This window comes from Peromyscus leucopus, chromosome 1, assembly GCF_004664715.2.
Source record: "Peromyscus leucopus breed LL Stock chromosome 1, UCI_PerLeu_2.1, whole genome shotgun sequence".
In the NCBI taxonomy this organism is placed as follows: domain Eukaryota; kingdom Metazoa; phylum Chordata; class Mammalia; order Rodentia; family Cricetidae; genus Peromyscus; species Peromyscus leucopus.
The window spans coordinates 97,361,783-97,649,126 of record NC_051063.1 but is presented as its reverse complement, the minus strand read 5'-3'; the positions used below and the strand labels follow the sequence as shown (position 1 = coordinate 97,649,126).

The 287,344-nt window shown below is 41.7% G+C and overlaps 3 protein-coding genes and 1 pseudogene across 4 annotated transcripts in view; all 4 read left to right on the top strand.

The window, feature by feature from the left end:
• The first annotated feature begins 60,782 nt into the window (after positions 1-60,782).
• Positions 60,783-65,628, top strand: LOC114685272 (annotated as a pseudogene).
• On the top strand, positions 65,536-240,768 carry Syt9 (synaptotagmin 9). 2 transcript variants are annotated; one of them, XM_028859867.2, is made up of 7 exons: positions 65,537-65,936; positions 119,510-119,861; positions 131,106-131,652; positions 187,890-188,010; positions 189,911-190,082; positions 192,115-192,244; positions 239,492-240,768. In XM_028859867.2, the coding sequence occupies exons 1-7, from the start codon at positions 65,792-65,794 to the stop codon at positions 239,498-239,500; spliced, it is 1,476 nt and encodes a 491-aa protein (XP_028715700.1). In that variant the 5' UTR covers positions 65,537-65,791; the 3' UTR covers positions 239,501-240,768. The 2 variants fall into 2 exon arrangements, with proteins under 2 accessions (XP_028715701.1, XP_028715700.1); XM_028859868.2 differs by lacking the exon at positions 239,492-240,768 and having other exon boundaries at positions 65,536-65,936; positions 192,120-192,212.
• An 18,222-nt stretch (positions 240,769-258,990) lies between these two features.
• Positions 258,991-285,161, top strand: Olfml1 (olfactomedin like 1). Its single transcript, XM_028859865.2, has 4 exons — positions 258,991-259,320; positions 262,571-262,580; positions 262,742-263,030; positions 282,403-285,161. Exons 1-4 carry the CDS (start codon positions 259,205-259,207, stop codon positions 283,191-283,193), a joined length of 1,206 nt encoding a protein of 401 aa, XP_028715698.1. The 5' UTR covers positions 258,991-259,204; the 3' UTR covers positions 283,194-285,161.
• Positions 285,162-287,092: 1,931 nt separating this feature from the next.
• The window catches only part of LOC114685273 (liprin-beta-2-like), a 162,284-nt gene continuing 162,032 nt past the window's right edge, over positions 287,093-287,344 (top strand). Inside the window, 1 exon segment of the mRNA XM_037204360.1 lies at positions 287,093-287,301. The gene's annotated coding sequence lies outside the window, so the exon portion shown is untranslated.

The following is a 287,344-nucleotide window of genomic DNA, read 5'->3' as shown; positions in this document are numbered from 1 at the left end:
GAGTGGATTAGGAGAGGGTGCAGAGGGAGGTGGGGGAGGGGAAACTGTGGTCAGGATATAAAATAAATGAATAAATTAAATCAATCAAAAAAAGAATAATTATTGAAAACTTGAGTAATAAGCTCTCTTCCCCTAACCCTTGCCCTCATTACCTCCTCTTACCCCAGTTTGCTCATGTAGATCTCATCTATTTCTTCGTCACTGGGCAATCCCTGTATCTTTCCTAGGGTCCTCTTTACTAGCTAGCCTACCTGGAGCTGTGAGTTGCAGTCTGGTTATCCTTTGCTTTACATCTAGTATCGACTTATGAGTGAGTACATACCATGTTTGTCTTTCTGAGTCTGGGTTACCTCACTCAGGATGATATTTTCTAGTTCCATCCATTTGCCTGCAAACCTCATGTCATTGTTTTTCTCTGCTGAGTAGAACTCCATTGTGTATATGTACCACATTTTCTTTATCCATTCTTCAGTTGAAGGGCATCTAGGTTGTTTCCATGTTCTGGCTATTATAAATAATGCTGTTATGAACATAGTTGAGCACCTAGCTGGATCAGGAACAGAGTGGGGAGAACAAGGAAAGAGATATCATGATAAATGAAGACACCATGGGAATAGGAAGAAGCAGAGTGCTAGAGAGGTCCCCAGGAATCCACAAAGATGACTCCACTATAGACTACTGGCAATGGTCGAGAGGGTGCCTGAGCTGACCTACTCTGGTGACCTGATGGCCGAACACCCTAACTGTCATGATAGAACCCTCATCCAGTGACTGATAGAAGCAGATGCAGAGATCCACAACTAAGCTCCAGGAGTCCAATCAATGTGAGAGAGGAGGGATTCTATGAGCAAGAGATATTGAGACCATGATTGGAAAAAGTACAGAGACAACTAGCCAAACTAGTGGAAACACATGAACTGTGAACCAATAGCTGAGGAGACCCCTGGTACTGGACTAGGCCCTCTGGATAAGTGAGACAGTTGTTTAGCTTGAACTGTTTAGGGGGCCCCTAGGCAGTGAGACTGGGACCTGTCCTTAGTACATGAGCTGGCATTTTGGAACTTTTTGCTCATCCTTGGTGCAGGGAGGAGGGGCTTGAACCTGCCTCAACTGAATATACCAGGCTCTGCTGACTCCCCAGGGGAGACCTTGCCTTGGAGGAGGTAGGAAATGGGGGGTGGGATGGGGGGAAGGCTGGAGCATGGGAGGAGGGAGGACAGGGAAATCTGTGGTTGATATGTAAAATAAAAAATCTCGAAAGAAAGAAAGAAAGAAAGAAAGAAAGAAAGAAAGAAAGAAAGAAAGAAAGAAAGAAAGAAAGAAAGAAAGAGAAAAACTTGAGTTACCCCCATGTGGTTAGCTCACACTGAAATCACAGAACATAGGCAGCAGTAACGTGGAACCACAAGTGTGTGAGAACATGGCAACTCAGTAACTTCAATGCCAGCATAGGCCACAAAGCAAGACAAGGTTTAATCCCCAAATTCAATTACACATAGGAAGGACGTATGATAAGTAAGAAGCAGCAAAATGTAACTAACTCTATAGCAGAGGCTGGGGAAAGTTTCATAATGTCAGAATTATGAACTATAATTAATAAATACCTTAAGATAGCCATGCTAAAGAAAGATTGAAAAATGATAGTGACAGTCATAATCATCTGAGGAAACAAGACCAAGCAGAAACGTATACAAGGAAAAGAATAAAAGGTCTGTGTTAGGCTGGAAATAAGACTGTGGGATTTTTTTCCTGGCAGCTCTATTATGGTTATTCGAAGTGTTTACAAATGTCTAGTTTGTGTTGTCTTTCTCATTCTCAATAGATACTTATTTTTACTAAGAACTTTCTAACTTTAATTTTATATAATTTTCCTTATTTTGTAGAGGTCTTTCATTAGACCTAATATTGTATACATCCCTTTTCCTATAGAGAAGTTCAAATACTAATTTGATTAAAGTATCAAATATGCTCAATCTACTATTTTGTGCAAAGCTCAATGATATAATGCTGTGGAAACTATTGCTACCACAGGCAAGTGACAAAAGTAGTAGATACACAGAGCATTACTGGGCATGGTGACGGTATCTGTCATCCCGGCATTGAGAAGGCCAGATCAGGGGGACTGCTGTTAAGTCCAAGGCCAGCCTGGGCAGCAGAGTGAGATCTTGTCTCAAAAAGTCCAAACCAGCATCGGGCGGGTGGTGGCACCTGCCTTTAATCCCAGCACTCAAGAGGCAGAGCCAGGCAGATCTCAATGAGTTTGAGGCCAGCCTGATTTACAGAACAAGAACCAGGACAGGCACTAAAACTACACAGAGAAACCCTGTCTTGAAAAACAAACAAAACAAAACAAAAAAGTCCAAGCCAGAACCAAATCTACTTATAGTTGTAAAGAGATAAATGTCCAGAAAAATCCATATTCTTCTGACTACAAGATGACTTATAATAATTAAAGCTTTTTTCTTTAATGATATACCAGTAATAAAACATAGAAAAATATCCTGTTTTAGAGTGTTGTCACAAATTATTTAAGAGTATTTGTTCCCAGGGACAAATCATTCATGTACAGTGTCAAAAAGTCTAATTTGATGTATTTTCATATGTCATAGTTAATGTGCGATAGTGACAGGTCTCTTGTTGGCCTTTTGCTTGTAGATGAGGTGCCAGAAAAATAAACATACTGAAGTATTATACATCAGAGTAAAAAGTACTGAATGATTAATCATCAATTTGTCTAACTTGGTTCAAAAACTCTTCTTAAAAACAAAACAATGGAATCATTGCAATGTCTGAATCTTACAAACACCAAGGAGAAAATGAGTATTGACCCAGTGTGCATGATCATAAGTTTCCACCTATAGTCTCCTATATGGAGGTAGTGTGCCCTCCAGCAGGAGCTAAGGGCTGAGACAATGCATAGATCTGCTACAAAAAGTCAGAAACAAGTTCCATGCTTGAACAGCATAAAGCTTCTTCTACTCTTGATTAAAAAAATAAATAGGAGAGGGAGCATATTTTTCTCTTTATGGTTCCTCCCATTTTCTCAAATTCATATAAACCTCAACTCTTCAAATTAAAATTTGCTTTGGTGATTTGTTATTTATTCATTCATTTATTTATTTTTGTGGGGCTGAGGGTCAAATATAGGGATTGTACATGCTAGGCAAGCACTCTGTCTCTGAGTTGCAATCCCCAGTCCAAAGCCTAGCTATTAGTAACATTAAAGAGATCTGAAAGTATCAAATACAATACCCATTAATGTTTATATCCTCACGATGATATGTAGATGTAACCAACCATCTTATTAAATAAGAAACACAGAACCAATGCAAAGAAGAAAGCCAAGAGATCAGAGCTAAGAGCCTTACCCGCCTGCTACAGCTAGCCTCTTAAGCCAAGAGACCTCTCCAAAAGAGAGACCTACTTCCTGTCTGTTTGTCTTTATATAGACTTTCTCTTCTGCCTTTTCATTGGTTGTAAAACCAACCACATGACTGCCTCGTCACTGTCTGTTGTACAGCCCTCCAGATCTTCTATGGTATTGAGATTAAAGGTGTGTGTCTCCAATGCTGGCTGTATCCTTGAACACACAGAGATCTACCTAGCTCTGCCTACCAAGCCCTAGGATTAAAGGCATGCACCACCAACGCCCAGCTTTTGCTATGGCTCTAATAGCTCTGACCCCCGGGCAACTTTATTTATTAACATACAATTAAAATCACATTTCAGTACAAATAAAATACCACCATAATGATATACACCAGACAGTCTTTAATTTGATTGCAGACTTGTCATGGGGCCTCTGGTATATAGTGGAGGAAAAATAAATAATAAGGACAAAATTAATTTTTAATATATCAGCTATGTTTTGTAATAGCTGGTTTCCACACAACAAAAAAAGTTGATCTCAATCTCTACCTTTTACAAAAGATATACTCACACCTATACAGCCAGCCCTTGGGCAGCTGGAGTAAGGGAATTGCAAGTTCAAGGCTAGCACTATGAGTCCTTGGGCAAACTGAGGTACAGCAAGATCCTGTTTCAAAAAACAGATCAATCTGTGTCTGGAAGACCCTTTGAGGACAAACACAGTTATGCCTCAGGTCACTAGATGTAGGGCAGGAAGTCCACCCACGAGCCCACTGCCACTTCTAGGTATCTGGTGCTGGACAGTTGGGTACCATTATAATTTTTGGAAGCAGTGTCCTACCCAAGACCATGATGGATGGAGCAGACAATGAGGCCCACACACAGTGCCAGAGAGAGAGAGAGAGAGAGAGAGAGAGAGAGAGAGAGAGAGAGAGAGAGCCAGAATGGCTCATGTCTTATGGACAGAGGCATATCTGAGAAAGTGAAAGCAGTGAGGAGCAGGCTAGAATGGGTGGCATGATTGCCACCCAGGGCCATGATGATGTCTGGGACTGGGTTGCAACAGGGGCCCATATCTGGGTTCATGGCCCTGATGCAATTTTGATGTCAACAGATCCTGATACCACTGAAGGCTGAGAAGAAAAGTCTACAAAACTGGCCCTGCTCCATTTATAATTAATAATAAGTCTCTGTGGTTATTTTGGAGCTGGCTAGTGGGTCAAAATATTCCATCTACACATTGTGCCCGGTGTTCAGTGCATACATCCACATAAGGCCTGAGAAAGCTAAAAGAAAAAAGAAAGAAAAGAAAAAAAGTTCAGAACATGGAGTCAAATAAGGCTTCCTGGTGACTGACTGAAGTCTCTCAGATAGGCTCAGCGCATACAGAGACTGCCTGTAGGCTGTAGCCAGCCACCAGCACCATGCACTAAGCTGAGCCAAGCAGGCAGCTGACATAGCAGTTTAAGATTCATCTCATGAAATCAGAGAACACTACCTACTGATGTTCAGTAGAGACAGATACAGATGGGGGGGAAACTCTAAACAGTTTACAGTGTATTTAAAAATGTACGTAGGCTTAAGAAAAAAAAGAAAGAAGGTGTAGACAGTCATAGAAAGAAGTAGTTTAAAATAATAAAGTCAAGTATTTAGAGAAAGAGCAAAGTAATATAAAAGGAAAAAAGCCATGTAAAGATAGAAAATACATGGGGAGTCTGGATCCTGTATGTTATTGTATTGACTTTAAATTTTTTGATGGCTGATGAATGAACAATAGTTGCTGAGAGACATTGGATTATGGAGACTGCTGAATTAAACCAACCTATATATTTTTAAAAGTATCTTGACTTCAAAATGGAAGTCAAAAGTGTATTGTTTTGGGGAAGAGATTGTGCTTTTCTTCCCACAGAAAATGAAAGTCTGTGGTTTCTTTCTGGGTTGAAGAAGATCATATTTGATGGACAAAGAACCCCTGAGTATCTTGGCTACAGACATGGGGAAGGAAGCCAAAAAAGACTACAGGACAGATGATGTCTAAGGCAATCCCTTGACATGGGAACAACTCTGAGATGAGATGAGACTGATCAGTCTTATTGGTTACAGAGTCCTCATGACTTATTATTACATGCCATCCTTTCATATGCTACAGATAGAGATTTACATTACAGTTTGGTTATACAGTCCAAATGGATTTATAAAGTTGACAGATGCATTTTACCTGCTCAAACACAAAACAAAAAATCATCTTTAACTAATTACCTTTAAAAGTTTACATGTTTTCAGAGCAAGGGGACCAGACACCAATGAAAACGGGTGGCCCAGGCGATCCAACCTCTCAGATGCCTCTGTTGCAGTTTCCTCAGAGTTCTGCATCCAGAACAGCTTCAAAGCTGCTTGCTGAGATGGTCCAGCCTCACAGACTACTCCAGCCAGTACTTCAGATAAGCCATGCACTTTCCTGTTACACAGAGACTGGACAACAAATAATATAGCTAACTCTCACAGGACTTGACCATTATCCTGATTTTCTCACAGTCCCCCAAAGATGCCAGAGTACCTAGGCAACAGGAAGCAGTCTAGAAAAAACAATGCCCACATTCCCAAGAGATGATTTATGGATGTTTGTCATCATTAAGGGGTTTTGGTTACAAGTTGTTATTGGGCCATGGTCAAGAAAAAAGCTAAACAATGAAGTTAAGATTCAAGGATTTCTTTCTGAAAGAAAAAAAGGGGGCTATAGTATAGAAATTATGAGATAAAATGGTAGATTATTGAATCTACTTTATGGATTTTGGTTTATTGATACAACGACCTACAGAATATGGTATTTAAAATGTTTTAATAACCTAAGGATTTTCATGACAATAAAACACGTCTGCTCCTGGCAGCACCAATTTACTTCAGAAAAGATGATGGGCATTGAAGAAACTCCATATCAAGTTTTCTTTCTTTGTGACAAAAGCTAGCCAATGGGCAAATAAACTGCCCTTGCCTCAGTCGCTGAAAGTATACTGTCCAAAATACAGGACACAAAAGAAAATGACTGCCAAACTTTGCCAAGACACGGTAGGACAATCCTTCAAAATTCCCTGCTTCTCAGAAATGCCTGTCAGATATACTAGACCTGTAGACCAAAGTTGGATGGCCCCATATTACAAAGAAACTTTGGGTGACTGTCCAGGCAATCAGATGTCCTTGTCATTAGGTAATAGTCCATCCTTCTGGGGTCTTTGATGGAGTTAAAACACTAAATAATTAGACTTACAGTTTTTCTTAGTTATGATAAAAATTAAATTAGATATAAAATTTTAAACTCACAAAGATAAGATAGATAATATTTTCTCTAAATTTGCCAAATACAAATGGACTAGATACTGTAACTCTAGTTCTTACTTGATAACAGTTTTTGTTGTATATAGTTTTATTAAACTAAAGTCAAAATCTTCCATTTAATCAGACAAAAGGGGGAAATGTTGTAGAATAATCTTATACTGTTATATTATTATATGATGTTTATATAATTTATTTAGCAAAAATTGTTAAGGTGCAGAGAGTTCTCACTCTAGGTCTAAAACTGTTCTCCATATTTCATAGGCACTAGTTACAGAGACACTGTTCTGTTTAGTAGATGTAGCTATATTTATAGGTGCATTGTTGTGTGTGTGTTACACTTCCTGGTTAATCTTCTTTAGAAGGACAGTAAAGCATTCATTGAAGAGTCTTCATTAAGAGAATAATTATGTAGTCTTACAATCTTGCCTTACAAAGGTGTATAGAGCTAGCATCAAGCCTAAGTGTTCTCACTTTATAGTGATTCTATTAAACCTTCCTCCATGATATCTCAAGAGCACACAACTTAAAGGAAAATATTGATACATTTAACTACTTATGTGTAAGTGTATGTAAAAAGCAAATAGGGACAAAGATACATGAATATGCTGTAGGAGAATGTTTTAGTCAATGATGGACTGATTCTATGCATTTGTTTTGTTAATTCTATTTAAAAAGTATTAGAGTAGGATTTTTTGAAAGAATCCAACCAGCTTCTGAGCCCACCAGGCTCTGGTGATTGCGCCAAACCCATGCTAATACAAATGGCTCTGGTTAAATTCACTGGGCCACTCACAAAAATGACAAAAATATTTTCAAGGACCAACATTCATTAATTCTAGGTGGTAGACATATGTATGTTTATTATTCAGTGTGGCTTTCCATATTTTTATGTTCCACAAAATTTAAATTTAAAAAAAATTAGACTCACAAATTTTGTAAAGAAATTAGTATTTCCTGTGCAAATCACCACACCTTACTTCTGTTCCTCAGAACTATTATAGATAGACATTTTCATGATACAACTTGTGCATATTAAAAATATACAATGCACAAGATAAACAAATACAACATTATGTAAAATGTGTGTACTTTAAAACTCAAAATATTTTATTTAAATGATCATAGAATAATATACAAAATTTCCATAACTCATTTATCACATGTTAATACATATAAAACTATGTAACTCTTTTTTTTTTTACAGGATCTCACTGTGCAGCCCAGGCTACCCTGAACTTGCGATTCTCCTGCCTCAGCCTTCAGAGTGCTAGGGTTGCATGTGCAAACACAGTCAGCTGCATTATCCTTAATAAATGATTACATTATAAAGTAAGTCTATCACTGGCACCCTTTAAGATGAGAAAGTCCATTGCCCTCAGTCCTTTAGTTATTACCCATGATGCTTCAGTGGGCAGCCTTATAAATGCATTTTTTTTCAGTGCTGGAGATTGAACCCAAGGCCTTGTACATGGTAGTCAAAAGTTCTACCATTGAGCAATATCCACAGCTACAGATTTAACTGTATACTGTTATATAACTATTTCTGTAATGTGTCTTTCTGTGAAAACAGAAATGTCTTACACTATGTCTACATAGCATTTACTACAGTAGTATTTGCTACATGTGGCAATTCAATTCTTGAAACTCTTCATTTGCTAGGGCAACTGAAGAGCCCAATAAGTGTTCATTTTAAAGGAAAGAATTTCCTTTACAATCAACCTTTGAAGCTCAGTTGACTCTGCATGGAAGAAAGGACTTAGATTGTCCAAGGAATGACAATGCTAAATCCTCTCCCAGAGGTAAAAGCTGGAGAGGTACAGGTGGAGAGCATCCTTTGGAGGTACCATGCCTCTCATGATCCTGACTCAGTTGGACTTCTGCTCATTCAGGAGTTACTACTGATGCATTCAGGATTGTCCTTCCAGTTAACTAAGCAAAATTGTGTTTGATATTCTGATAAAAGTTAAGGCTAAACCAAGCCATTGATTAAGAATACTTCTGGTTATTAGAGGCAAAATATTTAATTTTAAAACTTTGATGAGGTTAGGATGCAGACATGAGGATTGGAGTTTGGACCCCAGGGCACATGTAATGTCACTCAGGTGTGAGGGTCACCTATAATCTAACATAGAGGGGTCAGAAACAAGAGATTCCCAGAGCAAGTGGGCCAACGATGAGCTCTGGGTTCAGGTGAGAAACCCTGTCTCAATATGTAAAGTGGAGAGCAATTTAAAAAGATATCCAATGTCCACCTCTGACTTCCACAGCATGTGCTTTCATATGCATATGAACAATATACTTACCTGACCCACCACACATAAACAACAACAACAAAACCCCACAACAACTGGTAGAAGGGAACAAGATAGGGCATAGTACTGCTGCTGTTGGCTACAGCAGGTGAATCCTATAAGTGGACAGATAGAACACTTAAATAATTTTTACTTCAGAGGGTTTCATAAAGGAATTGGGTGGCACTAGAAGGAACAGGAAGCTCTGATGAGCCATAACCCCAAAGAGGCAAGGGAGACCCTGAGAAAATGTAGTTACAAGAGTGGATCTTGAGGCATAAGAGCAGAGGGCTTCTCACCATTACTTCATGGTTCTCAATCCAATGTACTTTTTTGGGGGGGGATATAGATTGGTTATATTGATGTTTTTGAGTGGTGGAAACCACATGAGACTAGGGAATTATAAAATTAGCCTTCATTGCTACATTTTCTTCCATAAAATGTATTATTTGGTTCAGGTACTATTATGCACAATAACCAGGCAATGAACAAAACATTCTGAAGTTCCCACATGGTAGTGATAAAGTGCTTGAGGGCAGGGAAGAGACATTTGGACACAGAATTTAATTCTGTGACTAGAAATTCTTCCCATATTATGGTGGAAGAAATTCAGCATAATCCACTTATCTTGTTGCAGGACAGAAAGAGACTCCCAAGAAGGTGCTGTGCACATCAAGGATAACACAAGCTTCATTTGTGCTTGGCTTAGCAGTGATGATATTCTTAATGAAAGAAATGTGTATTATTAAACTCAAACAAGGACTTGGTCCTTTGTGCATGTACTTTTCATAAAATTTCTTCTACCTTAATATTAAGATACTGACATACATTGAAAATAAGTTGTTTGATTATTAGAAATATGCATCCTTGGACTGGCAAGGTGGCTTAGCCAGTAAAGGTGCTTCCCACCAAGTCTGACAGGCTGAGCTTGATCACCAGAACCCACACAGTGGAACAAGTGAACTGATTCTGCAAACTGTCCTCTGACCTCCACAGGTGTGCCATGGCACATATACACATGATAAATAAAAGTAAAAATTTTAGAAGGATACATTCTTATTTAACACATGGATATTTACAAATATCTAAATTGATATAGCATTCTCACTGAAATTGGGAATGAGACATGGAAGCCTTATGGGAGTTACTGTCCCCACTGTACATTAGCAAAATGCAATCACTAAGCTGGAGGCAGTGGCTCCTGGGCCTGTTGGTCACATCCTCAGGATGCTGATTTGGGAGGGTCAGTGGAGCCCAGGAGTTAGAGGAAAACTTGAGTGACAACAGGATCCCATCTCAAGAACAAGCAGACAGACAAAAGACGTAATGTAAGCCTTACTGCACAAGACAATGGAATGAAATGCATATGTATACTAATAAGATCTGAGAGATCTAATAAAGAATAAATGAGTAACTGGTGGCAGAATTAATTGTGGCTTAAATAAAACATCTTCTATATACCAGTAAGAGCCAATTAGAAGACATCATAGAGAAAAGTCTACTTTACTGTAACACCTAAAATATAACCAATCATGATATGAATAATGAAATTTATGAAATAACCAAACTTTACCAAAACTCATAAATAAATAAGTTTTTGTTTGTCATAAGTTTACTTATTATTATTGTGTATATTCATATGTATAACGTGGGTGGTGGGCACTCATATGCCATGGTGTATGTGTGGAGGTTGGAGGACATGTTTGTGGATTTGGTTCTCTCCTTCAACTTTTGTGAGACTTCTGGGAATTGATCTCAAGTCATTAGGCTTTTGCAGCAATTATTTTTATGCACTGTGCCATCTCTCTGGCCTTACATAGTGTTTTAAGATAGATTTATACAACAAAGAGACCAAAGCAGGGTATGGTAGTGCACACTTGTGATCTAGCACTTGCAATGCTGAGTAGGGGTCATTGCCACAAGTTCAAGGTCAACCTGTGCTACACAGAGTATCAGGTCAGCCAGGAACACATAGCAAGACCCTCTTTCAAAACAAAATCTGGGTTACTCTTAACCAGGCACTATTGACTATAGCTGTAATTCTAACACTTAAGAAACTGAAGCAGAGGGATTGCCAGGAGTTCAAAGCTAGTCTAGGATACCAAGTGAGACCTCACTTGAGAGAGAAAGGGGAAGGAGAGCTTATATCCTACATCTATGTGTACATTCAGTGTAATTCATTTTTCCAACAGAAAGTATTTTCTAATAGAAAGTCTTTTCAACTTTGCAAAACAATTAGAAAAATATTCAAGTGAAAATACTAAAACATATTGAGAAAAAAGGTCAGCTTGACTCAGAACATACTATTATATGTATTATACAGTAAAAGCAATAAAAAAAAAATACATCACTGGTGGAAAACCAGAAAGGACAATGGAAAGTCTGTAACTCCAGGCTCATAATCAAGTTATATGGGGCTCATATAGTCTGGTGAAGTAATGTCTTTAGTTGGTAGGGATGATAATGGTTATGAAGTTAAAACAATAAGCCATTTGAAGAAAAAAAGATCTGGTGCTACTACATACAAAAATTAATTCTTGTTAAAACTGAAAAACTATTTCATTGGTCCATAGTATACTCTCCAGTGAGGAAGACCTTTCTAAGTTTGTCTTAAGCCTCAGAAAATATAATGGGAAAGACTGGTAAATTTGACTCCTTTGAAAAAATGAAAGTTCTGTACAAAAAATAAACATTGTAAGATGTTGAAAGGTAGAAGGTGAATTGGAAAACTATTTGCAGTAAAATGAAGACAAAGAATCAATATCCCAGATAAATAGAAAGCTTTTAAAAATCAATAAGGAAAATGTTAAATTTTTTAATGGAAAAATGGGCAAAATTCTCTAAGGTAAATCAACAAAGAAATGCAAGGGATATGAAAAGTGTTTGGTCTCACAAATAATCAAAGAAATGCTGGTAAGACATGGATAGTCTCCTCACTCCCACCCCCATCAAATCGGAAAAGTTTAAAATTACTGACGAACTCAAATGTGTGGTTTTGAGGGACAACAAGCCATCTTATTTAAAACTCTTGAGGGTGTGAAGCAGCCAGATGGCTTCAGAGAATACTTTTGCAATCTGTGTTAAGATGTAAGGGGCCACCTTCTGCCTCACACTTGATGGGAATTGACCATCAGGAGTTACATATGCATTGCTACTCTTGAAAATGTGTGAAAAATCTTAATGTGTATCAATAATGGACTGGCAATATAAATTATGATGTATGAAATTCATCTTGCTCTCAAAAATGAACTTTTTATTGACCAGAAAGATCTTGTTGAATGAAAAATGGAAATTTTAGAATACAAAGGCTGTATAAAATAGAACAGTAGGTTTTATGTCTACTTCTAAGATAAATGTTTGAAAGCATGTCTACCCTTTCCCCCTAAAGAAACATAAACCAATACAAGCACCATACTTTAAAAGAAATCAAATTATACAGAGGTATGAAAATAGGTTGTCAAGCTTCGGTTACTTTTCTAAGCCCCTATAACATGTGCTCCACTGGTAGTAATCAAATTGTCAACAGTTTGATGATTGCTAAGATCAAAACTTCAACACTTGTATCTACTGTTTCAATAGCATGATGGATATTGAGATATATTGTATTTCAAAATCTGTATTGAGCTGAGTATGGTGGTACATACATATAATCCCAGCCCTCTGGAGGTGGAGGCAGGAAGATCAGGCATTCAAGGCCAGGCTTAGCTGCATAATGAATTCTAGACCAGCCTGGGTTACATGGCCAAAGACAAAAGTTGTTCTAATTTCAAGTATTTTATTTTTCATGGAGGTATTGCTTGCATGTACAAAGATGCACCTACCACAGTTGTATATCTCTATGACTTACCACACACTGAACAAATTTGGACAGCTAGTTCCAAGGTTAAATAATAACAAAGTAATCTAGGACTAGCATCCCAGATGGCCTTGTTGTACTTTCAAGTCTCTGCTTTAGTCACTGTGGCAGGGACTGAGACACAGCTCCACACCATTACCCTGAAAAGCCTGAGGAGTTCTACTAATGCTTTAGGAACCTCTACTCAGGTAAAACCAGTTCCTTGGCTTCAATGTAGTGTTGTGTTTATCTAAGTTGTTCTATTATCAATAATAACTCAGGAGTCAGACATTGGGGTGAATACTTGACAGATCAAAGAAGCAGTGGAGGAGTGACCAGCTGACCTTCTCTCCATGCTTTCTAGACAAAAAGGAAGTCCAAAACACCCACGAATCTCCAAGTCTCTCCCTATTCCTTCCTGTGACTCTCTATCCATATCCTGGCTCCTCTGTTTACGCTATGATTAATTCTTGTCAACTAGTCACTGGCTCCACCCATTGATTCAATGTTAATTTTATTAACACAGACTCGGGGTATCACAGTGTGATCAAATATCCCACTGCAACAATGTAGTTAAGAATTTTGGGACAAAGCAGTGTGAAACAGAGTCAGAGTTTATTAAAAACCTGTTTTTGCATATGCATGCTTGTGTTTGTGTACACGTGAGCATGTTCATCGTGTGGTTGCATGTGTATGGAGACTGGAGGTTGGCATCGAGCATCATCCTCAATCACTCTTCATCTTATATATTGAGGTAGGGTCTCTCACTGAACATGGAGCTTGATGTTTTGGTTGCTCTGGCTATCCTTGCTCCAGAGATTCCCTGTCTCCACTTCCTACGTAGTACTTGGAAAGAACACACCCAAGGGTAAAGGTATGGGCATTTCTAAGGGTGGGTTGCTCATAAGCAGCTGAACATTGGCTGTGTATTATTTTGGTAGCTCTCAAATTGCATCTCAAAGGGCTGCTAAGAAGTCCTTTCTTTTTTCCTTCTTATTCTCTTCTTTTTCAATAGATGAGATTATAAAGTGGCTTCAGAAGTGCCATGGATGATGTAACAATCTGATAAGATAAACCCAGGAGCCACTAGGATTGAACAAGGTAACTAGAACATGCCTTTTTACTGTAAAGTAAGATGAGATTCTTAGAAATAGTAGGTTTACACTTGAGAAAGGCCTTAAGCAAATGTTATTAATTGTATTATAATTCTGGATTCTTAGCTGGTGAGAATCTTCAGCCAGACTTCTGTATGAGGGGTTCTTCACATGGCCCCATGATCTTCCCTTCATTTCTATCCTGCCTTACTCTGACTGCAGACTTCCAACAAGAATGATTATTTTGGTCAGCTTTATGTCTTAAAAAAAATGGAATGACCACCACAATATTTAATGGTGTCAGTTTTGTGTCTGGCTTCTATTTTTTAGGAGCATATACCTAAGATAGTCCATTCTGCTGCATATAGTTGGACATCATTTCTTGTCAGTGCTGTATAATGTTTTGTTGTGTGACCACATCTCAGCATGTGCATCCAGTGACTTTCGGAAAGCTTTGGAGTGGTTTCTAAGATGCAAGTGTTTTTGTTATAATTGTTTTGTTTATTTCTTTGTGAGTACTAAGGATTGAACGCAGGACCTCACCTCTGCTAAGCAAAAACTACACCATCAAGAGGGATACCTCAGCCTAGAAATTATAGCTCTTGTGAACAATGATACTGTGAATATTCTTGTGCATGATTTTGGGGAATAACACATATGCTTTTCTGTTGACTATTCAACAAAGGATGGAATTGCTGGGTTATAGAGGCTAAGTGCATTCAGTTTCTATACATGTCAAAGACATTTTCCAAAGACAATTTATATACTGCTTGTGATGATTAATTTTACAAAGAAGCTTTGCATGGCCACAGTATCTAGGTATTTAGTCAAATGCTGTTTCAGATGGTTCTGAGAAAGTATTTAAAGATGATATTAACATTTAAATCAGTAGATCTGAGTAAAGCTGATTTTAGATAAAAGTGTGGGCTGCCTGGCAGTGGGGAAAGTTCTGACCTCACATTGCCTTCAGACTTGAATTGCATGAGGGTTATTTATGGTCAACTTGACAGGTGCTAGAATCACCTATGAGATAAACCTCAGAGTAAATCTATGAGAGAATTTCTAGACTAGGTTGATTCCCTGAATGTGGATGACATCATCACATGGGCTGGGGTCCTAGACTCAATAAAATGGAGAAAACGCATCATCTTTGACTTATCTATTTCCTGGCTACAGATGCAATGTGATCAGTTGTCACACACTCTTGCTGCCGTGACTTTGCCACCATGATGGGCTGAGACTTCAAACTGTGAACCAAAATAAATCCTTCCTTCCTCAAATGCTTTCGTCATATCAAAGGGAAAAGTAATTAATGTAAATGGCAACTCCAGTCCTGTATCTACAACCTGCTGGATCACTCAGCAAGCATTGGGCTTGCCAGTCCTCACAGCTGCAATATATAAATCTCTGTCTATGGTTCCATTTCTGGAGAGCCCCTGCTTAGTACCCTCATCAGGCAGTATTTGAGAGTTACTGTTCCTCCTCCCATCTCTAAACCCTGGATTTTTCTGTCTTTTATTTTTGCAGTTTGATGGATTGAGAGCCACTTACTTGAGCAACATTCTGGAACCAACATAAGACATTTGGCTTTAAGAAGTCTAGTGCTTTAAAAACTACATAGTCCCCAGTTTGTGTTCATAGCTTCTTTTATTGAACTATATCCTAATAACAGAAATTTGGATCATCTCAGTTTTTCATGGCTATAAATAAGTGTAATGAAGAAATGGCACAGGATGTTTTATAATATAGTGTTTCTTCAGGCTATATTCCTGGATCTGAAATTTGGGGTCCTAAACACATATTTTAAATGATGGCCAACATTTCCAAAGTGTCTATATATGTACCAGTGCATGTGCTCACCGTGCCAAGCAGTGATACTCACTCTCTATTCCATTGCCAGGAAAGATGTATTTTGAACATCTCTCTGGTTTTCATTTCATTTGCATCTCTTTATCTGCCCGGTGGAATTTGAAACTTTGTATTAGTCATGTATATTTTATTTTCTGTTTGTATCTACTTTTACTATTGAATTAGTCTCTTTCTGAATCATATGTGGTTGTTCCTTAGGCACTGCAGATATTATGTAGAATAATTTATGATGTGAATACCCCTCCAGGTTTTTGTACATTTAGGAGGCAATAGAATATGCTGCTTAAGTGAATAGCCTTGGAACCAGAGTTCAGTTGTTTTACATGTATTTTGTTTGTCACAAAATCTCACAAGATGGATCTCACTAAGTGACTCCATCTGGTCTTCAACTTCAGGCTTCCTGAATAGCTGAGACTACAGAAATGAGCTGTAAGTTTGGGTAACTTTGGTGAAATTGTGTAAATTCTCAAAACCTCAGTTTCCACAGTGGTAAGTGAAGACAATGATAATCTTCCTCCTTCACCCTGGGGAGCTGATGTGTGGATAATTATGAGAACTGTCACATGTCAAACCCCACCCTCTGTCTATCAAGTGGAGCTGGTTCTTACTGTTTCCATTTATCCTGTAATTTTGATTGCTTAAGCAGTTGACTTGCATCTTCTTTATGAGCTCCCAATCTTATGCCATCCTCTGAGTTGGTAAAATATCACTCTTTGATCCCTCCTAGCCTTGGTATAGCTGCAGATTCTTCTTTTGGACTGTCAAACCATTTAAGATTCATATTTCATATCCTATAGAGACTCACCTTCATTGTCTCCAAAATAGAGAGACAGTCAGAACTACTTTATAAGTCATTTCTTCGTGGACTTTTAAATGTCACTGTTTTAATAGTAAAATAATATTTGCACTCAGACTCGTTTCTGAGCACCCTTTCTGTCCCTATTGATCTGTCGTCTTTTTCACATCAGCATCTTAGTATTCAATGTTGATGGAGATTTTCACATCTTCTGGGCAAGGCTCCTGTCATTTTCACGCTTTACAACAGGTCCTAATTATTGCAGATTAATGCCCTCAAATGAAATGTGGACTCAGCTGGCTTAATCAACCTCTTGGGGCATGACCCTTGCTTCCTCCTTGGTTTATCTTAGCTCCTTTTGATCTGTTAATCTCTCATTGATGTTTTGATTCAAAGAATGTTTGTCCTCTAAATTCTCCGAGGATACAGAGAGGGTTTTGGTCTCAAGTTTTCTTTTTTGTAATTCCCATGCATGTGACCATCTCTTTCTCTCATGTCCGATCCTAACAGCAGAGCTGTCACATGCAGCTGCCCAGGTTGTCTAGTATACAATTTTAGGGGTCACCTTTTACATAAATACAATGCACATCTTGCAAAACCGTTATATATCAGGTCTAATATGTTGTCTAGGACCTTCAATTTGCTGAAGAATAGTGTGTTTTGACTCTTCTCAATGGAAATCCAAAGTTAACTGAAAAACAGAATGATTCATGTCAGTTTGTATCCTATTTCTGGTCATTGTGGGGAGCCAGAGGCAAGAGTCAGAGCAACCAGTAAACTGAGGTAAGCGTCATTCTGAACAGTTGTGTCAAAGTACTGAGGTTAAGGCTTCAAACTGTTCAACATGTCTATATTCTCTTTTTCTAAGCACACACCTATTCCACGTTGTTCATACCCCAAAGCAGTAAGATATGGCCATATGACAAGGGGATGTGAGCTCAATCATATGTGTCCTTTCCCAGATGAAGTAGGTAGGAAAGAGAAAAGTCTCTACTTTAGAATAATTGCTGTATTTGGTCTCTGGCCTGAATTTCTGCACATAGCTCTGAGGAACAGTGAGATAGCTCAGGGGAGTAGAGGCATTTGCCCCCGACCCTGAAAACCCTGAGTTTGATCCTCAGAACTCATAAGTCTGAAGAAGAGACATAACTCCAACAAGTTATCTTCTAATCACCACATGCATACAGTGCCCCCACACTAACTACACATATGAATACATACATGCATGCATGTAAAACCTTGGAATTGTATCACTTAAGGGCCTGTCTCTTCTCTGATAATGGGGTAACCAGGATGAGAGGACGCTGCATGGATGGCTCTGGGACAGGTGCAGTTTGACCAAACTAAGGGGTTGGAGTTGGGGCCCTTCATGGGACCGTAGGGAGGGGACAGAAAGTAAGAGACTGTGCTGGTCTCCAATAGCCAATAAGCTCACCACTCATGTCAGAGCCTCCATAAACATCCCTAAGGACAGTACCCAGGAGCCCTCTACTTGGAGAGTGACATGAAAGACACACCCTACTTCCTGCCCTGCCCTAACCTCCGCATCCCTTCCTTTGCCTATTCCTACGTCATGGATGAGTGCTAGGCAATGAAGGCCCTTCCTGAATTCTGTGACAGCTTCCATGAATCGCCAAACCTGAAGGAGGCATGGAAACCCCTGACTTATAGCCAGGCAGTGAGAGGTACAGGTGGCAAGCCACAACTCTCGCATGAAGTGAGGGCAGCTGTCTGGGTTGTCCTGTGGGCTCGTGCTAGGGCCTTGAAAAAGATACCACATCTGCCCATTGTCCACCTTCAGGATGAATGCCTGGGACTAAAGCCTAGAAGAAGGTGAAACCAGAAGCTCTAGGGGCCTGTGACCATAAATTATTGGTAGATGACAGTTACCTACCAGGAACATTTGCCTTGGATTTTTATGTGAGGAAGACATTCCTTTTTATTGGGTTAAATTATTCAGCTTGAGGATTTGCTTGCTATAGAATATGTTTCAGAATAAAATGTAGAACGAGTTAATCAAACCAATGTGTGGCATGGCTAGGCAGCTAGCCAAGCAGTAGTAAGCTTTCAGGTCCTTGAGGATGAGCTCCTCATTCATGGTGAGCCTTGGATTTCACCTCCTGTATCCTTGGTAACACAGTAATTTTAAGAAAGAGAAAGTATCACAGTTGCCTTCCTTAGTATTTGCAATACCACACAAAAGGAGGGAACTAGCGCCACAACTCCCCTTCTTAAGGTTTAAAATATTGTCAGGGAGGGAGGAAGGGGACGGTAGCAGGCTTCCATGAGACCCATTACATGAAGGACATTTTGTCCTGTTAACACATGACTGTTTTCGCTTGGCATGGCAATGCATACATGTAGTCCCAGCAGTCAGGTGGCAGAGGCAGAAAGATAGTTGCAAGTTTGGGTTCAGTCCGGTACAGAAAATTCCAAGCTAGCCTTCCTTTCTTTTCTATCTGGACGACTGCAGAATTTTTAGTTAAAAAGAAATTGAGATCTGAGTTGTACCCCTGGCCCTGGGAAAAGATGTGAAGGCCTAAGCCATTTAGAAATTGCAAGGATATAAAGACATACTATTGTCACCTCCATTAAGAGTTAATCCAATGGGGCTGGAGAGATGGCTCAGCCGTTAAAGGCTAGGCTCACAACCAAAAATATAAGAATTAATCCAATGGGCCTGTCAATCACCTGGAGGGGGGACCCTTCTTAAAAAGTTAGAACTTGAAGAAACATGATCCACATGAGGACATCTTAAAAATATGGGAAGAATAACTACTGCCGCGATGAGCTATGCACTTGTAGACTCCAGAAGCCCATCTCAGTGCAAGCAGACCCCCACTATGCCTGCACTGTTTCTGAATTCTAAATAAGAAGGAATCACTTTGTATTTTCTCTATTTCTCTCTCTCTATCTCCCCCTTTTCAGACATGGGTCAAATCCTAAAGCTGCTTGCCCTGATACTCTGGACATGGTCACTTACCTTCTAGAGAGCGCCCTCCCCTCTGTCATCATCACCATTGCTGAAACTTTATTCCGCTGACCTTTGTGTGTGTGTGAAAGCACAAATCTCTCTCTCTCTCTCTCTCTCTCTCTCTCTCTCTCTCTCTCTCTCTCTCTCTCTCTCTCTCTCAGAGATCTCTAGTTTTCCAGCCTTGTGCCTTTATCCACTTGTAATAAAATTATCCTATAGTTTCCATCTGAACCCATTTCAAATTCTTTTATCTGCAACACTAAGAACCAGAAAAGGGAATTCCATATTTCCCAGTAGCAGCGTGACCCCCGCCTGCTGTTGTTATTCATGAACAACCTTGAAGAAATTCTTCAAGAGTCATCATAATCCCTTTGGAAGGTACACTCTCAGAGCCCTCCCAGCAAACCCATCTGTTAAAGGTTTCACACCATCTCCCTGTACTGTCACACTGAAGGCCAGCCAAACTCCCAGCACACAAACCTCAGGGAGACACATTTAAACCATATTCGAAGAATACATGATGGTGTTTGCATTATTTTAATTGAATCAATGCTCTCTAATAAATATAATGAATTGTGGGTCTGAGCCACGATGTCCCTTAGCATTCCTGATAGACATGGCATATTTGCTAAGTCATATCATTCAAGTTTGGTTATGATGAGACACCAGATGTACCAAAGTGAACAGACATACTGCAGAATAACTAGCCTGTCATCTTTAAAGACATGAACTCCAAGGATGGTGGGGCTGTTTCAAGGAGAAAGAAATGTAAAGGAGAAAAAAGAAGGGTGGTTCCTAGTGTTATATTCTTGTAATTCGAAGGCATATTCTTTTGTTGTAAGGAAAATTACTGGGTGGAACTAGAGAACCTGGCAGGGATAAGCCCAGAAAACAAAGAGGAGCTATGCTAAAATTCCTAGTAGAGGTTAGTTTAGCTATCAGACTCATAGGTATCAGTTAACTGAATTTGACTGAACAGAACATTAAAAACAAACAAAGAAACTACTAAGGGAAGATCTTTGAGATAATGTTCTTTAATTGTGAGCCTAAGAGCTTCATATGGAGCAATGGAGAATCTCCATACTTCAGGGGAGGTGTCCTAGTATTTGTGTATCTGCACATGCCATGGCCCATGGTGGAGGTGGAGGTCAGAGGACAATACACCTTGTAGATTTAGGGGACTGAACTCAGGTCCATTGGCTTGCCAGCAAGCACCTTTATCCACTGAGCCACCTCGCTGGTCTTATTTCTTCTTTTAGGATATGTTTATTCAGATCATTTACTTGATTTTAAATTGAGTTGTTTGTTCTTTCACTGTTAAGATGTTTGAATTCCATAGATATTTTATTATCTCCTGTTCAGATGCAGAGCTTACACTGTTCCCTCCCAATCTGTGTTTTGTCTCAGCTATGGTGGTTGGTTCCTTGGCTGTACAGAAGCACTTTAGTTTGATGTAATCTCGCTTGTCTATTTTGGGGTTTGATGCCCTTGCTTTTTGGGTCTTATCCAGGAAATCCCATACCGATGTCCTGAAGCATCTTTGCTATGTTTATTTGCCTCGTTTCATGGTTTCAGGTCTTACATTTATTTGAGTCTTTGATCCACTTTGAATTGATTTTTGTAACCGAGAGATTGGTGTCCCATTTCCTTGCTCTGTATAAGTATAGCTAGAATTCCCAGCTGTGCTTATTTTTAAAACCCAGACTTTAGCCACTGAGATAAAGGTGGGAGAGCAGTAAGCACATCTCAGCACATCTGGTGTTCACGCTGACAGAAGTGTGAAGTCAGATTGTCAGAGCCCTGGCAGATGTAGTAGGATTTGTATTATCTGTCTCATTGCATTACATTGGAATTTTGTAAACATTTCTGTCGTACAGACCAAAAATATTATATTACTGCATGTTAGCATAGCACATATTTTATTAATTTATTTTGACAATTAGAACTATTAAACATTATCAATCATTTAAAAAATATTACAAATATATTTAATTATGAGAAGTGAAAGATAAATATTGCAATGTATGGTTGTAAACTCAGTGAACTCTGTGAGTAGAACACAGAATTATCTGTTAAGGAAACAAATATGTTTCCTGCCATCTGTGTGGATAAATGGAAGAATTATAAAGTGAAATTACTGAAAGAGAAATGAAAATCAAAGATCCTTGTAGGGATTGGGAAGAGAAATATAATTTTCAGCTGTATAAGTGCTACCTTCAAAATGGAGAGATTTTTGAGTATGTACCTCACAATTCTGCTTGAACTAAAATTAATATTATCAATTCCATGTTGTTTATATTATAGCTGTGGGCATGAATTACCAGGACACAAAATAAGAAACTTATTTAGCAACTTGTTAGTTGTCTGCATGCTATAAACACCACAACCTCTATCCAGTTGTGTTGGTATGTTCATGCCATAACAACCCATTTGATACGAAAGCATGTGTTTGTTTACATGCACCATGGTGGCCACACACACACACACACACACACACACACACACACACACACTCATAACAGCCCAAAATATATCAATGTGTATGTACTACTGCAGTCCACTATCACTGGAATGCCCCCCTTGGATCAATTGGCATGCAGTGTGATGTGACCACCATTACACTGAGAGCTGTTCAGGACCATGCAGGACCAGAGAGCATCAGTCCGACATATCCTGACAGTCTCCCATCTGCTGCAATAGCCCAGAGTATATCAGAAGACATCTATAATGACAACCATCTGTGCTGGTCCAGGATCTAGGAGCCCAGATGCTCTATGACAATCATCTCCATGCACTGTAACTGCTCAGTATCTGCTAAGGCAACCTTACATGAACCATAGCAGGTGGATTACTATGAACAGAGAGGTATTTTATATTACTCTGCATCTACCCTGCATCCTAGTAGATACTAAACATCTTAGCAGGCCAGAATGAAAATAAAGACCCAGAGTGTGTCAGTTTGCTTGTATTCTAACAGTCTAGAACCCTGCATACTCCTTCATAGCCATTAAATACTGAATTCTATAACAAACTAACTTAAGCCATTCTGTGTGCACAATGACAAATATGAATAGTGACTTCCCAGTATGTGGAAGCTTGCTTGTACCAGGACAGTCTGTGTATGCATCTTATCTGTATCAAGCCCTTTCTTCTAGGGATGCTGTGAAGTGCGGTGTATGTATGCATGTGTATTCCCCTTACCTTGGTCTCAGAGACATTTATGTCTGTGCACTGTGCTATGGTTTGGTTGCTTGCTTTCTGCTCCCATTTCCTTCAAGCAGTTATGTCTTGTTACCACCATTCCCCCTCCTCACTGAAGAAGGCTGCAACATCCTACTGGCCAGCAATGACAAATTCTAAAAATACAAACAACTACCAAATCCAACCATAAACCCAAGAAGATGAAATACGAATAAGTAAATAAGCAAAGTCACTTTAGGAAGTAGCAGATTTTACAGTTTAGCATCTTTTCCTCTCCTCTGGCTGTACACACATAAATAAATAAATAAATAAATAAATAAATAGTGAAAAGTAACCAAAACCTCCTGGTAGAGAATCACCTTGGGCTCACTGTCCTCAGCTCCCATAATTCAAGTCTATTTCCCAGCTCCTTTGTATGTTCTACCTTTCTGTCATCCAGGAATAAAGCCCTGAGATCCCTGTCCTCTGTCCTTCATGGATGAGAGTCCTCATGGTTTCCACTCATTCTTGTCTTCATTATCTATTGTGTCTGGATGTCTGACAGTCAGAAAAATGGCATGTCAGAAAAAAAAAATTGTATATCATGTTAAATATATGGCCACATGTGCACTGTTTTAAAAGTATGTTAGTCTAGCATAATTCTTTATAATGCTGGAGGGGTGTTGCAATAGAGTCCCCTGTAGCCCAAGCTGGCCTCAAAGTTGGTATGTAGATAAGGCTGACCTTGAACTACTGGTTCTTCTAGATGGCCAGCACATTATCTTCTAATAAGGGGAACATATCTCAGCTCCCAGGCTCAAATGGGAAATTTTCTTTACCCAAACCAAGTGATAGTCTAAGGACAGATGTGATTTTCAGTAATTTCTTACTTTTTACTTGAACTCAGTCCTCAGCCTCCACTTCTTGAGTGCTGAGAGGGCAGATTGTGTCACCCATGTAGCTACTGGCTTTATTATTATTATTTACTATTGACACTGAGAACTGAAACTGGCAATGTTATTTTTAGCACTGACACTACTCAGTACCTCCCTAGCTGGTTTGATTTTGTTTTGTTTTGTTTTGTTTTATTTTTCAATTTATTTTGAGACATGGTCTCACTAAATGATCCAGGTTGGTCTTAAAGTCACTCTATGGCTCAGGCAGGCCTGGAATTTACTGTCTTCCTTTAACTTCCCAAGAAACTGTAATTACAGGCATGGTGCCATCATGCCCAGCTTTTATTAAATTTTAATAAGAGGAAACTGAGTAGTCGTGCCTACTCCAAATCTTTAGGGTTAAGGTTTTTTTTTTTCCTAAACTTTCTACCCTTTAGAAGACATTATCATTTACAAGTATTTCGTATAAACATCATTTTCTTAAATGTAATGAAAGAAAACTCTGCATATTATAACCAAGGGTTCATATTTTAATGAGGTCCAGAGCCTACGAGGACTTTCGACTTTCTGAATTTGCAATCTATCACGTTACCTGCTTGAATGGAGGTCATAAACTACATTGGAACCAAGAACCATTTTGAATTTTTGGTCTGCCTGCCTCCACCTCCTGATTGCTGGAATTACAGGCATGTGCTATTAGAGGTCAAATCTGGGGCTTCCTGTATGCCAGGCAAGCATTCTGCACACTGAGCTACAGCCCCAGCCTGGTTTCTACATTTGTAACAAAGAAATTGATAGTATCTATCTCAGAGCATGGTAAGAGTGAAATGAGATAGCTCATTGTCTTCAGTATTTACCTGTTACATACCAGTCACTGTGCCTGGGATGTGCCAATGAGCAAAGTAAGAGAGATTCCTACCATCAAGAACCTGGTGGTTCTAGCAGATAGCAGTGGTCACAGCACAGCACAGTGTGATGGAGATGTGGGGCAGGTTAAGAGAGACTGAGATCTGGAGTGAATGTGCGGGAGCAGTCTCTGAGAAAATGACATTCCAGCAATCAGAAAGCTGTACCAGGTTGAATCAGGCAACATCTGGAGAAGGCACAGATAGTACAATAATACTGATGGAACTTTTCAGTTTGTTCAAGGAATGACAAGGAGGCCAGTGTGTGGCTGGAACTGAATGAGTAGGAAGACCAAAGATACAATCAGAGGGTGGCTTTTGCCCAGGTCACCTGGGATATTATTGGTCATGGAAAGAATCATAGCTTTACTTGCAATGGTATGAAATAGCACAAGGGTAGTTTTGAGCAGAGGAGGGCATGATCTCATTTCAATTCCAGAAGATTTTCTGTCTTGGCTAGAATTAAGAATAAGTAGTAGAGAGAAGCAGGTGGTACCAGGGAGATCATTTAGAAAATGTCCAGGTAGGCAATAGTCATAAAAGCTAATGTGAAGGAAGAGACTGTCCCTGTTCTAGAAGTATATAGAACGTGGATATTGTAGGATTTTATTTGTAGATTGGTGTGAAATGTGAGAGAGGATCATTTTTGACTGCAGTATTTTTTATTTGAGCTGCAAATGGAAAGGGTGCCAGTGGCTGAGATGTTCTTTGTACATGTGGAGCAGGTGGGGCTGTACAAGAAGCTCTAGCTTGGGCACAGTAAATTTCAGATGCTAATTTATCATCTGAGTACAGATATTTTAAAATTAAATGAGTCAGGAGTTCTGGCAAGTGGTCTGAGCTAGAGACATAAAATTTAGAATTGTTCTTCTATGGATGGCATTTAAAGCCATGAAAGAGGTCTTAAAGAACTGAGCATAAACAGAGAAAAGAAGTCCAAAATCCATAGGCTGAGTGCCCCCCTACCCCATCCACCCCAGCTCAGAAATCAGGAGAGAGAAAAGATACTGAGGGATGTCAGTGGGGACAGGGAGAAACTAGGAGAGAAGAAATGTCTATTGGAAGCCAAGTCTTCAATACTACTGATTAGCCAAGTAACATGATGGTGTAGAATTAAATATGGGCTCAAAGGAATTTAAATATAAGATTCAGTATTGGGTTAGTTATTGGAGTTCACAATTCTAAGGTCATTATTGGTCTGAAAAAGAGTAGTTTTGATGGTGTGGTTGGGCAATATCTGACTGAGTCTGAAACACGATGGAAAGGAGAAAACCACCTGCATGCAGCAAGTATGAAGAACACATTCAGGAAGTTTCATGCAGGGAGCACAAGGTGCATAGTAACTGGAGACGGAAGTTGGTTTATGTAAGCTTTTGTTTTTCATTTTAGTAGGAAAGCAGTGTAGTATGTTCATAGGCTGATGAAGACACTTCAGTGGAGAGAGAAGCTGCTCTTTCAGGATAGAGAGGTAAGAATTACTGGATTATTGTCCTTAAAGACAGCAATCGGAGGGACCAAGAACATGAGAGATGCCCTAAGACCCCTGGGCCAGTCTCCCCACAGCATATTATTAGCACCTCTTCCCCATTCACAGCCAGCAATATCATAGGAGTAGCTTGGAACAGGCCAAGCTGGTACCATTTATACCATCTAAATCATCAAAGATGATAATCCGAACTTGTGTTCCTTTTTTTTTAACCCCAGGAAAGAAGAGTATGAAATACTTAGAAGTAGTCACAGAACGCAGATTCTGGTCAATGGAGATATGGAGATAACACGCTTGCCCCAGAGTCTATCAAGTGATTAAAAGCTATGTTTACCTTCTTATTCAGTCATATTACATTGTCTCCAGCTGTATCAATTTACCCAGGTGGAATATCATAACATTATATCTTTCAAAGAAGGAAGATAAACTTTTGTGACTGGATTAAGTCTTCAGACTCATCAGTTCACTTATTAATCTAGCTAGCAAATAGTTTAATAACATTTATTAAGTATATACCAAGTGAAATAAATATAATAAAATAAATATATATTTAGAAATGATAACCAAAATATTTTAGTGGGCATTATAAAGGATAAATGATTAATCCTAGTGAAATGGATTAAGTTTATGTACCTTTAATTTAAAAATGATTGGGTTTTTGTTTTGTTTTGGAGGAAGTCTTGCTGCTTAGCCCAAACTGGTCTGAAACTTGTGGTTTTCCTGCCTCAGCCTCCCAAGTACTGGAATGATGGTTATTCACCATCACACTCAGCTATACATGATCATTTTAAAAACAAATATGTACTTATGGCATACATATATAAAATAAATCAATAGTCTAAAGAATTATAGAAGAACTAAGTCTGCTTTCTATATATATGAGTACACATAACTGTGGATTTTAAATCTAGAACTAGCATCACTTATTAACATGATCCCTCCTACCCATAGTTCACTAAAAACCAAGTTCTTTCCAATTTGAAACTAGGAACTATGTAAGAAGACTGGGAGACAGAATAAAATTTCCTAACAACTGGTTTCTAACTTTTAATCCCATTGGCTGTCTCTAGTCTTAGAAAATACTATGAATCCTTTTGGTTTGGGGGGTTTTCTTAGTTTTGTTTTTGTTTGTTTGTTTTGTTTTTAATCACAAATATTTGGTTCTTACGTGTCACTGATATATGTCTTGAAGAAAGAGGCTCTATTTCCTCTGCTCTCATATTGAGTTTCTAGGAATATAGCCTGTCTTGGCCTCTCATGTCTGCACAGTATTCTAGGTAATTATGTCTACACATAATTACAGTGTTGTCTATATGTAGACAAATAGCAGCTTTTCTGCCACTCAATACAATGTCTACATTCTGGATCATTAGAACTGTCCACAAGTATTGCCCTTAGGATGTCTCACAGGAGTATCAAAATCCATCATGCTCATGCCAGGCATGGTGGCACATGCCTGTAATACAATCTCTTAGGAGATAGAAACAGGAGGATCAAGAGTTCAAGGTCATCCTCAGCTATCTAGTGAGTTTAAGGCCAGTCTAGGCTACCAGAGATCATGTCTTTAAAAACAAAATAAAACCCAAAACAATAACAAAAAAAAGAAAAAACCAACTCAACATATTTACCTTGTGTAAACCAAAGAATTACCCAAATTCCTCCTGCTCTCCCTGCTCAGGCATCTATTCTGCCAAGTTTTCTCATGGTCATTGGGCCTACCACTTCATAGTTAATTGTTTATTTATTTGTGTCTGGGGGTTGCTTCTGTGCATTGTCACAGCAGTACTGTAGAAGTCAGAGGAAAACCTATGAGAGTCAGCAGAGTTTCCTTTCATCATATGGATTGTGGGAATTAAATTCAGGTTGCCTGGCCTGTTTGCCAAACATCTTTTTGCCCCCTGAGCCATCTTGCATGCCCAGCAATTACAATTTTTAGAAGAGTTATTGTGATGGTTTGAATGAGAATGTCTCTCATAGGCCCATATATTTGAATGTTTGGTCACAAGTTGGTGGAACATTTTGGGAAGAATTAGAAGGTGTGGCCTTGGTGGAGGAGGTGTGTCATTAGGGGTGGGCCATTCCCATGCTTAGCTCTCTCATTCTCTGCCTGGTGCTTGTGAAGTGATGTAAGTTCTTAGCTACTGCTCCAGTGCCATGCCACCCTGCCTGTTGCCATGTTCCCTGCTATGATGATCATGGATGGACTCACCCTCTGAAACCTTAAGCAAGTACCCAATAAACTTTTTTCTATAAGTTGTCTTAGTCATGGTATTTATTATGGCAACAGAAAAGTAACTAATATAGTTATTGTTTAATAGTTTTCTGGTCTGAACTTTTAATTTGTCTTTTCATTGAGATGTGTTTAGATGATTTTCTTTATTGAAATTCAACAACTGTGCTGAGATGGCTCTGTTGGTAAAATGCATGCCACACTCACAAACATGAGAATCAGCACCCACAAAAGAAGCAGAGGATGGCAGTATGCACCTGTAACCCCAATGCCATGGCTGGGGAAGAGACAATCAGAGTCCTGAATTGTGTTGACCAGTCAACCTAGCTGAATCACGAGCCCCAGATTCAATGAGAGACCCTGTTTCAAAAAAAAGATGGAGACTCATCAAGAAGGATACAGACTTCACCTCTGGCCTCTTCATGCACCTGCATACTTGTGCTCAAGCATATACATGTGTGTACATGTACACACCACATGAAAACATTTGTACACCACAGGAGAGCAAGAATTCAACAACTGTGTCTTTCCTATTAACATACAATAATGTTGACTAGAAATAAGAGTGCACATACAAAGATACTATAGATAACAATGAAAAGAGAACTAGTATATTTTTACTAATAAGAGGATAGCTATATTCATGCTAATGTGTCCATTCAATGGAATGTACTAGAGCCCAATAAGAGTTTTCCAGAAAATTAGAACAGTCTGTTTCTAGGAGCTGCATCTTAGTACTTGCACAAATTTATATTCTCATTTTTCAGCAAGCTGCACAGACGTTCTCTGACTTAATTACTCCAAGAAAATGATTTCATGCTCATGGATGTCACACACAACTCTAGTGGATTTCAGAAGCTCTGCAAACATTATCTCAATTAAATTGTACATGGTCTCACAAACCTCAACTCTAACCCTTTTGTGACTGTTGCTCCTTCATTTTTGCTGAGTTTTATTGCCTGCAGTAATCTCCAGTTCTTTTCTCACTGGATTTCAGCAACTGCAGGTCAGCTTCTCTTGATCCTCTGCAGAGCTGGCGTTCCCACTTGTGCTTTGTACACAGCTGCCTCTGATTTGAGTGCTCCTTGTTCTACACTTTTAAATATAGATTTCCATGCTCCTGTTCCCAGTCATACTGTGCAGCAGTACACCTGCAGGAGTCATACATGGAATTCTGACTTCACAGCTTTCCAGCTTGCATTCATGGGAATGGAGGAGAAACAGTCAGTGTGTCTTTCCTGCAGAAGGGGATGCCAGGAAATCATGTCAGAATTCGCAGCTTCACAGATGGAATAGCAGTGACTATTCACGAGATTGACACCCAGGCTCTGCTGGAGTAGTGACAGGTACTGTGAGTGAGGGCCTTACCTTCCCAGGCTTCTCCCTGAGGAACAGATGAAGGACCGCTCTTAAGGACTACTCAGACCCCTACACAGGCCAACCAGAGTCTGCAGGGAGCTTTCAGGCCCTTATTGCTATGAGCTTATCTTAGGGGAATGAATGGGAACTGGGTGGCTGACATTCCTAATAAGAGGGAACCCCTTTCACCAGGTTGGTTAAGACTCTGGAATATAAATTACAATGTAGTTGGCAGTTCTATGTCAGAGTAATACAGTAACTGTATCAGTTGAATACTGATAAAAAAAATAAATGTCAATTGGCAAAAGAAAGAATGAAGATGACACCTTATATCTCAATGTTTAGCTTGTTGATTTAATGTCTGGGGGAGGCTTGTCCCTCTTACTGGCTGAGAAGAGACTTCATTCTCATGGTTACAGGCCTCATCTCTGTGACAGAGTACCTGTCAGAAGCAACTTAAGGGACAGAAGATTTACTGTGGCTCACAGTTATCATTCCTCCTGACAGGGAAGCTATGGAGGAGTTCATGGCACCAGGAGCATAAAGTGACAGCTCCTCTGTGGACCAGGAAGCAGAGAGTTCCAATCAGAAGCAGGGCTGGACTATACCCTTCAAAGACTGGCCCATGGTGCCCCACCTGCAAAAGTCATAACTCTAGCCCCAAAGGTTCCCAAAACAGCACTACCCACTCAGGGACCAGCTGTTCTCACACAGGTCTTAAAGTGGGATGCAGCTTAGTTGATAGAGTTCTTGTCTAGTATGCACAAAGCCCCTGGGTTCTGTCCTCAGCACTTCATCAGTCAGGCATGGGAGTGCACACCTGTAATCCCAACACTTGGGAGGTGGAGGCAGAAGTATCTGAAGTTCAAGGCCATCCTGGGCTATATGAGACTTTGTGTCAAAAAGAATAAAGAAAAGAAAAGGAAAAGTATATATTAAATACAGTCCTATCTCATGTGGATAGCATGGGTATATTCTATTCATCCTTGTATCCCAGAGTCTAGCATAGCCTCTGGCACATACGTGTTGAATATACATTTATTGAATGGGCAAAATAACGACCATTTCTTTGCCTCATTGCCCATGTCCTAGTCTCTTAATGCAATTTTGTCTGTGACTGTGTCTACTTTTGCACAGAGACAGATGCATCCTTCCCTGAGTAGAACAGTTCCCAAGCAGAGCAGTCCAATTTAGCCATTTGATTCTCCAAACATCCAGGGCATCAACCTCCTCCTGTCTGCTGTGATAAGGCTTTTCCTCACCCATCTATTCATGGCCACAGCAAACCATTTTATCAGACCTCCCAGCCACACATTATCCCAATGCCCCTATGCAAACTTAATTTTCTAAAACATATCTCTAGCCTAGACCTCTCTAAACTGAGTCCCATATATCAATTTGTCTAAGAACCACCTCAAATTGAAAATGTTCAAAACTGAGTTTCTAACTCTTCTCCAGACAAGTCCCTTGTACTCTCCTTGCCATAGTGCTTAATTACCTGGATTGACTTAGTTATCTTTGTTCTCTTTTTTTTTTCCATTGATTTCAAAGTTCTACACCCTATTTCAAGCTTTCTACTGGTTTACTTGATTTAAATGAGTATTTGAACCTCTTTATCTCTTAGCAATGTTAAGAATTAAATAGCAATTATGCTTTTGTCCTCTGGATGATAAAATAATTAATAGTAATAGGACTAATTGTGATAATGACAGTGATGATAGATCCTGCTTGTTAAGTGTTCACTGTTAAACACTCTTCTAAATCCTTATGTGTCCTGATTATATATATTTTTCAAAACAGTCTTATGAAGCCTGTGCTATTATTAATCTCATTATTATTGAGGAGGAAACCAAGGCACAAGCAGCTAAACAGTTTGTCCATCATTAGGATAGCTAGGACGTGACAGGAGCAACATGTCTGCCTGGGAACCTGCCCCCCAATTTACTCGCACATCAGGTGTTAACTTTTTTCTTACATTATGTCCTTTCTACTTCAAGAACTCTTTCTTAACAATTTGCATGAGTTTCCAGACCATAGTAACAACTATTATTTAAACTGAATTTTCCCTAGTGTCATTGATTGCCACTATTTCATGTTTATCAAATTTTTACTGTTTTGAGATCTCCATGCTAATGCAATTTTCATTGGACTGCTTTGATGATTTCTATTTTTTTTAGGAAGAAGATATGGGTGTAATATTTTCTGAGTGTTTTCACATGTAAAAAATATGAATCTATTGCTGTCATGAATGAACAAAATTTGATTGGATATGGTAATGTGAAATTACCATTTATTTCCCTCTATAAACCCACTAATATCACTCCACTGGGAGGGTATTTCCAATATCATAAATGAAGACATTGGTGCCAGTCTCATTATTTTTTAAGTGATGTATACACACTTGGATTTCATCTTTTCTTTCTAAAATGTCATCAGGATGTGCATGTGTGTACACATTTTTCAATAACCTTGCTTAATATTTGCTTTTTCAGTTCAGAAAAAATTCTTCCAATTCAATTTCTATTGATATTTTCCTTCCATGGCTCTTTGTTTTATTTGCTCCATGTTTCTTCCCCTTTGAAGAGCTAGGCTTCCTACCCCCTGATCCTACTGTAGGCAAGGCTTCTGCAAAAGCTTGTGTAATCTTGGCATCTTATCAGTCTAGAGAAATAGCAGCTTCTTTTTATTTTTCCCTAAAAGTTCATAGGCTGACAGAGGCTGCAGATCAGTTCATCGACTGCTTACCTAATGTGCACAAAGCCTTAGGTCCAATCTATAGCAGGGCATAAGGCCGTGGTTCTCAACCTTCCTAATACTGCAACCCTTTAACACAGTTCCTCATGTCGTGATGACCCCCAGCCATAAAATTACCTTCATTGCTATTTTCTAACTATAATTTTGCTATTGCTATGAATTGTAGTCCGGCAGTGGTGGCACACATCTTTAATCCCAACACTTGGGAGGCAGAGACAGATGGATCTCTGAGTTTGAGGCCAACCTGATCTACAGAGTGTGTTCCAGAACAGCCTGGCTATACAGAGAAACCCTGTTTCAAAAAACAAAACAACAACAAAAAAAAAATCATAATGTAAATATTTTTGGAAATGGAGGTTTGCCAAAGGGTCACAACCCTCATATTGAGAACCTCTGGCATAAGGGCTGGTGTGTTAGCACAGTCCTATAATCCCCAGTACTGGGGAATTGCAGGTAGGAATATCAGGAGTTCAAGGTCAGCCTTGGATACACAGAAAATTTGAGACCAACCTGGGCTACACAAGACCAGTCTCAAAGTAAATAAAAGATCGTAGGTGAGAACTGGGCAGGCCCTCCCATGCATGGCCAGTGGGTAAGTAGAGCTTCAACACTGGTAACTCTCTAGCCCCACAGAGGATAGAATTGTCTGTGAAGTTGCAGTAGATGGACAAGTTAACCCCTTGCCAGGCTATAAATGAGAGAGGGTCAGAAACGTGCGTGCAGAGTAGGCCCCTTCCAGAGGCAGGCAATTGTATATGTAGCTTTGACTTCCAGCTTTGACTAGTTCTGGGAAAACAGAGTAACCATAGGCAGATGGCACAGACCTGAGAGAGAAGCCAAGAGATGCCACCTGACCACCTTCTGCCTGTGACCAACAGCTGATGGCAGACAGTGGGCATGAGGTCCCTTTGGCATCTCCCCCTCTGTGTGCACATGAAATTGCAGGCATATATCCCAAAGATAATAACTGAGATTTGATTTTCCTTCAGTCTTTGCTGGCCTGCTCCAGTAGTAAACAGAACCTGTTTCTCCCTTCTTAGAATTGTACATAAGGTTTTTCCTAACCTTAAATTTGTAGTAATTGAAGTACATTAGCTCATCATAAGAACTGACTGTGGGGACTGGAGAGATGGCTCATTGCTTAACAGTGCTTAGTGATGTTGCAGAAAATTTGGGTTCAGTTTCTATTACCTACAAGGTGGCTCCTGTTCCAGGGGTTCCTATGATTTTTGGCCTCCTTGGGCACCAGACACACAGATGGTACACATACATACATGCATGCAAATATAATAAAAGTAAATAAGCCTTTAAAAAATAATTAATTATTGTCTTAATTCCCCACCACACCCCAATCTCATGGGCCATGGAATGCTCATGTGATCCTGACCAGCTGGGCCTCACCCCCTAGAGTTCTTTTCCTTAAACAATAAGTCAGGTTGGAAGTGCTATGAAGAAAGAAAGAAAAAAAAAAGCAAAAAGCCATCCTCTTCTGAGTTGTATAGGAAAGGATGTTCAAAACAGAGCGGTGAGCAGGAATAAGACAGTGGTACAAGAAGCATGATAGAATCTGGAACGTTCTGAATTTATGAAGCATCTGATGTGTCTGCAAGAGACAAAGCTCTGAGAGCTGGGCAGCAGCCAGACCATGAGGTGTTTTAATGCCATGACAAAGACTTTGATCATTATCCAGAAGGCAATCGGAACTTGAAGGCTTTTAAGGAAGGAGCAATAAGATTTAGACATGTGTTTTAAGCAGATCATTCTAGCAGCAGTGTGGGAAATGAGAGGGGGAGGGGAAATGGAGTGAGGAAACCCATTAGGAAGCTATTAAAGAGGTCTGGGTGAGAATTTATGAGACAGGACTAGAGTCGGTAGCAATGTGGGAGGAGCGGGAAGACTTGAAAGCTTCTCATCAAGTAAGAAAAAGTTGCTCTTTGATTCTAGGATTAGGTGAAGCTGGAACATAGAATAGATGATGCTGTTCCCTGAGGCAGGGAATACAGAGAGCAATTAGATGAAGAATGGGAGAAGACACAGTGTCTAATTTGTCCCCAAGGTATTTGCGTGCATCTGCTCAGGCATCACACATATATGCCAAAATGACTCAGTCAGAGGATATTGAACCATATTATATATAGGGGCATCAAAAGCATATATTTAGCTCACAGGGGAACAATTATTAAAACAAATAAAATTCAGAGTTCTTTTTTAGTTATTTTTATTTATGTGTGTCAGGCTGCCTGAGTTTGTATGCATCACATGTGTGTATGTGCTTGAGGAGACCACAGGGCATCAGATTCCCTGAAACTGGTGTTTCAGATAGTTGTGAGATGCCTAATATGGGTTCTGCGAACCAAACCCTGGTCCTCTGCAAGACCAGTGTAAGTTTTTAATCACAGGACCATCTCTCTAGTCCCCCAAACTTGGGCTTCTTAATACATATTGATGTATTAGAGAAAGATGAAAGACAGAAATCTAGAACCTCATGCATAAGAGCCAAAGTTAAACAGAATTATAAAGGAAACATGGAGTAAAAATGAAAGGTGGGGAAGGAAGATTTAGGTTATAAAAGTATAAAATGGTCATTCTAGTAGTGTCAAACAAGTTGGGGACTGCTCATGCTGCAGAGTTCACTCAGTAGTTAAGAACACTGGCTGCTCTTTGCAGAGGACCTGGATTCCCTTTCTGGCACCCACATGGAAGCTCACAGCCATCAGGGACTCCAGCCCCAGGGGATCCAATGCTCTCTTCTGGCCTCTGCAGGCATCAGGCAGAGAGAGAGAGAGAGAGAGAGAGAGAGAGAGAGAGAGAGAGAGAGAGAGAGAGAGAGAGAGAAAGACTCATGAAAAATAAAATATAAATAAATCTAATAGTTTAATTAAAGGGCAAGGTAGCCTCAGGAAGTGGAAGAGTTCCAGTTTCTTTCTTTAGAGTTGCATTTGGTTTTGGTTAGTTGCTCTTTGAACTGGTTTTAGAGGAAGTACTCAAGATTGGAAGGAAGCCTCTGGGAAGAAAAAGTGTGATTTGTTATTGCTAGAAGTGAATAGCACCAAAGTCCTGAAAATGTGAGGAAAGGCTAAGCCAATCCTATGCCCACAGAGTGGGTAGAGGCAAATAAGGCATTGTCACAGGGAGCCCACCTGACCTCTGCAAAGGTGTAGGTGGAAAGCTAGCATGGTAGGAAACTCCTGTGATGAAGCACTATGGAGGCAGAGGCAGCAAGACTGGTCATGCAAAGCCAGACTCACTTGCATAGCAGTGGAGGCCAGTGTGGACTACCTGAGACTCTGCCTTTAAACCAACGACAAGAACAGATGGGAAAGTCTAAGGCAACTGAACAGGCTTGAGAAGGGTGACATTAGCAGAGGAAGATGGTGGGGGATGCTGGAGTATCCTCTAGGTCGACTTGTAGGAATAGGGTCCTCAGTTTTCTAACTCCAGAAAGGCTAAATACAAGTTGTTCATGGCCAAGTCCCTCCCCAGAAAGTGTGCTTGTGAGAAGTTACATTTCTTCCTCACGGCAACCTGAAGTTAGTCACCAGTCAGCCTCCTTGTCTCAGTTTAGGATGTGTTCTAAGGGCCATTCTGACTTCCACACTCCCATAAGACTGTCTGGAGCCTCAGCATGATTAATCTGAACACTCAGCCTTTCCTTGGCAGATTCTGGTGTCCTTAGGGCTTCCTGAGTGTTATTCCCAGGGTAGATCATGAGTTCAAGGCCAGACTTGGAACAATCTTTTGTAAACCTTCTGCATCAGATCTAATCTACAGAGTTTGTTTCTGAGGCTCTCAGCCTAAGTGGCTAGGCTGGTGGGTGTTTTGTCAACTTGACACAAGGAGGTTCCTCTAGGAAGAGGAAGCCTGAACTGAGAAAAAACACCTCCATCAAATTTGCCTGTAGGAAAGTCTGTGGGAGCATTTTCTTGATTTATGGATGATGTGGGAGGGCTCATCTGAGTGTGGGTGGTGCTACCCCTGAGCAGGTAGCCCTGGATTGTATTAAAAAAAAAAAAAGCAAGCTGAGTAAACTGAATAGCAAAATAGCAAGCTAGTAAGTAGTGTTCCTTCATGGCTTCTGCTTCAGGTCTTGGCTCCAAGTTCTTACTTGAATACCTGCTCTGACTTCCCTCCATGATAGACTGTGACATGGACACATAAACCAAATAAATCCTTTCCTATTCTAGTTTCTTTTGATTATGGTCTTAGTCACAGCAATAAAAATCAAACTAATAGAGGGACAAACACATAGGATATCATTTTATACACTCTCTTAGTCAAAAAGCCTTGAAATTATTGTTGTATCATCAGATTTAGATCTACCTACAAAAACTCAATGACATCATTTTCAGGACTGATCAAAAGGCTCCAAATGAGAAGTTAATTCGAGACTGAACTCTTTCTCAGCAGTTAGAGATGGTGTCTCTGTACCTACGTTTTCAGCCCTACAGGATAGTATGACTTGCTGGAGACTCTGATGCTTTAACCCATTTTCAGATGGCTTGGTTGCCTGGATCTCAACCCTTGGTGATAATCATGAGAGCAAGTCTCAGCATATTTGGAGTTCTATTTATGACTCTCTGCTTCTTGCCTCTAGCTATCTGGATGGTCTGAGTAGTTCTACAGTAGCTACCCTTCTCTTTGAATCAAAACCCAAAGGTTAATAAATGCCTCCATATCTAACAGCTAAGATAAGGCTTCACTGAAATTAGAAATCTCTCCTGGATGCTGACACCTCTATCTGAGTTTCAGCTGGAGAATAAATTGGATGAGAAGAAAGTATAGGGCCAGCAGGGGAAGGGGGAGGAATTCTCAGAGGTCAGGCAAGCTTTAGTTTGAATGCTACCCTCTCCCCAAACAATGGTACTTTGAGGAGCAAATCAAATTGCTCTGCTAAGAAATGATTGCTTGGGGGCTATTAACAAGATATGACCTGAGATGCAATGCTTCCCATGGGTCATGAAGATGACTATATGTGGGAGCTGATCATTAGAAAAATGATTAAGGCTATTATTAACGCATTACTCAATTACTTATTAATTACTTTAAAATGTGGCTAGAAATGAGGCAATTAGGAGTTCACAGGAGTAATTGGTATTTGGAATCACAGAGAGTAAATTGATGAGCACCAGCTGCTCTGACATTTTGCCTGGTGATCAGCTACTGAGGAAGCAGGCTGCAGAGCATGTCTGTGATCTCTCTATTCACAGCATGGCTGCACTCAGGGAGGGCAGATGTTTCCCCTGGGAGAATAAAAGAGCACTCATACTTCCATTTGACTGAGAGCTCTGAAGTCAGTAGAAAGTAGAATAGAAGTTGTGCTTCAGATATTCCCATAATAGACACTGGGTCTAAATCTGCACTAGACAAATGTATTAGAACAACCATGGGTACAGCTTAGACTGATGGGTTTTTAGTCATATAGGTTAACCCAGTGTGCATACCAATGGAGACTTTGTGCCTCTTGGGGCTGGGCCTAACCACTGAAGATACCTGTATTCAGGTCTTCAGATGGCATTTCTGTTTCTTGGGATCATGCACAGCTACTCTGGTAAGAAGTCAAGAGGCCTTATTAAATAGTCCTCAAACTTGCTTCTCAGGGACTCCACTCTTCAAGGAGATATCTTTCTGTTATAACTCCTATCTGAAATGTCCCCTAAAGACTCATGGATTAAGCATTTTCAGCTGATAATGATGTGTTGGGAGGTTCTGACAACTTTAGAAAGTGGGATCTAGTTGGGAAAATTAGTTTATTGCAGGGAGGTCCTGGGGTATCTTGTCCTTGGCCCCTTCCTCTTGCTGCTTTCTGTCCATCATAAAGAGCTTTTCTGACACAAAGTGCTGCTACCATGATGTTCTGCCCAAGAGGAAAAGAACGCTCTGAAACCTTTAGCCAAAGCAAAAAATTTTCTGTCTCTGTAGGTCTTCTGATGTAATGATATGGAGGTAACTAATGGGGGGGGGCAGAGTGGCTCTGAGAAGATACAAGGGTGAGAGGGTGGTGAATATGATCAAAATGTATTTTGTGTGTATGAAATTCTCAAAAATAAAAAAAATAGTATGCTAAAAGAAGTAACTAATTGCTGTGGATATCACTCTGTATAAATAAAATGCTGATTGGCCAGTAGCCAGGCAGGAAGTATAGGCAGGACAAGCAGAGAAGAGAATTCTGGGACCAGGAAGGCTGAGTGAGGAGATGCTGCCAGCCACCGACATGAGTACCAACATGTAAGATACTGGTAAACCACGAGCCATGTAGCAAGATATAGATTAATAGAAATGGGTTAATTTAAGATAGAAGAACTAAATAACAAGAAGCCTGTCACGGCCATACAGTTTGTAAGCAATATATAAGTCTCTGTGTGTTTACTTGGTTGGGTCTGAGCAGCTGCTGGACTGGCGGATGAGAGAGATTTGTCCTGAGCACGGGCCAGGCAGCACTTGAGAAAACTTCAGCTACAACTAATATATTTTATACTTGCACAAACTATCATATTAGATTTTCTCTAATATTGTTATGCTTGTGTTTTATCCCTCTCTCCCATGGCTTTACTCATTTGCTTTGAAACAGGACAGTTTTCATTATCTCATATCTATGAAGTCTTCTCATATTCAGTCATGTAAGCAAAATAATGGAATTCTTTCCCCCAAAACTCAGAGTTAGTTATTTTCCAAACATGACTTGGTTCTTACAGGAAGGTGGAAGGAAGTATGCCCTGAAGTGGGGAAGTGGGCATGGGCAGTAGAGAAGAATGAAAAAAAATAGAGGGAAGGCATGGTAGATTATACTGTAATCTCAGCATTTGTGAAGCTGAAGTAGGGCATGCCATGAATTCAAAGCTAGCCTAGGCTACATAGTGAGTACCAAGCAAGCCAGGGATCTATAGTAAGATCCTGTCCCATGAAAATAAAATAAGAAGGTGAGAGTGGGGAGTGAGTTTCTGACATACTCTTCTGAAAAATCTCAAATATATAAAAGTAGAGGAATCTCTGACCACATCCCAAAGCTTTTCATTTTCTGTATATTTTTGGGAAGGAATAGTTTGTATGACATCCATTTCTAGGCCAGTTCATGCTTGAAGACATCTCTGACATCGTCTAGTCCCACACCTACTATAACATGTGCCTCAGGTGTCTCTGTGTCATTATCTGGAGTTCTGTAACTGCCATCCTCCATCATATCCATCTGCCATCCCAACCTCCATGAAAGACAATTCAGAGACTGTTACTATCTTTTAGAGTCTCATCTTAATTCTCCAGAGACCCATAACCAAGAGAAAATTATATATAACTAAAGTATAGGAATAACTAGTGAAGAATTAAATTCTAGAGAAGAGTATTTGTGGATATATTGTACAAATGGCTTTTGCTGTAAAAAATATTTACACTTTTATTTCTAGCACTTTCCCTTCATTGTCCCTTCATTGTCTGGTATTAGCACCCCTCTTTCATGTTGGCATTACTTTGGCTCAGTATGCTGCCATCATGGTGCCCAATTTCTCCTGACAGTTGTAATTTTTCCAACAGGTGGACATGGGACTCAAACAAGGAAATCAAAGCCCTTCCTTGGAGCTAACATAAGACACTGAGAAAAAATGACTACCCTTTTACTGTAGTTATGCTGCTCAAAGATTTGAACTGGGAACCACTACCTACCACATAAAGGAAAAGCTCATCAGCACAAATAGAGACTAGGGCCAGCACAGCACCAAATGTAAGCATGTGGATGACAGCTACTGTAACATTGGGAATTTAGAGGAGTTAGCACAAAGTGTGAGCATGAGGAAGCATTTTGCTGCTTCTGGTCTCCATAGACAACTTGCAATATAAAGTAAAGCAAGGCAAGCCTTGCTTCCAAATAACTGATCTGAAAACAGTAAAACAATACCAGTGAACAAGTATCTGTCTCTGTAAAGAGATGTTCCTTGGCCCTGAATACAATAGTCAATAGAAAACAGCTGGGAAAATAAGCCTAAACCTTTACAGAGAAGTTTCATTATCTACCTCTGCAAAGACCAAGAGTGGTGAAAAGTGGGCAATGCAATTAGGATCTGAAACATTTGGGAGTTTTTAGAAATTTATACTTCCTTCCTTCAAAAGGGGTAAGTCTCCTCTTTCTTTTGCTTTTCTCTAAGAAAATTTAAAGATATGCAAAAGTAAAGAATAACTCCCTAGGGGGATAGGAATTGATCTACCTCAAGATCCAGCTATACCACTCTTGGGCATATATCCAAAGGGATGATTCATACTACCACAGAGACATTTGCTCAACCATGTTCATTGCTGCTCTATCCATAATAGCCAGAAATTGGAAACAACCTAGATGTCACTTAACACAAGAATGGATAACGAAAATGTGTATTTGCACAATAGAGTACTAATTAGCCATTTAAAAATGAAATTTGCATGTAAATGAATGGAACTAGAAAAAACATCATCCTGATTGAGGTATCCCAGAACCAGAAAGACAAATATGGTATGTATTCACTTTATATGGATAATAGCTGTTAAGCCAATGATAACCAAGCTACAATTTGTACAACTACAGAGGTTAGGTAGGGAGTAAGGGGCTATAGATGACAGATAGATCTTGTTAGGGCAGAGAAATTGAATAGATACTTACGGATAAATAGGGAGGCTAGAATGGGAGGGTCAAGTAGGGATAGGTAGAGGTGGGGGATAAAAGAGTGTACATGGGAGAGACAACTAAAATTAAGGACCATTTAAGGAGTAGAATGGAAACCTACTACAGTAAAATCTTCCTAAATTATATACATATACGAAGGTGATCTCAATAAGATCACCAATAATGGGGGAAACAGAACCCTAACTTGACATCTCTTGTCACCAAAGGAAGCTTCCAGACTAGGAATGGGTTACACCTAATTGAGTTGTTGTTCAAAAGGGTCCCATGAGAGTCCCTAAACAACCCTGGCTCTTGCCAAGACTGTTGGTTGCTGTTCACAAACTGACAGAAAAGCCCTATTACTGAAGATAACACCTGAACAACCCATTGAACATTAAGAAGTCAAGCTTACTTGAAGAAGAAGCCTTCAACCTTACATTCCAGTGTCTTTGGTACAGGAAGACACTTGCATATTACCAATAGAGAAACATAAACACCAACCCAGCACAACCTTTGGATCTACAATGGTGTCCTGCCTGCAAGATATGCTAGTGTAATAGTGGCACAAAGCTTGTGGGAGCAACCAACCAATCAAAATTTCTGCTTCATAGAAAAGTCTGTCAGATATTCTGGGCTTGTAGACTGAAGACAGATGCCCCAGTGTTGCAGAGGAACCTTGGTTGACTGCCTAGGCAGCCAGATGTCTCTGTCATTTCTATAGTTTTGGAAGTTGCTTGCACTGCACTACCTGTTTACTCGGGTAATATTATAACCTTCTGGGGTCTTTGATAGAGTTGAAGACTAGATAGTTACAGTTTTTCTTAGTTATATTAGAAAGTAAATTAGGTACAAAAGTTTGCAATCAGGTAAATTAGGTATGAAACTTTGAACTAACCAAGATAGGATAGATAATAGACTATTTTCTCTCAATTTGCCAAATGTAAATGGACTGGATATTATAAATGTAATTCTTACTTGATAACTTCTTATTGTATATAGTTTTACTATGCTAAAGTCAAAAGCTTCCCTTTTATTTAGACAAAAGTGGAGAAATGCTATGGAATAAAATAATTGTAAAGATGTGTTACATTTGTTTATGCTGCGTTTGTTTAACTATTATGCTGCATTTGTTTAACTATGTAAAGATGTGTTACATTTGTTTTACTTTGCCTGCCTAAAGCTCCTGATTGGTCTAATAAAAAGCTGAATGACCAATAGCCAGGTAGTAGAGGGATAGGCAGGGCTGGCAAGAAGGGAGAACAAGTAGGAGGAGGAATCTCGGCTCAAGAGAGGAGAACAAGAGAGAAATAGAGGGAGATGCCTGGGGCCAGGCAGGCAGGCAACCACCAGTCAGCCAGACACAGAGGAAGCAGAAAAGTAGGACATACAGCATGAAAGAAAGGTAAAAAGCCCTGAGACAAAATAGAGATGACTAGACACAGGTTAATACAAGTTATAAGAGCTAGTAGGACAAGTCTAAACTAAGGCCGAACATTTATAATTATTAATAAGTCTCTGTGCTATGATTTGGGAGCTGGTTGGTGGCCCAGAGAAAGCCTACTACAGGTCTCTGATTTCTTTTACTTTTCTTGGGCTCTTTTTCTATTTATTTTGTCCAATTCTGATTTGTTTTTATTTTATTTTATTATTATATCATATTATTATACCTTATTGTATTATTTCTTAGAATCCTATTTGTTTTCTAATGAGATAAGAAGCGAGTGCATCCAGATAGGAGAGGAAGTGGGGGAGAACTGAGAGGAGTAGAGGAAGGGGAAACAATAATCAGGATGTATTATATGATGGGGGGAAAGCTAGTTTCATTTAAAGGCAAAAACAGAATAACATGACAAATATGCATTCACCTGCAACCCGGACTTCATAGTAGTTAATTTATAGATGTTTAAATAAATTCAAAACTCAATTAAGTATCCAGTATTTGATTGCACACTATACTCATAGCTAGTTTTCTTTACCACCTCACTCTATAATGGATATTTATGTTCTTTTTGCTCTGTTATATCACAAACAGGAGGTTAATTGCTTCCAGTAGTCCTGTTTTGTCACATATACATGTGAGAATTTCTCCTAATTTCTACATATAGAAGCAGAAGCCAGATTATCAAGTTCACATAGCTGTAATTTTACCTTATTTGGACCATTTCTTTCTGAAATTGTCATATATAATGTATGATAGTTTTGTTTTCTTAAAATCCTTGCAACAGTTGATACTGAAAGACATTAAGTATTTGCCTAGCTGATAATAAAAACAATATTATACTGCTGTTGAAGTCTGTATATCACAGAACCAGAAGGAAGTTAAACAGCTTCTTGTAGTTTACTGCCCTATGATCTTAAGGACAGCCTGATAGTTTTTGCTTTTGTTTCTTGGTGGGAGCTCTTTGTATTCCTGCATGTGATACTTTGTTAGAGTGGTGTTTGTCATATCTGGACTTTTGACTCACTCTCCTTAGCCAGTGGTTGTCACCTGAACTTTGACTAAATCTTCCTATGTTTGAATGCTGGTCCAGTACTTAACCAGAAAGTTACCTTCTCTGTGCTTCATGTAAACTGTAAACTAGAGATGGTAATAGTCCATCCCTTGTAGTGTTCTCACGAGGATTTATTGAGCTAAGAGTTTTTTAAAAGGTTTAGAACATGCTTAATGGTATGATGGAATATAGCAGAGGGGGAAATACAATGGGAAAAGAACTCACATTCTTACATTATTTGCTGCTTCCTCCTCCTTCCCCTCGTTTTTAGCAACAGAAATAAGACAACTAGAGCAGGTCAGTATATGGTCCTGATCCAGACTCTTTAGTATTCTTTCAGCGTTACTATGCTTTTCACATTCCACCTGCTTTGTCTGTCTTTATTTTGCCTGTCACTAGAGCTTCTGCTTATCTTTGCAAAGTTAGCACAAATGGTACCTCTTAAAAGAAGTCATCCAACGATATTTGTCTTCTAGAATCTCTCTTGCACACAGCTCTCAGCTCACAGTCTTCTGATCTTCTCTACACCCCTGCTCAGCCTCCCGATATTCAGGGTCATCACTGTCTCTTAGAGATTGACTAAATGTCAAAGGACTGTCTGACAAAAGCTGTTCTGATGACAGGACAAAGATAATGCTTTAAAATTCTTATTCATTAAATCAATAAGGAAGAGAGCAGGAGTATTTGGAAGATTCATTTTGTAATCACATGTTAAATGTATTCTTCATGAATTGTGATATTCTGTTTGGGAGTCCAGTATATATAATACGTGCATATTATGTACTGCACATCCTGTGTAGACACATACACATTATAAAAATGTCAGCACTGCCTGGAGGAGGGGAAGAAAGTAGCTGACTATAGCTCTTCCTTGAGCTTTTTAAAGAATAATAACTAGTGCTTTTCTGGGCCTTAGCACAGATTTCTGCTAAAGTGAGCTCCTGGGTCGGCAACACATCAGAGAGAAAGGAAGGTGTCATTTGGCAATTTGGCTACTGCTGATGACACAACTGTTTCTCATGAAACAAGTTAGCTCCAGGAGAGGGCTGCTCATGAGAGCAGGGTTAGGATAGGAAGTTACCAGAATTGGTACTAGGTTTTCTTTGTGGGAAAGCAAGCTATTTTTTTTCTGAGTACAAGAAAAATGCAACCTATTTATTCCGACCGTGATAACAGTGGAAAAGCACAGTTGAAAACCAGAAATACTAATCTTGAGGGGCAGGGTTGGAGGTGGCTCAGCATAAAGAGTAATTGCTGCTCTAACAGAGGACCCAGTTTGGCTTCCAGGACCTACTAGGTGGCTCACAACCACCTATAACTCCAGTCCCAGAGGATCTGACACCTTCTTCATGAACATAGAGCACAAACATATACTCAGTCACTCATATATACACTTAAGATTAAATAAATAAATTCTTAAAAATACATACACACACACATACACACACAAACACACACACACACACACACACACACACACACACACACACACACACACATGGTTGAAGTGGGACCTAGTGAGACAACTCTCTGACTTTTCTTCTTGTACTTCCAAAGGACTACTAACATGAAAACACAGATAGTTACATGAAAATATTGGCAAAAGTCCCAGCAGATCCTAAGCAAAGCTATTGTATATGGACCATAACTTTGGAAGATACTCAAGTGTCACAGGAGCAGAGAAGCCACCATCTGTGGAGCCCTCATGCCCCAGCCACATATATTAAGTATCTTCTCTGTGTTTTTAAGGAATTCAGTTCCCAGGATTTAATGCAGCAGAATTGTAGAAGGATAGGTAGAGCCTTGTATCCAGATATCAAGTGGTTAGTAAACAAGAAAACACAGAATACACTTTTTATTATACCTCTGAGCTATGCAACAAATTCAGTGCTTCCCACCATATTCCCCTTGTTATTATCCTTACAGTCAATTAATATGCAAAATGTAATTGCCCAAGGTCTGTTCTATTTTAAGCTGTGATTTTCATTTAATATTGATATTGAAAGTCATTTTGAAAGGGTGCTTGCAGCAGCAAATTAGCCAATTACAAGCATGGTATCCCAGTTAATAAAGTTGTCTCTAGGCAGCCTGCCTGGCTTTGAACCCCAGCTCTTCTGCTTACTGTTTGTGTCACCTTGGGCAAGTGATCCACTGTCTTCCAGGTCTCAGAGTCCTTGTCTGTGAGATGGAGGTAATACGGCACCCGAACTTAAAGAATTATGTTAAAGAATCAATGAGTTAATGCTTGAAAAGTGCTTACAACAGCAACAGCTCCACAAATGGGCTCTGTGTTAACACTTAATTCTGCAATGAGACAGCCAAAGCAAAGGATGGGGGGTGGCAAGGATGGTGGACAAGAAAAGAAGCCTTAAGCATCTGCAGTGCAGAGAAGTTCTTTTTGCCTCAGGAGTCATCTTGACCCAGAAACAGTGTTAGTGGTACAACATTAGGCTACTTTGTGTTCCATGGAAATCTCATATTAATATTAATGCCCTAGGGATAGTCCCTGGAGGCCTGCACTTGGACCTGCTTACACTTTAGCCCTGGTGAGCCTTGACTCATACATATTGACTCAGGCAAGTATGACCTAAACTCAAGGAAAATTCTGCTTGTTGGGCCACTGTTTTTCATTTTATAGTTCCATTTACTTTTGAAAACCAAGGAAAGACATAAATTTAAAACAACTGTCTGCAAAAGAACTTTCCAGAGAACAGTCCCGGTGGTCGGGACATCTATTCAGGACAAAAAGCCCAGTGTTGGTGTACTGTCTGTCAATATGCTAAAGGAAGCCTCTGAGACCTGTGGCTTTCCCATCATCCATCTAAAGCCTTACAGTGAATTGGGATGGGCAGCTAGCTCAATTAGTAGAGTGCTTAACTAGCATGCATGAAGCTCTGGATTCCACCCTTAGCATTGCATAAACTGGATGTGGTGGCTCATGCCTATAATCTCAGCAATGAGGAGGTATAAAAAGGATCTGAAGTTCAGAGTTATCTTTGGATGTCTAAGGAATTGGAGGAAAGCCTGGGAGACATGAGACTCTATCTCCAGTAATAATAACAACAGTAATAGTAAAAGGTTTACATTGAATGGAGTTCTCCTTACAGGGACAGAAGACAGCAGCCTGGGTACAGGCAAACAAGAGACACAAGGCTCACTCATAATTGTTCTTTGTGATAAGCTCCATAATAGACAGGAAAAGGCTCCCAAATTTAGAGATTAGTATGGGAATTCTTCAGGGCTTATAGATCTCCCATCCTCCTCACTGTATTAATCAATATATGTGAGCATATACTGAGAACGTTGTCCTGAGTTATCTTGCATGTGTGTGCACACACACAAACTTCTAACACACAAATACATCTTCAAGTTACATATATACATTCCAAATCCATGCTACCATCCATGGATTGGGCAGTGTCCTGGCACTGGGACTAAAATGGAGACACTATTCTTGTCCCATAGCCTCACAGAGCCTCACAGAGGAGATGAGACTCTTGTACATATGGGACAGACTGAATCCCAGATAATTTTAGACTATCAGTATCCAAAAGGACTTAGTCAAACACATTTGCATTTGCCAGTGAGACACCTGTATCAGAGATATTTAGTGATCTTCCTATGTTGTCAAATATGTATGTATGTATGTATGTATGTATGTATATTCTTATACAGTAGATCAATTCTTCTGGACAGAATTATTGTCTGCACTCCTTTGCACTGTTTGTGAATTTATAAATGCTTTAATTTTTTATTTATTGTTGAATTTAAGAACACTTTAATTATTTTTATTTAGTGTATATATGTTGGCATGCATGTGTGTCACAGTGTGTATGGGACAATTAGAGGACAACTCTTGGGAGTCGGTTCTCTTCTACTCCCTTGTGGAATCTGGTGATCTAAGTCAGGTCATCAGGCCTGTATACAAGCACTTCAACCCACTGAGCCATCTGACCAGCCCTAAAAGCTTTGTTTTAAACAAAACACTGTGCTTTGTTTTAAATGGATCTACCCATCTGCCCCACCTCCAGAATCTTGAGGTCTACAGGCAAGAAGATGATCTTATACCTCTATGGATCCACAGTGACTGTTGGAGCTACAGTTTTCCAGGGGACACTCAATTCACCACCTAACATGATGTGAAGGAAGCGGAGAGAGTAGCCTGGGAACCTGGCCTTGGTCCTCATTACATTCATTCATTACAACAGGTAGAGCAATGATGAACATGAATCATGGATACAAATTCAAGGTACAACATTGCAAACTCATCCTAAGAGTGTCAAAACTGTCTTTAAGCCCTTACACTTTCTTTCCCATCCTAACCTCCACTCTTTTGTGGTTTTTTCATTTGAGAGAGCAGGAAAGCTCAGTTTCCTCAGGTGTTGTTGAGTCTTCATGGACAAACTCATGGAAAGGGTTTGATAAGCTTTATTGCAGTTTAGTTTATGGCGGCTCTGGGCAATTGCTTTGCATCCTTGGCTTGTGGCTACATCACTCTAATTTCTGACTTTGTCTTCTTCATGCATTTCTTATCTCCCTGTAATGGAGAAGTCACTGGCTGTGTAGCCTGTACTACATGGAGGATGGTTTCATCTCATCCTATATAACTAATCACACATGCAGATACCATATTTCTGAATGATGCTGTATCTTGCGATTCCAAGTGGACACAAATTTAAAGGGCAGTCATAAGTCAACTCTGTTAGCTTTCATTTCTAGCTTGGGTCTGTGTTCATCAGAGTGAGTAAAAAGATGACAATGGAAGGAAGCTTAACTTGATCTGCACGGATGCTTCCCCTATCTTGTTGCTAGTTCTGCACAGTTCTATTCTCTTTTCTGAGTTTGTTCACATCCAGAATGCTCTCTTGGAACATGTCACTTGACTTGGATGATTCTCTAACATTAGATACTGGCTCTTATCCATCCCATCTTCTCTTGAGTACCCCGGTCCATCTGGATCTGAGTGTGGCCCTTCGTTGATTTTTTTTTTCATTTAACAATTATTCACTAGGCATTTCAGACAAAATCTTGGATGCCAGGTTTTCAGGACAGGCATGAGTGACAAAACTCTTGCCTTCACAAAGTGAACATCTAGGTTGGCAAAGGGTATGGGATGTGTGGACTAAACAAGAAATAAGCATAGAGACAGATGTTATGGTACACTCCTGTAAAACCAGCATTTGAGAGGTGGAAGCTGGAAGACCAGGAGTTCAAGGCCAAGCTCAGTTACATAGTAAGTACAAGGCCAGCTACATAAGTACTAGTCTCAACAACAACAAAAAATTAAACAAACAAACAAACAAAAAAACACCTAAAGTAATAAATACTCAACACCCAGAGCAGTATCTCACACATAAAGGGGTTCAATAAATATAAAAATAAGCTTGGACCAGGCAGTGGTGGCCCATGCTTTTAATCCCAGCACATGGGAGGCAGAGGCAGGCAGATCTCTGTGAGTTTGAGGCCAGCCTGGGCTACAGAGTGAGTTCCAGGAAAGTCGCAAAGCTACACAGAGAATAAGCTTGATGGGATGTAGAGGGCAGTGTCTGACAGTGACTAAGGTTACAAAGGAAAAGGACTGTTGTGAAATGGAGCATCCAGGTATGGCCACCACGGAAGGCTGTTGGACAAGGCATTTTTCAGGCTGATATATGAAGAAATCTGAGGAGCCAGTTAGAGCACATGCCCAGGCAAAGGGAAGAATAAGGGAAACATCGGTGAATTAGTAGCAGGCTGATTTGTCTGGGAACAGACAAAGAACAATGGAACTGAGTCATCTGAGTGAGGGGAAACTAGTACAAGCTGGTATGAGAAAAGTGGAGGAGAATCCAGTATCACCATCAAACAGGCATTTCTAAGGCAACTGGAAGCCATCTGTGCATTAAGTAGTAAATTGATATCATTGATGAGATGGCATTGTATCTCTAATATATGAGGTCCTGGGTTCAAACGCCTATACCACAAAAATCAGTCATGGTGGTACATGCCTATAATCCTAACACTCAGGAAATAGAGGCAGAAAGATCAGAAGTTCAGTAGGTTTGAGATCCATCATGGCCACATAAGACTCTGTCTCAAAAAAAAAAAAAAAGAAAAGGAATATGGCTGATTTAAGGGGAAAGCACTGTAGGCAGGCAGTAGGATGTGAGAACAAAGAGGAAAGTGATGTTGTGATATATAACTTCCCCCAGTGTAACTAAGAAAAGACTAGGTTGACCAAATCTGCAGAGCTGATCTGACCTTGGTGAGACTCATCTTGTAACCTGACCATGCTGAATAAGCAGTATCCTTGTCTGCCACCATGTAGGAAAGTACTGCTTTCCTGAATAGTTTTCTTGCATTCTGGCTCGCTCTCTCTCTCTCTCTCTCTCTCTCTCTCTCTCTCTCTCTCTCTCTCTCTCTCTTAAACAACACATTCCTTCCATATTTGAGGAGTTTTCCACTGTGGTTAACTGTGGTCCTTGTCGTTGGCATCCACACACTGTGTATTCTTCTCCCTCATGCGTGTCAGGACTTCCTCTGGGAAGCCAGTAGAACAGGGGTGGTGGTGTATCCTTGTTTCTGGAACTTTAGAGGAAAAGCCAGGGTTTGAGCAGCCCCAACAGGTTAGGCTCAGCCACCCAACCTCATAAGTGAATTAAAGGGACAAATAATGGTAAAAAACAGAGAAGATTTAATCGATGTTACCACATTAGGAAAAACAGATAAAGAAGTCCAGTAACTGCCGTCCGTATTCAGGGTTTGTGAGATTTAGTTTAGAGAAAGGACTAGGGCAAAAGACGTGAATAATTAAGTGGCCTGATGCAGTGCCAGGAGTTGAATCAGGGCTTCACACATGTGAGGCAAGGCCTCTTTCAACTGAACTAGATCCCTAGGCTCCCGAAACTTTTTTCTCTTTCAAAAATGGGGAATAGGCTCTGATAGGGAATGTCACTTCCCAGGGTCTCAACTTGAGTAGAAACTGGCTCTGCCATCAATCTCCGCCCTCCTTGTTTTAGGGGAAAGTGACAGCACAGTCTTACTTGAAATTTTAGTCAGTTGGGTCAGATTGCCAAGGCTCCAGGGGCTTTGCCTTGGCCTGTTAGGGAGTTATTAGTAAATGTTGCACAATTTTTTAAATGGTCTTCTTATTAAAAAACAAAAACAAAAAGACCCGGAGCCAGATATTTGGATAAATGCTGAGAGATCAGAGAGACAAAGGAACAAGACACAGCCACTTCTCACCTCACCAGCTCCACGAATTCTCTGAGTCTTCAGCCGAAAGGGGTCCAGCTGGCAAGGGCTCCTCGGCCGAAAAAGCTTTAGTTCCTGCCTCCTCACGCCTTATACACCTTTCTCCACACTGCCATGTTACCTCCTTCCTAGTGCTGGAATTAAAGATGTGTGTGCTTCCCAGGTACTGGTAGCAAAGGCATGAGATCTCAAGTGCTGGGATTAAAGGTGTGTGCCACCACTGCCTGACTCTGTTTCTCTCCTAGACTGAGTCAATCTCATGTAATTCAGGGTGGCTTTGAACTCATAGAGATCCAGATGAATCTCTGCCTCCTGAGTGCTAGGATTAAAGGTGTGTGCCACCACTGCCCGGTAGCTATGTTTAATCTAGCGGCTTGTTCTGTTCTCTAACCTTCAGGCAAATTTTATTAGGCTACACAATATATCTTCTACTTTGCAGGACACAAAAGGATGATGCATCTGTTAACATGACATCAGGGAGCAACTTAGAACAAAGAGCAGGACTGTCCATAATCTCCAAGCCTTGGGATTTGCTAACAGATCAGCTGGGTCTGATCAAGACCATCTAATGGGCTTCAGTCACTTTGGTTTAACTGAGGCTGCTTTCAAGGGCTTTTTCTAGTCTGCTATTGGCCAAGTCTCAGTTCCCTAACAAGCCAGCCTTTCTGCACAGACACATGAGTGCTCTCAAGAAATATCACCCCAGAGTGAGCCATCCAGGTGGAGGAAAACAGCTGAGGACAAAAGCCTCTGCCTTTTTACAGTAAAATTTCCAAAATGTTATAGCAGGCATGTAAGAACCTACTTTTGCTAAAATGCTCTGGATCCTGGATTGGGGCCTATACAGTAAAAGCCAGGCAAAAGCTTCCATTAGGGAGAGTCTGCCTTACTCTGGCTACCTGCTCGCCTCTGCACAGACATGATCATCACTCCAGGTGTGTCTGTTAGTGTAACCTATTGATATTATGGGTGTCAGTGGGCATCTCCAGAGAACTTGCAGGATCTTGTGTCCCAGATAGAAGGCATTAGACACCACATGAATAGCTGCAGAAGCAGGAAGCATTCATTCAAAGAGAGCAAACAACAAACCAAGGTAGATTTTAGACAGAAAAGACAGGACCAAACAGTTCCTGTTCACTTCCCAATCCCAACTGATACCCACCCTGCCCATCAACTCCATTTTGTGGGACTGTTTTGAAGGTAATGGCCTTTTCTTTTCAACTTGTATCAGCCTTCACAGATGGATTCACTCCAAGTGAGTTTCACTTCCAGTTGAGCCTAATAACCACTGGAGACTGAAGAAAAATAGAGACATAGTTGAAGAAAACCTATTTTTTCTTTCTTGTATAATATTTGCAAGACATTTTCCTCATAAATGTAATGGCAAAGGCTAAAATCTAAGATCCTGTGAAATAAGCCTTGAATCTCTCCTTTCAAACTCAAAACAGCTCAAGACAAAACTGTGAACAGGACTACCACTTACTATATTATTCAGGTGCACAACTAAACAACTCATATACAACATACTACTGTAGTAGTGCTAGTTCAAATACAAGAACTGGGACGTAATGATCTATGGTTTTTAGCATGAAATAAAGCAAAGGCACATGTTTTATTTCAATCAATAGAGGTTAAAATTATAATGTAAAAGGTGTGTCACTACTCAGTTAAATGCTCGAAGTCAGCCAGCCACCTCCAGGTCAGTGAAGTTCATAGTTTGCATAAAGCTCTCATTATCTGCACTTTATAAATTTCCTTTCTTTCAACAGAAACTCTCTTAAAGGAGGTCTAAATAGAAGATTCTTCAGGAAATGGAAAATCAGCTGTCACCTTGGTTCACTGGGGTGTCCTCTGAGTCTCAAGGACTCTAACTCTACCTGGAAACCAATGTTTTCTTAGGTTCATGTACATTCCAGGGACATTTTTTCTATTAAATAGAGAGAAAGAGAGAGGAAGATAAAAACAGACAGAGACAAACAGAGAAAACACCCTGGAAAAGATATTCCCAACTAGATGAAAGAGAGGGAGAGAGAGAGAGATATGGGAAGCTGTAAAGTACTGCCAATAGGAGCAGAGAACACATGTTTGTGTGATAGTGTGAGCTGATATTCAGAAGAAGGTCTGTATTAAAGATAAAAAGGTTCTACAAGGCTGACTGGCTAATTAGAACTTCATGATTAGAAAGTTGGAATGATTCAGGTCTAGAGCAAAAAGAATTATTCCCTTAATAGCCTTTCCTGGCTCACTCTGTAATCTGCATTTTGACTATCAGGTAAAACTGTTAGAATGTCTTCTTAGCTTCCACTAGCTTTTACCAACTCAGAAGCTAAGAAAGGCATCAGAGAACATCTGAAACCATTGCTGAGATTTCCCCATTTTGCTCTAACCCATTTACCTGATGTCTCCATGATGCATTTGTCAAATGCATCGATTTATGACATTCTTTTGTTCTATGACTAGAAAAAGTCATGTGATCATAGCCATCCAGGTCAACCTGATCTGTGTTCCAGGCTGTCCTCACTCATGTTTGACTCAGAAAAGAACCACATCTAACTGCCTCTGGAGTGAGCACTGTGCTTTGTGTTGGCAATGGAGAACAATACTTATTCCCGAATATCAAATAGGGGAAAACATAGGTGCTGTTACTGGAGGTTTATGTGCAAAGTCTGAAATCAGACAGCTGCAGATAGAGAAATTAGCATCTTTGCTGGCAGAAGATAACTCAACACATCTGGGCATGAGGCAGAATTGTAGAAGCAGGAGAGGAAGTGCAGCAGGAGAGAGCCAGGAGGCAATGCCACTGCTTAGGAGGTGAGACCGGCTGAGCAGAAAACAGGAGCAGAGTGCGTTGCTTGGAGTCTGTGTAATCCCCTGGGCTTTAGGCAATTCTTTAGGAAGTCACATACAGCTTGTTTTCAAGTTGTGTGTTTGACCTTCCTAGGCACCATAAACACTCATTTTAGAATGTGTATTTGACTGTCCAAGGTGATCATAAATGTCTCCAGAAATTGTTATAAAAATGTAAAGGACTCCTGTAGGGCAATTCTGATATAAGAGTTATGAGGAGGCATGTTGTAGTAGTTGAATTTAAGTCTCTGAAGGTCCCCTAATCTGAACTTGAATCTCTTCTCCATAGCTTATTAGGGGTATGACCTTGGGCAGGTGACTGGAGCCTCAGAATTTTGATATCCTATCTATAAAATCAGGATAATAATAATAGTAAGGATTTTAGCTGGAAGTAGTAATAACTAAAAGCACATTTATTGGGGACCAGATACACCACCTAGAAGTTAAAAGCACTGGCTATTCTTGCAGATAACTTGGGTTCAGTATCTCACACCCATGTTGGGGCTCCCAACCATATGTAATTTCATTCGCAGGGGATCTGATAACCTCTTCTAGCCTCCTGGAATACTGAACACATATGGTCTACGGACATGCATAGAGACAATCCATTCATACACATAAAGCAAAACCAAACCACATTAAGCACAGCATACCCCAATGGAACACCCAACAGTTGCTCAGTGAGTTTCCCCCATTAATAGATAAACAGGACAGTCTGCAAAGACCACACAAGTCACAAATGTATGTTGTTGAGCCCTCCCATCTTCACATGCAGAAAACAAAGTCAGGGTCTACTGCATCCAGCAAGGCTGTAGAAGGCACAAGATCAAAACTGCTCTTTCTGGCCATCTAAACCACTTTGTGACGTGGGTTCTCACCCAGGCCACCTGCAGTGGAAAAGTGATCAACAGCCAGGCTTGAGACTCACACAGGCCATCTGTGCTGCTGACTACCTGTGTGAACTTGAGTGTGCTACTTAAATGTCTTCCTCCTCTTCCTGGCTTTGTTTCATTGTTTTAGATAGTATCTCATGTAGCCCAGCCTGACTTCAAACTCACTATTTTGAAGAACATCTGAAACCACTGCTGAGATTTCCCCATTTTGCTCTAACCCACTTACCTGATGTCTCCATGATGCATTTGTCAAATGGATCTAGGCTGGCCCTAAACTCCTGGTTCACTTGCCTCCACCTCCATCGCATGCTGGGATTGCAAGATACAAATTGCTGCTACTTACATTTCCAAACTTAGTTTCCTTTGGGGAGAGTGGAGGTGACTAACATCTTTCCCAGTGAATTGTTATGAAGATTATATGAGCTAATTCATAGCATTTTTAAAAGTGTCTAACAAATGGCATGAGCTAAAAATGACAGTAAAAAATAATTAAAATAACAAAAATAAGCCTCTAGGATTCTAAATTCTACTTTGCTTCTTGATATGCTTTGCAGAATATATTTCTGGAGATAAAATAAGAAGGAACTTAATAGGGGGTAGCAAGAAAGTTTTCAATAGAGATAAAGAATAATACCAAGAGGATAAAGGTTTTATATATATTCAGAAAATATTTTTGAGGTAAGATAGCAATGACTTTGCATAATTAATTCATGTGGGAGATAAGAAGAAAGCCTGTTTATTGTGGAATTCAAAGTCCAACACAGAAGTTATATTTTAAAAAAAAAACTTTTGCATTTAGTGGGCACTCACTGACCACTGGTTGAACTGGATGATTACATGTGATAACGAGGATTCCACTCCCCCAAGGCATAGCTCTGGTCATGCAGTTCCTGCTCCAGACTTTCCTGGGAAGTGTAGCTCTCTACCATCATCAAAGAAGTTTATTTCTATAGCACACGGGGACCATTACAGAAATCCACAACTGGTCAAAGTGCAGAAAACAACAGGCCGTGAGGTACCAAACCCCAGATGATACATCTACTTTGCAAGCTCTACACCTAAGACTCGGGGAACATTGCAGAAGAGGGGGAGGAAAGGTTGTAGGAAGCAGAGCTCCAGGATGTCTGCTGTACAGTGCCCTTCTATATGTGACAGGGAAACTGCACCCATTAAATCCCAACAGTGTGACTGCTTTAACAAGATTTGCACAACAACAATGTCAGTGGATAGGCCAATGTGGATGGGGAAATTGCAGGGGCCCCACCACTAGATGAAGAGCTACGGTCAATTAAGTACTGCAGGGAGAGGGGGAATCGGTCTTTTCCAGGGACAATCCCCCTGACTGGTCATCTAATCCCAAGTAGTCAGTACTAAAAAGATACATACAAGCAACACTAAGTGGACTCAATTGGTTGCATAAATACATTCATATACATACACACATTCATATACACTTTGTTACATATATTTAGAATAAGAGACCATGGAGTTGAGAAAGAGTGGAGCTGGAACATGGGAGGAGTTGGAGGAGAGAACAAGGAGTAGAAATGAGGTAAATATAATATTAGAAATTTCTCAAAATATTTTAACAATAATTATAACTATACTAATCTCAAAAAAGAAATAATTTTAAATTATAAAATAAACACAGGTGTTGAGAAAAAAATAATAAACGTGATAGGAAAAGCTAGACAATGTATACCATGCTTGTAATCCCAGAATTTGGGAGATAGAGGCAGGAGGTTATCCTGGGCTATGCTACACAGCAACTTTTGGGTCAGCTTGGGCTACATGAGTGCTGTTTTAAAACACACACACACACACACACACACACACACACACACACACACACACTTTTTAAAAAGTATTTTTAAAGTAAAGTTATTTATTTGGGACCTGGAGGTAGAGATGTGGTAGAGCTCTTGCCTAGCATGCAGGATGTTTACCAGTACATTATAAATCAGACACCAATTACAAGACTGTAATCCCAGCTGTAGGAGGCTAGTCCATCAGAAATTCAAGGTCATCTTCTGTTGCATAATTAATTTAAGGACAACCTGGGCTGCATGAGATTCTATATCAGCAAAATGATTTTTATCCGATGTTGGAGGGAGATGAAGTCCAGAAATTTGACCTTTGCTCTCTCCTTGGCCTCATTATGAACAAATGAACAAATACAAACCTGTGTGACCACAGAGAAGACACAGTAAAGGAGTGCCAGGCCTTGTGCCCAGTGCTTTGCCTTCAGGCCTCTCATGGTTCTCTCTACAATGGTGTGGCTTTTAAATGACAGAGCTAATAAGACTCTGCTTCCTTTAAAGTGAAGGAAATGGTAGTTAGAAAATTGTAGCTATAAAACATAAAACCAAGAAGAAACCCACACAATCCAGGCAGGAGGAATAAGTATCTTGAACATAGTAGAACAATCCGCTCCTTGGAATAATAGCTAATGAGAATACTCAGAGGGACCAAGTGGTTATTACCAAGTTTCCAAAGGCTTCTATCTTATCTCAAGAAAAATTGACCCAAACAGGAAAGGATGAAGCTAACAGCTTCAAAGGAGACTAATGACCAAGATGAGAAAGCAGGTGCCACAGAACATGAGCTCCAAGTCATTGCAAATCTCTTGGTCAAGGTGAACTTCATGTAAGGCTCAGAGACAAGTGTGATGATGAATGAGGAGGAGGTTTGTGAGTACTTCAGGCCAGTGCTAATCATTAGAAGACAGTTCTGGATCTCATTTTCTTTTGTATAAAGCAACTATCTGGCAAAGAACTGAATCAGCAGAATTTATGATTGATGGAACTTCTGTCATTAGGTACCTACAACTACTCTTGAGTCTTAAGAGCTCATCACAGCATCACCTCTTTGGTTTTACCCAAGGTCGGCATTGTATAATTAACGAACAGCATGGAAGATGCATGGGACATGAAGGGTTTCATCTGCTGCATCCAGGGTACTGCCATCCATGCAGCAAAGTAGAAGCTTGAGGCCCAAAGGAGGCAGGAGACACAGCACCACATGCTGGGTGACACCAGAAATGCTGCCTGACACTTGGCTTGCTGGGCTCAGCTAAGGCACCACATTTCAGAAAGGATTTTCAGCAAATGAAATCATATAGTAGACAAGGGACAAGTCGATAAGAGACTTTGGAAATCTCAGCGGAAGAGTAAAGATACTGGGTACTTTCACCCTGGAGGTAAAAGTACCTCCATGTACAAAGTTTTGCGTACAACAGTGTGGCATATGAAACAGGTACTATCTGGGTGTGGTGGCTCATTCTTGTAAGACCAGCATTCAAGGAAGTAAGGGAAGAAGAATCAGAAGGTCAAAGCCAGCCTCAGCCACACAAGATTCTTTCACATAAAAACAAAAATAAACAACAACACCCCCAAAAGAAAACATAGGCTCTGGGTCCAGGCATACTTCCATGTGAATCTTGGCTGTCAGGACTAAGCTACTAGGAGAAGCTACTAAATCTTTCTGTGCTTCTTTTCTCACATACAAAATGCAGGGCTAATGTAGGTGAAATGCAGTAATGTGTAAAGTACACGGTATGTAGCAAATGCTTAAGAACTGTCAGCTATTATGACATCACCAAGAGGGTGCTGTAGCTGCCATCAAGTCCCTTTTTCCAAAAGTGCTTTTTCTAAGCATGCAAACTAAAAGTTCTTAGGCTTCATCTTCAGAAGCATGTGCAGCAGCACCACAGGTCTAATCTGTGTGATGTTGCTCTGACAGTAGAACTGAGACAGAAAGTCTATTTTTTTTTTCATTTGTTGACTGTCTGTGTAATCTCAAGTAGTCCAAGATAGCCACAGGCTTCCTGCACAGTTTACAGGCATGTGCCATCACATGCTGCTGAAAGATCCCGTCACTCCAAATTACCAGAAATTCTCGACATTCTGGAGGCTGGGGAGTCCAAGTGGAAGGCAAGGGCCTCCGTGCTCTCATGGCACGGAAAAGGGTGAAAAGCCCTCTGAATCTGATCACCTCTCTGTGGTCCCATAATACCGTGAAAGTGGAAATAACCTTTCTGTGTGAGTTTGGGATACTTTTAAAGAAATAACTTTGTAGGCCAGTGTGAATCTCAGGAATCAGAATTCTTGTCTTTTAAAAAAATGCGTTCATTTATTCTTCTACAATTTCATACCTATATGTATATTGATTGTGTTGTCCCTGTTATCTCTCATATTTTCTTCTTCCCTACTGGAGCACTTGTTCTTCCCAACAACTTCATCTTCTATTTTCATATTTCTCTGTGTGTATGCACATGCTTTTGTGTGTGTGTGTGTGTGTGTGTGTGTGTATGAGAGAGAGGGAGAGGGAGAGAGAGAGAGAGAGAGAGAGAGAGAGAGAGAGAGAGAGAGAGAGAGAGAGACTGCATTTAATTAGGGTTTCTTGCATGAGTATAGGTGTGTAGGACTGGTAGATATTTACTTGAGGAAGGGCTTCTTATCAGTGATTATACCCCTGAGGTATATAACTCCTTATCTCCCCCTTGCAACTGTGAACTTCCTAAAGCTCCTTAGGGAAGGATGGGGTCTCTTGAGCTCCTTGCTCATCCATGATGAAATGTTGATGGATTTAGTCTTGTATAAACATTGCTTGGGTAGCTACAGTTGCTGTGTGTTCATGGGTACAACTGCCAGGTCATGACCAGAAGATAGCACTTCCTAGCACCCCTTTCCATCCTTTGGCTTTTAGATTCTTTCCTCTCACTCTTCCTGATGTTCCTTGAATTTTGGAGGGGTGTTACAGATGTTCCACTTAGGGCTGAGCACTCATAGTTACTCATTCTCAGCACTTTGGCAAGTTATGAGTTTCTGCATTAACCACTGCCCATTTCAAACAGAAGGTTCTGTGACCAAAGCTGAGCAGCACTAATCTATGGATATAAACACAAATACATAGAAGGCAGCTTGACATTATGTTTTTTTCAACACAACACAAGTTTTATGTTCTTCCCTAGGTTTTTCCCTATGATTTTCCAAGACAGGACTTGACATTACGACACAGGAATTCCTCCTGTGGAGTGTAGACCTCAAATCCAGTCAGAAAGTAGTTGGTTACTCCCATAAGAGTTATGTCCCTATTGCACCAATGGGCACATCTTGTCTGGCAGATTAATATTCAAGTTAACATCTGAGTAAGAACACTGATGACTTTTCTACTCCAAAAAATATACTTATTTTTTTTCAGTAAACTTTCTTTTTGAGTCAGGCTGGCATGGAACCCACTATGAAGCTCAAAGACATGCATAAGCACATTTTAGCCAAAACACTCAAAAGGTCATGGTCATCAATATCATGGCTTCTATTAGATATTTAGAACAGTAATGGGTATGGAGTTGTCATTCTATCCTAACAATAACTTCTTCTGGAACATCTCCTGTAGGACCTGCTTTGAGGCTGTGTGACAGCTAACTATTTTAAGAAGTAGAAGTATTTAAGTTTTAAATGGCATAAAATATATAGTATACATATAAATTAGTAACAGTCACTTTTAAACTTGATAAGTATTATGTACTATACATAATTGTGCACCCTCTACTTTTATATAACTAGCAATATAAGTAGGTTTGTTTATGCCAACATTGCCAAAATGAGCAATACAGTGGGCTGCAACATTTTTATAGCTAAGACATCACTTGAGTGATAAGAATTTTTCTGTTGCAGTGTAGTCTATTCTTGAATGAAAATGTTATGCAGCTCATGACATCTTCCAGTTTGGTATGCTATGAATAGCAGATTAAGAAATATGTTTTGTACCAAGAACATTACAGTGAGCATAAAACAGCATTAGGAAAAAGGCATAAGACTGGGCATGGTGGAGCACATCAGTACGCTAAGCATTCTAGAGGTAAATGCAGGAGGGTCATTTTTGTTAACCTGGTGAGTTCAAGGTTGTCCTGGGCTGTCTGAGACTGCCTATCAGGCAGATTCTATCTACTTCTATCTAATCTGTCTGTCTATGTGTCTATCTATGTATAAATGTATAAACACACACCATCATAGTCAATAGCACAATTCAAAGTGCATTTACTTGTACATTAATAGAATTAAATGTATTGCTTTAGGTAATATTCAACTGTGCACATGTTAATATTATCTGATAAACGCCAGATATAAACATTTTAACTTGCAAGATGCTGGTTGCTTAGTAACTATTTTACTTCTTGAATGTCTTAGAATCTGTTACATCCCAAGGATACTTGTTTTAAATTTATTTTTAAAAAAATTTGTGTTTCATTTTACTTCATTTTGCAAAAGGTTTACCATCAGAGTGTCAGTGTTGTAAAAACCACTGGTACCTTGAAATGAAATGGGAAAGAAAAAGACATCAACATTGTTTTCATTGCACACGTAGATTTGGGCAAGTCCACTATTGGTCATCTGATCTACAATGTGGTAGACTTGATAGGAACCACTGAAAAATTTGAAAAGGGGGCCACTGAGATGGGAAAAGGCTCTTTCAATTGTGGCTGGGTCTTGGACAAACTGAAAGTCGAGTGTGAGTTTGGTATCACTATTGACATCTCACTGTGGAAATTTGAGAGCAGCAAACATGTGACTATCATTGATGTCTCCAGACACAGCCACTTTATTAAAAAACAAAACAAAATATGATTACAGATTGTTGTGCTGGTGATGGTGAATTTTGATGCTGTTTTTTCCACGAATGGGCAAACCTGTGAGCATGCCCTTCTGGCTTATACACTATGTGAAACAGCTAACTGTTGGTGTCAACAAAGTGGATTCCGTGGAGTTACACTAAAGCCAGAAATCAGCACCTACCTTAAGGAAATTAGCCACAACCCTGACACAGTAGCATTTGTGTCAATTTCTACTTGGAATGGTGACAGCATGCTGGAGACAAGTGCCAATATGCCTTGGTTTAAAGGATGGAAAGTCACCCATAAGGATGGTGATGTGGGTAGAGCCACACTACCGGGAGCTTTGAATTGTATCCTGCCACCAACTCATCGACTCACATGTCTGCAACTGCCCCCGCAGGCTGTCTCTAAAATTGGTGGTATTGTGCATATGTGTGGCAGTTTTAAGTTATTAGTTTTTAAAACCAGTATTTTTGTTTGTTTTTGAGATTACATTATATTATAATTTAATTGCATTTCTCCCTTCCTTTTCCTTCCTCCAAGTCCTTCCATATACCCCTTCTACTCTCCTTTCATTTCATGAGCTTTTTTTTAAATAAATAGATTAATCAATTAATCTATTTATTTATTTATTATATATACAGTGTTCTGCCTGCATATATGGCTGCAGTCCAGAAGAGGGCACCAGATCTCATTACACATGGTTGTGAGCCACCATGTGATTGCTGGGTATTGAACTCAGAACCTTTGGAAGAGCAGCCAGTGCTCTTAAGCACTGAGCCATCTCTCCAGCCCGACCTTTTTTTTTTTTTTTTTTACTAAGTGTTATTGCATACATTATATATTTGTACACACACACACACACACATACACACACACATACACACACACACACACACACACACACACACACACTTCTAAATATAACCTGTTGAGTCCATATAATATTACTTGTATGTATGTTGTCAGGGCTGACTGTTTGACACTGAACAACCTGCTCTTAGCTTTACTCATTTGCTTGGAGTTCTGTGTGTAGGGGTGAGGCCTAGTGGACTCTTTCCTACCCAGTTTGGCATGGCCATTGGTGTCATCCTTGTTCAGTTCACATTGGGGAGGTCATATTGGTGAGACTTTACCATCACAGCTTCTGATGTTGCTAGGAGACACAATCTCACAACAAACTCCCTGGTCCTTTGGCTCTTACAATCTTTGTGACTCTCTTCTGCAGCGGTCCCTGAGCCTTAGATGTAGGAGGGGTTTGTAGATGTATAAGTTGGGGCTGAGTTCTACAACTCTGCTTTTTGATTGGTTATGGTATTGTGTAATGGTTTCTCTCTGTTGCAAAGAGGAGTTTCCTTGACGAGGGGTGAAGACTACACTCATCTGTGGATATAAGGACAAACGTTTATAGACTGTTATTAGGGATTGTGCTGGTTTAGTAAATTAGTGGTCATAGATTCTCCTCCGCTAAGCATGATTTCACTTTTCATTAGCACTGAGTAGTTGGGTAGGTTTCGACTACTAGGCATGGTACCACTCTTATTGAATGGGTGTTAAGTCCAAATAGAGAGCTGTTCCTTACTGTCAAGATAAACAACTTAATCAGAAATCTGTCAGAGAATTCTGAGAGTCATTAAAACAAGTTCAATGAGAAAAAAAATGTGGGTTTTTTGTTTTGCTTTGTTTTGTTTTTTACAGACAGTAGACCAAGCTGGCCTCAAACTCCTGATCCTCCTGCCTCTACCTCCCGTGGGCAGCAAATATTAGCATGCCCCAGGATGTCCAGCTCTAAGGACACATCTGAGCTTTCCCTCTACCTTCAAACTCTAAAATTGACAGTTGTCAGTCAGTTCTATGAAATACTCTTTCTTGTACTTCTAAATTTTCTAGTTGCTCCTTTTCAGTACTTTGGTGGAGTCACATTTTAAAGGCCAGAGTTATCTCCTATCCAGCATTTTTTCTGGGAGTAACTTCAATGTGGCACCTGTTTCTATTCCCATTAATGACTGACAGACTCCTGTCATTGAAATCTAGGCTAGCATTCTAGGTGCCATTAGAGACTCAGATGTCCCAGGTATGCTTTTGAAACTTTGAGAGATTTGAAGGAATGTTTTATGTTTTGGTTTGGTTTCTGGTTTGTTTTAGGGTGTAAATTGTTTTATTCTGTTTGTTTTGTGTTTTGAGTCTTATCGTGTAACTCTGGCTAGCCTGGACCTTGTTATGTAGACCTGGCTGGCTTTGAACTCAAATGAATCCTCTTGCCTCCACCTTTCTGAGGACTGGAATTACAAATTTGGGCTACAGAACCTAACTCTGCTCTTAAAATTTCTGTTAATATTTGAAATGTCTTTCACATTTGAGTGTTTCTGGCATTAGCCATTGCCTCTTGTGGTCAAGGTTGTCTCCAGAGTTTGGTCTCTTCAAATCATTGCTTAACTGAATTTAAAGTTTTCAGCTACTTTCTGACATCATGGCATAAGAGTTACATGGCTACTGCTTCAACAGTCACCTTCCCTGTTCATACACCACCCTCCAGTCTGTGTCTCCTCCCCTGTCTTGCCCCACACAGAAGTGTCCCCTCCTTTGGAAGAGGACCACCTGCTCAGTCTTCCCCAGGGACTCTTTCTCAGTTGGTTTCACAATGTTTTCACAGATGTTTTGTCTTAGTGTTGTTTGTTTGAGACATGTTGTTGCCCAGGTTTCTTCAAAGTCATTATGTAGTTGAACTTTGGCTCTTCCTTCCTCCACTGTCTTGAGTGCTGGATTATAGGCATGTGTCACTACGCTGAGTCCGTTTGGACTAGGATGAAATCCAGACCCTTGAGTATGGTAGCAAGCACCTACCGATTGATCTTCATCCCAGCCCTATGCATTATTTTTTTTTTAACAAAACAGGTTTTTTGCTTGTTTTTGTTGTTGTTGTTTTGGGTTTTTCGAGACAGGGTTTTTTTTTTTTTTTTTTTCTCTGTGTAACCCTGGTTGTCCTGGAACCCTGTCTGTAGACCAAGCTGGCCTAGAACTCACAGAGATCTGCCTGCCTCTGAGTGCTGGGATTAAAGGCGTACACCACTACTGCCCGGCTTAACAAAAAAGTTTTAAAAATAAACATAGAAAATAAGAAAAATAGAAGGATAGACCTCTTTTCACAGCTCTTTGGAATTACCTTTATAACTACCGTTGTCCATTCTCCATTACTCCACTATAAACTCCACAAAGCCTAGCACCACTCACCACAGAACTTCAGATTTTGTCTGTTGAACAAATATTCTCTGGGGTCCTACATTACCTCTGTGTGTAAAAAGATTTCTATGAGATATTCTCAGAGACAGCACAACCTTATGGCTAAGGGTGCTACTTAATTGTTCTAGAATGAAGTTTGGCAACAGGATTATCTAAATATGTAAGAGGAGTGAGGGGGGAGAAAGAAGGGGAGAGAGAAGGGAAGGGGGCAGGGAAGCAGCCCTGAAGGAAGGAGAGGGAGAAAAGAGGGAGAGAGACTAGTCCCTTATTAGGATTTTGGGCAAGCAGCACCTTTCTGAGTCTGCTTTTTCAGGGATAACATGGGTAGCACACACACCACACACATATAAACACACGTTCAAGGCTATTTACAGAATTAAATGAAATTGTACAAAAGGCTGTGGCACAGTGCCTTGTGCACACAAACAAGCTCAATAATTCGTGGTTATTTCCGGGCTTAGTGCCTAAAAATCTGAAGGGATGGGTAGATGAGAAGTGACTGAGGTCTTTCCAAACATCCACAAACTCTGGATCCTCTGTCTCCTGTGCTAGGGAAATGTTGGCAACCCTTGCCTTTCCAATCAGCTGCTTAGAAAACCTATCAGGACCTGTGAAGCTCCAGGTGAGCCTCAGCGTCTTTCCCAGGGGGTCATGCATCTGCCCTCACTTATGATCATTGCCTCCACCTTCTCCAAATCACCGCCGCGCTGGACATCTATTGTTTGTTGGCAAATCTTGGTTTCAAACCTCGTATTTGGGCGCGTGATGTCCTTAGGCCCGCGGCTTCTCCTTAGATCGCTCTTTCCAAGTTCAAAGAAGGTACTGAGATCTCGGCGGGTGTGGTCCACCACCAAGCCTTGGCATCATACACCCAAGAACGTGCATTAGACCCACGCGGAGCTCCAGGGGCGGGGGAGGGGGCGGGGGCAGGGAGGGTGGTTGGGGGATAGTGGTTTGCATCTGGGCGGAGGAATGGGGTGTTAAGAGCTTCTGGCAAGAGTACCGGCTAGCACTCCCTGAGTCTGGGTGCGGCCACTTGGAGCCTGGGGTCCGGAACGGAATCCAGCGCTCCTTTTGTAGCGGGCAAGCGCCAAGGTCTCCGCTCCCCCACCCTCCCGCTGGCGCGTCTGCTTAGAGGCCGCAGCGATCCCCCGTCCTCAGCGCGCACTCCTGACCCGGCCCGCCCCCGGCGGCAGCGAGTAGCGGGCGGAGCGCGGAGAAGCGCGCGGGGCTGTGCGGCGCCGCCTCCCTTCCGCGCCGGGGGAGGAACGAGGGGCCGCGCGGGAGACGAGAAAGCCCGAGCGAGCGACTAGCGGGGAGCTGCATGCAACCGGTGGGAGGCCGGCCGGCTGGCGCTGCGGCTCAGGCTGGGAGCGCGGACCGGCCGGCGGCAGTGGCGGAGGCTCTGAGCTGGCAGGCGGAGGGCTTTCTCCCGCGCCCGCCTGCCCGGCGCGGTCCGAGGATGCGGGGGGGGCGATGCCCGGGGCCAGGGACGCGCTCTGTCACCAGGCGCTGCAGCTGCTGGCCGAGCTCTGTGCCCGAGGGGCCCTGGAGCACGACAGCTGCCAAGATTTCATCTACCACCTGCGGGACCGTACCAGACCCCGGCTCCGCGACCCAGGTAAGCGCCGCCGCCCGGCGGGACCCGAGGGCCCTGGGATGGGGACTTGGGGCCGCACCAGGGCCTGAGCCAGGAGAGCAAAGCAGACTGAAGGAGGGCAGGGGGTGACCATTGAGCCCAAAGAGGTCTCCAAAAGCAGCGCACCATGGCCTGATGCTGGAACCGGGCGGAGGCTGCTGCGCGGAGGCCGAGCCTGGGTGGGCTGGGGCATGCTTGGAGGAACCACGCCCGCCACCTGCGCTTTGCTCCTGGGGGCGGCTCCTGAGCTCCAGGCTGAGCCTGCCACCTCACCCGCTGGCGCCAGAGAGCTAGGGGAGGCCGCGGAGGCCTCGGAGCTGGGAAAGGGACTGAAGAGCCAAGGAAACTCTGGGAAGTTGGGAGTTGGTTACAGCCAAGCTGCAGCTGATTCCCACCCGGAGCTGCTCAGCCTGAGTGCCCAGTTCCTCTCCCTGCTCTGGGGGTGAGAAGGGCGGGATAAGATCTTGCCTGGGGCCGGGCTCCGGAGTCTCAAGTCTAGGACAGCTGGGCCTGAACTCTTTTCCCTGTATGTCACAAGGTGTGCAGATGCTGAGGCCTCAGTTCCCAATTTGTCCCGCTGCTACAGTCTGGCACACTGGAGTGGTGGGCTTCTGGCGGTATCCTATGCAGCTGGCAGTTGTCCCAGTGAAAGTTGTGAGGCTCCTAACTTTGGAAAGTTCATTTTCTTTGGCATCTGACCGATTAAGATTAGAAGGCGTTTTCTTTGAGCATTTTGCTTTTCCCAACTGCCCTGGGTCCCACTGTCTTCTCATTCATCACTGGTCAACAGAAGATGCATTCCTGCCCAACGTTTCCTAAGTGCCGTCTCAGCTGGAGGACTCATTCTCAAATGTTTTTCCAGTATAAGTGTTTTACATTCTAAAAGGCATATTGTGATTGGATTGTTAAAAATGGGACGAGAGAATGACCTTTGCTTTGATGTTCATGTGTGTAAACATTAGCAATAAGCTATTGCTGTGCAAACTATTATGTACGAGTATTTATCACTTTATGCCAGTTCATTATATAAAAATACATTTACCCAAAGGATAGAAAATTACTTGACTCTCAAAGAGGAGCCAGCTGACTTAAATAGCCTACCTTTAATAAAATAGTCTAAATATGTGTGGTGAAGGCAGGTGTTAAAAGTTTCATAAGTCTTTATTTTTCATGCCTGTGGTTACATTAATAAGCTTCTCAAATGATCTCTAATGTTGTATTACAAAGGGGAGAATTAAGTGGAGAAGTACGGATTCCAGTGATTTCCTAGGAGCCTTGGTTGTCCAGTCTGTGTGAGGCTCCTTGCTGGATGAGAATGTGCCTCACCAACCACAGATATGAATGGGAACGCCTCACCTCACCAACAGGAGTCCCATAAAGATGCCTCAAGTGTGGGGGTGTTCTGTGTGTACATATCAGGACCAAGCCCATCATTAACACATTTTCCCAAAGCACATGTGAGTGCTGAAACCTTTCTCTGTGTTCCTGCCCCTGTGTGGTAGGTTTTCCTTGTTATCACAGACAAGCTGTCATCTTTGGCTTTACAGGAGAAGGGGAATGCAGCCTGTCTCTGAATTGGGGTTTTAATGCCAAGTCTTTTTGGCGAATTTTCTACCTCTTCCCTTTAATGAGGGGCTGCTTTCTATGTGTTCAGGTTCTCCCAGTTCCCACACTGGGTAGACCTGGAGGAAGAGTCCCAAGGAATACTCCTCACAAGAGGCATTCTGGCTCTTTGGCTGGGAAATTGCTTTCCTGAGAGACTGCCTTGCTGCTCCCTGACTTCTTGAAAGCTGTGTTTTGCTTAAACTAGGGCACATGGCTTTGAAGTGGCTCCCGCCCCTCTGGCTCTTTCCCTTGTGTCCGGAAGTAGCCTGAGCATGAGACAAGAGATGAGCCCTGCAAGTGAGAGGTAGGAAGAAATGCAGCTGAAGATGGAATTCAGCATGCCACCCTCTCTATCAAGGCACCTCTGCTCAGTCCAGATCTCCCTGTTTCCCTCCTTCCTCACCTTGCTCACAGTAATTCTTACATGGATTACTTGGTTTTACATCCATTCCTCTGAAGCTGTTAGTGAAAGCCAAGAGTGCCCTTAATCTCTGAGCCCTAAAAGCTGAGTGCCTCGAGAGGCCACACTGCACAACGCTAAGTGAACAGTGCCCCTGCTGTTGCATAGTGTGGCCCAGAACAACCATGTGCAGCTGCCCTGATGATCCCAGAGAGTCCTCTCTGTAAATGGGTGACTTCCTGCTCTGTGAAAGAACCCACCTGAATGCCATGTTCCAGCTTTCTATATCTGATGCCTATTCATGGCTGCCCCATGGTAGCTGTTTTCTCAAGCTTCATTAAAGTTTTTAGTTATAGAAGGAGAAAACAAGTAATTTGCAGCAGAGTAACTTCTCATCTAGGATGCTTTTTCTCCTTTTTCCAAGAGAAGTTAAGGCTGGTTCTCAAGCCAGTGTACTTGAGGCAACAGGAAGAGCATAAATGGAAAGGTTCTGAGGCAGGAGCAGCGTTGCAGTGATTTAAGAAACATTGGCTTCAAGGGTGGCTGGAGGTGGAGCGTGGTAAGAAATCTGGTCAAGGGTTGAATGGGTCAGATCATGTAGGGTCTTGTGAACTGTTAGAAGGGCCTTGCATTTTACTCTGAATGAGATATGAACATTAGAAATTGTTAGAGAGGAGGCAGCCAGACTGCCATGCTGAGAAAATACTATAGGAGAGCAAGGGTGAAGACAGATAGCTGTATTAGTGATCTGTTTCAGAAATCCAGGAAGACGTGCAAGTTCAGCATGGTCTTAATGGAGGCTCTGAGATGTAATGATTACGGACCACTTTGAAGGTACCACCAATATTTGTTGACAGGTGGTATCAGGAGGATGAAAAGAGCTGAGGATGAGTTGCAGGCATTCTGACCTAAGCAACTCTATTTACCGAGCAGCAGGTTTCAGGAAGAGGCTTGGAGTAGGGAGGGAAAGTGGGAAGGTTCTCTTTGGTGTCTAGCTTTTTGTACGTAACTGAGTGTGCCATGCCCTTTTAGTTAGCCAAGCTGTTCTGCAGCTGATGGTCCCTAACATTACCATTGGTGATGCTCAGTTTGTAACTGGAGACTTCACTGTCAAGAGGCTGGCTGATGGTGAGGTGCATTTACTGTTTTGTAGGTTTTTCCTTTCTAGGGAATTGAAAACTCTCTGAGCTTCTCAGTGAGCTATTGTTGTCACACTAGGGACTGAACTCACCACTGAGCTACACCCCCAGTCTTCATTGATCTTGAATGTTTCGGTTTTTTTTTTCTCCATTCTGCATCTTTGGCTTTTAGGAGGGAAGGGATCGGAGCTCTGTACCTATTGTTTCTACATCTAGAAAAAACAGGTTGCTAGAGTGCACTTCCTAGTTTCAAACATGTTTTATAATTCCCCTTGTCTCTGCTCTGTAGGACACTGGTGGACCTGCAAGGACGCCTCGTGTAGGTTAGTTCACTTGGTACTCTTAACAGTCTTCTGAGATACTGCTGCTCAAAACATTTATCTTGTGCCAGGAGTATCTCGGTACTTGAAAGACATATAAGATCCTAGACCTGCTCCACACTTACTGAATCTGCACCTTTGCATTTGCATGATTCTTCATTCAAGTTCAAGAAGCATGGTCAAAATGATTGGCATATATAGGGAAAGTGAGATGCAGGGACAAGCTAGCCTGTGGCTGTGCTCTTCACTTACAGAAAGAGTTGGGCTTAAGTCAAAGTAGCATGTTAATCAGTCATGTCACATTTACAGTTGTCTTTCAGCATCTGAAGGACATTGGTTCGAGGCTCCCATGATCCTAGAATCTGAGTATGTTCAGTATGTTCAGCCTTTCATACAAAATGATTTAATGTTTGTGTGTGACCTATGCACATCCCCCCATGAACTCCGAATAATCTGTTTGTTTTGATACCTAAGAATGTACGTGGCATGTCAGTTGTTACTGTAGTATTCACAGACTAATGGAAAGAAAAGTCTGTCTGTGGTCAATGTGGATATATCCCCCTCCCAAACATTTTTGATATACAGTTGTGTAAATCAATGGATGTGGAGACCTTTGACACAGGGAACTGACTGAACGCAGAACTCAGAAGTCATTGTCAGTGGAGAGTTATTAAATATCCTCAACCGCCATCCTTAGGCCTGCTTTCTCTATTCTGAATGTGTATAGTACATTAAATCCCCCAAGTGTAGGTTAAATTGTGTGTAGTTAGAGTCACCTTACTATTTTGGTTATGAATTCTTTATCCAATATTAGTTTTCTGTTCATGGTCCACTGTCCTGTTCTGGAGGGTTTTCTGCATGTTTTCATTGTCTGTACCAAAGAAAGGCCTAGAAAATATTTATTTGCCAGCTTAGGCGTGAAGCATAGCTTCAATGTCATATTATCAGTGACCCTTCCTTCCAGCTAAATACTACTATATTATGGAAAGCCTCACCTCCATGGTTTTCTACTTTGGCTAAGTATTAGAAATCCTTAAAGGGATCTAACAGAAAGAAAAATAACAACCAAAACCTAACAATGATTTGGCTATATCCTAGACCAGTTAAATCAAAGTCCCAGGTGTGGTGGTACCTGGGATCAGTATAGTATATTCCTTACATTTTTTAGTTGATTCGGACTTACAGTCAGGTAGAGGACAACTCTTATGACCATAGGTGAAGGTAAACTCCACCTAACTCTTCTCTGCTCATGTTTCCTTACTGAATAGTATGAAAAAAATGGTTTAAAGACCCAATTTGACCGTTGCCTTTGTATAGCTAGTACCCATATCAGCTGATCCATAACTTGCTTTTGACAATATTTTGCCAAATGTTTATCTTGAAGACTTTTAATAAGTGTCACAAGACTTTATCATACCCATCTACTTTTAAGGAAAAAATACATTAAAAACTGAATGTGGTGACATATATCATGTATCTGCAATCCCAGCACTTGGTGGCTAGAGACATGAGATCAAGAGTTCAAAGTCAGCCTCAGCTACATAGTCAGTTTGAGGCCAGCCTGGGCTACATGAGACCCTATCTTGGGATCAGAGAAACAGAATGTAGGACTTTCACTGATAAAACCTTGTATTGAATAGTGAAATCTCTTATCAGGAGGTATGTGTGGAAAATAATAATTAAATATAGTTTTAAGGGAAAATCTTTGTAACCATTGTGATTAAATATTACCCTTAAGTCAAACTTTCCAAAATATTAAAAAGAATCATTCTTAAAATACTGGCTTTTTAGGGATAGTTATTGGCGTGATTATGCACAGTGGGATTAATTTTTAAAAGTTAACATTAATTGTAATGGGGAAATAGCCTTCCAAGAAATGAGTGGCACTGAGTGTACAGTATGTGAAGGTCTAATTTGCATTTACTTCAGTGACATTTTAGGGTTTCTTCATAAATATTTTATTTAAACAAGTGTGTTTTCATCTCTGTGGGATTCCTCTACATGGACCAGTGAGTGGTTTAGTCACGAGGTAATTTTCAAGAGAGAAAAACAAAAGCAAAGCCTGGTGCGGGCACCACAGGCAGGCCCCTGGCCAGGTGCCTTTTTCTGAATAAACAATCAAAGGCACAGACTTTTTGATGTGGGTCAGAAGAAAAATGAAGCTGAACGTGGAAAGAACTCCCCCTAAAATCCCCTTCTCTCTCTCTCTCTCTCTCTCTCTCTCTCTCTCTCTCTCTCTCTCTCTCTCTCTCTCTCTGTGTGTGTGTGTGACAGATGATATCACTGGAAGGCATGCTGGCACTTCTGTGTGGGCAGGTGTGGTTCCCATGTGGTTGGCTTAGAAGAAAGATACACTCATTTCTTCATCAGGTGAGCAAGTTCAGAAATCTGGGTGTATTAAAGGGGAATAAGTCAGGAGAGCAATAACATTGTGAGAGGGTAAGTGTGGAGTGTGTATTTCTGTATTCTAAATGAAGTCCCAACTTGAATTGTACAAAAGTGTTTCCCTAAGGGAATTAATCTTCCTGGGAGCTCTCACTGTGTATCATGATTTTTCTCTTATTTATTTCATTTATTTGTTTTTTTGTTTGTTTTGAGGGGCATGGTGGTCTCATTTAGGCAAGCTGGTCTTAAACTAAGTGTGTAGCTGAGGCTGACTTTGAACTTCTGATCCTCCTGCTCCACCTTCTTGGTGATAGGATTACAAGCAAACACCACTGTGCCTGTTTCTATACTTGTTTCCATGTATTTCATTCCTTGACTCTAGGAATATGGCTTTAAACCAAAGCAAACTCAGAGGACCAGACTTTGAAGATATGTTTGAAACCCTCATGGTACCCAGTGCATAGATTTTTACCACATGAATTTGTTGTGCATGGTATTGGAGGTGGAATCAGGACCTGTGCCTTGTAGACAAACTATCGGCAAACTGAGCTGTATCTCTAGACAAAGGGATGTTTGTTTGTTTGTTTGCTTATTTATTTATCTACTTATTTATTTATTTAACATGTATATATTCCAAGACTGTTGTGGGTGTCTTGAATGGTGTTTTTCCTGCATGTATATCTGTGTGAGGGTGCCAGATTCCCGGGAGCTAGAGCTACAGAGAGTTGTGCAATGCTATGTAGGAGCTGGGAACTGAACCCTAGTTAGGTCCTCTGGAAAAACAGCCGTTATTCTAACCGCTGAGTCATCTCTTCAATCCCTCTCCCTGTTTCTTGAGACTGGGTCTCATGTGTAGTTCTGACCAGGTAGCTAAGGATGGCCTCAAACCCAGGTTGATCCTCGTGCCTTAGCTACCAAAGTGCTGATATTAAAGTATGTGTTACTGTGCTTGGCTTGCATAAAGAGTTGTGTATCAACAACCAGTAAGACTGTACCTAAGGAAAAACTTTTAAGAAAACATTTGTTTATTCTCTCTCTCTCTCTCTTTCTCTCTCTCTCTCTCTCTCTCTCTCTCTCTCTCTCTCTCTGTGTGTGTGTGTGTGTGTGTGTGTGTGTGTGTGTGCCTACATGCATGTGTTTATGTGCAGTGCATGCATGCAAGAACACTTGGATGCTAGAAGAGAGTGTTGGATGCCCTGGAACTGGGGTTACAGGCAGATGTGAGTCATCATGTAGGTGCTGGGTCTCTTGCAAGAGCAGTAAGCATTGAATGCTTTAAGCATTAGATGAAGCAAACAAAAAGACTATACCCAAGGAAAAGCGTATGGTAAAATGGACTAGGCAAGAGCTTTAGAGTCAGAATCTAATCCTGCACTTGTTCGTTTAGTAACCTTGAACAAAAGATTCCACTCTCTAGTATTCAATGATAAAATGGGAGTGGCCTGTTAAGATAGCTCCATGCTCAGAATTAATGCTCAGGTCATGGTTCCCCTGCCTGTTTTCCTTTCAGTGGTGGTCCGTGGTCACACGTGGGCTTTTTCTATTTGAAATCTCTTGCAGGCAGTACTTCTGTTCTACTCTTTTGTAGGGCATAGCATTTTCTCACTTTTTTATAGCTCCACAATCACACATGCTTTTTTTTTTCTTTTTGAAATCTCTTGCAGTGAGTATATCTATTCTACTCTTTTGTAGGAATAGCATTTTCTCACTTTTTTTTTTTTTTAGCTGTAGGCCTCTGAGAAAGTTACTGCACCTCTGTACCTTGTTTTCTCATTGATAAAATGGATTGCTAATATCTGGGTTCCCAGGATCCAGGTAAAGTACTGGATGCCAGTTCAATTTAAAGCTGAGGTAAATAACATGCAATATTGCATGGGACATACTTAGACAAAGTAATTAGCTGTTGTTTTTCTAAAATTCAATTTGAACTGGGCATCCTACATTTTCATTTGATTAGGTTGGCAAGCAAACTCAGTATATCATAATTCATATCAAATACTTATAAATACTGAGTAAATGGGAGCCATTATTTCTATGATTATTGTCCAGTTATAATTATTATTGTTGTTGTAATTGCTATATACATTCTGAATGAATATAACTTTTTTGAGAGCATTTTAACTTGTAATTTTTCAGTCTCTCTTTCTTACTTCCTTTCTTCATTTCTACCTTTTGTTGTTGCTGTTGTTATTCTTTGTCTTTTGAGACAGGCTCTCACTCTGTAGCCCAGGCTAGCCTCAAACTCACTTTTTAACTCATGGCAGTCTTCCTGCCTCCCCTCCAGAATGCTGGAATTATGAATGTGTCTCATCATGCTCTGTGGTGCTTCTGTATTTTTTCCAGGATGATAAGAACTTCTATCTATACCCCTCTGCTTTCTTTTGAGGAATGTTTGAAATAATAATGAGCTTAAATTGGTTTCTAGTGGACCTGTGTCATTTAGTCCTGTTACATATTAGCAGTAAAGCCACTCTAAATGGGAGACACGACATGAACAGAAGGCTGCTGATACAATAGGTGTGAAGTGACTACCTAGTGATTTTAATTTTTAGTTTGTCATTGGTAGAACTCAGTATTTTGACTGTGTTAGGCCTGGTTAAGCAGTTCCTCATAGATGAATTTTCTGTTTATTCTTAACAATGTGCATTTATGTGTTGTTGGTTTTGTTTTGTTTTGTTTTGTTTTAGAATCTTAATACTTCTGTTACAAATTTGCATTTATTAAAATGTAAAAGTTCTATGAAATTAGCTCACAGAGGGAGCACTGTATAGTGACTTAATTAACTCAGATTGTCTGACTATAGTCAATCCATTGTACCGTGCCTCCTGTTTTTATCTTTGTGTGCATGTGTATGCACACGCATGTATGATCCATATGTGTGCACATTTAAGTGTGAGTGCAGGCACATGTGTTAACATCAGAGGATAACGTTGGTATCTGTTCTTGTCTTCTACTTTGCTTGAGACAGGGTCTCTTTTTGTTTATTACTTTTCATTTTTCAGACAGGCACTACCACATACGGCTTTACACAGACTCTGGAGATTCAAACTCAGGTCCTCCTGCTTACATGGCAAGTACTTTATCCACTGAGCTATCTCTTCAGCCTCTTTTTAACTTCTTTTGGGACAGGGTATTATGTAGGTCAAGCTGGCCTTGAGCTTGCTGTATTACTGAGAACGACCTCACGCTCCCTGTCTTCTTGCCACTGTTGTAAAACTCTTCTAGTGCTATGTAATCCTTTTACGTACATGAATATGAAAGAATGATATAATTCATCTGTGACTTCACCCCACTTCACTCTATGTCATGTGACCTTTATGTTAGCCACACTGATATGATCCCTCTTTCCTAATGAAAATTAAGTTCAGAAACACTCATGAAGTGCCTCTTAAGTGCCACGTACCGGGTTAGGCACAAGTAATTGAAAGACACATTAGACAAGCTTACTGCCCCTATGGAACTGAGATAAAATAATAACTGCAATTAATAAAATAAAGGCAGTAAGGGAGCCATGCACTGAATACAGTACAGGAAAAGAGAAATAATTAGCTGGTGTGAGTGGGTCTTTTAAGACTTCCTAGAGATGTCTATTTGTGGGTGGAGTGGTCATTCTAGGAAATTTCCAAGCCCATAAAACAGGAGGGTATGCATCCTCTGTAATAGTAAATGCAGTACATGTTGGGAAGGCTGAGAGATGAGACAATATTGTAGCTAGTACTGGCCCAGCATGGAGGTACTTGTGGGCCATTGTCAGAGTCCAGGGAGGCCAGAAGTCCTTGTGGGCCTGTCAAAATCCAGGGAGGCCGGGGCTAGGTGGACTTGGGCACTGACTGGAAACCTGAAAATGCTTTGACCTGTTGTGAGCCCAAAGCATCCATTCACAACAGAATGAGGCAGGAAGTTTTCACCCGGGGGGAATTCTATAGTGTAGCTTTTCAAGTCTTCTGTGTCTTTTTGGGAGATGTGTTCTGGTTGGCAGTTTCTTCTTATCCAAGGTAAGGTCCTGACAGATAGGAAATCTTCTGTTAAATGATTCCAATTTTAGATTCTCAATCACATCCCTCTGAAACGCAAGTATAATTACCTCATGCAGTTGTAAAAACTGCCTTTAGCAAGCTTAGACATCTGGTCCCAACATCTGGATTCCAGATATAATTTCTAGCAGTGCCAACAGTGACATCTTGCTACCTTGTCTGGTTATTCAGCAATGAAAAGGCTGCATGTTCAGTTGCACTACAGTCACCTGGTCCACAGACAAGCACAGTCTGTTTTCTCTGTGTCAACAGAGTCAAGAGAGGAGGGAGTAAGCATGGGAGGCCTGCCCAGGCCCCACAAAGCCATGCTGTAAAGATGGTTATTTTCCCCACTATATGGGAACTACCAAGTAATAGGTACATTTTAAAAAAATAATTGAATCGAATACTTACAAGTAACAGGCTACCTCCTTTCATATCTGTACCCTCCCCTCCCCCGACACACCTTGCCTTTGACACTTAAAGGATATGCCTGGCTTTAGAAGACATTTCAGTTTGCATCATCATAGCAGTCAGAACCACTGAAGGGCTTTCATCTAAAGGCTGACATGAGAAGATTTACTTCTCTTTTTGTTGTTTTGGGGTTTTCTTTGAGATAGGGGCTTGCAGTGTTGCCCTTTCAAGCCTGGAACTGTATATCCCATGTTGGCCTTAAACTTATTTCTATCTTCTTGCCTCATTGACCTGAATGCAGGTATCACAGGTGTGTGCTACCCTGCCCAGTCAGATTCACCACTTAACTAGATTATTCTGTATTCAGGATGAAGGTTGAGTATACAGGTTATTAAGAGTGTTGTTCATATCTGCATCATGTTTATTGAGCATCTTCTGTGTGCCAGACTCTATTGTAAGTGCAGTCACATGTCAGTGATAGGGAAATAGTTTGAGAAGTGCAGTATTAGGCAGTTTCATTGTTTTGTAAACCCAGAATAGACTCATACAAGTCTGATGGTATAGATCAGTCTCTTACACAGTGCCTATGCAGTCAAGAGAAAAGTTTTTCTCTTCATTGTAGTAATATGATTCTATCATATATGTAGTCTATTATTGACCAAAATGTTATGTAACCTTATGACCACATACAATAGATAGATGTTTAGAGTGTTGTGCTGTGGATATTGCTCTGTATGCTGTGAATATGTTGCTGTGATTGGTTAATAAATAAAATGCTGATTGGCCAGTAGCCAGGCAGGACGTATAGGCGGGACAAGCAGAGAAGAGAATTCTGCAAACAGGAAGGCTGAGTCAGGAGTTGCCAGCCAGACACAGAGGAAGCAAGATGTGAAGGCAGAACTGAGAAAAGGTACCAAGCCACGTGGCTAAACATAAGTAAGAATTATGGGTTAATTTAAGTGTAAGAGCTAGTCAATAGTTAGCATGAGCTAATGGCCGAGCAGTTTTAAATAATATTAGCCTGTGTGTGTTCATTTGGGTCTGAGTGGCTGCAGGACCAGCAAGTGAGAGAAATTTGTCTTGACCACAGGCCAGGTGGGACATAGGAAAACTTCATCAACAGTGCTGTACATAGATGCGTGCAGTAGTATATACAGTAATAGCGTGCAAACAAAACGAACAGCTTTCCCTCATGGGACATGCATGATAGGGGGAAGTATTGTATATAAATTAATTACAGGATATGTTAGTTATTACTATGTACTAAGGAAAAATAAAAAATTGAAAGAGTGAAGGCTGCTTATGAGTCAGAGTCAGAAGGAGATGTGAGGATAAGACATATGCTTCAAGGGGAAGAACATTCAGGCAGGGAGATGACAGGTACAAAGGTTCTGATGCAGGAGCATGTCTGGCATATCCAGGTGTCATCCAGAGGTCAGTGGGGTTATAGTGACATAGGCAAGGAGAAGGACAGCAGTGAGTGGGGGCAGAAAGGTGATGACAGGCAGATTGTAGAGTCTAGGAGCCATTAGGGCTAAGTATGTAGCTCAGTTGATAGAAGGCTCATGAAGCTCTGGGGATTCCTGGCATTTCATAAACTAGATAAAGTAGTGCACACCTATGATCCCTGCACTGAGGTAGTAGAAGCAGAAGGATCTGAAGTTCAAGGTCATTCTCAGATATATAGTAAATTCAAGACCAGCATGGGCTGCATGAGACCTTTTCTGGAAAAAAAAAAAAAAGAAAGAAATTGGAGAAATAGCTACTGGTGAGAGATCTGAGAGATGTTTGTATGTTTTAGGCTGGGAGCGCTAACAGCTCTTAGGTGATTGGAATAATTTAGTATAGTAAGTAATAGTTCTTGATGCCAGACAAAGAATGGAGGACTTCTGGATTGATATCCTTATGTTGCCAGATGGATCTACTTCCCAGGAGTTCAGAGAAGAGGTCTAGACAGCAAAAACATGTTTAGGTACGCAAGGCACATGGAGAAAATTTAAAGCCAAGTGATTAGATGGGTGTACTGTATAAACATGTTCATCCTTTCATCACAAAATGTTTTGTAGTTTTAGAAGCTGAGTAATCCAACTTCTAGGCCTTAGGAGTCAGTATCACCTGAGGTCCTGTTCCTCATAGGTAGTTACTTTCTGTGTACTCATATCGTAGAGGAGCCATATGTTCTCTCAGGCCTGCCTTGATTGATGGATTGATGATTGATTAAAACAGAGTCTTATGTGGCTTGGGCTAGGCTCACCCTTGCTATTTAGCCAAGGATAACTTTGACTCTCAATCCCCCTGCCTCTACTTCCTGAGTGGGGAAATTATAGGCATGTGTCACTGTGTCCAATTTGTCATGGGCTTCTTCAAAGGCGACTCTAATCCTATCTCTGTGTGCTCTGCCTTTATTTTTATATTGGGCAGTGGTGGGAATTAACCCATGACCTCATGCATACTAGGCAAGCGCTCCTCCACTGAACTACACCCCTAGCCTTCCATCCTTATTTTCTAATAATCTAAAAGTCTTCACTTCTTGTTTTCTTATTTATTTATTTATTTATTTATTTAATTTCTGAGAGAGGGTTTGTCTTTGTAAGAACCCTGGCTGTCCTGGAACTCACTTTGTAGAACAGGCTGGCCTTGAACTCACAGAGATCCACCTGCCTCTGCCTCACTTCTTTTTTTTTTTCCATCACAGGCAATTTATTTTGTTCTATTCATTCACAGTTAATATAGAAAATACTTGGAAACATTTCCATATAATGTTTGACACAGAAATCATCAAATAGAAGTATACAATGTTGACAGGAGACAGTACATTTATAATTTATAACCCCAAATGTATTTATAAATTAGAAATGGAAAGATCTACAAATGAAATTATGAAGGTTCACCAAAGTCATTTAATCTGTCAGTTTCTCATTCATTTTTATGTCTTAATAATATTCTATTGTATGAATAAGCCACATTTTATTTCTCTCCAGTATTCGATAGCTATTTGAGTTGTTTTAACTTTTTTACTATTAGCAACATACTGCTGTAAACTTTCATGTACATGTTTCATAGGTGCACATTTTCAGTAGTTTGAGGATTTATTCCTAAGGGTAGAATTGTTGAGTAACAGAGTAACAATGTTTTGCATTTTGACCAACCACCAAACTGTTTTGCCAAAGTGGCACACCATTTTACAATCTCACCAAATCCTTGTTTTTAAGGCTCTGATTTTTGTACAAAAGCATTCAATCATTCTGTCAGACCAAACCAGGAAAAGTAAGCTAGTTCAGAGCTGTTCTATTCCATTTACTATGCAAAGCCATTCTTGGCATTTGCAACTCTAAGCCCTTTTGAGTATTCTTGCAATGTTCACCTTTTCCTCCACCACTTTTTTTTTTCTTCTTTCTTTCTGGTTTATTTCTATCTATTACAAATGTATAAAAAATCCTCCATCAACGCTGCTGTTAGCAGCAGAACTTTGAGAAATATACCTTTGGTTTGCCTCAGAAAAGGAACACATATTGCACTGTAAAGTTTATAAAATTGGCACAAAACATTGTGATAATGTTACAATACCAGTTTTAAGAGTTCAGTGACTAATGGGGAGCCGATGGGATACATGCAGAACTGTGAAAGCGATCTCACTTAGCCAGCTGTACACGTAGACTGTAAATCTACATTCAGATCATTTCTGAACTAAGACTATCATCTCAGTTTATCTGTTGAGGTCAACCAGGAAACCCTAGAATATACCTTGATTTTTGCAAAAAACAAAATAGGGGGAGGGGTTTCTTCAGCATTTCAGTCCACGAGTAACAGTATCCTAACAGGCAAAGTGTTCTCTCACTGTCAACATAGAATGAATTGCTGCTGGAGGTCAACTTGGGTTTAATTTGCATTAGCACTTACATGCATAGTAGTCCAAGTTGTTGACCTCATGACTTTAAAAAGTAACTCTAAAAAAGTAAAATGGCCCTTCTTGGAAGACTAAAGAAAGACATCCAGCCACAGTTGTAAAAAGTCTCATCAAAACAATATACCCTTTTATGAATTACGCCTCAATTAAAAAAAAAAAAAAAGGAGCCCCAAATAAGAAGCAGCTCTGAAAAAGAAAATATAACTTAAGATATTTGAAAAAGTACTTGCAGCTTGATCTGCACTGACAATGATTGTCAAAGCCTAGAATTCAACATTTACAAATTCTCATTCACACACACAAAACACACTATTATCACACAACTTGTGTCTTGAGAGAATCTTTTGCTTTTTAAATCTTTGGCCTCCCAGTCAATCCCAAGTTCAACCAACTTTAACTAAAACTTCACTCAGAATTTCACCCACACATTAATGCTTGTCGTATCTTTCATCAACTGTCAAAATCTGAAGCCTGCTCAGAGATCTCCAGGTAAAAGAAAATAAATGAAATACACAGAGGTTATTTCAAAACAGAACATGACCATCATCCAAAAAAAAAAATGTCACGATTCCCATTTGGGATCATCTTTTGTTTCCCACGTTGGACTATTTCACACTCCGGCATTGGCCAAAGGACACGAGAGCTGGTTCTAGAGCATACAGTTTCTCACACAGATGTCCCCAGAGGAACACCAGAGACAAAGTCACGTGAGGCCTCTCCCGTACAGAGACTGTCTCACAGGGGCAGTGAGGGAAGACACCCACTAGTTTGTGGAGATCCCTGAGAGAGTATGATTCTTAAAATCTGGACTGTACATAATTCACATCAGCCCTGTTCAGGTACTTACTGGAAGAAAGATGCAGCTGTTTGCCAGAACTCAGCACTCCACTCTAGATTTCTGCTGCCTTAGTCTCCGTCGCGGATTTCCGAGTTCTGGTAGTTACCTGGACCACTGAGGCATTGCCACAAGACTTCTTCTCTTTTGAAACATCCTTTTTCTCTAGATATTAGGATAGCTACACCAGCTTGTTTCTTAGGTCCATTTGCTTGGAAAGCCTTTTCCCAGCCCTTTACTCAGAGGTAGTGTCTATCTTTGAAGTTAAGGTGTGTTTCTTGTATGCATCAGATGGATGGGTTCTGTTTTCTTATCCATTCTGTTAGCCTATGTCTTTTTATAGGTGAGTTGAGACTATTGATATTGATGGATATTAATGACCAGTGATTGTTAATTCCTGTTATTTTTTGTGGTTGTGTTGTCCTTCTGTGGTGTATGTTGGTGTGGGATTATCTATTGCTTGATTTTTCATGGATGTGTTTAGCTTCTTTAGGTTGAATTTTCCCTTCTAGTACTTTCTGTAGGGCTGGGTTTGTAGACAGGTATTGATTAAATCTGGTTTTATCTTGGAATATTTTGTTTACTCCGCCTATGGTGATTAAGAGTTTTGTTGGGTATAATAGTCTGGGTTGGCATCCGTGGTCTCTTAGTGTCTGCATGAGATTTGTCCATGATCTTCTAGCTTTCATAGTCTCTATTGAGTAGTCTGGTGTTATTCTGATGGGTTTACCTTTATATGTTACTTGGTCTTTTTCCTTTGCGGCTCTTAATATTTGTTCTTTGTTCTGTGTGTTTAGTGTTTTGATTATTATGTGGCGAGGGGACTTTTTTTTTGGATCCAGCCTATTCGGTGTTCTGTAAGCTTCTTGTATCTTCATAGGTATTTCTTTCTTTAGGTTAGGAAAGTTTTCTTCTATGATTTTGTTGAATATATTTTCTGTGACTTTGAGTTGGTATTCTTCTCCTTCTTCTATCCCTATTATTCTTAGGTTTGGTCTTTTCATGGTGTCCCAAATTTCCTGGACGTTTTGTGTTATGACTTTTTTGTCTTTAGTGTTTTCTTTGACTGACGAATCTATTTTCTCTATCATGTCTTCAGTGTCAGAGATTCTCTGTTCCATCTCTTGCAATCGGTTGGTTATGCTTGTTTCTGTAGTTCCTGTTCGTTTAGTCAGGATTTATATTTCCAGCATTCCCTCAGAATGTGTTTTCTTTATTGTCTCAAATTCATTTTTCAGATCTTGGAATGTTTCTTTCATCTGTTTAATTGCTTTTTCTTGGCTTGATTTGATTTCTTCCCATTTTTTGTTCGTTTTTTCTTCCATTTCTTTAAGGGAGTTTTTTATTTCCTCTTTAAAGGAGTTTTTCATTTCCTCTTTAAGGGAAGTTTTTATTTCCTCTTTAAGAGAGTTTTTCATTTCCTCTTTAAGGAAAGTTTTTATTTCCTCTTTAAGGTAGTTTTTCATTTCCTCTTTAAGGAAAGTTTTTATTTCCTCATTGAGGAAATGTTTTATTTCTTCTTTATGGGCCTCTATCATCTTCTTAAAGTCATTTTTAGGGTTGATTTCTTCTGTTTCTTCTGTCATGGTATGTTTAGGTCTTGCAAGTGTAGAATCACTAGGGTCTGATGTTGCCATATAGGTCTTTATGTTATTGCCTGTATTTTTGCGCTGGCGTCTACTCATCTTTTCCTCTGTGCGGTGCAGGTGGTGTCTGTGTCTGAGAGTGCCTCTCTTGTTCTAATTTTTAGTCTTGGTTTAGTAGGGATTCTTGGTTAAATTGGTGCTATTGGGCTGTTTCTTCAGGGACAGCTGATTTCAGTTGGTGAATTATATACTTATGATTCTGGTGATCTGGTTTAGTGGCTGGGTAGCGCCTTCTTCTGTGTTCCCAGGTCACGTTTTGTTCATTTGTCAACTCCTCAGCTGATCTTGTTTCTTCAGACTTCAAACTGTAAACATCTGAATCCTTTCCCAGATGGGTTTCAGCTGATCAGGGTAGTCTCACCAACACCTCCAAGTTGTTGGGTTTCACAGGATCAGCAGATGGGCCCTGGGTCCCCAGACAGAGTACCCTGACTCGCCCTGGTTCCGACCCACGGAGATAGCCTCTTCCCCAGGTGTTGGGGCCAGGGGCATCCCCGCTCCAAGCTGCGTCCGCCCCTCTCCGTCCCCGGGCCTGTCCACCCCAGCGGCCCTCCGCCACAGGCCCACCTGCGTGCACTTGTCTCAACTGCCGGGCCTGTATGTCCCTGTCAGCTTCCGCTGGGTCTGTCTGCCTCTGCGTGTCGCCAATGGGCCTGTATGTCTCTGCCGGCTGCCACCGTGGGCCTACCCACCTCTGCTTGTCACTGCTGCCGGGCCCATCCACCTCTGCGGGCTGCCACCGGGCCTGTATGTCTCTGCCGGTTGCCGCTGGGCCTGTATGTCCCTGTTGGCTGCCGCCACTGGGCCCGTCCACCTCCGCAGGTCCCCGACCTGCGTCCACCTGTCTCTGCCGTGTGGCCCGTCCACCTCTGTGGGCTGCCGCCGGGCCTGAATGTCTCTGTCGGCCGCCACCGCCGGGCCTGTCCACCTCCGTCTACTTATCTCTGCCGCAGGGCCTATCCACCTCTGTGGGCCTCTGCTGGGCCTGAATGTCTCTGCCAGCTGCCGCTGGGCCTGAATGTCCCCGTCGGCTGCCGCCGGGCCCGTCCACCTCCGCGGGCCGCCACCACAGGCCTACCTGCGTCTGCTTGTCTCCGCCATCAAGTCCTCACTTCTTAATGTTGTCACTTGGTGACTAGGTTTCAACATGCAAATCTGAGGGCAGGACATGAGTGGACATTGAGACCACAGCACTGACCAAAGGGTAAATGAAGCTAGACCTGACACAACTAGTCAGAGAAGAGGAACTACCAACAAGGAGGCTGGGAAGGACCAGCAAGGGGGAGAGGAAGCAAGAAATAGTAGTGTGTGGCTAAACATGAAGAAAGATTCCAGGAGGCACAGGAGTGATCTTCTGCATGAAATATAGCTAGTAGGCCAAGCGAGGTAGCGACCAGGCTGACCATCAAACTGGCGATGTGGAGGCTCATTCAAGGTAACCTTGATTTAAATGATTTTGAAGGAAAAAGAAAGCTGGGGAATGTCCAAGTAGTGTCTTGAAAAGAAAAAAAAAAAACTAAAGAAAAAAATGAATTTTCTAACAGGAAAGAAGCAGAGAATGAAAAGATGACTTTTAACAGAAAGAGAACTGTTACTGTAATTAACGAGGCAATTCCACATAATTTATCTGGTAGTCAAGAGAGGTTTATTTCTGGGATAACTTACAGCCAATAGGGGTTGGTTACAAGATCCGGGAGAGATGAGGTACCATCCAGCGGAGAACTCTGGCTTGGTGTCCCATCCAGCTTCTAGGGCCTCGAGGTATCCAGAAGGGCCAAACATGTAGGGACCTAGAGTCTTAAGGGGCTTACTCTCAGCCATGCCCCAAGGGCAGGTCAGCCCCAGGGGCAGATCATAGGCAAGTGTGGCAGTTACCTGCTGTCACTCTAGGGGCAGCGTTTCAAGGTCAAAGCTGGAACAGCTACCCACTACAGAGAACCATTTATATGCTGGAGAGAAGAAAACCAGACAGGAGTGGTTTACTGGGTAGGAGGTATTCTTCTCAGCAGTTCACCCTTTGTCAGGGAGTCAAGGCAGAATCCATGGGCACAGTGGGTAGATGTGGGGAAGGGATTCTGTGGTCATCTGTCTTGTGATTATTCTTCCCTTCTCAGGGAAGAATGAGGAAGCAAAGCTCCTGAGAGGAATTGATATCAGAAGTGGTGGAGGTTTGAAAATAGGAGTGTGATAATAATTACCTAGGAGAATGGGAGAGTGAATGGATGTGGTGACTGCTGACCAATACCTCAGGTTTGTGATCATGGGTTTCATAAATTGTATCTGCATGGGTGTGTGTTACTCTCCTACCACATTCAGCTATGTTTGTATACAAGTAAAAGATTTGTGTACATTTTCTTACATTTTTATTTTGTGTGACTGTATGTGTGAACATTACATGTATGCCATAATGTTCATGTGGGGTCAGAGTACAACTTTCGGGAGTTAGTCCTTGCCCACTACCATATGGGTCCTGGGGATCAAACTTAGGTCATCAGGCTTGGCAGCAGGCTTCCTTACCTTAAGCCATCTGCCACCCTGATACTTGTGTTTAAGCAGGAATTAAGAGTATGCATAAAAATGAAAGAGGAGCAAAAATGTTGAGAGTGCATAGCATGCAGTGATTAGAGTGATGGAAACATCATTATAGTAAGGAGAGAAAAGTGCACATGTGAGAGGATGAAGGATGGGCTGGGAATGTAACTCAATTGCTAGAGTCCTTGCCTAGCATGCATGAAGCCTTGGGTTTGATCTTCAGCACTGTATAAGACCAAGCATAGGACACAAAGCCCATAATCTTAGTATCCTGGAGGAAGAGACATGAGGATCAATTTGAAGTTACCCCCAGCTGTATAGTGAGCCTATAGGAGATGCTATTTAAAAAAATAAAAGAAGGGAATTAAGGATGAGGAAGAGTAAACAGGCATAGGCTCTGTCAGGGGATGACTATTGGTAATGCTTTGAAGACGGGGAGAGGCGTGATTCTAATTTTGGGGGTGATGGGAATGCCGTCCTGTTGGTGAGACCAGGATCCAGGGCATTTTTACCACATAAGGTTCTGAAATAGGGTGGAGGGCAAGACATTGAAAGAGAAAAGCTCCAAGTACTGAGTCTAGGGTTTTGGAAGTGTTGTGACTACACGGATAAAGAATTAACCAGGAGTTGTGATGAAAGTGGGTTTAGGGAATGTGACAGAAAGCCAGCAAGTGAACTGTGCCAGGAATGGGGGAGGTAGCCTAAAAAACAATAAACCACTGGGAAAAGGATGTGCAGCTGGGGAGCAGTGGTGTGGCCAGTCATACAGTGGGAGAGCTAAAGCTGGGAGATTTTAGAGAAAACACAAGCAAGTTAGTTTTTTCAGGCGAAAGTGTTGAAGGGTCCTTTTAAGGCTGTAGACAGATACCTTAGAAAGTATTTAAGAGGCGAAATAGCCAATGCACTGATATAAAATAGAGGGCTCCTGACTTCTGAGTGTCTGGTGGCTGTACCTGGGAAGGTGGTCATATGATGTATAGGGCTTACTACTGGAAGTCAGGAATATTGTGCAGGAAAGAAAATTGAAGTTAATTTTAAATATATGAAGTTCAAGGATGCATATGGCTCCTGTCGCAGGTGCCCAGGGCTGTGGGGAGAAGGTGGAATAGCAGCAAAGCCTAAAGTCCTTTACCACGCAGAGGTTCTCTGGAGTGGTTCTCTGTTTGGACTGGACATGAGAATCATCCCAGGGAATCTTCAAAGATACAAGTGCCCTGCCCTCGTTAACTGAGTGGGAATCATCAGGATGACACCTAAATTATCTGTGCTCCTGAGCCTGATGAACTGTCAGGCTGCAAATGCCATGCATTAATGGCCTTCATGAGTTGAAATGACTTTTGCAGCCCAATTATAAAAGAAAAATATGCTCAAATCACCTGTGTAAAACTTTATAAAATATCAGGCAAGGAAATACAGACATCCCAATGCATTTACTACATAAAATTGGTAATTTTTTAAGCCACACTGGGAATTAACCTTATATTATGAAGTACAGTCCCATTGGCAATATGAATGATTAATTTTGAAAAAAAAATTTAGTTTTAGCATGTAGTTGTAATATCCCAACAATAAGGAAAAACTTGGTCTTCTTTATTACTAAGCATGTAACATGGTTAGTGTCTGTTCATAACTTAGGATAACTATATAGTAGATATGGTTGCAAGAAGTCTGGGCCATGAGGTTAGAGGACAGCATGGTTACTTGAGTCTTTTCAGCTATAAATCATCTTGGAATACCTTTTTCCCTTGCAAAAAGTATTCCTGGAACACAGAACATATTTGACTGGACTGGGAAATCCATGTGAGAACCACTTTTAATATTTTTATTCAGGAAAAAAAGTGATTCAGAGAATCCCAGGCTAAATATATTTTCAATTTTATTTTTTCAAATACTACATATGTCAGATGCCAGCACAGCTGAACTCACTCTGAAGGCTTCCCAGAATATTTCCCAGGAAATGAGGAAAACAGGCTTCCAGCCTTTCTTTGGTTTCTTCCTCCTGAACCATGGCTTCAGATCTCATGTGACCATAATATACAGGATTTATTCGTCATTTTTATTCTAGGGCTTTAAGTCTTTTTTTTTTTTTAATGTGCATTGCTATGATTGTAAGGTAGCTAAAATTCATCACACTGTGTAATCTGTTTCAGAGAGAGAGTCTACAAAGAGAACCAGAAAAATCTTCCAAAGTGTTTCTTTCCATATCTTCTTGGTGAAAAATACTCATTGATTCTTACTGGCACCAATTCTAACTGGCACTACTTTGAGGCCATTTGTATGTGGATTATTGGAGCCTTCTCTGGTGGGAATCTAATCCCCACAGATTCAATGTGAGAGGATCCACTCTGCAAACTGATGAAAATTAAAGCCATATCTCTTCCATTATATTGTTTTTTAAAATATACTTTAATTTTTACAGTTTTGTGCTTCAGTAACCCAATCATAGCTGCCTGCCCAGTGCTTCAGTCTATGGGAGCAGGGAAGTTAAATTGCAGACACCATTGTGCATAGATGGTGATGTCTTAGGGCATAGATGGTGGACTATCAGCAGATTGGATCCAAAGAGGCTACAGGAAGGGAGTGGCAAGCCAAACAGTGACCTTCATAATGCCATTGGAAGCATGGGGACTTGTCAAAGAGAATTAGTATCTGACTTTTTCACTGTTCAGGAAATAGTTTCATTAAATATATTAAATTATTAAGTGAAAAATATTTACCCATGGATTTACCATTCTTTATCTGTTCTTTTGACAAAGCTTCATGATAATTGAATTATCATTCCTATAATAAACTGTATACAAAGTAAGTCATCACATAAGACATATTCATTATTCATAATATGATAAACAATGGGGATTTAGCAACCATAAACTTTTAATTAGTGGAGCAACAATTAAATGTATAAAACTGAGTTTACTAAGACTCTATAACCTAATAAAATCAGAATTAGGGACCTACTGCAGTAATATGTCAAATAGACAAATAATTAGAGGGTAGAATTGACAGTTAAAAGAATGATGTACTTTTGGAAATTTCTTCCCACCAAGAGAAAAGTAATATTCAGGAAACGTTTAGAAAATCTGATAAATACATGGTCAGATCATATAAAGGAAGCATAAACTTCAAAGGAGTATATGTACAGCTGAGCATTCTGGCACATACCTATGATCCCAGTAGTTGGAAGGGTAAGGCAAGAGGATTATGATGAGTTCAAAGCCAGCCTGGGCTATACAGTAAAACCCTGTCCCATCAAAAATATTCATTAGGGCATATTTTCCACATCATGCACTTCATCCCTTTTAAGTACACAATTTAGTTTTTCCCATAAATCACAATTGTTTAAGCATCAGCATACATCAGTTCTAGAAAATCCCCATCACCCCAGAAAGGTTCCTCATGTATGTGTTCTGCTAATTCACACCTCAGGAGGCCACTAAGCAACTTTTCATCTCTAAACTTATTTCTTCTGAATGTTATAGATAACTGCTGGCTTATTACACAAGCGCTTGATGTGGTGGAATTCTTTGAGCAAGCATAATTTTGAAATCCAACCATGGTTTCTATATCATTAGTTCTTTTTATTGCTGGTAGTATTCTATTTTATAGCCGTACTGTGTTTTATTTATCTATTTACCACTTTTGGGCATTTTTCCATTTTGATGGTATTGTTGATAATGGTGTTTAGGAAATTCAAGTGCAAGGTGGGTTTACTAATTAATTTATTCTTCACAAGTTTTAAAAACAATGTATGTATGTGTATATTTTTGTGCTTGTGTGTATATGTATGCAAGCAGTGGGGTATGTACCCACATGTGCAGGTCAGAGACCAATATTAGATATCTTCATCTATTGTTCTCTGCCCTTTTTTTTTTTGAGACAAGATCTCTCACTGAATCTATAGCTTATGGTTTAGCTAGACTGACTAAACAGCAAGCCCCAAATATCCTCATTGTCTTACTTTCTATTGCCATGACAAAATACCATGACCAAAGAAACCTGTAGAAAAAGGAATTTGATGGGGCCTTATAGTTTCAGTGAATGAGTCCATGACCATCAGGGCAGAGAGCATGAAGCAGGCAGGCAGACATGGTGCTAGAGGAGCAGCTGAGAGCTTATATCTGATCCACAAGCATGGAACTAGAGAGCCAACTGGAAATGGTGTTGGACTTTCAAACCTCAAAGCCCAGTGACAAACCTCCTCCAACAAGGCCACACCTCCTCCCCCTCCAAATAGTTCCAACAACAGGGGACCAAGTATTCAAGTATGAGTCTGAAGGCCATTCTCATTCAAACTACTGCACCCCTTTTTCCATTTCCCTCAAGTTGTTAATAGGTGTGTGCCGTTATGCCTGGCTTTTTCCATGGTATAAAGATCCATACTTGGCTCATCATGCTTGTTTCGACAGCAACTTACTTATTGAATCTTCTCCCCGCTTCCCTAGGTACAAGTTTTTATATAGATATATTTCTTTGTTTCTCTTAGCTGTGTACCTAGAATTAGGATTTCTGGGTTATATTGTAAATCTACATTTAACATCTTGATAAGCTGCCAAACTGTTCCCCAAGATGATGGCAGTGTTTTATTTTCAAACCAATAGTGTACAGAAATTCTCATTTCAAAAAAGCCTTATCGACATTTGTCATTACCTGTCTTTTTTATTACCATCATGGCAGTGGGTGTGAAAAGCTATCTTATTCACAATAGCTAAGTTTTTGGAAAAACAAATACTGTCATCCCAGGTGGTACCAAGAAAGCAGTATTATTCCTGGTAATACCTTCTTGAAACAAAGCCAGTATCTAAGTGTGATAAGGATGCTGCTGATAGCAACAATTATAATAACAATGATATGTACTAGTACTTAGCGCCATGCATTGCATTAAAGCTTTTACATAATCACTGATACAGCAGCCTTGAGGCGGGGTATAGTGTTAAGGATGGTTGTGAACTACCATATAGATGCTAGGAACTGAACTGGGGTCCTCTACAGAGAAACAAATGCTCTTAACTGCTGAGACATCTCTCCAGATCCTAGCCTGCACTTTTGGTAAAAACTTTCTGAATGTCCCACTCAGCTTCCTGTTATCATGCCATTGACAAAATTCAGTCATGTGGCCCTACCAAGCTATGGGGAAATGGAGAAATGAAGTCTTTGGCTTGAGAGGTGTCATTTCAGATACAAATAATGTCTGTTCTTTTAGAAAACTGGAGAAATGGATAAGGCGACAACTACCTGTTTCTGTCATATTTCAGGTATATAAAGCCTTTGCATGACCTCTGAACTAACAAATGCAAAACACAAAGTTGGCAGATTCTGACAACTATAACAACAGAAACATTTTTACAGAAGATACTATAAACAAAATGAAAATATACCACCAAGTAGGACATGTTAATAGCAATAAATGACAGAGAATTCACATTCTTAAGTGTACAGAAATACACTTACTAGTAAGAAACATGACTATGTTCTTTGGAAAGAAAATACTGAAAATTTGATTCCTCTTTACAGTGACACAAGACAGTCTTAGTCTTATGTGTGCTTTTTTTTTTTTTTTTTGGTTGTTTTGACTGTTTTCATTTTAATCTCTGCCCTCAAAGGCACATTCTATGCTTATCTGTTAAATGCTTGCCTGTATTACTAAATATACATATATGGGCTGTTTGATTTAGGGCAGACTCAGCAGATTACTGGAATGTTCAATTAACTGCCATGGTGAGAATCGTCTGCTTTGAGATAGATAAGAAGATCAAATCAGTGGCCATTCTCAGTCCAGTGCTTTATCAGGAGTGAATCAAAGTGAAACCATTAGCAGTCATTTTCCTACATATTAATTACTCAACTTCAAATCCTAGAAAAATGTTTGCACATTTTTGGTAATTATTATACATTTGAATGTTTTTAACAGAGTTCAGGACTTGGGAACATTGGGAGGGGGCACTATTTCTGGCCAGATTATTTAGACAATAATAATTCTTCACAGTTTTCTGTTAACATCTTCTGATTTAACAAGCAAGTTGGAGCCAAGTGATTCTGGCTATTTGGTATCCTTGGTAACCACTGTTAGATGGTAAATTGAATCAGTTAAAATTAATTTCTTATGAAAGATCTGCCTTCATTAAACGGGTACTGACTTTGATGCTTACATGCACAAGAAGTTCATATGCATGCATATGCATGTGCAATGCCATCAGATATGATGAATATCATAGATGAACTTTTCAAAGACTCATAACAAAAGCTAAGTACAAAGTGGGGAGATTGAGGGGAGGTAGCTCTGCATCTAAGTATTTTGCTTCTGTTTGGAGCAGTAAGACTTACATAAATGGAGGAACCTGAGGCATAATAGCCACTGTGTGAGCCTTTGCTCAATTGGAGGAGTAGCCTTCCTTTCCCACGTCTGTGAGTGTTAACTGTCATGACAAAGCTGTTTTATTGTCACAGAAGTTTGGAAAAGACTAGAGAACACATTTTCCCCAAACATATAATAATGCAACATATATTGTAGCTCCAGACCCACCTGTAGTTTCAATTAAGAAAGAATCTTCCTTTGGTCCTGATAGGCACCTTGCTTGAAGGCCATATCTGCTATCCACTCCGTACTCCCAGAAGTTAGCATTTTGACAGTATTGCTAAATTGAGGAGGCCCGAGATGGGCAGTATAGTGTGGGTTACTGGTCTGTGTGAGGAGGCCCGAGCTGGGCAGCATAGTGTGGGTGACTGGTCTGTGTGAGGAGGCCCGAGCCGGGCAGCATAGTGTGGGTGACTGGTCTGTGTGAGGAGGCCCCAGCTGGGCAGCATAGTGTGGGTGACTGGTCTGTGCTGTGTATAGCTGTGCTTCCATGCCCATCTGGATCTGTAGGTAATGAGAGCAACATACAATCCAGACATGTCCTCAGTCCCCAGCCTAGGCCCACACGCTACAGATGACCCTGGGGGAGCTGGGGAGAAATGGGCACTCCCTTTACATGTCCTGTTCTACAATTTTGGCTATCATTAACTTCAGGTGATTCAGCTTTCTCTCAGAGGAGCAGTCAGGTAGAAATTTATATGGGGGCGGGGTGGGCACGGGCAGGAAGAATCGAGATAAGGAAAGTCACATGTTCAAGTACAATACTAAATGCTTGGAAAGTTTTACCATTGGACCTGCCTTTGATCTTTTTGTCAATACTTCCTGGATAAGCATTTCTAATAAAGAGAACACGTGCTGGGCAGTACGTGTAACCTGGGTTCAAAGACTGCGTCACTGTGTCAGGAGAGTTACCTGACATCACAGTGTCTCAACATTCTTTTCTACAAGATGAGAGTAGCCTCCAGGGGAGAACTGTGAGGTGTGAAGAAGATGGAGTGTTTGGGTGGGGTGCGGCAGTCAGAGATCAGCTAATGTTCTGTTGTCAATCTGCTTGCTTCCCAAAGGTCCACACAGCAACCCCAGCACAGCCTTCATTCTTTCTGTCTCTGACATCATCTTTCTTATAGTCTTCCACTTGCCTTTTGGGTTCTGCCTCATCATTTGTCTTCCTTTTCTTCCTCTTAACACTTCCTGCTTCATTCTATCCTCCAAGCTTGTTGATTATTTTTTTTTGTTGCTTTTCTGTTTGTTTCTTAAGAGGTATTGCTATATACCTCAGGCTGCCCTGTGGTTAGCCTCCTTTTTGGGTATTGGGATTATCGGTGTGCACCACCACGGTCAGTGTTTGCTGTTTTTCTAGTGTGCAATGTCAGGTAGCGCCCTTACCACTGTCCGTGGTACTGGAGCTATCTGGGATTAGGTACCTGTCCTGGATAATATGGGTAACATGCCCAGAGCTGTGGAGTGCAATAAAGGAAAGTGTGGTGTGATAGGAGGTACCTAAAACATGGAAAGTGTGGTATCAAAGAAAAAAAGGGGGATGGGGAGAAACAAATCTGCCTTTAAGTGTTGGAAAGTATCGGGCAAACTATTTGAAGGAATCTGAGTAAGTTTAAGGTTAACAGAGTTAGACCAAGAAGTTAGACTATGTAAGCTTATGTAATGACATGCAAAAGTCAGAATGCTATGTAAGGGTCTTGTGGGGGCATGTTAGAATTTGAATTTTATGTTAATGGTAATAGTAGTCTATTTTATGATTGAATCCATAGGGCATGGGATAGAATAGGAGAAAGGTATAAATACAGTTTGGGGCTTATTACTTAGGCATCTGGGTTATACACAATGCAGAGATAGGACTGAGCTGAGGGAGTCACAGAGATTGGATTGGGTTCCAGAAATATGGGTTGGAAGGGTGTAGGACTTGTAGAGGTGAGTCTAAAATGAAAGAGCCGTTTCAAGTATTATTTTGAAATTATAACAGTAATTGCATTCATTGTTCTTGGCAGTTTTTTCCTTTAAAAACACGATTCTGGTGCTTCTACACTCCTCACGAATCTATTTGTATAGCTGTCATGGCTTAATTATATGTTCCTGGAAAGGTCAAAGTACAAGAACAGAGTTGAGGTGGAAGAAGAAGCCCAGTGTGCACGTTCTGTGAGGGGACCAGAGTAAGACAGGGTGTGTTTAGCCTACTGTGCCCAGGAGTGGTTTACAGGAACTCAGAGGTTCACTCCTTTCCGAGAAACAGAAGTGCCATTCTAAGTGAATCTCAGACCTGATGGTGTCAGGGAAGTGTGTGAATGGGGTTATGGAGGGAATAATCAAGTCTTATCCTAAGTAGACTCAATCGCTAAGATTACAGAGTCTTCCACATCACCTAATTTCAGAAATAGCCATGGTTTTGCGCTCTTGTTGGATCTATCTAAAAACCCTTGGAGTCTATTTTTATTGCTGCCCTTTTAGATAAAATCCTCTGATATGTTTATTGCCTGCTGTGCTATGTAAAACTGCCTTTGATTCGCCCAAGCTTTATTTCTCTTTTGCTTGCAGTGAAGTGCCTCATTCTGATATTTCAGGATATGTTGTTCAGACTGTATGTGTAAGAAACAGTTTTTCCTCAAAGGAGATAAGAAGTAGTTTATTCTGGAGCCAAATATGAGTGACCGTGGCTCAAGAACACAGAATCAGGTTATCCCAAATTCCATTCTCTAACATGGAAAAAGTTTCGTGGAGTTTTATAATAACAGAACAAAGAGAGTCATAGGTCATGGCACGTTTACATTGGTGGGAACATCAGATGAGTAGATATATCAAAGTGGGGGGCTCTCTGCTACAGGCTTCAGATGCTGTCTGACAACATTCTTTGCCTTTGCGTTGGTGAAAGCTATGAATCTGTTCCTGAATTCTAAGAATATACCTAGTAGTCACAAAGATGTTAGGTCACATATCCATAGGTAGGCAGTAAATGGCTATTAAGGAGTTGAAGGTGGCACAGGATAATTTGTCTCTGGGCTTACAACATCCCAACATGTCTATGTCATTGATGTTCTAATCATCCAGCCTTTATAGTCATAGCATCTTTCTAGGAATTTTCATTCACAAAATCATGTTTCTGTAATTCACTCCTGCTATAATTGCTTAGCTTTTGCTCAGATCTCTGTTAGTTTGCCTTTTTTATGATATTATTGTGCTTGGTTGGCTTTTTACTGTTTACTGGGCCCTGCTCTCCATCACTTGTTAGGTTTTCTCTTCCCTTACCCAGCTTGATACATGCAACTAAACATGATTGTGAATTCCTGGGGCCCATGCTTTCTGAATGGATGATGGAATAAGTTTTCCCTTGCAGGATGCAGCACCCATTGTAAAGCCATCTGCTTAAGAAACTTAGCAATAGGTCCCCAGCCCCCTTTCCATAAAAAAGCTCAGCTGTGCTATATTGTGATTACAACATCTCCCATTACACATGATCCCACGTACACATTCAGGGACAGTTCCTTGAAAATTCCTACAAATCCATCTGAGGAAGAAATGATAGGTGTCCTAGCTTTGCCATTCTGGCTTGCTCTAGTTGGGGGTCACTGATTGGATAGCTAGTGCTGTGCATGATTAGCAGACATAGTGAGCATGCCCTCTGTTCCAGCTCTATGCACTTTGTTGGAAAATGTGGCTTCAGTTCATCCTCCTGACCGGCCAGCTCTGGTCCTCATGTGGACATTCTCCCTGCTCTCACACAGATAATGAGGCTGAGGTCCCTGCCCCTGTCCCCTGCCACACACACACACGCCTTAACACCACTGTAGTCCAAATCCCACACCCACCCTTCCTGAGGCTGCATCAGGTATAGTTACCAGTGACCTGCTAATTGCTAACCCAGGTGGGTGGCACATTTCAGTCATCAGGATGCTGCTGCATTTAAAATGGTGAGTGCTGCCTTCTAGCCTCAAAAGCTATATACAGTGAATCCCATTCTTCTTTTCTTCTCTCATTGGTGTCTTTTCTTCCACTTGCTCTATAAATGTTGGCATTTTGCCCCTTGTAAGCCTGACCCATTGTCTCCTCACTTAGGTTTATCTCCCAAGTTGTCTTCTCCCATCTCAAAACTTGGAAGACTCTCCTATAATGATAATTCCAAATCTATATTCTAGCCTGGGTTCTACTGATCTCCACTTGGACAGAGTGCATGTGATTCAACATGATCCCATCCTCACAGGTCTCATGTGCCTCTCCGCTTTTTAATTAGCCTCATTGCTCAGTAAGTAACTTCTTAGAAAGAACTTATGGGCCTTTTCTTTCTCAAGCTTTCTTTTCTTCAGAGAACATATATCAGCATTTACATAATGTTCTTTGCTTGTGTAGTATGTGACTTCCCCCACTAGTATATAAACTGCATTTATCCCCTTCAATGTGCTCACAATACCTGAACCAACTTGTGGTACTCAAATACTAAATAAATGGTAAAGGCATTCCCCCAATTCTATTTTTTCTCATCTCAGTAGGTGACACTACTCCCACCCCCAGTCACTCAAATCATAAAGAGGGAGTCATTTCAGAGACATCATTGCCCTTACCATCACAGCTATCCATATCTATCACCACTTATGTCCAGTAGCTTTACCTCGTAATTCTTCCTTATTATCTGTCTCCCATCTCCATTGTTCTGGCTGTCACCCGATTTCACACCATAAGGCCATTCCCTGAGCTGTGGAAGCTCCTACCTGCTTCCTACATCTGTCTTTTACTGTCAAAATCTACCTCCATGAAGGCAAGAGTACACTTTCTGAACACTAGATATGACTCACTGCTTTCCTTTAGAAAACTCTTCAGTGGCTCCAGTCAGCAGCTGGACCAAGACCAAGGTGCTCTGTGTGATACATACTAGGCTAACCAGGTTATTTGACACCCCTCATTTTATGTTGAGTTGGCTGCTGTTTCTTAACTCTTAAACTGCCCCTAAGCCCAGACTGATTCTCCTGGACCTCCTTCTTTTCCTTTCTCATTCATTTTTCTTGACCACTCCTTAGTCTTCTGTTTCAAAGTTCCCTGAATTCTCTGTTCACCTATTCTTTCCCTATCCTGGTATCAGCTCTTCTATCTGTCCATGTATCTGCCTCCTTCTTTAGCCTGGGAATTTGCTGAAGGAATGTGATACATATTTTCATCTTTTTATTCCCCCCATTTACCCAGTGCTCAAAGCATTATAGGTGCTTGATAAATGTTAGGATAGATGTAAGAAGAGTGGATAGTCTGAGTAGATACTTGATAAATCTTAGGATAGATGTAAGAAGAGGAGTGGATGGTCTGAGTAGATACTTGATAAATGTTAGGATAGATGTAAGAAGAGTGGATGGTGCCGGGCGGTGGTGGCGCACGCCTTTAATCCCAGCACTCGGGAGGCAGAGCCAGGCGGATCTCTGTGAGTTCGAGGCCAACCTGGGCTACCAAGTGAGCTCCAGGAAAGGCACAAAGCTACACAGAGAAACCCTGTCTCAAAAAACCAAAAAAAAAAAAAAAAAAAAAAAAGAAGAGTGGATGGTCTGAGTAGCTATTTGGTTTTGGCTGAATTCTGGTCATTGTCATCAAGTTCTAACATGGAATTATTTTGTCTAAACCTGAAAGGTATGAGATATTTGCAAAATGAGAGTTTGTTACATATTGTATACTAAATAATATTGTATTTATATTTCTCAGAATATATCTCTGTCTTACCATCCTCGTCAGAAGTCAATGATAACTAAAGAAATAATGAGTGGTGGGGGGGGGACAAGGAGAGACCATTGAAATATTGTTTCATTACAAATCTGAAGGATTTTCTCAAAGGGCATTTTTAGTAGTAAAGTAACTTTGCTGTTATAATCATATTACTGTGTTAGGCTCAGGGCAATACAGTTTATTGGACAGTTCTGTAAACATCCTGTAGTTGAAAGTTGATGCCTCTTCCCCCAGACTGCATGCTACATTTGAGTTTTCAATGTTGAAACACATGTTTTTGTTGCAGAACTTAATCACCAACTGCTGGAAATCATGCTCAGAATATTTTTCAGTTGAACAATTCTGTCATGGTGATGTGTAAAGACACTAAGAAAGGCAGTATGCCAAGGATGCTGTAGACGTGTTAAAAGCCAGGAATGTGGCAGTTTACTTAAGTGGCAAAGAAGAGCAGGTTCTAAACTGAAGTGAGCACTGAACTTTTGCATCTGTGTAGTGGTTTTAAAACTTGTTTCACTGAGCCCTGAGTTTCTCTAAGATTGTCTTGGGGGTGCCTAAGTGCCTAAGGAGCTGAAGCTGAGCTTTACCCGACTGCCCCCACAGCCACATCAGTATGTGGTTCATAGAAAGCAGATTTTTTCCCCTTTCAGAGACAGGGTTTGTGAGCCCCTCTGCATCCCAGAAAAGAACTTGATATATAGCTGACAATGACTTCCCCTCTCCTGAGGGCTGGGATCACAAGCATGTGCCACCATGCCTGGTTTAGGAGATGCTGGGGAGGGAACCTGGGGCTTTGTGTATGGTAAGCAAGTACTGTACCAACTGAACTATATACCTCCAACCCCTAGAAAATGACTCTTCATCATATTTCACCATTAGTTTTCTTGATTTGGCTGGCTGGATATAGCTCAGTTCATGTTCAATAATATAGATTGCTTAAACAAAGGTATAGTTTTTCTTATTTAAAGTTTTGACATAGTTTTTAAGTGAATAAAAGGTATATTTTATACAGTTAGATTCCAAATAGCTTAAGAAGAATGAAAATTTTTTTTAAAACTTTCATAGTCTTCCATTCTTCACTTTTAAGTGGATTGGGAGAGACCCCATTATCTTGGCCACTCTTACCTACCAGTGAGTACAAATGAAAATGCTTTAAGGCACACAAATGAAAGAGCTTGGCTAATGTATATCTAGGAACTTTCAGAAAGGATATGCTGTGGAGATACTTTCAGGAATTCCAATAGCTAGAATTAATTGCAGTTTTGGAAACACCCAAAGAATGATCAGAAATGTTGTTATTTTACTTTATGTTCAACCTGACAAAGAAGATATCTCCTTTCCTGGGGAGAGAGAATAATGGTGACAGATGCTAGAAGATGTCCAATAGAGGCAGCTCCATCAGCAGATAGAGTTGGGCACGGAGCCCAGTCGTCAGAGTGGAAGATACATGGAATCTAGAAATGGAAGATTGTCAGCTCCGTGTCTATCCCTGGCAAAGTCTTAAGCCAACTTAGCAGATGGTTCATCAGCATTTGGAAAAGGTGTTCCAGATTCAAACCAAGTGATAGGGAACCTCCCGTGCTTCTTATCTGGTTCTGTCCCTCTTGACTAGGGAGATTTTTCATAAGGCTGTTTATGATAGCCAACATATGCCTTTTTTTTTTTTTAAGCTGGGAACAAAGAAACTTTGTTGGGGAATGGGTGGGTTTGGTGAGACCCATGCCAGCTGAAGAGAAAAGCCAGAAAGGCAAGAAGAGAGCTCCTATGGCCAGATTGATGGCATCAGAGTGGGCTTAGGAGAGCAGTGGGGGGCTTTGGTAACTACCATGTTTATGTTGAGTGTGCCACAACACTGCCTTTCTCACTGTAAATTTCAAGCCACCTCCTGCCTTGAGAACACTTGGGGGCATTTATTTAAAATGTAGATTCCTGAGCCGGGCGATGGTGGCGCACGCCTTTAATCCCAGCACTCGGGAGGCAGAGCCAGGTGGATCTCTGTGAGTTCGAGGCCAGCCTGGACTACCAAGTGAGTCCCAGGAAAGGCGCAAAGCTACACAGAGAAACCCTGTCTCGAAAAACCAAAAAAAAAAAAAAAAAAAAAAAAAATGTAGATTCCTGAGACTCATTAAATACCAGTTCTCTTGAGGCTTAGCTCAGGAATCTACTTTTAACAAGCTTTTGAGGCAATCATCAAGAATGTATAGATTTTATAACTTTTTCTTCAAGGATGGAAAGTATTTGCCATGAAGAAAGTTACCCAGATAGAGAAGTATGGGGTTTTTTTTTAGCCATCTCATGAGCAGATTCAGGTTTTGTTTTGTTTTGTTTATATATTATTATGACTCAGAGATTTCTTATCCTCCTCTACATCTAAGTAACTGCCCAAGGTCATACCCAGCCCTGATGCCATCTGGTGACAGCCACTGATACTGCAAAAGTAAGGCTACTGAGGTAAGTTTTTTGAGTTCTGAAACTGGGATTTTTCATTAAAGACTGAAAGATTTAAAGAACAGTAGAGATATGAGAAGAAACATAGTTGCCTATGATTCTTCAAGAAAGTCAGACTCTCTACCTCCTGGATTGGGAAGGGTGACATACTAGTACCTATGTAACAACTAGCTGTCCAGAATAAAAAGTATATCTATTAGGATACCCATAAGTTCATAATAAATGTCACCTATATAAAGATTATGCAAGAAAACTCATAATAAAATACACATTTCATTTTATCAATTATATTACAATTGATTCACATAGAATGCTTTTATTTTTATCAAACTCCCATTTCCATAGCAACGTTTGATTGCAACTGACAAAGGAGTATAGGTCTACCTTATATACTGATAGTTTCATTTATGTTAAGACCAAAGTGAAACACCACCACCACATGTCAAAAACCTCACTTGTTGGCCATTAATGTAAGCAACTTTTTGTTTGAGACAGATAATTGCTTTTTAATCCTAGAAAAAAAATAGCCTCAATTTTCTGTGGAATTCACAGTGTAATGTCCACAAGTATGGCACAGTTTTTATCTGTGACATTGAAATCCTCTGTCACTTTCATGGGCTATCAACAGAACCATGAATCAAACCTTGCTTTTTGATGTTTGCAATTTTATCGGTATCGATGCTTCTATCATGGCCCATTTCATGCTAATAAAACAATATAGCTGGAGGTGGAGTTGGGAAGAGATGCCTGATTACATGTCACCATCTAGTATTTCCACCGCACAGATAGCACAGGTATTCTGAGTAGATGATAGAAATATGTGGTAAGAATTAATAGGAAATAATTATTCTGGGATATTTATTACCTTTCTTTCCAATATCATTTATTTAATTAGAAGTTTATATAATTTCACCTTTACCAATACCTTTGTTTAATAACCAGCCTTTAAAATTCCTAAAAATTTGATAATTGATTCTTAAGAGCTTCCATGAGCTGGCTATAGCACATCATTGGAACAGAAGCTCGTTGTCAGAACTCACAGACAGCTGCCAGAGTTATGGTCTTGCTATTGTGCTGGAACACAAATAAATACTCCAGTATGTTTTTATATTCACACAGAAATGCAGCTTTTCAGTAACTAACAAATGTGCCCCTCTCCTGGGCACCAGAGTCAGGAGGGATCGCTAAAATGATGAAGTCAGATTCAATAGAGAAGTTTCCTCTGCCACTTCTGGGAAACTATGATTTAAACAATTTGTCAGCTCTATGTTTTGTCAGTAGATACTCTGACATGGAAGTGTACCTGTGTGGCGCATCCTACTGACTTCAGCCAACTGGTTTTTGACAACTTTACATTCTCCATATGCTCTTCTGAATACAACAATGGTATGATGTTGTTGGTTTTTACTTTTCCATTTCTGTACCTGTTCTTTAAAAGAACATTTAGCTTCCAATTAAAATTTGATGGTATTGTGGGTGCTGTGGCCACAAATTCAGCCTTTTGGAGCTTTTTGTGACTTCTGTATATAGTACTAAAGTTAATTTTCAGGTGATAAAAATTTGAAGCTCTCTGCCACATGCAAAAATAGTAGGATATAAGCCATGGTCTTTATGAAAATTCTTGTTTAATACAGTGCTCTGAAATGTTGTTGTATCTTTGGGCAGGGGGAGTTTGGATAGCCACAGAATAAGTGGTACACCATTAAGGCACTTAGTCTCATCGTGTTTTCTTAGTGTTCTGCTTGCATGCAGACTGTTAGATAGCTTTATTATATTCCCAGAGAACATTTCCTGAAGTATGGTTGAATGTCCCACTGTAGGTATCTGGCCTCTATCAATATTTTCTGAACTGATCCCTGTAATTATGGCAAGGGGGCCTATTTACACAGAACTTTGCTTGCTGAATGACTGTAAACACAAAATTGCTTCAAGTTGCTAATTTGTTCTTTCCTGCTGTGGACATTGGCTATGACCCAGCAACTTGGCTCTAGTTCAACCATATAAGCTCTCCTGTTGCAGGCCCTTGAATATTACCTCAAGTAAAAATTGCTCTGAGGTTCACTGGTTCTTAATTGCAGTAAAGAAAATTCTCTTTTAATATTTTAATAAACATTTGCACTATAAAGTGAGAAAAGAAACTTTTTATTATCTTAGAAAGCAAAACCAACCTTGTGGCTAGATAAGATGAGGAAGCCATCTGTGAGCATTTCTGATGCCATTTTCCATCTTTCTCTCCAAGCCACACTGGTCGCAAGTGGAAGATGTGTGTTTGGTGAAGCTGATTCCATGTTTCTGGATCAGAGGGAAAATTAAGACCACAATTAAGGACTTCCACTAAACATCCTATGGCCAGGTAGAAGAGAAGCACATGGGTACACAGATGGCAGGCTGTGGACCAGAGGCTTTGGGGTGCCCATTGGTAAGGGATGCTTAATCACAGTTCCTCCAGGATGCTGTGCACTTTCTTGGACTCAGGGACCCTTCCCAGGCCATCTGGGTGCTCCACCCTGTGGCAGCCAGTGACAGTGCTGGGCAGAAGCTTCCAAGAGCAGACTCTTCACAGGTGCTTTTCTCTACTTTCTGGCTGTAGTTTCCCAAGATGGAGCACTTCTGGGCACTTTGCAATCCCTATTGGTCAGAATTTGCAATGGTTCAGCTTCCCATTTTAAAATATGTTGTCTGTATAGTATATTAATTTAACCTCTGTACATTTATTTATAAATTTAATAATAATCCAAATAAACATACCCAGCATTTTTTTTTAAATGTAGAGGGACAGGATTCAGTTCACTCCTGTGAGTCTATTCACAAAACAACTAAAACAACCATATTTATTTACTCTTGCCTAATTTTAGCTTTCTGCCAATTCTCTCCTTACTGTAAATAATACTTCAAATTTTGTCCACTGACACTAGACTATGTACACACACACAATGAGGAAGTTTCCCATTTCAAATGTGTGTGTACACATACAAATGAGGCGGCAGCACAGGACAGCCTCTGGTACCATCTTCACGAATGCCATTAATTGCCCTCTGAGCTAATGTATCCAGCACAATATTGTGATTTTGTATAAAGCTACTCATTACCAAGCTATGAAGTGTGCTGAGACCTCAGAAATGTTTATGTTCTTACTCTTGCACTGGTGGAAGAATTCACTCTATCACTTGTATCCAAAGTCTTCGGTTATATGCTCTTGAGAGTTGAACATGACATGGTTGCATCGACTCTGTCCTTGGCTGTTGCTTTCTTTAATGGCAACTTGTGTTTCTGCCACTGTTGTATGATATGTTCTATCCCAATAATTTGCAAACAAACAAGCACATGCCTGTTATGTGGAGTACTTACAACTCATGGAGGACCAGCCTCATGAGAGCATTGTGAGAACAGCTGGTAGGTACCCTTGCATCTTCCTGTGTCAAGAATAGTATTGAAATCTTAACCATTGTTTTTCCTAGTTGGTGTTCCTTAGAAAAATTGCTATATTTTTTCATCTTATCTTGGCCATTCAATTAATAATACTGCTAGTAAAAATGAGTGATTGAAAAGATATTGCCTGCATTTCAATAGCAAATATGGCTAAAGGGAAATTAATTTCAAATTATATAATTTGTGGAGGAAAGGTGATAGTTAATAAATACATAGCTTTTAACTAGTTACCAGCAGTCCAAGACTGACTTTGGCACAGGCAGATCAATAACTTAGGATGTGGGATATAGAGGGCCACACTAGTAAGGGTTATACATTAGACCATGTCTGGCTGTTAACCATGTACTAGGGTTAAACCAGATGGGGAAAGTGGAGAGGAATGTGAAGGGAATCTCCTATACTTAGACCCTTGGAAATCTTTTAGGGTAAGTTCTTCCAAGTTTAGTCTTGACCAAAGGAGCAAGGCTATTTGAAGACATCTGCTACCCCTAAGAGCCTCTTTTGGAGATGTCATTTCTCTAGCATTTTCTGAAGAGGTCACACAGTACCTCTGGTAACACAGTTATCTTCTAGAGAGGCACTTCAGTATAGTGTGTTGTAAAGTTAGTTTAAGAAATTGTGTCTGTCCATGGACCATTTTCCTTCTGTTATGTGCTATATGTAGTAGTAAACATTCAGAAAAGAGTGAAATATTGTTTCATTTTCAGTCCTAAGAATGAGTAATTCTTTTTGTTTTAAATACAACCTCATACAGCCCAGGCTTGCCATGAATTTGCTACACAGTCTTGGCTATCCTCAGACTCTGGATCTTATTCCCTCTGCCTCCTGAATTTGGGGTTGAGGGCCAATATCACCATGCCCAACCTGAACAAGTGATCTTAATGATGGTTCTCTCTATAAGTACTCAAGCTTGCACATAGTTCTTAGAAGTTTTTTTTTCCTTAAACACATTTTTAGTAGAGTAAGAATAGATATAAGTATAAATGATATATAGCTTTTGATTTTATCACTTATCAAACAAGAGTGTGTCTTGTGAACTGATGCAAGCTGTATCATAGAGATATGTTAGAAATAGAAATTTCCACTCTATTTGAGAAGATGAAATCTGGAAGGCTCTTCCATCTCAATATGTTTTTGTTTTATATCTTAGGAATCTCGAGATAAGCTTCCTTGATGTTATCCAGGTAGCTAGAGCTAGGGTCCAGGATAGAAAATAACCAATTCTACCATGAAATAGTCTGTGTCCTAGTTGAAGCTGGCAGCATGATCAAACTGGGTAATTTGTGGGAAGTTGAACACAAGACTCTCTGCAGTATTAAGGTCAGGGTTCAAGGGAACCATTGAGGGATATTGCATACTCTAGAGCCAGTAACAGAAGGGAGCTGTCACCACTTGTAGATAGAGAAGGACCTAGAAGAGGAGCTGTAGCTTGAGCATCAGGACACATGACATGATGACAACAAGAATGCAGCTGAGGGATTAAATGCCTTAGCTGGCCTTTGCCCCTGCCATCTAGTTTTCCATTGGAACTTCCTATTGGCTAAAAATCAATTGGAGCAGAAGGCATGGGAATCCTGGGATATAATTCATAAGGATCAGGCTGGAGTATCTGAAAGCAGTGAAGAGAATGGAGGTCTGTGTATTTGTGATGGTGGAATTTTTAGTGTCTCCCATTGAAATAGGTCAAATTCAAGTATGAGGACAGGGTTTCATAAGCAGGTATTAAAAGAGGGCCTTTGACTATAAAGAATGACCTGTACAAATGAGAAGTTATGTGAGTATAGGATTTTCTTTAAGTTCCTAATTTAAAAGAACACAGTCTTTGGACCAGAGCTGTGAGGTGGCCAGAGCCTAAGTAGCCTTCAGATACTTAGACATAAAATCCATTGGCTCTTTGTCTCCAAAGTTTCCTGGGACTCACCAGGAACTGTGCTCTCTCAAGAACTATTAGGAGACTCTGAAGGAATAGCTTGTGCTTAAGTCAAGCCCGCATAAGACAAGGCTGCACCTTTGAAGGTGATCACCCATGTCTGAAGAAGGACCTAAAGGGAAGTCTGCTTAATTCTGGGATCTAAAGCCCAAACCAGATTCTCAGTGCAGCACCATGCCCTATGCAGGTGGGCAGATGCCAGATAGAAGCAAGAGGCAGGACTGAGTCTGGACTTTCTAGTCTAGCAATCCACTTCCTTGTTGAATGGTGAAGGGCTGAGACACCCTCATCACTCCTCATACAGATCCATATGGGAAGAAGCAGATGTTGGTTTATGAGCTGCTTTTAAATACTAGTTCAGAATGGTGCTTGTCAGCAACCTTTTGATCTTGTTTCCCAGTGTACATGAGAAATTTGAACAAAATTGGATCAAAGTGAGAACAGATCTGGCCTAGCAAAGAATTCTGACTGAAAAGGCTTGGAAAAGGCTCCTGTGGGAGGTGTGAATTATTGGGCCAATGCAGAAGGCCTCAGCTTCAAGGAAATGTCAGGGAATAGAATAAAAGCACTGTGGTAAGCTGTTGTGCAGGTGCAGGTACACAGCCAGGTGAAGAGGAATGTCTTCCTATGACAGAGGTGAGGAATGAACTGTAGACACTGTAGGCAGCCTGAAGTCTCAGAGTAACAGCTGCATATCCTGTCTCTAGGTACATGCTCCACCTCACTGTAGCCCCACAGGGCACTGGTGGGTGGGTGGGGCTGTACTTTCTTGTGGACACACCAAGAAGCATTATTGACCTCTTCAGCCTGTCCTTTGTCACCACCTGCTCTTGTTGTGTTTCAGGATGGTCTCTCCCAGCCCTCAGGCAGATGTCTCCCTCTGCCTCAGACCATCTGCATATCAATCTTCTATAATTTTTCAGTAATTCGAGCACATCTGAATGTTTCTGTTTATTCTACATGGGCCAGAATCCCAATATATATAATAAACATGGGGCTGAGCATAGTGGTGCAAATCTGTAATCCCAGCAGAGGTAGGGGATGGATTGCAAATTCAAAACAGGCCAGACACCCCCCGCCCCCAGTGCCCATCAGTGCCTGATACATATGGAGAACTGTCCCTGACCCCTCACCAGCTGCAACACTCTGGAGAGCAGGCCGTGCACCTCACCTAGGCAGCACAATAGAGCCAACCTAGGCAGAGGTGTGGGTAAGCCAGCTCTGAGGTTGTAAGCATGGGAGAGAAAGCTGTGCCTATTACTCATCTGTCTTGTGGTGGCATAGGTGGGAGAGAAATTACCTCCCCAACTGATGCTTGAGGCAGGTGGAAGAGATGTTCCTACCCCATTATCAGCTGCAGCACTCAGAAAAGTGGCCCCTATACCATGCCTGGGCAACACAGTAGAGCTGGCCCTGAAGGTGTAGGTGTAGGTGTGGGAGAATTATGAAAGCCAGAGAACTGGCCCTACCCATGGCTGCAAATGGTGAAGTAGCCATAGCTATTCTGGGGAGCCCACCCTGGTGACGAAGACAGGGGAGAGCTGGCAGACTGACCAACCCTGCAAATACCCAGGCCCAGAACCAGGGTTATATGTTTGCCCACTCCAATATCCACCCCATCTGTATCTTCTGGAGTGTAGGGGCAGGGGTGAGGGTTCATTCCTGTGGATCTCCATGACATAGTGCAGCAATGGAGGTGTCCAGGAAGAGTCCCAGTGAGGGCTCAGTGTCTATGGTACAGCAGAGACCAGGGGCCTAGAATGATTCTTTTCCATCAATGCCTGCATGTAAAAATGCATGAGGGCTGGAGAGATGGCTCAGAGGTTAAGAACACTGCCTGTTCTTCCAGTGTTCTTACAGAGGTCCTGAGTTCAATTCCCAGCACACATATGGTGGCTCCCAACTATCTGTAATGAGATCTGGCTTCCTCTTCTGGCCTGCAGGGATACATGCAAACAGAACACTGTATACGTAATAAATAAACAAATCTTTAAAAAAATACATGAATAAAGGGGTTTACTTTGTGACTCACTGTGTCATACTGCAACTTCTGTGATGGGATTTTCCCCTTCCACTTTTCTTTTCTTTCTTCCTTTTTTTCTTTTTCCTGTTTTTCTCTTAAATTTTATTTTGTTGTATTTTGGGGTGAGGAGGGAAATGGGTAGGATCAGTTGGCATGTGAAAGACACAAAGAATAAAAAAAAAATTCTGGACTACATAGTTCCATGCCAGTCTGAGCTATATATCTAGACCCTGTCTCAAAAATTCAAAAGCAAAAACAAAAGAGAAATTGTAGATTGTACAAGCATTTTCTTCCAACTAAGTAAGTGGTAAGATATTATAAGTAGATTTTCCCCACAATCAAATAATTTCTGGAGGGAGCAAGTACAAAGAGAAGGGAAGCACAATAGCCAAACATACGTGGTGACTGAGCCTTCCTTTTCTGCAGACACTGAAGGCTTGGGTACAGCAGGCTTTGGAAGTGAGGCATTAGAAACACAGGTGCTGCAGCCCAGCCATGAGTGCTTGCACCTGCAGCCCCTAGGTAGCCGCATTTGGCTGAGGCAGAGGTGGCAATGCTAGTGTGAAGAAGAGCTGGTCACACCCATGAAACTATGCTTTGCAAAATAAGGTGCAAAAGAGCATGTCTCCCCATGCTAATTTTAGACCAGCTGCTTAGTTACACAGGCAGAATCTTTTGGGCAGCCTTCTAAGGAAGGAATCTGTGGACATGGTCTGGTTACAGATAGACCATGCTCTGCATTAGTAACAGAAAAAAAAAATGCAGTTGATGCCAATTGCTAGGATCTGTATTCCAGTTCATTTTACTCATGGCCTTCTTAGAGTTAAGGCAGCTGTGTGATCTGTTTACCTGGCTCAGCACCTTAATAATGGGCCCCTGCAGGCCCGAGTTAATGCTCCTTAATCCTTGCAATTTTCACCATGAGCTACTGCTAAGAGAATCTCATGTCTGCTGTAGGAATAAAAATCAGGAATAGCCATAAATTGTAGCCTGGAGTTGGATAGCACTCTGACTGGTGGATATAATGGGAACTATTATGGTGACTTTAGCTCTAGGATAGAGGCAGTCTTGTGAGCCCAAGGTCAGTTGTCAGGCTTCACAAGACCCTGTATACATTTGATCAGTGACCTATGCATGAACATTTGAGTGAGAATGGCCCCTAAATGCTCACATATTGACTATTTAGTTCCCAGTTAGTGGAGTGTTAGGAAGGATTATGATGTATGGCTTGTTGGAGAAGGTGTGTCACTGGGGTAGGCTTTCAGGTTTCAAAAGGACACTCCAGGCCCAGTAAGATACTCCCTGCCTCTTGCTGTGATTCCTATATAAGCTGTCAGCTACTGCCCCAGCCCCATGCCTGCCTTCCTCCACAGACCCCACCATGAATTCATCCTCTGAAGCTGTGAGCAAACCTCCAATTAAATACTTTCTTCTATAAATGGCTTTGTTCATGGTATCTCTTTCCAAGAGTGACCTTCTGCTCTGAAGAGATCTGCATAGGTGCAGCTCGAGATGTGGTGCTTCCCTGTCCACAGATGCCTGTCTCATAGATGAAAGGAGTGAAGGACCTTTTTCTGGAGGGAAGGATGGGAAATAATGTTGTTACGAGGGAACTAATCTTAGCACCTTTAAAGGCTACACCTTCTGATACAATCACCATTACCATTGGAGTTAGGTTTCAATACTTTTGTTTCTTTATTTGGAGATAGGTCTCACATGGCCCAAGCTGGCTTGAACTTGCTGTATAACCAAAGATCCCTTGAACTCCTAATACTCCTGCTTCCAGCCCCCTGCCCCACCTGGATGCCATATGAATTTTGAGGAGACAAAACTATTTGGTCTGTGCTATACACTCCTAGTCTTCTATAATCCATATCTTTTCACTTGCAAAACACATCCATTACATTTTGAAATCCCCCAGGGTTTAACCTCTTTGAGCATTACTTCTAAAGTTAAAATGAAGAATCTCATCTAAATGTCATTTAATCAGAGATAAGTAGAACTCAAGGTGTTCCTCTCTCTGAGGCACAATGCCTTCCTGTTGTGAACTAATGAAATCAACAATATAAGGTTTCCAAATTTAGTGGTAGAATTAGATAGGCTAGGATAACACAGCACAGCCTAGAGTAGCACAGAAATGTCCATTCCCAAAGGAGGAGACAGAGAAGAAAGGGATATCAGATCCCAGCTGAGCCCAAACAAGGCAAACTCTATGAGATCTTAAGACTCACAAAGAATCCATTTTGGTTAAATGTTCTTTCTTCGAGACATACTGTGCCAAGCTCTGATATTTGGGAAGCACTAGGGTATTGGTCTCTCCTGGACAAACTCCTAGTTCTGCCAAGGATGGCTTGTATTCCAGGGTTCTTCAGCTCCCCCACACCCATGTCTCTCTTGGTGGGGCCATCTGACCAACTAATGAAAGATTATGACCCCATCTTGAATTTCTCAAATCTAAGCTTCATCCCTCTTGGCTATCATTCACACTGCTGGAAGGTGCTATGCACACTACCAGAGGAGAAGTTCTCACCCATCTGACCCATCTGTGAACCTATGATCTACAATAACTATCTGCCAGGTAGTAGCCATGTACAAGAGTGACACAAGTGTTAAGGGAACAGCCAATCACATTTTTGTTTGATTTAAGATCCTCCCTCTCCATAAGATAGAATCTCTGCTTGACACTGTGAATGAGCCTAAGAACCCGTGGCTAAATATGTCATTGATTCTAGGAGAAAAACTTGCTACTATTATTCACTAATTGGACATAAAATGACCCTAGTGACTTGCATCTCTCAATCCTCATCAAAGAAACAACTTCCAACAGTATGGGGAAATTAACACAGATACCTACAAACTAGTCAGTATGCAAAGAATAAGAGATATTGGAATGCTCATTCTAAAATAAGATGTCTGTACCATTTACCCTCAAGTCTTAGGTATATATGCAGAAGAGGGATGAAAATGTTAAGAGCCATAGGTGGTGGATGACTTAAAGAAACAGTGTTTCCCAGACATAAGGGCAGCACAATGCACATGTGAACTCATAGTGATTGGATAGCAGTCCCAAGGGCTGCGCAAGCTCAAGCCAGATAAAATCCAGCATGGAAGAAGATAGTTGGGCATGAAGTCCCACCTCTAGCTGGGGAGATATTGATATTTTTATTGATGTTGATAGAAAGAAATATGGATTTCTTCAATGGAGTGATACCCAGTATATCAACCACACTCCAAAGTAGACCCACTCATAGTGGGGTTGGCCAGCAGAACTCGACTCCATAGATTTACAAAAAGAAGTGGTGAGAATGAGAAGATGGAGTTGGACGGGTAAGGGGAGGAGGAGTTGGGGCAGAGGATGAATATAATCAAAATACATTGTATGGAATTCTCAAAGAATAAATAAAAGTATTATTTTAAACAAGAAGTTTCCAGATCTTTAATCTCTAGTTTCTCTTTGCTTAATAAATTTGTCTTCCAGTGATTTCTATCATCTCTAAATTTTCTGTTAGCCTTTTCGAGGAGAATCCATACTTCAACACATTACATAGAAATAATTGGAGATAAATGTCTCATTTTTTTTTTTGTTTGCACATTCTGTCTTCCACAAAACCATTGTACATGAGCACAGTTCAACCTGGTTCTTTACACCATGCAGCAAGGACCATCTAACTCATTCCTCCTTACCATTAGAGACATCAAGATAACAGTCTTACCTCCATGTGTCTGCCAACAATCTGTCCATGGTCACCTGGGACCTTGAACAGCTCTCTTCTTTCTCAGTTCTCATCAGAATCACTCTAACAGTCCATCATAGATCTTTCCAGCACCCATGTCAGAACTCTCCAGTATCAAGGGCTACTTCCCCAGCCTTCCTACTTCCAGCTACCAACTTCAGTCTTAGCCTTTGGGGGAGTCATCTGAATCCAGGATTGGTTCTGTGCTCCAACTTCCAGCATCTAGGAGTGCCCTGAATTGGGAATAGTAATACAAGAATTCTCCTGGCTAGTAGTTTCTTAAGGACAAGGACTAATTTTATTTTTAAACTTCCAGTTTAGTTCTTAGTGTGTTTCCGTTGTGTGAGGGAATCGCCTTCTCTTGTCCTCAGCAATTAAATTCACTAGGCACTGATAAGGCTCTCAGTGTATGTTCATAGCTGGACCACCTCATAATGTTCCTATTTTTTAACTGCAGTGATCACTTATGGGTGGCAATAATAAATCTGAACATGGAGCACCCTGAACTTGAGATACATCATAAAAAAAAAACAATAATTATACTTATTTAGCACCAGTTACTTTAATTTTAAAAAAAGAATTTTGACATGTGTTATGTGCTGTGTTTATGTATGATGTATTCATGTGTGTTGGGGTATGTGTATACATAAAAGCTAGTGCAGGGTGTCTGGTGTCTCTTTTATCGCTCTGCCTTATTCCTTTAAGACAGGCTCTCTCACTGGCATGGAAGTTTACTGTTTGGTGAGGCTGGCTGGCCATTGAGCTCCCAGGATCACATTTTCTGTTTTCCTGATATTGAGGTTCTGTAATCACATGTGTAATCATACCCAGCATTTTTTACATGGATATTGGGATTTTTAACTCAGGTCCCATTGCTTACACAGCAAGTACTCTTATCCCCACTACTCCATTACCCATCCTTAGCACCAGGAGTTTTCTGAGTAGTCATTACAGACCACTCCACATGTGGAGACTAACAAGATTACTATGACAATGAAGATATAGAGAAATTAACTAAGGTTATACGATGAGATGAAAATCATTTCTGCTGTTGTTACTTTGAGTCCAGGTCTTGTGTAGCCCACACTGACTTTGAATTTGCTGTGTAGTGGAAGATGGCCTTGAACTTATAATTCCCCTGATTCTGCCTCCCAAGTGCTGACATTACAGGAGTGTGTCACACCCACTTCAGAACACACAATGTGGCTGTGACTTGCAGCTCTACTCATAACTGCTGGGCTGTGGTGTCTACAATTTAATTACATAACAATCTGTTGCGTGATTGCATTTCCTGGACAAGCTCAATCATTTTAACATCAAAGCATTCAATTTTAATCTGGAATGTATGACATGTGTCTTCTCCAGTATGTTATTCAGAAAATGCCCTGGAGCTCCTGAGGTGTAGAGCTGAGTTCCCCTGCACTGGTGATTTCCAGAGGGCTGGGATGTTTGAATGCAATATTTGTCTTCCTTCTCCCCTTGTCCTTTTCCTCCTCTTCACTTGTGTTGGAATAGACTGCCTTGAGAACAGTTTTAGGTTCACAGTAATGGTATCTCTTTAACTGTAACTGTAAAAGAGTCTATTGTATAAACTTACATATATAATGAAGTGTTAAATGTAGTCACATAAAAGGAATGTTGATAAATGAATTCTCACATTAAAAATTCTGGATGATGCTAAAGATTCATTCTAATACAGAATGTCTTCCTTGGTTCTGTTCTCTGAATCTCTGAACACCCCATCATCAGAGCTGTCTGGTCTTGCCCATTTCCTCTATCTAATTACATTACCACTTTCCCTGCAAGGCACCATGTGATATCCTCAAGTTCTCCATGGCTAATTTCCTAACAGAATTTCCTGGTGTTATCTGTATTAGGTCCAAAAACATAATTGTCTTAGGGTGGGGAAAGCATTTTGTGTTCTGAAAATGAGCACACAAATGCACACACACACACACAACACACACACACACACACACACACATACACACTCACTCACTCACTCACTCACTCAACTCACTCTGGAATTAACTTGTAGGGATTAAGATTATGTTGTAGGGATTAATCACTCATTGTGATCTGTAAACCACATGTATCAGATTCATCTGAAATTTGAAATCCTTGTTAAAATTGGAGATTCTGAGCCAGGTGGTGGCACACACCTTTATTCCAGCACTCAGGAAGGAGAGGCAGAGGCAGGCAGATCTCTGAGTTCAAGGTCAGCTTGGTCTACAGAGTGAGTTCCAGGACAGCCAAGGCTACACAAAGAAACCCTGTCTGGAAAAAAAATGGAGATTCTGGACCTCATCCAAGACCTATTAAATATGAATCCCTAAGGTTGAAGTCACAGATCAACGTTTTCCTCCATTGAAGCACTTTTACATTTTTATGTTCCTTTAGGAAATTTTCAAACATCCAAAAGTAGAGAGAATAATACTATGAAGTCCACATGTCAAAACTCAGTTATCAAATCCTAGCCAGTATTTGTTGCTCTGTAATTTGAAGCCAATTCTAGGCTTTGTATCACCTAGAATGGTTCCACATGTGCCTCTGACACATAACATAATATAGTGATCATCCTTAAGTGTTATTAATAACATCCAATGTTATTAGATTTCCAGTTCACATGTTCCTTGTTTCCCACATTTGCTAAGTAGGTAGTGTACTATATGTTCAATCAGGTCTCTGCTGCAGGTAGAACTGGCTGTTCTCTGGACTGTTGCCCAGTTCCTGTGCTGTGGTTTTCTTCTACAGGTCTCCTGAGTTGAATAAAATTTTCTCTGTATATATGTTTCATTTTCATTTCCTACAGTCATCCATAAGGGGCTTCCACATGAACACATGGAAGTAGCTCTTCAGACACCATGCAGTTCTAAAAATGTCTCTTGAAACCCTACACATTTAATCAATAGCATATTTGGGTAGAAAATTTTAAGTTGAACATAGTTTTATTTTTCTTTCAGATATTTGCATGCATTGTATATAGTTTCTGGTAAATTGGATTATTGTTCCAGTTTCCTAGTGTTTTAATGTGTGTGTGTGTGTGTGTGTGTGTGTGTGTGTGTGTGTAACGTAGATTGATGTTGTTTTTCTTCTGCTGTCACTCTCCACCTTATGTTTTATACAGTCTCTTCTGACCCAGAGTTCACCAGTTCCACCAGGGTCACTGGCCAGTGAGCTCTAGGTATCTACCTTCACGTCATCTCCTCAGTGCTAGGGTTACTGATATGCATGACCACATCTAGCTTTTCCATGTATGTTGTTGGGATCTGAACTCAGGTCCTTGTGTTTTCATAGCAGGCAGTTTACTCACTGAGTCATCTCCTCAGCTTCTGTGTCTTATTATTTTTATCTCAACCTTATGGCTTTCTCTAATCTTTATTAAATTTCACAATAAAAACATAAAAGATCATAGTGTTGTGTTCTGGATGCTGGGTGGTTCTCTACCCACTTTTCCTTCAGTTTTAGGGAACTTGAAACATTTTTTCCCTTTGATTTTTGCCTCCATTTTCTGTGTCTTAGTCTTTCACTAATTTTAAATATTAGCTCTGTGAGGGGTAAACACCATCTATCATTGCTTGTATTTCTGAGTTGGGGGTTTTGTTCTTGCTGGGTTAAGTTTACCTTCAATCAAGTTCCTTAGCTGGAGTGTTGCTACATTGCTATGCTATTTGAGGCATTGTCTTATTTTATTCCGGGTCACATGGGCTCTCCAGGGTCCTCTTTGATGGTTACTGCTGCATCTATGCTTTTTACTCTGCACTGTTATTCATAAATCTCAGTACAGAAATGAATTGTCTCTTGCTCTAATTTGGTTCATACCATTGGCCATTTGTTCTGAGGCCTCAGCTTGGTTGGTGTCCTTTGAGTTGCCCTTCTTCCTGATCTCCGGTCTTCAGGGTCCTCTCTTGGCCCCCGCCTTGTAGGCGTGACAGTTACCAAAGCCTCAATGGGGGTTGGAACTTCCAGATCAAAGCTGGAATGGCTACCCACTACAGCGAGGCTTCCAGTCTGAGGAAACAGGCAGCTGAGAAATTGGCGAGGTGAGGCTGTGGCTTGTTCTGCTTCTCTGGTCTTTCAGCATTCACCCCAATAACTGGCCTTGGGTTTGTTTTTATTAATAAGACCTTGTAAGATTCCTGCTACAGGCTGATTACACTGTTCTTATTCTTTAGAAAATGTACCTCAGTATATTTTATCATTATTCTTTCCCATCTTTAAACATGGCATAAATGCCAATGAGTATGTGTAATGAATGTATATGTCATTTAAAACTTACAAAGCAATGACCACATACATACTACCAAACATTAGAGAAATAAATTATCTCTTTAAAAGTATTCTGTGATTCTAGGCTGACTTCCCATTCCAGTACCCCTTTGCTGAAGTCAAATTATAAGGAGATGGGAGTGGACTTAGTGATTCGCGTTCCTTTTGGCAAGAGAGAAAAGTACAAACACCGTGTCCGGAGGACACTTGAGCTACAGGAAACACTCAGATGATCCCACTGGAGGCTGGTGAGGTCACATAGGCTACCGTTGCTTTCTGGCATTCTGACAGGTGTTCTGAAGCACTGCTAATTCTTCTGGTGTCTTTGTGTAAATATGAAATTTTTTTCTTGCTGTCTGCTGTAACCGCGTGCTCAAAAAAAAAAAAACTATAAAACTGTGAATCCATAAGATTCTAGCAACCTCAGAGTTTACAGACCACAGCCTACCTACCCTTCCATCATTCAAGTTTAACACAGGTGGCTTCAGAGCTCCTCAGATGGGCTGGATTGTTACCAAATGCCATACTCATGCCAGGAATTCTTTGAAATGCTTGGCATCCAGTGTTTAGGTAGAGAAGCTCTCTCCTTTCATGCTCCTTGCCCCATGACTGGACTTAAGAGCAAGCTGGATTTTGGAAACATAGCCTGGAAGTCATTTAGCAAGCTGAAATTGTTATGAACTGGGTCAGAGGCCTGATGACTACTAATAAGAGTGGGTCAGGCTTCATGTTATCTGACGTGTAGAGTATGCCCAGTGGAACCCTGAGAGGTAGTGTACTGAGCCAAATGAGCTGAGGGCTCATGTGGGACTTATTTATTTATTTATTTATTATTTTTAGATAGTATCTCATTATGTATCCTTGGCTGCCCTGAAACCTGCCATGTAGCAGGCTGGTCTGTAACTATGATGTTTCTCTTACTTCTGCCTCCTGAGTGCAGAAAGTAGATACATAAATCTCCATTCCTGGCCTGTCATGTTGAATTCATTTTTTAAACACTCTCTCTCTCTCTCTCTCTCTCTCTCTCTCTCTCTCTCTCTCTCTCTCTCTCTCTGTGTGTGTGTGTGTGTGTGTGTGTGTGTGTATGAGTATATGCATTTATATGTGCACCTGTTCATGTGTATAGAGACCATAAGGTGTCATGTCTTCTCTCCTATTGCTTGCTGTCTGTTGCTTTGTGGTAGTGTCTCCTCACACCTGGGCATCATGTTTTCTCAGCAAACCAGGAAGCCCCAGTGATGCTCCTGTTTGTACCCCCTCAGAGCTGGATCAGAGGTGTGTAGAGAGTTTTATGTTTGTATAGGTTTTTATGTTTTGTGTTTTTATGTTTAAATTTTATGTTTGTATGTTTATGTATAGGATTTTTATGTTTTTGTTGAGATCCAAAATTTTGTCCTCATGATTCCACACCAAGCATTCTTCATTGTTGAGCCATTTCTCCAGCACCACATCAAATTCTTAAGTCCAGATAACATATGTGTTAGTTTACCTGGGACAATTCAGGGTTAACAATCCTATCCCCATTTAGTTATTATATTGCCCTTTGTTTTTCTTTAAAGCATCCCAGCTTTGGACAGTAATTGATATGGTCATATATATTAGCCAACTTTTTTGCCATGACAACAAACCCTTTTAAAACCATAGAGACTCCAAACGCCAACTCTTTAGGTTTTACTCATGCATCTGTGCCTCACTTGCAACTGTACCACAGCTGTGAGTCAGGTTAAATCTATTCCTCACTCTAGACTTGGAGCTTGTGCCATAAATCATTTTTTAGGGTGCAAAGGCTTGATGATCAGCCCTGACATAAGGGTTCTTACTCTCATGCACTAAGTTGGAGCTCAAAAGTACCTCCCGTCTGAGGCTGATGATGTGTATTGTCTCATCTTCCACTGGCAGAACAAGTCAGTGTCCCAGACCAACACAGAGAATTCCGATTTAAACTGGATCCATGGGGGAGAATATTATGACATGGAGAGTGATCAGTAGATAATACACAGTGACCACCTCACAGTCCTAACCCCATTGTCTCCTACAGTCCCCCTCCTCCAGCCTTTGCAGCTGCTCTCCTTTGAAACAGTGTTTTTCAAAACAAAACTGCAGTAGTTAAAGAAGGAGTTTTGCCTGCATCTTGAGTACAGATGGTATCAAGGGATTCTACTACTATGTGTAGCCTGGTTTGTGCTCAGATTCAACTATGGGGGCTGGGGTGGGGCTTGATGTCTGCGATGCCAGTTAATGTGACTCCAGCTAGCTGTTGTAGAGGTCTGTACCAATAGAGGCTTCACTTAACTATGTGAGAAGATGTCACAGCCAAGTGGAGGAGCCGGAGGGTCATACCTTGTTCTTCGTTGCCCTAACCATGTCACAGATCTATGAAGCAAGATGACTAATGCCTTTATTTTGCCTCCATCAACTGTACAGCCTACTCCTTCCACCTCTCTACCTGGAAATCTTTTTTTTTTTTTTCCTGTGTGTGAGATAAGGTTTTTGGCATAACAAACTGTCCTTGACCTCACTATTAGACCAAGAATGACATTGAAATCCTGGTCCTCCTGCCTCTCCTCCCCAGTTCCGGCATTCCGGCGTGTGCCATTGTGCTTGATCTATACAGTGCTGGGAATCTAGTGCTGGACCACCTGCATCCTGGGCAAGCATCCTGCCATCTAAGCCACTTCCCCAGCCCTGTGCCTGGGGTTTTTCATTTTTGATTTGATTAGTGTCCCCTCACTGGTCATTCTTATGTGTTTGGTATTGATTGGCTTTTCTACAACAACTCCAGAAATTCCATCAAGTTACTCAGTGATGATGATATTCCTTGTAGGAAATTGCTCATCTTGCCTCATTGAGATTTTGAGCTCAATTGATGCACTAAAACAGAATCCTAGTGTTGCGAGCAGTAATAAAATAGTGTTTTTTTACCACAACAAAGATTGACTGGGTTGAATGAGGGTATCCATTTGGTCCATCAGCAACCTGGTAGCTGGTTCCTTTCAAGAGCAATTTTCATGACAAAACGATTATCATTTCATAAGAACAATCAAAATCATGGTAAAAAAGTATGATTTGTAGTTGATCAATTTTATTTAGTGGTAAGTGGTGTAGGTCCTTCATGATTTAGCAGGAATATAACTGTCACAAATCATAGAACACTTATGCATATTAATTTTTTTAAATTTCTCTAGAATATGAACCTATGAACATATGAGGTTTGCCATCCCATTGTATCTCCAAAACTTAGCTTACTGTCTATCACATAATAGACATTCAGAATACTCTAGGAGGAGCAGTGCAGATTTTAAAAAATAACTAGTAGAGGCAAAACCTGGGGAGAGTTTTGGGGACCTGAGTTACAGGATGGACGTGTAGGAACATCCTTTAAAGTAGTGGTGTCAGAGATGAAGATTCATGCTTCAGTCTCTCCAACCCTGTCTTGAGATAGGAACCTGAGAGAGACTAGATTCTGCCTTTAAAGGTATGAGTATAGCTGTAGAATACTGTGTGGCCATGAGACTATGGTCCACATACAGTCACCATCATTCCCGGCTGTATCCCCTTGCCCTTACCTTGTCGTGACATGCCTGCAGACCTCCACTGTGGCTTCGGCACTGGCTTCCATGTGGGATGTTTTCTGGCCATTGAAGCTCATTCTTCCTCCTAATGTTGGTATGAAATGTTCTTTAGAGCTGCCCTCAAGTCAGTGATTGAAAGGAATGGGTAGAGGGGCCCTGGACCTTTACTTCTTGGGTGGGGTAGCCCCTAAGGTGCATGGAACTCCTCTAACAGTTTAACCTGTAGCCTTCACTTTGATAACTGGCTTGATGATACACAACATACTACTTCCCCAACTTTGTCTGTCTGTTTTTTTTTTTTTTGTTTTGTTTTGTTTTGTTTTTTTCATCTTCTAAGAAAACCTCTTGCTCTTGAATAGATGCCCCAGGATTTACTACTGGGGTAACTCAAGCTGTGATGGTCTGGGTTCTCAAAACCTAAGTGGTAGGTATTCTTGATGCTACAAACTACACTAAACATGTGAGCTCAGACTATTAAAAACTTAATAGAAGGAAAAATGTAGTTTAATTCCTAAATTGTATGGCTCTTTGAGATGACAGGGTAATTTTAAAAGACAGTTACAAGTTCTGTGCTCAGAAAACTTTAATGACAGGTATTTCCTGTAGAATAGTCTAATTCAACTTGCAGGGACACTCAAGAGTCTCCTTAAATACATAGCGTTCTGTTGTTTCTAAACACAACTTGCATGCAATGTTATCTTCTTTCTCCCTTTGCTCTTGGAGCCTCTGGTTTGTGTCTGAATCCTCATTGTCAGGTAATACTTCAGCATCTCCCAGCCTGGCCTTCAGAGTTGGGCCCTTTAGAATGAGTGGATGAGATGGTCCTTCCGCCTGGACTGCGCAGTGGGTGGCCATGAGAGACATCATTGCACTGACTTTTCCTTTTTTCTTTGCAGATATCTCTGTGAGCCTGCTAACCCTTGTGGTTACCGCCTGTGGTCTTGCCCTCTTTGGTGTCTCTCTCTTCGTGTCTTGGAAATTGTGCTGGGTTCCATGGCGAGATCGAGGCCTGTTCTCTGGTAGCAAAGACAACAACCAAGAGCCTCTTAACTACACAGACACAGAGACCAATGAGCAGGAGAACAGTGAGGACTTCCTAGACCCACCCACACCCTGTCCTGACTCTTCCATGAAGATCAGCCACACTTCCCCCGACCTTCCCCTTTCCACCCAGCCAGGTGGCCAAGAGAACTGTGCCCATGCCATCCGTGTGCAGCGACAAGTCACAGAGCCAACGCCGTCAGCTCGGTCAGTAATGCCCCTTCCCTTATGAATGCAAGGCAAAGACCACCCTATCTTCCTTTCTTGCTAGTGATGGTACTGACTAGAGGAGGATCAAGTAATCATCTAGATGTCCTCTCAATCCCAGAAACATGAAAATGGTATAACTCTGTGTTCTTTGCTGGACTTAGTTACAGAGCTCTGCTTAGTTTCCCTGGAATCCATAAAAATAATATTTAACCTTGTTCCTTTATCATATATTTGTTATTTTTGTATAGTTTACAGTTCTGAAATGTCTACTATTATTTTATTTTTTTAGTAAGAGAAATTTAGAATTAAGGAGGATGTATATTAATATGTACCCAGGTCAGGATTTGGACAATAGAATCTGAGTTCTCAGGTACTTTTCTTATGATGTCCTCCTAAAACCATAAAATTGACTTATTGTGCTTCTGAGCTATCCTAGCATTCACAAATAGGCTTACTTCAGATGCTACACTATAACCGGAAGTCTTTGTTCACCCCAGACTTTGTAACAATTGCAGACTTCTGAGAGCAGGGTTTCTATTGCCTACATATTGTGTGTTCTTAAGCAGTGGACCAATAAGGGTATACTGATTAAAAATCTGTGGGCTCTGGGATGTAAAGAACTGCTTTATTTACATGTGTGTCATACATGGCATTGAAAAAAATTACATAAGCTCCATATGTGTCCATTTCAGATAATAGAAGGATAGTAGCAGTACCAACTTAGGAGTTGTTTTGAGAATCAAATGGTAACACACACACTTGCACAGATTTGCACTGGTAGCACTGCCATTTTGCTTTCCACATCGCTGTTTTCACACAACTATCACTGAAGCATAACTCCCCCAAGCTGCTGAGGTTGAGGCACTCCTCTCCAAAATGCCAAGGTTGTGCAAAGGTAACCAGTTCTAATCCCTGGATATAAAACCTAATTTGTGATAAGAGATTTTAAGCAAGAAGACATGGGAATCAGCCTTTTTTAAAAATTAAAATATTTGCTTGAGTGAAAGCCAGAGGAATAACATATGCAATTATTTTTTTAAATATGAACATAGTATGGGATGTTTTTTAAAAAGCTTTCTGTTCTCTAGAAATGGGAATGATAATGAAGTTTATCCTAGAGAGTACACTCATTCACATTAAGTGTGATAGAATATGACAGTTTATATAGTTTGATTTTTTTTTTCAGAAACTTATTTTAGCATTATTTCCAGTTCTGTATCAAAAACCAAAACTTAAAATAGTCCTCCTTGAGGAAGTTGCTCTGTTTGCCTTCTGATTTGCAAGAAACCCTCAGACTTTATCTCAGGGATTTCTTTTCAAATAACTAGAGTTGATATCACCATAGAGTTCACACAGTGGGACAGACTTACATAACGAGGCCCTTTTAGTGTCCCAAGACCTGGAGCTTTCCATGTGGGTCACTACTCATTCAGTTGCTCCTGTCTGAGTTCCCTCAGATACAGAGTGAAAAAAAAATGTTTCTAATAGATGTGGTCTGTACATCCTGCCCTATAACTAACAAACTGCTATCAATGGTATCTCTGTAATTATCAGTGTTTATCATAAAAATATTTAGATAAGCTGTATAAAGAAATGTGTTTAAAAGACAAAACCAATTATTAGCATTACCATAGGTTTGTGGAAATTCAGTAAAAGAAATTAAAAAAGAAGAAGAAAGGACTAATCCCTGTAGAGTGCATTTTATATTCAGATTATTGTAGGTTTGGAAATATGCAGTTAAATTATCTTTCAAACGGTGAAAATTGGGTTCAGTAACAGCTGAACTGCCGTTAGCAATCTAAATGCTTTTCAGCTGCATTTGACCTAGTATTTACAATTTGCATTGCTCTGCATTTAAAAAATTCATGCCTAAGTTACTACTGACCTAGTTCCTTGTGTTCTTCCTGAAAATGCTCTTCTTTGTCTAGCAGTGTATCATACACTGATCCTCAAATTCATTAGCAATTGTTTTGTAAGAATGTGGTACACACATGCACACACAAATGAGAGAGAGAGAGAGAGAGAGAGAATGAGACAGAGAGACAGAGAGAGTGTTGTGGGAGCTTTCCTTGGAGAGTTGTAAACCAACTCTCTCATTCACCACCACTACCAAAGCAAGGTTTAATTCCATCATGTCTAACTTGAGGAACCAGTGAATTTATTGGATTACTTACAGAAGTGTGGGTGACCCCAAAGCTGCCACACTAGCAGAAAGTCTCACTCTAGTATGGACAATGACTTCCCATAACTACATAGAGGGAGCTTCTCATCACCATTGCCTCAGTTAACCTGCCACCGACTATATTCTCTAATACTTCCTAGGACCCTGAGGCCACGTGAAAGTGGAATTAGGTTAGAATTGTGTGCAATGGCCAGAAGTTGGAGGGGGAGGGGCAGGAATCTCAGGTAAGGGTCCAGTGACCCTCTTTATCTTGAGAGAATCACAGTAGTTAACAAGCTAGATTTCAGGGGTCTTTTGCAAGCAGTAACATCTACTCTGCTGAAGATGATGTCTGTATATGCTTGAAGGAATGCCTCTACAATACACGCACAAACTTTTTACTGACAAGATGGAAAAATGAATGAAATTTCCTTTCTTCATTCAAAAGATTGGTATTTTCTTATGGCTCTAAGAACCAAACGTAGGCATTTGGAAATGCTAGGCATTGCCTTATCACTGAGCTTCATACACAGCCTTCTAAACCATTTGAAACATTGTTTCAGTACCATGGTTATGGGGATAGGGGTAGGCTCTGCTAAGATGGTCCAGCACCTTCTTCCCTTCGTGTTTTTATCCCTCTGCCTTCATGCCCCTTATGTCCTTTGCTTTTTCACTGTCTTGCTTTTTCTATCCTGCCACTATTCCCTCTTGTCCCATGGTTTCCAGGGTTGCTCCTAGGCCCAGTGCACAGTGCTCAGGGTACACTCCTTGCCACCATGGTTGGCATAGCTTCTGCTATAGCATTTCCTGAGGAAATCACTTAACCTGGCCTCTTTCCCCGGGAATGTTGTGCTCACCTCATTGCCATGGGAATGAGCTAAGCTTTGTCTTCTAAGAATGTCAGCTGGGTGGCCATGGCACACCCCTTTAATCCCAGCACTCAGGAGGCAGAGGCAGGTGGATTTCTACGAGTTTGAGGCCAGCCTGGTCTACAGTGAGATCTAGGACAGCAAGGGGTACATAACACAGTGAAACGCTTTCTCAAGAAACAATGTACACACACACACACACATACACACACACACACACACACACACACACACACAAAGTGCTTCTTGTCAGCATGGCTTTCTGTTGTTTTCCCAAGGCCAAGCATGTTAAAATTCTGTGTCTGGTTAATTCAGTTACTGCTGCAACAACCGAGAATTCCTGTTAGTTTTTTTCATCTGGTGAGGCCTTCTGTGAAGTATTGACCTAATATTTTGGGAATGTGGGTATGTTACTTTTCTCAGAATTTTTCAGTATCAGAGCTTTTTAAGAAAACTTGAATAAATGAAACTTCCTGGATCCCCAAAGTAGAGGGAACTGAAACTACCTTCTACTCAGTTTCCTGAGTCATGTCCCATGATGAAAGTCCAGGCATATTTTTAAGTCTCAGATTTCTTGCCTAATAATTTGCTTTTATGACAACTGAACTGGTCATACGACAACTGACAACTTCCTGTCAGATCTGTGAAGGCCTGCAGCCTCCTGCCAGGGCCACCATGATGCACAACTCCAGCGGTTACTGTTCACTTGGACCCCATAGAAAGCTCACCATTCTTAGCTACACTTGCCTCCCCTACTCCCTGCCGTATCTGAGCCTGTTCTTGCCTAGAGTCCTTGGCACATTCTGTTCCCTCAGCCACTGATGCTTTTCCTTTTATTCTTACCTTCCCTGCCTTTGCAGTGCTAATGTCCTAACTTAAATGTCCCTGTTAAGGAGGCTCAGACACCCCACCTGAAGGGTATGTTCCATCCTCTACTGCCTCCCACTCTTGTTTTGCATTTGTTTTGTTTTTTATTTTCACTCCTTCATGACATTCGACTCTCTTTCCAAGTCATCCTTTGTTTCTTTAGCATCCATTATTTCCTCTAGATTGCTCTGTGAGCTCAAAAACCGTATCTGTTTGTTTCTTTTTCTCTGTTTAGTCCCTGGTACAGCTCTGGGAATAGCAGACTCTCTTCTATGAATGACTGACAGAATACATTGGCCAGTAGCAGTCCACATTTCTCTGACAAGGATGGCAAAAAGGTCAGAAGTATAGACTAGGAAGGGTCTTTAATGGTGTGAGGCCAGTGGAAAGTCATTCACCTCAGGCTTCACATTTATTAAGAGTCTCCCTTGTAGACCTTTGACCTTATTTCTGTAGTAAGCAATCCATAGAGTCATGGAAATGCACTGACAGAGACTAAAGATGAAGATAACCATCAGTCTTCACATTTAGATCCTTTTATTGGCTACAACCCCAGTAAAGAGTACTGAAGTTAATGTTGTCATAACTCTATGGGGTGTTCTTATTTTCATGGCTGGAATTGAACCCAGAGTCTCACACATGCTAGGCAAATGCTCTACCACTGGGTTGTATTCCCCAGCTCTAAGTGGCATGTTTCTATTAAGTCCTGTTTTGGTATTGAAAACAAAAGGTTCTTAATTACTCTTACAGTTATTTATTCGGATTTTAATAAATGGATGATTTTGAAAATTAAAGTTACCTAGACCTCTGAATTCCCATAAATCCCCAAAAACTATATTTAAATGCATATTTCCCTACTAGTATTTAATTATAAGAAGATGTTTTATCCATGGCAGTAATGCATTTACTCTAAACATGCATATTAAGCATCTATTATGTGGAAAATTCTATGGTGGGTACCAGTATTTTTTTTTTAAACAGACAAAGAAAACATAACTCTCTCCTCAAAGGCCCCAAAGAAGAGCACCAATCACACTGGTTGAAATGCTCAAGTCTGTAGAGATTAACCTTATGCATAAGATCTGTGGGGTCGGTGAAGGCTAAGCATGAGGGACCAGTTCAGGCCTGCAGTGATGAAGGAATGTGTGATCTGGGTGCACTTGGGAATGGGAAGACATGGTTGATAACGGCTACATAAGAAAGAGAAGTGTATTTGAAAGTGGCCAACTCTTCTCTCCATCACATAGAGTTTCAGGGGAGAATGGGTCTTGTCTCACTATTTCTGAACTTTGCCCACAAAGGTAGTTCTGAGGTTCAGTTTGCCTCCCTCTTTTCTCCCTTTGGCCCCTGAAGCCTGTGGGGAAAGTAGATCAGGTTTCATCTCTTGAGATGAGGTCATAGAGATGAAGGAGCATAGAAGAGTGTGTACTTGTCCATGGTAGCTCAGGAAACCCAGAAATGGGTCCTAAGCACTGGATGCTAGACTTTAGTAAAGGACTTTGGAGAAAGCGACTGGGGCTACTGAGCTGAACATCCTTGGAGTTGTTTTCCTAGTGAAGTCTCCAGTATCATTTTGCAAGAGAATACAGTTGAGGCAAAGCCAGCTCAACTTTCGTCTCTTCCATTAAACCTTCCTGAGCCAGGACCTTTTTATTCTTTATCTGTTCCCAGACTCTCTAACCTGTAGTCATGATTTATCCTCACCTGTTGTACTTCAGAACTCCTGGAGAACTGAGCCTTCACCTGCTGGGCCACTTATCACCTTCAGGACCTGAACTAGACCTTTTTTTTTTTCTTTCTCTGCACCTTTCTGTCCACTGTCCGTTCCACATTCTCATTTGTTAAATTGCAGTAAGATCTCCTTCAGATCTAATGAAAATGGTTGGCACTGTGGGGATACTTCAGGGACTGACCTTAGAGCTGGAACTAGTTAGTTTCCATTAAAGGAAAGGGGAGGAAGCAAAATCCCTTTCCCTGGGGCTTCTTACTCCTCCTTTACTTCTTACTCCTTCCTTTACTTCATCTTTTCCTTTGTGTCCCCAGGGCAGTCTCCCTGCTCTGATTTCTCAGCCCACAGAGTATTAGCAGCAATGCAGGCACGTTGTGAGTTACACTGGTTCTCTGGCTCTTTTGGACCTCTCTGTTCTGTGGGTGTGTCACACAGACACAGAGACACACATGTACACAGAGTCATACACACAAATACATGTGCACATACAGAGATGCACAGACATAGATACACATGAGGCCCTGTGGCTGGGGCTCAGCCCAAGGCTGGGTGTGTTTGCTCGTGTATCACAGGAAAACTGCTGTACAAACTGTGTTAAGTATCTTTAAATCCAGACTTCTTCCAGGTTCAGCTGAGGTCTGGGATAGCTAAGAACAGTCTTTAAGTTCTTTTCCTTGCCTCCTCCAAGAAAAGAAGCAGCATCTTCTGGCCCTGAGAGAACTGGAGCTGGAGAAAGCCAAAAGCCACAATCCTGGCAGCCAGCTTCTCAGGGCCAGCGTTAGGGTGTGGCTTATTTACAAAGGAGGCTGTCTCTCAATTCTGGGACCCGTCATCCTTGGAACTTACCTTTTCCTCCCTATGTTTATGTTTGTGTGTGTGTGTGTTTCATTTCTTAAGATTATTTTTATTTTATGTGTATGAGTATTTGCCTATATGTATGTTCATTACACATGTGTATGGTACTGACATACTCTTCACTAGAAGATCCCCTAGAACTGGAGTTACAGATGGTTGTGAGTCACAACATGGGATCTAGGACCTGTGCTAGACCCTCTTAAAGAGCAGCAAGTGCTTTTAACCTCTGAGCCATCTCTCCACCTTTGCCTCCATTCATTATGTGCATTAAATCCTGAGTACTCTGAAGGTAGAAGACGGTGTTTTAGAGAAAGTCCTCCTTACCACAGTCACTAACTGTCCCAGTGTCACGAAGAGATGCTAGAATTCTAGACTCTCCCTGAGGAACCTCTTGTATACTACCCTGAAGGTCATTTGGAAGCATGGAACCCAGTGTGGGGCTGCAGGTCAGAACACTGTCCTGTCTGTTTTAGACTTACCTTTTCCTCCTGCCTCCATCTGAATTGCCCTTGAGAGCTATGGAATATTGATTTTCCATTTCCTTTACTTCATCTTTTCCTTTGTGTCCCCAGGGCAGTCTCCCTGCTCTGATTTCTCAGCCCACAGAGTATTAGCAGCAATGCAGGCACGTTGTGAGTTACACTGGTTCTCTGGCTCTTTTGGACCTCTCTGTTCTGTGGGTGTGTCACACAGACACAGAGACACACATGTACACAGAGTCATACACACAAATACATGTGCACATACAGAGATGCACAGACATAGATACACATGAGTGCCACACAGAGAAACAGAGACATAGATGTAACATAGAGACACAGACACACACAGATTTAATCTACTACCCTACAGTGAGATTCAACTGTTTTCCCACTAGTAATTCTGGAGAGAAATTTTAGTAGGCATGAATTAACATGTAAAATATATGTTGTGTAGTAATACACATATTTGTGACTGAATTGTTTAGAAGAATATTTACAGTGTGTGTGGTATGTATGTGGGTGGGTGTGTGCATGCATGCATGCATGCATGTCTATGTAGAGCTCAGAGGACAACCTCAACTGTTTTTTCTCGGGCACTAGTTACCATCTTTTCTTGTGAGACAGGATCTCTCCTTGGTATAGAACTTATCAAGTAGGCTAGGCTGCCTGGCCATTGAACCCCAGTGATCTACCTATTTCCAACTTCCCAGTGCTGGGATTACAAATATGTGCTGCCACACCCAGCTTTTGTGTTTTGTTATAAAAGAATGAAATAGTTTTTTAAAAAAGATTCTGGAAGTTGGACTCGCGTTCATTTTAATTTCTTAGATTTTATTTTATTTTAGATTTATCTTGTTTTCTGTATGTGAGCATTGTGTATGTGTGTACATGTGTATACCATGTGCATGCTGGTGCTTGAAGAGGTCAGCAAAGGGTGTTAGATCCCCTGCAACTGAAGTTGCTGATCTTCCACATGGTGCTGGGAATTGAACCCAGGTCCTCTGCAAGAACAGTAAATGCTCTTAACCACTGAGCCATAGCTTCATCCCCCTGAAGTAAGATTTTTGTTTGTTCAAGGCAAGCACTTTACTGACAGAATTTGCTTTGGAATTTGGAATGGGTCTTCCTGCACATTCAGGGATGAGATTTGGCTTCTGCCTTTGAAGTACAAATGTCTCCATAATGTCCTCTCCAGCCCTCTCCCTTTACCAACTGGTACTCCATTGTGATTAGGAAGAGCTGAACATGTAATACTAATATCTCCAGATTTTGTCTAAGGGAATGCATATGTTGAACATAATATGTTCCACTATTAAGTAGGTAAATCCATTTACTTAAAATTTAAATTAAAATGTGCTCCATTGGTTAGTTCTGTTTATTTCTAATTTAAATTAAAATGTGCTCCATAGGTTAGTTCTACAGACAGGGGTGCAGACAAAATTTTTTCTGTGATGAATCTACAGCCAGAACTATAAAAACATGAAGGAATCCTGCTATGCAGAGTCTGCTTAGCAGAAACCCAGGAAGAGTGTGGCTCAGAGACTGGGCCCAGTGCTGGTCCAATCAGACTCAAGTCCTGAGTAGAAGCACTCAGGAGCTGTCTCTGAGAAGCGGTCTCATGTATCCCACACTGGCCTCCAACTTGCCTTGTAGTCAAGAATGACCTTGAATTTGGAAGCTTCCTAACCTCTACCTCCTGAGTGTTAGGATGACAGGCACGAACTACCATCCCCAGCTTTAGGTTGTGCTGAGACTGAACCCAGTGCTTGGTGAGTGTTAGGCAATCGCTCCACCAACTGAACCACATCCCAAGGCTACACCTATTGGCTATCAAGAGTGCAATTTATTACATAAAGAGTACCACTAACTAGTATCACCTGTTAGTCCTACTAACTAGTCCTTAGCCAGAATGGCATAAAATGACTTCACTGAAGTATAGATGACCGGATCTAACTTGAAAAGAAAGATGAAGAGCAGAGAGCTGGAGCTGGTACCCTTAACTCTTCTGGTTTCTGCCTAGAGTAGGATGCCTGTTACTCTGTGCCAGTCCCTCTTGCACACAAAGTCCAGCAGAGCAAAATTAAAGCTCTGTTCTGGCTCCACAGCAGCTCCACTTCTGGATGAGGGAGTGGCCTGGCTACACTAATGGACAGCCAGTTTGATCACTTAAAAGCATGTCCTGTCTTTCTGACCTCCCCTAAATCATTAGGCACAAAAAATACCTTTAACATTCTCGATTTCTCTGGAAGAAATTATAATCTGCAGCAGATGCCTTCAGACTGCAGTCTTTGCATGTCTGGCCATTTTTGTACCTGGGATATGTGTCTGTTTGATGTGGGCTGTGTTGAATGTGACAGGTACAAGTGATCCTTCTGTGACAGCAATCTTGGGGGTGCTATATGGGTGATTAGTGACCAGGGGCTATTTTAGGATGAGTCGAGATGTTCAATGTGACATCTGAGCTATAAAGAAAAGAATGGTTTCAATGTTTTGGGTGTGTAAATCCCATTTTCACATGATTATTTCATAAGGTTGTCTCAAGAAAGGAAAGGAAAGCAATTCCAAGTATCTGCTCTGCCTCTCCAACCAGTCACCAGTCCATTAGAGACAACTCAGATGTCCCTGTCACTTTCCACTAGAGACACTATTTTAATTCAGGTTATTGACTGGCTAATTAGCATATAGTCAGCACTCTGAGCTAAAAACAAGAAAAAGCAACCTTTGGTACAGCCTTATTGTAGGCCTGTTGATGCAGACCTATAATGCCAGCAAGAGGGGCCTACTAGAGGCTGAAGAACAAGGACCACACATTCAAGGCCTATGTGAACTACAGACTGAGTTTAAGGACAGCCAGAGAAACTGTTGAGAGCTTGCATCAGAGGAAAAAGTAAAAAGTAAACTTGGATATTCCAATTCAGTTAGTGGGGCATTTATGTAGCAGGTAGGAGGCCCTGAGTTTACTCCCTAGCACCACATAAAAAAGCAGTTAAATAACCAGCCTTATCTGTAATGATTGCTTTTTCCTCCCAATGAGGACCAATTCAGATGAGACAGGACTTAAGGGGAACTTTTAGAGAAACTTCTAACTCAAGCTTAGAGGTGAAGACTAGAGTCCATTAGCAAAGTCTAATGTGCTAATATCAGCATCTAACCTTCCTTAATTTATCTCTAATTCATGATCTCTCAACTTTAATTTCTTGTCAAGAAAGTTTCTTTCAGAAGTGAAACTTCTTGAGCCCAGAGAGATGGGTCAGCAGTTAAGAGTACTTGCTGTTCTTTCAGAGGACAGGAACTTGGGCCCAGCACTCATATTCGGTAGATCACAACCACCTGTAATTCTAGCTCAGAGGGTATGAGCTTACGGCTTCCATGAACACCCTTAGACACATGCACACACACACACACACACACACACACACACACACACACACACTTACACACATATGCACATACACATACATAATAAATTTTTAGAAAGAAAACACTCACTTGCTGATAACACATGTGAAGCAGCAGACAGCATGGTCTCTTTCCTGACCAAGGCACCATAATCCTTTGCAAGCATGCATACCCTGGTCCCATAAGTCTTTACAATAGTAAAATCTCTATTCCCACAATGAAATAATTTTATCTTAATGAGTAAGAATTTGTGTCTTTATAAAGCTGTAAGCCAGTAGTAGAAAATTTCATGTAATACAGAGAAAGCTATCTTTGGTTTGGTTTCAGAGGCTGTGTCTCACTTTCCAGTCTAGGCTGACTTTAACTCAGTGGTAAAGGTTCCATCTCTGCCTCCCACGTGCTAGAATTACAGGCATCAGCCACCACACCTAGCTTGAGTAAGATGCATTCTTTGTAACACAACACACAGCCAGTTATTTCAATTTGGGGATATAATCTAAAAGTGAGTAATTTTCTTCTTAAAGAAGCTTGTTCATGCAAATCTTCACATCCTACAAGCCAGATAGGCTCTAATGCACATTAGACCATTTAGAAAGTGCATGAAAACCTTTAAAACTTTTGGGTCACATGTGCAGAAGTTCATTTCCTGTTACCAAGCCTCAATTTTTAGCCTAAAGCTGTAGGGAGCATCTTTACTCATATTACTCACCTGATAAGCATTTTCAGTTTAGGAAAAAAAAAAAAAGTGAGGGGTGGACACAGACATGGACATAAGCACTACTCAAAATGTAACAGCACACTGATGTTCCAGGCACTAGTTTCTGAAAGACAGATAGCTAATGAGGTTATAACTCTGCTGTGTCTTGCTCTTCATTTAAGGCATAACTCAATCCGAAGACAACTGAATCTGTCAAACCCGGACTTTAATATCCAGCAGCTTCAGAGGCAGGAGCAGTTGACTGGGATTGGTAGAATTAAACCAGAATTATATAAGCAGAGGTCCCTGGACAATGACGATGGGAGGAGGAGTAACAGCAAGGCCTGCGGGAAGCTGAACTTCATTTTAAAATATGACTGTGACTTGGAACAGCTCATCGTGAAGATCCACAAAGCCGTCAACTTGCCTGCCAAGGACTTCTCTGGGACCTCAGATCCTTATGTCAAGATCTACTTGCTTCCTGACCGGAAAACAAAACACCAGACTAAAGTTCACAGGAAGACCCTAAACCCTGTATTTGATGAGGTGTTTTTATTTCCTGTTCCCTACAATGACCTTGAAGCTCGGAAGCTTCACTTCTCTGTGTATGACTTTGACAGGTTCTCTCGCCATGATTTGATTGGTCAAGTGGTGGTGGACCACTTCTTCGACTTGGCTGATTTTCCCAGGGAGTGCATCCTTTGGAAGGATATCGAGTATGTCACCAACGTGAGTCTAGCATTGCTTCATTTGGTGTGGAGGGGTTGCTTCTTGGTTTTCACAGCAAGACTGCTTATACATTATGTTATTTGGGAGCAAACTACGAAAGTGACAATGATACTGTTGTTTTAAAAGCTCTTTGTATCAATGGAGGGATAGGTTTTTAACAGTATTGATTTTGATATAGACAAAAATCATTTGCTAAAACTATTAAGGAATCAGTTTTCCTCTTTCTTACTTCTTCTCTATCAGTCCTCACATTTTCTTAAGAGCTATCTCAGTTTGTACTAACTGGGTCTCCACCTCCTGTTCACTGTATTCTACAGCTGAAAGTCCATTGCGTGATTGACAGCACCAGATCCATGTCTGGATTCTCCTATTGGCTTAACAGTGCTTTCAGGAACAAATCCTCGATTTTAACCCTGAACTAGGAAGTGGTTGAGAAGAGTTAGCATTGTAATTTCAAACATAATACTCATTAATTAAAATTATAAGGAAGTCAGTCTGAAAAGAAGGGAGAACTGATCCACAAAAGGTCACTTCTCATGTCAGACTTAGGAGAGGTCAAGAGTCTATGTAGCCATGTTTACATTTCAAACATGGGATCCCATGGGATGCTTTTCTTCCATTTACATCCTTGTCACTCCCTGCTGAACCACCCTAAAGCTCCAGACTCAGCAAAACTAGACTTTGTTGGGAAAGTGATGCTTTCAAGTTGCCTGATGAGATTCCCTGAGGCTACTCTTAGTGCTTTTTCTTGAGGCCAGTGGTGCCCTCTTCACCTTGGCATCCAGAGGGACCAAGTCACTTTCTGGCTCAGGTACACATCTAATTTGGGATTGAGCCTTGAGTGAGTCAAAAACTCACTCTGCTAAAGAAGACGACCCTCAAATCTGTACCCGAGGACCACATACCCACAAAGTACTCTTCAGCCCTTAAACATATTTATGATCTGGGAACTTCCTCATACCTTAGTAGTTCTCTCCACGTGCTCTGAAGTACCTGTGCCAGCACTGTCATGCTATCTGGGTAAGGAAAGTGTGGCCAAGGTCATGGTGGGCTCCATCTTCATGTTTGGAAGGAAGAGAAGGTAGAGAGAACAGCTGTTGATAAAGCTAGAGTGATTTGGGATATTGTGGAAGGAACAGACCTCTTCATCTTGAATAACATTTGTAAACTCAAAAATGGATGCTGAGGAGAGCAAGGATTATCTTCAAATCCCAGCTGCCAAAATCAGGAGGCAACTGAGGAGGATTAAACGAATGAAATAGAAAGGATGTTCATAGTAAGACTGAGTGTCCCCAGAATAGCACCCCCTGGAGCATTTAACAAATATGTATGAGTATAGAACCCAGCCAGGATGATGAGCTCTGATGAGGCCTGATCTCAGGCTTTGGTAGGGAGGCATTGTTCACACAATCCAGACAGACTCTTTTGTAATGATCTGGCAAATGGAGCCGAAAACTACCTAGAGCAGTTCTAGGTAGCTCAGTGGGGATCCTGGAAGTTGCCATCTAGGGGTTTTGTGGAGAGAGCAACAGTGTGTACACAGAGGCTGACCACAGTCCAGGTGAGGCAGGTCCTTGGGGGAAAGGTCTCCTCAAAAAGAACAGGAATATGGTGTCAGGCTACAGAGACCTCCTAGCCATGAGATCAATAACATTGCAGCCCTCTTCCAGAACTAAGAGTTTCTGGGTCATTGTTGGAAAATTCTGGACTGCAAAAGAATTAAGAAGAATGTGTGATTCCTCATGAAGCATTTACTCAGGCTTTTGGATGGCCGTAGGAGAAGGGAGGTACTATGAGTGGAATTACAGATTGTTTCATAATCTGCCTCATAATTTTTAATGTGACTGTGTCCAGAAACTGAGAACAGAGATCTGAGATTCACTGAGGCTTTGCTTCTATGATGCAGAAGCAGGAAATACCCTGTGAATAATATACACCAGCAGAACAATGAGAGAGTAGGTAAATGAGCAGGCATGAAACCACCAGATGAAGAAGAGAACACACTCATACTTTTACTCTTGGTATTCTGTTGCCATAGTCCCTCCCACTATCCTGAATTTTACTTATATTGTGACACGTGTATGTGTGTGTTGAAGTTTTGTTCCTTCTTTTCATATCTCTTCTTTTATACTCAACATGAATTATGATATTTAACAATAGAGGTCAATGCAGTGAATGTGATTTGTGTATTTTCATTGTATACAATATTTCATTGTTCTAATATATGACAAATAAGCATTCTTTCTGGAAGAATTTTATCCACTGATTTTTATTTTATGGGTAAATGTGTTTTGGTTGCATGTGTGTCTGTGCCTGGTACCTACGAAGGTCAGAAGAGGGCATTATTGCTGGAGGTACAGGCAGTTAAGAGTCCCCATGTGGGTCCTGGGAATTGAACCTGGGCCTCCGCAAGAGCAGTAGTAAGTGTTCTTAACGATGGAGACTTCATTCCAGCCCCTTAGTATTCTTACAATGATGACATTCAGGTTATTAATTGTGATTCAGAATAGCATAACAGAGAATGACTTTATGTTCGTCTGTTGGTTCGCAGTGCCACTGTTTTTTAGAGTATATTCCCTGTTGAAGTTCAGATACAGTGTTCAACCAAGTAGTACAAGCCTTTCCACAGTGGCTCCTCAAGTAGGTCCCCTGCTGCTGAGATGTCACCATTTCCAGTGCTCCACTTCCTCACCAACTCTTGATCTCCTCATGCTGGTTAGGGTGTATGTGTGTCCATGTGAAATGCCATGACTGCTTTTTTTCTTGGCTGCCAAGGTTGACCATCTTTTTATGTGATTATTTGTCATTCTGGCTTCCTTTCTTGTGAAAGGCTGTTCAGCACACTCTTCTGCTGCTTTCTCCTCCATGATGATCTAAGTTCTTTTTATAGTCTGTATGTAAGTCTATGTTAGTGATATGCACTATAGTCATCTGTCAGTTTATGGTGGTGTGTGTGTGTTAACTCTGTGGTGACTTATTTTTGTAACAATTTTTATTAGTGTGTGGAGGGGTGAATGGGTACTTACATGTGTCAAGCATGGAGGTAAACGTACAACTCAGGTGGGGGGGGGGGACTCGTTCTAGCTTCCTAGGCAAGGTCTCTTTTGGTTTTGCTCCTGTGCTTCATACTCTAGGCTAGCCTGGCTTTGAGCCTGTCTCCCATCTCCCTGTAGGACTGTTGAGATTACATACATGCTACCATCGTGCTTTTTACATGGGTTCTGGGGGTGGAACTCAGGACTTCAGACTTGTTCAGCCCCTCCCTTTACCCACTGAGCTATCTGTCTGGACTGCATGGTAACTTTTAATAGAAATTCTTATGCCTGTTATTGTAAAAATGTATCAATGTTTTCCATTGTAAACTAGCATGGCAGTGTCTTCGTTAAGAATCTTGGTATGTTGTTAATACTTTTCTATTGCAAGCTTTTGAGTTTGTAGGATCTGTTTGCTTGTGTTTGAGATAGATTTTCACTATGTATCCCTGGCTGACCTTGAACTCACTATAGAGAGTAAATCAAGCTAGCCTCAAACTTGTAATGATATGTGTGCCTCTGTCTCCCGAGTGCTGTAATTTCAGAAGGATGCTACCCTGCATGGCCAAAAGTTTTAAAGTTTTGACATCTTTATTTTCTGAAATTAAAATATAACTACATCATTTTCTCCTTCCCTCCTTGCTACCTCTTCTGTATACTGCCCCCACCTTTCTTTCTCAAATTTATGGCCTCTGTCCTACCTTCTAAATTGTTCTTATACATATGTATGTATCAAGTGTAATTTCTGTCTTCCCAGAATAGTGAGTTTGTTTTTTTTTTTTTTTTTTTAATCATATAACAGAGGCATCTTGTATTGGTCTGCTCTGGCTGCCATAACAAGATCCCACAGGATAAACATCTAAGCAGACATTGATTTCTTACAGTTCTGGAGCCCGAGGAGTCTAAACTCAAGGTGTTAGCAAGGCTCACAGCTGATGGCACTCTCTCCCATCTCGCCTTCCCAACATCCTCACTGCTGAAGAGAGCCTGATCACTAACCTTATAAGGACACTAGTTCCACCACGGGGCCCCACACTCATGACTTCCTCTAAATCCAACCACTGTTCAAATGACCCATCCCAAACTACCATTACATTAGAGGATTCAACTCCAGTTCATTTATGACACACCCCAGATTTATTCTTCTAGGTCGATATGGAATTTTCTGGAGTGTTTCCCCAGTGATGTGAAGGGCAGTGCATGCTCTGTCATATGTGGATTACCATTTAAGAAGAATCTGCTTCTGGATTCCTTTTCCCATCCATTGTTCTGCTGCACTGCACCTTCACATTGCATGGTTTGCCAAATGCTCTTATTCCATAATGCACCTTAACATCTAAAAAAGCAAAAACTTCTCTTGGTTCAGTTTTGACTGATACTTGATTTTTCACATAATTTTTAAAGCTGCAATGTCAAACAAAAATTCTTTCTTTTAGGATCTTAAACTATCACTATATTATAAGGACCAGATCACAGGAAAATAGTTTTTTAAAAGTTAGAATTTTCGCCCCTTCATTTTCAATTTGTCTTAACCATACACTGATACAATTCTGTGGACTTCCCAGGGACTCTGAATCCTTAAATTCAACTGAAAATATTTTTTAAAATGCATTTGTACAGCACTGACATTGCATTACATGTTTTGTCCTCGAGGGATTGGGTAGAGCATTTGCCTAGCATGAGCAAATGATCTTGTCTGATTTTGGAGGGTGTGAAGTCTATGAGGCAATTTAAGGCAAGTTCACATCTTTGCATTCACAGTGTTCTTTCCATTTATGTTAGCTTTATTTGAAGCCTTGCCTTCAGGATTTGTGGTTTTTCTACATAAGGTCCCTGCCAGGTCTTGTCAGATTTGTTGTTAGCTACCCATTTTTGTTACCTTAAATGATAACTTCTCAAATAGCATTTTATGACTATTACAGGTGTGTAAGTGAAATTTTATGTTTCTCTTGTGAAATTCTTAATTCTTATAGGTGCTTCTGAAATTTCTCTGTAAATAATCAGTCATGTATGAATTATGATGGCTTTGCTGCTTTCTGGTCTGTACCTTTTATTTCTTAGTCTTTTTGGTTTTGTTGTTGTTGCTTAATGCACAAACTAGGATATCCAGTAGGGTTTGAACTAGTAAATATGGGGGCAGGCATCTTTGACTTGTTGCATATTTTAGATAGAATGTCTTTACATTCCTGTAGAGTATGATTTTTTTTTTTCCTAGAGGTATTGTGTGGGCACCTTCAACATATCCAGGAGGCATTTCTCTGCCAAGTATGGTATCTCACACCATCAATTCCAGCACTCAAGAAACTGAAGCAAGAGAATTATAAATCTGAGACCAACTTGAGCTTCGTAGTTAAACCTTGTGCCAAATAAAAGTCTATTTTTGTTCCTAGTGGACTGAGTTACATCATAAAAGGTTGTCCCTTTCTCAAATGCTATAACTATATAATCAACTATAATAACTGTATTAATCTACTATGATGGTCCATTATATTGATCAGTTTTCTAATTTTCACTCAATCTTATATTCCTAGTTTAATCCAAACTTGCTTTGATGTGTTACCTTTTCTGTACACTGCTGAGTTCAGTTTGCTGATGTGTTCTGCACTGAAACATGTGACTGGTACATGGAGTTCTCATGTGCTGTTCTTGTTTGCTCTGAAAGCAAGGTAGTTTTTACTTCATCACCTTAGTTGGAGGACTATTTTGGATCTTCCATTCATTCCTGCTTGGTGCCCCTGGAGGCCTCAGGTTTTTATTTCTCTCTCTCTCTCCATGCTGTAAAAACTCCCTTGGTGTTTGGCTTCTCCCGAGGTTCAGACAACAAAGAAGTGAGGAGAGGGAAACTGGGATGTCTGTTTCTTGGAAAGTCTGTGGACTGGCCATAACCTCCAGTCAAACCCAACACTCCCAAAAGTGTCTTTGTTTTGAGATTATTCTTTGAAGGCTACTTTTCTGGGAATAAAATTTAGGTGAATAAAACTCTCTGTTACTTTGATTTGGGGGATGTGAGCTAATCATTCCATTGTTTCCTAACTTCCTTTTTAAAGTCAATATTTACTGTGCCATTTACTACTGCGTATGTCAGTTTTCCTTTTTATTGATCTTTAGATCTTCCTTTCCTTCTTAGTGTTCTATACTTTAATTACAACATTGCTATTAGGCATTTCTTTTTGTTTATCCTGATCAGGATTTAGTCCTGAATCTGAGTATCTTTTCTCTAATTAATTCTTTTTTTTTTTTTTTTTTTTTTTTTTTTTTTTTTTTTTTTTTTTTTTTTTTTTTTTTTTAATTCATGCATACACATCATACATGCATGCTATGTATACATTTATAAGTGTATGCATATTGTTTTTATGTATGTATTTTATATGTAGTTGCTTTTATATTTTATTCCTTGTGGCTCCAGTTGAGATTTGAGCATCTCTGGCTTTTTTTCTTGGCATTTCTATTGGCTAATGACTCATCAGGTCTTACTGCCTATTTTATTTGTAGCTATAAAATTATCTGGCTTGAAACTTTATAAAAATGTGTGCATTTAAAATACATTCCTCCAACCATGATTTGAGATTGAGTCTATAAGATGTAAAAGTGAACAGTTTAAAAAAAAAAAATCCTGAGCTTTAGAGATTTGGGCAGTTGGCAGTATGTATTATTGTTTGGAAACTGGTTACAGAGATGCTTTTTTTCCCTCCTTTTTCTAGGTCAAGTCCAAGACAGGATGTATCCCCACTATCTACCTGTTTCACTCATCTTTTAACAATGTGACCTGGGCTTTGGGAATCTAGCTTTAAGCAGGACTGTCTCACGGTCCTTTGAATACCAGGAGCTAAACACTAGAGCACATTCCCCTCCTTCCAACCCCAGCTCCAGGGCTTACTTACCTCGGTGGATTCATAGTTACTGTTTCCGGTCACTGAAAAATTCTATTTTTGCCTCATTAGCTGTGCTGCACACTTAGAAGAATTTTGTAAGCTAGTGTTACTTCTTATCTGGAGGGGTTTCTGTGAATACTTACCTTAATGCTGGAAACTGCTGTGATGCTTGAAGCTTCTTTAAAAAAAAAAAAAAAAAAAAAACACCTTATTTTTACTTATAGTAACTGAACACCATCTATTTATTATGTTTGCTTTGCCATCTAATAGAACTCTACAAATCCTACAATCTAAACTCTTCATTTGGCAGATGAACGTCAGATGGATGCCCCATTAAGAGATTCAGCCAGGGATTCATAGCTGAGTATCAGCTGAGTGTGGATTAGGATTGCTTTACAGCAGTCACTCTGTTTAGTTCACATGATGGGCTATGTTGGTTTACCTCTCTGTCCCCTTTGCCTGCTACTCCTACCAAGCTCTTATGCCCCATCTATAAGCTAAACTTTCTGTGTCCCGGATTGGGAAAAGTCTCTGATATTTGCTTTCCATGTCACTTTGTACGTCTACCATTACATACACTGTTTTCTTCTGTTCATTTGTTCAGTTTTATTTCTTCCCCGGCCGACTGTGCTGTTAAATGCAAAAGCCAAGTTTAACTTGTTTCTGACTAGCATCACACCTCCAGAATAGTGTCTAAAAATAAGATATATAAGTTTACTTTCATGAGATAGGATCTCACTTTGTAGAGCAGGCTAGCCTAGCACTGGCAATCCCCTGCATTGGCCTCCTGAGAATTGTGATTGCAGATGTGTACCACATGATAATTCAAGTTTATCTTTTATCTTATTAAGATAGTGAATAAAATGAAGTTCCCATGAAGGACTCATTTGGTGAGGCTCTAGGGATACTGGACTTGAAGATGTTATGTAGTGGTAAACCCATGAACCAATTAATCTCTGTTAAGTTTTATTCCTCTGGAAAGAGTGTGAACTTTATAAATACTCACATTGAAATAAAATTTAATCTTCATAATTTCCTTGGGAGAAATAAAATTGAAATTATTGAGTGTAAAAATGATGGGTTTTGCTCTCAGCCATGGAAGCCAGAGCAGTAATAATATAATGGACATTGGTGGAGATTTGTCTTAGTCAAGAGAGAGAGGACAGTTCCTGGCAGGAGGTCAACATTTCAGAAAGCCTGAGTTTGGTGCTCATCAGGAACACTGACTACAGGCCCATGCACTTGACATTTATTACATGCTCCAGGGCAAATAGGCCCAAGACACATCAGAAATCTCTTTCTTGGTGGTCTGCTTCTTGGCTGGTAGCTCAGAGGCTTTCTGTAGTCCTCAGACTCTTCCTGAGAGAGAGTGTCACAGTTTCTCTCCTAGTGACAGTAGAAGTTAGGAGAACCCCTTTCTGCCAGCATGGATATATTGTGTTCAGAAAGGGACATAGTACAACATAGGCCATTAAAAAAATTAATACTTTAAAGCCTATGTTTCCATTCAAGTTACAAAGCTATTTCCAGCAATTTGTAGTAGCCAATTTGTGAATTCCCCTATATTTTCCATGAGCATCAGACCATTTACAGATTGAAAGAGGTAAGTATGTAATTCTGCCCAGATAGGAAAGGATGTAAGGGATGTCTAGTGTGTGTGTTCTGCATGGTTGAATACAGATGAAGTGGGCTCTATAATCAGAGCTTGCTAGGTGAAATGTATATCATCCCATTGTTCTGCATGTCACAAGCAATGATCATATGATTTCACAACTGTGTCATATCTAAGGGTATGCTGGTAGATAGTGTCACCAGGCTGGAGGGTAGGGCCCAGGGGAGTATAGCTGACATATAGAATGTGCTGATTCTTGTGTTGGCATTACTCCCAGCAAGCCTGATTTCAGTTTGCCAGTGTAACCTCACTGAAGGCAAAGTTGGGTGAAGATGCTGGCAATTGGTTTTTCTAGCTGGTTACAGCTGATAACATCAGCTCAGGATATCACCACATGTGGGACTAAACATCCTAAGGACTGCTTGGTTCACTGATGCGAAGGACTGCAAAGTCCTATAGACAGCCCTGGTTTGTGCTCTCTGCTTGGGAAGCCAAGTTCCATCCAAGTGCTTATCAGGAATCTAGCCATTGCTGGGGTCTACTGAGCTGTGTCTGTGTGAGAATCCACTGAGTCTCACTCTGCATTATTTTTCTACTCATTACCCATCAGACACATAATCACTCTGCTGTTTGAACTACTTAGAGTGAGCAATGGCAGAAAGAGCTGTAGGATGGAGCTCTTGAAACAAAGGGTGGATGATGCTCCAGGCCTCTTAGAGATAGATCTCAAGAGCTTTCAAAATAGCATAATTATTGGAACAAAGCAAAGCATCTCAACCTGTGGCCCATGACTCTTCAAACCTTTCACAGGAATCATATATCCGATATCCTGCATGCCAAATATTTACATTATGATTCATAATAGTAGCAAAATTGCAGTTATAAAGTAAGCAATAAAAATAATTTTATGGTTAGGTTCACCACACCATGAGGACCTGTATTAGAGGGTCACAGCATTAGGAAGATAGAGAACTACTACTGTTTTAGATGGAGTCTGTAATGCAGACAACAGCATGTATAATGCATGCATATGCTTTTAAAATAATAACAAAAAACACTAGTTTAGAACTTAGCTAAATGAGAAGGACATTATCAGTCTTTTTTGCAGAATTCTGTATGTCCCTTGACTATCCCCCAAGTCTTTCCTGGAGTTAATCAATATATTGAAGTTCAGATTTACAGTTCCTTTGGTTTTTAAAATAATTTACCATATAGCAATAGGTTGCCTAGTTTTTCCTATTTTTGAAATTTATTTTAAAAAACATTCTCTATATTATTCTGTAAACTATGTTGACTATTATGTTATTAGAATAATTGATGTTTAGGTACATAACCATAGTCTTTTGAACTTAATTGAATTTATTTGTTGTTGTGGGTTTTTGTTGTTTTTTTGAGACAGTATCTTGGAACATACACTGTCTTTGGTCTGACTGTGGAACTGAGATTACATTGAACACTTGATTCTCATGTCTCCATGCCCACAGTGTTGAGATTGCAGACATGAGCTTCCTTGCCCAGCTTTTATTTTCTGTGGTGATGTTTTAGCATCTGTTGTATGGCACACCATAACTTATGCAGTTGAATTACTAAGTATGTTTCTACTTTAGAAACTATTGCCATTATACATTCTTATGCATACTCCTACTAAATAGGAGCAAGAATTTGTCCAGTGAATATGTCTGGGAATGGTCAAAGAACATCCTTAAGTAGTCTGGCCAGTTTACAGTACTGCCTGTAGGATCTGACCTATTTCATACTGTATTCTTGCCAACACTTAGTATCGCTACATATTGTGTCTAATAATTTGATCACAGATTGCTTGCATTTTATGCATTGACAATTGTAGCATATATAGATAGATAAAGACTATTTTGTTCATGTGTGTGTGTACATGTACATGATATGTGTCTACATGATGTGCGTGAGCCACCACCTACATTCATCTACATTCTTATCTTTTCTCAGACAGGATGCCAGGATCTCTGTGAACCCAGCACTCACTGATTGACTAGCCTTTTTGGACAGTGAGCTCTAGGGATCTGCTTGTCTCTGCCCCTCCCCAGTTGTTAGGATCACAGACATGTGTGAACACACTCAGCTTTTACATGGGATCCAGAGATCCAAACTCAGGTCCTGATGCTTATGTAGCACACACTTTACCCACTGAACCCCCTCCCCAGCCCCCATTTTGTTAGTCCTTTCCCTTCTAATTCTTTTGATGTCTCCTGTCACTGTAGCAGGAATCTTAAAAGTTCTTATTAATAAAATCAAACCCGAGGCCAGTTATTGGGGTAAATTCTGGAAGGTCAGAGAGACAGAACAAGCCACAGCTATCTTACCTCGCCGGATCCTCAGCTGGTCTTGTCTCCTCAGACTGGAGGCCTCTGAGTCCTCATCCGGAATGGGTCTCAGCTGAATTACTGCTCAAAAGCCTGAAGCTTTACCAGGCCAAATGCTTAACCAGCCAAAAATCTTCTAGTTTCTGGTCCTGACGCCTTATATATCTTTCTGCTTTCTACCATCACTCCCTGGGATTAAAGGCTGGCTTTCTGGGATTAAAGGTGTGTGTCACCATGCTTGGCTATTTCCAATGTGGCCTTGAACTCACAGAGATCCAGAGGGATTTCTATCTCTGGAATGCTAGGATTAAAGGTGTGAGTGCCACCATTTTCTAGCCTTTATATTTAGTGGCTGTCTGTTCTCTGACCCCAGATAAATTTATTAGAGTACACAATATTTTGGGGAACACAATACCACCACATGTCACCCCATCTTTATTACTTGTTTCATTGTGTTTTCTAGGACTAGTTTCTAATCTTAAAAGAAATTCTTTGAAGTATTTCACCATTAGGTGACACATCGAATTAGACTATTTGAAAACCTGAGTGGACATGGAATTTTATTATTTGATTTTTCTGAATCTATTGCACTAAGCCTATAAATTGTGTCTTTCATCTTTCAATGTTTTATATTATATGACTGTTTTCTAGTTTTATTGAAAATTTGTTCATGGTCTACTGTTCTTCATAAACAGATACACATGACTCTGTGTGTGTGTGTGTGTGTGTGTGTGTTTTCCTTTCAGTTGTTTTTATAATGTTCTAATCTTTTTCAGCTATATTTGTAAATTAAAACCAGTGGTTTTATTTTCTTGATCTCTGTTCATCTAGTTGTATAATTTGGTTTTATATAGAATCTTTTAAAATTAATTGTAAAGCCAGATATTGTTGCACATCCATGTGATCCCACTACTAGGAAGGTTGAGGCAGGAAGTCAACCTGAGTCACATAGAACGTGTCTTTAAAAACTAAACTAAACTAAAAACAAGTTAGGGGGCATTGGATCTTCTCCTCTTCCCTTGAAGATTTTGTATAATATCTACTACTTTTATCCACAGTGTTTAGTGAAATGTGGCATGCAGTGTCAGGTATTTTCTTTGAAGGAAATCATTTAGCTACATTAGTGGCCAGGAGACCAACACCATTTTCTATTTCTTCCTAATGCACTGATTGTTTAGACTTGTTTGATAATTTATTTCTTCTGTTTTAAATGTATTGACTGAATTTCTTCACAGTCTTACTCTGTTTTCTGTCTGCAGTCACACTGTCCCCCCTTTTAACATCATTCATCCTTTCCTTGGTTGGTACCACTGGACCTTTGTCAGCATTTCAAGGTTGTTTGGGCACTAGCATTCTATTTTACTTACTCTGTTTTTGTCTTCTACTTTTTTATTCAATTTTCCCATTATTTTCTAAGTATTTTCATCATTAGTAATTTTGAGTCTTTCAGTGTTAAAAATGTACATCCAGTAACCGATGGATGCAGATACAGAGACCCACAGCCAAGCACTTGGCCAAGCTCCCAGAGTTCAGTTGAAGATAGAGAGGAGGGACTAAAGGGGGTTAAGATCATGATGGGAAAAACCACAGGGACTGCTGACATGAGCTAGAGGGAACTCACAGACTCTGGACTGACAGCTGGGGTGCCTGCACAGGACCAAACTATGCCCTCTAAATGTGGGTGACAGTTGTATGGCTTGATCTGTTTGTGGGGCCTCTGGCAATGGGACCAGGACCTATCCCTGGTACATGAACTGGCTTTTTAGAGCCCATTCCCTATGGTAGGATGCCTTACTCAGTCTTGATGCAGTGGGGAGGGCCTTAGTCCTGCCCCAACTTGGTATGCCAAACAGTGTTGACTACCCAAGGGAGGCCTTTCCCCCTTATGAGGAGTGAATGGGGGATGAGGTGGGAGGGGAACAGAAGAAGGGGAGGGAAGAGTAACAGTGGTTGGTATCTAAAATAAAAAAATTTAAATAAAATAAAACATGCCAGGCGGTGGTAGTGCACGCCTTTAATCCCAGCACTCGGTGAGGCAGAGCGAGGTGAATCTCTGTGAGTTCAAGGCCAGCCTGGTCTAGAGAGCAAGATCCAGGACAGGCACCAAAGCTACACAGAGAAACCCTGCCTTGAAAAATCAAAAAATAAAAATAAAACAAATACAAAAAAATGTGCATTTTAATAATTAGGACTTAGCTTTGGAAAAATGGTCAATTTCTACCTTCTTACCTATTTTTAACTTTCAGGTGCCCTTGAAATAGGCTTTTGTATAAGCTAACCCAGATGCATTTAAGCCTTTACATTTTCTCAGAAGTACTGCTATAGCCATGTGTCCACAGATACTGATGTTCTATGTTTTCATCTTTCTAATGTCAAATGTGACTCTTGAGTGTTGTTTTAAAATGTTCTGTTTCATTTTTAGTGGGTTAATTTAACAGTGCAGTTCTGATCAGATGGCATGGCTTGTTTTACAGATGGTTTACTATCTCATGAAATTTGGTTTGTGTTCTCTTACACCTTGGATTTTATAAAGGGAGGGGCTAGGTGCGTTTGAGAAGGTGACCACCTTACTTTCTCATAGTGACTGAAATTTCTCACATACCAATTATTGATAAAATATGGTTGGAAATTTCCTACTGTGGTGGTGCATTTTTAGTTCCTTCTCAGTAGTTCTATCACCTTTTGCTTCCTATAGAGTTAAAATTATAATAATAGTACCTCTTTATTTCTGGCCTTTTGGGTGTGTGTGTGTGTGTGTGTGTGTGTGTGTGTGTGTGTGTGTGTGTGTGTGTGTTCATACATGCATCTATTGAGGCCAGAGGTCAATGTTGACTATATTCTTGTTTCTCTTCACCTTATCTTTTATGGTATTTATTCGTATTGTGTTGGCAAAACAGGTGGGGTGGGGTGTAAATGTTAGAGCTCACCTGCAGAGATCAGAGGACAACTTTTGGGAGCTGGTTCCAGGGGTTGAACTCAGGTCATCAGGCTCAGGCTTGTGTAGCAAGTATTTTACCCACTGCGCCATCTCATTGACGTCCACCTTGTTTTTGACACAAGTCTCTCACTGATCTGGAGCTCAACAGTTGGCTAGCCTGGCTGTCCACTGAGCGCCCAGGATCCTCCTATCTCTATTTTCAGTGTTGGGATGCCAAGTATGCACTGCCATGTCCAGCTTTTCACATGGATGCTGGGGAGCTGAATTTGATCTATGTGTTTATACTACAAGCACTTTACCCCTGATCTAGTGGTTTGGTCACTGTTTGAAGCTTTTGTGAGTATTTTGTGTCTTTCACAAGATATTTTTTGCCCTCAAGTGTACTTTGGTATTTATAGAGCCATACAACTTTTTGCTTACTTTTGTCTTGTATTTTTTCTATCTTTTTACTTGCACATTTCCACTACCCCTATGTTTGAAAGGTAAAAAATCTAAATTAAGCTGAATTAAGAAGAATTTTATTCTGAATCCACTGACACCCATGCCTTTGCCTAGGGTAGATGCCTTTGAAAGCAAAGCCTGTGACTTAGTACAGTAAATCTGCATGTGGATGAATGAAGCATAAAATGAAAATTGTAACAGTATTCTCGTATCTTAAGTTGAGCTTCTTGGAATCAGAGGCCGAGGAGGACACAGTCTCTCTCTGTGGGGCCCCGGAGTACGTTGAATTTCTGATCTTCATGCCTTCACCCCTTGAGTTCGAGAATTACAGACATGTGCAACCATGCCTGGTTTCTGCAGAGCTGGAGAATAACCAGGATTTTGTGCCTGCCAGGCAAGCACTCTATAGCTCCAACCTTGACAGTTATTCTTGTGCAAGTGATTTTTTTTTTTTTTGAGTGACTATTTTTCGGTGTTACCACTAAACATGAATGGAAACCAGAAAGGTTAGGTCAGAGAACTGGGGAAGATGGGCGGTGGGCTAAATGAAGTCTAGGAGCACTGGAATATGAAGCACCCCAGAGACATCCCACTTGGAAGTCAGGGGCCTACAGATCACCCCAAGTAGAGGGTAGAACTTGCCAGTCATTTTATAGATGACACTAGTGAACTGAGAGGAAATCTCACAAGAGCAAGGCAGCATGAGCTGTGAGCAGCTCCTGAGGGATGTGCGTACTAGCCTTGTCAAGATTTAAACAGGGCACAGTGGCATGGCAGAAAGATGGGAAAGAGGTGAGAAGACACAGGAGGGACTGTGTCTCACATCACCTCTGAAATGGAGGGACATGATGGTAATGTTAAAAAGAGACCTTCTTATCCCTTCCACCATCCCACCTCCCACTCTACACTCTTCTGGGCCAGTCAGCTTGCCTTGGGGTGAATATCAAAATATCTGCACAATGAGTTGGCTAGTATTGAGATGGAAGCTGGAAGCAGGAGTGGAGTCTGCATCGCTCCCCTGCCAGTCCCTTTATCCCATGGCTGAGGACATGGGCTGAGTGGAAAAACTTCTTTAGATCCTGCAACAACTCAAGGAGAACTTAATAGATTTGTCAAGGACAGCAATTTCATCTCTGAAGAAAGGTGGCACTAGTCAGGGAGAACGTCCCCCTGGGATGAGCTTTAATGATCTTCTACCTTTGGAAGCATTACTGTCCAGAACAGCAAGCCAGCTTCCTGACAGAAAGCCTCCTCCCCAGGATTGGCGTATGCTTGCTTGGGAAATGAGTTTTGAGCCTTTGGAGAATCTAAGCAGTCTGTGGTATTTACAATACTGCATTACTGTCCAGTAGCTAAGTGTGGTCTAATTCTGACAGATGGCTCTCCAGGGAAATGTTCCTTCAGATTGGATTATGCCTGCATGCTGAAATGCTCTAATTAAGGGGAGTCTAAATAAACATGGTGGGGGAGTGAGGGGGTGAGCTGTTTCTTAGGAAGCTGCTTTGGAAAGCATCCATGTTTGCAGTCTTTATCTCCCCAGCCCCACTCTCCTGCTACATGGAAATCTAGGCCACTGCTTTGCTAAAGACAGGAAGCACTGGGTCAGTGGCCAGTCAGGCTTCGTTTCTTGCAGAGCCCATCCTCTCCAGCACATTCCCATCTGGTTTCCTCCTTGGTTAACCGTCACAGGGTGAAACATCCAGAATACATGTTAGTATTAAGATGAGCTTGAATGACTTTTTAAAAATTGCAACTGACCTACAAATTCAGCTATGTCACACATCACTAACATTTCTCTTGGAAGCCTAGTACATGGTTTTATTTGTTAATTATTTAAAACTAAAAGATATATTTTTTTCAGCATTTCTTCCTGCCTCCCTCCTACCTTGCCTCTTTTTTCTCCTTTTCTCCTTCTTTGCCCTCCCATGGCCTCCCTTCATTTTTTCCCCCCTGAGCTAGGAGTAAAACCCAGGGCCTTGCACATGTCAAGCTGCACCACAAGCCTTCTATTATGGCTCTTTAAAGTGTGTGTGTGTGTGTGTGTGTGTGTGTGTGTGTGTGTGTGTGTGTGTGGTGTACACATAGTGTGTGTATAGTATAGTATGCAGGTGGAGGACAGAGAAAAACTTGTTGGAGTTTATTCTCTCCTTCCACTGTGTAGGTTCTAGGGACTGAACTCAGGTCTTCAGGCTTGGCAGCAAGCACTTTTACCTGCTGAGCCATACCACCTACCCTTTATTATCTTTTGCAATATTTACCAAGTTCAAACCTAAATCATTACAGGGGAAAGTACAACCTGGTGTGAGATACCTGTGGATGGATTTTTGCATAGGTGACTTGCAAAACAAAGCCTACTTTAGAAGTCAAGAGGTGACTGTTGGGTCAGAAAGTAAACTCTGGTTCTATTTCTTGCCCTTCTTTGTTTCTGTAGATGGGAGGCAGTGTTCTAGGCATTGAGGGTACATTGGCCCCTACTGTCTTGAATTTTAGATGGGATAAGTCGTAAGTAAATTGCACAGATTACTTGCATGTTTGGCTGGCACTGAAGGAGATGCCAGTGAATGCTCCAGGGTTCTCAGAAGAAATCACATTAAAGACTAAAGGATGGATTAGGAGTTTGTCTAGGTAAGAGCAAAGTCCCCAACAAAGAAATTGGACATGTAAAAGCCCTGCAACAAGAACAATGTTGTCAAGTCCAGGAGATGATCATGCAGGGGGATTAAAAAAGAGAGAAACAGAGGGGACGAGAGACTAGAACTCAATCAGGAGCAGTAAGGGGTTCTTGTAGGCAAGAGTAAGTGTTTGGGTCTTGATGAATCATTTTTGAAGGATTTTGAGCTACATAGTAATGTGAATAGATACATCTTCTTAAAACATTGCTCTCTAACTACAGTGCAGAATTGACTCCTGGTCTGAGAGGGAAAAGTCAGTCTTTTGTCAAAGGCTAGAGGGAGGGGTAATTCTCACCAGTGTGGTGGTCATAGACATGGAGAAAAGTGGCAGATTCTAAATGTGTTTCAAAGTAGTCTTATTGCGGGACAATTGGCATATAATATAGTGCATATGTTTGAAGTATGCAATGTGACAATTCTTGACATGTGTATACATTTGTGAATCCATCCTCTATAATCAAAATAATGAACACATTCGTTACCCCAAAACTCACTTGTGCCCCTCTATAACCTTCCTGCCTCCACAGCCTAACACCCATCTCCAAGCCCTTGGCAACAGGATCTGTTTTCTGTCACTCTGGATTAGTATGTATTTTCTGGGATCTATATAAGTTAGAATCACACTGTGTGTGCTTTAGCATCTTCAGTCAGAATAATGATTGTGAGGTTTATCCATCCTGATATGTGCGTCTGTAGTTCCACCCTTCTCCTGCCTAGTACAGTTCCATTGCAGAGATGTCCCTGCTCCTGGCTGCTGGAGGGCCTTGACTATGGGTGAGCACTGGTTTATTTTCAGTTTGAGGTGTGACAAATAAAGTTGCTATGAATATCATGTTTTACATGGACACCTTCCTTCACTTCTCTCACATACTCACCTATGAATAGGATGAATGGGTCATGTCATAGGCATGTGTTGTTATGTCTTTTTAGAAACTGCCGAACTGTTTGCCACAGTGGCCATGCTGGTTTTGGCTCACTCGCAGTTTCAGTATATGAAGATCCTAGTTCTGTGTCCCTACCAGTTATTGGTGAACTGGGCCTTAAATTTTAAGACATTCTAAGAGGTGTGAAAGAGAAGCACATTATGGCTTTGCCTCTCCTGGTGACACAAGCTGCTGACCATGTTTTCATGTGCATAACCACTGTCTCTTCATCTTCCATAAGTGTCAGTTCAACTGCTTTGTCTGTTAGATATGATTGAGTTCTGAGGGTTCTTTCTATGTTCTGATGCCAGTCTTTATCAACTATCTAATGGGAAAACATTCTCTCCAAAGCTATGGCTTATATTTTTATTCTCTCAGCATTATGTTTTGGCAGGGGGTAGTCCTTAATTTTGTTAAGTCTATTTTATTAATCTTATCTTTCTTTTGAGTGTGATGTTTTAGTAGTGTGTCAAAGAAATCTTCACATAATCCGAATCCATACAGTGTGGCTTTACTGTTTTCTTGAAACTATTTATTCTTATCTCCTACATTTATGAATTTGATCCATTTGAGCTCATTTTGATATATGAATATAGTATGAGGTATGAAATAATTTTTGTATGTGGTGTCCAATTGTTCTAGCATCATTTCTCAAAAAGACTATACTTTATTCAAATGATTTCCTTTTATGTTTTTGAAGAAAATCACTTGATCATATATTTTGTCCTGGACTCTTTATTCTTTCCATTGTTCTATTTATCTAACTTTATTCCACAATATTTAAATTGTAGATGTGTTAAGTCCTGAAGTCAGGCAGTCTGCATGCTCTAACTTTGCCCTACTTTTCCAGGATGGTTTTGGTTTTCCTACATCCTTTGCATTTCTGTATGTATTTTATAATCAGCTTATATGTACATAATCTTTTTGGAGTTTTGGTTAAGATTGCATCAAATATAAAATCAACTGGAAAAATTGAAATTTTAAAAATACTGAGCCTTCCCAGTTGCATAAGTTCAACTTGTTCAATTCTCCTCAACTACATCCCTTTGGTGGTTCACATTTCTCCTTTCTGGTGCTCTGACCTTCAAACTCAGACTGGATTTGTGTCTGTAGATGCTCAAGACCATTTCTTCAGCTGGATGGCTCTCTGGGCTGGATTCCCTTATGTCTGTGCTGTGTCTTGGAAACTCGGGCTGTAAACTCAACTAACGTTTTTCATCTCCCATCTCTCATAGACCAAGTCTTCAATGTCTGTCTGTCTGTCCGTCCATCTGTCTGTCTCTGTCACAGGGTATTTTTCTCTAACCTTGTCTGGCCTGGAACTTCCTATGTAGAGCACACTGGCCTCAGACCTACATTAATCCTTCTCCCTCTGCCTCCAAAGTTCAAGGATTATGGCATGCACCACCATGTGCAGCTTCAAAATATGACATTTCAAACTCGGTATTACTTTAATTTTGGGCTTTTAAAACTTTGGAATGTATTTTGCTTTTCAAAAATAATGTGTTAGCATTTTCTGTTATTAACTAATCTGCTTGATTTAAAAAACAATTAAAATAGAAGAGTAGATCATCCTGAATGTCTTCCATAATCCCTCTGTCCAAAAATATCCATCTTTAAAGTTTTACCTTTCCCTGGTTTAGCCTCTGTCCACGGTACTTCATGTGCAAGAACTATGTGAGTAGTTCTCAAACTTCCTGATGCTGAGACCCTTTAGTAGAGTTCCTCATGCTGTGGGGACCCCCAACCACAGAATTACTTCTGTTGCTACTTCATAACTGTAATTTGCTACTGTTATGAATCATAATATAAATATCTGATATGCAGGATATCTGATATGTGATGCCTATGAAACAGTCATTCTACCCCAAAGGGGTCATGACCCACAGGTTTAGAGCTGCTTTGCTATGTTGTTATACACTGAAAGAAGCAGAACAGTTGTGTGTCTTTGAGGATGCTCTACCGGTGGATGGGGACCCTTTCCCTGAACAGCTGGACAGACCTTGTTTCACCTCCCAGCCAGGTATTCCCAAGCTACCAAGTCTTGCACACAGCCATCAAAGAAGCTTCTCTCAATTCTCTTGGGCCCTCTGGGCTGGATTCCCTTATGTCTCGAAAAGTGGCTGGCACTGATCAGTACAACCAATACTACATTCAAATAGCCTTCACTGATCTTTCCAGTGAGAGCAGGACAGCGGTCTAAGGCTGAGAAAGCTCATTTGCAGTGTTAGTGATACTGGTGGCAGCATCTCTGCAGTAAGACACACCGCAGGTCCTGAGAAGTGGAGGGCAGGGTAGGAGAGGCTCCCACTGGCCTGGAAGGAAAGGCACTGACCTTCCCTGTTGACACATGGAGAGCAGTTTGTCAAGAGGATGGAAAGCAGAACAGAGAGAAGTTCGTTGCCTTGTCATATTGAAATGGGCATGAGAAACTCAGTGGAGGCAGAGTTTTGGGGAGCGGGCCAAGAGCAAAACATTTGTTCTTTAAAAGCACAAGCCCAGTACTGGGCAGGGGGGCATATGTAGAAACTGAAGGAAGTAGATGGTGGGGGGAGGCTGGTAGCTGATAGCTCAGTTGACAAAGTGCTCGCTATGCAAGCATGAGGACCTGGTTTCTGTCCTTAGCACCCATATAAAAAATTAGGCATGGTGGCCGCATATGTAATCTCAGCCCTGATGAGGGAGAGACAGGCAGATACCGGGGTCTCTGGCCAGCCATGCCAGCCTAATCAGTGAGCTCCAGCCCCAGCCCCAGACACACACACACACACACACACACACACACACACACACACACACACACACACACTGGAGAAGGGGACTGCAGGCTGCCAGGATGGTGGCTCTGGAGGATTGGAGCAGGGTTGGTTCCATGAAGAAGCAAACTGGTTCTAACTGCATTTATTTTCTGTTGACTCTGGGACACTGAGGCAGGAGATTTATAATTCCCAAACAGGGACCTCACACTAATACCCAGACTTTATGTTGATTGATAATTTCAGAATTAAAAGGCACTCCATCTTCACTGAAGGAGAGCTCCTTCCAGTCACTGAGCATTTAATAATTATTATATGTCCACATTCTCATAAAAAAAAAACCAGGGGACCTCCTTCTTCAGAGATGTGCTTAGCTCCATGGAGCCACCTGAGAATCTTCTATTGGCCCAAGCACCAACTCAACTACCTCCCCAGTCACTATTAATCTGTTCCCAAAAAGAAATGTCACCAGATGGCCATGCAAATGTCACCTGGCCATCAACATGGCTTTACTCAAACAGGGAAGTGCTAGAAAATCTATCTACATCATAGTTCATTTCCTACATTGCAGATTAGTTTGGCATTCTTCTGACACTTCTTAACAACTGGGTCAGGGAGGAAGATCCATAATGCTGCTGCTATTAAAGAGTAATTTTTAGGTGGAGTAGAGGAAGATCCCACTGACCCACAATTCCTAAAGAATTCCTCTCTCGTTAGCATTTCCTGCCAGGTTTCACTGCCCTCTCCTTCATGAGCTGCTCACTCCATGTGTATTCTTAATGCCTTGAGCTATTTTTGGAATTTAATCCCTTCCAGGTATCAGGGCCATCAGACCTCCTGTTTGGTTTAAACACACACGTACATGCACACACACATGCATACGCACACAGAAAGAGAGAGATGGAGACAAAGACATGGAGAGAGACAGAAACAGACTGAGAGAGACAGAGAGAAGAAAATTCTTTGTCTTTCCAGAGTGGGGCTGGATGTTGCTTAGGAATTGAACTGGTCCATTTAAGCAGTGAGTCTCTCACTCTCTGTCTCTTGGATGTCATGTCTGTCCAGTTGTAGGTTTGTGGCTCTGGGATAGTTAGTCTCCATTCTAACATGTTTTTTAAAAATATATTTATTGATCTATAGATTTGATATAATATATTTTTATCATATTCAGTCCCCTTCCCTACCTCCTCCAAAATCTATTCCCCCCCCCCACCTAACTTTGAGTTTTCTTCCTCTGCCCAATCAAATCCAGTTAATGTTGAATTACTACTCTTGTTCATGGGGCCTGCCCTGGAGTGTGGTCTACCTACCAGGCTCACAGTGTTAAAGTATACTTACTCTCTTTCTCCCAGGAGCTTTCAAATGATGATGGCTTCTCAGCTAGTGGTGAGGTTTACTGCCTACTTTCCCCTCTCCATGCTGGAGTTTTGTCTGGCTTGAGCTTGTACAAGTCTTGTACATTCTGTCACAATCTTTCTGAGTGCATATGTGCACCTGCCCTGATGTGACAGAAGACACCATTTCCTTGATGTCATCCCCCATCTCTGCCTTTTACAGTCTTTCCTCCCCCTATCTAGAATTGTTTTTTAGAAGTAACTGAAGTCTGTTTGACTGACCCTGGAGAAAGAAAAGGAGGCTGATCTCTATCAACCAAAGAAAGTACAGGGCCACAGCTGGGCAGCAGTACTGCGGGGCTCTCAGGCAGAAGGGCCCACACAGATGTGGCTCTGAGCTGCCTACACCTTATAGGGAGTGGTTTCCAGGGCTGTCAGAAATTCACAGCTGAGTTTGGAATAGGAAATTTCAAGTTCAAAACCTCTGCTGGATTGCCAGGGGAGGAGGATGGGAAGGTTGTTTAATGGCTCCAGAGTGTCTGTTTGGAATGATGAGGTTAATGGAGAGGGAGAGTGCTAGTGGCCGCAAGTTCTAAATGTGCTAATAGCTGTTGAAATGCACACTTCGAAATGGTTAAAGTGGTGAGTGGTGTGTCATGTCTACTCTACCACAATGAAAAACACAAAACAAAACTTCCCTCAATTCCCAGAACCCAGCCCCATTATTCTATCATCATCTGACTTTGCAGAGTCCACCTGCTTCATCCTCTGCCCCCAGATTCTCCCATCTCACCACCCATATGCAAAGTTATTTCCTGAATACACTTCCTAAAAAAAAAAAAAAAAAAAAAATGAACAGAAATCAGGATTAAAAGTTTCTCCAGGCTGAGAGACTCCATCGTTTCCAATGAAATTACTAGATGGGCAGGATTCTCAAGTCTGCAGGTAGGAGGAAAAGCAAGAGGCATCCATACATCTTTATCTGAGACCTCAGTTTCTCAGTTAATTTATGCATTCATGAAATGGTATTAGATCCTTTTTACAGGAAAGGAAACTGAAGTAGACAGGAAGGGACCCATGACTTCAACAAGCTTGTACTAGTATTAAAAGGTGAGCAAGTCTATTTAATGTCTGTGTTCCAAGCTTCTCATTTTCTGTTCCACCACTTTGTATACTTTGGGTCTTGGTATGGTGGTTTACTTCATGTTGTTCTTTTGAGACACAGTTTCTGTAGCCCAGGTTGGCCTCAAACTCACTACACAGTGGCAGATGACCTCAAGCTCCCTGTCTCCCTGCTTTCACCTCCCAAGTGCTTAGATTACAAGCATGAGCTACCATGCCCTGCTTTTCACAGTCCCTTATCATTCTTGGTTGAGAACTTGACTGGATTCTAGCATACTTGTGAGAGCCACTCAGCAGTTCCCATTACTCTCTACCCAGTTAGTCACTCATACCAGTAGGACCCACCCCCAGTGTCTCATGACCACGGTTTGTTTGTTTGTTTGTTTGTTTTGCTAATGTAGATGGTACATCAGAATGAGAATAAGGAACAGACTGCCCAGACAGATTTCCAGAGTCCTAATCAATAACTGTAACTTGAGGTGCAAAGAACTATTAATCAGTATTCTTTCTGGGAAAACATTGTGTATGGTTGGAAACAATACTTTAATAAGCCAATTAGGAAGAATGGTAACATTTCTACATAGCTCAGGTTGCAGAGAGCTCACCAGCCAACATGATTTTGACATGTTGAGTCACCTGAGTGGCAGAGGAGAAAATAATACTTCTTCCTGAAACCCCTTCTCTACCAGGCAGAGGAATTGATCTCTGTTCTAATAAGTACTGAAATGGTATGTAAATAATATGTTTGAAAGAGGGTAAAAGTCATCTCTGGCCTGAGTTGTATGTGTGCACTAGTTTATCCCACAGACCATAAATCTCCATCCCCTCTTCCCTGTGTCTCCTGTGTCTCAACCCACACTGCCCACGGGCACTTCATGGACCTACACAGTGCAGTCTGTGGCCAGGTCAACTTTACCTCCTCCTTCCTTCTCCCCTCCTTTCCTGCCCTCTCTCTTCCCCACCTGTTCGTCCTTCCTGCTCTTTCTGTCTCCTCTCCCCCTTCTCTTCTCTCCTTCCTCTTTCCCCTCCCCTCTACTCTTCCTCCTCTCCTCCTGCCTCCCCTCCTCCATCTCCCTGTTTTATCCTAGGCTGGGTGCTAACTTTCTGTTAGCTGAGAATGACCTTGGGTTTCTGCCTCTCATGCCTCCAGCTCCTGTGTGCTAGAGTGGATTATCAGTGTGTACTAGACTCGAACCCAAGGTTTACCACATGCTAGGCAAGTACTGTATCCCCAGCCCATTGCCTACTTAATGACTGAGCAACATGAAATTTGGTGGGAAAGAAACCAAAACCTCAATAGTTTCCAAGAACTTTGTAAGAAAACTACTATCAGTGTGTCCTTTGGGGCAGTGGTTGTGTTACTGAGAGTCTACCTTCTGTGCTAATTGACCAGAGATGTGGCTGGCCAGGGTCAAGCTCCCACAGTCAGTGCAAAATGGCCTTGAGGCTCTGGGCAGCCTGCCTGATGGCAGCTACCTAGGGCCCAGTGCAGTGCTGAGCCTGGCCTACTTTTGAGAGCAGCTTCTAAGTGACACTGCCCATGTGGGAGCTGTGTGTCCGACTGAAATTCCAGACTGTCCATTCCACTCAGAGCCTTACCCTGTCATTATTGATTTTATGAGGCAAGCATTTCCTTTTGTAAACACCAGCCATCATCTTTGATAAGATGATGTAATGGGATTAATGATGCACTTTCAAGAATCTGCATCGATTGTGAAGATGGAAGTGGAAACTTGAGATGGAGCTGAGCTGTGTTTTGTCAACATTTTGCTACTCTAGTAAGCAGAATATTCTCAAATAGTGGGCTCACCCAAAACACAGACTAGTGTTTGATACTCAGGACTGGGAGGAGTCTGTCTGCAAATATCATCTGGAGTGTCACTGTCAGGCTTAAGAGGAAGGAGAGTGGAAGGAAAAAATAACTAATAAGTGACCAACAATTAGAGCAGGATTTCTTGAACAGCCAGCCCCCAAATCTTGACACATAGACTTATTATTAATTATGAATGCTCAGCCTCAGCTTAACCTTGTTTCTAGCTAGTTTTTTTTAACTTAAATTAACCCATTTCTATTAATTTATGTGCTGCCCCAAGACTTGTTTACCTCATCTATGTACTATCCATCCTGCTTTCCTGCTTCCTTCCTGTCTAGCTGGCTGGTCCCCTTTTTTCTAACTCCACCAGTCCTGCCTGTTCATCCTCTGCCTAGCTATTGGCCATTGGCCATTCATCATTTTATTAAACCAATCAGATGCATTAGGCAGGCAAGGTGAAATAGCAATACATCTTTATGTAGTTAAACAAATACAGCATAAACAAAAGCAACACATCTTTACATAGTTAAACAAATATTCTGTTTCACAACGAACAACTCCATTTTAGAACTTGTGAATGGTTGAGCTGGCAGAGATTGGTTTGAGATTATGTTTTCTGGGAAATAAACCTTTCTGTAAAAGTGGGGAGAAGCAGGTGGGGGTGGGGAGAGCTGGTACAATGGAAGGTGTGCATCTGCCCTCAGCCTATGGGGGGGGGGGCAGATACTGGGCATGTGTGCTGTTTGACCAAATTCAAACTAGTTTAACAGATCATTGACCATCCTCCAGGGGTTGAAAAATAGATGTTTTTGTGAGGTAATAGGATATCTTATGCATAGTAGAGCCCTCTCTGCCTCAGGCAGACTTCTGACTTAACATGATTTCAAAGAAAGTAGGTTTATTTATTTTTTTTTCCAAGAGCAGTGTAAACAGAGGAGCTCCTGTACAATTATTGTCTGTGCAAATTAGAGACAGAGAAGAGAGCAGCCTCTTCCCCAGAAACGTAGCTGGGCTACATACACAGGACTGAATGTCTATGCTGTACTGACAGAGGTCTCTGTAAGCTAGACAGAAAGTGGAGCTTCAACTCTCAATACTGCCTTCAACAGCACACTTTGTAAGGTATTCATTCCCCTGTTATCCCTGGGCACCAGAGATTTGTAGTTTAAAGCCTGGGAACATATGGTGCCTCTATCAATCCAAATAACAAACAAAAATGAAGGACTGGGGTCCATATTGGTGTCATTTCAGAATACCCAGTGAATCAACTGACCTCTGGTGACAATGCCAATTTTTTCCCTAGTTCTCAGGGTTAATATAAAATCAAATATTATAACTATATAAGTAATATATTGGGAAGTTGTTAGAAAAAATAAGCCATAACCTAGAAAACACAAGTAACAATGCAAACAGGATGCAAGCAAAATTATGAAATGCAGAAATAGCTTTGAACTAGGAAGATGTGGCAGTTGTCATGGAGAAAGCAGTTTGGTGCTGGTCTTCAGGGGACTTGGTTTGGGTAGAAGAATGACATACATTAGAATGCATGAATAAAATATTAAATGTTTCATGTGTATTTTTATCTTTATTAGTTTCTTTTGTATATGCCTATATAAATGCAAATTGATATATACATGCCCTTTTATAACTCAGTACGCATTTTTGAAAGTGTGAGTTACAGGCAGTTATAAGCTACTGATTATGGTGCTGGGAACCAAGCTCCAATCTTCTGGAAAAGCAGTAAGCACTCTTAATCATTGAGCCATCTCTCCATCACCTGCTTTGCTTTTTTGAGACAAGGTCTCATGTAGCCCAGGCTGGCTTTGAACTCTCTGTGTAGCTAGGCTTACTTTTGACCTTCCTGTTTCCACCTCCTGAGTGTTGGGATTGTCAGCATGCATAATCAGACCAAGCAAGATTTAATTCATTGTGTGAAAATAATCAGGCTTTTCCTTTTCATTCCTATGCAAATTTGCTTTTTCTTGATTTGTATGTGAACCAAACAATTGTTTTAAAATAAATTTTGTCATGATTTAGTCTCAGTTAATGTTTTTTTTTTCATATATGTATTTTAGATGCCTATACACCCAAAGTGTAAAGAAATTTCTTGGGTATAAAAGTGTCACAAGTGGAAAAGTTGAGAAGATCTGATCAAAGTGACTTCCTGGTCTTATTGGTAGTCTGTTCCCTATACTGCAGCCACAGTGATTCCCAGAAAAACCATGCTGCCTTCTTCCTTGAGATACTTTGTTTGCTCCTTGTCAATCTTAGATAAGACCAACAGCTCCCCATAGACCATGTTGAGCTGGCTGCCAGCACGCAGTCAGCAAAGCCCTTTGGCTACAGTTGATCTGATGTGCAAACCCTGACAGGGTCAACCTCTGTCTTCCTCAACAGTCCTATCACCTACTCTCCCTCACCCCACAAACATGCAGAATTAGGGGGACATGTTCTGAGGACTCTTATACCAGCGTGTTTCCTGTTAGAACCCAAGTCTGAGTCTAGGCATCAACCTGATAGCTGACCCCTTCCTCAGCTCTTCAGTAAGTTAAGTGGCTTATGGTTCTGCTTCCCACTTCTCTCGACAGATGGACGGTCTCCTCTGTTGTTTCTTCAGCAAGATGCTTTGATGCTTTCTGTCAAGAAGATGCTCACAGACCAGGCCACTGTTGTGCTTTCCATTGTATTCTTGGAGGTGGAAATGCCATATGAAAGACAGCCACCATCCTACTTGACACTGTCACCTCAACACCCACCCATGGAGATACTGTTGCCCGATGGTGCCTCCATAAATGCTCTGGTGGCATTTCTTTTTGAGCATTGCTTTTCTCATGAAGTTATTAATATTTGAATTTCCCTGTGGAGTTGATGTAGAAAAACAAGAGTCACTGTTTGGACTAGTACCTGTAGTAGACCAGGGATTTCAATAGAAAGTGCTATCTTTTGTATGGTCCACAAGAAACATGAGTACATTGCATCTCCTTTCTTCCTGTGTCTCTTCTCACACACTTGTACACTTCACTCTTCCTGAAAACTGCTATGAGACTCTTGACTCTGAGCTCCCAAGTTGGTAAGAGTTCCATATGTAGAATTTGATTGTGGCACACATGACCTCCAAATGTGCTAAAATACCGATTGTTCCTCACCATTCAGAGACACAGTAAGCTCTTTTCACTCCAGCCCTACTTCTTCCCTCCAGTGTGTGCTGTAATTGTGGCTTTCTGTGTTTTCCTCAAAGCAAAAATAGGGGAAACATGCATATGCACTCCCCTTTTTCTCCTTTCTCTTCCCTTGACCTTTTGGACTCCAACTCAAGATCCCACCTTCCTCCTGAATTCTTTCCTGCCTTCCTCATCCAGAAGGAATATAGACACCCATCTGATACAGGTCAGCCTGCCTTCCTTCCTCCATAGGTTTTTCTTGCCATTATTATCTGATGCAGTGATTATACAGTTAAACAGAGATTTAGCTCTTGCTCAGTGATAAACTTAACCATAAAGCTCAGAGCTCATCTTGTCCAGTGCTGTATAGACAGGGAAAAGGATCCTTGTTTATGTTAAGTTGAGCTTACCTGGTGTTACCTGAAGCTGAAATTAGAGTTCCTGAATTCGTGTAACTAGTTCACAACCATGCTATTCGTGTTTTTCCTATGGGTCTTCTCTCCCATCCGTACCATGAGCCCCTTTGAGGTCCCATTTCTCCTGAATGACTTGTGTCTTACCCTGACCCAGGGTCCTGCACAGAGTAGGAGCTCATGAACTCTTTCTCATTTCCAGCCCCTGACTTTCATTTGGGAATGACCTAAGTCATCTAAAGATGGTAATTTCTTTTATGCTTATCAGCTATCTCAAGGCTAGGCTGAGAACCACCAGTGAGTTTGAGCCTACCTGGAAATTAATATTAGCTACATTGTTAAAGTCAGCAAGTAGAAAAGTGCCCCTCATAGATGGAGTAAACACTCCCAAGAGGCTGTCTGGATTCTCTTTACAACCTATTGTATTCTTCAGAAACCCTGGAAGATTCTAAGCAGCTTCTAATTCCTATCATAATCATTTTTGAGTCGCTATTTAGAAATGCATTTTAAATTTGCAAGTCTGATTTTGTTTAACTTTTTATTTTTTATGGATGTAAAACACACCTAAAGTAAGCATCCTTGTAAACAGTGAAGGTGAGGCAACTATAGGTCACTGCTATAGTGAGGCTGTATTCTGGTCCTCCTTCTTCTACTTCTCAAGTATAGGCTTGCACCACCACACCTGGTCTTAGATCAGGTTTAATAACTATTCTATGGTTCCTTAATTTAAAAAATAATAGTAGTAATACCTAAGGCTGCAGAGATGAGTCAGTTGATAAAAACCACTTGTTACTGTTGTAGAAGACTGAGTTTAGTTCCCAACACCCATGTGGCAGCTCACAACTGTCCATAACTTCAGTACCAGGGAATCCAGTGGCATCAAGCATCAGGCACACAAGTAATACACAGATATACCTGTAGGCAATGCACTTGTACACATACATAACTATAAAAAGTAAAAAGAATGCTTTCCTTTTATCATCAAATTCACAGTTTTTTGTTTTTTGTTTTTTGTTTTTGTTTTTGTTTTGTTTTGTTTTTTTGTGTGTGTATGTTTCCTGGATCAAGCTTGATAATTGTATTGTTCAAATAATCTATATTCTCATATATGTTATCTGTTTAGGTTATCCTTTACTGAAAGAGATATAGTAATTTCTATCACCATGGAATTGTTGATTTCTCTCTCTAGTACATATCTGCAGGATCAGGGTCACTTCCTCCTGTCAATATGTCTGCTGAAAATGAGATCACTTGCATGCTCTGGTAAGCCAGCAAGTAGCTGATTGAAAGAAATTTTCATTTATCTCAAGAAACAAGAAGTCTAGTAATAGATAACTTAGGCTGGTCATACCACATAAGGAGATATTCAAGCCAAACATCCTTCTCACTACCCACTCCTCCATCTTACAATCTTATTTTTAAAGTCAGACACTAAGTGGCTTGGACCTTCCAGTAGCAATGTTGAACTACATATAAGATGATGCTAGAAGGTAGAAGGAAAAGCAGCCATATGCCAACTATTTCTTTAATTCAGGAAAATGGTGGAAATCCCCAAAGTTGTCACTCAGTGGATTTCCACCTACACGCTGCTGGCCAGAAATGCTCACTGCTTATCCCTTGAAGAAAGTAGATTTAGAAAACTGAATGAATTGGGCCTGTTGAACTGGTGTTCTCCTGGCTGGGAAGAAAAGAGATTACTATTAAGTAGCCTGTCAGCAATGTATACTGTATTCTCCTGATCTTTAATAATGCTTTTTACCTCAAAGACATGTTGTCCAATATAACATAAGCTTTTAGTTTGTATTGATGACATATTTTATATTACTTTCAACATTAATATGTTGTTATAGTTTAGAATTTGTATCATATAACATAGGTCTAGATTTAACCCTATTCAGTTTTTATCCTTCAAGTGACACTAGAATCTGTATATATGTAAACATATGTGACTTTATGTCCACCATGTTATCCTTTTTGCCTTCTAGTTAGCATGCTGAGGGTTTTTTTAATTATTATTTTGAAGGGAGGGTTTTTTTTGTCTGTTATCTTTTCCTTGTTTGTTGAACTGATCACTTTATTGACTGACTAGCTGTGATTATTAATGCAAACTGTCAATTTAGACAAAAGTTAAAATCTGGGAAATGGGCCCCTTGAGTATGTCTGTGAGGAATTATATTGACTACTTCAACTAGGGTGGGAAGACCCAGCCACTGTGCGTGATATCATTTACTAAACAGGAGGTCTTGGACTGGAGAGAGCAAGCTGAGCATTAGCATTTTGTGCATGTCCTCCTGTCCAGCTGTGCATGGGTGTGATGTGACCAGCTCCCTCAAGCTCCTACCACTGAGAATCCCCCACTATGATGGGGTGTAAACTGGAACTGTGAGCCAAAGTAAACCCTTTGCCCCTCAAGTTGCTTCAGTCATGGGATTTCATCACAACCAGAAAAGAAATTTAGATTCCACTATACCCTCTTACACCAATTTCTTATTAAGGATTTGGCTTGTACCTTTCCATCAAACATCCCTTCAGTTACTCACATCTCTGTTCATATAATTAACATGAATTTCCTCTGCTACTACCTTGGTCCAAACTATCATTGTGCTGAGTTTGTTTTTGCATAGCTACCTTATTAGCCTTCTGGGGTCCTCTCTGCTTTCTGAATGACTTTTCTGGATGAGATAGAGCTATTAGGAAGACTTGGTCCAATTAAATTAAGCATTCTTGTTACCCATAAAGGGAAAAGAGTGATAGGAAATTTTGTCACATTAGCATCCAGGAGAATGGTGACTCCATTGACAGAATCCAGACTACTAGAAGTAAGACACTTAAAAAAAATCAAAAGTTGTAAATTCATCCTTGTACACAGTGAAGGTCAAGCATCTGTGGGTCACTGCAGTAGTGAAGCTGGATAGACCATTAGACATATGGGTCTGAAACTTAAAGATAGGCTAGTCCAGACACATTGGAAGGATCTTGCTAGATGATTGGAATGAAAGAGAAGCCTGTGCCTGCCACCAAACCAGAAACATCTTACATTGAAAGGGCATGGAATAAAGTTTCCTTAAAGGAATGAGTAAATGTGGAGGAAGAATGCAAGAGAAGTAAGTATGGGATCCAGAAGTGAGTATATTCACAAGGAAGAAGTCACCTCCTCCCACAGATGCATCTGAGAAATCCAGAGGAGGATGGAGGGGGTCCGTTCAGCAAAATGGCAAATATATCTAGATAGAGCCCAGGTGCATGAACCAGATAGAAGTAGCTGGGAGCAGGTGGGAGATAAATTGAATGAAGTTCCTTTGCTCAAATAATCCTTTAGGAAAATTTGACCAGATACGAGGACAGTGACAAGCTGGGGGAGGGAAAACATCTTTTTAGTGAAGAGGTTTATTTTTAAGATACAGAAAATACGTTAAAATACTAATACAGAGGCTCCATTGGAGACGAAAATACTGAAGACTGAGGAGGGCAGAAATAATCCATTGAGTTTCCAGGAGAGCTTAGTGGGATGGGGTATTCATTCTACTAGATAAGTTGAAGGATACATCTTCTCAAGCTGGCAGAAAGGTGACAATGCCAGCCTCTTCGTAAAGATGCTGGCAGAATTATGTGTGTTTCTATTAAATTACATCTATTTCTCTGTGAAGTATGAAGCAAAGCCATTTTCTTATAGATAAAAATAAACACAGATTTGGGAAGGAATAGGAGGCCTGTTCAACTGGAAGATAATAGCTAAGTTTTGTTGAGTATCTAATGTTAAAAACACGTGACTTTTCATATGCCACAAAAATGTTGTTTTTATCACTTTATATACACAGAAACAGGTGTTAAATAATTTACCTAAAATCACAGAGTTGAGATGTGCACCACAAGTAACAGAACTGAATTTGAAGTCCAATCTACTTGATTTTAAAATTAATACTGATTTGATAAAATTAACAGTGTGACAGAGACAGAAGCAGTTTACTAGCTTCTCACTGGATTGTTGAAAATTCTTCACTGTCCCTTCATGAGCCTTTCTTTAGTTCATACACACATACATGAGGAATGTGTGTGTGTGCGTGCGTGTGTGTGTGCGTGCGTGCGTGCGTGCGTGCGTGTGTGTGTGTGTGTGTGTGTGTGTGTGTGTGGTGAGACAGGATCTCATGTAGCCCAGGCTGGTCACAAACTGGCTTTAGAGCTGAGATTTCATGTGGATATTTAAGGTCTCTTTATGACCCAGTTGAAAAGTCTAACCTGCCCGAGGAGAGTTCATTGTCTCCAGTAGTTGCATATATCTCTGATAAGCACCAGGCATCATTACCAGGACTAAAATAGAATTTGGGGTCAGATCCCTTCATGGCTGGGAAACTCTGCAGCTGTGACAGATGGATGAGAAAGGAAGGGCTAGAGGGAGAGAAGAAAGGAAGACAAATCTGTCCTGAAGTGAACAGTCTGACTAGGCAGGGAAGACTTGACCCCAGGAGAGGCTTTAAGGATCACTCGCCAGGGGTTCTTTGCTTTGTTGGTGTGTCTGGGTGAATATGCTCCCGGGGCACCTCAGGTTTAAACACCCTTCTTCCTAGACTCACCCTGCCCTCATTCTGACATACTCCTCCCTCTTTCTCTGAAGCCCTCCAGCAACCACAAGGCGTATGAAGAGCTGTGATAATGCTGTCCTAAGCATTTTTGCTTTCAGCGCTGAAGGAAATCAAAGTAAGGAGATTCCTTACAAATCCTCATAATGGCTGGGAAATGGGTGCAGATGACTCTGTGGGAAAATAAACACTCCAGTCTTCTAGAGTCTTTTATTCTCTTCCCACTTACAGAGAACTGTTGATTGTATCTTCTACACAAAAGATGAAAAACTCTTTTTCTGTCTGTTATGTGTCATATTCTGACCACATGTGTGCTGTGCTTAACTGCTTTGTGCTCATGTGCACCTCTGAGCAAACTGAAAAGGGATTCTACTGTGGCAGAAGATGGTTGAACTCACTCACCCTTGCTCACCACAAACTGTGGGACCTGATACCCAGGGTGACTTTGCATAAATGAACAAGCTGACTGAACTATCCACCTAGCGTCTTCTTACCAACAACCCCCATAGCCTTATGTTTTCTAGCATTTCCAGGGAGCTGTGTACCGCTTTTAGGTTTTTCTTTTTCTAGTTGCTCTGGTTGTTACTTTGGTTACCAAAATTACTTAAGAGTCTGAAAATATGTGAGCAGAGTTTAAAGTCACCAGATGTCACACACACACACACACACACACACACACACACACACACACACACACACACGATTGCACACCCTTTTTACCTGGCTGCAGCCCATAGTCTTTACATCCAAAGATACAGCACATTGGTAGCCCTGTGTATCTAACTTCCGGTGCTGGCACTAATCACCAGCTCCTACTCTGTTGTGTATCCTGTGGTCATGTAATCTCCCTTGAAGGAAGCCCTGCTGGCTTTGGTGTGTTACCAACCCTTCAAGGAACATGTGACTCTTCAAGAGGCCATTTTGCAAAATTCATTGCTCTGTCTGTTAATGAGAACATGCTACTACCTCCTCTTGTTTCCTCTGTGTCTAGCAGGTTCTCTGAGACCTGATATCCCTGAGTCTTGGCACTTCATCTATAAATGCATCCTTCCCTGACCAGGCTCCTCTCCTACCCCACTAGATTTTCAGGCGCTGTCTTCTTACCTACAAAGTGATATTATATACATAATCGTTACTCTGAGAGTCTACTAATACCTTGGTATATTTCAGGATTTCTTCAGTGCTTAACTTTAAGCAAACCCATTTTTTTTTTGTTTTTTTTTTTTTTTTTTTTTGTTTTTCGAGACAGAGTTTCTCTGTGTAGCTTTGCGCCTTTCCTGGAGCTCACTTGGTAGCCCAGGCTGGCCTCGAACTCACAGAGATCCGCCTGGCTCTGCCTCCCGAGTGCTGGGATTAAAGGCGTGCGCCACCAACGCCCGGCAGCAAACCCATTTTTTTTTAACAAACCCAAAATTACTCTGTATATAGCCCTTTTATAATATGACATTTTGCTCTTTGTACAAACTTTTCCCATGTCAATTAACAAACATGCACAACTCAATTTAGGTTATAAATTTTCTGGCTATTGCTGTTCCATTGCATATACAGATGTACCGTATCAGTCTCATATTGATTGATATTTAACTATCAATTGGCTTTATACTAATATCTCGGTTCTCATATATGCATTTTTATATTACTCAATTATTTCCTCAGGACTATTTCTGATATAGACATTATAGGAGTTTTTATATGCCTTGTCAATTTGTTCTCTAGTCCGAATTTACTATTTTATGTTTTCATAAATCATGTCTAAACACCAGTTTCATTATTCTCTCATAAACATTATTATTAAATTAGCTTTACTGCCAGGTGGTCGTGGTGCACACCTTTAATCCCAGGACTTGGGAGACAGAGCCAGGTGAATCTCTGTGAGTTCGAGGCCAGCCTGGCCTACAGAGTGAAATCCAGGACAGGCACCAAAACTACACGGAGAAACCCATCTCGAAAAACCAAAAAAAAAAAAAAAAAAAAAAAAAAAAAGCTTTACTGTGGGTATGAATGTTTGTATTATAAATGTACATGTGGTGTTTGTATGACTTGTGGAAGTTGCCCCTGGCCTATAGACATTTCCATCTCTGCTCCATACCAAGCCATAAAGAAGATAAGTGCCTGCCAATCATCACTTCTCTCTGGAGACATCATTATTCATAGTACTCTTCAGTCTTTTTTTCTAGTTCTTATAGTTACTATTATTAATTACTATATTAATTTAGGGTGGCCCACACAGAATATTTTTTAAATATCATAATAGGTTAATATGGGATGATTGATGATGTTTGCTAACTTAAAAGGCAAAATATGGTATGATTTTTTTTATTTTTATTGGTAGGATGATTTTGATGTGATTTGTGTTTTTTAAAATATTGATAAAGTTAAACATCATCTTCTAAATGTGATGACTGTTTTGTTGTGACTAGCTCTTTAACTTTTATTCATTCTTATATCATGTATTACTCTTTTTTTAGTCATTTATAGATCTCTTTGAAGTTAAAATTGTCAGCATGTATTTGCCTCAAGTGTTATTGTTTCTGAATTCACATGTGTAATGTTCTCCTCTGGGAAGTGCCGCCTTGGATGTCATGCTTGGGAATCCCTCCCACTCACACTTTTGTTCCTGGGATCATAAAAACTGCCCATTTCAACCATAGCGATGCTAAGAGTTAACATCTACTAAGTGATCATTAGCCATTTGCTAAGCACTGCTCTCAGAAGTCTATGCATTGTTGTCTGCATTCCTCACAAAACGCTGTGAGGTCAAGTGATCACATGTAATGAGTGACCGATCTTGGAATCAAACCTGGATAGTCTGACTCTAGGGGCAGCAATCTAAAACCACAGTCTCTACTTTATTAAGTAAATCCACTAGAAGTTAATTGGTATATTATAAACTAATGATCTTAGCTAAACTGCCAGCAAATAACTAGTTATCTCATTCCTGTCTAATAAAGCAACATTTGCTGAGCAATCACTATTATGATATAACAGATTCAGATATTTTTAACTTTTGGCACAGTCACAAAGTAGACGCCTGAAAATTAAAATAAAGTTAAGATAAATATGGAAATAATTAAAATATAAAAGCTGTTCATTGTTGTCCTCAGACAGACGTTCTCTGACTCTAAACCTGTTGGTCATGGGACTTACTGGAATGAAAGACAATGTTTGAGAGCATAGTGTTTATGATTGTACTACTGGGCTAGAGAGATGGCTCGTCGGATGAAGCACTTGCTGTACAATCACGAGGCCTGGAGTTTGTAGCTCCAGAACCCACTTGAAAGATGGGCAAGTGTGGAAGATAGCTTTAATTCCAGCACCTGAGAGACAGAAACAGGAGACCCAGAGCAGGCTGGAATCAGTTAGCTCTAGGTTCAGTGAAAGACTCTGCCTCCGTAAATAAAGTAGCCCATGATCTCAGAAGATAACTGACTTTTCAACTTCAGGCTTTCACATGTACATGAGCACATATGTATGCCTATATAAAAGCAAACACACATCATACATGTACACACCACACACAGGTACACAAGTAAATAGAAGCACATTGTGCTACTAGTATGTGGTGAGGGTTCAATAGGATTTAGTTCTTGGAGAATAAACAAACCTGAGTATGTCTAATACATGTTATTCCATATGTTATTATGAAACAATCATGTATCAAAGAAATTGGTATCTGTGTACTTTGGTTATTTTTTGCATTTTAAGTTTTTTTTCTATTAACCTTTACATTTTTAATAGCAGTAATAGCAAATGTATTTTACCATCTAACTAGACAAATTTGCAATCTTTGTAATAATATTTTTATTAATTCTTTGAGAACTTCATGCTTGTATGCAGTGTATTTTGTTCATATTCACTCCTTAATTCTCCCTTAACTTCCCCCCAACTCCTCCAAGATCAGCCTTCTCCCTCTCTCAACTCTTTGTCCTTTTTTTTTTTTTAATTAAAACCCACCAAGTCCAATATGTGCTGCCTATGTGTACATTGCATGGTTAACCTATCAGGGGCCACACTGTCAAAGAAAACTGGCATCCCTTTTCCTAGAAGCAATCCTGCCAATACCCTTTCACCTGGAGATAGAAACTCATGAGTCCCTCTCCCGTCCATGTTAGAATGGTGACCAGCTTGGTCTTGTACAGGTCACGTGCAGACAACCATGCCTGCTGTGAGGTAATGAATGCAGCAGTCCTCTCATGACCAGAAGACGGTTTTGCTGTGCTCTTCCCTAACTTCTGCCTCTGTCTTTCTGTGCAATCATCCTTGATGGACTCTGAGCCTTGGGGGGACTGGATTTGCTGTTCATGACTGAGCACTTCATAAAGATTTATGTTAGCCATCATGTACTGTACAGAAAAATCTTCTCCAGTGATATCTGGGAGCTATATTAACTTATGGGTATAGATATGTCCTTTTAGCACAATAGTAGTATGTTCACCATGGTGCTTATGAGCTCCCCAACTATGTGTTCCTGTCCATATTCACAATACCAAGTATGTGTTTCCTCCTGTTGAGTGGGTCTTAAATTTAATCATAAAGCTGTTGGTTACCCCCATAAAATTTGTGCCACTATTATAACCATGGGAATTTTTTGCCATGACAATCATTATTGTAGCTCATAAGGTTCACAGATGGGTAAGACTTCATGACTTATCCTCCAACACCCTGAATACCTCCTTCGGGTACTATGAAAGCTAGCTAACAGGGAGGAAGCCTCGTGTTCAACACTGATTTGATTTCTTCATGTCCTGTATCTGAAGTGTTGGGTGTTTTCAGTAATAGAGTCTTTTCTTTTCCTATTGCTCTTCCTCTTCATCCCTCTCTTCCTCCTCCTCCTTTTCTGGGGAAACAAGTGTTTTTGAGACACAGTCTCACTATGTAGGTTAGGCTGATCTGGAACTCACTGTAGGTAGGTTGAACTTAGACTCATGGTCTCCTACTTAGCCTCCTGAGTGCTAGGATTAGTTACATACCTCCCACACCTAGCTTATAAACTTTCTTTATCCAAATTCATTATATAGTTTTTAAAGGAAATTTTTTCCTTCGTAATTTTTCTTTTTGCTGGCATTGAGAAGTGGAAATTTCACGTTTTTAAAATAGTTTGCCTTCCTGTTGAACATAAAACCTTCCATTAAATTGAAGTATAAATTATATTTAATAAAATGCATAGGTCGTCAGTGTTCAGTTCAAGTTGAAGAATTTGACATTCATGGTCATCATGTAAGACTAGGTCCAGAACATTTCTGTCTCTGCCAAGAGTTCCCTGGTCCCTTGCTCCCTTCAGTTCCTCCAAGAACAGCTACATTCTCACTTTGGTCCCGTGATTAACTGCTCTTGACTTCACGAATGTGTGTGTGTGTGTGTGTGTGTGTGTGTGTGTGTGTGTGTGTGTGTGTGTGTGTACAGGGAGGGTTCCTTTGCTTGTTGTGGTTTTGATACTCAGCTGTGCTGTGGAGTGTGGCAGTAGCTTTGCTGTTGTTGTTGTTGTTGTTGGTTTTCCTTTTCATCTGAGCAGTGTTACACTCTATATCAGAATGTATTCCTTCCTCTGTTTTTGGACAATTGGATTGTTGATTTTTTTTTTCACAGTTAAAAGCCAAGAGATCAGAGCAATAGCTAAGAGCTGAGATTAAAGATCTTACCCTTCACTGGATTGTTGATTTTTGATTGTTTGCTGCTTAGAAAATGTGAATACGTGGATAGTCTTGTATAAGTCTGAGTTTATATTTGTCTTGACTAAACACTTAGAAGTAGAGTTTCACGATGTTGAGATAGATTTTTTTTTATAAAAAAAAATTAAAAACCAGAGGGCTGGAGAAATGGCTTGGTGTTAAAGAGTACTTGTTACTCTTGCAGAGGACCAGAGTTCAATTCCCAGTACCCACATCAGGCAGCTCACAGCAGCCTGTAATTCCAGTGCCAGGAGATCAAATGTCCTCTTCTTGTCTCTGTGGGAATGAGCACACACATGCACATTTCTTCTCTCTCTCTCTCTCTCTCTCTCTCTCTCTCTCTCTCTCTCTCTCTCTCTCTCTCTCTCTCACACACACACACACACACACATATACAGTTTGTTAAGGCATGGTGGCACATAACTGTAATACTGACTGAGGCAGGATTGGTACTTTAAAGTTACCTGGGTTATTTGTAGTGCACTTTGGAACAACCAAGGCTACTTTGCATGACTGTCTCAAACACAATCAAACAGAAAGGGAAATGAAGGCAGTTTTTCAAAGTGTGGCTTTGCATTCATGCCAGCTGTGCATGTGTGCTCCAGCTGCTTCACATTCTTGCCAACATTTGCTGTTGCCATTGTTGTTTTGGCCATTCTAGTGGTGCATTTTATTGTGATTTTTCTTTATAACTAATGAATCAGAGAACATTCCTATATATATTCTTTGTTAAATTTACACTTTAGTTTTTGCTGTTGAGTTTTAATTGGATTGTTTTTATCTTCTGATTTGGAGGAGCTCTTTATTTTTGCCCACTTGTAATTAGCCACCTGTCTAATTAGCTTCAATATTTTTTTACTTGGTTATCTTGGAGTGTCAACTAATTTCTTATTGATTCTTTGAATAATTATATAGCAGGTGCATATTTAAATCATGTTTTCTTTTACATTTTATTTTTGCATTTTATAGTATTTCATTGAACATCCCAAACTATCTTCAAAAGAGAGAGAGCAGGAATTCTGGTCCTGTTCAATGACGATAGCCTTAAGTTTTGTATGGTTTTTATTAGGGCTGGGTTTCAAATTATATGTGTGTTTGTGTTCATATGCATGCAAGTGTGTGTGAAGGTCACAATGTAACATCAGAAACATTGGGTAGCTTCTTTTATTCCTTTCCGCCTTCATGTGACCCACCTCATATGTGTGTGTCTGTGTCTGTGTGTGTGTGTGTGTGTCTGTGTCTGTGTGTGTCTGTGTCTGTGTGTCTGTGTGTGTGTAGGAGTGCTCACCTAGAGGTCAATACCTGTTATCTTCTTCTATGTTCTCCATATCACCACCACCAGCACCACCACTACCATCATCATCGTTATTTTGGTAGTAGTGGGGATTGAACCTTGAGCCTCACACATGTAAGGCAATCACTCTGCCACTTAGCTACATTCCCAGCCCTTCTACCTTGTTTTTGGGACAGGGGCTCTCACTGAATCTAAAGTATGACAGTTCAGATGGAGGGTCTATGAGCCCACACTGTCCACCTGGCTGCCTCCCTGCAGGTGGGGATTGCAGGTGTACCCTGCCATGCCAAGATTTTACGTGGATGCTGGGGTTCCAGACTCGGGCCCTTGTGATTGCACAGCAAACACGTAATTCACTCAGCTCATCCATCTCACTAGCCATGTGATCGTTTGTGTTGAGAATGTTTAATGTTTTTTTTTTTTCCCTCCAGCTAGTAATATGATTCATTACATTCGTTGTTTACTAATTTTGAGTTACCATGTGCCTGGAAATAAACCTACTTGGTCCAAGTATGATAATACTGATAGATTTTATTTGTTAACATATGACACTCTTCAGCCATATTTATGTAAGCATTACCCTATCACTTTATTGGCTTGCTTGATATTGCTTTGGTGACACCGTTTGTTTTGTGAAGCCCTGTCCCATCCTGGTTTCAGCGTTAGAGCAGACTCAGTGGAAGAGGTGAAGCACAGCTACTGTGCCGCGCCTTCTTTGTCACAGTTTTCACTAAATTGACGACACTTCTCACTCTATCATTTCCAGTCCTGTCTGTTTTGCCCTGGAGCGATTTTTTTCCACCTCAAATCTCATGCTTTCTTATTTTTGGTGCCACCCTGTGCTGAGCTCCAGTTCCCCAGGGCAACATCCTTACCTGCTTTGGCCCTGATTCTGCAAGTTTAGTCTTTGTCAGAACCCTTGGCTGCCTGGGTCTCTCAGAGTCGATTCTCTTTGGGGATAAGTTCCCATCAGCTAAGCTGGGGGCATTTCATGGCAGCATCGAGGGCTGCAGTCCTCACAGTCCTCACCTTGAGCCGTGTCATCAGGTGGACAACATAAAATTTACAGTATGCTATTTTTGACCTACAAAACAGGCAGCTTCACAGGATTCAGGCTGTTTCCTCTGAGATGTCTGGAGGCTCCTGGGGCCTGGGGGAGCCTTCATTTCCAGATTGCTGGAGGTCTGAAGGAAAGGCCTGCAGTGGGTAAGGTTGGGCACAAAAAATAAAGGAAAGGCTTCCTAGTGAATATTTCAAACTCTTTTTACAGGGCGATTACTTTTTTTTCTGTCTCACACTTTTGTTTTTGTTTTATTTGTTTAACTTATTGTGTGTGTGTGTGTGTGTGTGTGTGTGTGTGTGTGTGGTTTATTCCCCAGCACAGCATAAACTGGGTGTTGTGGTGTTTACTTGTAATCCCAGCAAGAGAATCTAAGTCCAAGGTGATCCTCAGTAATGAGTTGAAGGACAGGGTTGGATATGTGACACCCTGCCTTAGAAGAACAGCACAAAGCCAGAGTCTTTCATGACCTCCAGGATGTGGACCTGTCCTTCCCCACATTTCTCACCTCTCTGCCACCATCCTGCACACTTTCTCCACTCCAGCCACACCAGCTTCCTGCCATTGCTCAGACCTGCTCCTGCCTCAGGACCACTTTCTCTAACTAGCTGCTTCCCTCGTCTGGCTTCATCCTTCAACTTTGACTTCTTTCAGTTCTCCTCTGATACAGCACCTTCTATGTGGGCTCCCTGACCACCCTATTGAAACTTGCATTTCCTCTCACCAGCTCTGATCACCTTTGCTTATTAATCACCCCTTTCAATCTGATAGTGTTACTTAGTTCTCTGGGTGCTACAGTGGCACTTTGAATGGCTATTCCATTACAGCCAGAATTCTTATTCTTTCCCTTCTTGGCATTCCCAGCACCTATTGTAACACCTAGAAACATAGTACATATCCAGCAAGTAATTGCTTAATAAATGAGTAAATAAATTTAAATGAAGGGGTGTGTAGCTCCATGTTAGAGCACTAGCCTAGCATGCACAAGCTCTGCGTTCAGTACACATACACACATACACACACACACACACACACACACACACACACACACACACACACACTCGACAACATGATGAAGTCCCATGTGTATCAGAGTACTGGATGGAGAAAGCACTGTAACTCCTACCCAACCCATGTGTGTCATCCTGGAAAAGTTGAACTAAGACAATGGTTTTGAAATTCTACTAGTATCATTTGACACTTTCTAAAAATCATCTTTTAATGAAGACATGGAGCTCATGGGGATGGATGAGAAATATGTTGCAGACCCATTCTTGACACTAATCAACTTTGTGACTGTGGGCCAGCTCACTGTGGGCTGATGTTTTACAATGATAGTCATCTTTCCTGAGAAGTTCTGTCTGCTACCAGAGGAATTCTTTCAGCATTGTCCTTGTCTCCCTTATCCACACTGTAGGCCAGACTGTAGAGTGTCTTTGAAGAACAGTTGAGCTGGAGGAGAGAGTCCCTGCCCTGAGCTGTCTCTGATCAGTCTGTCTGTCCCTCCTGAAGAGACTGCTGCCCTCATCCACCAGTGTGCTAATTTTCTACGGGCCCACTCTGTGCCAGGCCCTGCTCCGGGAGGAGTACTGTGAGAAGACAGTGAGTTAGCACGTGTATTAATCAGCTGTGGCACTAATTGCTTGATATATGTTATCGCAAAGAGTAGGTTCAGGCACAGCCTATGATTGCTCCTATTTGAAGTGTCCCTAAGATGGTCCCTTATTATACCTTCCTGAACTGCCCTTTATTGTACCAAATCTCCTCTCTCCTCAACAGTGTTAGAAAATTGGACACAGAGGGGAGTAGTCTGATGTTTGCGCTTGGACGAAATGTAGATCCTCTTTGGCTAAAGCACCATTTGCCCCAGTTCTCAAACTGGATTTAGTTGAGGTGGTGCCTTTCTCTCTTTCCCCCCACTAGTTGAAAAGGCAAAAACAGTTAGTTCTTTATGATAACGGGTGGGACAGAAAGTCATTCCTGAGGGTCAGGATATTGTGTGGCAAAAAGAAGAATCTAGGTCCTTTTCTTCTTTCTTTTTTTTCCCCTCCTGGTCCAATTTTTCCCAGTTCCCCCAAGTCTTCACTATTCAAGAAAGAATGTGACCACCTTCCCTGTGACTACCTTCCCTGTAAGCTTCAAAGAGAATGTTGGCTGTGACAGGCCCCCTACATGGGGGAACTGTAGGGTCTGCAGTCAGGCTGCCTGCCTGGCAGTGTGGCTCCCATACCAAGTAGCCCAGTGACCTTGAGAAAAATAATTTACCTCTCCTACTTAACTCCCCTGGATAAATGTGGCAAAAGGAACACACTGCTCTTGCCTTCTGTGTCTCAGACTCACAACTATCCTTTTTTTATTATTCTGTAATATATTACATCCCAACTGCAGGATCCCCAACACCACTCCTCCCAGTTCCGCCCACTGCTGCTCTCCCCCAGATCCACTCCTCCTCTGCTTCCTTTAAAAAAAGAAGAGCAGGCCTCTCAGGGATAGCTTAGTTGAGTCTGTGACCCTTGTTCTCGTGTTGTCCTGGATCCCTCTGGCTCCTGCAGTCCTTCCTCCTCTTCTTTTGTGCAAGTGCCATGGCTCTGGACCAGTCATGGTTTAGCTATATTACCATAACCCCAGCATATCTTGCAGGCTTCACAGATTTTAGGTCAAAGGTGTTTATGACTGATTTGATGTCGCAGTCCCACTGCTGGGAGTCTGGCTTGGTTATAGAAAATGGCCAGTTCAGGCTCTGTCTTCCCCATTACTAGATCTCACTAGGGTCACTAACAGCCAGAAGGAGTCACACCATACAACAGGGCACACATGGGAGGTTTATTGAGGGGAGGGGAGAGAATGGGCAGGGAATGGGCCAGATACCCATCCCTGGGAATAAGAGCAAAGGAAGAGAAAGAGACAGGAGATGGACAAGTCCTGCCTTTTATAATGAAACGTAGCGAATGTGCACATGGGGTTGTTCTTAGTGGCTACAGCTGAGGGTAGATCTTGTCAGGACCCTAAGGGCAGGCCAGTACAGATGCCTAAATGCTAACATTCCTCCGTATTGATTATTATAAAAAGGTTAAGAGTTATAAAGGGTAGCAGGTGAGGCGGGGATGAGGGCACCGTGTTCTTGAGACTGCTTCCTGATAACCTGGGGGACTTCGATCACCTTTGGGAGATCTGAGAAAGCTAGGATGCTGGATATGTCCTGGGATAGCTGGCTGTTTCTCTTCGCTGTCCCGGCTCTGTGGAACCGTCAGGCACCACTTGGACCTGGCAAGATGTTGTTCGAGGTGGATCCAAGTCAACTCCCTGGAGCTCACCAGAAATCATGATGAGGTCACCAGCCAAGATGGAGGAGAGCCACGTGGTTGCTATTAATAATTACGTGCACATACACACAGAATTAAACAGGAGTTGAATAAATAGAAAGGGAGAACCAGTGTGTGCTGAGCAAGACGAAGCTGGCTTCTCCATATTTGATTCACACATTGCAGCAAATAGAACATGTAGAGAGGGAGAACAGACACAAGCAGATCTTGGAGCAAAGAAAAAGAAAAAAGGCAGAGAGTTCTTTCTTAGTTCTGCAACTGACTGGTCCAGAGAATGGTCAGTGGGTCTCCAGAAGACATCCCAATGGGGCAGTGAGGTGTATGACACAGCTCCAAAGGATGAGGCAGAGAGAAGATCCAAAGGCCTGAATGTTCTGGCATCTCAGGAATCCAGGGAGGATCAGATTATGTGAGCACAAACTGTTCAGCATGTCATCATGCAAGAATAGGGGCTGAGGGCTAAGAGCCTGAGAGAGAAACAGGTGCCTGGTACCAGGACTTCGAGAAAAGCCAGAAGCCAAGGAGAGGACTGTGCTCAAGAAATGAAGCCTCCCATCTAGGGGAATGGTCAGAGGCAGGTAGCCCAACTCGAGACCCAATTGCTGGTATTGAATGGAAGGCAAAGATGTCAATGATGAGAAAGCAGATTTGTTGCAGGTGGAAGAGAACAGATCTGCTGCAGGTGGAGCAGGCTGTTAGAGTCATAGCACGAAGTGGATACCTTTGGCAGACCCTGCCAAGGTTTGCCACAAAGCAAACACACCACATGCAACAGAGTTAGTACAAGAGGGGAGAGCCAAAGGTGAAAGAGTGAAAGGCTGCATCAGAGTGGGGACTTGAGAAAGGCAGGCAGACAAGAGGAAGGGAAGCGAGAAAGAAAAGAAGAGGCAAGAGAGGAAATGAGAGACAAAGAGAGGAGGAAGAGGCAAGAGAAGAGGCCAAGGGAGCAAACTCTGCCTGGTGGGCACTATTTAAAGTCTGCACATCTCGAATAGCTGGCAGTGGAAAGGGATCAGGCAACAGGTCATGATGTAACTGCTTTGGCAGCAGAGGTAGGCTGCTGCTGCTGCTGCTGCTGCTGCTGCTGCTGCTGCTGCTGCTGCTGCTACAGAAACCACTTTGAACTCATCTTAATGTTTTCTTCAGAAGCCAGTTATGCTATACCCAAAGCCAGCACACAATGCTCAATTCTGAGGATGCTCTGAGATTCCCACATCCTTTAACTAAGAACACATTTTCATCTAAAATTACTTTTGTGACTTTTTCTATTGAGATTGGAAGTTCAGAATAGTTATTGAACATTCAAATTAAGTCCTACAGCCTTTTGGGAGACCTTTAACTTTAGAAAAGATCTGTCTTTCTTTTATTCAAGGAACTTCTTTAGCTAGACATGATCCCTGGGAAGATAGAATGATGGAAAAAATTATAGGAGTCTCAAAGTATCTATTAGGAAGGCAGTATTGAGAAGAGAAAGGGAAGGGGGGAGGAAAAAAGAAGGTCCCATACCCCAAATCCCTTTGCCAGGGACACAAAAGTTTGGGACTCAGCTGCGTATTACCATCTCCTTTTATGCTCCTAGGATGTGGACAAACATCATTAAGCAATAGACTTCATCTCCAGCTCTTCCCTCCAAGTCAGTCACACACTCTACTTAACCATACATGCTTAACTGTGCTTCTGATAATATAAAAGTCCTGACCCAGAAATCGATAATGTCTCTTACTGTCTGGGCCAAGTGTTTTCAAATTCTTGGCCTTTTATTTAAAGAATTGTCCCAAAGGTGCACATAGATTGCAAAGTAGCAAGGAAACTTTCTTTTTCATCTGCATTATTGTTTTGATTTTAAATAAATATGCACTTCCAATTGTGACAGCAGGCTGTGTGAGTGAGAGTACTCAAGGGGTCCTGGTTATTATTTGTGTCTTCCTTTACAAGTCTCAAGAAAAGGAGTTAGATTGTGAAAGAACTTCATGTCCATGTTTCTCTGTTTTGATTGACAGGCTTGGATTACATAAGACTGCTCACTGCAAATGCCCCTTGCTGTGATACATCTGATTTTAATAATATGCATATCCAATCATGCATAGGCATAATATGGTAAATTGAGTGTTCCATATAAGTTTACTCAGAGAACACAGTTTGTCTTACTGAACATGCACCCAAAACTAATTCAGGCCAGATGGGCCCACCTCCCTTTTTGCAGGGTTTGTTGGACATGTTTGAACGAAACGGCATTATCAAGGAGTTGCTAAGGAGAATAACATATCTCCATTGTTTAAAGTAGATATACATGTAGCTTGATGCAGGTGGGACATTCTAAAAGGTTTCTTAGATGCATTGTTAGAAGAGGAGTGTGCAAGCCAAGTAGACTCAGGTTACTAAGCCTGTCTCTATGTTTGCCTGCCTCATTACCTGTCCCCTTATGTCTGTGTCTGATCCATGGGATTACAGGGGATCAGAACAGCAAAAGAGAAAAGCCTTTCCATTTGTTCAACTGCTTTATTGATACTTGATTTTCTCTAACACATTGAAACTTACTGAACAGATGGGGAAGCACACCACTTTCAAAGACAGCCCATAGTTTGGGATAGTGATAGAAGAGAATATTAGAGATCTCCTGTGGCTCTCACTTATGGATCCTAATTCTTCTTGTTGGAACCATTAAGAGAAAATACAGCCCCTCTTCTGTGTGACAGAAATTTACATTCATGCCAACAGGAATCTTGTGCTTCCTGATTATTATTTTTTCCTTAGGGCTTACAGGCTTTCTAGTTAGTCACTATTCCTCCTATGGTTTTCCCATAATGGCTGGTCTTGTCACTATTTACATTCCAGCTACATCCAAACTCAGATGCCTAGAACAGAATTGGTATTTCAAGTAGGGGAGGGAGGCTAATGCAACACCCTTCCTCTTCAAACTATACTTCTGTTGGTATAGCCTAATGCAAAGTTAGTTTCTGATAGCTGTACCAAATTTTGGCTACAATAAGAGTAAAACCTGTGATTCTCATATGTATTAGGTTACATCAACTTTAGGAATTGTACCATTAACTTTTTAGGTCCTCATGTAATTTATCAAAATAATTTTTAATTGAAAATAGATTCTTCTCTCACACAATACATCCCAACCAAAGTTTCCCCTCCCTCACCTCCTCCTATCTCCCCCTTTTCAACTCTCCCCCAGATCCACTCCCCTCCCTTTCCTCTTCAGAAAAGAGCAGGTCTCCAAGAGAAGACAGCCAAACAGGACAAAACAAGATACAGTAGGACAAGGCAAAAGCTCTCATATGGAGGCTGGACCAGGCAAACCAATAGAAGGAAGAGTCTCAAGAGCAGGCAAAAGAGTCAGAGATCAACCCACTCCCACTGTTAGGAGTCTCCCCCAAACACCAAGCTAACAGCCATAACATACAAGCAGAGGACCTGGTGCAGACGCATGCAGATCCTCTGTTTGCTGCTTCAGTCTCTGTGTGAGCCCTGTGTAGTTGAGTCAGTGGGCCATGTTCTCCCACTGTTCTCCATTCCCTCTGACTCCCACAGTTAATCCTCCCTCTCTTCTTCAATGTTCCCTGATCTCTCAGGAGAGGGACCCCATGGAGACCTCCAATTTAGATTCTCTCTCCCTGGATCCTTTTCCATCTGCTGATGGAGGAAGCCTTTCTGATTATGATCAGACAAGGCATCAATCCATAAATCTAGCAGAATATCATTAGGAATCATTTTATTGTTTTGTTTTGCCAGTGTGTTTGGTTCTACCCTAGGTCTCTGGGCTCTCCAGTCTCCATTTCCTGGCTATCCAGGCAGTGTAGGGCAGGGCTGTCTTGTGTGGGGTGGGTCTCTAGTTAAACCAAACATTGGTTGTCCACTTCCACATGTACTGTGCACATCTTGCAGGCAGGACAGATTGTAGGTGGAGGGTTTTGTGGCTGTGTTGGTGTCTAGGTTTGTTTCTCTTTCTGTACCTGCAGAGTACCTTCTCATAGCAAAGAGACTAGAATGTAGGAGTGAAGGCTCAATGCCTGCACCAGATCTACCTCTCTGTATTCAATGAGCTAAGTGGTAGTTTTCCTCAACAATAGGGCCTGTTGTCAATTTTCAGAGGGTGACCTTCTGTCCTAGCATCAGCCTGGGTGGTTTAGAGATCTCCATGGGACCTCTTCCACCAACAGCTCAACCAAATGTTACCCAGTCTCACCACTGGAAGCTTTGCCTGGCTACAAAACTTGGCCAGTTCAGACTCTGTATCCTCTGTTACTAGGAGTCCTCACTAGGGTCAGCTTCATTGATTCCAGGAAGTTTCTACTGTGCTAAGTTTCCACACCACTCTCCCAATGCTCTATATCTACTTTAGGAATTGTACCATTGGCCTTTTAAGTCCTCCAAAAATTTATCTTAATAAATTTATATAATTAGGCTTTATCTATCTCCCCTATCAGGATTTTTATGGATGTTGAGTCTAGACTCCGATGTACTCATGAAGTCTGTTGTATCCTATCAAATTCTGCTGCTTCTTGACTATTGAAAAAAAAATGGAACTTGATAAGACCCATTGGAACATTCACTCTAACACCATTGGTGTAACCATGGTGGTTACTCTGGATATGAATTCACCTTTATTATTGTCTAGGCTAAATCATCTAGATCATTTGCAAGGATTTCAGGAGAGATCTCACCATATGTCATGCTAAGGTCACATTTACAGTGCCCACACACACTTCCTGTTCTTAGTCTAGTAGCTTGGTTATAAAAGGAAGAGACATTAGTCTGATAACAACTATTTTGAATGACCCATTAACTAAATGAGTTCTGGTATTGGGGAGGGGGTGAATACATGTTTATGACTGTGTGCGGGTGTGCATGTGTGTGGTTCTCATGCTTGTGTGGCAAGCATACTCAATGATTTTTGAAAGATTTGGAAAGCACCCATCAATAATATATTCTGATAACAAGCCTGAGATGAGAACCATGTTTGATTTTCTGGGAAAGTGGCTTAGTTTTTATACTTGGGAAGATGGCTTCCCTTTGCCAGCTGGGACCCAGGACTACTGCCCTGTGGTGAAGCTCTACTCTATGTTCCCAGTTTGTTGGCTTCAATATGACAGAAAATATTTGCCTTTGGTACTGAGAAAAGCTGTGTACCTCGTAGGCCCTCTTACCTAGTAGGTAAGATACCGTCAACCTTAGTATTGTCAGAGTGAGTACCTGTCAGATTCCAAACCAACCAAAGCCATTTTTCCTTCTTATAAGAAGGGAAAGTGGCTCCATCAAGTTCCTCTTAGTGTTACTATCATCGTTGGTCCCATCTGCCACTGCAGCACTGCGATGCAGCTGGCTTCAAGTGTACACAGGTGAGAAGAAAGCTCTCCAGCCTGTAGATGGAATTCTAAACCGTCTTATTAAATAAGAAACACAGAACCAAATAAAGAGTTAAAAGCAGCAGCCAAGAGCTAAGACCACCTTCTTATCACTCACTGCTGTCCTTCCCCTCAGAGAGAGACCTTCTTCCTGTGTCCTGTCTTTTTATTACCTTTCTGTTCTGCCTTCTCATTGCCTCTAAACCCAACCACATGACTTCCTTGTCACTGCCTGTCTATATAGACCTCCAGGTCTCTATGGTTGGTACTGGGATTAAAGGCATGTATCACCATGCTGGCAATGTTCTTGAACACACAGAGATTTTGCCTGCCATGTGATCGGATTAAGGGCGTATGCTACCACTACCAAACTTAATGGCTTGCTCTTAGCTCTGATCCCCAGGCAACTTTATTAATATACAAATAAAATCACATTTCAGCACAAATAAAATATCACCATAACAGCCACCTCTCAGAAGCTTTTGAAGGGAAAACCCTAGTCACACGGGAGGGTCGGGCACTACGATGGCTCCTCACTTCTCCAAATAGCCCTTTTCTGAATCAGCTCCATGTAATTCCTTGCCAGTGATCAGAGTAGACTGAACCTGAGGCTCAGAACCACGCTGTGCAAAATGATGTTGCCTTGCAGTAGGGTAGCACTGTAGAGGGGGAAATTGGGGAGTTTCTAGATATTTTAGAAGGGAGAAATGACATGACTAGCAGATGTGGGAGGGTGAGAGGAGGAATATAGATACAGTGACAACTAGTTTTTTAACTTCAGCCCTTGGGAGGTTTTGCCACACGAAAATGGAAAAGGGCTAAATAGGAAGGCTGGGGGGCAGGTGAGGGAAATGAGCTCCATTTGTAAAGGATGATTAACATTGAGATGCCTGTTGGACAACTTGTTAGTGATCTGAGGATGACATTGGATTATGAATCTATAATTCAAGGAGGAAACTAGGCTAGATATCTAAATATTGTAGCTTTTAAGTGCCAGATTAAATCAGGGATCTAGAGAAGACGAGATAAGATAGTGCTGAGAAATTTGTCATTGACCACAAAGAGCATTGCACACGTGTGGTGTTAATTCCCTTGTCCATCTCTAGGGTCAAAGAAAATTGTTCCTCAGGAGGAACTAGACCTAGAATCCTTTGAGAACTTGTCATGTGGGGGAGAAGTGTGGGCTGATCCTAGCCTCCCCTGTTACCCCGAGAGGGCTGCAGGTTCACTTGTGTCCCAGTACCAGCTCAGAAAGTGTCATCCTCCAGGCACACTTCCAATGCAATTAATCATGTTAATACCTATAAATAAAGTGCAACCAACAGTTACTTTAACAGCGCATGCTAATTATCAGTAGGATTGTCACTGAAAAGGGGCCTCTCTCTCATGCTTTTTATTTTTTGCCCATTTTTCCATGTCTTAGGGTAGTATCAAGAATACCATAGGGTGTCTGAGATGGGATGAGCAGATCATTAACAGAGGCCATGTTACAAAAGGACCTGGTTTGGGCCCTCAATGTAATTGTTAGGGGTGAAGATAAAGGGTACCCAGGAGAAATCTTACAACTAAGATTGCAATTGATGCTGTTTCTTACAGGGTTTTTATTTTCGAAAAGGGTACTTTAAAAACAGGGTTCCTCAGTGAGCCAGTCACACTGAGGAATATGATACTGATAGGAAGAATAGATAGGAGACTAGAAGTTCCATAGCCTTGTGGCTCATTGACCTGGAGCTAAGCTACCTGAACAGCAAGCTCCAGGCATCTGCCTTGTCTCTGTTCCCCCAGTGCTGGGGTTACACACTTGTACCAGAACACCATGCTTTTCACATAGGCTCTCATGATCAATCTCTGGACCTCAAGCTTGCAAGGCAAGGACTATTCCAGCTGAACTATCACCACCACGCCTATGTGTTATTTAACTTTCATTATCATCAACCATAAAGATTAGGTAGGTAGGTAGGTAGGTAGGTAGGTAGGTAGATAGATAGATAGATAGATAGATAGATAGATAGATAGATAGATAGATAGATAAAGAGTTTTTAAGACATCTTTTCTCTGTATAGCCATGTAGACTATGCTCATCTTGAACTTGAAGATCTGTATGTCTCAATCTCTGCAGTGCTGGGATTAAAGGCTGCATGACCACCACCCAGCCCATGTTAGATATTAATCCCCCACGGGAGAAATCTGAGAAGAGTTAAGTGAAATAAATGACATTGATTATCTAAGGTTAAGTGGACAGTCAAGGCTTTTACTGAGCTTTGATCAGTCACCTTATATGTCCACGCTTCAGGGGTTTTTAAATACAAAGATTTAGACCACTAATTTTTAATGCCATTATTGATATAGTTTTGTTTAAATATTTCATCTTATAATTTGCTTTTTATTTCTATTAGATTTTTCTCTCTGACCCTGTCCCATTCCCATGTTTACCTGTTCTTTTTTGATTACTAAGTATTTTCACACACCTCTATTATCTCCTGTTTTTATTTTTATTTTTTTTAGCCACAAACTCTGAATTATTTTTGTTCTTTCTTTAAAAGAACTAAATGTCAAGGGGTATGTGTTACACATCCTTAACATATGTAAGTCAACAAAGTGATTTTATTCTACTTTTACTATACATCTACAAAAAGCACACAATTTTAGTCTTTTGTCTTCTAGTGAATAACATCAGTAAAAATGAGGGGGTTTTTTGTTTTTTGTTTTTTAGTATTTAGTTATCAATGCTAGGGATGACTCCAACAACCCACTTGAGTTATGTACCCGTCCTTTGTCCCAACAAAGCACAGGGTAGTGAATATAATATTGTGGTCAGCATAGTTTCAGCAGCACCCTTCTAGGATATCACAGAGTGGGGGAGGAATGCACTAAGAGAATGCAGGAAGAATATAAAAGTGCACTAGCCAGCCAGAAAATACAACTAACATTGACTACTACAGGCACAATTAGAAAAAGAAGATTACAAGTTGGCAGACAGAGAACTTACACACACTTCTGAGAATTTCCCAATGTGCCTTGCTGACAGTGCTGCACTTGACCACACCAAGCAAGAGCCAATGAGGCATGGCATTTCCCTTCCTCTTGTATCCTCCAGGGCACTCAGTACCAGTGATACTTCTGCATTCTGATTCTGTTTGGCTCAAAAAGAAGGCAGGCATTCTGCCATTTCTTTATATTTGACTCTTTTCAGCATTCCAGAAAATTTACTGAAAATTTATATGCTCCCATCCATACACATTGTTTTCTCAACACTGGAACAAGTCACATTTTAGACTAGAAAAGTGTAGCTTACCTGTGTAATGTTTTTGCAGCGTACCTGGAATCTGTCTGACGGTTAGATGCCAGGAACACATCCCAGTCCTCAAAGGTGACAATCAGAAGTTGCTCCAGATTGTGTCAGATACCCTCTGAGGAATAAATTCACTTCTGATTGGGAAGTACTGATTCAAGGGAATGTTCATGGATAGAGAGCCACAGGTTCTTGATCCTAAATCTTCATCAGCTGATGGTGAGAAAGCAACATTACCATCAGATGCCAGTGGTCTCTGTCCTGGGAAGCTTATATCTCCTCAGAGGACCATGGCTCCGAGTTACTATTGCAGATTCAGCCCCAAGACTCTGGGAGTCTTATGGCCAAAATAGATGATCTAAGAATAAGGAAATGAGGGGATAGAAAGATGACCCAATGGTTATGAGCCCTTGTTGCTCTTGCAGAGGACCTAGGTTCAGTTCTCAGGAGCCACATGGTGGTTTACAATCACCTATAGTTCCAGTTTCAGGAGATATGGTGCTCTCTTCTGATTTCTGTGGACACCAGACACATGGTACACATACATACACACAGAAAAACACATGCATAAAATGAAATAGATAAATCTATAAAAAAAAATTAAGTGAATGAACAAATGAATGAAAGCCCTAATGATTATTCACAGTGTTACTCTGAGGAAGAGTGGCATTAGGATGTGTATATAGGAAGGGGTGGGGATATTTTATTGCTTTACTTAAGTTCTTCAATATTGAAATTTTACTTTCATTTTACTTTTGAATTCATACTTTAAATTTTCTGTGTTGTTCAAGCATGTCAATATGTACACATGAATGCAGGTGCCAGTAACATCAGTTCCTCTGGAGGAAAAGTCACAGGAGGTTGTGAGCCTTCTGGTGCGGGTGCTAGGAACTGAACTCAGGCCCTCTAAAGAGGAAAATGCACTCTTACCCACTGAACCACCACTCCAGCATCATTTTATTTTCATTTAACTATTTTATAAATAAATAACTTCTATAAGTAAAAATTTTATAAAATGTTTATAAGATTGTATTTTCAGGCACGGTCTCGTGTAGCTCAGTCTGCCTTTGAACTCCATATGTAGCCAAGGAAAACTTCGAACTGCTGGTCTCCTGTCTCTACTTCCCAAATACTTAGAGTGTGCCACTATCCCTGGTTTACTTGCTGCCTGCTGGACAAGCACTATACCAACGAGGTCACATCGCAAACACACAAAATTTCATTGTAAATCACTTGAGGGTCAAGAATTTTCACTTTGATGATTATTTGCTTAACTTATGTGTTGTTAAAGATACAATTATGGATTTTAGTCTTAGAGTTTTATTGTTGCTATTTTTTCCTTTTAACTCATAAGTATATACTCTTAAAATAGAAATATTTATGAATGGGACTCATCGTGGGAGAAAAAAAGACACCATCACATACTAATTACAGAAGTAATACAGAAGGAATCAGACACCTCACATTTAACTATGTTCCTGAAGAGCCAGAATTAAACTGTGTGTTTCACATTGCAAATCTTTCAGAATGAGGTACACAGTGTGAACCCCCAGCAAATATATGCTGAAAGAATTGATTATGAAACCTTCATGGGCATGATTTGGGCCAATCCTAAAATTACTTTTTCAAATTGGTATTCTCTGGGCAAGTTGAGATAGGACAAGAGAGCAAGGTGCTGTGGAAAGGGAAACTAGAAACCCAGGATACAGGAGTGGACTTGAGTATAAACAGCAAAGAGAAGGTTAGGCTCCTACAGAAGAGAACACAGTACCACACAGCAACAAGCACCTACCATGTGTGAAACCTCACTCCTGTACAGTGCCCCCCAGCCTCTCCCCACAGGGAAAGGTCTGGCCACCAGGTCTCCTGAGGTCAAGGCTCCAGAAACCAGGGCAGCTTGGGCTGCAAGGTGAGGTGATTTATTTGCATGAGCCAGGTGACGCTTGAAGACACAGACCAATCCATCTGCCTTAGCTACCAAATAGATCCTCTACCTCCTCCTCCTGTGGAAGCAGTCAAGTCAGGAGGCTGGCAAGGTGACCTTCCAAAGCTGAATCTGTGCTTCTAAAAATAGAAGCATCCTCCAAGAATCTAGAATGGGAGGGGAGGCTGTGGATGTCGAGGGCCAGAACCCAAGTCCCTGGAGCATTGTCAGTATGAAACAGTATTAATTAGACACAGGCACCCAGATCCATAACCTCAGGTGTCTCGCAGAAATTGAAACTAAATGAACTGGCTTTTTTTCCTCTTCCTAGTTAGACTCTCCTGGGCTTTTAAAAGGAGAGGGGAGCAGGGGAGAGATTCATATCTTCTGACCTACTTGGATTGGCTGTACATTGCCCAAGGAGATGTCTTTCCCAGGATCTGAGTAGAGGGAATGGAGCTCCTTGTGATGAACTCAAGATGGGATGTGACTAAGTGGGACCTCGAGGAACAGACATCAGGGCTCCCTAAATTCCAGGTTCTGAACTTTTCTCCCTGCCTGGGTTTTGTGCAGGACTAGGTTCGTGTCCCAGTATGTCCAATTATGTGGGAACATGAGGTCAGAGACTGTCACTGCCAGGCTCATGCAGTGTCTTTGTCCAGAATTAATGAGAGCTAGAAAATTCCATGATATGGTAGAACCACATGCTCCTGATCTACAGAGGTGGTTTGCCATGCTAAGTGTACAAATGGCAATGTAGAATGGTGGGGAGACTGGGTTATGCCAGAGTGTGTGGGGACAGTGCGGACAGTGTGGCTCATTTGACTGTTCTGTGTAGATAGTCAAGCATATGAGCTAGAGTGAAGCACAGCTGGAAAGACCACAGGAAGCTGAGTGGGGTTGCAGGTGGAGTCTCTGAGATCTGCTAGGGTGAACAGCCCTGGTAGGCTCCTCTTTGCATGGCTTTGTGCTGAGAACTGTCTCTAGATCGCAACAGCCATGTGAGTAGAGCCACATGGAAGGTCACTCTGGGAATGCTGCATTCTGGACTATGGGAGTTTGTATGAGGCTGTACATGTGGGCTGGGTGTGTGGTGGCTTCCTGAGAACATCCTCTTCAGCTCTACCATCTTAAATATCGTGCTTCCATAGATGTAGAGCTATCCCAGTACAAGGGTGGAGTTTCTTTATGACATTAGGATGTCATGAGCTAAACAAAAGGAGCAGAGTGTCCTTTCAAACACTGCCCTGCTGCTGAGCCTCCTGCATGTGGGCTGAAGACACTTTCTAATGCTTTGGTTTGTGCTTTCTTAACAGGACAATGTGGATCTGGGAGAGCTTATGTTTTCACTCTGTTATCTTCCAACGGCTGGCAGGCTGACCATCACCATTATAAAAGCAAGGAATTTAAAGGCAATGGACATAACAGGAGCATCAGGTGGGGCATTCTTCAGTTCCTCGTCTGGTTCTCATTCAGCACATTATGACATTCCTATTATGGTACCTTGGGTCTGGAACCAAGTTGCCTACCACCTCTAAGTGCTGTGTGACCTTGGACAAGTCACTTGACCTCTCTGGGCTTCAAATTGCCATTTGTAAAGTGTGAGTAAGATTAGTGTCTGGCCCATTGAGTTGTTGTATGATGAACTGAGTTAATGATTATAAGATGTAGTGTATTAAGGTGCTACATGATGTTAGTTGAGTTAGCCTTTCCCTACCCATAATTGGGACTTGACACACAGTTTGCATATTCTGAGGTAGTCTGCCCAGTTAGGCCTTTCTACAGACTTCACTGTCTTAGGCTCATTGAAGATTTGAGACAATTCTGACTCCTTATAAAAGTGAAATATAGCTTTTTTTTTTTTAAGCGAACCAAGCATATACCTTTAAGTTATAAACCCTGACACAAAATGTCTCAATATGTAGTTCATACTATGCGTATTCGTACCTGTCTTGGCTAAGTGGTCACTAAGGCATAGACCACTGATACAAAGACTGAACTCAAGGAGCCTGAGATGCAGTGTATTCCTTTGTTGTTGCTGATGGGTGTGTATGCATGTATGTGTGTGCATCCGTGTGCATACATGTAGATATGAAGACCAGAGGTCAACCTCATCTGTCACTCCCATGGAGTCATTCTCTACTAGTCCATCACTACTGTCCAGCTCAAAAGGCAGTCCTGTATCTCTTCCTAGCCACACACATACTGCCCTCACTCCTCATCCCTTCCAGAAGGTACTTTAAGCCAGAGGAACGGTATCTTTTTTTTTTTTCCTTGCTTAGAAACATCCTAGAGTATAGAACACAAAATATACCAACATGTTGGAATAAATGTCATACCTGACCTTGATTTTTAAGAAAGGTTCTCTCACTGAGACCTGGACTCACCGTTGGGCTATGACTGGACAGCAAACACCAGGGATCCTCTTGTTTCCACTTACCTTGCACTGGGATTACAAGTGCATGCCACCCACCATGCCCAGATGTATGACTAGAAGGGGGATTTAACTCAAGTCTTAGGCTTGCATGTGCATGACAAGCTTGTTACTGACTGGTATTTACTCCAAGATGTTGATATATTCTGTGTTCTATATTCCAAGCTGTTTCTAAGCAAGAAAAAAAAAAAGATACAGCTCCTCTGGCTTAAAGTACTTTCTGGAAGGGGTGAGGAATGAGGGCAGTATAAGGTTAGGCAGAGAGATACAGGACTGCCTTTTGAGCTGCGTGGTTTGAGGGAGTAGTGGACCAGAGGCGCCCCCTCTAGAGCACAGTCAGCCTGGTCACCTGTCGCTCTGCCATGTCTTCTCTCTTGCTGGTTAATGACTACCTTCTTCCTTTGCAAACACACTTCCAGGGTCTCCCAGGACTTGAGGCCATCCACCCTACAGACTGTCCCATTCTCTAGGAGTGCAGAGCCCATACAGCTAGAAGCATTCCCCTAAAAAGAGGCCCAATATTTAAGCAAAAATCATCATGGGTGGCTCAGAGTTGGGGTGCTGAGTCCTGTCTCCCACTCCTGGGAAATGTCTGTGTTTTTCTTCCTTTCACAGACAGACAGGTCCTGAATTCTGGGTGGAATATTTTCTAATTTGGCAGCAGATGTTTTCACCCTATTTTTAAATTTCATGAATTTTGAGGAGACAGTGTCCTGTGTTTTTTCTTGAATGAATAACTTAATTATTCTAAGTAGTTGCTGCCCACATCACATATCACATGAATTAAAATCCTCAACCTCTAACTCTAGTCTCCAGACAGAGAAAGGAAGTCTTCCCCTATTGGTCATATGCACCCAGCATCTGCATTTGTCCTCACACTGCCCTGTTCTCATGTCTGTACAGATCCCTACGTGAAAGTGTCACTGATGTGTGATGGCCGGCGACTGAAGAAAAGGAAAACATCCACCAAGAGAAACACGCTTAATCCTGTTTACAATGAAGCCATAGTCTTTGATGTCCCTCCTGAAAGCATCGACCAGATTCACTTGTCCATAGCTGTCATGGATTATGACCGGTGAGATGCCAGGAGCGCTCTCTCTTTCTGTACACTCTCGCTGTTTTCTAGGCAGGATGGGCAGATTGGGGAGCAGCCATATGCTTATCTGGGGTTCCAGGACACAGAGTAACCAAAGGGGAAGCACATGAAGACAGGCTGACAGGGAATCACATTGTCCAAACCAAGCAGTAGAGTCCTCTCACTACAGTACTTCTAATACCTTCATCTCTCCCCTCCCCCTTTCTGATCTTTCTTCTCCTCCACCTTCCCACATCCCACTTCTTTCCCTTCCCATTTCTGCACACTTCCTGGTATCTCTATGTGTCAAACTGTGGCTCCACGGGTCTTGTTTTCATTGAGCAGCCTAACTCCTTTAGTGGAAAGTTTCTATCCAAAACACAGAATGATTACTTTGGCCACACCACCAACGTTTCTAAATATATAACTACAATCTTTTTTTTTTCCTTCTTGCACTGTTTTTAACAAAGATCATTTCCATCCACTTCAGTTTGAAAGCAAACACAGAAATGTTCTCTTGAAAATGCTAGGATCAGTATAGATGAGAGGGTACATTAAAATGTATAAGATGCTAGACTTTTAATTAATACAGCACAGAGGAGATATTTATAGCCTGCATTGTAGCCAATTGTGTATTTAAAGGAGAGATTTGAAAAACAGCCATTTTAATATGCAAAGGAAGTACCAACAGGGAATTATACATGTTAAACCAGTCATTAGACAGAAATGCAAAGTCTCTTTTTAATTAGAAACCTCCCACGTGGTCTGGGCACAATTATAAAAGAAAAAAATCAGTCTGGCTTCTAATATAATCTCACAAATATTATTTGAAGCTAAAATTTTTTTCATCTACCCCTGAAATGTTAGCACAGTGGTATCAGTGACCTCAATGCTTTTCCAGTAAATCCCTACATAAGGCATGCCTTGTCTTCTGACACAGTTGCCCATGAGTGTGACAGCCCATGCTGGGCATAGACCTTGTCCTGTCTTCTTTGGATACACACAACACCATAGTGCCAGGTCCCAGGAGGGGATGTTGCCCACCAGCTGTGGAAGGCTAGGCTAGCACTGCTCAAGCTATTGCCAAGGTTCCTGCATCAACAAATCTGATTATGCAATCTCTGCCTCAATTTAATTATCAGTAAACTCATGAATCTGGCCTGGAAAAATCCATGGCAGTATCCACAGGGCCTCTGCATGCATTTTGTTTAATAGGTATAGACTTAAATATCCCAAACACTCCATCTCCATTTCTTCTCCTTCTCCCCACACAAATGGAATAGAAATCATTCGTCTTTTCTGGGAGGAAAAAGAGGTTATCCCAAAAAGTCAAAGAATGGGATACATAATTCTAATTATTTCAAGGGAGTTTGTAATTATTATTATTATTATTATTATTATTATTATTATTATTATTATTATTATTACTACTACTACTACTACTAAGGAAAAGTAAAATGACATAAGGTAAGACCTACTCACAAAGAGTTTCAGGCTGTTAGCCCTAAGTTAAAGAAGCTGGGTGCCTTTCCAAGTTGAGAACTCAAGTTGACCCAAAGAACCAAATCTGAGTGTAGAAACAGATGGGGAAAATATGATGGCGGTGGTCTCTAATGAATCAAGGAGCAAGAAGACCCAGTATCCCTCCCTACTGGGCTCCACCTGGCCATCCTTGGTTGCCTCTTGTTGAAATTTGAGTTGGTATTACATCACACACTTTTTCCTAATATGTCATCCCATATATCTGGAAGCCAGCTTAGCCTCCAGAACCAGAAATGGTATCATTAGCACACATCAGGTAGTTCTTTGGGCAAAGGTTCTCAGAACCAAATGAACCCATGTCAGTGTTAGGACAGTTGAATACAGTACTTAACCCTAGGTATTTCTGCTATTTAGCCTGGACTGTGCTTTTAAATTATAGAATTTTTTTAATAGCCCACTATTTCTGAATTTCTTCCATTTATTTGAGTTGTTGCTTTTATTTCTGTATACCAAAATTTTAAGAAAAAACTATTGTGGCCCATTTTCACAGTGTAGGTCACAATGAAGTCATTGGCGTGTGTCAAGTAGGCAACGAGGCTGAACGGCTAGGCAGAGACCACTGGAGTGAGATGCTATCATATCCTCGGAAGCCCATTGCACACTGGCACTCTCTGATGGAGGTAAGACCTACCCCACATGTTCCACTCTGTAGATTACATGTTTTGCTGCTGAGATGCAAAGCTGTAACAGAATGAATGTGCCTGGCTCTTCTGTCACTAGCACTGTCCCTGGTGACATTTCCCAGGACTGTTGTGACTTGCATGAAATCTGAGGTTCAGTATATTCTTTCAACCAGCCTAGGATGTTTGGATCAGGGACCATCCCTCATTTTTATTGTCTTTTAAAAGGATCAGGATTCTCTGACTCCATTCTACAGCTTTGGGTTGGCTTTTGGAGGGCATCTACATGAGACAGAGAGGGAGCCCTCAGTTTTAGGACTGCCTCTGGCCCTAGCCTGTGAGTCTTATGTTGCTTAGCATCATTTTCAGGTTTATTTAATTAAAAATAACAAGGCACAAAACAACAAGATGTTGAAAGGAAATTTCTCTCTTCCTTACATACAGAAAGTCCAAACGAAGACAGTGTAGAGTATACACAATTGTGTACACAAAGCCCAGACTTCTCCCATCTTTCTCCTTAACTATCTCAGTGATTACCTCATTGTACAATGTGGCCACTAACCTCAAAAACATTTTATCTTTCATGCCACAAAAATGTGGAACAAGGAAAGGGTCAAAAGAATACACAGTGCTTCTTTCAAGGTTCTCTTTGAGATCTCCCAAGATACTGCTTCTTATGTGCGATTTAGTCACAGGGTTTTGGACATGTCCAGTTTGAGGGAAGGGTAATAAATACATTCTTTTTATTGTGTGCCTAACTAATAAGTAGGGTTTTATTTTCAAGAAAGGAAGAATGCGTACTGGCCATCATCCTGCCACTTTCCCCTCATCCACTCACCTCCCTGTCACTTCTCACTAGTTCTTCTCTTTATCTTTGCTTATTGACTCATTTATTTTGGCATTCTCCCAAAACTAGTATTGATTGAGGAACTTTTCTGAGGATCACATGCCATATAAACACATGAAGTACACATGTGAGTGAGAGACCACTTTCTTTGGAGCTCTCATAGACATTTCAAAACAGAAGCTCTTTAAATATAAACTTATTTGTTTATTTACTTATTAGTGGTGCACATGCAAAGACATATGTGTGGAAACCAGAGAACAGCTTTTGGGAGTTGGTTTGCTCCTTCCCCAAGGTGGGTCCTAGAGATGGAACTCGGATTGTCAAACTTGGAAACAAGTTCCTTAAGCCACTGAGGCCTCTCACTGGCCCCTGAGAGGAAATGGAGGATGAGTCATTAAGGTGCATAGCCATAGCTTTGTCCCTCATATAATGAGCTACCAGGACACATAGGAGAGTTGCTCACTGAGCTGCTGGGACTGGGAACACCAGGAAGCGAGCAGAAGTCATTGGCCAAGAGTATGTGGGTTCCAGGCAGAGAACTTTGCTCTGTTCTCTCAGTATAGGCAGCTTCTCCCCACATAAGTGCCCTGAGAGCAAAGGCGAGCACTGTCCAGTGTGGATACCTCTGCCATTGACAGTCAGGTGAGTGTGATGGAGTAAACATGCAGGCAACTGGAGAGGGAGAGAGGCTCCAACCGAGGCCTGTAGACAAGAGGATGCCTCCTTTGAGGGAATGGTGCTTAAAGGAGACTCTAAGCATGAAGAGTCCCAGTTATTTTCAATGATAGACTAGGATCCCCTCATTTGCAGGCCCCTGAGTGTATCTCTGACCCTGGACCATAGAAGCTAAACCTCTCTTTTCTGGCATCACAATTAATCCCTAAGGGAGATGTCAAGACATGTGAGCCACTTGAGAAAGTACCAGGGAAACTATGGCTCATTTCCTCAGCTCCTGGTGGAATTCCCAGAGGACCCCATATGTGGGCTTAGTAAATTGCCCAGAGAGATCACTGGTAAGTGGCAATGAGAGCCAGTGTAATCTACCTCCTGTACCATTAGAAGTCACTTCTGATTTAAATTCTCCTTTGTGGTCAGAAGTGTTAAAGCTCCGTGACAGGTGAAGGGAAAGGAGTAAGGTCCACAGGGGCTGAGAGATGAGCTCTGTTCCAAGCAGGACTTTCTCGGTGTTCTTGGAAGACAGCAAACCTTGGTGGGGTGCAGCATGCCAGGTGTGGGATAGGAAGCACCATGGAGGTGTCTTCCACTTCAGAGGGAAGAACATTGTGCAACTTAGGTCCCTGGGAGGTGCTCCTCAAACCCTTAGCTCTCAGCTTTTTGCAAGTCTATGTTCAACAGTTACGTAAGTGAGAGATAAATGTCTTGAGGGTTAAAGTCATGAAACATGGGAGTCATTTGTACAGTGGCTGGAATTACTTCAGCAAATACAATGGTCGTTTCTCAATGGTTGCCGTGGAACTAAGGGAATGAAATGCATATGTCCCCAGTATGAAAGGTGAGTGAGGTTGCTCCTTCCCTGTGGCCTCTTGCCTGTCTTTGAAGTCATGTCTTGAACTCGAGATCCATCTCCAGAGGGGAAATGCTGCCTTCCCTTTTAAAAATAAACATGCAGCTGGCAAAATTAGGACAATGGTACCTGATGAGATTAAAGAAGGCACGAGGTGGACTGTGCTTTGTCAGCCACAGTATGGATGGAGGTGGTCACAGGCAGGTCTGGGAAGTATGTGTGCTGGAGCTGGATGGACCTAGATTCACACTGCTGTACAGCCACGTACTGTTTGATTGTTCCTCACCTTTGATTTTTCTCATCTGTAAAGTTGTCATAACTGCCTGTCTCTAAGGGTCATTGGAAAGATTAAGGTTTTTAAGGGGTGGGAGGATTGAGATGAGATTTCATGTAGCCAAGGCTAGCCTTGGGCAACAGATATAGCCAAGGATGACCTTGAACTTCTAATCCCCTTGCACTTCATGGGTGCTAAGAGGGTGGGCATACACCATACCACCACCACCACCACCACCACCACCACCACCACCACCACCACCATTTTACACAGTGCTGGGGATTGAACCTAGGTATGTTTATGTCTGAGCAAGCACTCTACACACTGAGCTTTATCTCCAGCATAGATAAAGTTAATCTGTGAGAAAGACAGCTCCATGGCTGACTGACATCTAACCAGTGTTAGTAAAGTTCTCATTATTGTGTGTTGTAAATTCTGATGGGTTGCTCTGTATCCTCATGGGACTCTGTAACATAAGGAAATATCACCCATGATGTTTTTTATGGCAACAGCTAGGATCCATAGTAAGCATCATCCCAGGTTGGAAGAGTGGCTCACTCAATACTTGACTGAACATGGGTATACAGATTTTTTTTTGTCTTGTTTTTATTTTGAGACAGGGTTTCTTTGTGTAGCCCTGGCTGTTCTGTAACTCACTCTGTAGACCAGGCTGGAATCGAACTCAGAGATCCACCTGCCTCTGTCTCCTAAATGCTGGGATTAAAGACTCATGCCACCACCAACTGGCTCAGGTGTACAGATTTTGTTTGTTTGTTTTTGTTTTTCAAGACAGGGTTTCTGTGTGTAGCTTTGGAGACTGTCCTGGATCTTACTCTGTTGGCCAATCTGGCCTCAAACTCACAGAGATCCGGCTGGCTCTGCCTCCCTAGTGCTGGGATTAAAGGTGTGTGCCACTGCCACCCAGCTTCAGGTGTACAGATTTAAGGTCTACTTCCTTTCTCCTTTAACTCTACTGCAAAGATAACCTGTTATTATGCTCTCTTAAACCAAAAACGGCTTAATCTTAAGCTTCTTGGTGTTTATGCATGCGTGTGTGCGTGTGTTTGTATGGAGCACAGAGCAGAGTGAATAAAAGTGAGCATGAGTTGGGATTTAGTGTGTAAGGAGTTTGACCTGACAGAAACTCCATACTGCTAGAGAACAAGGGATTAGGTTATAAATGAACCCCAATTCCTGCAGAGATCTGGCCATCTACTCAGGGCTATATCTAATATACCCTGACATTGCCAGGGTAGGTAGCAGATGGAGTCTTCAGAACCAATGAGTTCAAAAATCGGTTTCTTTTTCTGGGACTCGGCATGGCTTCACTACACAACCAAAGGTCATCCAATACCTCTCCCCTTACTCTTCATAACATCATCAGCTCAGAAAGCTGTGTAAGCTCCCCCAGAGGTTTCTTGGAACTTGGAAGTAAAAATGTCCCTTCCATGGGACTTCAGGAGATGACAGAGTGCTGAGGGTTCCCTTATCATAGCATCATTGTAGACAAATTTCTAAATGGTCTTATTAAATAAAAAACATGGAGCCAGAAATTTGGGTTAAAGTCTTAGAGAGATCAGGGAAATATGGAAAGCCACGAGCTAACCTCACCTCACCAACTCCGCAGCTTCCAAAGAGTATGACTCCCTGTCTACCTAGGCTTATATTCCTTATTTTTCTGCCCTCTCATTGGCTCTTAGCCCAGCTACCTAATTTCCTCTTCCTACACAGCTCTGTCATTGTCTGTCTGTCTGTACAGACCTCCAGGTCTCTATGGTTGGTACTGGGATTAAAGGCATGTGTCGCCATGCTTGGCTCTGTTCCCTAGTGTGGCCTTGAACACACAGAAATCCTGCCTGCTAAGGGATTAAGGACATGTGATGGCTGACTTTTTCCCCCTGATCTCCAGGCAAGCTTTATTTATTAACGCACAAATAAAATATCACCACATTTCAGCACAAATCAAACATCACCACACATCTTCTGTACATCCAAGATAAGATGGTGTTGATATGGTCACATCCTCACCCCTTTCTCACCCTCCTGACAGTCAGGTTGACCTGCATCCAGAGCTTCAGGAGATTAACTGGCAATAGTTCCATGTTTTGCATGGCATCCCTTTGAAATGCTATATAATGTCCGGATTAAGATGTGGAATTACAAGAAACTAGATGCAGATGTCATTTGGTTAAATTATGCTTTGTTTTTCTGAAATTATAAAGACAGAAAACCCAATCAGAATATATAGTAAAGATTTTACATTGATTTGTAGGATGCAATAATAGTCCCATTTACATTACTGTAATGCATATATTTAAAATATTGCAATATAATCCTATACTAGGGTGTTCAGTGTAGATCCATCCTCCTCTCCCATTGCTTAACCTTTGTACAGACAAGTGTATCAGGCCAGAAAGGTTTTACCCCGTCATGGCTGGCTGCTGAGATCACCTGATTTAGCCTCTTACACCCTTTCCCCAGGGCAACTCGATAGTGCAGGACATCCTGTAATGACCAGAGTCTTCTTTGTCTTCCTTAGGCTGAGTGAGGCTATAAATTTAGAGCTATGAAGAACCTAAAGCAATTATCAGTTACCAAGTCTAGCTTTAAAGTTGCATCAGTGCCCTCTTTAAAGCATTTCTAGATATTTTCTTGTGCTCAACAGAGCCCACTTGGAATATTCAATCTACACATTCCCAGGAAAAAGCATCTAATTTCCCAGAGTGGGTCAAAGAAATGTAACTTCTAACCCACTCCATCAGCACTGTAGGGAGTGTAGTGACTTGAGAAAGGTACTGACAAGACCAGGAAACTCAATAGAGTAATCATGCTGCTTCCCAAAGGTGCATGAGACCTATATACTCTGGGAAAGTTGCTGATTACAACAGAGGCGGGCAATTAGAGCAATTTTCAAGGAAGGGTATGGATGGAAAGGACACATGGAGCTGTGGGAGCCCGGGTGCCATCACAGACCTGTACAGATACATACTCTCTCTCCCATATTCCTGCAGATCATGTTAATCCAGGGGCTACTTTTACACTTAGTTCTTCCTTCAGTCCATCTAAACATAGCGTTTCAAACTTAGGGTAAACCAGAGTCGCTTCTCTCTGCTCCCAGGCTTTCTTGATCTGGGACTTGGCATGGCTTCACCGCATACTCAAAGTTAATCTATGAGAAATGCAGCTGCACAGCTGGTATCTAACCAGTACTCAGTAAAATTCTTATGATTAATGTGTGACCTACATCCTGATGGGCCACTCTGTGTCCTCATGGGACTCTGGTAAAGGTGCTCTAGAAACTTCCATTCTGTACCTAAAAATTATGTCCCAGATGCCAAGGTGTCCCCTGAACACGTAAAGGAAATGTATGGAGATTAGAAGTGTTTCTTTTCCCACAACAAGGCCCATCTCTAAGACTTCTTCTAAAAGTGACTGAATGTTGACTGTTATCTGCCTTAATTTTGCATTAATTCAGTACAGGGGACATGACTCATAGACAATGAAAGACCAACTCTATGCATAGATAGTGAGTTATGTCTGATGAGTGTGGGGAAAAAAATGAATGAGATGTGTAGTGGAATCAACTAGGTTCCCTTCATGTTGAAGCTGCAGAATTTCCATTCAGTGAAATCCAAAGTAGAAACAGACAAGGTGTAAAAGTTTCTTAGAGTGAATCTGTAGCAGATGTTTAAATGGTTCTTAGTTGCTCCAAGCTTTGATTACTTCTCCATTTAGAAGAAGTACGTGAACGAAGATCATTTCCTCTAACCTTCCCATTTATCAGCCAATCACCATGGCTTTGCATTTTGAGTACAATTAGAATAATATTCAGTTCAACTGAGAGTCCTTGAAGCTCCCCTTGAACTGATATGGCTGGCTGGGTCCTAGAGTACTTGGTACTTACTTTCACAAGAGAGAGGTGACACATAGACATCCTAAAGTCCAGTAGCAGTACCCTGAATGAGAACTATTTGGGAAATGACAAGGACACTAGCCCTTGAGTTGGCTTTTCTCACAAGGAAAACATTTCAGTACCAATTTTGTACAAAGGCATGGCTTGATGCTACATCTGTAGAGATGAAGAAGAGGAAAAGAAAGGGTTTTTGTTTGTTTGTTTGTTTGTTTGTTTTTGGACAATAGGAAAGACCTGCTTTTGAGATTTCTTAAACTAAAAAATAAACTGTTTTTTAGTGGTAGGATGTAGTGTAGCAGTGTCCAGGAACACTTGAGGAGCTCTTGAAGCTGTACTAACAGCAGTGAATACAAAATGGTGCTACATGGTTGTGATCTGAAACCAGTAACTCACCTGTTAGAACTTATGCCAATGGATGTTAAGTGGTCAGACTACAGTTTGGATAAGTGGGCACGGTTAGTGTTAGGGAAGCATTGTGTTTCCAGCTCATGGAAGGGTGTGGTCAACAAAGCCAAGACAACTGAGACTTTCACAAGCAACTCTTACTTCTTATATTAAATTATCTGTACAGAACAAGAAGGATGTTAAATATTTTCTCATTTTTTCAGAGAAGATACAAAATCAGAAACTTTCTCAAAGGTCTGTAGAGACAGGAATTATACAAAACACAGGAGCACTCAAATGATCAGTGGAACATAAAAGATAACAATAATGAGATGGAAACTGGCATTTCTGCTGAGTACAATGTTAACTGTGTCTTGACAGCCCTCTCTTTCACCAATGACCTTGCTGTGGCACCTTCTGTCCACTGGGGTTATGCTCCAACAGTTACCACACAAAAGGTGGATGACAATGGACTTGCACTTCAGCTCTGCCCATCTCCAGAACAGCATACAGAAGGGACTTGCTGACACATAAGATGGGTAGATTCTTTCTTCACAGATGAAGTGAATCAGTGATTTATGATACTCTAGAAAGAGCCACTTGCAGATACCAAGGTTGTAATCATTTGGAAGAGGACTGTCCCTTGCCTGGGAAAGGAGCCTAGGGCAAAAGTGGACCATCTGACAGAGGTCATTCCAAGAGGCCACTATTCCTAGAAAGGAGGCTTCCAGGAGATGATCCTGTCAAATGCTGACTCCCACAGACCACCAGTATCACTGGCTGATAGGATAAAGCTAAGATTATTGTTTCCACCAGTAATGGGAGGGGAAGGACAGGGCCTGATTTATTGGTGTCCTAGTTTGGATTTTTATTGCTGTGAAGAGACACTATGACCACATTAGCTCTTGTAAGGAAAACATTTAATTGAGGTTGCTCGCTTACAATACAGAAGTTCAGTCTATTATCATCATGGTGTGGAGCATGGCGGCATGCAGGCAGGCATGGTGCTGCAGCTGAGAGTCCTATATCTTGCAGGCAAAAGGAAGTCCACTGACAGTCACACTGAGGGAAGCTTGAGCAAAAGAGACCTCAAAGCCCTCCTCCACAGTGACACACTTCCTCTAACAAGGCCACACCTCCTAATAGTGCCACTGTTTCGGGGGCCCATTTTCTTTTAATAATAACCACAGTTGGTATTCCAAAATCTGCTATAAGTTGTAAGAGGAATGGCACATGAAGTGTTGGCTGCCCTGAGGTCCATTTTTTCTGTCTTGTTCACTGGTGTTTGCCTAATACCTAACAAGACACGTGACACAAGGTAAACTCTGCAAAACTTTCCTACTGAAATAATCACTGATGTGCAAATAACAGCTTGCATGTTAACACCAACATAGCTAAGAGAAAGACATCCCACTCTCAGGATACATGAATGTTGTTTACAGTTAAGGGAAAACTTGTTTTCCTTTGTTTGTTTGTGATACTTGTCAGGAGAAATTCAATTCATACATGGAACTGAAGGGCCTACAGGAAGTTCTCCATTTAGGATTGCTCCCTGTGTTGAAAAAGGCAGTTTTGTCAGTTCAGTCACGGACCCATTCTTCTCCATCTCCTTCCCCATATTTCAACTGATTTAAAAGGAAAGTGAAAATTGAGCCATCGAGATGGCTTAGCTGGAAAGAGACTTGCTACCAAGCTGATGGCCTAAGTTTAATTCCCGGGACCTAGCTCTGAGAAGGAGAGAACCAGACTCCTGCAAGCTGTCTTCTCACATCCATATGCATGCTATGGTACATGCATATTCTCTATACACTTCATAGACACATGCGCACAAACACACACAACATATAAATGAAATTAAAAATTGAAAATAATTTAATACCAGTACCTTTAGTAAATTTATATTTTACTCTTATTGCTTGATTTTTAAATAAATCCCTGCTTTGTGTTGAAAGTTGGCAGTCAGGAATGGTAGAATAACAACTTTCACCAATTTTAAGTACAATTCAGGAAATGGTATATGAATATTTATAATTGAAAATCTTTTTTTGTTTGTTTGGTTTGGTTTTGATTTTTCGAGACACAGTTTCTCTATGTAGTTTTGATGCCTATCCTGGACCTCACTCTGTAGACCAGGCTGGCCTCAAACTCACAGAGATCCACCTGCCTCTGCCTCCTGAGTGCTGTGATTAAAGGCGTGCACCACCACCGCCCGGCTTATAATTGAAAATCTTGAAGGAGAGTTTTCTCAAAACCAAGGAAAACTTCACAAATTGTTGACTATTACATAAAACAATCTCAAGTTTCAGGTACCTGCTGTGCAATGGTGCATCGTACTCTGACTATCCAAAACAAGCATTCTATATGAGACAGGAAACATCAAAGTGGTTTTGCTCTGTTTGGCTGAGAATCTGAATGTCACCTGCCTAGGTACTTTAATATTGATAAATAAATGTTCAGATTGACAGTTAACTAGAGAAAGGTCATAAAACCAATCAAGCAAGTAAATGCCATCCAAAAAGATGAAGACTGGCTACAAATTGTAAAATGTAAACATTCTGGATTTTTCTTCCTGTTATTAATGCTTAATGAAATCTCTGCAGGGGACATGGAAATTTGGATCCAAAGAAATCCACATCTGTTTGTGTTTTTCTCTGGGCCTTATCTACATTTTATCTCTGTGATGGAAAGAAATCTTGTTAAAAGTCAGATCTCCAATGAGGTAGTATTAAAGGGTAGGGAATGATAAGTGAGGGGTCTCTTCCCCCATGGGTAGAAATAATGGAGTCTACCACATAAGGGCACAACAAGAAGGGGGTGGCCTGTGAAGGCTTAGAGCTAGCCCTTATGCCAGAGCATTGGAGCCTTGATCTTAGACTTCATAGTCTCCAGAACTGTGGGTTGTAAATTTCTGCAACTTATAGATGATCTAGTCTAGGGTAATTTGAAGCTCAGAAGAACAAGAGAACCTCCTTACTATTTGTGTCCAAGGTAACATTAAGAAACAAGGATGACTTGGGCCAGGCAAAACATCTTTGCCAAGAGAAAATGGAATTGACCTAGATAGACATCCAAAAGTCATCAACATGATACTGAGCATCATCTATTTATAGCCTATCTCTAGAATCTTCTCTGCAGGAGTGAGTAAGCCTCACTCTAGTGGAACTATCATCCCAGAACGGGACAGAAGACCTCTTCACTGAAAACTTTAAGGACTAGAGTAGGATCCTGCATAGACAACCATGGCCTATCATAGACCCGTAGCTGGGTCACTCTGGTGATGAAATTGAACTGTATGAGATTACTTCTCACTTTAGTACACAAGATCCAGGAATGAGTTGACAGACAAGACCCATTGGCTATGGAAGATTGCATCACATGATCCTAAAACATGAAGTTTAGCCATAGGAGAGCCTGCCCTCTCTTTCCCCCTTGAGCCTGCAGGGAGACATCACCATACCTGGGTTTCTAGTTGAGGTCATAGAATTCAATCTTTCAACTGCATTTTAAATTCTAAATTCAAATAAGTTGCAGAATATTCACTTCCAGGATTAGAGCCAATAGCTCTTATGTTACTATTTACAAATAGTGTGGCATTTGTTATTTTTCAACTATGAAACCAACATATGTGAATGCAGGCTCACCTAGATAAAAATCTCATCAGGAACGAGAAAGAAATAACTACTAGGTGAAACCCTATACTCTTTGTAACAAAGGAAAATCAGACACACCAACATCAATTCTCTTGAGTAGGGCAGAATCTAAGTCTTTACCCATGGTGTACCACCACATCAGCTCCAATGTTTTTGTTGTTTCCACACAGCAGTGGGCATAAAAGAGTTAATAGCAAAGACCTTGAGAAAGCCTCTCCTTGTTATAGGAAAATCACTTTTAGCTTCAGTTGCTGCTGTCAGAGAAGCTGCTTGAAAGTAAGAAAGAGAGTAATAAGGAAGAAAAGGACTTTTGAATTACATAGGAGTATTTGAAAACTACTAAGTCTGGGAGATGTTCCTCTTACTGTTTTAAGCCAATAATTCTCTCAAGTCCCAATCACAGATATATAACCTCCCCATCATCATAGATTGTGTCTGAATTTGTGAGTTCCCAGGACACTGCCCTGTTAAGTATGAGCTCCATCAATAGCAGAAATTGAGCAGAATCAATACTAAAAATAACCCTAGAAATGGTGCTGAGCTCTAAGCACAGTGCTAAAGGAGGAAAGCCTTCAACAGTCTTACTCAGCTATGGACCCTGAGTGCAGCAGCACTACTGACCTTGCAGGCAAGATATGCTCAGTGGTGTAATAGTGGCAAATCTGTGATATGAGTAACCAACTGCTTTCTGATTAGAACTAAGGCCCACTCCACATGAGAAATCACTGTCAGCCAGTTAAGGGCCTGGGCTAAGGACATCATAGCCCTCGTGTGTGTGTGTGTGTGTGTGTGTGTGTGTGTGTGTGTGTGTGTGTGTGTGTGTGTGTAGTTTTCTCTCCGGGTCCCACCAAGCCCCGGCAGTCCCTTAGCCCACTTATAAAATAAACATACAGACGCTTATATTATTTAAACTGCTTGACCATTAGCTCAGGCCTATCATTGTCTAGCTCTTACTCTTATATTCAGCCCATTTCTATTAATCTATACTTTGCCATGTGGATCGTGGCTTACTGGTACCTTACATCTTCCTTGTCCTGGCAGCAGCTGCAGGTAGTCTCCCCCTCTGCCTTCCTGTTCCCTCAATTTTCCTCTCTGCTAGTCCCACCTGTACTTCCTGTTGCACTCATAAAGAAGCTACAGCCATTAGTTACATGGCTATTACATTACATGGTTATGATGTGATTTAGGGGAAGTAGGACACTAAGAAAATACAGAGTGGTAGAACCATACGTTCCACAAATGAGCACTCCACAAGATAGGGTCATGTGGAAGCAACTGAAGAATAGATCTGGACCAGATTCCAGGCTGTTCTCAATTCCACCCTAGAAGGAATGAGAATTGAGAACTGAGCTCCCTGGAACTCTAACCCCCTCCATGCTCAGAGAACAATATATGCCCTCTGTTTGGGTTTTTATGTGACTAATGGGATTTGTTTGCTGGTAGCTATTTGGGGTGGGCTGGGGGGTGTTATGTAAGACTACTTCATGTGATTTAAGAAAGACTAGAATAGACTTGGAAGACAGACAAGTGCTACAGAAGCAACCAGCCGCAAGGCATGGAGTTATTTAAATTTGTATTAACATATATTAATTATATAATAATGTGTTTCATTATTTTTCAGACATATATAAAATGTATTTTGATCATATTCATCCTCTCTCCCATTATCCTCTCATATCCCCATCCTGTTCCCATTAATCCTTTCTTTCCCTAACCAGTCCCCTACCTATTTTCAATGCCTTTTTTAAATGACTCAATGAGTTTCATTAGGACTACATACAGGAGCATGGGCATCTTCCAGTGGGTATGCCACAGAAGAAAGTGCCCCTTCTATTAACTAACCATTAACTGTTTAGGTTTTCTTTGAACTCATTCCTGAAGTCTGATTTGAAATAGGAATGTGTAAAACAGATGCATGCACATACTACTGTGATTGAAGCAACCAGAAATGAAGACAGCAAAATCATTTAATCAGAGAGAAATCCATGGCCCAGTTAAACATCCCAGTGGGCTACCCAGTATGCTGTTGTCACTGGTGTCTAACAGGAAGAGTTTTGTGCCAGCTCTACCACTCAGAGCTGCCGAGCTTGAGTGAGTTACCTGATTTCTCTGAGGATCAGCTCCCTCCCCGGTCAACAGGAGCATTAGTGCCAAGCTGTAAGCACCTGTTGTGATTAGATGGCACACATAGGAAAGAGATTGACAAAGGATCTGGCAATAAAATATGCTCAGCAAGTGTCTTTCCTTTTCAGCCCAGGACATATTGGTTTTCTTTTCCTTCTACCCATTGGTTTTTCAAGACAGTGTCTCTCAGCTTCACCTTGAGCCCATGATCTCCCAGCCTAGATTTCTGAGTGCTCAGATTGATGACAGGTGTATGCCATTATGCACAACTTAAGATTTTTATATTCTAATTTTTCTTTGTTGATAAAGACCAAACATTGGGCTTTGCACATGCCAGCTCGGTGGGTGCTTTGCCAGCTCAGCTGCACCCCTCACCCCAGCAGCTAATCTTCCATGGTATTATTGCAGTGCACTAAGATGAGGACGACTAGAATGAGTCACTCCAAGATTCTCCATCACTCCTCCTCCTTCTCAACAACTCCTTCCCTTCTTCCCTCCTCCTCCTTCCTCTCCCCTCCCTCTCTTCCTGCCCTCCTTTGGAGTTTTCAGCGGTTCACAGATTTTAGTGTTTGTGTTGGTGGTAAGGTATAGCACAATACTGGAACGAGTTCCCCATCACACCTGGATTAGAGTGGGATATATTTGTCCCTCAGTTGTGCATGCCTCTGATCCACAGGAAGAAAACCATTTAAGCTGGCATGGTACTCTGGCCTATAGTCCATCCTTCAGGAGGCTAAGACAGCCTGGGCTAATAAGAAGACCCCTCAACCCCGGCAGCTGCCGCCAAGAAAAAGAAAAAGAAAAAATGAGAAAGAAAAACAAAAAAAGAAATGCATTTGACATTATTATAGTTACATAATTGTAAAACTTTTTTAAGGGTTCAATGAAATAAATGTTCATGCATATAGTGTGTTTGGGTTCTTTACATTTTTATTTCAGTTTTAAAAAGAAATGCTTTTTAGAATCATTAAAGAAATTTCACATACCCAGCAATGAGTAAGTATTTTTCAGTGCAAAATTGCTGAATTAAGGGATGCATACATTCAGAGAAGCATTTGCAGTTTTATTTCAGAATGGGTCTGTGATGGGGGATATATGGAATTGAATCATGATCAAATGGATATATACATTTGGGCAGAGGCTATAGTTTAGTGGTAGCATTTGCAAGGCCCAGAGTTGATCCCCAACACCAAAAACAAAACTACACACATTTTTGAGATGCTATATTCTAGCCTTTCCTTTGAAAGTCCCAAATTCCAGGCTTTGCTTCACAGGTATTCACTAGAAATCAACATCATCCCTCGGTTTTAGACTCTGAATAGGATGCTGTGTGCCTGAATTTGTATTACTAAATTTTCATGAGCACAAGTAAGTTGATTTACCATAAATATGTAACCTTTGCTATGGGGCTAGACTTATTAGATCAGTGGTTCTTGACTGTCCTAATGCTGGGACTCTTTAATCAGCACCTCATGTTTTGGTAATGCCCCAACCATAAAATTATTTTCATTGCTGCTTCATAACTATAATTTTGCTACTATTATGAATTGTAATGTAAATATCTGATATGCAGGATATCTGATATGTGGCCCCTGTGAGGGTCGTGACCCATGGTTTGAGAACCACTGGCTTAGATGCTAAACAGCATAGAGACACCGTTTGTCATTGAAGAAACATGGTGTAAAGCCAGAGAAGAAAGAAGTAGCAATTTGTGTTGAAGGTAAGCCCCACCTGCTAGGAAAGTTTCCTCCATGGGTCTCCTTTACCCCTGCTAGGGGCCAGGTCCCCACTGAGTGCTGCAGCTGCAGGGGTGAAAACTAAGTGCAGGCTTTCCAGGAGACTGGGCAGGTAGATGGACAGTAAACTGTTCCAGTGTAATATAACCAATTATATAATTGGTGTTTTCATGGTGCGGAAGGGAGGATAGGGGAGAGCGGTAAGCAGACACATGCTGACCCTGTTTGAGCAGGCTCTTGGAATGTGTAAGAACTCTGTTGAGCAAAGATGAGGAGGGGAAGGGGAGATCTTTCCATTCAAAGGCAGAGTCTTGAACAGAGCGGACCAGCACCTGGGACCGCAGTTGAAATGATTGAACACCAGGGTTGCTGGTGGTGGTGGCGGGGGCACAACACAAATGGTACCAAACCAGAAGGGGAGGATGGAGTGTGCCCTTTCTCTTGAAACTTTGGGATGATTTTAAGATGAATGGCAACATGCTCTTCTAATAGGACAATGGTGACCATCTGGAGGAAATGGGCAGAAGGCTGGAGACAGAGATGGCAGCAGTATTCAGGATGAGTGTGCTGAAGCTGAGGAAAGGCAGAAGTAGACTGTCTTGATGGTTATGAGCTAACATCAAATGGAAAGTCAGAGAGAGGGAGGAGTTTGGGAAGATAGCCAGATGTCCATGTTGGCCAGATGGATGGCCCTGCTGTTTACCAAACTACACAATGGCATGGAAGGGGCCTGGAATAAAGGTTGAAAGGGGAGGGTATGACTAATGGGAGAAAAGGAAGATTAGGGAGATTTGGTATGCTGTACTTACCTCCTTCAAAAAGACGTCCCTCTCAAAGACACATTGAGTTCATAACAGTTACTTAGATCTTAACCGTCACCCTCCTACAAGGACACAGGGACACAGAGAGAGAGAGAGAGAGAGAGAGAGAGAGAGAGAGAGAGAGAGAGAGAGAGAGAGCTAAACAGTGGCAGGCTGGTTCACTATTTTTTTTCAATGAAAATGTGCCAATAATCTGCTAACCAAAGACTAATTAGGCTCCCAGATCCCTTGGCAAAAAGCATGTCAGAAAGCTCAGCCCTCGGTTGACAGGCTTTTCCTGAACTAAGAAAGACTGTGATTTCTCTAGACGGCTGTGTATCAGTGTTCAATGACTCCAGACTCAGCTGTGACCTTAATGTGAAGATAAGGGACCTCAGTTCAGACTGGTAGGGTCCAGATCTTACCACCCCTCCCTGATGAGGACAAGAATGAGGACCTGAACAAAATTCTGGGAGAGCGTCAGCAAGTCTCAGGATCTTAGGCAAACAAGACTGTCATACTTGGTGAAAGACCAGGGGCCAGGGAAAGATGCAGAGATTACATTAATATCACTATATGCAGCAGACCATGCAAATTAAAACCTGAAATCTGCTCCAGAAAATTCTATTTCAATTTGAAAACATTTTTAAATTGTTCCATGGGCTTAGTCAAGAGTTTGCCCTGAAAGCCTGAGGGCTTGATTCAGTCCCGAGAACCCATTTAAACAGCCTGTGTGCTTATATTCCCAATGCTGGGGAAATTGAGACAGGTGGATTCCTGTCTCTGGCCAGTCAGTCTAGCCTGCTTGGTGAGCTCCAGGCCAAATGAGAGACTCTATCTCAAAAGAAAATTGGGTGGAGGTGGCTGACAAACAAGAACCCAGGCTGTCTTCTTGCCTCTATGTACATGTGTACATCTGTGGGTGTAAAGATGACCATGCATGTACACATATGTGTACCCACACATATACATAAAATTGTTCCTCAACATTGTGTCCTATCAGTAAGTTGCTTGTCATTCTGAACACAGGCTGGACTGACTACAGAAGTTTTGTGGTGGCCTCTCATTGAGGAAAGCATTTTCAAAGGAGTGATGGTATCTGCAGGCATCCCAGTTGGAGAGAAAGAGAGACAAGGATGGTGGAATTGGAAAGTGAGGAGGTGGAGTCCATGGCTATAGATAATTCCTTCAGGTGTCTTGATGGAAAGAGGAAAGCGGGAGATAAGCTATTGCTAGAAAAGAATGAAGGGTAGTGGGAGAGATTGGCTTTTCCTCACTGAATCAAGAAATGTGAACATTACATAGAATAAGAAAAGACCATTACAGGGTTGATACAGGAGAAGGAGGGGATGCCTGCTGTGTGGCTCTACCTAGACACCGCCCATTTCTTCTTACAGTGTGTGCAAGATGCCCTGCCCCTCCCCTAACAGGCTTGGTGTCACCTTGCCTCTATGGCATATGGAAGTGTTATTCCATGAGCAGTGTTAGGAAGTACCCTGTGTGCTGCTTCCAGCCCAGGAGGAAGCAACTCCGCATTATGCAGTACTCACTTAGGACTTCCCCAAATACTGGAACTAGGCCACCACCTCCCTCTTGTCCCCCAGGGCTTCTTGGTTACCTGGGTTTTCTCTGTATGATTGCTACACAGTCTAGTGTCCTGGAGGCAGCTCTGCCCTCTTCCATCTAGCCTTCAAAGGGCTGCTTTTCTCCCTTGGTCTCACTAGGCCTTTTGCCAGTCTCTAGACCAGTGGTTCTCAACCTGTAGGTCACAACCCCTTTGGGGATCATGTAGCTGATATTCTGCATATTAGATATTTCCATTACATTTCATAACAGTAACAAAGTTACAGTTATGAGGTAATAACAAAAAATAATTTTATGATGGGGAGTTCACCACAACATAAAGAACTGTATTAAAGGGTCTCAGCATTAGAAAGGTTGAGAATCACTGCTCTAGACCCTGCACTTATTTTCTCATCCACCTTCTTTATATTGTCTAAAATAACCCATCTTCCCCATGCTCCATTCTGCACTTGAAACTGTACTCCTCAGTCAGACCTCATGTGCACTGTCATCCCGTGGACCTCCCACATCCCGCCCCTAACTCTTGGATGTCACATTTTTTTCAGACTTCATCTCTGATTTCAGCTTCAGCTCTTGACACAGAAACTGTTTCCTGCTAAGTCATCTCCTCCCGGGTCTACTTCACAGCCCACACTTACATTCATGCTCAGCAAGTCCAGTTGTGGGCAGGCTTTGAACATTTGTTCTAAAATTCTAAAAGTCCAGTGCTGATGCAAGAGACAACCTGCATCAGTCAAAAAGCAGCCATTGTGCCTCTTGGTTTCAATCGGACAACCCCAAGACACTTAGAAGAGGAGTCAGTCTGAAAAAAATGTTTATAAAACCCCAGTTCAGTAGGGAACACAAAATATTAGCAGAGAATGGAAGAAAGCATATATATTGGATTTATACTGACTAGTACAGACATGCAGGCATGTATAAAATATAGAAGAAAAGGAAGCCGGGTGGTGGTGGCACACGCCTTTAATTCCAGCACTCGGGAGGCAGAGCCAGGTGGATCTCTGTGAGTTCGAGGCCAGCCTGGGCTACCAAGTGAGTCCCAGGAAAGGCGCAAAAGCTACACAGAGAAACCCTGTCTCAAAAAAACAAGAAGAAGGAGGAGGAGGAGGAGGAGGAGAAAGGAGGAGGAGGAGGAAGAATTTCTAGGGTGTGGAGGTCACATTCCGCCTGAGGAACTGCCATCAAGCAACATCAAGTCAAAAGACAGGCTTGACACTGGGAAGGGGAACTATGAGCTGAAGAATGGAGAAGATAAGCAGATGAAGGAGAGTTAGTATACGGGGAAGATGAGAGACAATTCCATGCTAGACCATGTGAGCCACAATACCTGCTCAGGCTCACCTCCTTCTCCCTGTTGAAGAGGCATCTCTAAACCTTTGTTTTATAAAGTATGTGTGCCTGGCCACAGATGAAGGGGGCACATGTTTCCAGCAGCCACTTTGTGAGCTTCCCTATGTCTTATGATACAGTGTGATACCTACCCTATGGTACCTTGTGACAATTGTGTTTTATCAGCAAACTTTGGAAATGTCATGAACATGTCCAGTGATGAATCACCAAAACTAGAAATTGAAATAATCAGATTTTACAGAGAGAATGAAGAAGGTATAATAGGCCATGATGAAAGATAAATTGTAAGCATCACAGAACTATAATGAAAAGAAATGTATGAAAACTCATGGATGAAGAACCTAAGAGGTAAAAGGAGGACAGAGAAGCATGAACTAAGAAGAGCTTAGACTTATTAATAGCAAAGGCTAGTTCAAAACACTAGAGGTTCTGATGCTAAGGTCCTGGAGATTATCTTGGATGGCAAAGGGAATTCTTGCAGCCATTCCCATCATGGTTCCTTCTGTGGAGCTCCTGTAAGAATCCACTGCTATTATTATTCATGAGAATTTAAACAGGTCTCAAGCAAGCCATCCAAGTGTATATTAAACATTCATGAATGAACCTGTAGTCCTTGCAACCCAAGCACTCACCAAAACTAGTGTTGGTTTGGGCATGTCCAGAAGCCAAGGAGATACAAGTGTTTGCTCTAGACATTTGTTTATACATGGGATTCTGCAGTCTAGCTGTGCTGAAGATGAAACCTTAATTGGTAGTGATCTCCTGAGTAGAAAAGAAACTAGAAAAAGCAAAATAACACAAGCAGAGATGAGATTCGTCCCGATGGACTAGACTGTCTGCAAAAGCAGCAGATGAGAGATCCTCCACCACAGTGTGAATAAAGCTGCATGGAAACAAGCTAAAAAGATCTATACTAATCATGTTTTGTTGTGATGCATGAAGAAACTGGGGGGGGGGGCTGAGATATATCTCAGTTGGTAGAGTGCTTATCTCCTACACAAAGCTCTGGGTTCCTCTTAGAATTGTATACAGAAGCAGGGTATGGTGGCAAATGCCTATAACCCCAGCACTCAGGAGGTAAAGGCAGAAGAATCAGGAGTTCCAGGATCAACCTGGGCTACAAAAAGGGAGGAAGTGAAGAAGAGAGGAAGGAGAGAAAAAGGGAGAGAGAGAAGTAGACTAACTGTATGTACCCAAAAAGTCCCAAAGCAAGATGCCTTCCTGCTGTTGAACAAAGTGTGGTGGAGTTTGTTAAAACTGGTCAAACTCACTGCCTGTCATGGGCACAGAAAAACCCACAGGAGCGAGCCTGGATGTGTCTTTAGAAGCAGGGTTGGGTTGGGTTTGGCTTGCTTAGTTTCAGTTGGGAAGATGATGAATTCACAATACAGTTGGAAAAATGATGAATTACAATTGCAGGTGGTATTTTCATTCTTTCCACATACTGCCCTTTGCAACACTGGAGTACTGAACAGTAATCAGAGATGGTGATTTGTGGCTGTTTGGGTTTCTTTTGAGAAATGTCTTTTTTCATTGGGCCACATGTTACTTGAAAGGTGCTATTGATGTTTTGGTGCTGAATTTTTGCAGTTCTCTATAAATTTTGAATATTAGCTCCCTGCTGAGGGTATAATTGGTAAAAGGTTTCTTTCATTCTGTGGGCTGTGTGCTCTGCTGATAGTTATTGTTCTGTGCATAAACTTTTTTAATTTCATGAATTCCCATCTATCAACTCTTGGGATTACTTCCTGTGCTGTTGGAGTTCTATACACAAAGCTTCCATTAGTATCTTGGCTTTCAAATAACAAAAGGAATTATTTTCTATCTAAGGACACAGATCAACTTACAACACCAAGAGACTCAAATAACCCATGATACCATTTGATATGAATGACATTAAGTTGGATATGGGAAAAAAGAAACTTAAAACAAGAAATGTGTAGTAAATCACTGGAGCTAGAAAGGTCATCTATTTGAAATGTGTATGAATGCATCCTTAAGAGAGAATAGGCAGAATGTCCCAGGGCAGTGTTTCAGCCTTGTAGACATCACTAGTATCTAAGCAGGCAGGTCAATAGACCACTTAGAAGCACACATATAAGAATGGAAGTGCTTCCTGGAAAGATGTGCATCTGAGGTTGAAAACTCCTTCAAAAGCTGAAGTGTGGGGCTGAGCAGAAATTATCCATAAGGGAATATCCAGTAAAGAGCTGAGACTCCAAAAGTAGGCCATCACCCTAGTGCAGAGAGCCATCTGGTCATGAGGAAAAACAAAGTTCTTGGAAGTTTTCTTTTGTTAAGGACATGGTATTTGACAAGTGATCAATTTGACTTTGTTATGAAATAAACTCATTGAGTTACTTTTGATGTAAACAACAGAAATTATACAACCAAATAGATTAAGCAAAGAGAAAATGTATTATCTGGTCAAAGGGTCTAGAAAGAGGATAAGAGCTGAGAGACTGGCAATTCAGAAGCTAAGGATGATGCAAGATGGTGGACATCTTTCCTTTGTTTCATATTCAGACAAGTGACATTAACTGTAGACATCAAGTCCAGAGGAAATGGTAAAAGTATACTTCTTGTAGCTCTCACTTAGGAACAAGGGAAAACTTCCTCAGGCTCCTGTCAGACTTTCCACTTATATTTCATGGCCATGAATTTTTGGTTATTGAAACAATGTGGACCAAATAGGCCCAATCCTGAAGATGAATTGCTTTCTGGGACACCTAAATGCACCATCTCCTGCCTGGCAAGACCTGTCCAACCTTCCAGCTGACTCTCCCTTTTCACTCAAAGTTTACCCTCAACTTAAAACTCCATCATGGGATTCCAAGAGCTCAAGCCAGCATGGGTACACATAGTACAGGTCAAGAAAAGATCCAAGCCCTTTTCATTCAGCAGGTCCTGTGGAATCTTTCCAGAAAAGAGATGGTCTGTCTAGACCCCTGACTGTCTGTCGCATCTTTGTCAACACTCTTGACTCTGGTGAAAATGGACGACAAGGAGGTTTGTTTCTCTAAATCCCCACACTCTGCCTGTGAAAGAGAACCAAGCATGTGATGCTAACCTACCTCATGTGGAATCCTGGTATTCAATTCTACATATCTCAATCCCGGCACTGGACACTGGCTTCTCCAGCTTTCAATCAACTGGCTTCACTCGTTTATATCACTAAGATTCAGTGGATACTTCTCAGCAATTTTCTCCAGTCCTATTACTCTCAATGTCCACAAATAGTCAACGTGAGTTATGGGGCCCTTACATCAATGCCAAGCATCTATTTAACAAGGAGCACATAGCTAGGAGGAAGAGGCAGAGGGTGGGGAGCTCTGCTGCCATCACTCTGCTACCCTTTGCTGCCCTCCCCTGGCCATTCATACCAGTGCAAGTACCATTCCACTGCCCAACATCATCACTTAAAAGAGAACACTTGAAATTGATCTCCCTTTCCCCTTTGAGGGTAGGCCTGGAAGTCTTTGGCCTTCCTTTAGTCTGTGTTTATGGTCTTTGTAGCCACCTTCTTCCTCTAGAGCATTTTAAGATTCATTTTCTGAATAAAACAAATTTCTCTGAACAGGTGCCTGACACTCTGCCAGACTAAGGCACGTGCTGATTTCATCGCTGTAGCTAAGTAGACAGTTTGTTTAATAACAGTTATGATGTTACCTTGTGCTGTGTTCTGTCTGATTCATACCTAGCAAGAGTTCTATATGACGAGGGTAGAACTCAGGACCCATATTTTGGGGTATACTATGAATGAATCACAGAGAAGCACAACCTGTGAGTATGGAAAGCACCCCAGGAATGCTGAATGCCTGAGAGGCTATAGAGCTGACAGGGGCAAATGTCTCTGGCCAGCTCAGCTATTAAGTTAGTGGCTCACGTACACTCTGTTCAACTGTAGCATGTCTACTTAACCCTGAACTATTCATCTCTACTTGAAGCTTCTAATGTTGCAGACTGGATCATTGCTGAATTCAAGGTCAATTGCCAGATAACCCAAAAGCCATAGTCAAGTGTGGTTACAGGCACAATACCTGCTCTATAAATCATGAAATTACCTAGTCTTTCTATAGCACCTGGAACATTGTTTTATACATGAAAACAATTCTTAAAATGCTAAAGAGGAAGGTGGTAGTTGTGATGAGCCTAAGCACTGACTAGAGGAAAGTCAAAGATGTCCAATTGTGCACTCAAAGTGAAAAGAATAACAAATTTCAAGGTCTGGTTTCTTTAAGTGAAGATGCTAGGCATAAAATGGTGAGAATCTTTAAAATGATGAACCAATATCAGCTTTCAGAGGCACACCAGAAGAATTCATTCATTTCTATTTATATCCAGATTTCTGTGGTTGGTGTTGAATGAACACATAATGCTTTACATAACTATCTTAAACAATAACTAAGCCTTTGAAAAGAATTTTTGGAATGATTGAACTCACTGGATCTGTGGAGGCAGTCATTCTTGTCTGTTCTGTCCAAGTATAGAAAGAGAATCTAATTTGACCTATGGGTCACCAACAGGGTACAGACTTGGAATTGTCATGCTACCACTGGTCTTCCTCAATGTAAGGGCTCCAGCACCACTGCTGAGTTGACTTAAGAATGCCCCACCTTTAGAATCTACTGTCCAGCTTGTAGGGCACAGTGTCAGTAGTATCGACTAACTGATCTCAGAACTCTTCTGGCAAAAGAAAGAGCAAGAGGAAAGATGCCCTGTGGTAAGGAAGAGAGGACAGAGCAGTGCACAGTGACACTGGTGGGCAGGGATTCAGGAAACCTATGAGAATACATCGCCTTTCCAAGGCTCTACTCTACTCCCTCTTGGACTGGCCCTACGGGGATGCCTGTACTGGTGGTGACCGACTTTTCCTTAAAGATCCTGCAGAGGCTGCAACATATTTTGCTTAAAACTACAGCTGGTTTGTAATTTTGGCCTCAGACAGTAATTACAGCTGCCAGGGCTCCTCGGAGAGATAATTACGGGAAGGATTCAGCACACTCATTTTATCTACACACTTAACCATCAATTAAATCATTACCATCTAATCCTATCCCACAGTCTAGAAATGTTCTATGAATATATAATTTTGAAGACATCGAAGTTTGTTTTCAGATGATTTTAAGTGAAAAATTGCTCAATTTCCATAGCCCACACAGACCTATGTATTTGCTATCCCTATGAAGGCAGAGCCAGTGTTTCTTAGCTTGTGGTCACTGCCTCCCTGGAGGCCTACACCACATAAATGGCTGAACTGGGATGGACTGGCAGGCAAGAGCCATGACTTTGCCTTTGATCTTTACTGGAGTTCATGTTCTCCAAAGCAGGGTTCCTATTGGTACTCAGAGGTCAGTGGCTAAGGGGCTGGTGAGAAGATGGTTCTGCAAAGAAATTTCCAGAAGGGCCTCCTCTTGCTTGGTTTCTGAAGGAGGCCTGGGTGACTCTCCACTGACTCACTCAGAAGTGAATCTTTTTAAGCAAGGGGGCTGATGATTGTGAGGATGCAACTGCTTCCTGCCCTCCTTACTCTAGAGAGACAAGCTTTTAAATACATATTTTAATTGAAATGTAGTAATTGCATATATTCATGAGTTATAATATATAACATTTTAATATATGTACTCAATGTGTAATGATCATATGAGGATAGTTGGCATATGTATCATTTCTTTGTGTTGAGACATATCAATTAAATGTTGTTAGCTGTAGTTTTTAGCTGTGCTATAGAATGCAAGAAGTTATCCCAGAGATAATTCTTCCCGTAAGCTGGATGCTTGCACAGAACTGGCCCCTCAAACTCACTGGGATCTCAGAGATGCTTTCTCACAGTGGGGCCATAGGAGAGTTCTCTATTTGTCAATCAGCTCTTCAAGACTGCCACACCAATCCTCAGCTTGTGTGTGGTCTCAGTCCATCCTGCCCATAGTACATGGCTCCCTTGCTGAAGTCACTGAAAAGCCTAGCTTTTTTAAGTTTGGAACTAGCCACAGGACTGTTTTTGTTTCTGTTTTTTGGGTTTGGGGGGGGTTGTTGTTTTTGTTTGTTTTTTACTAGAATGAGCAACAACTCTGTGGGAGTCCCAATCAGGGAACAAACTCCAGGCACAGCATGGATGCCAACTGGACGCCAGGCTAGCCTGAAGATAATAAGACACTGGACCTTACAGCTGAGCTTAACTGAGCTGGGCACTGCAAAGAAAGTGAGAAGCCTCCAACCCCTGAATTCATGATCCCAGGAATGTCCAGTGACCGTGCTCAGAAATAATCATGACTATCATTGGGAGGAATATAAAAAAGGGTATTGGTTTTAGCTGCTTTTAAGAATTATAAGAATTAAGTAAGTTAATATATGCAGAAGACTTTCAAGGGTATAGAGTATCTAGTGTATACTGCATGTATAATAGTTACAGTTAGTGTAGGTATCATGATCAAAGGAGCTGATGGAGTCCTGGTCAGAAACCCCGATTCTCCTCTATTGAGAGTTCCCAGGGGCCTCCCTTTTAGGCTAGCCTTCCTATATGGTGATTATCTACCCCAATAATATCATGACAACTTCCTGATCTCTTAGTGAAGCCCAGGGTAGTCCCTTAAGAATCAGATCCTGGCTCTTGCCAGAGCAATGAACAGCAAAGCCTTCCCTGACATCCCCATTGATTCATGGTGATTTCTTGGAGGGAAAGCAATTTGGGCAAGAGGTATAAGACCAGCTGGTACACTTGTACCTCAGCTTCTCCTCCCTCCCACCCCTGGAAATATAGGTAGGCAGTTCTTGCTCTCTCTTCTGTCAATGAGCTCACCTTGGCCCAGGTGCTCCCAAGAACGTTTGGAATGAAATGGTGCCAGGCAGTAGATATTAAGGACTCTCAGTCCTTTAGAGAAGTACTGAAGAAAACATGAGGCACCCCAGCACTGCCAAGTATTATCCACCCTGGGGCTCAGGAGAATCCATCTTAGTGCCCTCCTGTGTTGATACGGAGTTTGGCAATACAGAAGCTTTCGGGTCTACAGAGAAAATATGGTCATGTATGTGGCGGAGGAGCCTCCGAGGTAGTCCAGTGCTCTGTGACAGTGTGGGTTCAGGTCTGACCAGTCTTGACCTTGATCTGAATCCCTCTCTGCAGCACATGGCTGCTGCTAGTTCCCTCTTGCCACAGGGATGACAGTTCATGACTCACCCCAACACCTTACCCTAATTCTGTTGTTCTCTCTGCCTCTCCTCAGCCTTTTTTTTTTTTTTTTTTTTTTAAGCTTTTAGTGAAAGTTCCTTAGAATGTACACAGAACTTTCCACAACCTGGTTAATTCCTGTCTAGAATCCATATCACTACTTCTTGGCATAATACTTACATATGAGCTACTTACTTTCAGGACCCTTGTGGTTCCTTTCCTTCCCAGTGATCTGTTGGCCACCAGGCCGTGAGGGGCAGAAGCAGCAAGAAGGGCTTTGTCTGACCTGTGAGCATGACAGAAATATAGCCTTCTGAGAGACTGCTTCAGCGTTACAGCCCAGCTTTATTCCAGAGTGAGGGAGATATGTTGTGCAGGGACAGCAGGTGGGACATCACCTAATTAGCATATGTGACAGTACAGTCCTACCATAATGCTCCTAGTACAATGTCTGATTACCATATGGGCAGCAGGGGGAAGGCTTTTACAGAACACTGTGTCAAGGACCACACTTGAGATAAGTCAGGCATCTGGGCCTAGAGACATTCTCCAAATAAGGTTAGGTAGAAAGCAGGAAGCCCTCACTGCAGGGAGCGAGTCCTCCATATTGCACCAAGCTCTAAGAAAGCTGTCTGGACATGGAAGACTGCAACCTGTGGCCATCAGGGCTTCCCAACGGACCCTGAAAATGTGGCACTCTGTGGAGTCACTTTGTCCTTGCACATGTACTTCCCTTTGTCTGGGCTGCCTCCAGCTGCATTCTAAATTGACTTCTTACAATTCTACCTGGTATAGGGTGGACATGTATTTTTTAAAGGTTCTTGGGTCGTTGGGTCAGGAAGGGACTTTGGGATTGCCAACCACTTTGGCTTCTCACATGGAGAGATGACCTTCCCTTGCAACTGAACCCTGTCCGCCAGGCATGCAGATATGATCATAGCACTTCACATGAGCAGGCCAACTATCATTTCATCATGGAAATGGGTACATGAGGCTAATAAGACAAATGAGATCCCTACCCTCCCTACAGAATATATGTCTTTAACTATTACTGTGAGAAACAAGACTGCTACAGTGATGTGGCTTAGCCAGCACTTGGTGTAAGTTGTCCACATTCCCACACATCACCCTAATTAAACTCAATGGTTTACCAAACTACACTTGGTTGGAATCATTTCTTTGATTTCCCTCTCTATCTAGGGTGAATAAGCATTTGTTCATGTCCTCTGAGGAAAGTCACACAACATTCACACACAGGCCATTGCCGGATGTGCATCTCAGAAACCCTCACCAAAGCTGATTTGATATCAACACCATGCTTTTGAGTCTCTAAATCTATGAACTAAATAAACCTCTTCATAAAAACCATCGTGCCCCGAGTATTTCATCATAGTAATGAGAACTGGACTAATACAACACCCAGCCACAAGCTCTCCTAAGAAGATACACCTTTGCAGTAACTGTTGTAATGCTATCTTCTAACTCTGTTTTCCTTGAATTAGATGTGAGCTCTCTAGAAACAGGGATTACATCTCATCCATATATGAATGATGAAACCTTTGGATAGATCCCAACACATGGGCAGGTGGTCATTGTTGGCTGATTGAGAAAGAAGAAGAGCCTGGAGTCCCTTGGGCCTAACATGCCTTGTGCTTGATATAAGGTGTACAGATTACATTTGTAACTCACAGATTTACCAAATCAGTGACAAATTCTGTAGAATTTTAGGAGATTGTGTGTTTAAATTACATGCTAAAAAGATGATGGGAAAAGCCCCTGCTGACAATATCCTACACTTTTCTCTCATGGCCTGAGATTGCCCCCCCACCCCCTAAGGAGGAGCTTTAAGAAAAAGTCCTTTGAACCCACAAAGACAGAAACACTTCTAGACTCTGGAGTCCAGCCAGACTTCAGTATCCTATGTACCTTGACACTTTGAGAGTCTGTGAGTGTGAAGCTGAGAAGGTGAGATGTTCAGAGACAGCAGGGAAGGTGGGAGGTGGACAAAGCTTGACCTCTATAGCCATTCTTTCCAGTCTTGTCCCTATTCTGAGAGCAGCTTTTATACTGCATGGGGCCTTACTGAGAGGAGGGGCCAGGCTTGAGGCTCAATTGCCTTTGATGGCCCCTGCTAGATGTATGCACAGGTCTTGCAAGCAGATCTTGTCTCCTCAGTCAAGGATATTCATCCCTGCTGTGTCCTGCCACAATGTGGAAAAACAGAGCAATAGCATAGCCTTGTTCAATGAAACAGAAAGCATCCTCCATGAGGGTGTCAACTTTAGTACCATACCATGCTTTACTTCCCGTCTCATGCTGTGATTATTCTGCTTCAACTCTCCTGAAAATGGCAGCCATACCCACTGTGTCTCTGACATTATGTCACACAGAGTTCTGTTTTCAGAATCACTGAAGTAGTTTGATAAACTAGTATAATCTGCTCTGTGGCAGAACACAGAGAATTCTTTCAAAGTAACTCACCTTTCATAAGCCCTCAGATATAATTCCTCAGTAGGCACATGGAATGTGAGGCCAGGTCTCTACAGCTTCCTCAGCCTGCTGGCCAAGATGCTCAAGGATAAAATACCACCTAGACCCTGTTTATTGGAGTGGCACATGGGCAGGGCTTGGGCTGGAAAGGAAACCCCAGAGCAAGAGGGGCTGTGGTCCTTGAGGAATGGTAACAGGGAGGAGAGGTAAATGTTAACTGGGGAGGGAGTTTGTACATCAAGATGGAGCAGAAAGGCTTTGAGGGAGACACATAGCCCCATGCAGAGATGGCAGGGGTGGTCAGATGTAATTAATGCTGAGCACCATAAGAAGACTGGAGATGGTGGGAGGGGGTGCAGGTTCTGCAAAGGGGGTGCAGAGCAGCGTGAAGGAGGCAGTAGCCAGAGGAGAATCAATGGGCAGAACTTGCAAGGAGTGAGGCTTGGCAGGTGTGAATTTAGGGGTCTCCAGTCTGTCTGATCTGCAGGAAGCTGGGTGACCAACTGAGTTTGTTAAAGCCTCAGCCTTCCTCAGACCACGGCAAGCCTGTTGGGGAAGGGCTGAGCCATTGTTCACCAGGCACTCCTTTGTCTCCCTGTTGTACAGCGTTTATGAACGTTGGGTCTGATGAGCCCTTATCTTCTCACCACCTTAAACTCTATAATCTGGCTGTTTGACTGCCATCTTCTCTCCTGTGTTCAGCAAACCTAAGCCTCCCTGTCCTGCCTTCTCACCAGCCCTGGTCTTTGCCTTCATCACAAGCCTTGTCTTTACAATACCTCAGATTAACAATAATACAATGGAAACTTTTTTTTGCCAAACACCTATCCTCTCAAAAGGCACTACCATGCTTTGTACATGCATCCTCTGATTGAACCCTCACTCTGTATGATTGTCAGTCACCATGGTCACAGTGTCTAGAACTGGAATCACCTAGGAGACACACCTCTAAGTGTGTCTTTAAAGAGGAGTTTCCAGAAAGATTTAGCTGAGGAAGTAGACACAAACTAACTCCTCCCATGGACTGGAGATCTGGCCTAAATAAAAGGGGGGAAGAAAAAGTGAGCTGAGCACCAGTATTTATCTCTCACTGTTTCCTGACTGTGGACACAAAGTGACCTGATACTTCATGTGCCTGCTACTGTCCCTCCCCCACCACAAAGATGGATTCCTCTCAAACTGAGAGCCAAAATAAGCTCACCCTTCCCTAAGTTGCTTTTGATGAGTATTGTGTCACAATAACAAGGAAAGTGAGGAATACAATCTATAAACAGGCAAATAGTGTTGTCTCCCATGAAACAACCTGAGTCTTAATGTATTCACTGCCACCAGCAAGTGAGTGGCAGAGCAATCAGACTGAGGTAGACCATAGTATTTGTTTTATATGATGTGACTCTCCACAGTCTTGTTAGGGTCTTACATCAGTAACTTTGGACTCAGCCTTATTGCTTGCTGTGGCAGTTTGACTATAATTGGCCCCCATAAGCTCATGGGAAGTGGTACTATTAGAAGGTTTGGCTTTGTTGGAGTAGGTATGGCCTTGTTGGAGGAATTGTGTCACTATGGGGGTGGGCTTTGAGGTCACATATATGCTCAAGCCACACCCAGTGTCTCAGGCCACTTCCTGTTGCCTATGGGTCAAGATGTAGTACTCTCAGCTCCTTCTCCAGCACCATGTCTGCCTGCAAGACACACCATGATGATAATGGACTAAACCTCTGAAAATGTAAGCCACCCCAATTAAATGTTTTTCCTTTATGAGACTTGCTGTGGTCATGGTGTCTCTTCACAGCAATAGAAACCATAACTAAGGCACTTGCCTTAGCTTATAGAATACAGACATGATACTAAGCCAGTCCATGTGATGACTTTGAGGTGCATCATGTGCTACCACTTGCTACCTTTAGCCTTGGGGCTCTGTCTTGGGCACAGCACACAGGGAGCTCCTTCCACCTTGTCCTGGAGTGAGAAGACATAGCAGCAGCAACCTTGTCTGGCAGAGCAGCAGCCCGACCCACAAACTGTGATCCATAAAGTGGTGCTTATTGTGTAAGAAGCTAAGATTCAGGGGATGTTTCTTATCATCACAAAAGCTGACTAATACCAATTTAAACAGGTCTTTTGGTTCCAGACAATGCTTTTAGACACAGTATTCCTCCACACTACTGCTGCTGGGAGTGTAGCCACTGTACCCATCCACAGTGGATCCAGCCATGGACTGTCAGTCCCACCAGTCAAGAATAAGACCTTACCACAGTTTAAAGTCAAATTTGAAGCAAGCTCTAATTAAATACCTGCCAGGTTGATGGATTCTCTGGCCAGGTCCATCTCTGGTTTCCTAGAAGATGGCCCAAGTCATGGTTTGCACTATTTCGTATCCGGTCCAATCAGGGGCAAGTCGTGATGTATTTCCTGCCTTGGAACTCCTGCCCACATGTGATCAAGCACATCCTGTGTGGTTGGGTCAAACAAACTTGTTTAGGGGAATGAAAACGTGTGTCTTTTTATCTCCCATAAGCAATAGCCTCCACCATGTCAGGAACTATCTGTCCTTGGGAAAGGGGCTTACAGATCAGAGGCATTTTTGTTTCATGGATCTTTTAGGCACAGTAATTAAGACTTAAAATGTAACTTGGGCTCTCCCAGGACCCCTTAGGGGAAGGTTCTCTCTCTCTCTCTCTCTCTCTCTCTCTCTCTCTCTCTCTCTCTCTCTCGCTCTCGCTCTCGCTCTCGCTCTCGCTCTCGCTCTCGCTCTCTCTCGTTCTCTCACTTTATCACTGTAATAGTTGGGTTTCTTGTTACTATGATAAAGTACAAGGAGGGAAGGAAGGGGGTGGTGGTTTGAATGAAAATGGCCCCCCTTAGGCTCATAGGGAGGTGCATTATTGGAAAGGCTTAGGGCATGTGTCCTTGTTGAAGTGGATGTGGCATTGTTGGAGGAAGTGGGGGGGGGCTTTGAAGGGTTTTTGTTTCGTTTTGTTTTTTGTTTTTTCGAGACAGGGTTTCTCTGTGTAGCTTTGCGCCTTTCCTGGAACTCACTTTGTAGACCAGGCTGACCCAGAACGCCTTTAATCCCAGCACTCGGGAGGCAGAGGCAGGCAGATCTCTGAGAGTTCGAAGTTTTGTTTTGTTTTTTAATAACATTTTTCCATTTATTTTGCATACCAATTGCAGTTTGCCCTCCCTCCACGCCCCACCCCCACCCCTCCTTCCCATACCATTCAGGGGCAGGCCTCCCATGGGCTTGAACAAAGCATGGCACATCAAGTTGAGGCAGGACCAAGTTCCTCCCTTTGCCTCAAGGCTAGGCCAGATAATCCAGCATGGGCAACAGGTTTCCAAAACTGGCTAAGTGCTAGGAACAGATCCTGATCTATTGCTAGGAACTTTACAAACAGATCAAGCTACACAACTTTCACACCTGTCACACACATGCAGAGGGGCTAGGTCAGTCCCATGGAGACTCCCTAACTGTTGTCCCAGAGTCCATGAGTTTCCATGAGCTCAGGTAAACTGTCTCTGTGGATTCTCCCATCATGACCTCCCTGGCTCATACAATCCCTCCTCCCTTTCTTCACCAAGACTCCAGGAGCTCAGCCCAGTGCTTAGCTGTGGATCTCTGCATTTGCTTCCATCAGTCACTAGATAGAGTATCTCTGATGATAATTAAGGTCATCACCAATCTGATTACAGTAGATGGCCAGTTCAGGCACCCTCTCAACAGTCTTAGTTGTGGTCATCCTTGTGGATTTCTGGAAGGTTCCCTGGTACCAGACTCTCCCTAACCCCAAATGCCCCCATCAAGATGTCTTTTTGTTACTCTTCCTCCTCCGTCACGCACACCCAACCCACCCCCAACACCCAGCCGTCCCAAACAGCTCCCTCAAGTTCCCATCTTTCCATGCCCCCACCCCTGCCCCTATTTTCCCCAGGAAATCTCTTCTATTTCCCCTTCCCAGAAAAATCCATGCCTCCCTCTTTGGCCCTCCTTGTTGTCTAGCCTCTCTGGGGCTGTGGATTGTAGCCTGGTTATCTTTTACTTTATTTCTAATATCCATTCATGAGTGAGTACATACCATATGTGTGTCTTTCTGAGTCTGGGTTATCTCACTCAGAATGATACTTTCTAGTTCCATCCATTTGCCTGCAAATTTCGTTAGGTCATTGTTTTTTACAGCTGAATAATACTCCATTGTGTAAATGTACCATATTTTCCTTATCTCTTCTTCAGTTGAGGGACATCTAGGTTGTTTCCAGGTTCTAGGCTATTATAAATAATGCTCCTATGAACATAGATGAGCAAGTGTCCTTGTGGTATTATTGTGCATTATTTGGGTATACACCCAAGATTGGTATAGCTGGGTAGATTGATTACCAATTTTCTGAGAAAATACCATATTGGTTTCCAAAGTGGTTGTATAAGTTTGCACTCCCACCAGCAATGGAGGAGTGTTCCCCTTACTCTACATTCTCTCCAATATAAGCTGTCATCAGTGTTTTTGATCTTAGCTATTCTGACAGGTTTAAGATGGTATCTCAGAGTCATTTTTATTTGCATTTCCATGACAACTAAGGATTCTTCTGTTGAGAATTCTCTATTTAGGTCTGTATCCCATTTTTAATTGGATTATTTGGTATTTTGATGTCTAGTTTCTTGAGTTCTTTATATATTTTGGAGATAAGCCCTCTTTCAGATGTGGGGTTGGTGAAGATCTTTTCCCATTCTATAGGCTGCCATTTTGTCTTATTGACAGTGCCCTTTGCCTTAGAGAAGCTTTTCAGTTTCAGGAGGTCCCATTTATTAATTGTTGCTCTCAGTGTCTGTGCTACTGGTGTTATATTTAGGAAGTGGTCTCCTGTACCAATGCATTCAAGGACACTTCCCACTTTCTCTTCTATCAGGTTAAGTGTAACTGAATTTATGTTGAGGTCTGTTCTACTTAAACTTGAGTTTTGTGCAGAGTGATAGGTATGGATCTATTTGAATTCTTCTGAATGTCAATATCCAGTTATGCCAACACCATTTGTTGAAGATGATTTTCTTTTTTTAACATTGTGTAATTTTGGCTTCTTTGTCAAAAATCAGGTGTGGATAGGTGTGTGGATTAATGTCAGGGTTTTTTATTCCATTCCATTGATCCAGTGTCTGTTTTTATGCCAATACCAAGCTGTTTTTATTACTGTAGCTCTATAGTAGATTTGAAGTCAGAGATGGTAATGCCTCCAGAAGTTACTTTATTGTACAGGATTGTTTTAACTATCCTGGGTTTTTTGTTTTTCCATATGAAGTTGAGTATTGTTCTTTCAAGGTCTGTGAAGAGTTGTGTTGGGATTTTGATGGGAATTGCATTGAATCTGTAGATGGCTTTTGGTAAGATTGCCATTTTTACTATGTTAATCCTACCTATCCATGAGCATAGGATATCTTTCCATTTTCTTGTGTCTTCTTCAGTTTCTTTCTTTAAAGACTTAAAGTTCCCGGGCATGGTAGCACACGCCTTTAATCCCAGCACTTGGGAGGCAGAGGCAGGTGGATCTTTGTGAGTTCGAGGCCAGCCTGGTCTACAAAGGTCAGCCAGGACTGTTAACACAGAGAAACTCTGTCTCAACCCCCCCCACACACACAAAATAACCCCCCAAAAAACAAGACTTAAAGTTATTGTCATACAGATCTTTCACTTCTTTGGTTAGAGTTTCCCCAAGATATTTTATATTATTTGTGACTATTGTAAAGGGTGTTGTTTCTCTGATTTCTTTCCCAGCCTATTTATCATTTGTAGGTAGGAAGGCTACTGATTTTTTTTTTTAGTTAATCTTGTATCCTGCCACATTACTGAAGGTGTTTGTCAGCTGTAAGAGTCCCCTGGTAAAAATTTTTGGCGTCACTAATATATACTATCATTTAATCTGAAAACAGTGAAGGTTTGACTTCTTCCTTTCCAATTTATATCTCTTTGATCTCCTTTTGTTGTCCTATTACTCTAGCTAGGACTTTGAGTACTGTATTGAATAGATATGGAGAGAGTGGACATCCTTGTCTTGTTTCTGATTTTAGTGGAATTGCTTTGAGTTTCTCTCCATTTTAATTTTGGCTGTTGGCTTGCTAATATTCTTTTTATTATGTTTAGGTATGTTCCTTTTATCCCTAATGTCTTCAAGACCTGTATCATACAGGGATGTTGGATTTTGTCAAAGGCTTTTTCAGCATCTCGTGAACTAATCATGTGGGTTTTTTTTTTTTCTTTCAACTTGATTATATGGTGGATTACATTTATAGAGTCTTGTATGTTGAACCATCCCAGCATCTCTGGGATGAAGCCTACTTGGTCACGGTAGATGATTCTTTTAATGTGTTCTTGGATTCAGTTTGACAGTATTTTATTGAGTACTTTTGCATCAATGTTCATGAGGGATATTGGTCTGTAATTTGCTTTCTTTGTTGTATCTTTGTGTGGTTTGGGTATCAGGGTAACTGTAGCCTCATAAAAAGAATTTGGCATTGTTCCTTCTGTTTCTATTGTGTGGAACAATTTGAAGAGTATTGCTATTAGCTCCTCTTTGAAATTCTGATAGAATTCTGTACTGAAACCATCTGACCCTGACCTTTTTTTGGTTGGGAAGCTTTTAATGACTACTTCTGTTTCCTTAGGGGTAATAGGTTTATTTAAATTGTTTATCTGGTCTTGATTTTATTTTGGTACGGGGTACCTATCAAGAAAATTGCCCATTCTTTTCATATTTTCCAATTTTGTGGAGCATAGGTTTTTGAAGTATGACCTAATGATTCTCTGGATTTCTTTGTTGTCTATTGTTATGTCCCCCTTTTCATTTCTGGTTTTATAAATTTGGATATTCTCTCTCTGTCTTTTGGTTAGTTTGGATAAGAGTTTGTCTATCTCTTTGATTTCCTCACAGAACCAACTCTTTGTTTCATTGATTCCTTGTATTTTTCTCTTTGTTTCTATGTTGTTGATTTCAGCCTGAGTTTGATTATTTCGTGCCATCTACTCCTCCTGGGTGAGTTTGCTTCTTTTTGCTCTAGAGCTTTCAGGTATGCTGTTAAGTTGCTAGTGTCAGATTTCTCAAAATTCTTTATGTAGGTACTTAATGTTATGAACTTTCCTCTTGGCACTGCTTCTATAGTATCCCATAAGTTTGGGTATGTCATACATTCATTTTCATTGATCTCTAGGAAGTCTTTAACTTCTTTCCTTATTTCTTCCTTGACCCAGTGGTAACTCAGTTGAGAGTTGTTCAGTTTCCATGAGTTTGTGGGTTTTCTGTAATTTGAGATTCTCTCTTCCATCTCTTGTATTCTGCTGGAGATGCTTGCATCTGTAGTTCCTTTTCACTTATCTAGATTTCCCATGTCCGGAATTCCCTCCATTTTTGTCTTCTTTATTGCCTCTATTCCAATGTTCAAGTCTTGAACTGTTTCCTTCACCTGTTTAATTGGGTTTTTTTCCTTGACTTTCTTTAATAAGGGATTTATTGATTTCTTACAGTTTTTTGTTTGTGTTTTCCTCGATTTCTTTAAAGGGATTTTTTATTCCCTCTTTATGAGCCTCTTTCATCTTCATAAAGTTATTTTTAAGATCCTTTTCTTCTGCTTTATCTGTGTTGGGATGTTTGGGCCTTGCTGTTGTAGAACCATTAGGTTCTGGTGGTACCATATTGCTCTTTATGTTTTTGCATGTATTCTTACACTGCCATTTACCCATCTGGTTTGGGATAGTTATAGGTACAGGTGTTGATTCATGTGATGTCTTTGTTGGATGGGTCTTTTGTTCCTTTATTGTCTGTTTCCTTTATTGGCTTTTGGCCTGAATGGCCAAGGGTTCTGTTGGTTGGCTGGTCCTCAGGTCCAGAAGGGTTGTCTCAGCTGAGGTTTGTGGGGGTTTAGGTGCCTAAATGCAGCATGTCCTCTTGTTCCTCTATCTTGTGTGGGCTTCACTTATGCCTATGGAGTCTGTTCTTCCTACTTTACCTATGCCTGTGCCAGTGGAGTCTGATCTTCCAGCTGGTGTGGGTTATGCCTTTGCCTGTTCTTCCAGCTGGTATGAGTGGTGCTTGTGTCTGTAGGGTCTGCTGTTCTTCCAACTGGTGTAGATCGTGCTTGTGCATATAGGGTCTGTTGTTCTTCCAGCTGGAGTAGGTGGTGCTTGTATGGGGGCTGCTGATGTTGCAGTGGACGGTTGGTTAAGGGGAGGATGATGGGATTGGTGGGTTTGGGCAGTGGAGTAGGTCGTAGTGATTATGGAGTCCAGTGGGTGTCTTGGGGGGGGGTGCAGTCTGCCTGAGGGTCTCTCACCTGTTGGATGACTGCTGGGGTCTGCTCCAGAGCAGTGGAGCTCCACCAACTTTGAGGTTTCTAATGCTCAAGCCAGGTCCAATATCTCTTTCTTCCTGCTGCCTGCTGATACAGATGTAGAAATCTTTGCTCCTTCTCCAGCACCATGTCTTCCTGCATGCCGCCATGCTTCTCACCTTGATAATGGACTAAACCTCAGAACCTGTATAACAACCCCAATTAAATGTTTTACTTTATAAGCATTGCTGTGGTCATGGTGTCTCTTTAGAGCAATAGAAATCCTAACTACGACGAAGAGTTTATTTGGCTCCCTAACCCTAACTCCTAACACCGCAGGTTGGGGAGGTGTAGCAGGGGGGGATTTGCAATGTTTTGTGTCCTTGCTTCCACAGTCAGGAAGCAGAAAGATGAATGATTTGGCCAGTCCATTTCACTCAGCCTAGGATCCAACCCAGAGAGTGGTGCTGCCCACAGTTAGGATGGTTCTTCCTACCTCAATTAACCTAAACTAGAAAATCCTTCAGACATGCCTGGAGTCTTGTCTGCTAGGTAATTCTAGATCCTTTGAAACTGACACTCATTATTAACCATCACAATCACTGAGATGAATCTCACAACCTGTAGATTTATATTTGCCTTTTTCTTTTTTTTTTTTTTTTTTTTTTTTTTTTTGAGACAGGGTTTCTCTGTGTAGCTTTGCGCCTTTCCTGGAACTCACTTGGTAGCCCTGGCTGGCCTCGAACTCACAGAGATCCACCTGCCTCAGCCTCCCGAGTGCTGGGATTAAAGGCGTGCGCCACCACCGCCCGGCAAAATGTGAGTCGTGCATTGGCCGGGAAAAACTTTGCCTTTTTCTTTGTTACCATGTTCCTCAAAAAAGTATGCAGATGCCTACACATCTCTTCACAACGTGCAGCCCCATAGCTCAGCTGTTCAGAAGATGTGGCTATACCACTCAGAGCCCAAACAGAGTTTTGCACAGTTTAGAGATCACAAAATTACACTAGCTCTAAAAATTGTTTTCCCCTTCTGTGTTATTATTATTTGGCTCACTTAACAGTGTGAGAGGAAAACAAAGCTTAAGAATTCTCAGTAAAATTCTTTTGTTTCCATCCTGCTGACAGGGATTCATAGCCCCTGATGACCTCACATTCCCAAATGGTTTGTGATGTAAGGGTTTTATGCTAATTTACTTTTAGTTGTTTTGATCCTGCTATTTCCTTTCCCACCTAATCATCTGCTTCAATATCACCATAATTTCCAAGCCCAGTAGGATACATTGTGAACAATAATGCAGTAAAACTGGAGAACCAAAAGCCCTTTGTTTTTAAAACCTTAAAAGCTAATGGATTTTTTTTTAATTTAGTGCTATGTTGTGTTCTGTAGTCCCCCGCCCATCCACCCACTAGTGTCATTTTAAATGTATTCTGATCAGTCCTGACTTTGTAGATGCAAAGGCTTGGTTCTTCTAAAGCAGAACCTGATTTTCCCTAGTCATCTTAGCCTGCAACACCCTGAAGGGAAAAAGTTGGAATTTGCTAATACAGTACTCCTGTTCTGATAAAAGGATTCCCTTTTCCTTCTGGGCTCAGCCTCCCATCCCTCTGTACAAGTAGTTTGGAAAAAGATAACCAAACCTATGTGTCTCTGTCACCTTCCTTTAGCACATCCCAGGATTGCTTTAGGGTAAGGCCATGACCCAGTAGGCCCAGGAGTCGTTATTGAAACTGCCAAAGAAAAGGAAAGGAAAGGAAAGGAAAGGAAGGAAGGAAGGAAGGAAGGAAGGAAGGAAGGAAGGAAGGAAGGAAGGAAGGAAGGAAGGAAGGAAGAAGGAAAGATCACACTTCTCCATGCTCAGGTAGGGCTCATCTCAAAAGAACTGCATCTACAGAGGCCTGATTGCTGGTTTGTGAAAACTTCATAACAGAATCCTGAAACTATACAGGACATCATATTAGCAAGACTGTGCAGGTGACCAAGAGAGAATACATTCTTACAGTACAACCTCCACAATGGCCCATTACTCTACTAACCTGTTAATCCATGATGGATAACTTCATTCATGAGACAAGAACCTGCAGGACCAATCATACCCCAAAGAGCTCACCTCTCATATGGCATTAACTATGACTTTTTAAGGCTAACATTCCCATGGGATTTGGAGAAGACATTCAAACCTGATACCTGCCTTACACAGAATCCTTTCATACAGAGTTGGTCCATAGCATAGTGGGAATCCCACACAGTCTAGCCAGCAGACCCCACACTAAAAACCTTTGTCCTTAGATAGTCCAGGGGACTTTGAATGGGACAGTTCTCCTACCCTGAGACAAGCAATACTTTGGGCTTCTGGGAACAGAAACCTCAGTTCAAACTTCTTTGAAGAGTGAAGTGGATTCATTGCTTCATGCAAATTAAAGATGAGAAGGCTATTTTAATTTAGCAGTTTATAGTGTCTAGGGCCTCTGTGGTGGGGCTCTTGTATTCTCTTGGATCTATATACTTCTTTGTAAAAATCCTGCATCACCCAAACAGCTATCGGGCCCAGCCCCACTTAGGAAAATAGGGGAATGCTGAGATAAGAACTTGATGTGATGAGAGGTGGGTTAGACTAGCACATCTGAACTCAGTGATCCATCTTAAAATGACTAAAAATAGGACAACTGGACACAATGTACTTTTTCCTTTAGCACAGCACCAACTGCATTAGTCAGTGTTCTCTAGAGGAACAGAACCAATGAATGAATATAGATTACAAAGAGGATTTATTAGATTAGTTTACACAGCACAGGACAGGTAGTCCAGCCGTGGCTGTCTGCAGGCTAAAGAGGTTGAGAATGTGGTAGCTACTCTGTCCATGAGTCTGGATACTTCAAAAGTCCCAGTCTGGCACTGAAGAAGGCTGGAGGGTTTCTGGAGGGCTGCTAGTCTTCAGTCCATCTTGGAAGACCAAGGAAGCTAGATTCTCATGTTAGAGAAGGAGAGTAGCAACAGTTGAGTTCATGCACTCACCAGCAGGGAGCGAAGGTGAGCAGACAAAGCCAGCCCTGCCATCTCCTCAGACTTCCTTATCACTGGGCAGCCAGCAGAAGGCACTGTCCACTGAGGAGTGGTCTTTCCAGGAAACATCCCCACAGACCTACCCAAAGCTCTTGGTTGATCCCAGATCCCTCCCCTGCCCACACTGTTTAAAATCCTCTAGTAACTGTCCTCTGTCCTGAACAAGCTGAAAGTCAGAGTTCTTTTCTGTTGAGCTCCTCTGTGACCCTTGTCTTTCTCTCCCTTACACTTTTCACTGGGGCCATGCCTAATTGCTCTTGGTCCACTTACTACTTTTTATTTCCCCCACATCCTCACTCCTGCTTTACTTTTCTGTTCTCTCTTTTCTGCCCTGTTTACTGGGTGGATCCAGATCATCGTTTTAGCATATGATTGGCTGCCATTCTCTGGAAATAACTGGAAGACCCTCTAGTCTGAGTAAATGGTCTCTGTCTGTGCTTCTTTTCTTAGCTTGCTGTGTCCAACTCTGACATAGTACTTGGTGCCATTTGTGTCATCTGTGTCTGTGTCATCCCCAGCACTTCCAGTTGCTGCTTGAGGCTGGAGCATGCTATTCATCATTGCGTAATCTGTACCCAATGCCTGGTTGAGCCAGCACTGAGTACATTTCTGTTGGGTGGAATACCAATCTCTCCCATCTTATGATATGTAAAATGATTGCTGAGTTCTTACAGACTCTGCATGCCAACTTTCAAATCTTCAAGTGTCATGGTTCTCTTAATACATAAAAATGAGTGAGCACTGCTGTACAAACTGACGTTCTCTTTTCTCTGGCACTCATTGAGCCCTGCTTTCTCTGCGACACTTACTTTTCCAAGTCTTGGACAACACATTAAAGACAACAGCAGTCAAGGTCCTAATTATAGATGAGATTTTTACAGCTTCAAGCCTAATGCCTCAGATGGTCCTCATCAGCTTATCATAGCTTAAAAGGCAGACTGGGGTGGGCCAGGTACTTCCTCTAGAACACTCACAAGTCCTGACGCTTAGGATCACAGCCCTCTGCATAGCTGTCAGCTTATCTCCCTGATCATTCAAGACTACCGTTTGCATGGCATACTTTGCTGTGTTGTGACATTCTGTTCAAGCAAATATCAGCCAGACTTCCTTTGAAACAATCATTTTGAGGATAGAAATGCTGACTTCAAGTATTTGTTCATCAAATGTCAACTGAACACTTACAGTGGGTGCTGAAGACACATTTGAGGGTAGGAGTAGACAGAAATCCTTACCCTAATGGAACTTACGTTCTTATGGGAGAAATAGAAAATAAACATTATCAAGGAACATATTGTGAAGTATTTCAGGTAGTTTTATAAAAATAAAATAGGGATGATTACAGGTGTGGTGAGCTTGCTTATAAAATAGGGAGACTAACAATGCATGCCTCAGTATAGTTCTGGTGAGTAAATTACTTGTGAAAGTCCAGAGCAGTCCTTAGCACATGCTCTAACAGTGTGAACTAGTGAGATAATTGTTTTTGTCTTTACACTAAAGTATTCACTTTACTTTTTAGATTTTTCAACTCCTTAATTTAACAGAATATCCATAAACTTCTAAAAATCAATTTCATGATTCTCCTAAGCATTTTTATATGAAGAAACAGTATTTTACAAATCTAACAAGCAAATTATCCTAAATATTCAGGTACTGTTTAAGCAGTTGGTAGGCTGAAGCCCCTTGAACTGTAATTGCTGAATTAAAATGTAATTCCATCACGTGCCTCAAGCAGCATAGTATGTATTAAACAAAGTGGTTTTCAAACACCTAACTCATATGCTTAAAACATAAGACCTCAAACCTTTGTGTTCAGTTAGTATCAATATCTTTGAAATCAGCTTAGAAGATGCTTTCCTGAGCATTTTGACTTTATCTAGTTAAAGCCAGGCATGGTGGTGCACACCCAGGACTCCACAGGCTAAGGCAGAATGATTGCCAAGAGTTTGAGGCTAGCCTGAGCTACATAGACACACCCCAAAAAAGGAGAGAAACAATAATTTATCCTAAATATATCCTTTAAAATGATGAATTTTGTCATTTTTCTAGTACAGTGGATTGTTAAGCATGTGGCTTACACAACAAATAAGCTGTGCATAATGGTTCCAGTATGGGCCTGTGCTTCCAGTACTTGGAGGTGGAGGCAGCAAGATCAGGAATGTAAGGCTTGCCTTGGTTATGTGTCAAGTTGGAAGTTGGCCTGGTCTTCATGAGACCATGTCTCAAAAAAGCTCAATAAATAAGTTTGAAGTAAAACCTAAGACAGAATTAGTATCACAAAAAAGGCATTGCTCCTGAGTAAATACATTTGAACAAAAGCTTAATTACCTCACCATTCACAGATTTTTATGCTTTGTACCTGTCTGTTGTTGCAAAGTTAATTTTTTCATTAATAAGAATAGAATTACAATTTAGGTCTTCAACAGCAATGGAAAATACATATGGCCATCTAGACACTTGCATCTCAAACTGAAGCGGTAAAATAACTGCATAAAAACGGGATAGGGCATGAGTTGCCTCCTGGGGGAATTTTACCAAGAAGAATCTTAGAGGGCAACTTCTTCTGAAGATGTCCCAATATAGCAGTTACAACCAAGCCATGTCCCTCTACTAGAAGACAATTCAGACTTTTTATTTTAATCTCGTAATCCAGTTTATCACGTATATCCTTGAACTTCCATCCTGACACAATTTTTATCCTAATATTTTCCCTTCCAATTCTGTGATTTGGATGGACGGTGTCATGTGTCCCACACACATGTGGAGCACACAGTCAGAGCTTCTGCTGAGAGTTACTCGTTATCCTTGCTATCTCGTTGTTGCTTTGAACTCTTTAAGAGGTGAATAGGCATGGGTCATCTTTGTTTTCTGGTGCTCAGTGAGTGTTTGTTGAATTTGTTGATGAGTAAATGTAATATACAAATTTGGAGCAACACACTGCATGTATCTTCCACTTGATCTTAATAAGTAATCATTTTTGCCTTTTAGTAATTATCTATTGTGCTACCTCATTTGAAAAAATATAGTATTTACCTTCTAAATGGCATTATTACTGGAGCCTTGCCTCTGTGTGTTCCTCTGTAGGAGTAGCATACACACACACATGCACACACACACACACATGCACACACACACACACACATGCACACACACACGCACACACGCACGCACACATGCACATGTGTGCCTGCCACTTTTCACCTCACAGCCAACTTGACAATGGATTTGATTCACTTTCTTGTAACATCTGAACTATTCCAGTTCTTTTCCAGATTGAGACTCCTTTAAAGATTTATTTATTTTTTATAATGTGCATGTGAGAGAAGGTGCCTATGGGAACCAGAAGAGGACATTGGATTCCCCTGGACTTATTGTGAGCCACCTGACATGGATGCTGTGAACCAAACTGACCCTCTATGAGAGCTCTGCACACTCTTAACTGCTGAGCATCCTTCCAGCCCTCTAAGACCTCTTTTTAAATAAAGTTTCTGCAGTAGCAGGCAAAGCCTAGTGTGTTCCTCCAGAGCATGCTTTTAGGCCTATGGTGGCAGAGTCTGGCCCTGCTGCTTCCCACCTTCATCAGATCCCTTAATCTCACTGGAGGAAAAATGTAATTGCCCATCTGACATAAAGGTTTGGAGAAAGGATTAAATGAGATAGGGTATACAAAGTTGTTAAGATGGAACCTGGGTACTTAACATCTTTACCCAAATGGACATTTCCATTTTCTAAGTTGTTACCCTAAGCTCCTGATGGGAAATGCCATTCTACTTATACTAATTTATTTCTTTGATTTCTTTAGTTGTTGGTTTTAGTTTTTTATTCCTTTATAGTTTCATTCGCTTATATAATGAATTATAGTCTTTTTTTTACCCCCCTATTATCACATCCCATCCCCTCTCCTCCTCTTAAAACTCTTCTTCCCAGCACACCCCCCTCCTAATTTCTTCAATGTTTGCTGTGTGTGATCCACTAAGTTTAATTAGGTTGCCTGGGCATGGACAGGAGGTTATTTACTTAATCAGAGGAGCTTATCACTTACCACTGAAGGAAGTGACTCTTCTTCCCTTGGCCACCAATAACTCATTAGTCCCTCACGGAGGAGCGAGGCCTCATCAGCCCTCCCGCTTCCATAATGAAGGGTTACCAGGTGTGCAGGTCTGTTACAGGTATCCAGCTGCAGTGAGTTCACAAGTTCATCAGGCATGCCATGTCTGGGAGACACTGCTTCACACACTCCTCCCCAACCTCTGACGTGCATTCTTTCCAGCTCTCTCCCACCATGTTCCCTAGTGATGGGGCTGATGTAGAGATCACATTTAGAACTGAGCCCCAAGGTCACTCATTCTCTGCACTTTGACTCATTGTAGCCTCTGTATAAACCAAAGTCAACTGCATAAAAGAAGCTCATCTGAGGAGGGCCGAGAGATGCACTAGGGTTTCAAGAAAGTACTTAGAAGTCACATTGATACTGTGTCCACCTAGCAGGTACAATAGCAGTAGGTCCTATTTTAGGGCTTGACCTCCCCACCCACAGGTTAACACACACTGTCTTATTTTTAACATGCTAGCTTTACAGTGGAAAAACAAGAGTTAAAAAAAAAAAGAAGAAGAATGCAATATTTGAGGAAGGAGGTGCTCACCTGATTCTAGGTGAGAAGTGTACACAGTAGTTTTTTTATATAAATATTTGTAAAGCTGTATTAATCAGTAACCAACAAAATGCTGAGGATTTTGCACTTTTTAGATTAAAAAATTTTAATACAATATTAAGTACATATAAGATCAGACAATAAGAATCATTTCCATTTTTGACAGACTTCTTAGTTCAAAACCCTTGGAAACTTCCTGTAATCAGAACCCATTTTCAAATTCACAGGAAGATATAGTCGAATACTCCACTCAATCTTTCTATGTTCTTAATTTGGGGTCATTTCCAATGCCCTGTCTCACATCAGCTGTCATTTTTGTGATTGAAGTGTCATTGCACATTACAGTTTTCATTGAGACAGTTCTCATCTTTGATTTCAATTCAATTTAATTCCAATCAAGTCCTTATGTCTCAGGACAATTGAATTCACTTAGAAATCTTTCTGGTCAGATTGGATTGTAACCACCACTTCCTGTCATACTGCTGAATTTTCTGAAGCCTTCCAAACCCATGACACATCCTGGAAGGCCATTGGGTCTGATAACAAGGAGAAAGAAGCTGTGCTCAGTGTGGTAGCCCTGGAACCAGCAAGGGCTATATTGGACACACAGTGCTTAAACCACCATTTCTGTCTCCACCCTCCCATCCCTACCGAATCCCACTGGGTCAGTGCTATTCTGAACTAGAGAAAACTCTCCCCTAAGATCTTTTTATAAAAAGATTGGGTGAGAAGCAACTCATTGGATGATATAAGTCAGAAAGATGTTGTAATATGTTTACTTTGCTTTGTTTGATGGAACTGTATCAATCTTTTCTTTCTTTCTTAAAGTAATTTATTTCTTTATTTTTATTTATGTGCATTGGTGTTTTGCCTGCAAGTATGTCTATGTGAGGGTGTTAGGTACCCTGGAACTGGAGTTACAGACAGTTGTGAGTCACCACCATGTGGGTGCTGGGAATTGAGCGCAGGTCCTCTGGAAGAGCAGTCAATGCTCTTACCCTCTGAGCCATCTCTCCAGCCTGTCTTCCTCCCCCATCTCAAGGAGAGACAAAAGGGGATTGGGTGGGAGCGTAAGCCATCCATGTCAAACCCAGGATTCTCCTGAGATAACCAAACTACATTTTTTCAGACATAACCTGGACATCTGACTTTCCCTGGAGTGGGTGCGTTTCTAGAAGTTTTCTCTTGTAAGACTATTAATAAAGATGGCCAGCAATTCCTTCAGAAATATCAAAACTCCTTTCTCCTGTCAGCCTGTGGGCTTGGTCCCTGGCCACAAGTGTTTTGGAACCTAGTGACAGTATCCAAGGAAGAAAAAACAAGGGACATTAGACCCTGACAGGGCTGGTCCCAGAAAACTCACTGAGCAGGAGGGTTTCATCTGAAACAGGAGAGAAACTAGCTGACCACTCTATAGCATTCCCCGAGGCTATGCCAGAGACCACTATTACACACACAAAGGCACCAGATGAGTCCGCTGCAGCTCCAGTGTCCAGCTGGAGCGATGCTATTACTTGGGTCGCTGGCAGACTGGCCTCTGCCAGTTGATTCCCTGGATATGGGAAATCGTTTTAAAAGTCTAGGCCTCGTGGAATCTACGAGAGTAACCCTAGAAAAGACTGCTAGCAATGGGGGATGCCAAGCCTGAACAGGCCATCTGTAACCAGGCAAGGCCTCGAGTGGAGGGATTGGGACACCATCCCAGCCACAAAATCTTTGACCTACACTTTGTCCTGCCTGAAGAGTGTTCTGGGACAGAGCCTAGCAGAACTGTCATCAAAGAGACCAGAGAGACTTCATCCAGCAACTGATGGGAGCAGAAGCAGAGCCCCACAGCCAAATGTCAGGCAGAGCTCAGGGAATTCTGCAAGGGGTAGGGGTGAAGGATGGAAGGAACCAGAGGGGTTGGGGACATCACAAGAACATGACCCATAAGATCAATTAACCGAGACTCATGGGGGCTCACAGAGATCAGGGAGCCTGTAGGTGTCTGACCTAGGTCCTCTGTATATATATTATGGCTGAGTGGCTTGGTGTTCTTGTGGGATTCCTGGCAGTGGGGATGGGGAGTCGCTGGCACTTTTGCCTGCTTGTGCGACTCTTTTCCTTCTACTAGGTTGCCTCATCCAGCCTTGATGTGATGGTATGTGCCTGGTCTTATTGTAGCTTGTTGTACTGTATTTGTTTGATGTCCCTTGGAGGCCTGCTCTTTTCTGAAGGGAGTAGAGGGAGTTTAGATTTGGGGGAGAGGGGAGGTGGGGAGAGGGCAGGGGGGAAAAAGTCTAGCCTTCTGAACATACTCCAGACAGGGCATAACCAGACCAGTAGAGAGGTGACTCCTGGGTCTGAACACCTCTGTACTGGCTTGTTTATGTACCCAAGGCAATGTGTTAAGATTTGTTCAAATGACAAATATCTATTTGCCCTTCCCTGCTACCTTCAGAAATAAATACAGCTTTCCTGAGGGATTTGTGTGTATACAAGAATGTATATACTTCAAAGCCAGATGTGGCTTTCTGTTTCCAACGTCTGGCTTTAATTATTTCACTTATGTTGTAGCTTTATTGCAGACCTTTGATTTCTGAAATGTAGTCCATACATTCCAATTTGAAAACATTTGTTGTTCTCTCAGGTTGTGCATAAAGTTTTGTTGCTATATCCTCAGAAGTCACTTTGGTTTCTCTCCTTCTCGCTGTGTGTCTGCTGTATTCATACCCTTGATCTGTATTAAATGGTGACATCATGAATTGAATTTCAGTAGAATACTGGGTTGAGTGAGCAACACAAGAGAACCTGCTTCTCTAAGTCTGAGGTTCTACTAAGAAAGTTCACTGTTCAGGGCTGGGGATATATCTTAATGATAGAACACTTGTCCAACACAAAGACCTGGGCTGTATCCCCAGCAAAATACACACATGCATGTACATACATCTGTGTACCTTGTGCAGCTGGAAAACAAGGATTGAGTATTATGATATTTCATCACTCAAAACCCCCTTTTTCTAGCCCGGTCATACGTGCTACTGCTCTGTTCCTCACAATGCATTCCCTTCACCTCAATTCTGATAACCCTTCCATAGCTCCAGGTTCTTTTCCTGCCCCTGCATGAGGCTCTCTCTTCTGGCCAAATGGCCCAAGTTCATCTTCAGTCTAGGTGATAACTACACTTCAGAATCCCCTTAGTCATCTCAAAGACTTCTTTAGATGTTTATGCATACCTCTATGGTTCTCTTATCCCTTTATGCATCCTTTGAGATCTGGATGAATACCTCACATACAGTCTTTGTGTTCCCAACATCTGTCACAGTGCCTGGTATTTGTTTGGTACACATTAGAGATGTACACATGAAAACCAATCACTCTTTGCTTCTTCTTCCTACAGAAACGATGACTATGGATAAGAAGACTGCTTGTGCCAAGGACACAGTCGGACAACTATGTAACAAAGATCTTAAGTAACTTTCCCACCTAGCGACACCCAGATGACTCCAGTGATGTCATACTCAGCTGTAACCACAGCAATAACTGGCCCTCTTTCCAAATTGGATTTGGTGAATTCTTCAGGTGGTCCAAGCTGATGTGCTCTAGGGAAGCTCATCCCTCACTGTCAAAAACCAAATTGGACTCTGGAAGAAAGCAAGTGACATAGTGAAAGTCCTGAGTACCAAGACTCTTAGTGGCTAATGGAAGGCCTTTGGTTGTATGGGCATGATACTGGTCCTGGTAGTGGTCAGTCTAACAAGAAGTTATTTAATTGAATGCCCTGGAAGGACAGAATATTTTTAAAAATATATCCAGGTGCTAAATAGGCAGCAGATTTCAATCTAAACTCTACTACTTGTGAGCTAATGACTGTCTTCAGAGAATAATTCTACCCCAAAAAGTGCTCCAATTTTCCAAGGAATGGCTCAAGAGAATATTAGGTCAGGCAAGCCTGGAGAAGTCTCATGCAAGGCAAGTTAGTTCATAGCAAACTCATTGACCCCTCCCATGCACATGGCAGAGTCCCACTTAGCCTCGGCTGTTCTTCACTTCATTCACATTCATCACAGATTCTGGGATTCTAGAACATTATTTCCAGGTAGCCAGCAGCTACTTTGTTTCCAGCGGTGGTATTACTAGAATGAAATGTGTCCTCCTTATTAGAGAATCATTCCCCTCAATGGCATATGCATTCTGGAATATTATTTCCTGGGCACAGGAGTATGTGTTATGAGATAAGATCACTGAGAGATGACACAGGATCCACTAAGAAAAGACATAGCTTTTGGTTTTTCTTGACATAACTGCCTTCTGGGTATTTCCATATGTAATAGCCCATAGTATAGACTTGGGCAGCCACAGACAGAGTCTCTTTCCCATTTCAGACACATATCACTTTTACAGCACTTGGGGAATGGAAATACCTACAAGAATGAAGACCAAGGGCTCTCCCCAGGGTAGCTCATCCATTACCCAGCATCCTTCTGAACCAGTCTACTGCCAGTTCTGCACCTCATCCTCCTGGTTTCTCCCTCCACGAAATGAAACCAAAGGCCTCAGCATACCCTGAATGGACCAGGAGCTGTTACCTAGAGGTCCTATCTCATTTTAGGTGCAAAGCACCTTCTCCACACACCTGCATCACTACTCCATGATTGCATTTACCTTTCATACAGTCCTGAAACAGAATCCAGAGTTGGGTTGCAGTTAACCATCCTAGAAAAAGCCTTCTCTTCATTTCCACTCACATTTCAATGTAGGTTGCACTGGATAGATGGAGCATCATGACATGTTGGAAAGTTCTGGTTGCCATACACACCTAGTACAATCCTAGTGCCAGTGTCAGATCTTGTCAGGTCTTGAAAGGGTAGAGGCCTTTGGTTGTGTAAGGCAATGTTAATTCACTCAAGCTTAGTGTATTCCCCAGCCTGCCTGATCAACTCCCATCTCTTTCCAACTTCCATTTGCAAGGGGTTCAAAGCGAACCTCAGTTCTGTCTATGTGTAATAAAATGAGAAAAACACACTTTTCTCTCCCCATGGATTCTCTCTACCCAATCCCTTCCCATTCAGACATCCTCCATCATACCAGTGTTTAGAACCAAAGTATGAAGGGCGAGTGCCAACAGGATAGTGTACAGAAATATTGTCACTAGATCCAGGCAGATGCGCCTAGGAGAATGGTCCCAAAGAAACCAGAATGGCTCCAGCAAAAGATTATCAGGCAGCCATCTCATTAAGCTTCGACATGTCCTTGGCAATGGGAGCCCAAGCTGGAGATCCTGAGGTAGCCTATTGTTCCCTGCTCAGGATCTCCTTGCCTTGAGCTAGCAGCCCTGGGATACAAGTGAATAAGCTAATGGCTCAAAGATAGCTTTGCAGGGGCATTCAGGCAAAGAAAACTGCCCACATGGTGAACAGATGGCTTTGTGTGTGGATAGCTTTACCTAGCCAGTACAGCTGTGACCAGAAGCTGGCTATCAATTTGAATTCCCTCAGCTCATTTGCAACTCTGCCTCTGTTCTCTTGTGTTTTGTTTGGTTGCCCTTTAGTTTCCTAGTAAATATTCCTTTTGAAAAATAAAATCGTTGTCTCGTTGAATTGGGGAGGGGATGGTTTTTTGGCATTTTTTTCCAGGATAGAAGGATACTACAATACCTTGGAAAACTGGAAATCATGGTGGAAAGAGAAACACCTTGATCAGATCTTAGGAAAACCCTTTGGGGAGATCTGGTGCTGAGTGAGAGAAAGAGGCCAGGTGTCCTCCCAACAATTCCCAGTTCTTCTTACTGCCCCAACTTCAGGGAAATCTGCCCTAGGTGTGTTGCCACTAAAATGTCTCTTGGACTAATGAACTATGAGCATTCAGCAAGGGTGTAATGTCCAGCACATGAACTAGCACTGACAAGATGGGTGTTTTTCTAATGTGTGTGTTTCTGAAACTCTCTAGGGATCTTAACTCTTTGTGGCCATTAGTAACCAATTTTTCATATAAGAAGAAAAATCAATTACACTCAAAGAAAACGAACAGACGGATATGGAGAATGGCTTCCTGCAATGATGGGTGTTCTAAATATACATTACTGTATAAGAAAACATGATAAAAACAAGATAAGAGTGATGTTCTGGGGTGTGTGTGTGTGTGTATGTGTGTGTGTGTGTGTGTGTGTGTATTTTAGATAGTTTCTCTCTGTGGCTCAGTCTAGCATCAAACTTGCAGGTCTCATGCCTCAGCTTCATGAGTGCTGGAAGTAGACACATCTGCTATCCTAACAGACTACAGTAGCTTAAATGGTCATGTACTGACTCTTCTGATTCTGTAGGTTGCTTGACTGCTTCCCCCCTCCCCCTCTGTCAGATGGCATCTGGAGCTGATGTCATCTGAAAGCTTGATTGGGCTAGAGGCCATGTCTGGCTCCTCAGCTGCAGTAACTAAGATAGCAGGAGAATGGGCCTTTCTTTCTGCGTGTTAACCTTGGGCTTCCTCACATCATGGAGTTTGCCCAATAGACTTCTAAAGCAGCCAGAACTAACATTTTAGGAGGCCCTGGTTCTTCTCAATAACATTTGAAGGACCAATCACTTCTGCAACACGCAGTGTGTCGGCAACAAGTAATAGGACCAGCCCAAATTCAAGGGGGAAAGAGTTAAACAGTAATGGAAAATGGTATGACCCAATGGTGTCATCTTGAGAGACAGTAGGGATAGGAGTGGGGATAGGGAAGTGACAGAGTCAAAGAACTCCCTAGGTAGCTGACACTGGAGGTAAAACCGAGAGCCTTGACTATGGTAGTCTAGTGCTCAGCTGCCAGGCTACATCCCCAGCCTAGATGGCTGCCACTTTAAAAACACATACAATGCTTAGCATGCACGGACAATGGCTAGGAAAGGATAGAAAAGGGGAAAGGGCTATCCATATCGAATTCAATGGCATAAGCTAAAAAAAGCAACTGGTTATGAGTGATAGAACATGACAGATGTGAGAAACATGGATGACAACTACAATTACTATCACTATTCTAACAGTAAAGAAGTTAGAGTGGATACCTAAGTTTTCCTTCATCTCTGCACCAACTGAGGGTGCAGACAGGACCTTGCCATGCTTGGGATTGTCCCTAGAGAAAGAAGTGAAGATAGAAGTTGTCTGTCCCTCTTTAGAAGACTCCACTGTAACACAAAACCTAATAGGTGTTGTAATAAAAATCCTGGTGCCAGATGCTGGGGTAAATGCTGAGAGATCAGAGAGACAAAGGAACAAGCCACTGCCACATCTCGCCTCACCAATCCCACGAATCCTCTGACTGAATGTCTCGGAGTCCTCAGCTGAAAAGGGTTCAGCCAAAAGAGGCTCCGGCTGGGAAGCCTTTAGTTCCTGCAGCCTCACACGTTACACACCTTTCTCCTCCCAGCCATATTACTTCCTTCCTAGTGCTGGGATTAAAGGCATGTGATTCCCAAGTGCTGTACTGGGATTAAAGGTGTGTGCCACCACTGCCTGACTCTGTTTCTCTCCTAGACTGAATCAATCTCATGTAGTCCAGGGGGGCTTTGAACTCACAGAGATCCAGACGTATCTCCCCCGAGTGCTAGGATTAAAGCTGTGTGCCACCTCTGCTTGGCCTCTACGTTTAATCTAGTGGCTTGTTCTGTTCTCTGATATTCAGGCAAATTTTATTAGGGTACATAATATATCGCCACACTCCACAAAGAATCAATGTGGCTAACTAAGAGAGGGATTTTTACCAAATCTAGTTTGAACCTAAAAGTCGTCAGCTGCCCCTCTGCAGGAGGCCCTCACATTGCTGGTGTTGCCATGGTACCCTCTGCCGCATCTCTCCTGCAGTTGTCCTGTCCAATGGAATGATCTAGTTCACTGCTCATCTCTGTTCCTTCACCTATCTTAATTCATCTCCCTTGCTAGAACTTTCATGAAAGAACTAAAATGAAACATGAAGAAAAAAGAAAAAGAAAATAATCAAAGAGAAAAAAATTAACCCACCGGTAAGAAAGTTGCCCTACCAGGGAAAACCTGCAGCAGAAACCCAGGAAAAGCAGACAAAGAGATGGCAGCCTGGTACTCTGGGAGGTGCAGAAGGTGAGCCCTGGTCCTCCTCTCGAAGTCAAGGACACATAAAAGGTGAACAGCAGCAAAGCAGCTCTGGGCAATACCATGGGCCAGCATGGGGTTCCTTGATGGCAGATGAAGATCCCCTTCGTCTCCCACATGACTGCATAAGCCTTTCTTAGGATGGTGGCAGGCACTGCTTGCTTCTCCCACTAATAATAATAAAATAATTTTTAAGATGAAAAGTAACTGAGAAAGAAATCTGATTTCAATCTCTGGCCTCCATATGTATGTTGTTTTATTTCCCATTTCCTGGGAATTAGACAGTGCCAACCACTGTGTCCACCCACCAGAAACTGAGTAAGTATTTTATGGCTAGAACCCCACACACCAAGTTTATACACTGGAATAGTTTCAAGTAGTTTAATCTCCCTGCCTACCCCATAACCCCTGGGTAATTGTATCTTCAGGTCCAGAATCTGTCTCTAAAACTGGTGACTTCACCTTGTTCCCTGGAATCAACAATACTTCGAACCAGTTATCTCCAAGCAGAATGTGAGCTGTAGACACCCCTGCTCTGGAGGAGCTGAGAGCTGAGGACTACTCTGCCACTGGCCAACCCCAAAAGCTCCAGGCCTCACCTATATGTTCCTTATCATCGGGGGTCCCACTTAGACCCTTGTCAATCCCAGTGGGGCCAGCTCACAGAGATCTGAGGGAAAACAAAAATCAAGCAAACAAACAATAAAATTAAAATAAAATAAACAAAAGCAAGTAAACAAATAGTGCCTGGCTCCTGCTCTTCTAAGTTTAAAAAGCACTTCAGCTATCCCCAAAGGGCTGGACAACAGAAGTATGGCTCTGGGAACCCCTTATCTAGAACTTTCTTTCTTGACCCAGTTCCTCACTGTTCTTTGCATTATGGTGCTTAGCTTCTTAGCGTACATGCCGCTGTACACATACGCACATACAAGCATGGATGGAGTCCAGGGCTTCCTGTTCCTCTCAGAACAATGAAGGGGAACATAGAAATCATGGCCCTGTCAGCGCTAGGAGCTCTGACTCTTTTGCAGCAAGGAGCTCTCTAGGTCTTAGAGAAATTGCTTCATGGCAATTGTATAAATAAGTTGAGGGCCTATGAATGTGCCTGCCAACTTAGCACAGGTAGGCAGTCTGCTCAGGAAACTTGTATTCCCCTAAATACTTACCACCTGCAGCCACGACAGCCTCCACTTCTCATTTTAGATGAGATTCTATGTAATGCCTTCTTAATCTGGTTGCAGCTAGAATAGGTATCTCTTAGTTGATCTCACCTCTTCAAGGCCATGATATGTGATTTTTAAGGGATGTCAGAGACTCCAGCATCAATGTGTCTGTTTATAGAGCTGTCATTTCATCTGAAAGGCTGCCATTCATGTGTAATGTTTGCAAGGAGCACTGAACAAGGACCAGGACATACCTTATGTGCTATGGATGGAAAACAGAGCTACAGGTAGAATCTGGGTCTAGAATTCTCTTTTGCCTCTGATTCCTAGGCCTTCTCTGGGAAAATGTTTTTTCTCCCATGAGAAATGGTTAACACAGTGTGCTCTGTGCTCTTCCACCTTTAAAGTTTGTGTCTCTGCATCTGGGGGCTTCTTGTGCCCAACAATGGGAAAGGCATGGAGTTGGGGCAGAGCTGTGCAGCCTTAGATATATATAGTCCAGAACTCCCCATTCAAGCTGTCTCTGCAAGGGGAGGGAGGGTCCAGATCGTCAAAGGATATCAACTGCCTCTCTACTGTATTTCTTCATTTTCTTTTTTCTTTTTCTGTCCCCTTTTCAATGGCTTTTCATTTTTAACAAGTAATCTGAAAGGAATTTGATTTTGAGTGTCCAAAAAGCCTCTATAATAACCACTGAAGAGTACTGCAGACCATAAAACTAGGATTTATATACTCCATCTTGAATTAAATGCTCAAACATGTGCTCCCTATAACCACCCTAAACAGGGCTTGTCCTAGTCCAACAAGTATGCCAAAAGGAAGGAAAGGGGAAGCTGAGCCACAAGGAGGGCTCTCAGGGAGGGGTGTCTCTAGATAGAGATGAAAAGGAGTGATTGTGTCTCTGCGGATGGATGCCATAGCCAAGGGTAAGGAGAAGGAAGGGCACTGAGCACTCTTTCCTGGCCTACTTAATTTAAGCACCAGCCTGTAATCCCTCACCTAAGGCTCTGATAGAAATCTTCATTCCAGGAAGCTGTGATTTGTCCACAGCTCACCATCTATGTTACTGATAGCATCAAGGCAGAGGTGCCTGACAATGTCAAAACACAAACTTCTGCAAATCGCACAGCTCCCACAAGGCCGCAGTATCCATTTCTGTGTACATTGGATTGAGATGTACATGTCAGGGGCCTGATGTTCTGTCAACTGCAAGAAGCATCCTCCTCCTACCTCAGCCACTATTTTAAAAATGGAAACTCAAAGCTTGGTTCAGTCAAGATCAGTCAGACTGGAGGAGAAGAGAGAAGGTTTGTGGAAGAGTGGGAAGACAGAGCCAAGGGATGTTTCCAAGAGAGTGGATTGAGCATCTACCTGTCTGGGTAGAGCCCACAGGTCTTCTTTGGGGCTCCCTCTGGAGGACACTGCCAAGGCTCACAAACACAGAGGACACAGGCAGGAGCCATCATGGCCAAGTATATGTTTTCTAGATAGAATGCCTTCTCACTCAGTCTAAAAAGTCAAATGACTACCTGAAAAGAGTCTGCTCTCTAGTGGTGGAAGGCTCCAAATAGTTCACACAAAATTTGACTCAGTCTTTAGGCAGGGAACACTAACACTACCCAGAGAAGCACTCTGAGAGAACCAGGAAAGCCAACTTCAGCTTTAAGTCCCGGGGAATCCGGTGTGTTAAAAATTCATAGAACCTCAGAGACCTCAGTTGGGAACCTGCGCAGTAGAGACCAAGGGTAAGTCCTACCTGGTAGACACAGGTTGTGTAAGAGTCATTTCCACCTTGAGCTTTACCTACAAAGAAGCCCCATTCAGATAATCATCAAGACACAAAACACCATGCTTTTGAAAGTTACTAATCCACATCCTAAGGGTCAGTGGTTCTCCTTGATCCGCCCCCTCCCCTGCAATCTCCATCTATTCTCAAGATACCCGAGCTCTATGCTAATCTGAAAGATTTCAGAAGCTCTTGGCAGAGTGGTGGTTTTGGGGTGCTAAAGGAACAGACTCAGCGTGGACTCTGAAGCTCAGCCAGACACACCTGGTGTACCCAGCATTTGACTAATGCCAGGTAGGACAGGACTCAGCCTCCAGAGAGAACCAGCTAACAGGAAACTAATTGCACAGGTGGTTTTCAAAAGCCAAAGCAGAAAGATCATGACGAAGTGTGAGAGTTCTAGGAACTCTGGTGTACACGGTCTTAATTTCAAAGAACACAGGGAGGCTGTTCTACCACGTGAATGCCGGGTAAGCAGCTGCCTCATCCTGGGGGCTGGAGCGAAGCAGAACTGGGCTCTTTGCTTGACAGAGAAGAAACAGCACCACTGCTGGGCATCAGAAAGTACTGGGCAGAAAGCATTTCCAGTAAAACATGAGTCAATGCTGGGGCTAAATATCCAGAATTGAAAGGCTGTTCTGAACAGATTCAGCCAGAGGAAAAGAATAGGGTTAAAAGAGGTAGCTGAAGCCAGTGAGATGGCTCAGCAGGTAAAGGTGTTTACCATGTAAGCCTGACAGCCTGAGTTTAATTCCTGGAATTCACATACGTGTGAGCAGAAGAGAACTACACAAGCTAGCATAAAACTAACTCCACAGGACAATTGTCCTGTGATCTCCAGATGCACACCATGACAAACACACACACACACACACACACACACACACATAATTTTTTTTAAATGTATACCAAGATCATCTTGGAGACTTTCCCTCATTTCTATTCACAATGTTGCTGATAAATGAAGGTTGATGCCATGAACTAAATGTTTATGTTCCGTTGAATTCTTATGTTGTATCCTCAGCTCCCAACATGATGGCACTTGGGCGTTTTGAGGGTTAATTAGGTAGGGCTACCATGAGTAGATTTCACATCTTTATAAAACAGGAAGAGAGCCTATTGTGGTGGCACACACCTTTAAAGCTAGCCTTCAGGAGGCCGAGGCAGTCTGGTCTCTGTGAGTTCAAGACCAGTCTGGTATACATAATAGACCTTGTCTATAAAAAATGTCCATAAAATAGGAAGAGTAGACAAAGCATGCTGCCCACCACATGAGGGTGCACCAAGAGACAACTGTCTATGAAACATAACATGAGCCCTGATGAGTCACTGAATCCAGCAGCACCTTAATCTCAACCTCCCAGCTTCGAGAACCGTGAGAAATACATGCGTATTATTTAAGAGTCTACAGTATTTGCTGCAGCAACGTGAAGACAATTGGTGACTCACAGCAAAAGGACTTTGCAGACAGAGCTGATAAAGGTATACCTGGCAAAGATTTGAAAATATGGGTGTAGCGGATTATGGATGCTGTTGTACTTAGGTTGGTGTGTAGCAGAGACGCCTGCAATCTCAGCACTGGGGAAGTAGAAGCAGGGTTTGAAGTTGTGGGGTCTAAGGATTGAGCTCAGGTCTTCATGTCTGCATGACAAACACTTCACTGACCAAGCCACCTTCCTAGCCTTGTGAAACGTTTTAAAGAATTAATTTAGTATTCTAAGTCAACAAAGCTTCTTATGATATCTGCCACACTGACCCGAAGAAGGCTGGAGTGTGAACGTTGATTCTTCCTGAAAAGGGCCTCTCTGCACAGCTATCACCAAGGCCATCAGCTCAAGTGGTCTTTTCCTGTCTCTCCAGGGTGGCAGAGAGGTGGCAGGGAGGATGTTTTCCCCTTGACAGAGAGGTGGCAGGGAGGATGTTTTCCCCTTGAAGTGTAACAGGACCTAAAATGTACCCAATATTTGGGGAAGGAATTCTGTATATCTTCAGAGACAACAAGGAAACTTAAACCCTGCAAAGTCCTTCTCTGTCAAAATTTCATGCTTTCCTTGGGACAACTGTGTGCTGCAGCCTGGTAGAGCGTGAAGAAATGCTGACACAGAATTCAAAACAGAGTGTGATTTCGGGAGAGAGCAGAGGTGAGCGTCCACCTGTGTGGGTGGGTTCCATGGGTCTTTGGCATCCTTTCTGGGGTGGCCCCCATGACAATCAGCCCAAATCCTACTGTAAATCCTGTTACAGGGACCAGTCACCAAATCAAGGTGTGGTCCAGGAAAAGGAAGGAATAGAGCAGTTGAGTGGGAAAAGGAGTACACAGTCCTAATAATTTCTGAAGCTATGTCTAAACCTAATCCCAAATAGGGCTATTATACATGCTAGGAGGGAATGAGCCCAGCATTGGATCATTTCATTTCAAAAGAACTGGATGAAGACAAGGTAGGCAGAATGTCAGAGAACATATGAAAGACAGATCCAGAAACTAAAATTCCCTGGCAGTCCTCACCCAGTAAGCACCCTTGCAAATTGTTCTACACACCTTAACCATTTCTGAAAGAGCCCTGTACAGTAGCAAATATTCAGATATTTTATGTCATTAAAAAACAATAAGTGGTAAGGCTGGAGATGTGGCTCAGCAGTTAAGAGCACAGTTTGCTCTTCCAGAGGACCCAGTTTCAATTCTCAAAACCCGCCGGGCGGTGGTGGCGCACGCCTTTAATCCCAGCACTTGGGAGGCAGAGCCAGGTGGATCTCTGTGAGTTCGAGGCCAGCCTGGTCTCCAAAGCGAGTTCTAGGAAAGGCGCAAAGCTACACAGAGAAACCCTGTCTCGAAAAACCAAAAAAAAAAAAAAAAAAAAAAAACACATCAATTCTCAAAACCCACAAGGCAGCTCACAACCATCTGTAACTTCAATCCCAGGGGTCCAATGCCCTCTTCTGGCCTCTTTGGGCACTACACACATGTGGTCCACAGACAACAAGCCATCAAAACACCAATATAGGTAAGACACAATAAAAAATAAAGAAAACAATAAATGTGCCAATGAGAGGACTCATCAGGTAAAGCACTTGACAAGCAAGCCTGAGGACCTGAGTCAATCCCCAGATCCCATGTAAAGGAAGCAGGAGAGACTGACTCTACAAGCTGTCTTCTGACCTCCACAATGGACTATGGTGTGTGCTCCTCAATACTAATAACACAGTAACAATAATAACTTTTAAAATGAAATCAATAATGGCTTTTAAAAAGTAAATAAGTCAGAAATATGCTTAGGAGGAATTTTATTAAAATACAGAAGCTTAAAAATGTTTTGGTATTTTCCAGTGGGGGGGGGGAAATGCCTCCAGTCTCTCAAAAATTTATTTATTTGTGGAGCCAATCTCATTCATTCCCCAGCAGCTGTAGACAGATGTGCAGGTAACCACAGCTACTGTGAGTTCATGAGTGCAATAATCATATTATGTCCAGGAGACTGTGTTGACAGAACCCCTCTGCATACTCCAGCTCTCACATTCTTTCTGCCTCTTCTCCACAAAATTCCTTTTGAGGTTTCAAGAAGGTGATAGATACAGTTGTCTCATTCAGGGCAGAGCATTCAACAGTCACTTATTCTCACTTCTTTGACCAGTTTTGAGGCTCTACATTACCCATCATCCACTACACAAACTTCCCTGGTAAAGACTGAGAGCAGCACTAATCTTGGGTATAAACATAGATTATCTAGAAGGCAGTTTGACCCTGTGTCTATTTAGCTAAACAATGCTAGTAGATTTTCCCCTCCCATTATCTTTTGAATGATGTCCTTTTGACCAGGTTTACAGTGCCAGGCATGAATCTCTTCCTGTGGAGCAAGCCTCAAGTAGAAATAAAAATAGTTAGTTACCCACATTAACAGTCATGCCAGTATTGCTCCAGTGGGCACGTCTTGCCTCTCAGATTGGTACTGTAGTCCACAGAGTTCACAGCTGGGTAAGGTGGTTATTGATTTGTGCTCTTCCAGCAGCCTGCATAGCATCTTCCTGTACTCTGAAATCTAGACATCAAAAACGAGGCTTCCATCTCAGTCTCAATTTGATTCTCTATATTCTGCCACCAAAGATAGTCTCTTTATCAACAGAGTCTTACCATCTCCTTCTGGTGGGCAGCCAAGAAAAATGGCAATACCATGTGTTATTTAGGGTCTTTGAGGCCTCCCTAAGCAACAACTCATAAGTAGGTATCTCACATCTAGCACTGGGATTTTCGTTTAATAACCTGTGGCTTCTGGGAGCAGCATTTCCCACTCATAAAAGGTATCTTTATTCAAACTTCTTAATTATGTTTTTAACTACCTTACCAAAAATATCAGATTTCCACAGGCTTTTTCTTTTTCTTTTTCTTTTTCTTTTTTTTTTTTTTTTTTTTTTTTTGAGACAGGATTTCTCTGTGTAGTTTTGGTGACTGCCCGGGATCTTGCTCTGTAGCCCAGGCGGGCCTCAAACTCACAGAAATCCGCCTGGCTCTGCCTCCCAAGTGCTGGGAATAAAAGCGTGTGCCACCGCCACTCAGCAGGCTTTTTCAGTCTTCATTTTTATTAACCTTTCCCGTACCTGTTGTTTTCCTAGCCCTCACCTCCATTCCATATAAACATTTCCACTTTCAGTTAGTAGTCTTTTCTCTAATGAAACCATTATGTTTCATGAGAGCAGAAATCTTAACATATAGAGTAAAAGATGGAAGTGCTGGCACACAACAGTGTCAAGTCTGAGCAGAGATGTCTCAGGCAGCACTGGTGGACATGCATGGCAAGACATCTCACATGAGTCTGAGTACTCCAAACTTTCTACCTCTGCCAAAGTTTTCACCACTCCCATATCTAGTAATGTGAGTCTTACTGGGTCGTGTGGCCCAAAGTTTAAGAAATTGTGACCTACAAGAAGAGTCAGTTCCAGAAGCAAATCTTAGCCCAGACCATAAAGGAAGGGGATAGTCCAGGCGAGGGTGTGGTGTTCAAACAAGGCTCCAAGACTGAGTGGGAGACATGTGATAAGGACAGGGCAGCATTGCAGAGATTGGATCTGCAAAGAGTACCCAATTCTAAGAGGGAAGCTTGCTCGCCAAAGCTGCATTAAGTGGAACTGCATATGAGGGTCCCCCTCCACTGGGATGTATATCTCATAAATATTCCCTCTCCCTTTTATGACCAGTTAGTTACTCCTGTAAATCTCAGCTAAGATAGTTTACTTGCAAAGATTTTACTGAGTCTGAGGAATGTTGACTTTATTGGGAAAGAATTGGCAGACAATCAGGGCTCCTAAGCAGGAAAATTCATAGTAAGTTGGCACATTAGCTCATCACCATAGCTACAGTGTAAACAATAGATAGAAGGGGTCAGAATGGAGGTTGACCATCAGCTAGACTCCTTCTTCACTGTGTCAATCATTCACTCAATCAGTAACTAAGTTCTGTCAGTTCTACATCCTATATATGAAAGACATCCATTTAGAAATTTCTGCACTGACACTACCCTAGCTCTCATATTCTCCCACAAATCTCTTGTAACAATCTTATAATACATCTTGTGTCTTGAATTTAGTCTTGGATCTCTCCAATCTAAACTATTGCCTGGCCTCCAAAGAGGGGGGTCTCCTTAAAACACAGGTCTACTTAGGTTATTCACTTCAAATTCTATGGTTCTCTTATTGCTCTTATGATGACTCCTACAATGCCCATCCTGTCCTACATACTTGGCAATGTCTGGGTTCTCCTTATGATGCTGAAGGAGTAATCAATGCATTGCCTGAATTTACTATTGAAGATAAAGATGCTCATCTCTGCAGCTCTTTGAGTGTTAAGCACTCCCAGCTCCCAGCTGAGACATTCTGTGGGAATTGTTCTGAAGCTAAGGAAGCTACCTCATCAAGGAATTGATTGATGTTGGAGTGTCAGGGCAGGGACCCCTTGCCTCAGTTTAGGGCATACCTAATGGGCTCTGTGATGGTTAATCTACACTGTCAACTTGGTTAGGTTCAGAATCGCCATGGAGACATGCCTCTGGGTGTGTCTAGGAGGATGTTTTCAGAAAGGTTTAAGTGAAGAGGAAAGAGTCACCCTGAACCAGATGGGTTTCTGAACTAAATAAAAAGGAGAAAGCAACTGAGCACCAGCATTCATCTCTTTGTCTCCTGACTGCTGATGCAATGTGACCAGCTGCGTCATGCTCCCACCATCCTCACTTCTCTGTAAGTTAAACTGAATCAAAACAAACTCTTCTTTCCTTAAGATGCTTTTGTAGGGCATTTTCCTCACAACAATGAGGCACATAACTAAAATAGCCCACCCAGACTCCAACCTCCTTGTGCACTCAGTTGGGATTTGTGTTACAACGGTATTGCAATTCAACTCCCCTCTCTGCCTGGTCTTCTTCCCTTCCTCCTTCATAGGATTGTTCCAAAAAGCACACCCTCAGAGACATCTTGTATGTGAATTGGCCTCAGAGTCTATTTCCTGGGAATTCTAAAGTATAGCATTCTCCTATCCCCATAGAAATGCCATCATACATCCTTTGCATTAGTTCCCCAAGTCCGCTAATCCCTCTCTAGGTCATTGTTCTTTGCATGAAATGCTGCTTCTACCTTAGGAACATTTTCTACTTCTCCTTCCCATTATCCACTTTGTAGAATTCATATCTATGTATACTTTGGGTCTTAATTAAGATTTTCTTCCTTTGAGAAGTCACCCCAGATTCACTGAGCCCTCCTTGGTGCTGTTGAGGCAAATAGTGTTGTCCTTATAACCATGTAATTATAACAACTATGGTACACTATACTTATGAACCCATATGATTGACTCACCTATTAGGACAGGGAATTTGTCTACTGTGTCTGTCATTGTATCCCTAGAGTATAGTCGAATACCTGGAACACAAATAAGTAGCAAAAAAACATTTGCTAAACAAATAAAATAGTAGGAAATGCCATTAAGTGAGAAATTCGCAGGATAAAAAGAAAGGAATATATATACATGTGGCAAGTTTATTTTTTTGGTGACTGACTAAATAGATATAATCCAGGATCATGCCTCCATTTCTGCATTTGTCAGAGATAAAATATGACACTGTTAGCTTAAAGAAATGGTTCCAAAGGAAGTTTGATGAAAAAGATAATTGAAAACAGGCCACACATGTGGCATTTGGCCCATATCCAAGCACAAATGTCCAGTGGAAGGCTGGAGTTGGTGCTCAACAGCAGTGTCACCCAGGAAGTCCCTTGTCAATTCACTTCTGACCAATAACACCTTGTACTCCATTGTTAGACTCTCAACGTATTTTATAAATCAGTTGCTTACTTTAGTTGTTGTGGGTTTCTAGAACAAAATACCACAGACCAGGCAACTTAGATGATAGATGTTTAGTTTCTCTCAGTTCCAGAGGCTGGAAGGTTAAGATCAAAGTGTCCATATCTTTGGCTCTCTCGGGCCACATTCCTCGGCTTGCAGATGTTTCTCACTGTTCCCACACACAGTCTTTTATCTGTATCTGTACCTATGTCTAAATTTGCTCTTTCTGTAGTGACATCAGTTAGACAGGTTTAGGATCGACCTCAGGAAACTGGCTCTCATTTAACCACCTTTGTCTCCAAATATAACACCTCTGTCTCTAAATATAGTTATATTCCGAGATCACACAGACTAGGATGCAAACAGGAATCTAGGGATACAGTTCAGCTCATAAAAATGGTACATCCTTTCCTCTTTCTACACCCACTGCCCCAGAGGCTATCCACCCATGCCTCTCCACCAGAGCACCCATGTCCAGAAGAACCTTTCCTTCAAATTCCCAGAAGTCAGAATTCTCGGTGTTCTAGAACAGATGAAGAGGGGCTATCCTGCCTGGGTGACAGTCAGGTGGTAGGAAGACCTGAAGAAAGATGAGCAAGAACTTGTAGTTACAATAGGAGAAATTATTCTAGGTTGTACCTCCCCGAAACCCCCAACTCAAGCATAGAAACCACCACATCATCAAAGTCGTTGTGAAGTTTTGGAGACAATCAGACATGGCTCTTGTGGAGGATGAATGTGGGCAGTGGTAGAAGTTGAAGTAAGAAAGGTTGGCTAAGGTCATGTTTAAAGAGCTTCTTTCATTTTGCCATAAATCACTCAAGTGCTTCATCTAGAGATGAACACGGGGAATTAGAGACCACTGCAATCACTCATGCAGGAAACAAGGCAATTACTTGTAAGAGGTTGAAAGATTTGAGCAAAGACATTAAGGCAATAGCTATTAGGTGGGGGAGGGTAGCTGGAGTGGGGAGTAGTGGATAAAGGGATAAGGCTGGGAAAAGAGAAAGGAATCAAAAGGGAGAGAAGAGAAAGCAGAAAACTTCACCACTCGCTCCTGAATCAGGAATCTCTCTCTCCCTAGGGAGATTCTGTTGAGCTGGGTTCTGCCTCTTTGATAAGGTAGATTCTCCTCCTTACAGACTTTCTCAGAGTTGCCCAACATCTCTCAGCACAGTGGAAGATGCTGGGAGCCAAGAAGGCCCTGGAAGTCAAGTGAGTGGTCAGTTAACATGAAGAAAATGTAACAAAAGGAGTCACCAACAACGAAGGTGGCTAACTGGTTAGCCACTCAGGGAAGGTACTTAGATCAGAGCTGGGCTTTCAGATCCAGGACTACCCACACTGAGTAAACAGCAGTGAGTCTCTAAGAGCTGGAGAGTTTCCTACCAGGAAGCAGAAGAGCTTGATGCTTGTAGAGGAACAAGGTGGGTCACAATACTTGGTTACTATCCTCATTCATAATTAGTGGAAGGGAAACACTACACAGAGTAAGGTGAATGACTTTATGCCTACTGTAGGCTAAGGTCCAGCAGGCTGTCTTACAGCCTCATGAACACATGAGCCACTGAGTAGGATTGCTGTGAGCAAAAGTAGACACGGCAGGCCGATGGGTGTCAGTCAAAGTAGGGATTGTCTCCAAGCTAAGCTTATCTTTTCTTTATGAACCCTCTAGTCACAAGAACATGAATCTGTGCCCCAGCTCATCCATTCTGATGTTTAAGATTTGTTGCCTCCAGCCGGGCGGTGGTGGTGCACATCTGTAATCCCAGCACTTGGGAGGCAGAGGCAGGCGGATCTCTGTGAGTTCGAGGCCAGCCTGGTCTACAGAGCAAGATCCAGGAAAAGACACAAAGCTATACAGAGAAACACTGTCTCGAAAAACCAAAAAAAAAGGAAAAAAAATTTGTTGCCTCCATTTGGTATTTGAACAGCTATGGTAGTCAGAAGTCAGACTTTTCCATGTGATGCTGTTGACTTCAGAGAGAGCAGGGCCTGAGTCACTGGCAAAAAGAAATGCGAGTCCCTGCCAAGGCAGAGCCAGGCTCTTTGGAGTCAACTCCAAAAAAAAAAAAAAAAAAAAAAAAAATGGGAGTAGCAGTAAGCAAGAAGCAGCCTGAGGACTTGGGAAATTCCTGAGAGCTAAGCAAGGGGATACCTCTTCACTGATTGCCTGGAGATTCTTTAGCCTTCACTGTATGTGTGTTTTCTTGTTTTAAAAAAATACAAAATGTAAGCATGGTATAGGAAAGCCAGGGAAGGCTGTGCACAGTCACACCACCAGTGTTAATTGTGATACACTCAAGGTCTTCCTCACTGATCCTTTTGCATCCTAGCTCACAACCCCAGGGTACAGTGAGGCATTAGTGAAAGAAAATCAGCACAGTATGGGGCATTTTATTTAAAAATGCCTTGTACAAGGAGCTTTGGAGCTGAACAGTGGTGGTCCTGGACAGAGGAGGAGGAGGAGGAGCAGCAGCAGCAGCAGCAGCAGCAGCTTTGGAGAGAGCATTCTCACTTTGGAAAGATTATGTCAGGCAGACTTTTTTTTTTTTTTTAGATGCTGGAGATGGAACCCAGGGCTGTGGACTTGCTTGGCAAATACTTACTGCTAAACTGTTTCCTCAGCCTTTCAGACCTTTTTAAAATAACCTATCAACTTCAATATGTGCTGTCCATATAGCTCTGGGTCTAGGGCTGTCCATTGGAACATGGTCAACTGACCAGGAGCCACACCCTTAAAGAAAACTGACTCTCCTTTCCCCAGAAGCCATCGTCTGTCCTTAGCTCCTCAGGGGTGGGGCTCATGAACCCCTCCCTACTCCATTTGGAGAGTTGTCTGGCTTGATCTTTTGCAGGAAACCATACCTTCTGTGAATCAATAGATGCAGAGGTCCTATCATGTACAAAAGATACTCCAACCTCTGGCATTTACACTCCTTCTGTCCCCTCTTTCCTGATGGTACTGAGCCTTGGGGATCTATGATGTAGATGTCCCATTTGTAACTGAGTATGCGACAGTCACTTATTTTTGGTAGTTTGATCTGTTGTCAGTTTCTGTGTCAACCACCATCCACTGAACAAAACAAAACAAAAATTCTCTGATGCTGTCTAGGAGCTGTACTAATCTAAGGTACAAAGACACAGATTTAGAGGGCAGTTGTATTTTTTTTTTGTTTTTAATAAGGATTTAGAGAAGTCAACTAAAGTTCAGCTAGTTTGGGGAGGAGTTCAAAGATGATTCTCAGAAACAGGAGCAATTATTCTTGAGAATAAGGAACTACTGCTTATGATTTTACCAAGGATGTAGGGGAGAACCAGTTAGGATGACAATCATGTCAAAGAAGACTGGAGAGGAACATCACTTAGGAACAAAGAGACTCAAGAGTTACCAATGGACAATTCTCAGATTTTCAATTTTAGCTTCTCGTGTATGACCAAATGCAAAATCAAGTCTTCTGACTCCTGGCCAGGAGCCTTTCCATACTTTATAGATGCTCCAACTTTCCATATTTTTGAAAGAGATTCATAAAAAAAAAAAAAGTGGAGGTAGGGTCCTAGGTCTGCCTATGGAAAGAGAGGTCAAGATAGACAGACAGCAGCAGAACAGGAAAAATAAAATTGGAAGGTTTTATGTCTTTGCTCTCGCAGTGTGATTTATCTTCAGCAGGACTTCTAGCCTGCTGCTAAAGGTAATTCTGAGGAAACTCTAGGACTTCCTCACAATGAATTTCATTTCCTGATGGCTCAATGCTGCAAGTACCACTGTGTCAATCATTCTCCTCCTATGAAATTTCTTCCAAGGCTGAGGAGATGGCTCAGCCATTAAGAGCACTTGCTGCTCTTGCAGAGTATTGGAGTTCAATTCCCAGCAGCCACATAGAGAGATTGTAACTCCGGCTCCAGGGAATCTCTGATAGTACCTTCTATGGGTCATTGTGGGCCCCACACTCATATGTATACACATACACATGAATTTTTAATATACATCTGAAAATAAAAAGAAAGCCATTTCTTTTAAGATCAATCCTGACAATTCTCAGCTGTCAGCCTGAGTAGCCAGGCCTGTGGCCCAATGTACCCTCCACTGCACACTGGCTTTTGTGGGATGGTATAGATTAGTGTTCACATTTCCTTGCTACGCCTTTAAGAGCTACAAGAATGCAAGGGAAGTCTAGAAAAAGAGGTGGGGTCTCCTAACAGAACTTCTTGGAAAAGGATCCTTGGAATTTCTGCCAGAAACTGAACTGAAATTCCAACACTGAGAACTAGGGGTGCCTGTGTTGAGCTAGGCCTGTGATTGGACTGCACAGTCCATTAGGGAGGAGGAAAACAAAAGCAAAAAAAGCTGGGGAGGGAAGGGCGGAAAGACCTCCCACCCCCACCCCAATTCATACACTCTAGATCTACAAGCAAATATGCAGCTAGCCACTTGCCTGGAAAGGGGTCTGTGCATGTCCAAGCAGCAGATGCTGGACCCAGGGAGCTCTCTGCACCAAGTAAGCAAGCGAGGCCTCCAGGACTGACTTGCCAACAGCTGGACTTGATCACCAGCTTGAAACTGAGATCATACACTGGGTAGAATAACAAGCGGACTTTGTTCTTCTGGCTGTGCAAAGCGTTGTTTTTCAAGGAATTGCCACAGCGGCAGACAGAGAACCAGAGATCACACTACCTGGACCCTTAAGTCTCTTTAGAGAAACAAAGTGTAAGAAATTCTGCTACTGGGGAGTGTACAGGATGATGATGACTCTTCGGAGAGCTTGTTCACTGGTTCTCTTCCTCACAGCATTTCTGCCCCCACCACAACATGCCCAGGACCCAGCTATGGTACATTACATCTACCAGCGCTTCAAGTCTTGGAGGTAGGTGACGTGTGTTCCCTCACTGGGAGAATGTCTCTTGGAAGTCACTCTATTGTACCCGCACTTTCCTGTCAGCTAGGATGCATGTCTTCCAGATACAGAATGAATCATCGCTATGATTTCCATTACAGATGTGCGTAGCCTAGCAGTTGAGGATGCCACTTCTAGTCCAGACCACTCTATCACTAGACTTTGAGCAAGGCTTCATTCTACACTTGCCTGGCAGTTTTTCTCACCTATAAAATGGACATAGAGATAGAACTTAACTTCAAATGATATTCTGAAAATTTTAATGAAGAGATTTCAACTTTGAGAAATTGGAGGTGTTTTACTTTGGTCATTAATCCATACTCAGAACACGGCCTGGTCCACTGAGTAATTTCCAGGTTGTTGAACATTTTAAAACCTAACCGTTCAGGTCTTCAAAGTATGAAATCACAGCTGTGGTCACATTTTCTTCATCTTTTTATTGTATTAGGATGCTAACTGATTCCAGCTTTTTTTTTTCTTCCCTTTTTATGGTAAACTGTTAAGTGTGACTATAAAATTCGGTAGTATACACAGAAGCTCATTGTGAATTTTTACTTTTTAATCGTAGCTGGACTAAGGCTTAGAAATGAGTTTTTTTTCCGCAATGTTAAACAAAGGGGACGCACTTGAGCTTCCACCTCATTAGAACAGGCAAAGACCTGTGGTTGGGAATGTGGCTCAGTAGGTGGAGTGCTAGCCTAACACTAGGGCTGGCCCTGGATTCAATGCCTAGCACGGAGTAAGCCAGGTGTTGGCATGTACCTGTAATCTCAGCATTCGGGAGGTGGAGGCAGAAGGACCCAGGAGTTCAGAGTCATCTTTGGCTACATAGAAAGTTTGAGGCCAGTTTTGACTATGTAGGACCCTATCTCAAAACAAAAACAAATGAACAAAATTCCATATTTTTATAGGCTAGCCATATTCTTGGGGACAAATATAACCTTCCACTTTAAAATGCCTGGCTCTTGCACAAGTTAAATTGGCATGTTATGCATGTTCTTTCAAGGACACTCTTATCTCAAATATATATTTTCTATGTTTTCCTAAAAAAAAAAAATCTATAAATCCAAATGATGGTACCGCCTAGTTATAATCTCAGTAAAGTAAGTCCACAGAGCAATCTAAACACATTTCCTCACATTGGCCAGTGAGCAGGTGGGGGCCTGGAAGCCGTGTGAAGCATTCCCAGGTCCCAGGCCTCTAACTGCTCTTCTGCTTCCATCATGGACACACTGCCAACCTCATCTGCTTAAAATGCCAAAAATTTGCTTAGGCTTCAGCAACAGTTAAATTCCTAGGTATGCATTGTCCTTCTGTACTGTGAGAGTTTGTCTACAGACAAGGGAATAACGCACAAAGTAAGACATTCACAGCCCTGGAGGTGGATTTGGAAAATCGGATATGCTCTGTAGATGCTTAGATATGTTCTGTAGAAAATAAAAATATGTCCTTTTCTGACCACTAGGTTCTAACCTGGAGGTGAAGCCAGTCCCAGGTGGCAGGCACTGTCAAGACAGAGGCTTGACAACTCAGGGATGCAGGGCCTGTCCTGAGAGGGTCATGTGGGAGAGTAGGAAAAGGGAAAATAGATACTTGAGAATTATTAATATTCAATTGTCTCCCTGTTTCTATTTCAATCTCTGTGTGTGTGTGTGTGTGTGTGTGTGTGTGTGTGTGTCTGTGTCTGTGTCTCTCTCTATTTCTCAATGTCTGTCTTTCTGTCTCTGTATCTCTCTATTTCTCTCTATCCATCTCTGTCTCTGTCTGCTGCTGCTGCTGCTTTTCATGACTCTATCTCTTTCTCTTCCAAGTGAAGGTGCCCTACACAATTATGTTTGGAGCAAAAAGTTTTACATGTGTGAAGAGGGCCTTAGTCAATGTCACCAAGTGAGCTTTAACTACCAACTCTGTGGCCTAGCAACCCCATTTCCATTCATGTATTTTTCCATTCACCAAGTATTCATTGAGTATTACTATATCCTTAACTTGTGCCAGATATAAAGGAATGGAACTTATTTCTGGGAATCAGGCCTAATAAAATAACTGAGGACATAAAAATGTAAATACATAGTTTTTTTCCTTAACATTGAGTGGGGAAAAAACGGAAAACTAAATGTTTCTTTAAAGGTGTTTAATAGAACAAACAATGGGATTTCAACTTAATAAAAAGCTTGCATTTTATTAAAATTATGTTACATATGGGTAAAGAAAATGCGTATCTACACAATACATTGTTGTTCATCCTTTGAAATGAAGCTTATATATGACACTGTAGATGGACTTGCAAGATCTTCTACTGAGTGAAATAAGCCAGCCATGAGAAGATAAACACTAAATGAAAGATTTCAGTATACATTTAATCTGAAAAAGTTGAACTCATAAAAACAGAGAAGCCTGAGGAGTAAGGAGATACTGATTAAAGAATATAAAGTTTCCATTAGAATAAGTTCTGGTGGTAGGGAGATGACTCAGTCAGTACAGTGTGCTTCCTAAGCATGAGGACCTGAATTCAAATCCCCAGCTCCCACATGAAAAGGAAGGTGTGGTGATGTCCATCTGTAAGCCCAGTGCTGTGGAGGCAGAGGCAGGCAGTTCTCCGGGGCTTGCTGGCTAGGCAGGCTAGACAGTTAATGAGCTTCAGATTCAATGAGAGACACGGCCTCAAAGCATAAGGGGTTCAAACAATTGTGAAAGGCAGCTGATGTTGCTTTGTGGCCTCCACGTGTACACCTGCATATGCACATAGACACACAGATACACACACACACACACACACACACACACACACACACACACACGAAAGAACGTGTCTAAGAGATCTATTGTACCTGTCATTACTATAGAAAATAGCAATACACTGCATACCTAGATATTGAGAGAATAGATTTTTTACTACCTCAAAAGTAAATATATATGTCTTAACTTGCTTGATTTAATCATTCTACATCAAAATATCACATGTACAACAATTATATAGGAGTTTCACTTGTTAATAAGAAAAACATGATCAACACAATAAAATTATAGTGTGTACTATAATGATATGATAATATATAATAATATAACATAATCATAATAATTTAAGAATGATATTTAAATGATAACAATATATCAGCAAGTTAAAATAAACAGATATTTAGTAAAATTATGTGCAAATATATATTTATATGCATCATGAAATACATTTTAAATTGGAAAATTTAAAAACTAGTATACTAAATGTCAGTAGTACCTATGAATTTAGGATTATGGATTATTTGCTCCTTTTGATTATACTTTTCTAATAATCTTTTTCTATGAATGATAGCTATTTGTATTATGTGAATAATTGAAATAATTTGCAGTAATTTGGTAACTTTGGTAATTTATCTCCTGTCTGAAGAAAGGGCTGGAAAAATGTACCCAAACAACAAGGGCATACATTCAAGACTTCCAGGAATTCTCAAAAAACATCTCCATTATGCTGGGGAAGTGTCAGACCCACACAAGTGAATATAAGAGTGCAGTCGACAACCTGGCACTAAGAGTGGAGCGTGCCCAGCGGGAGATCGACTACCTGCAATACCTCCGGGAAGCTGACATATGCATCGAATCAGAGGAGAAGACACTGGCTGAAAAGGTACTTCAAGAAGCAGAAGAAGAAAAGAAGATCCGAGCTCTGTTGAACGCAAGTAAGGGATTCTTCTACCACCCCTTCTGGGCCTGACACACTTGGAGAGATGAAGACTCTGTGCAGTTAGGAAGTGTGATCAGTGGTGATGAGTGAGAACTGGGGGGCATTCTTGTGTGTACAGGTGTGAGCAATTTGGCAGGGGTCTTACATCCCAATAGAATCCCACTGCAAGGAAATGGCTTTCTTTCCTCAGAGAGTTTCTAAAGACATCATGGAAGGCCAGGTCTACAGTCTGAGAGGTAGACATTGGTTTAATGGAGACATGTGGTCCCAGATCCTTCTAGGGAGAGTAGCAGGCTGGTGTGGGCTACATCAAGGACCCTAGGAACAGAGACCTGCTGCCAGTGTAACAAGCAACAGTTTGAAACTAGAAACTGTGACAATCAAACCTCAGGACTGAGTACTACATTATATTGCTATTGTGTGCTATTTGGGATGGTGGCTTTCAGAAATTTGTCCCCAGTCTTGTGACCCATCAGTATCAGTTCTAGGCTGTCAATAATAGTATCTAGTAGCTCATAGAATGATAAGCATCACAGCTGAGAAGATTTTTCTGTGCATGTGTCCATTTTATTAAAACAGTAAGAAAAACAAGCCCCCCCCCCACCTGTATTTTGTATTCTGGAAAGACTTCACTGCAAATAGGGAGACTATTCCAAATTTGGGGAACTTCAGCAAGTTTATATAAGACATAATCAGGGTCATCTTTGTTTTTAGGGCTTTACGTACCTTCTCAATATAATTGTTTTAAGAAATTATGGGTCATAAAAAGGGTCTTGGGCCTGAGGATGTAGCTCAGTTGGTAGAGTACCTGCCTAGCATGCAGGAAACCCTGGGTCCCATCTCCAGCATGAGGTGGAAACAGGATCAGCAGTTTAAGGATAGCCTCAGTTACATAGTAAGTTTAAGGCCAGCTGAACCTACATGAGACCTTGTCTCAATAAAAAATAAACGGAGAAGGTCTCTCTAAGTGAAGTGAACATTAAGGACACTTCAGGGATAGCACAAGCTATAAAGACATGTCTATCTGCAAATCTGGCTGAGAAAAAACTATGTAGGGCAGGAGACTATAGAGAAATGAAGCTGAAGAGTTCTAATCAAGCCCTATGCTGGTGCCGATAATTACCCATCCATTTATTTGTTCACTTATTTACTGACAATTATTGATAATTATTGATAAATAGTAGCAGATATACTATCCCAGGTACTAGATGCAGATGCTGAAATATCATGTGGTCTGTGCTAAGGAGACTGAAAATGACTAGAGAAACTGCTCAATTATTCTAAACAAGGAAATGATATAAAGGAAGAGACTATGACGGGAGAGGGGACACTTGTCAGGAATACTGAAGTAATTTAAACAAATAATGACTCAGCATGAAGTATTATGGGATAGAAAAGAGCTGGTAGATTTGAAAGCTATTCAGAGTTGAAATCCACATGGTTTGGTAACTGATAGTTGAAAGTATAGGATAAATTAGAGACATGAATCCAGGATACTTCCAAGGTTTGGGACTTAGGTCATTAACTGATTGGTATGAAATCTGTTAAGATAGAAAACCCAAGAGTAGTTTGGAAGCATGTGTGACTTGACAAATTTTTTCCAAGCACTTACATCTTTATTTGTTTACTGTTGCTATAACTGAATCATACAAGGTAATTTGTAAAGAATAGAAATTTACTTAGTTTATTGAAAGTTTTCTAGAGGCTGGGAAGTCTAAGAACATGATGTAGGTATCTACTTGGCATCAGGGGAGAGTCATCTTGCTGCATTACGACATGGCAAAATGCATTGCAAGCTAGCTCAGAAGCCCCTTTTATTTATTTAGTGTGTGTGTGTGTGTGTGTGTGTGTGTGTGTGTGTGTGCGCGTGCGCGCGCGCCCATGTGAGTGCATAAGGAAGGGAGGGTTGTGTGTGTACACATATGGAACCTAGAGGTCAACTTAGGGCATTCTTCAGATGTCATTCATCTTGGGTTTGTTTGTTTCTTAGATGAGGTCTCTCATTGAGACCTGGGGTTTACTTATTAAGCTAGACTGGTTGACTATTGAGTTCCAAGCGTCCTCTTGCCTCTACCTCCACAGCACTGGGATTGCATGATGTACCCTAACACTGGGGGGTTTGTTTATTTTTCATGTAGATTCTGGGAATGAAATTCAGGTCTTCATGTTTGCAAGGCAAGCACTTCTACTGAACTATCTCCCCAACCCTGTTCTGTTCTGTGTTTTTCTTAAAGATCCACTAATACAATCATAAAAGATGCTACCCTTGATTTTCATGACATCGTCTAATCCTAATTACCTCCCAAAGGCTCTACCTCCAAGTAATATGAACATATGACTTTAAAGACTAAGCCTCCAATATATGCTCTTTGAGGAAGGCACATTCAAACTGTAACAACATAAAACTTCAAAGTTTTCTCATTCATTTATTGGCTCACTGCTCATATTCTCCTCCATCTGTGCCAGCTCCATGAGAGCTTAAACATTCCACTGCAGGGTGTAAAATAGGATCTTTGTTCAAACAAATAATTGTCAGTAAAGAAGTAAGTAAATAAATAAGTGAGTGGATGGAGTGAATGCCAGTACAGCTTATTTAGAGTATGATAGAAAAAAGAACATCATAGTCCTGAGTCTGAAGAAAGAGCAGGCTGCCTTTCCTACCATATGAATCAGTTGATCTAGTTGGTCAAGTGAGAGATCCTTTCAGCTTTGGCCTTGTCCTGCAGTGAACTTGCCCCTCTGAGAGAGCGTGTCTTTGAGTAACAATGAGTATGAGAATACAAAGGGGAAATAAGCTAGAATCATCCTTGCAGGGTGAATACAGGGACTTTTCATACATGGTAGAGGGATGGGAATGTAGCTCAGTGGTAGGGTGATTGCCCAGCATGTACAGAACTTGAGTCTGATTCATATCTCCAGTAAGGAAGTGATGAGGGGAATGAAGTGCTAAAATTGTCTGAGCTAGAATGTGCCTGAACTTTCCCAGAGGGCTGCAGGCAGGCCACCAAGCCCAAATGGTAGAGCTGTGTTCCTGAGCTTTTCCTATTCCTGGGGTACTCTCAGACCTGCAGACCTTGAGGTGAACCCTTCCCCATTCTAGCTAGAGTGCAGCGGAGTTCCCGACACTGGAGTTCATGCTTTGTCAACTCCATCCTCTGTCCCACTCTGCAGGCACTGGAGATTGCCACTCACATGTCTGTCACTTCTGGAGCTCAGATTCAACGATAGCTATTTAAAATTGAGCCAACCCTCATTGTCTTTCACTGTTAGATGGACAAGTCTGCACCCTGTGCTAGTTTCTTTACTGTTTCTCTTGCTTCCTAGATCCCCATTATGGTCACACACACCTTCGCACAACTCAGCATAGATTACATTACTTCACTGTATAGTATTTTTCATAATTCTTCACCATTTGTTAGCAGCAGCAAAAATGTCCACTCTACTCTTCAATCCTTTTATATAGAAAAAGCCTTTTGAAAAGTGACTTGAACCAATATCAACTGCTGTTCCTCCCAAAGTATACATGTATAGTTATAACTTAAATAAAGAAATATATATTATCATGTGCATACAGACAAACATGTGAGCATTTAACACACTCAACCACACATATTTTATTTACGTGCATCTTATTCTTCTACCAGACCATGAATAAATATCCTGGCATCATCTTCTCTGTGTTCATGGGGTGTACAACAGGGACCTAGCATAGAGGAAGAAGGCCAGAAAAATTATTCCTAGAAGAGAAATGGGTGGTAGAGACTCTGAAGAACAGATAATGGACATGTGACTCTAAATACAATCACAGCCATGTGATTAGTGGTCTCCTGACCTGGCCTGTTCTGGTCTGCTATTCTATTGCTGTGATAAAACACACACACACACACACACACACACACACACACACACACACACACACACACTAACCAAAAGCAAGTTTGGGAGGAAAGAGTTTATTTGGCTTACACATCCCGATACAGTCAACTACTAAGATAAGTCAGGGCAGGAACTCAAGTAGGAGCAGAGGCAGGAATCATAGAGGAACACTGCTTACTGTCTTTTTCCTCATGGCTTGATTAGTCTGCTTTCTTATACAGCCCAAGACCACCTGGCCAGGGGTGGCACCACCCACAGTGGGCTGGGCCCTCCCACATCAACCATCAATCAAAAAATGCCCCCATTGACTGGCCCATGGGCCAATCAAAAGGAGTTGATCACTCAACAGAGGGTCCCTCTTCTCTGGTAACTCTAATTTGTGTCAAGTTGACAGAAACTAACCAGCATATGATATATTATTTTCAGGCAAAGCTAGACTTAGAATGCTAGCTTAGTTCCCTGTCCTGCACATATTTTATAATGTGCTTGACCTTATTTTATTGTGGTGGTGGTGGTGGTGGTGGTGGTGGTGGTGGTGGTGGTGGTGGTAGTGGTTTTTGCTTTACTCTTCTGGTAGATACTGTGCCAGATCAGTTTTCTAACTCTGTAGAACAGATCATCATAAATTCAGCAGCTGAAAACAGTATGAGTCCATTATTACAGAGTTCACACATGGCTTCTTCTAACTGTATGACCAAGGCCATGGGCTTCCTGAGGCTCTGGTTCTGTAGGCAGCTCACAGTATGGTACTGAAAAGACAATTTTTTTCTGCAAGAGGTGCTCCACACCTCTTTTAAGAAGTTCTTTATCTGATCACATTAAGTCTTTCTATCATTATCATCCTTTCGATTAAGATTAATCAGAGTCAACTGATTTGGACCCTTATTAATGACAGCATCCCTGAACATTTGTCTTAAAGTGCCATGTGATCACAGTGTACACCCTCTCATATGCCCAGGCCCTGTCCATGCTCCAGGGACAGAGTTAGTTATGTGAAGTCTGTACAGGACAGGGATCTTGGGAGCTGCATTAGTTATTTGACTCACAGCTGCCACAAAATACCTGACAAAAGCCACTTTGGGAAGAAAGGGTTTATTTTATAGTTCCGGGGATACCGTCCATCACGGCAAAGACTGAAGCAGCAGGTAGCTGGTTATATTATGTCATCAGTCAGAAAGTAGAGAGCAGCGAATCAATCATCAATCAATCTCTCTCTCTCTCTACCACTGCCTTTCCTCTTTCTCTCTCTTCCCATCTCTTGGAGTGCTAGATTGAACCTAGGATCTCATCACTCTACCCCTGAACTATATCACCTGGTGGTTGCTTTCTCCTTTTTATACGGTCCAGGACCCCAGCCAATGGAATGGTACTGCCCTCTTAAGGGTGAGTCTTCCCATTTCAGTGATCTCAATCTAGAAATGTTCTTATAGACATACCTAGAAATTTGTCTCCATTTCAATTCTATTTATTTTATTTTACTGTTTATTTATTTTAAGTATACGAGTACTTCCCTTGCATGTATGAATGTGTACCACCTGATGCTGAGGAAGTCAGAAGGCAGCCAGATCCCCCAGAACTGGAGTTTCCAGATGACTGTGAGCTTCCAGGTGGATGTACATATAGGTCCTGTGTTGCTGGCCTTGAGAATGCAACAACACTGGGTTGGTTGGGAATAGAACTTGGATCCTCTGCTTGAGCAGCCAGTGCTCTTAACTTCTGAGTCATCTCTCCAGCCTTCCGTTTTGATTCTAAATCCCATCAAGTTGACTGTCACAGTTAGCCATCACAGGGACCATTTGGGAATTCCACCTACCACCATGTCTTAGTTTGCTACTAATTATCCGAACATGTCTTTCTAGAAGATCCCACTATTCCCATCTCCTTGGGCTACAAGGACTATGCCAGTGGAACAGCTTTCACTAAAATCCTAAACTCTGAAGTCAGCACCTCCTGCAAGCAAACCCCTTGGGATCATGGGTCAGAGAGGGCTCAGGCTATAGGGTTTCCTTCAGACTTTCTGTCTCAGAACATTTCTTTGGGAAAGCTTTAGAGAATGGACAGTACAGGCACCTTAGAAAATTCCATTTTGTACCTCAAGATACAAGTAAATTCTAATGCATGATAGAATGATCATCTTCTTTCAGATATTTCTCAGGCAACGACTAAGAGGCATGTCCTGAGGAACAGCCAAGATGACTGTTCTAAATGTTTGCTAAACCATTCTCCATCGAGCTGTTCTAAAGCCTTCAGCCTTTATTTTGAGGTGTTTTCACAGATGAGGTCAATATGGGTCCCCAGTCTGAGGAATGTTGAGATTAAGTGAAATTCTTAGACTCTTAACTCCCCACTTTGTATCCCCATCCCTTTCCCACACATATATGGTTTATAATAGAAGCGAGTGACAGATTTTAAAGTCATTTCCAATGTTTGGCGCTAAGATCATTGTTAAAATGAAACTTTGTTCGTTGTAATTGCCAGTTTATCACACAGCACCACTGGCACGTAGATTGAGAATTTATCCAGCTGAAGCCTTTGAGAGTCCACAGGCTGCATTCTTGAGTGGATAAAAGTATTGACCTCCTTTTAACTTCTAAGTAGCTTTTGAAGAAGAATTCTCAGGGCAGTCAAAACAAGCCATTATGACAGATTTTATTTTCCTTCTCGAGTCCAGCTCTTTTTATTGCAAGGAAGCATGGGAGTGACCTCATGTAACCTTCACCCTGCTGCTGTTAGATAACGCATATCTTTTGTTAGATCATGTTTCCAAGAAGTCTGCTGAATATCTGAATGCCTCTGGAATACATTCAAGTCGACAGCTGCATGCCTATATTCAAACCCACTACAAACAAAACAAATAACTAAACAAACACTTCACTCACTGAAAACTAAAGAAAGCATGTCTGTGAGGCAACTCTCAAGGTCCATTGGTTCTCGATGAGTAGAGCAAAACATTAAGAGAACAACAACTAATTTGTAACAGATGTGTTAACTACATAGGAGGAGACTCAAGGCCTGTCTGCCGGCAGAAATGTAGGAGATCATAAGGGTGCTTGTGTGTGCATGTGTGCAACAACTCAGTTTTGCTGCATTCTCAAGGCCAGCAACACAGTTTAGCTGCTCCTGTATATTCCCTAGAGAGTGAATGCCCACAAGTTCAGAAAAGTCTATGTACATAGAATTTCTTTTGTTCATTCATCTAAAAATCCTGTTTCTTGTGAGGCTATTTCTAGGTACTGTGGATATGACCAAAAGTTCCCAAAACATGTCATCTGGTAGCTTTTGGTTCCAATTGGTATGAACATTCATTCATTCTCTCTCACTCATTTGTTCATAGGTTCAGCAAATGTCTGACTAAATTCCAGATACATTTTAGACTTGTACTAGCATTAGAGATGGAACACTGACTGTAATTTTTGTTCTCAAAACTACTTATAGTAAAGAAGCAATCTAGACACAGAGGAAACAGTCCAGAGTGAGGACTGCTCTGATGGAACCATGTATGAGGTGTCACAGAAACATGTTAGGTCATAGGGTCAAGGTTGCCTTGATGCTAGGAGTGATGGGACTGTAAAACTAGACAGTAACCTCAGGCTCAGTTTTAATCATAGAAAAGAGCTCCTTAGCTGGAGACTGGAGTTAAGAGCATCCTCAGCAAATGCAGCCACATGCAGCAGCACAGTGGTAGATGCTTGGTGGGCTATGTGGAGCAAATCATTTTCTAGAATGCAGTCAGAGCAGGATGCTATGGAAAGTGGGAGTGGGGGGATCCAAAGGAGTGCTGAGCTGAGCTCCCCATGCTAAACAATCTTCCATTTGCCAGCTGGGCAAATGGGAGGAATGAGAATGGTAGCTAATATTTATTGATAATACATTTTAGGTGTCTCCAAGTGATGTGTGTACCTTAATGACAATTGTCATGTCATTGACAACAACCCCACCAGTTAGGTATAACCATTACCCTACCACCTCATTTTATATATCGGGAGAACAAGACTGTGGGAGAACAATTTGCCTAAGCTCACACAACTAAAGAAATGTCCAGGATGACATTCAAACCAACCCTGGCTTGCACACATGCCAGCCCCTCCCATCATCCCACTGCTGAGCTGAGCAATGATAAGTATGGGAGTGCCACAGCTCAGACAGAGGATTGGGAAAGGTCACTCTGGACACAGGGTACAGAACAGCCTAGCAACAGGAGAGGTTGGGAGCATATAGAAGGTAAAGACTAGAGCCAGCAAAGCAATGTCAAGGGTGACCACAGAGAGATATAAATTGAGAGCATTCTGCTCTAAGAGTAGATGTTCATGCTAGAAGTTTCTGATCTCAATATGGGTCACAGTATGAAGACTATGATTCCATCTCACAAAAGATTGATTTACTTACATCCTGGTTAAGAAAAAATCAATTTATTTCCCTGTTTTTTCTTAATTTACTATTTTATTTTTTGAGACAGGGTCTTATTTATGTAGGCTAGGATGATCTTGAGCTCACTGCATGTTTGAGGATGACCTTGAATGTCTAATCCTCCTACCTCTATCTATCTGTGGATTTCTGGGATGACAGGCATGCATCACCATGTCTGGTTTTATGCAGTGCTTGAGTTAGTGCATGCTACTAAGCACTCTACCAACTCAGCAACCACTCCAGGTCCTCTTCACTGACTTTTAAGCTAGAAAATATCCTTGCTTTGCCCCCTTCTCACTTCTGTGGCCCTCGATTGACCTCTCATCAGTTCAGTGGAGTGCTTTCTTCCCATTATTTCTCAAATGCCTTCATTCTACCTGTACTGCTCTGTCTTCCTCTCCCCACGATTACAAGCATCTCCCATCCCCAACACTCACCTCGCTGCCCCATCTACTCCTGCCCCAGTACTCCGACTTGTACAGCCACCATGATCATCTTACTAGAATTCCAATAGCATCATTTTCCCCCAATGGCAAGTGCAAACCCAGGACAAACAAAAATGCCCTGTATAGCTCTGTCTTACCATAGCTTTATTTAAATACTTATTTTTTCTCTACAAAGGAATACCTGATGATGAAATAAAAACTACAAATACTGTTGAAACTATATTTATTTTGTTTTCCTTAATTGTAAAGGTAGATGAGAAGCCAGCAATCAAACACTGCAATGTTTAGTATTTCTCAGCTTTGTTTCCACCCATCCCTGATGTTCTATGCTATTTATTTTACCTGCTATTTTAAAAACATAATGCATAATCCATGCATGCCCACATTTCAAATGCTGTTTTTCCAACATCTATCACAGTGCCTAGGATGAATGTGAGATCAGTATGCTCAGACCTGAAGTACTGTATTAGAAACTGGAGGCAACTGTTTGCTTGGGATCACACTAAGCCATTTTTTTCTGTTGTCCAGTGCTCATTCTTTAGTTACTATGATTCTATAGATACTATCATAACTTTTTTTTAATTTTTTCAGATAAAAACATTGTGGCTTAGAGAATCTTCCCCCACATTCCTGCTTTACCCAGGGGTCCATACCACCCCAGACATGAAGCTTCCTTCCTGAACACCTTCATTCCATATCAGCTATCTGTTGCCACATTAACTTAACTCCAAACCACTCCAAAATTTGGGTTAAAGCAACACCCAATTCCTATTTCTCAGTAGTCTGCAGGGTGGGAGGACATTCTATTGATCTGGGCCAGGACTGACCGCCTGAACATCCCCCATTCTTGACATGTTGATGAGGAATGACTTGTTGAGGAGGATCTCTTTTGAGATGACTTGGTTGTCCTCCACATGCCATCTGGCTCTCCTGGAGGCTCATTCTTATGATGAATGCAGATGTCTCAGAGAGAAGACAGAAGGGGACTTAGCTTGGTCACTTTTACCACATTCTTGGTGGTGGTGGTTGGTTTTTTTGTTGTTGTTTTGTTTTTGTGTTTTTTGTTTGTTTGTTTTTGAGGCAGGGTTTCTCTGTGTATCCCTGGCTTTCCTGGAACTTGCTAATATGGACCAGGCTGGCCTTAAACTCAGAGATCTGCCTGCCTCTGCCTCCTGAATGTGCTGGGATTAAAGGTGTGTGCCACCACTGTCCCACCATTTTCATCACATTCTTTTGGCCAAAGCAAATTTCAATTCTGGCTCCAAGGTGCATACTTCCTCTAGAAACTCTAGTTGCATCCCATATTGTGGTTTTGGTCTTGATGCTCACAGAAGCAGGGAGCAATCAAGATCAGTTTTTAGTTATGCAAACATATATCTGAGAACAGAGAATCTGTTGGTTGACGGGTTTGAGGAAATGAAACAGAACCAGCAAGAATGCTACTAGAGTTCAGATTCAGATGAGTATGTCTTAGATGACCACACATTGAGACAAGATGGAGAGGAGAGGAGAAAGTGATATTTCTTTTATAGGACTGTAGATGACTTTGTTTTCTATCCAAAAATGTAAGAGAATGGCAGTGTCACAGCTAAAAATGGAGTACATGTCTACCCTTTTTTTAGTTTACCAGGAAACTTGTTTAAAAATGAACAGACGTGGGCTAGAGAGATGGCTCAGCAGTTAAGAGCACTTGTTTCTCATGGAGAGGACCCAGACTTGGTTTCCAGCACCCACAGGATGGCTCATATTCATCTGTAACCTCCAGTTTCAGAGGATCCCATGTCTTCTTCTGACCTCCAAAGACATACATGCGGTGCATATATACACTTACAGGCAAAACACCCATACACATAGAGTAAATATATCCTAAAAGGATTTTAAATCAAAACATTGAAAACGGGGCTTACAAATGAGAAACAGATCCAATCAAGGAGTTCACCATTATAACCTTGGAATGCTTGAGATGTTGCAATAGGCAGGTACCTGATGTAAAGTGGCAGTTGTTTCAGATCAGAAATCCCCCAGATGATAGGCCAATCCCCTGCTTTGCCTCACATGAATACTTTCTAGCCGCAATGCTCTTGAGCAGCAGTTCTCATTCAGTCACAGAAACTCCTTTGCCATCTTAAAACTTATTCAACGCTCCAAAGAGGGCATGCTGAATTTGGTTACAGATACTGACTTTGCCACATTCATAATTAAGTTAGTGAGGCTGTAGTATGTACCAGATGTTCTTCCAGGGAGAACACAAAGTAATGAATGAAACAGACATGACAAAGTCTTGAATCTCACCACATTTCCTGTTTACTGAAGGGACTATGACAACAAATAAGTCTGCAGATGAGTATGTAATGTATCATAAAAACACAACAGACACTCAAGGGAAGAAAATCTATTATGACAAGGAGGTTATGGAGAGATGGCTTCTTTTAGAATACTGTGTCAGAAGAAAGTTTGCCCATGTTGGGGTACAGCTATAGGAACCCCAAGGTGGAAGCTGGCTGGACTCTCACTCAAAGCTTAGACATCTTCCTGGCATTCAGGAATTCTCCTGGTGTTCTCTGCTTGTTGCTGGTGAATGACATACACCTAAATAAAATCTGTTTCCTTCCTCATATGCTATTGCTAATCACCAATACAGCTGACTAGGCTTGGTTCTAGGTACCTTAGAATATTCTAAATTTAGCAACTGAAAATGTAGGAACCTAGAAATGCCTGCAGTAAGTGTTTAATGAGAGGTTCTGTGTGGTCATCAAGATCAACATGTACAATGTTATTGTATGCTAGGCCCTGATTAAGCCCTAATATAAGATACATAGCTCTCTAGCAACACTAAATCAGTGTGGATCACTAAGGAACATCCCATACAAGGCAGCGTTTCTGTTTTCCTGCCATCCATCCACTGAAGCACCCAGACAGTGAGATAGCCCTTGCTAATCTATTTGCTTTCTAAATTAGCAGAGTAGAAATTAAGATCACAAGTTTGGGCAGTGACAAACAACTGCACTGTCTGAACCTAACTGTTTACACTAGTTCCTGAGTGTCGAGCATAAGCAGAAAGAGTCTGGATAGTGAGATGGGTACAGATTGTGTCCTAGGCACTGGGGAGGAAAAAAGGAAGAAGAAGGTGAGAAACAGAAAGAGAAAGAAGAAAAGGTGGACAAGGAATAAGAGGAGGTGTTGGAGGAGGAGGAGACTCCTTGCAAGGAACTATCTAGTCCAGTGTAATGCCTGCCTTAGCACTTTTCTATTGCTGCCAACAGACACTATGGCCACAGCAACCTATAGAATAGTGGTTCTCAACCTTTGGGGGGTTGAATGACTCTTTCACAGGGGTCACAGGTCAGATATCCTGCATATCAGATATTTACATTACCATTCATAACAGTAACAAAATTACAATTATGATGTAGCAATGAAATAAGTTTGTGGTTGGGGTCTGTACAACATGAGGAACTGTATTAAAGGGTGGCAGCATTAGGAAGGTTGAGAACCACTGCTTTAGAAGAAAAAGTTTATTGGCATTTACAGTTTTAGAAGGTGAGTCAATTACCATCATGGTGGGTAGCATGGCAGCAGGCAGGCAGTAGCTGAAAGATCACATCTGATCCACAAACAGGAGGCAGAGAGAGGGAGAGAGAGAGAGAGAGAGAGAGAGAGAGAGAGAGAGAGAGAGAGAGAGAGAGAGAGAGAGAGAGAGCTAACTGGGAATGGCACGGGCTCTTGAAACCTCAAAGCCTAGTGACACAGCTCCTCCAACAAGAGCACATCTCCTAATTCTTCCCAAGCAGTTCCACCAACTGGGGACCAAATACTCAAACATGTGAACCTGATGGGGCCATTCTCAATCAAACTACCATATTACCCATACTGAAAGAGGGCTACACAGATGGAACCATTCATTAACTGGGGCAAGAGTAAGGCATTAAAAAGTGAAGATTTATAACAAAATTTCATAATGTGGCGGAAAATGCTCATGACTTTAGAAGAATTTTCTTTTTAATGGACTCTTACCAAGGAAACTTACTAGTCTTTTTCTGCCAGTGTCTCATGTATCTGTCTCCCTTCTTGAGTCCTGGTTTATCATCATCACCTGGCTACCCCAATCTAACTAATCAATTCCTCTCTTTCTAACTGCCCTTGAATCCCTGCCTGCCACTCTTTGGTATCTTGAATCTGTACTACACTTATAAACCCAGTGCCTAACTTCCCTGTGTCCATCACCCCACCCCCTAGTCCCCACCCCCAGCCACTTTTCTACCAGAGATGAACCAAAGTCTCTAATAATCAGAATGAGTCACAGTAGAGGAACAAGTCCAGCAAGTGTTATTAATAAGAAGGAAAGTATTTTAAGAGATTCAAATAAGTGATATTTGTATATGAATTCCTTGAGAGGCCTTAGGCTAAATTCTACACTAATAGCTTGTCTGAAATTTTGCCTGTGGGGGAACCACACATTTCAATGTCTTGGTTTGTACATGGAAACTTTACATAACATTTTCTCTGTTGAGTAATTTGCATCTTAGTTGGACTCAAGTTTTTTTTTTTAATTTATTATTTCCAATCTTTCCTTAACTCTTTCCTCCTGTTAAGTATCTGTCCCCCCCCCCAAAAAAAAACAGCAGGAAATTTTAATTTATTCTTTTACTGGGACACTGAAAATGTATGCTCACTAATTTCTAGAGAAACTTAGATAACTTTAGAAGATTATCCCTGATAAAAAGATAGAGCACACCTATCCTAAACTCATAGCTTTAGGGCTGGCACAACAAAGGCTGGATTGACAAAAGGAAGTTCAAAGACTGGATTCCAGAGCCCCCAAGTCTCTAATACCCAGTCCCAAGCTCCATCCTATATATGTTCATTATATAACACAGGCTATTCTGGGACTCATAATGTAGCACAGATGGACCTCTAATTTACTATGTAGGCCAAGCTGGCTTCAAACTTGTAACCTTCCTGGGTCTGCCTCCCAAGTGCTGGGATTATAAGCCTGCCCCTCCATAACACTCTCTCTTCTGTTTTTTATTTTATTTGCATTTTTGGAGCTAGGGTCTCATGTAGTCCAGACTGGCATCCAAATTGCTGTAGAGCTCAAGATGATTTTGAACTAATTTTCCTGATTCTACCTCTAGTATTACAGGCTACTATGCCCAGTTTTCTGCAGTACTGGGGATCCAACCTAGGGCTTCATGTGTACTAGGCAGGTACCCTACCTACATACCCACATCCCTAATCCCTGCTCTTCTGTGTTACAAAAGGATGTTTTCATTTTTCTTTTCTTTGAATGTAAATTTTTATTGATTCTTCGGGAATTTCACATCATGCACTCCAATCCCATTCACCTCCCAGTCCCTCCGTATCTGCCCTTCACCCTTGTAGCATCTCTTCAAAGGAAAAATTTAAAAAATAATAAAATAAAATAAAAATAAAAATATTAATTAAAACAAAAACAATAATAAAAGCAAAACAAAAACAATCAAACCACCACAACAAAAAACCCACCTCTGCTCCTCTGTCTTTCTTGTCTCTCCATTACCTCTTCATTCATCTTAGTGGCACTAAGAGCTGCGATGTGTTGCACAGTAAACCCTTTTATACAAACAAATTTACTTGCACATATTCATTGTGTAATGAATCATTGGTCTGGTTCAAGGCCTCTGGCTTCTGATACACCATCACTACTGGACCCTCATCAATACTCCTCTCAGATAACCTGCTGTTGCCCCTAGTCATGGAGGTCCCGTGGCTGTGGTTCCACCGAACCAGTCTCTTTAGGCACTCCAGCACATCATAGATGGGGTGGATGTTGGGGTAGACCAACTCAAAGCCCTGGATGTGTGCCTGGGTGGTAGCTGAGTTGGTCAGTCTGGCCTCTGGGACCATCCCCCTCAGGCAAGGAACAGAGCCTTTTCTCCCACAACTGTGCTTAAGGGTGGACCCAGCTCTCCTGAGTTGTGGGAACAGCTCTCCTATGAGGGGCAGGAAAAGCCCAGAATGGCCTTTGCATTTCAACCCCTGTGGTAACAGGGGCAACGGACATCAACACAGACCCCTGCTGCAGCAGGATCAGGGACCCAGACATTGCCTTCGTCAGTAGCTTGGGCCCATTTGTCACCATGGCCCTAGTAGTAGCACAGGTCACTCAGATCAGCAAGGCCCTGAGGGCAGCAAGGACCTCGAACAAGAACATGGACTTAAGTGGCACCCAGCCCCCAGGCATCCACATGATCTTCAATGGTAACAGAAGCCACAGACATCTACACAGACCCTGGCAGTGGTATGGCCATAGACCCAGACATGGCCCTCGACTGCAGCTCCAGCCCAGACTTCACCGTGGCTCTGGGTGGCATCACAAGTCACTCAGATCTGTATGCCCTCTGGCGGCAGCCCCTCAGACACCAACATGGCCTCAGGTGTCCACATAGACCCTGAACATCTGCATGGCCTTCAATGGTAACAAGAGCCACAGACCTGGCCCTTGGTAGCAGCCCAGGCCTGGATGTCATGAAGCAGGCAACCCACAAGAATGTTTTCTTATAGACAAGAAACACATGTTCCTCATTCTAAGACACAGTCCTTACATAGCTTAGCTTCAAGTCTATTCTTCCCTGGCAGGAAGGACAGGCACTGTGGGGACCACCTGCTGGAAGTAGATGTCCTGTCACTCCACTGGTCTTTCTCTAGGCACACCAGTACACATGGCTCCCAACCCTTCCTACCTACCACACACACTACCCTGCATCTGAGGCTGGCTGGGAGTGTCCTGGCTCCTACCTCTGAGTTCAGAAGACCCCTTCACCTCTGACTAGCTGTGTGACCTTTCCAAGAAACTAATGCATGCCTTAACTTTCTTCACTTGTTAACTAGTGATTAAAATATATGTCATGGCTACTTATTATGAGAATCACATAAATTATTATAAAGTTATGCAGTACAATGGATTCTATGTATTTGTAAGATATAAGATATTTAATAAGGACTTGTTCTTTTTTTTTTTTTTTTTGGTTTTTCGAGACAGGGTTTCTCTGTGTAGCTTTGCACCTTTCCTGGAACTCACTCTGTAGCCCAGGCTGGCCTCAGACTCACAGAGATCCACCTGGCTCTGCCTCCCAAGTGCTGGGATTAAAGGCGTGCGCCACCACCACCCAGCTTAGAATTGTTCTTTAACATGGAATATCATATGGGTATCTGAAGGAACCCATGGACTTTCATCCCCGTCCCCTGTACAATCATTCTACGTTTATTTAAGAGCTTGAAGTCTCACCCACTTCTCGTTGATCAGCATAGGATCAGGGAAGAGCGAGCAGTGGCTTCAGCTCAGCCAGATTTGACTGTGTTAGAGTAGAGATGGCACCCTGGGAATCAGGGTGGCTGTTCCACTTCTTCCACTTCTTCCACACATTCCCTCATCCTGCAATAGCTCACTCAATACAGCAGGATGTACATGTGCTCCTGAGATGTTTAAAGTCCCTGGATGCCTTTTCTAGTGTCTAGCTTTTTATAGTTAGGTCACCCACAACAATGTTGACACATGAAAGCAAACCATCATGCTGCTGGAGCATGTTAGGAGGACATGGCAGCGCCTGGTAGTTGAGAGACTTTGGCAGTTCTCCTCCAAATCTGGCCTCCGGCACAGTATGAGCCAGGTGAGACCACTGTCTCTCTACCTAAAGAACTGACTTCCTGGGACTTGGCTCTGTCCATCTAAGCCTGTTCTCCATTCCATGTGTTTTCTTCAGAAAATGTGGGGTCCATTTTTTAATGAAATAATGGATTTTAAAGTATCTTAAAAGCTTTGAAGTGCTTTATGAATGATTATTTACTTAAGATTGGTTTGCAGTCAGAACCTAGAAAGTGCTAGTCTGTTTAGATCCCAGCAAAACATCTGAGATTTTTATTTTCTTCACTCAACTGCCATTTACTGAATCCTCAAAGCATTGAATTAAGTATTTGGGTACAATACTAAATATGAAGATGGATCCCTGTTTTTGGAGAGTCTTATGAGGGAGGTGGATAATAAGCTAGTAAAGAAACAGATAAAACAATTAACAGTGTACTGAGTGATCTCAAGGAAAGAAAAAGCCCATTAAGGAGATGATATTGGAAGTAAGACTTGGCCAGGTATGGTAGTGCAGGCATGCAATCCACTTGTGAGTTTGAAGCCATTCTGTGCTACATAGTGAGTTGAGGGTATGCAGGGGGGTAGGTTACTTGACGAACGAATGGGATCCAATCCATTGTGCAAAGTTCAAGAGAAAGAATGTTCCAGGTAGAAGGATTCTAAGTGCAAGATTCCTGAGGCAAAAAAAAAGAAATTTGGCATGCTCACAGAACATAAAGAAACTATGTAGTTAGAACACAGTGATACACAGAAGATGGCTCACTAATGATAAACAAGGGCCACATTGCACAGTCTTATAAGCCATGGTAGGGAATTAGGATGTTATCTTGTGTGTGATGGAGAGGGAGAAAATGTTTAACATGTCTGATCCCTCTGACTCCGTGGAAAGTATACTTGACATGTAGATGAGCAAGCAAAAGTAAAATCAGGGAGACAAATCATATAACATTTGTAGTGATCTAGGCAAGAAATTATGACTCATGGTTTTCAGGAGAAGAGTAGGTGGTAAGATATATAGCTGACTATTTTTATTGAATTTTGCAAAAAAAACATTTAAATATAATATATTAATTAATTCTCTGATAACTTCATATATGCATGCATGCAATGTATTTTTATTATTTTCACTCCTACTCCTCCAAACTCCTCAGCTCAATCCAAGACCCACTCTCTACCTACCTCCTCATGTCCTTTAAAAAATCATTATAACCCACCAAGTCCATTTTGTACTGCCCATGTGCTCATGGATATGGGGCCATCACTGGAGCATGAATGACCTACTAGGAACCACACCCATAAAGAAAACTGGCATTCTTTCCCCTAGATACCATCAACAATCAATAGCTCTCTAGCTAGGGATGTAGCTCATGACCCCAAGCACTAGCCCCCTGCCACACACACCACAGCTGGAATATTGATTGGATTGATCTTATGCAGATAGAGTGAGTGCAGTAGTCTTGTTTAGTCCTGATGATAAGGTTTCCTTCCAGTCTTCCCTGAGCCCTGGCTCTTATAATCTTTCTGGACCATCTTCTGTGTGGTCCCTGAGCCTTGAGGGGAGGGAGTATAATATAGATGTATCATTCGTGGCTGAGCACTCTCCAGACACTTTCGTTCTGTACACTGACAAGTTGTAAATTCACTGTCTTCTGCTGCACTAAGAAACTGCTCTGGTGATGCCTGAGAGATGCACTAATGGTTGGGTATAGAGATATCAGTTTGGAGAGAAGTTTGAATCTATACCCATTAGTAAAATAATAATTGACTTACCCCTGTGGTCTGTGAGATCCCTAACAATGGGTTCTTGGCCAGATTTATAGAGATCTACCAAAAAGTCCCAAATTAGAACTAATGACCTACTTTTCCTGAAATGACTAGTAGTGCCAACCTCTTGAACGTGGTCACAATGATGATTCCAAGGGGCTAAGGTCATCTGGAAGATGACACACTTAAAGGCCAGGTGGAAGAAGCTTATACCACTCCTGTCTATATCCCACCAGAGAAAAACAAGTGCATGCAGCTTAACCACAAAGGAGACTATGAAATGTAGTTTCACATGCAGTAAGAAAGAGTGAACTGCAATAGAACTGGAGGAGCACAGATCATGATCTCTGCCACAGTCAGAGGAAAAACTGGAGAACCACACAGAAACAGAGATGGGGGAGAAGGCATCTTCAAGGAGGAGGAACTGATCAATGCTGTCATACTACAGAAGATGAAGTAACAGACCCACATAAAAGAGTGGCAGGAATTTTCCTTTAGGAGCTCCCTGGTAGCATTATCAAGAACAGAGTGTGTTGTACAGTGAGAGTAGGAGGTGAGAAAGTAAGTAGGAAAAATGTAGACTGTTCTGTAGGAGAAGCTGAGGATGACATGGTGGGAAAGATAACATAGTATCCAGAGGTTAACTAGTTGTAGATATTTATTTATTATTAAGACAGGATCTTACTATGTAGCCCTGGCTGGCCTGGAACTGCTATATAGATTAAGTTGGTCTCAGAGACACAGAGAGCTGCCTGCCTCTGCCTCCAGAGTGCTGAGCATACACACCATGCCTGATCATGAGATTTAAAAATAGTAATAAGCAAGATAAATATAAGTTAAGACTAAGGGGCTAGTTATGAAGAAAAAAATTACAAATTATGAGATGATTGAGGCATCTAGAAGCTAGGATAGAATGTGATCAAAATACAGTGATTATATTACTCATGGAAAGGAGAAAGAACACAGCTTCTTCTACGAAAATTCTACAATTAAGGGACAGGTAATGGAGAAAGTTCATGTCTAACTGTGTTTATTTCTTCGAAAGAGTTCAGGCCTGTGTTCCATTTTTGCTCTAGGATTTTCTGAGTGAAACTCTTCTGTCATAGACCATGGTATCATAGCAGAGATGGGAGGACATTCTCTACTGGTATTAGATCTGAAGGGAAGCAGTGTTCTTTAGGTATGGCAAGTCTTCTAGAAAGACAGCCTGTGTTCGTGAATAATCTGTTCTTTTTCTCCTGTCTGGCTAGGCTGTGACAACATGCTGATGAGTATAAAGTCTCTGAAAATAGTGAAGAAGACCATGGACCCAGATGGCTCTTGGATGAAAGATGCTGGTGGTAACTCTGCAAAAGTGTATTTATTAATTGGATCTAGACACAACACAGTTTGGGAATTTGCAAACTTGCGGGCATTCATGGAAGACAGCAGCAAACCTGGCCCCCGGAAGCTAATCTTGCCACTTTCCTGGCAGGGATCAGGGCAAGTGATCTACAAAAGCTTTCTATTTTTTCACAATCAAGGAACTTCTAATGAGATAATTAAATACAATCTGCAGAAGAAGACTGTGGAGGATCGGATGCTTCTCCCAGGAGGGGCAGGCCGAGCACCCATCTATCAACACTCCCTATCCACTTACATTGACCTTGCTGTGGATGAACATGGGCTCTGGGCCATCCACTCAGGACCGGGTATCCAAGGCCATTTGGTTCTCACGAAAATTGAGCCAGACACTTTGGGGGTAGAGCATTCATGGGACACACCGTGTAGAAGCCAGGATGCTGAGGCTTCATTCCTCCTGTGTGGGGTCCTCTATGTGGTCTACAGTTCCGGTGGCCAGGGCCCTCATCGTATCACCTGTGTCTATGATCCACTGGGCACTGTTAGAGAAGAGCATCTGCCCAATTTGTTCTTCCCCAGGAGGCCTAGAAGTCACTCCATGATCCATTACAACCCTAGAGATAAGCAGCTGTATGCCTGGAATGATGGCAATCAGATCATTTACAAACTCCAGACAAAGAAAAGGCTGCCTCTGGAGTAATGAATGGCAGCTTGGGAGGGGGGGGGTTGTGTGGCTTGAGCAGTGGTTTTCCAGAACACTGAGGTCACAGCCCCTTTACAGTGTAGTACCCCTCTAGAGGCACACAAAAATAGGATGTAAAAGTTTAAATACATATTATTCCTTTCCCAAACGTCATTGCCTTAGGTATCATTTAAGAACATAGATGAGGCCATCGTTCCAAAGTTTTGACCAATATCCCATCCTCATCCAAGTCTGATGGGGCTTAAGGCCTCCTCCATCTGATCTTAGTCCCAGTCTTTCCTTATTCCAGCATTTTCTCTGACTCTATTCCTCTTCCAGCAATTAGGATATTGCCACCCCTGATACTCACTGATTTCTTCTTTGGCTTTCACTCAGGCTCTGTCCTCTTTTTCAAATGCTTAAAAATATTTTTTCATTGACCAACTTTATTAGTTAATTTTCTTGTTGCTATGACCAAATACCTAGCAAGCAACTTAAGAGAGAAAAGGTTTGTGCTGGCATATAGTTTTAAAGGGGAGCAGGCACAGTGTTGCATGCCTTCAGTCCCAGCACTCAGGAAGCAGAGGCAGGTGGATCTCTGTGAGTTAAAGATTAACCTGATCTACATTGTAAGTTCCAGGCTAACCAAGGCTACAGAGTGAAACCTTACCAAAAAAAAAAAAAAAAATGGGTATAGTCCATCACGGTAGTAGTGAAATGGTGGTAGCAGTGGCATGAGACAGCTGTTCATATTACATCTGCAATCCAGAAGCAAGGAGCAGACCAGAAGTGGGGCTGCACTAAGAAACCTGAAGGCTTACCCTTATAGTACTCACCTCCTCAAGTTAGGCCTCACTTCAAGGCCTGCACCCAGCTGGGAACCAAATCTTCAAGCACATGAGCCTATTCGGCACATTTCACATTGAGACCATAACACTCAGGAAGTACTATTTCTTGTTGATGCTTAATTTTTATTTCCTCTAGCCTTGCCCTTTGCTAAGCCAAGTGGATACAGTAACAAAATAAAAGCAATAATAGTTGGATGTTACTTTCTAGTTACAAGGCCTTTTAACATTGTTTAATTCTCTTTTTACCTTTGTAGGTGCTTACAAATCTTTATAGTTGCTAAGCCAGAGAAACTACAAAATGAAAGAGCTAGATAAGATTGCAAATATCATAGTCATTCCATCATCCAAGGAAGGAAGTCTCAATTATACACTTTTGCCCACCTATCCTTAATCATTATGTCCACCAGTTTAGCCTAAAAATAATTAGTTTGCCCCTTAGGCAGTTTTCATGTCTGCACAAGGTCTTCTTGTAGGTCTTTCAAAGTCAGCTTTCTCCAGAAAACCAGCCCAAGCATAAGGACAAAACTCTAGCCTCATCTTGTCTTTCTGTTGCCTGCTTCTTTCTTCTTGCTTTAAATATAATAAAAGTGATATTTAGCAAATAACCTCATCGGGTTATATTTGCCTATATCCCCCCAGCACGAAAGCTTTCCAATATTATCTGTGTTGGGCTTACTGTAAACATTCCCTAACACATGAAGGCCCTTGGTAAATACGCTAGTCTGGATGGAAGCCAGGTAGCAGACCAGCAGCTTTGCCACAGCAGGCATGCTGGGCATTGCAGAGGGTAGTTGAGAGGGACATCTGCAAAGTGTTTCCCACATGTGTGTCCCATTTGGCTGAGTCCAGGTCACAAGCGAGACTGCAGTGCCAGCCTCAGTCATGTGCTGAGGTCTCTGCCTTTCCAGGTTGGTCACATGAGAAGGCTTGCTTTGTATACTTGCAGCTGTCTATCTGTCTTTGCCAAGTCCAGGCTGGGACCACAGGCAGTGAAGAGAAATCCCCACCACCAACACCATATACCATCTGAGTAAATCTTTGGCAGAAAGGAATGACCCACAGCTCTGATGAAATGGCCCCAAGAGCCCAAACCTTTTGCAGAATAATGAATGAATAAAAGATGTAACTGCTCCATGAATCCAGGAATCAATACCTGCTCTATGGGTAAAGTACATTACCTACCTTTCTGACAAAGAAAGTGACCTACTCACATTGAAGGGTGCAGGAGCATTATCAAAGGAGTGAGTTCTGTATACATGGCTCCTTTGAAGTCAAGAGAATAGTTTGCTTGTAGTGTGCTGTCTGGCTTCTATCTGGGAAGTGCTTGGAATGGACAACTCTGCAGGATACACCTATCCCAAACTGCTCACCCTGGTACACAGAACCCCCACAGGTAGAATATCTCTTTTAGGTGAAGAAATGTTCTTCAGGAAGAACCTGTTCATTGCTACGTTTCCTAACAGCATGCAGGCCCTGGGACATCTGCTTTGGTATCTTTCACATGTCTGCTTTTCAGCTCTAGTCTGGCTGGATTTAAATGAGGATTGATGATGTCTCCATGACCCACATCAATGGTTATTATATTGTAGCACATAAGAATCACCTGAGGAGCTTTAAGAATTCCAATATTCAGGCTATACTCTCCAATGCCATTAAATCAGACCCTCTGGAGTGGGAGGAAAGCATCTGTATTTTTAAAGCTCCTTCCCAAACTGCACATAAGCTTGAGAAAGCCAATTTCATACAACATTCTGCAAATAATTGCATACTTCTGAGAAAATACTAGCAGTTTCTGGGGCCCCGGGCAAGAAACTGGGCACCCCTAGGTTACCAGTGGGATTTGGAACTGCCCACTAACGCACAGGAACTCATGTGAACTGCACAGGCTCTGTCTCCAAAGGCCTCTCCGCTATTTTAAGGAAGTGAAAGAACCAAAGGGTGTCCTGCTGTGACACAAGTCTCATGGGCCCCAGCTTTTCGATGCTGGCTTTGCCTTTGCTCTGCTGCTGGCTAGGTCCCAGCAGTGCTCACACACCTGTTTGCCAGAGTGCTTATGTTCTGTTCACACGTGCAATCCTCTGGCCACCCCAGTAATTTTAGACTACCAGGATTTGAAAAAAAAAAAAAAAAAAAAAAAAAAAAGTCGTGTCCTGTAGTATCTGTCAACACTCGGGTGTAAGCAACTGAAGTCCAGTTTAGTAGTAACTCCTGCCAGAGTTCCTGGTGTCGCTGTCATCTGAGGTCCTGGGGATTTTAAGCAGCTAAACTGAGCAGCCAGCCCTTGGAGGCCCCAGTAGGGCAAGCACCTGTGATGCAGACCTGCACACTGAAGTAGGTGCTGGGACTCGGTCTCCAGGGCACAGTCCTTTGGGATTGGAAAATCCAGCCCCTATGGGCAGACACTGCCACAATTTTCTTTGGCTTACTTGTACCTGACCTCTCTGGACACAGGAAGTGTTTATTCACAAGGCAGGGCACCAGAGCTTTTTGTAGGTTGTCAGCCACTAGAGGTCATGAGAGGTCGCGGGGGTTGGAGCGCAGTCAGACCTTAGGGTGAAGCGGAGCCCGCCAAAATGAGGGTGGTCTAGTCTGAAACAAGGAATGATGCAGCCCTTAGGCCACCCTCAATCTCGATGGGATCACACTCGACTCGGGGTGTGTGTGTCGGTGTATGTGTGTGGTTTTCGGTGCTCCTCTCTGCAATTCTCCGCACAAGTATCCTGCTTGCACGCTGTCATTTTCCACGTCCCGGGAGCAATAGTGACAGACTGCAGAAGCTCAGGAGACCTGAGTACGGTGGGACATAAGAGGAATGCCTAGGGGCCGCCCTGCGCCGGAAGAGTGCGAGAGTCCGAGGTGCAAACAGTGGGTAGGACGCAGGAGGGGCGTGGTCTCATGGGAGGGGTGGGGCTTGAGACCCGCACGCGGAGCGCTGCCGGGGGGCGGGGCTGACCAGGCAAGTGGAACTGGAACTGTGGCTCTTGGGTCCCAGCGGGCCACAGCGGGAGAGGGAGGAGGGGTGGCAGAGGGGCGGTCCTAGGGGAAGGCCCCAGCAGCCAAAGAGCCACACTCCGGGACGAGCCTCTCCGGGGCCCCGCCTCCGTCACGTGTGCGCCGTACCGGGTCGGTGCTGGCGGGTCGGCTGGTTAGTTGGCAGTTGGTCCCAAGGCTAGTGGCCTGTCGCTGAGTTCTCGGCTCTTATGTTGGAAGGTGAGGGGAACACGGGAGCGACCCGCACACCTGAGCCTCCGGGGAAGAAGCTGTGCTCAGGCATCCAGGTCAGTGGGCTCTCCTGGCCCCGGATCACCGCTATCCCGGGAA

Coding starts and splice junctions, on each gene's coding strand:
- Syt9 (XM_028859867.2), top strand. CDS start 65,792: ATGCCCGGGGCCAGGGACGCGCTCTGTCACCAGGCGCTGCAGCTGCTG. Junction 119,862..131,105: donor GAGCCAACGCCGTCAGCTCG/GTCAGTAATGCC, acceptor TCTTCATTTAAG/GCATAACTCAATCCGAAGAC. Junction 188,011..189,910: donor GGACATAACAGGAGCATCAG/GTGGGGCATTCT, acceptor ATGTCTGTACAG/ATCCCTACGTGAAAGTGTCA.
- Olfml1 (XM_028859865.2), top strand. CDS start 259,205: ATGATGATGACTCTTCGGAGAGCTTGTTCACTGGTTCTCTTCCTCACA. Junction 263,031..282,402: donor CCGAGCTCTGTTGAACGCAA/GTAAGGGATTCT, acceptor CTGTCTGGCTAG/GCTGTGACAACATGCTGATG.